Genomic DNA, 243,793 nt, shown 5'->3' with positions numbered 1-243,793 from the left:
CAAAATTTTTTTTGGTAAGGCTCTTTTATTTTCTCGACTTTTAGGATGTTAACAAAGGCATGCTTAGGGACCATTACCACCTCCTGTCGTTCGACAGGAAACTTTTGCCCTTATATTCACATTTTACGAAGAAGTACAGGAACGATATAAAATGCCGAATACCACAAGCGAAATGAGCTTTCAGCCAGAAACATAATTTGTTTACATCAAAAATTAATTTAAACATCAGGAAAGCATTTTTAAAAGTACATGTTTGGAGCACAGCTTTATATGAAAATGAAACTTGGACGAATGGAGTACCTGAGAAGAAAAGATTAGAAGCTTTTGAAATGCGATGCTATAGGAGAATGTTAAAAATCAGGTAGTTGGATAAAGTGACAAATGAAGTATTGCGGTAAATCGATGAAGAAAGAAGCATTTGGACAATATAGCTAAAAGAAGAGACAGAGACTTATAGGTCACATCTTAAGGCATCCTGGAATAGTTACTTTGATATTGGAGGGACAGGTAGATGGGAAAAATTGTGCAGGCAGGGAACGTTTAGAATATGTAAAACAAATTGTTAGGATTATAGGACATAGGGAGTATACCGAAGTGAAAGAACCGGCACTAGATAGAGAATCTTGGACAGCTGCATTAAACCAGTCAAATGACTGAAGACATCATGTTTGGAATCTAATGCTTCTACTCTACGAAGGACATATGCAGCAGTGTTGGCCCAGCTAATAGTACAATGGATGAGGTAGTGTACTGCGACAAAAGTTGCTGGTCCAGCAATCCATTCCCACCCGATGCGTCAACTGAGGTGTCTAAACTTGGACAAGTAACAAGTTTTTCTTTTGTTTTTAGTTTTTTTTTAGAATAATTTATTAACGAAATAAAATTACGTAGATTAAAAAAAAAAATTATCTTTGAGGGAACACCGGTAAATATCCCTGATAAATATTTGGGTTCTAGTCTGACAGCAGGTCGGAGGAAAGAAAGTGAGTCAATCAGTCTACTGTAGATAAGAGGAAAGTTTTATCAAATTATTAAACGTTTGTTTCTGAATAGAAAAGTACTATGGAAGGCGCAGTTAAAAATTTATAAATTATATTACGACACTATAATTAAATATGTAGCTGAAACGTGGAGTTCTTGACGGGCAGGGAAAATGAAATTTTAAGAGGCAGATGAGAATAACAAGAAGAGAAAAAATAAGGAATGTAATAGTGAGGAAGGAAAAGGAAGTAAATAGTATAAGAGAGAAAATTGCAAGTAGTCGAATACGGCGCGTGAGAAGAACCTCTGAAGACAGACTCTCGAGAAAGATAGGAGAGAAAACGTCCAAGAGGAAGACCGAGTGGAAGATGGACAGACAATGCGGGTGGAAAGGGTAAGATGGAGAGTAGATGTGGTAAACGGGAGGAAATAGTGAGAGATTGATTATGGATTGACAGAGTCCTGGAGGCTTAGTCAACATCCAGATCCAGTAAACTGGAATGGAAATGAAATGTATATGTTTGAAATAAAAAGGAATGATGAAAAAACCTTTTTTTATAATTATCGTAACACGTCAAATTAACCTTGAAACTCATAGGCAAAGACATAACACGACTAGTTACGCTTAAAAATAAAAATTTACATGAAATAAAATAGTTTTAATTATTATTAATATAGATGATTCAAATTATACACCAGTGTTATCTATATTGTAACCGTTATCAATTAAGTCGGATAATCAATTTTTTGTTTATCCGTAGTCTATGTATATTCAAGAATTATTTTATATATATATATATATATATATATATATATATATATATATATAAATAGAGATTTGTTACATACTCGTTTTGTTCTAAACAATTCACAGTAAACTTCTTTTTTTAAAATAACTTCATTTTCATCGTTTGTTTGATTGTTTAAAATTATTGTTAAATAGAATCTATTAACTATTAAAGTTTTTTTTTAATATGTATTTATTGGCAATCTAAAAAAGATGATTTGCCGTAAGCGATGCAGTTTTATTAATTCCTAACGGATCACCAGATCCTAATAAATAACTAGCTGGATTACCGGCAGCAGCGCCCAATAACGATGTAAAAGGCGAACTAAGCGCGTGATGATGGGCGTTGATATTATTCAATTGATGTTGATGATGCTGCTGATGCGATGTTAACGCTTTATGTACTAATAATTGTTGTTGTTGTTGGGATGTCGTATTATTATTATTGTTATTATTATTTCCACCGGAACAAGATGTTTGTTGTTGAGATGATATACTAAGAGGCCACTTGTTGCCGGTTGTTGTACTCCCACCGTTACCGCTGCCACCTGAATTACTACCGTCCACATCGCTCAGCTTCACTGTAACAAAAAAAATATATGTATTTAAATAAACATTATATATATTAAAAAAATTTCCTTGGTATAAATAATAAAAAAATAGAGAAAGTGGATAATTTCAAATATATTGGAGAATGGATCAGTTGGAACTCTTTAGATAAAAATCATTGACAATTAGAGCAAATAAAATGGAAATAGCTTTACAATTAACGATAAACAGACGTAACAAACAATCTTTATCGTAAAACTCAAAATTTCGATGCTATAAAACTGTGATAAAGCCGAAAGAAAGCACACTATGCGGCAGGAACCGTAAGACTTTGCAACAAAGGTGAACTAGAAAATCTAGAACAAAAAGAAAAGAAAATTATAAAATTTTCAGGTTAAAAATTTCTAAATAATCAGGTAAAATTAATTCTAAATAATAAACTTTATAATAAATATTTTTAAATTGTCAGGTAATAACGAAAGGACGAATTGCGTTTTACTCCTATTTATTTAAAATGCATCAAGTAAACAAATTTTTGATTTCTTCCAAAGTAAAAAACACTCAAGGCAAATGAATCACACAAATCCAATAAGACCCTAAAATAACTTAAAATAGCTGAAGAAATTATAACAGAAAGAAACATTTTAAAGAAAATATTGAAATATGAAAATAAAATGTGTCAAGAAGCTTCAAAATGCAAAAACAAACGAAGCTGAATTTTCTGAAGAACGAAGGAAAGAGATATCAAAAAGAATGAACAGATATACTGGACAGATAGAAAAAAAAAGAAACAACCGCAAATAAATAAATGATCTAACGTGTTCAACGATGAACTATTCGGAAAAAAAAAATTAATCAGTGGGTCGATGCATGGATTCACCACAGTAGCAAAGCTTCTTACGCAATGTTATATCAATGGTGCAAAATAACGTGTACGCAATACACACAAATGATAGAATTTGTTATTGATAAAAATATGAACTAAATGAAATACATATATTATAAAAAAGAGAGAACACGTGTTTACGCGTAAGCTGTATATAAGAGTGAGATAGGGCGCGCTTACGAAAAAAAAACTCGAGTTAGTATCGATATATAGTTAGTTATTATAGATAAATATCACGATTTTTCGTGACGCTCGTTTTTACTTGCTTTTTAGCTCACTTTCGTTCCACGGTTACCAACTGCTCATGCCCAGAAGATGGAGATGAGTAGTACGCATGCGTAGTATGTTATTAGGATGAACATCGATGTAGTCGATCAACCAACGTAACGCTTCAAATACTTGTTCACGAGATATCGAAAACTCCCGTATTATATTCAAGTTTTCAAGATACTCTGTAACAACCACAATACCTGCATCTTGCGTCGATTTATGTAGCATTTGTGGTAGTATTTAGATATTTTAATATCGTACTAATAAAAAGTTTAAAATTAAAAAAAAATTTAAAAATGTTTAAACGAGCTTTCAAAAAATCTAAAAAATGAATTAGTACTCAGTAAACATAAATAGAAGATAATTTTGTTTTTATCAAAGTAATACGTGTAAATAAAGCTGTTTATTTTTCCAAGACCACAATGAAAACCATGGGACGCGCTTTCGTATTCAATATCTACATGAATTATTTAAATATGATAAAGGTTTTGATGTAAAATGGAAATGATAGTTTCATTATACAATATCTAGTTAGTCTCTTTGGATGAAGGTGAAAAATAAAACTGAGGTCGTGGCCCATACTTTTCATTGTGGTCTTGCAAAAATAGACTAGTCGTATTATTTTGCTGAAAAACAAAATTATCTTCTATTTATGTTTACTGGGTAATCCATTTTTAAAAATTTTTATTTAAAAGCATATTTAACATTTTTATTTTTTTATTTTCTCAGTTGATTCCCCGCCCGGAAGCCCCTGCATTAAGAAACTTTGCTTTAGAGAATATAAATTTTGTTAAATATATTATTATTATTATTATTATTATTATTGAGTCTGTATTATAAAGCCTAACAAAATCTATTGGATGACATAATTAGTTTTGAGATTTGATTTTTACAATTTTAAACGGTAAAATATAACGACCATCTGTTGAGATTTATTCATTCTATCCTCCATGGACACTCTTTAAATAAATGATTCCTTTCCGCTAAGAGAACCAGAATATAACGACGTTTGGAAAGTTTTCGGGCTGACAGAAATGGCGCAAATATGATAAAATACCAATGATATTTGTCAAATGTGATCCTTTAAATGACGTACTACGAAGTTTCAGACGAGCGCCTTCAGTTATTTGTTTGCTACGATCGAATAAATCAAACAAGTTTAGAAATTTCCTAAAAAAGTGGATAAAATTGAAATCGTAGTTTTTATAAAGTATTTTCTTTTAATGAGTTAATCCTCACCAGACAGATAAAAAAAAATTAGATCCCATTTTAAAGAATTCTTCCTCTTCGTTTTCGATGGTAAAAAAAATAGGGAGCTGATTTTAAACGTGATTTTACATTCATTTAAGATGATGAATACTCTGAACACACAAAAACCGCTACGACCGACGAAATCTTCACAAAATTTTTAATGGCGTAAACGATCGCTGACTGAAGTCACGCAAGGTGGATTATATCGCAAATATCTCGATAGATCGTGTCCACTACACTTTAAATGATTTTTGGGTATGAAAATATTTCCTCTGAATGGGTGCCACGTTTGTTAACGGTCGTCCGAAAAAGCATCCGAATATGAGCGAGCAACTTTAAATACCTGGGAAAGTGTTTGAACTTGCTTAAACATCAGTTTCTGTGATGTTTTATAACAACAGTAGATGAAAAACGGATTCATCATTAAACACCAGAGACTCAACAGAAATCCAAATTATTCTATGTGATGGAAGTCATGGCTATGGATTTTTTTTGTGGATTCTCGTGGTGTCGTGTTCATAGACTACCTGGAGAAATGTAGAACTATCACGAGGGAGTGCGTTTTACAAATGGACCGATTGAAGGGTGATATTCAAACCAACTACCTAGTATTTAAATCCGTATAAAAGCAATTAAAATTTACTAGGATTTGAAACCCAGAAACTTTGATTTCGAAAATAAGCTGTTAACAACTGATTTACAAGTTAACTATTAGACCATGAAATAAAAATCTATCGAGTTCAAAGTCGGGAAAGTTATGCAACCCTTTTAAACCTAATTTATTTTGATTTTATAAACTTTGTTATAAATGTCATCGTGGAATTGAAAAATCAAGCGTATTGTAAAGAGCCTACGACATTTCGCAATGCGTCCGGCAAATTGGAAAATTATCTAGCAATTTCTAATCAGCCTGATATTTTTCAGGCTTATTGTAATGAGACCTATGCTCGCGCGCGAGCGTTGGCTAAGTTTGGTTAGATTATAATTATAAGCGTGATGTTTATATTGGACCTCTATTTCTCTTTAATGAGCAAACAATTGCAGATTTTCTAATTCCCCTGAAGTTGTACGGGCTCATTACAATAAGCCTGAAAAATATCAGGCTGATTAGGAATTGCTAATAATTTCCCGTTTTTCCGGGCGCATTGCAAAATGTCGTAAGCTCTTTACAATAAGTCTTGATTTTTCAATTCGTCTACGACATAAATACTTGTTATATAGTATTTCTTAAGTATTATTTAATTGTTTATTTTTATTTCTTTTTACTATTTCGTCAGTATATACTGATGATGATTGTTTAATATAAAAGACCCGTAATTTAAAATTTAAGTAAAATTTTTGGAAATTCTTATTTTTTATTTCATTAACCGTTTAAAATAGCTGTTTCTTTATACTTCATTATGTTTACCTATTTAAATTTGTTACCACCAAAACTCAAAAATATTAAAAAAAAATTAGAAAATTTGGTTAGAACACTAAATGAAAACTAGGTGAATTTGAAATAGAGAGAAATTTAAATATTAAGAAAAATGTAAAGAATAAATTTAGGTATTAAGTAATTTAAAGTAAAATGTTTTACGTGTTGGCCATTAGATTTTTTTTCTAGCTTTGTTCAGATGCTTAAACATCTCTACCGGGTTCAATGTAATGTTTTATATAGGTAATTATGTATTATATCTTATTCTGTAACCTGGTAATGATCAATAAATAAATAAATAAATCCTAGCGAAGCCGAGTATTCTGTTATATATAAAATTTATTTAAAGGATAGTGAAAACTTACGTCAAGAACAAATTTTTCAGATATCAATGCCGCGCCGGATAATATTTTAATTAATTTCAAAGTGACGCTTTAGGGATGATAATTTATAATAATAATAACTAACGTACATGATATAGGTAATCTGTATTAATGTTTTGTTTAATTTTAATTGATGTGTTTGTAATTTATTATTACGATTAATACTGGTGATTGATGTTTGTATACTTAACTATATTAATTATTACAACTTGAATAAAATTTCAATTACTATAATCATATCGAATTTAATTAACAATATAAATTACATATATATATTTATATATAATATAATATATTATTAGATATTACTTAAAACAACTGGCATACACATAGTAACAAAAACAATATTTAAATACGAAAGATTTGCTTTTACTGTTTTGATAGTACATTTATCATTATTACTATTTTGATTAATTAATGTCCAAGTTTGTTGATTAACAACTAATAGGAGAAAAGATTATACAATATATATATATATATATATATATATATATATATATAATACAAACAAATTAACGGAAAGTAATTTAAAATATTTTAATAAAGAAACTATTATTAGTTTCTTAATAAAAGAAACCAGCAGTGATCATCCAACAGGAATTTTTGGCAACCGTCAGTAGTTACGAAGAACATATTAGAATTTATACTGACGGTTCTAAAACTGAACATGGTGTTGGATGCTCAATACATGTAAATGGAGAAGCCCACTTTTGGAAACTGCCAGATGTGGTCAGTGTCTACACGGCAGAACTCACTGCAATTCAGCAAGCTCTTCGTTACACTGAACACTATTGCGAAGAGACAGTGCTAATATGTTCCGATTCTTTAAGTGCACTTGTCGCAATTCGGAACAAAAACATTAAGGATGTCCTAATTGCAAACATCCTGTCCATTTTATACGTTCTAAATCAACGAGGACAGCGATGCGTATTTGTATGGATTCCGGGGCATGCTGGTATTACAGGTAATGAAATCGCAGACGAAGCTGCCAGAAAGGCAACAGTCTGCGATGATTTGGATGCATTTCCTGTAAGAGTGGCAGATGTTAAAAACCGTCTAACAAACATAGTAAAAAACAAGTGGAATGCTGAATGGAGGAGTTTAAATACAAAATTAAACTCGGTTAAAACTTCTCCTTATAAATGGAAAAGCGACTTTAAGTTGACTCGCCGTGAACAAGTAGCGGTGACCAGACTTAGAATCGGTCACACGCGATTAACAAATTTATATTTGTTAACCGGCGAAGTGAGACCAATGTGCGGTGTTTGTAATAAAACACTGACAATCAAGCATCTAATAGAAGAGTGTACCATATATGAGGACCTCAGAAAGAGGTTCCGTCTTAGAAATAATATTACTGCTGATCTGGATAATGGAAATGAAGAAAATATAGTTGCATTTTTATACGCCAGTGGACTTCTTAGAAGTCTGTAATAGTGGAAAATTTTAAAGCTGTGTTAAAGAATCTCTAAGAGGTGGTTTCATTTAAATGTGGAAGTCTCGAAGCGTGGCACGTGTAGCCCTCTTGCCTAGGCCATTTTGGCTCACCTGCATTCAAGAGCAATGAGTCGGGGTGTGTCCGATGATGGCATGGGGGACCCTCAAGGGTGGATTGAGGGCGCGAGGCTACGGGTATGCGCGGTGCATGCCTGTAGCCTGTTTATAAGAAGGATTCAACTACCACGGCACCCTGGCGCGGCTGATATACTGATCAACGGCGGTTCTGGTCGCCCGAGGATGCATAAACAAACTATAAACGAGACTTGTAGAAGAAGGAAAGAAAGATATGGTATTGATAAGTTGAATTTTTTTAATTTCATGGTCTTTTGAGAACCTTATCTCAAATTTTAATATCGGGGCCCTTTACACCTCGTAAGTGTTGTGTGTTGTATTTGTCTTTTGTGTCTTAATGTTTTTGTGTAGTTTGTGCTTTTAAATAAAATGTAAGGGCTCTTTACACCCTTACATATGACGATCCAGATGGCGATACAAATTACTTTTAAAGAATGTGACGAGGGCTAATGACCTTAGCAGTCGATGCCCGTAAAAATTCAGTTAAAAAAAAAAAAAATAATAATTTATTTATTTGTATTTTTTGTGCAATAGGACAGCTACGTATAGCCTTTGTATATTACACAATAGTACATAAAAAAAAAAAAAAATATATATATTAAATATACATTGAAAATACAAAATTTAATCATTAGTTCATAATAATTATTAATCATTAGTTCATAAAAATAAGAGTAATACTGGTGTTTTAATTATGTTACACAATTATATTATTATATGTCTGCATAAATACAAGATTACAGATAAACATGTTCACATAATTAAAAATACTCATAATTCAGAAAACAAATTTTAATAATATAGTTTAATAACATAGTTGTAAATTCATAAATTTACATCTTATCTCCTTCATCCAATTATATATGTGCAGAAATTTATACCAATCAAACAATATTAACTGATTTTAATTATTAAAATATTTATTTATTAATAGAAAACTGTTTTTATTTATATAAGTTAACTATGGACAAGCAGAAAAGGGTCTGTGAAATTCTGTAGTAATCCAGTATTATAGCTTTATATGCTTTTAATATCTATATCATACCGGAGTAAAACCTACTCAGTTCAAAAACAAAATTCTTCCTCGGTTGGAAAAAGTCTATTTTATCATATTTATTTACAGTAGTTAAAGCTCATCTCTCTGTACAAGATATTGCATCTCTCTGTGCAATATTAGAACAAAAGTTTCTAATATTGCGTCCGGGTATACGTAACTGTATTTCGTTTTCCGTAGGATTACACCCGTGTAATGATTTATGGGAAAACAGTAATCATAAAACAGTAAATTATGTAGTAACTGAAGCTGTTGTTTGCCAAGATAAATAATATAATAATAATAATAGTAATCCACCGAGTCTCAGCTGGAAGATGAGGATGTTGGTAAAAAAAAAAAACTGACAACACAGTTGTAGGACTTTCCCGTCACGCGGCTTTATTCTGATGCACGGCTTACACACAATTTAAAATATTTATCATTTTATGTAAATTAGTATTTTTTATTTATCTAATTCGATGATTCTAACCAAAGCGCTCATGCATACCGTATTTTATTCGCGCGGTTGTGGTGATACTAACGCCATTTTAAATACTTCTTTACACTTTTATTTAATTCTACCCCTCAACTCTGACGTCACATAATAGCAGAAAACTACAACAACTGTACGTCAGTGCTACACCAGCGTCCCTCTCCTTATGGCGAGAGGGGGTACTATTGACGCAGTATACCCGCTTAAACGCTAGTTTATCTAGATCATTTTTTGAGGCGGAGGTGCGATTTTGCAAAAGCTTTTTTTTTGCAAATATAATTTTTTTAATAGTCAACCAACGTGCCTAAGAAAAATAAGACCTTAATTAGGCGAAATATCGAGATATTGAAGGTAATCTTATTGTACAGCCTCACCCGTTTGACCTTTTAAATTGAAAATTCAATGGCATCAATGCCTCATATATCGATGTACTCAAGTTTGGTCAAGATCGGTCCAGTAGTTCTGGAGATATAAGGACTACAAACCTAATACACATACGTACATACGAGCATTAACAAGTGGAAAATTTCCATCCGGTTTTTTGGGTTCCTTAGATGCCAAAATGTTAAGATCCAGTGAAAACCGCATATTCCCAAATTGATCCCATTACAATATTTTCTCTTCTAAACTATAGCTCTACCGCTTGACGAGAAAGTAAAACACAGATAATAGTAAAATCTTAGCTAAACATTTATAAAATTTATTAAATTGTGAGAAGTCAAAAGAAACTTTTAAGTTCAAAATTAACAACCATAAATCAGAAATCTCCAACTCTCCGGATTCGGATGAAATTCAAAACTTGATTAAAGAGCTTAAGAGCAATAAAAATTTTGGGGAAAGTTCAATTATACTAGAAATGTGGAAGAAGGCCAGTATAAATACCAAAGAATCCCTAGTCAAAATGTTTAACGAAATATGGAATAACGAAAAAATTCCCGAAGATTCAAAGAACACTTATCAACCCGCTTCATAAAAAATGATCCAAATAACTGCAGGGGAATTTCGCTTTTGGAATTTACATACAAGATTCTATCTAAAGCTCTTCTTAAACGTACCGAACCTCAACTGGATTCACAACTAGGTGAATGAATATCAGGATTGATTTACGAAAAATAGATCCTGCGCAGAGCAAATATTTAATCTCAAAAATATTACGGAATATTTAAATGTAAAAATAGAATATAGATTACAGATTTTATTGATTTTAAAAACGTATACGATTTGGTAGATACAACATCACTTTTTTCAACATTAACAGAATTAGGTTCAGATAAAAAAAACCGCAAAACTTAATGAAACACGTACTCTGAAATAAAATTTCTGGGTGAATTATCTAAACCATCAAAACCGGAGTAAGACAAAGGGAAATGGACTTTTTCCACTACTTTTTAACTGTGCTCTTGAAAATGCACTTGGAGAACGGAACAAAAATCTAGTCAAAAATAGTGGAATAGGACTGGAAACTAAAGGACTAAAGATTAACTGTTTACTTCGATGATACGGCATCATTAGCTAAAAATTTGAATGAAGCCGAACAATAAATTAAACAATTAGAAAAACAAGATGCTAAAATGAGACGAAAAATCCCGTTTGAGAAAACCGAGATTTTGATTAATGATAAAACCTGTCCTAATTTCCTTAGTATAAATAATAAACAATTAGAGAAAGCTGGTAATTACAAATATCTTGGAGAATTGATCAGATGGAATTATTTAGATAAAAAACGTTAACAGGAATTAGTTTTTCAACTAACGAAAAGCACATATAACAGTCTATCAAGTGTGGAACTCAAAATTTCGACACTATGAAACTATGATAAAGCTGAAAGCTCTCTAAATTCTAAGATTGAGCAATAAATGTCTACTAGAAAATCTAGTAACAAACTTTATATTAAAATTGAAAAATTGTCAGACAAGATAAGAAAAATTATGAATTGTATTTCACTTCCGTTTATCCCTTGGAATAAATAACAAACAGTAGATCGACTAAACAGATATTTGCTTTTTTCCAAAGTAAAAAAACTAAAGTCAAACGGTTCAAAAAACTCCAAGAAGATCTAAAATAACTGAAGACATTATAAGAGAAAGAGAATTTTAAAGAGAAGATTATAATAAAAGTTCCAAGAAGCGCAAAACGCAAAAATAACAGAGCTGAACTTTCTGAAGAACGAAGGAAAAAGAAAGATTTAAAGAATGAAAAGGTATGGGGCAGCTAGAAAAAAAAGCACAACCGAAAATAAACAAATAATCTAACGTGTTCCAAAGTGAACTATTCGGAAAAAAAGTTGTGGTCGTCTGTATAATAACCGACATTCGGTTGAAATTGTCCCGGGAAGACTAAATATATATATATATATATATATATATTAGAATCCTCGTCGTTGCGGCTACTCCCGCGCTATGTGTTTCCCGTCGCGGTCAGAGGATATTTAGCCGGCCATGCCTCGCTTCGCTTGCCCTTCCCGTCAACCCGGAGGAGTTTGTCCCTTAGACCCCGGTGTATTCATTAAACTCATGCCTGTTACAGTAATAATGATTAAGTTTAATAGTGATGTTTAATAATAAACTGTAACGTAACATAATTGAAGAGGCAGCGGTACTTGTGAAGTGGAAATATAACAAAAAAACCCTGTAACAAAACTAAGCGATTTCGTGTTGTAAATCGGGTAGCGGGTACTTCTGATAGTTACTGTTATACGATTCATTTACTGTCGGTGCGAGGAACCGACTTCAGTAGACTTCTGCAATCGACAATTGAACATAAGGAAAGGTTCCAAGGTGGCATGCTAGAGGGGTTCTGACTTCTCCAGTATACCAACTCTGCGGACACGAATCTATGTATGCAGACCATCTGGGGACCTGCAGAGCTCTGGATCACTCGTAGATGGAGGGATGAAGGCCTCGTTTAAACAGAAGCCCATCTATACTGGTCAGCGCGTCACGAAATGGCTCAACAGCTAAGAGTGGGCGTTGGCTAATAAGTAGTAAGTAACAATTAAACATAAGTCGACGCATTGCGACCTACTGGAATGTGTACATAAGAAAAATATGTGTTTTTATTGTACATAGGTTTTACCGTACCATAGGTATTCTTAAAAAAGGTGTCTGTGAGGCCATAATGTTGTACACTGCGCCCGTCTGGGCTCATCGTTTAAAATTCCAATGCTATTTCGTTTCGTTTGCTATTCCAGTGCTTCTATTGTTAGCTGTTGTCGGTGGCTACAGAACTGTCTTGCGAGAGGCAGTCACTATGTATAAAACCCTCACATATTTTGGCTACGGAACGTAGCCAGCGGTATATTTCTAAGAAAGGAGACCTTACAACGTCAGGGCTTATGCGAGAAATTGAAGATCAAGCTTTTGACTCTTGGCAAGCTAGAGGGATCGATTCTTCTACTGGTCGATACACGCATGGTATTTATCAAAATGTTAGGGAATTGCGAGCGATTAGCTTGGTTTTCCCCAATCGGCGTATTACTCAATTTCTTTCGGGACATGGTGCTTTGAGGGATAGTTTGGCTAGGTTTAGGTTGGTTGACTCCGGCTTATGTCCGGACTGTAGGGTCGATGACACGTTGGACCATGTCCTGCATGTTTGTCCCCGGTACGAAGCTGAGCGTACCAGAGTTGTCAGGGAACTTGAGAGAGTAAATTCCTTCTTTGATTTGCGAGTCAACTGGAGGGCTCGCAGAGATTGGACAATTGTGGCTAGCTTCCTTCGATTCCTCGCCCAACGTAGGACAACCGAAGGGATTTGTAGAGTAGGAACCCGGGCGGCTAGGGTCTGCCTAGACAGTTTGACAGGCCAAAGGTAGGCGCTTTGGCAGCGAGCCACGGTTAGTTAGATAAGAGGTGATTATGATTTTAAAATCTGTCGGCGGAACGGCGACTGCACTGCCGATGGGCATGGGATACCATGCAGCCGTGAGGTGTAGCGTCGTTTTGACGAGAGCAGATTAGAATGAGCAATCGACACTGTCGGCGGGATGGCGACTGCACTACCGAGGGCGTGAGATGCCATGCAGCCGTGAAGTGTAGCGGCAGCTCGACGATGGTTGTGAGGTGAATGTCACGCGGGACTCTGCGATGGAGCCGAATGGGAGTAGGAGGTCTGTCCGCCTCTCCCTAGTGGACCAGACCGGAGTTCATAATTTAACCTAAGTCTGGGGTTTGAACTAAAGTTGAGTTCACTAAGGGAACTAGAACTAAACATTTTTGGTGGTATGTTGTGTTTAATTGCTTCGAATTACGATAAATTCACGAAATTGGCTCATAATAAGTAGAACTAGGCGCGGTGTTCACACTTCCGCGTGCTCGGTTAGCTAATTTATGAGATACGATGTAGGACATTCAAGATGTCCGACGAGGCCTACAGAGAAGGGAAAAGCTGAGTTATTAAATCGCCGATGCAAATGTCTACCGAGGCATTTACATCGGTGGTATCCCAACGAGACCAGGCTTATTACTATGAGATGTAAAAAGTCAGAGGGCGATAGACGACTCCCGTTAAAGCTCAGCAGGGCTAGGAACGGGAGGAGCGTGGCGACCGGAACGTCACTAGGCGGGTGTCTTCCCGTAAGGGGCTGGGATGTACATCGGTTTCCGACGGGCAAAACAGGAGGTAATGGTGCAGTCGTGGAGATCGATGAAATTCTGTTTACACGACACAAAAATAATGTGGGCAGGGTTCTTTCAGAACAATGGATTTTTGGGGAAATTTAAAAAGAACTGTATCAAATGTTCATTGTAGAAGTTCCTGATCGTTCTGCATAATCACTGTTTTAAAACGCAGAAATAGTTGAAGTGGAACAGCGTGTTGAATTGGAGGCAACCAGTTACACACATCTACAAGTTAAACATCGTTACAATTTCAACGACTCGGAGACGGGATCTCATACTCAGCATATCAAGAGAATGCGGGAATCAATTAATGGAGAAAGAAAAAACACCGGGTTATCGTTTGACATCGATTAAAATCATATCTGGTGGCTGTATTCATGTGGCTGTAGTCAAAGGCAAAACTTTTAAAAAAATGCACTATTTGGAGAAGTACTGAAATATCTCATTTCAGGCCCCCACATGAACGATACAGAATGGAATGATTATTTATAAATTAAAAAAAAAAATTATGTTACAAAATAATTAGAAAATTATATCAAATAATAGGCGTGCCGGTTATTTCACAAGTACTGAAAAATTAACTGAAAATAAGATATAATCTTACTAATCATGTTCGAATAATCAAAGAATCGGGTAATCGATGTTCATATATTTGGTTAATACTTTTATAAAAAAGCTTTAATTTTATGTATTTTTTTAAATTATATATTTTAATGTTAAATACGTAGAGTTTTAGCGGAGATACCGTTGTGTATACATATTTATTTAGATTTGTTTAAATGATTCCCTAAGTGAATATTTATTTATTATTACAATAGTACAGTATTTGAGTAAATGGTACTGAAGGGAGACGGAAAAAGGGAGAAGAGACGTTTAAAGGGCGTTGCGTTTTTATAGTATTTATATTACTTGTTTCTTGTAGTTTTCACAAAGCAACAATCTCCACTCTTCTTAACAACAATTTTAAAAATTTCGTAGTTTCTTTTATATTTGATTACTTTAATGCAGTATTTTTAGATTCTATTGCACTATAAAAAATTGCTTTTTTTTAGATTTCTGCCTTTTTTTAAAAATCTGTTATTTCTTTTTTCTTTCCCGTCTAGATAGCGCTGTAGCTCTAGAAGGGAAATATTGTGTTACATATGCGATCCAGATCTTGGATCGTTTCGACACCAGATCTTGACGTTTCGACAACTAAGCAACCCAAAAAATAAAAAAAAATCGGATAGAAATTTTCCGGATGTTAATATTCGTATGTACTTGTACGTTCAATGTTGACCTGTAAATCCCTTATATCTCCAGAACTACCGGACCTATTCTGACCTTGGTCAAATTACGTCTATATGTATGGAGCAATTGAATTTTCAATTTAAAAGGTCAAAGAGGTGAGGCTGTAGAGCAAGGTCACCCTCAGTATCTCGAGATTTCGCCTAATTAAGATCATATTTTTCTTAGACACATTTCTTAAAGATTAAAAAATAACAATATTTGAAAAAATAATTTTTCCAAAATCGTATCCCCACTCCAAAAATTGCTCTAAACTACTACTGCTATGTTTTGACGTCATAGGTGAGAGAGGTAGAATTAAATAAGTGAATAATATTTTAAGTGTAAAAAAGTAACTAGGTCTGGCCGGGTCTCGAACTAGATCGCACGGTCGACACAGTACCTGATGCGTTAAGCCTCGCGGTTACACCGGTCTGCCGGTCTTACAAGCGAAATTTATTTTATGTAAGTTGTGAAATCACATTAGTTTATTTAGTGACACTAGTACCGCCACACCCGTGCGAAGTAATTAAGCGTGCGGTATTCGCGCGCGCATCAGTTAGAATCATTGAATTAAACAAACGAAAACATATTACATTTAAATAAAATTATAAATATTTGAAATTAACTTCTGTATGTGTGTGTAAGCCGTGCATCAGAAACAACCCACAGTTGTAGGACTTTTTTCGGAATTTAAAAAAGTGCTACAACTGTGCTGTCAGCTCTTTTTTATTGTCCAGGAGTTATATTCGTTTTTGATAATTCCAAAAGGAGATTAATATTTTTAGGTTTGGATGTTTGTTTGTCCGCAGTAACTCAAGAGAGGTGGTATTGATTTTCATTAAATTGGGATCAAACAATTTATCTGAAATAAGAAATATATGTTGGATATATAACGCTGTAAAGAACATAATGCTAAAGTAATATACGCTCTTTTTGATTAATTATAAAAGAAAATTCTTTTAAAACTAAAAGATTTTTAGATATATCAAATAATGTACCGCATATAAAATTTTTGTTAACAGCCACGAATTGAAAAATTGATGACAAGATGTCAAACATTATGAAAAATTAAAATTGTTTTAATCCTTTATTCGTGTCCCATGAGATCCTTTTTTGTAAAAAAGAATCCCTCATAATCTACATTAATACAGTTCCATTTTCATTAATGAAAATTAAAGTTTAAAAGATAATTGATATTTTAAGTACAAGGCTCACTCAGCCCCAGCTTTCTTTTTGAGTTTAATTTATTTATTGGAGAAATTACTTGCCTCAATAAATTAGCCCGATTCAGCAGAGAATTTATTCAACACAACGAGTCGGTCTAATGATGAACTCGTCATCGCAAATCAACTATTTTCGAAGACGAGAGTTCTAAGGTTCAAATCGTAGTAAATGAAGTTACTTTTATACGGATTTGAATACTAGATCGTTGATACCGATGTTCTTTGGTAGTTGGGTTTCAATTAACCACACATCTCAGGAGTAGTCGAACTGAGACTAAACAAGACTACACTTCTTTAGATTCATACACATCATCCTCTGAATGATACTATTATATTTTTAACTTGTAAAATATGCTAATATGGAGAATATTTAAAATGACTGATATAAAACAGCAAGCATGTAAGCGTGTTTCCTCTAATGTGTTATTGTGAATTATACGGTTACTACGGTATTTCTCTAATGTTTTATTCAATATTCAATTGTTATAAAACATGCCATATTAAGTAATTTTTATGTGAAAAATACGAATAAAGTGGGATACATAAAACGAAAAAATACGAATTTTTTTTAGACATTTTGAATTTATTATTTAATTTATACTATTTTATTTCGATCAACTGATGATGGTTGTTTATCAAACGAAATGACCACCTAACTTTAATTCTTAAGTAAATTTTTTGTAAATGATATGTGAGAGTGCTTTGTTTTTTAATTTAATTCGATAACCGTTTAGCTTGTAAAATAAATTGTTAGGGATGTAGGATGTAGGGAGTATACCAAAATGAAACGACTAACACTAGATAGGGAATCTTGGAGAGCTGCATCAAACCAGTCAAATGACTGAAGACAAAAAAAAACCATTTAGCGTAACTCCTATATTTGTAAATATTTTGTAAAAATTTATTTAGGCAACGTATTACTTTAAAAATATACAGAATATCCTTTAAAGGTGAGGACAAACTCTAGGAAGTGATTATACTTAACACATTGAAGAAAAAATGTCCAGTGAACGTAGGTCTGAAAACGCATATTTTTCTATCTGTCCGCCATTTTGTTTTTTAAAAATTATATTTCAAGAACGGTTAGAGTTAACGCAATAAAATTTTGTACTTTATTTTAAACTAACATTTTTTAATAGGAAAAAATAACGATACTGTTCGTTGACAAATTTCAAAATGGCTGTCGTTTCAATTTTTCAATCTTAAATATCTTAGGAATTATTAAATTTTTCAAATTGTGTTGTATAATAAAAATTATGAAGTATTTCTTTGTGAACAAAACACCTTATTCGTAAAAATCCGACGACAAACAACAGAGTTATTGCAAAAAGTAGGCCTAAATCAATATAGCGGCCATTTTTTTTATTATTATTGTGATTCACTTGATAACTAAACCCAATTTTAGCAATTTTATTCAGAAACCACAATAATAATAAAAAAAAAATGGCCGCATATCGGTTTAGGCCTACTTTTTACAATAACTCTGTTGTTTGCCGACGGATTTTTACGAATGTGTCGTTTTTGAAAAATAACTTTTTTTCTTAAAAAACACAAAATAGCGGACAGACAGAAAAATATGCGTTTTCGATCCATGTTTTCTTGTCATTTTTTCTTCATTCAGTATGTTAAGTAGAATCACTTCCTAGAGTTTGGTCTCACCTTTACAGGACGCGCTCTGTATACGTATTTATTACGGCGTTTAACATTTATATTAAACGTTATTAGATAAATAATAAACATTATTAATTTTTTTTTTGTACATGTACTGTATCACTTCACCTATCACCTGATGATATACAATAAAGTGAAATATGAGAATTTTACCTCATATCGTTAATTATTATTTTTAACGCGTAAAATTTTTTGATTTGATGACAAAATTACAAAATATTATCAGTTGTGAACATAAAATTTTTATCTAATATGTTATACAACTTCTCTCATTGTAATTTAGGTGCTAATTTCAAATATGATATTAAAATTGTGTTACCACGTAAAGGTTTTATGTAAATCGTAAATTTACAAAATTCTTTTATAATAAATCATTTTGATCAATTAATTGGTTACAGTTAAGAATAGTTTTTGTATTTTTACTTTTAAATAATATGCATACGTGCTTAATATATATATATATAATATATCATGAGAAGTAGACACGTACAAACACGTCTGTAAGATGACATCATACAGACATCTGTTGTTGCCTACTACAGAACTTATTCGGTCTAGCTTCAGTTGTCTATACTGTGTGTTGTTTTTCACAGATTTTTTAGTTTGCCTATATTTTCGATTCTTTATAATACAAAAGCGATTTTTCTGATTTTTATTTGCTACAAAATGACTCTTACAAAAATTCGTGATGTTCAAATCGTCCAACAATTTTTATGCATTAACTTTTGATAAATTTACGCCTAAATCTCAAAGAAAGACTATTTCTGAATCGATGAAAATAGCTTATAAATTTTATTTTGATTGTGAACTCGGGGATCAAAATAAAATCTGTGCGCCTCATGTTATTCGTATATGGTAACTATAACCGATGGTTGAAGGGAAAACAACGAGCCATGTCGTTTGCTGTACCGATGGCTTGGCGTGTACCTAAGAACCGCTTCACCAACTGATATTTTAATATGACAAATATAATTGGATTTTCATTCAAAAATAGAAAGTTCATGACGTATGCAGGTGTATCCTCAGCTCTAAAACCGGTACCGCACGGACAGAGTTACCTGTACCTGAATCATCATCTAATTGGACATCGCTAGAAGTACGATCTGAAATGATGTAGAGAATATTTTTTTCTTTTTTCCTGTTTAGCCTAAGGTAACTACCGTTCAGATAATACTTCAGAGGATAAATGAGGATGATATGTATGAGTGTAAATGAAGTGTAGTCTTTTACATTCTCAGTTCGACCATTCCTGAGATGTGAGATTAATTGAAACCCAACTACCAAAGAACACCGGTATCCACGATCTAATATTCAAATCCGTTAAAAATAATTGGGCTTTACTAGGAATTGAACGCTGGAATTCTCGACTTCCAAATCAGCTGATTTGGGAAGACGCGTTCACCACTAAACCAACCCGGTGGGTAATGTAGAGAATACTGAAGAATTTTTTCCTGAATCTGATGACAAATCTCCTCATTTAATTCGACAACACGAACTTAATGATTTAGTTCACGATTTAAAGTTATCGAAGCAGCAGTCTGAACTTCTGGGGTCTAGACTACAACAGCGCGGAAATCAGAAAAAAAATTACTACGTTTAGAACATGAAATGAAAAGCATAAATTTAAATTATTTATCATTAATTGAGAGCGGTAAAATCATACTGCCGTTACTACACATAAAACTCGGATTCATGAAAATTTTTGTAAAGGCGCTAGACTAACGTGGACCAAGGTTTGAGTCGCTTAAGGACTCAACTTTTGTCGATAAACTTATCGAATGTGAACTAGCTGCGTGGAAGTCCTTCAAAGACGTTTTCAGTGGTTTTTTAGGAAATAAAAAAGATGAAAACTGTTTTTTTTTTGGTTAATAAGTTGTTAGAAAACTGTAAAAGTTTAGGATGTAGGATGTCAATAAAAATTTTTTTCCTACTTTCCAACCTAAACTTTTTTCTAAAAAATTCAGGCTTTGTCAGCGATGAGGAAGGAGAGCGTTTTCATCAGCATATTCTGACCGTATAACATCGGTACTAAGGAAGATGGAATCCTGGAATGACAGGTGATTATTCTTGGTTTTTTTTTACAGAAACCGATCAAACGTACGAGCAAAAACGTTGGACAGCATACTTGTATTTTATTAAAATTAAAGGTGAAGATTTCAGTGATCTAAACTTTAAAACTGTTATTTTAAAATTGTACTGATGTATTTAATTTATATGTGTTTAAATAAATAAAAAATTAACAAATTTTAAATTAATACACACAAAAATAATAATTTGGTATTTCTGAGCGATTATTCCCCCAACCTCAATTTTTCGCATATTGCAATATGTTATATCAAAGGTAAATATGAAGACGATACAAGAGAAAAAATTTGCTGGCACGTTACCAATATAATTACAAATTTAATCTAACCAAACTTAACCTACGCTCGTTAATCATGACTAGCGAGCGAAGCGAGCGTAAGTTAAGTTTGGTTAGATTATATTTATACTTTTAAATTTATTTATTCTATAAATTTATATATATATATATTCATTTGGTTATCTCATAACTGAACATGGACATTACCCTTTTCGTTATCCTCTACTGCTCATTTACGGTATCTACGAACGTTCTGTTTTTCTCTAGTTTCCTCTTCATGTTGACCTCAAATATAACATATTGTAATATGAGAAGAATTGAGATTGGAGGAATAATTGCTCAGAATTATTAATAAATAATTTTTTTTAAATATTGATTTCACAGTGATTACGCATTTATCGGTAAATAGATTGTATATACCTAAAAACCGTGACGTATTAGACAAATTCTGACGACAGTTTTGAATTCAGCACCACAAAATTAGTTGAAATCACCATGTATGATTCCAGATTACGAAAATGTGTTTTTTTTTTTTTCAGCTGACTAGTGTTATGAATCGATAGATTGAGTAAAGCAGTAGCTCTTGTCGACTGTTGATGTTAAATGCGCTTGCGCCGTTCCGGCTGATCCGTCTATGTGCGTTGAATCAGTTCAGACAGGCATGAAATAATCAGGTACGCAACCCATTAACCTATAGCATTCGTGTTTCTTTTTGTGAATTGTTAGTGTTTTAGATAAATAAACAAATTAGTTTGTATGTATATATATATATATATATATATATATATATATATATATATATATGTTAACGTATTATGAATCGTAATCAAACATATAATACCGTATGAAAATATTATAGACTATCTGAAAATCAGATGAGATTTTAATGAAATATTTTATTGGACAGGTATTACGTAAGTAATAAAACTCAGATATATATATCTATTAGTTTCATCATTACATCATGTTTGTCTGAAAATGTTCGTTTTCAATTACTTCTCTTCTATTTCATAATTTTCTTTTGTTCTCTACTTTAATAATCTAATTTATTTAAACAGTTATAAGCCCCTTATTGAAGCGTTTTATTTTACTGACGCTAAAATATAAATTAATGTATTTATATATACTGATGTTCGATTAAAAAACAGTAACAGCTGAACCGATTTTAATAATTTATTTATTACTGCTTATTTTTTATTATATATATATATATATATATATATACATATATAATATAATATTATATTATATTGTATGTTTTATTATATTTATATAATTTTGCTTTTTTATTGATGCTTTAAGGATAGTGTTAGGTGTAAATGTATCTAATAACTACATTATAAGATGAAAAAGTCGGGTCTATCTCCCACATAACCGTTATTTCTAGATTGAACATTTTTCGACTGACCTAATTCAGATTTCATTTTGTCATTTAATATTGTTGTAATGAATGAGAATTTTTGTTTATTTTGTATATTTATATTTAAAAAAAAAATATTTTTTTTTTGTCAGGTTTAGTCTGAAAAGAGAAAAGAAAAATTTATCGATAAGTATAATATAACTACATAAAACGATATATATAGTATATAGATAAACAATATATAGATAAATTATATCTATATATTATCGATAACTACGAGGTGTAATCAAAAAATATGGTGAATAATTTTTTATTAAAAAAAGTAATAAGGTTACATAGAATTCGATTTAATCTCCTTCAAAGTACTGTCCTTGGCTAGCAATGCACTTATCCCAACGTTGACTCCATGATTGGAGGCATTTCTGGAAGGCATCTTTCGGAAGGGCTTTCAGCTGCTCAGTTGTGGCCCTCTCAATGTCAGCAATGGTGTCAAAACGTTTTCCTTTAACCACAATTTTAATTTTTGGGAAGAGCCAAAAGTCGCATGGTGCTAAATCCGGTGAGTATGGCGGATGTGGACAGACACGAACAATTTTTCGGCCAAAAACTCGCGAATGAGAAGCGAGGTCTGACAAGGCGCGTTGTCGTGGTGAAGAAGGAAGCCATTGGTCCATTTTTCTGGTCGCTTTATTCGTAAGTCGTTTCGCAAACGTTGCTGCAGTACACCCTTATAAAATTCAGAGTTTACAGTTGTTCCCTTTGGTACGAACTCTGATCGCACTATGCCCTCACTATCGAAAAAAACAATTTTGACTGACGTGCCTTTTTAGGGCGAGGAAATGAACTGGTTTTCCATTGGGAACTCTGCATTTTGGTCTCAAGGTCATAGTCATAGAACCAACTTTCATCTCCAATTACAATTTTGGCCATGAAGTCCGGATCTGCATGAAGACGACCCTTCAACTCCGTGCAAATTGACACACGATTTTCCTTCTGTTAATCATTTAAAAGTCTGGGAACAAATTTTGCACTCACTCGTCTCATTTGCAATTCATTAGTTAAAATGCTTTGAACGGATCTGTACGAGATGTTAAGGTCTTCCGATAGCTCTCGAATAGTCATTCGCCTGTTTGAACGAACCATTGTTTCCACTTTTTGCACATTTTCAACTGTTTTTGAGGTTACTGGACGTCCCCCACGCTGCTCGTCTTCAACAGACTCATTTCAGTTTTCATTCAATCGTTCATACCACTTGTACACAGTCTTCAAAGTTACCATATTATCGCCATACACCGATTCTAACATTTCGTGAGCTTCTTTGGCACTCTTTTGCAACTTAAAACAAAACTTAATGTTAATGCGTTGTTCAAAATCCATGTTGCGCGACAGACACGATAAACCCAACCTCACTCTAGCGGCTCTAGCAGCTGACTGGCAAGCTCGAACGTGTTACAACTTGTCCCTGCCTGTCTCAGTTGATCACGCTATTGAACAAATTACAGCATATGGATGTAGCGTCGGCAGTTGCCACTATAAAAATTCATTCACCGTATTTTTTGATCACACCTCGTATGTTTGGTAAGTATCAAAAAGTGTCATACTATAATGCCATTATTTCACGTGCTACTACTGTGTAGTTATTTCCGGTGAAAAAAATAAAAAAACGGGTGCCATGATTTTCTTCCCCCTTGTCAAAAATATCTGGTCGAAACTGGGGTATGTATATATATATATATATATATATATATACTACCAATTATTTGTGACCAATTTCCATTTTGTTTTGTCGACGGATTTTTGAGATGTGAGAAAAACTGTTTAAAAATAATATTGAATATTTTTATGCCGACTTAATCCGGCCGACTTAAAAGTTTGGAATTTTAAATAACTTATATAATTTCATCGTACTAAAAGTTAAAAATTCAAACCGGCTAATACTACCCGTTTTTAATTTTGTCAAAGATTTAATGCTCTTAATATATATGGAAACTTTTTGAGCCGTTTTAGTAGAATTTATGTCGACAGCCGGTCCGGAGATATTAATAAAAAGAAAAAAAGGCCAACATATACACATACATCTTCTTGAAATTTCTATGGATCTTTTTACGGACGTTTTCTGGATTCGGGTAATCGTGAAACGTTTATATTCTTACAAAAATGGAATCAAACTTTTTTATCGATGTATATATTTATATACTTTCCCTTTAAGATATAGTTGATATATAGCAGCGATAGAGCTGTTAACGGGAAAGTAAAACTTGCATACAGATAAAATCAGAACATTAAAAACTGAGAAAAAATATTAAGAAAATAATGCTAATAAAATATTTTTTTCTAAGGCTGTATTATAATCTCTCATTATAAAACTAATTTTTATGTTGATACAGGTGTTCGATCAATAAAAAGCATACTCTTTCAACTACTGACCGATCAGAAGCTGGTATTCTTTAATGAATCGGCTGTTATTTTACTTTGATTTTAATCCTATTTATTAGTTAGCAAGCAGAGGTTAATTTGAAAGTACACCGATAGGTAATTAAGTTTCTATATTACACTCTTTATCCTTTTGTTAATTATATCGGATTCTAAGGAAGAAACGTCTTTAACACCGATAGATATTAAAGAAAAGGCAGAATTTATGACTAATAATAACATATTTCCAGAGTAATGATTGTTTAATGTATTATTTTGAAATATTAAAAAAATATTCCATAAATAATGTTTCAATTACAACGGTTTGAATGAACGAATTAACCTTTATTTCCTTTGTACAAAATACGAAAAAAATAATTATAATATACAGAGTGATTCAAAGAAACGGGAAATTTAAAAAATTAAATAACGTTAATGAAAAATTTTTTTTAGAAAATGAATTTTATTTCATGTAATTGTACAACTGTTGCCATTTTAGGATATATACATTTTAGTTTATTTTTTAAAGATGACATCTTGCAGGTGACCTCCTCTTCTACGTAAAGATTCACGAAGTCTCTTCGTTAAATTGTTCGTGGTTTGACGTAACATCATAACTGGAATTTCCGCAGTTGCTTCTCGGATCTTTGCCTTCAGTTCTTCCGTTGTAGCAGGTCTACTGTGGAACACTTTGCTTTTAAGGTGATCCCACAAAAAATAATCGCAAGCTGAGAGATCAGGCGATCTGGGAGGCCATCTAATGTCACCATTTCGTGAAATGACACGTTTTCCAAACAATCGGCGTACAGCTGCCATCGATATTCGTGCAGTATGTGACGTTGCTCCGTTTTGTTGAAACCAGGCTGTGTTAAGAATCGGTGGAAATCTCTTTTGTTGTTCCACAACAAAGGTTTCAAGCACGGCTACGTAACGAGCCGACGTCACTGTAATCGCAAGACCGCTGTCATCCTCAAAAAAACAAGAACCTATAACACCGTAAGATGACATAGCACACCACACGGTCACTTTCTGGCTGTGCAACGGACGCTGGTGTAGCTGCGTAGGATTTTTTTGTGCCCAGTATCTGAAATTTTGCTTTTTAACAAATCCATTGAGGTGGAAATGCGCTTCGTCTGACATCCACAGTTCTTGAACATTATCTATTCATTAACATTATCTATTCGTTATCATTTATCTTCTGAAGCATTACATTACAGAATCGTGCTCGCACAACTGCATCGTTCGGTTTCAGTTGCTGGACAATCTGCAACTTGTATGGATGGAATTGCAAGTCCTTCACTAATATTCTTCGAACACTTGAACTATGCGATTGTAAAGATGCTGAGAGACGACGGATTGACCGATGTGGACTTCGTGTGACAGCATCTTGTAAAGCTTGAACATTCTGTGGTGTACGCACGGTTCGCTCACGGCCTGGAGGTTTCATTTTCATTGCCGAACCGGTTTCCTCAAAATTAGATATCCATGTTTTAATTGCATGCATTGATGGAACACGGTCGTGCCGTCCCAGATTAAAATGACGGCGAAATTCTCTACGCGCTCCCTCCACACTGTCATTTGTTTTTGTAAAACGCTTTGATAGCAAATGCACGTTGCGCACCACTCCAAGGATCAATGACAACTAAATGGCAGGTTAGGTTAGAGAGGCTGGCGCCACTTATCAAGTGGTACCAATTGCTCACGGCTACTAACACAACTTTCAAAATTTCCCGTTTCTTTGAATCACCTGTTATAATTAGGAAATATAATACCTGCAAAGGATAAACTGTGCGCAAGTATGAGCCACTTTATACAAAAAGGTATATACAAATTAAAACTATTTAAAAAAAATTAAAATTCTTACATAAATAAATAAAGGTTTTTAAAATATACGAGTAGATTGAGAACAATTAAAATTTTAATTTATTATTTTAGAAAACTATAACAAATGAACACACGTATCTCTGAATTAAATTTTAGATTTAATTTAGTAATATCAAGAATATGAAAATCCTATAAATAATATTAATATTGTTGTACGCTTTTATTATAATAATTACAAATTAAAAATTTACCCGTAATAAATTTGCATTTCTAAGTTTGGATTTGGATTTATTTTCGTTAGGATTTTATATAAAACACCAAAATATTATAAAGATAGATTAAAAAATTAACTAAGTGAATCGATTAGACAGGATGGCAAGAACATGTTTAGAATAGTAATTAGTACACATAATTTGTGATTATCCATTATTCTATTTCTTTAAGCGTTTTTTTCGCCCTGCTATACATAAATTTAGCAGGAATAAAATTTATTAGTTTAGCAAAAATATACGTGGAATGTCTTCTGCGGGCCGATAGGTAATTATAAAGGTGATAACAAGATGGCCTCAGATTATACAATGAATTGCCGGCATTAAAAAGGTTTATATTTTTTCTAATATATAAAACAATGCTTTTGACGTAGAGCTATCTCATTGTTAACGCGTTAAATAGATCAGCTGTAGGATAAAGTCTGGGCCTATTTAAGGGTGCTTTTAAGAAGCGTTTTTGAAGCGCATACGTTTTATTCCAAACTGCAATAACGGTCGGATATACGCTAAAAATATAAGTCTAGTGATACTGTTATTTTTTAGTTTATTAATTTGGTAGAATTTAAGGATTAAGTGTTTAATTCCTTTGTACGTATTATTAATATGCGCGTCCCATTTAAGGTGAGGGTCTATCCAGACGCCGAGATATTTTATTTTTTTAATTTTCTAATTTGGGACGCAGACGTGAAGTAAAAAGTAGAAAAAAATTGTTATAAACACGCTTTTTTTAACATTTATGGTTAGTAGATGTTTGTCAAACCAAGCTTTGAGAACCTTAAAACATTTTTCAGCTGATCTTACAACCCATGAGGAGCCCGTGAAAATCAAGACAGAGTCATCAACCAAAGATATTATAAATTTTTTTATTTTTAGTTTTAGAAAGTAATTTATGTACATTAAGAATAACTTAGGAGATAATATTGATTCTTGTGGTAGGCTTTATTCAGTCAACTGTTTTATGCCGGTATAGTTGTCGATCATAAGTATTTTCGATCTGTTGTTTAAGTAACTTGTAAATAATTTACGAGGTAAGCCGTGTATTTCCTATCTATTTAATTTTTGTAGCGGCTTTGAATGCGAGACGGTTTTCGTTAGATCTAAAAAAACTGATACTTTTTTTTTATTATCCTTAAAGTTATTTAATATGGAGCCGATAAGATAATTTATCGCATGTTGGGTACTTTTCTTTGGTTGAAATCAATTTTTATTTGCAAATTGGGTTTAAATCAGTAATCCCAATATTTTCTCAGCCGTAGAAAAAGTGATGCATTCTTCGTAAGAGTGCATACATACTATGCAATCGAGTATCAATGCCTATCATTTTAGGCACGTTGGATAGTGTGCTATTTGATTACGAAGTTGATAAAAAACATATCGGTTGAATTAAGTTTTGCGTTTATTTTTTCTTTAATAAAAACTAATATAGAAAATTGGAAGTTTATAATCGTAAAAATATTTATTTGTTAATATAATTTATAAAAAGTTTTTTTGTTAATAAAATAATATTTATAATTTAATTTATTATACTAATAATTTAAATAAAAAATAAAACTTAAGTTATTTATATAAATAAAGCTGGCCAACCTGTCTTTATTTGTTCTTTTATTTTATTTCCTTTGAGATGAGAGAAGAAACTGATTTCGGAATAAGAAAAATTGGTAGTAATTTATAAAACTGAGTAAGAAAAGTGAAAAAAAAGAGAGTTGTTAGCTCATCTGTCCGTGTTTCGTGTAATTTACTATGGGTTTACTTTGAGAAGTAAGGGTAAGGTACGGAATAAGAGGGAGGAGTGACTGTGTTTTAGGTAGCCGAAACGAAACACAAACACATACCTACAGATGAAGTTGTACCTACAGTGTTTGGCACGAAAGATGCGTTGCCGGTTGTTTTCTCTATTACAAACACACACACCAAAAACATACACACACTATATATATACATATATATATATGCCTCTTTCTTATATATATATATATATATATATATATATAAGAAAGAGGCAGCGTTGGCATTTTCTCCCAACAACCTCATAGTCATAGAGCCATAATTCAGGAATAAGTCCATCTAAGTTCGATCATTTTTTCCCGCAGCGATATCTGTTGCTATACTCTACCGATATAACCTACGTTTGCCACCCTACGGTTTCTACCACCGTACTCATTCTCTCTTTTTCGAACCTTCCCTGAACCTTCCCCCCCGCGAATGCTGTTTCACTCCGCCCGGTCACCGTCCGCCCGCCGTCCGCCGCGTCATCCCCCTTTTCCAAAACACTCACTCCACCGACAGTGACGTTTAATCTAGAAAATTGCTCTGCAATGGTCGTTCATTTCCATTAGTGTCAACTGTTTAGCTCTGTTTCTGGGACACACATGTGCTAGAGAGCATATAACCTCTCCCTCTTTACTAGGTCTCCCGTCCGTTTTCTCTCTTTCTTTTATATCTACTGTCTTCTTTCAATATCCCTTGTAAACCAAACCCCCCGTCGTTTTCTGAACTACCCCTTAACAGCCACCAGCCACTCGTCATGCTTCTTCTTCTTTTACCCTTCTTATTCCACTTGTTTTACTCCTTTTTATTATTATTATTTTACTTTTTTCCCCAATTTCTTTCTACCATAAATTAAATACTATTATCATTTTTAATCTTTCTGTAGGAAAATTTTGAAAAAAACCAAAAACAAACAAATAATTTTTTTACTTCACGGTTAGTTTTAAAAGGAAAAAAACATTCTTTTATCGTAAAAAAAACACAATATTTGACAATTTCTTATTTTAAATTAATTTTCATATGAAGTGTACGTTATATATTGTACAGTGTACTGTGAAGTATAGTGTTATATATTGTGAAGTGTATTGTTATAGTTGTTACAGAAAACTAAAATAGCATTATATAGAGTGTCCAACGAGGAAACCGACATACTTCAAAGGTGTATTCCTCTCATCAAAATAAGGAAAAAACGTTCAAACAATCACAGATTTGGAAACGCTTCATTAACGAGTTACGGCTAGCGAAAAATTTCGTCCGGAATTCAGCTGCCCCCAGTGAAATGAGGTCGTACTGAAATTCTTAGAAATTTAATTGAGTAGCAAATGATGTTTTCCTATGGTTTTTGAAGTGAAACATTGAATAAAATAGGTTTCAGAACTCTATCTCCAGTAGTTTTTGTTTGTGGTATCCGAAATAAAACTGAAAAATCTGTCGTCTGAAAAAAGTTTTTTTTTTGTTTGCAATACAATAATTTTGTTAAATGACTAACAAATGCGTAAAATTTATTAACAAAACTTGTAGAGAACTTAATTCTAAAAATAATGATGTAAATAAATCCAATAAAAATCAAATTTTACATAATTCAAAAAAGATTAGCCGTAGGATGTAAATTTTGGATTTAGAATTGTTGTAACATTTAGTTGCGCACCTCCCCTTTTGATTGCAATCGACTGAACCTAAAAATCCCAAAATCACCCCAAAAAATTGGATTTTGGACTTTTTCTTATCTGCAGTTATAAGCCCTCATTCAGAGACTTTCAACGATATATAAGTGATACTTATTTTTATTGGTTCCAGAGTTATAGCCAAATAAAATTTTAATTAATGAAATATTTGGATCTTAGGGGAAGGAACATCGGTTTGAATCAGATTTCATGACTTTTTTTTTTAATTTAAATATATTGATTTATTAATAAAATCATTAACCTCTCATTGTAAAAAAAATTTACGATGAATAATAATTCAATAATAAAATAAAGTGTGAAAAAATATCAGAAGTTTTTAATGAAATAAAATTTTATGTACCTTCTATTTTTTAAAAAATTGTAAATGTTATTTATTAGGCTTATAAGGAAGTTATGTGTTCAGATTTTATTTTCAAAATTTTCATTATTAATTTTTTCTAGTCACTTGTTTGTATACTCTTTCTTATTCGTTGTTGAAAATTATCTATCGCTCAATTCAATAATTTTATTTATGACAGAGGATTATAATTGATCATGTATTTTAGATTATACACAAACTTGTTACAATTTTTTTTATTGTATCAGGAAATGATGACTAAATAGTTTAAAATAAAAATAATTATGTACGCTTTTATTTGAAATGTGTAAAATAATGTGTGCGCTAAAAAAGAAATATGTTATTTACATTTTGAAGTAACAAAATATTAACATTTTTTTAAAATTTTTATAAAATTCATTAATGTTAATGAAAAATACTTATGAAATAACACTTTCTTTACGAAAATCATCTTGGCTTATTGAAAAACATGGGATTAAATAATTTTTGAATAATAAAAGAATGGGGTCGCCCAAATAACCAAATCTAATGATCGAAACGTATTGCCAAAAGTACAACCGTCTTTATAAATTTGGAAACCATCTTGCCAAATTCTTTGAAACGCCCAATTGTCATGCAGTAAGACTTTGGAGACTTTGTTCAGAATTACTATTGGATTAGTAAAATCAATATTACCCACCGGGTTAGTGTTGTGGTCAACACGTCTTCGCAAATCAGCTGATTTGGAAGTCGAGAGTTCCAGCGTTCAAGTCTTAGTAAAACCAGTTATTTTTACACGGATTGGAATACTATATCGTGGATACCGGTGTTCTTTGGTGGTTGGGCTTCAGTTAACCACACATCTCAGGAATGGTCAAACTGAGAATGTACAAGACTACTCATACATATTTACACTCGTACATATCATCCTCTGAAGTATTATCTGAACGGTAGTTACCAGGGGCTAAACAGGAAAAAGAAAGTAAAATCAATATTACATATAAATATTGACGTATTTAGACGTTCCATTAACGGCACCTTACGCTATTCGAGGAATGAAATTGTAAATAAAATATTCAAAAACCTTCTTTTTATTAACATATTTTTAAATAGTACTATCGTATGTTAACTATTTATCCACGACTGCGAAAAAAGTTATTCGCAAGAGTGAAACAGTGGCTATTATTGAGAGTCGCATACCGAAGTAGAATTACTAAAGATGAACGAAGCAGGAGCGACATAAAATGCCGAATAGCAAAGACGAAACGAGGCTTCAGTCAGAAATATAATTTGTTTACATGAAAAATTAATTTAAATGTCAGGAAAAGATTTGTGAAAGTATATGTTTGGAGTGTCGCTTTATATGGAAGTGAAACTTGGACGATCGGAGTACCTGAGAAGAAAAGATTAGAAGCTTTTGAAATGCGGTGCTATAGGAGAATGTTAAAAATCAGATGAGTGGATAAAGTGATAAATGAAGAGGTGTTGCGGCAAATCGATGAAGAAAGAAGCATTTAGAAAAATATAGTTAAAAGTAGAGACAGACTTATAGGCCACATATATTAAGGAATCCTGGAATAGTCGCTTCAATATTGGAAGGACAGGTAGAAGGAAAAAATTGTGAAGGCAGACCACGTTTGGAATATGTAAAACAAATTGTTAGGAATGTAGGATGTAGAGGGTATACTGAAATGAAACGACTAGCACTAGATAGCGAATCTTGGAGAGGTGCTTCAAACCAGTCAAATCACTGAAGACAAAAAAAATCGCTAAACGTCGGGTGAAATTTAATTTTGTCTAATAAATTAACATAATAATATTATACTATCGCAATACATTATTAATGTTTATTATTATAATTTTTTTTTTAATTAATAAAATAAAATACATATATATGTAATAAAGTTTTACTTACCAGTTCCGTTGATTGGTTTTACGTCCTGGGCGGATACAGTATTAGGCGATGATGGCGTAGGAGGCTTTAAATCTTTCGATGACTTCGCTTCGCTTTTTATTGTTGTTGTATCAGCACCTGAAGTACCACTACCAGATGATGCTTTTTGTTGAGCCAATCTTTCTTGTTTCCTAAATTTTGCTCTTCTATTTTGAAACCAAACCTGAAAAAAAAAAAAACATTAAAAACAGTTTTATAAGGAAATAATACGGTTTCTCAAGTATACCGGGTGGTCCATTTAAATTGAGACATCTATATCTCAAAAACTACATATTTTAGGAAAAAAATGTTTCCTATTAAAGTTTTTCTATTTCAATACGTTCACAACCTATTTTTCAAGGTCAAATAAAGGTCATTTCAAGCAAGGTCAATTTAGTCTTTTTAAATACGAACCTATATTTTTTATTGCAAAATAGAATTCTTTGAAAAAAAAAAATAAAATTTTATCTCAGACTTTTTTTCTAAAATTGATGGTTTTTTAGTTATTCAACTTCAAAAATGCTGTAGGCTTATAAAATTGTGTTTTTAGTTTCATTAGGTCTGGCCCAGCTGACGAGTTACATCAACCTGATTAAATTTTAAATAGAAAACAATCAATTAAGGATTAACCTAAATAAAATCCATTTATGTTTTAATAAATTGTTTTAATCAAATAGTACATACCGGTATAACCCACCGGGATGGTCTAGTGGTGAACGCGTCTTCCCAAATCAGCTGATTTGGAAGTCGAGAGTTCCAGCGTTCAAGTCCTAGTAAAGCCAGATATTTTTACACGGATTTGAATACTAGATCGTGGATACCGGTGTTCTTTGGTGGTTGGGTTTCAATTAACCACACATCTCAGGAACGGTCGAACTGAGAATGTACAAGATTACACTTCATTTATACTCATACATATCATCCTCTGAAGAATTATCTTAACGGTAGTTACCGGAGGCTAAACAGGAAAAAAGAGAGAGAGAGTACATACCGGTGTGGTACGTAGCCTATATATGTGTTGCTCGCTTTGGTCAGTTAAGTTATGTCGACTCTATGAAAATATTTCGGTTAATGAATTAATTAAACATTTTTTTAATGCTCTTTATTTAAAATAATTACAAAATATTACTCTACATAAATTACAGCAACAAATGTTCGAAATGGTGACCTACATTTGTCGATACGTTTTAAAAACGTCCCGTGAATATCTAATAGAGTTTTTCACGTGATATCTCTACAGACGTTTGTAGTACTCTCATGTTTTCAAGAGTAGCTGTTTCTTCTAGATAAACATTTTTTTTAACGTAACCTCATAAAAAAATAAAAAAACTGAAATAATGTCGGGGGGACGAACAGGCCAATGAACTGGTCCAGCTCCAGTGAACTGGTCGATCAATCCAACGATCATTATAATCGCGGTCCAAAATTATTCTGTTGATAACTGAATAATGTGTAAGACAGCCATCATGATAAAAATACCCTTCTTATCTTTTCCAAGTGTAATTCATCAAACCGTAAAGGAGACTGATTTTCTAGATCTATTTCTCTCCGTTCAATTTCCATCGAAAAAATGCGGTCGTTTTAATATACAGCCTATGATTCCGCACCTTACATTGATAATCCACGGATGTTCTACGTCACCATGGATTTTACACTGCCTATAATACATATTATATCTGTTTACTGCTTCATGATTAGTAAAACGTGATTCGTCGGAAAACAGAACATTAAGAAAAAAAAGTTTGATCTATCTTACTTTTTCCAGCATTCATCGACAAAATGCTTACTCTTAATTCAAATTTGTTGCCATGCAATTTCTGGTCCAGTTAAATACGGTACGTATGGAATTTCAGGCGTTTTAATATTCTCAGAACATTGATTTTTGATATCCCGGAGTCACGCGAAATATTTCTTGAACGAACGTGAGTATCTACAATGACCGCCGTAGCCACCGCTAATTCATCGTTTTCTGCTGTCACAGTATTTTGACGGTTCCTATATTTGGCCCTTGAATTTCTAGCATCACTAAACTGTTTTACAATTCTGTACACAGAAGCACGATTTGGAAGTATTTATACTGGGGAATCGTAGAGCATACAAAGCTTCTGTCTGATCAACATATCAGTAGCATTCTCCGTCAAGCAAAATTACCTCAGTTTTTTTCTCTAATTGTTCTCTAATCGTTCTGTAATTTCCAATAAACAAAAATTAATTAATTTAGTATTTAATGTTTGGTGGGTAACAAAGTAATAAAAAAATTAATTGAAGGGACTGATAATTCGTTTACTTAGACAAATGTCATTTGCAACTTGGATTTCATTTTTAGGCTATTTTAAAACATTCGCTGGTGTTTACATGCTGAACTTCTTTTTCTTTTTCTTCTTCTTTATTATTGACAGCAGTGATTGTTTTTTATTTAAAACTTAACATCAAGTGGATATAACTCGTAAACTGGGCTAGATCTAATGAAACTACAAACACAAATTTATAGGACTACTGTATTTTTGAAGATGAATAACTAAAAAAATTATCAGGTTTAGAAAAAATTCTTAAATGAAATTTTTTTGCAAAGAATTTCATTCTGCAATATAAAATATAGGTTCCTATTTTAAAATATTAAGTTGATCGTGAAATGATTTTTTATTGATCTTATCAAGAACAACATAGGTTGTGAACGTATTTCTCTCTTGAAATGGAAAAAAATTAACAGAAAACATTTTTTCCTAAAATGTGTAGTTTTTGAGATATAAATGTGTTTCATTTTATATGAACCACCCGGTATATATATACAGATGAGAGTAAAAAGGAATTAGAAGAGACAATGAATGGCATGGATGAAGTCCTACGCAAGAACTATCGCATGAAAATAAACAAGAACAAAACAAGTAATGAAACGTAGTAGAAATAATATAATGAACCACTGAATGTGAAAATAGGAAGAGAAAAGATTATGGAGGTATAAGAATTTTATTTGGGAAGTAGAATTACTAATGGTGAAGCAGGAGCGACATAAAATGCCGAATAGCACAGGCGAAACGAGCCTTCAGTCAGAAATATAATTAATTTACATCAAAAATTAATTTAAATGTCAGGAAAAGATTTTTTAAAATATATGTTTGGAGCGTCGCTTTATATGGAAGTGAAACTTGGACGATCGGAGTACCTGAGAAGAAAAGATTAGAATCATTTGAAATGCTGTGCTATAGGAGAATGTTAAAAATCAGATGGGTGGATTTAGTGATAAATGAAGTGGTGTTGCGGCAAATCGATGAAGAAAGAAGCATTTGGAAAAATATAGTTAAAAGAAGAGACAGACTTATAGGTCACATATTAAGGCATCCTGGAATTGTCGTTTTATATTAGATGATCAGGTAGAAGGAAAACATTGTGTAGGCAGGCAACGTTTGGAATATGTAGAACAAATTCTTAGGAATGTAGGATGTAGGGGGTATACCGAAATGAAAAGACTAGCAATAGATAGGGAATCTTGGATAGCTGCATCAAACCAGTCAAATGACTGAAGACAAAAAAAAAAATATACAGATGTTCAAGGAGGTGTTGGCCACATACAGCTACTGGTTCAGGACATCAAAATAAACAGAACAGTACATATTGCCAAATCCCTATCTCCCTTCATTCTTTCATCGTCATTTATTATTTTTTTTCCAGTATAAATGTATATCTAAAGAAGGATTGAAATATTCTAATGAAATTTTCCGTACATGTACCACACATCTTCCATAAAATAGGAAACTGAAAATTTTACCTATGAAAATTCCAAAAATGCTGGGAGTTAAATTGTTTAATCATTAATAGCTACGTAAAAATTAGTTTATCGAATTGTATTTTTTAATTAGATAAAATTTTAAGCCTTTTATTGTGTAATATATTGACCACTCATTGATTAAAAATTGGTATTTTAAATCATTTGTTAAAATACCGGGCTAGTATAGCAGTTAACTCGTCTAAATCAGTTGTTTAAATGTTGATTTTCGAAGTGAAATTGATTTTTTTTTTAATTTTTGAATTATTTATGTGAGTATCGAGGGTAACAAATTTGCTTTAATAAAGTTTTCTCTAAAATGCCTCTGCAGGATTTTGAAATTAATTTTTTCCGATCTCTCCCCACCATCTTAACGAGCTTTAATAAAGAAAATAATAAAATCGATGCCATTTATATAGAAATATTTTAATCAAATTTGAAAAAAATTACTTCGGTCAATCCTGAGATTTAAAGCCAAAAGCAGTGCAACATATAAGTACATATGCTTTTTTTGTCTAGATCTCTAGATGGATTAGTTGGATCCTAAAACCTAGAAGTATGCAGAAAGCTCTACCCTACTTCCCCGTTTAAAGTTGTAATAAATAGAAGATCTACAATTTTTTATTACTATGAAATTTTAATTATTAACTTGAAATTCTTCGTTAAAGATATAACATTAGCAATATATACAAAGAGATGAAACGAAATGTGAAGTTTACTTTTAGGCGAGGAACAAATATAAAGGGAGAGAGATACAGTTGGGATGGCGAGTCAAAAAGATAGAGAGATATTTGATGTGACATGAGTCGTGCGCTAATATTATGCATGGATTTCAGAATACACAGCATTACTAATGAAGACAACGCGTTGCGACCCAGGAAAGGGAAGTAATAGAGGGGAGGTTTGTTTGTCGTTTACAAAACGGTGAAGCGACACAAGAGGGTGTTAAAAAGGAGGGCGATACAACCTCAGAGTGTTAAAACCCTTACTTTTGTTTGTTTTGTTTCGGCGTTTGTCTTCATTTTATGCACGCTTTAATATTAGTATTATTATTACTGTACAACTTTAGTTTTAGTTATTAAACATCTACTGCTATACATAAACATGTACATATGTTTATATTTACATATGTTTGCATACAAGTTGTCAATTTAATTCGACTAATTTTATTAACTGAATAAAATGTGATTTTCTAAAAAATTTAGATTACTTCATTAGAAAATTTATTCATTTAAAATTTACGTTTTTTCTTATAATTAAATACTTTTCCGATAATTAGGTCCCGTGATGTTATTAATAGACACAGTAAATTCATAAAATTCCTTGCTACTACTTTCCCGTCTAAAAATTAAACGCATCGTCGCGTTAAACCTCTCGGCTACAGTGATCTGCTGACCGTACAAGTGAAAGTTTTTCCATGTAAGTATCAAAATTACATTAGTTTACTTAGTGCTAACCGTTTCCACTAGTACCGCCACACCCGTGCGAGTTAAATACGATATGCGCGCGCGCTTTAGTTAGAATAGTTAAATAAACGAAAAATACTGTATTTAAATAAAATTATAGATATTTTAAACCAAGTTGTGCGTGTAATCGGTGCAACAGAAACAACTGTATTGTCAGTTTAATTTTTTTTTTTTTTAATTTGAACGTATGATTTGAAGATATACTGGATTTTTTTCTACGTATAAGCATTTACAATCGGTTACACAAATCATGAGAAAATTTGATTCATGATAATGACATGAAGAGAAGTCCCCAACGAAACCCCCTCGTTAATATATACAAAGGTTCTACACCTAATATATAGAAAACGCACTTGTATATGTGATCCAAGTAAAGGTCAATAATCCTTAACATAGCAAAAGAAATAAATCACAGCAAGAAAAAATAAAAACAGTGTCATCGATACCAATATACAGGGTGTCCCATATAAAACGCATCCCAACCTTATATTGGTAGGTATTGAAATAATAAAAAGGTATGTGTAAACGTAAATGTAATTTTTATTATTACCATCCATTACCTTACATTTAGAGTAAATGTTGGAAGTGGCTGCCATCTTCTTGAATACATGCTTCAATTCTTTTTACAGCGTTTCTTGCAACTTTTTTCAAAGTTTGTGGCTGGATATTTAATACAGATTGTTCAATATTGACTTTCAATCGTTCAAGTGTTCGTGGTTTGTCGCTGTAGGCTTTTTCTTTGAGGTAACCCCGTAGAAAAAAATCTGCCGCAGCCAAATCTGGAGATCTTAGTGGCCACAAGCCTCGACCGATAACATGATTACCAAAGAATTCCTCGACGAAATCAGAAGTTGAACCTGCGTAGTGCGATGTGGCACCGTCATGTTATAGCTGGCAGTGTCTGTCTTCCTCTTCCAAGAGTGCGATGAACCGAAATAAAATATCCTGATATCGTTCTGCATTAATGGTGTACTCGAAAAAAATAAAACCGATTATATTCTTCCGCGATATCGCGCACCACACGCCCAACTTCTGCGGGTGTAATTGTTTTTCGTGGTAAACGTGGGGATTTTCAGCACTCTAAATTCTACTGTTTTGGCTGTTTACGTAGCCATCCGAATGAAACCGTGCTTCATCTGTGAAATATAACGAATCCATAACATTAATTCCTTCGCGCAGAAATCGACGGAACCGTTGACAATATTGTAGCCGTTTTTTTTTGTCGGGCTCAAGAAGACGATGTACCGTTTGAATAAGGTTGTAATTGTAATCGTTTGGTCGCCCGATGAACGGTTGATTTAGACAAATTAATTTCAGCAGGCAAACGTCTGATCGATTTATTTGGCGAGGCGAGTAATCGGTCTTTGATTTCAGTGACTGTATCTGTATTCAACACTGACGCCGGTAATTACATTTCAGATAATACTTCAGAGGATGAATGAGGATGATATGTATGAGTGTAAATGAAGTGTAGTCTTGTACAGTCTCAGTTCGACCATTCCTGAGATGTGTGGTTAATTAAAGACACAATCACCAAAGAATACCGGTATCCACGATATAGTATTCAAATCCGTGTAAAAAATAACTGGCTTTACTAGGACTTGAACGCTGGAACTCTCGACTTCCAGATCAGCTGATTTGGGAAGACGCGTTCACCACTAGACCAACCCGGTGGGTCGTTTTCTCTTTTCTACTGCTTGGATCTTACACGTAGACGACGATCCAATTGTAGTTCAACGTACCGTACCCGATTCGTGTAATAGATTCAGGTGAATCCGTCGATAATTATCCCTTCTCATGATTTCGTCAAATCAAGCTTGATTTGACGAACATCTAAAAAAATCGTGTTCGTAACGTTTTCTACAAATCACGGTAGTCACCCTCCTAACCCAAATAATTTAACCGTGCATCCAACAAACTGTAAAACACCAACTTTTACTCTACGTCTGTGCCCAGACTAGAAAAAGTAAATAAAATAAAATATCTTGGCGTCTGGGTAGACCCTCACCTTAAACGGGACGCGCACATTAACAATACGTTCAAAATAATTAAACGCTTAATCCTTAAATTCCACGAAATTAGTTAAATAAAACAATATCACTAGACGTATATTTTGCGTACGGCCGATCAATATTGCTGTATATAATACGTTCACGGGGCGGAGAAAGAAACGTGCACTTTAGTAAACGTATGAGCTTCAAAATACTTAATAAAATGAGCCTTAAATAGGCTAAGACATTATCCTACAGCTGACCTCTTCGGGGAATTTAACGCGTTAACAATGAGATAGCTCTACTTCAAAAACATTGTTTTTATATTAGAAAAAAATATAAACCTCTTTAATGCCCGTGATTAATCAAATAATGTGAGGCTATCTGGTATTACCTTTATGATTACCTATTCGGGCTGTAGAAGATATTTCATCTATATTTCTGCTAAGCTAATAAATCTTATTCCTGCTGTGTACAGCAGGATGGATGAAGAAAAACGTTCTGAAAGAAGTAGATGAGTGGATAATGATAAATAATGGGTACGAATCGCTATTCTAACGTATTTTTGCCATCCTGTCTAAATGATACATAATTTATTAATTTTGTAATCCATTCTTAATAATGTTTTTGTTTTTTTCATAAAATAACGGAGCTAATCCAAACTAAGGAAATTATACTTAAGGAAACAAACTTAAGGAAATTAATTATAGTCACAACATTAATACTAAGATTATTTAGCATCTGCTTGATATTAATAAAATCTAGAATGATGAATTTTAAGGCATGGGAGTAGGTTTTCATTTGTTACAGTATTACGTTCAATGTTTTTTTCGTCATTTTTCTAAGATAAGTTTTAATCTTTAATTGGTGTCAATCTTTAACAATTAAGTTTTTGTTTATAATTTTGGTATTAAAAACATTTGGATATTATAATAGTATATTTAAAACAATTGAAAATGGAAATGGAGTACTTGAAACTATTTTCATGATATTAAAGTTTTTACTTGGCTATCGAAAAAATAACTACTTTCCGGAAAAGTATATAAATTATTGTAAAATACAGAGTGATGTTTTAGTCCTTTTACCCAATTTTTAATGTCTGGTAATTTTTTTATAAGAAAGGGAAATTTTGTTTTGTGACACGAAGTTGGTAGCGCTACTCAACCGGTATAGATACGGCAGTGTGAGTTGATTCTCCTTGAGCTGTGTAAATCTTTGTGCCGTTTCCCGTCGTGTTACGAACAGAATGTCTTTTACCATAGAACAACGAGTTTTCATTCCTGAACAATATTTTTTTTACGAAATCGAACGCGAGTGTAAAATAATCATTTCAAATTAAATTTGTTGGTGTTCCTCCGCCAGAAAAAATGTCAATTTCTAGGCTACCAAACCGATTTCGAGAGACAGGTAGTATTTGCGGCAGAAATCATAGCGGTCGACAAACTTGCTTGACAGATGACGTTTTAGAGAATGTGAAAACAAAATTGCTCAATTCTCCACGGAAAAGTTTACGAAAACTTTCCACGCAAGTCGGTTTGTCATATTCGAGTGTTCAGAAAGCCGCTAAAAAATTAAAAAATTGTATCCGTATCGCGTTCGATTAGTCCAAGAGCTTCGGCCTCCAGATTTAAACAAGCGATTGCAATGTTGCCGTCGGTTTAGGTCTCTCGTAAACGATAACGGAATCGAATTTTTAAATACAGTGTTCTTTAGTGATGAAGCTTGGATCCACCTTGACGGTTATGTGAACAGTCAAAACTGTTGAATTTGGGCGGTTGTAAATCCTAACGCTTTACAAGACAAATCTTTGCATCCTGAAAAAATTTGTGTGTGGTGTGCGATATCTCGTCATCGTATAGTCGGACCCATATTCTTCGAACAGACAGTAAATGGTGAAGCATATAGGAGTATTGTGCGCCGATTGTGTCCCTCCTGGAACCTCAAGAACTGTATTGCTGGTTTCAGCAAGACGGCGCTACATGCCACACCTCTCGATTCCACCTAAATTCCACCTAAATTTCTCTTTCTTAAATTACATTTGAAATTAGGTAACAGGACTAAAAAATCACTCTTGTAAAGTAACAGTGACGTATAGTATTTAATAACAATAACAACCAGCTGCTGTTTATTATATTTTATAAAGTACTCAATGTGTTTTTAAAGCTAGCTTTCAGTAAATGTAATTAAAATTCTTAAAATCTTATATAAATGACAAACCTTACTTGATGTAAATATTTTTGCTAAATTTGATAATAAAATTATTTTTTTGGTCTAATTACGGGTAAAGAAATTAATGTAGATTAGTTGAGAAACGCAAGTGAAATTACGTTGATGAATATATAATATATAAACCTATTTTAGGAAAATATTATTAATGATGACATAACATAAACGAATCATTTTCTGTTTTACGTATCTGTCAAACACGCAAATATGAATGTCACATATGTCTTAAATGAAGCAATCAAATATTAATAACGGGAAGATGGTTATTACTTATTTAACACGTCATATAACAATTTCCCTCTACCACTATCACAGTGAAACTTACAAGTCATTTAATTATTAAATCGCAACCGAAATTGTTGTCGTATCATTAATTCATAAACATTATTATTCACGCAAAAGATAATATTAAATTGTTACTATGGAAATATGCACTAGTATTTTTTTTCATAAATCCTTTCGCATTAAATTAAAATATTTTTTAAGAAAAAAAATTGTTAAATCATAAATATATTTTTTGATAGAAAATTGCATTTTAAATTTTATTAAATCTATTTTTGTATTATTATTATAATTATAATAAAAGTTTTAATTGATTTGAAAAAAAAAGACTACGGTAGGAATTACAGAAATTACATTTAAAAAAAGTATTTTCGTGTAAATCGACATAATATTTTCGGATTACAAAAAAAAGGTCTTATGCTTTCGTTGACATTTTAAATTAATTAACGAATATTCTAAAAACATTTTCCCGTTAATTTATTTAAAATACAATTAAAAGATTTTTTTCTACGGCTGTACTTTAGAATTTTAACCAGTATCATAATGAGACCTTCATTCTTTATCTATTTAGCCTCCGAAACCGCCGCAAGGTATTACTTCAGAGGGTGATATGTATGAATGTAAATGAAGTGTAGTCTTGTACATTCACAGGTCGACCGTTCCTGAGATGTTTGGTTAATTGAAACCCAACCATCAAATCAGGCTGGTACCTGTATTACAATGAGGGTCATTATAAAGTAGATTTTCATTACGATACAGGTGGTCAACTGATCTTACTCTATTCAACCATTGACCGATCAGAAGGGGGTATTATTTAATGTATCGGCTGTTTTTTTACTTTTATTTTAATCCGACTTAATAGTAGGATTAAAATAAAAGTAGAAGTCGGAACAAGAAGAGATTAATTTGAAAGTACACGATTAATTAACTAAAGTTTCTACGTAACACTGTTTATCTTTTTGTTAATTATATCGGATTCTGAGGAAGAAATGTCTTTAACATCGATTGATATTGAAGAAAAGGCAAAAAATTATGACTAATAATCTATTAGTCATAAAGCATAGAAATGTAGTGGTTAATCTTGACCTCCGTAAGGGAAGACACCCGCTTTGTGTCAATCCCGGTCGCCAAACAACCCCTCCGTTCCTTGCCCTGAAGGGATTTACCGGAGATCGTCTTTTACACCCTCTAAACCTAATAAAATACAAGTCATCAGGATGGCTTCTATCAGGATGCCACCGATGCATATGCCTTGGCAGATATTTCCATCAGTGTATTTACACAACCTAATATCGTAAAAACGACAATTTTTTCCTACAGTCAAATTACTCAAAGCCTTTAATTTGCTTAAAAATCAAGAAACAGATTCAAAAATTAATTAGGCCTCTAATAAAATTATACCCTATTTATCTGTGTTCTGGTCCGTTTTTTAAAATGAGTTCAATGCCTGCATCTTCCCACATCGCAGTTCCATCAAAGAGTTCTCCACATATGTATTCTCATCCTAACAGCGAATATCTCACCTAACCGGTCTGGATGTAAAAACGCCTATCTTGGCGAAATAAGCGCCTAGGTGGAGCCCTAGCCACCCGAGTTGATATCTATCAATCAATACATCTATAACAGCACCAGACCACCCTCAGTCATCCTCCGCAGGACTAAAAATTTAAGGAAGCTAGCAACTCTGTTCCATTAACTTTCGGTTTTACAATTATCTTGCAGATCAAAGCCAGAATTGATCCTTGCAAGTTCTCTAGCTACTTTGGTACGTTCAACTTCGCGTCTCAGGCAGATATATAAGATACGGTGCACATAATCAATGACCTTACACTCCAGACACAAGCCTGAATTAATCTATAAATATCTGGTCAACCTATCTCGAAAAGCACCATGTCCAGAAAGAAACCGTGTAATATGTCGATCGTCGGAAATCCACCTAACTACCTGCTTACTTCTCGCATCAGGAAAAATACCATTCGTGTTAACAGCCATAAATGGACACCTGACCAGCCGTAAATGAAACCTATTTCTTTCTTTTAAAATGAAAAAAAGTTAACTGACCCGAATCAGAATGTAAATGATTATAAATGTAACACTATTAATTTAAACAGCGAATTAGATTATATATATTTTAATTATTTATGTTTATCCCGTACTACTTCTGTTTATAAGCCACGATTAAGTTTATTATGGTTGTTTGAAGGCGGTAAGACCGGAGAGGCGGTATTGTTTCGTTAGGTTAAGTTTAACTTACCGACTTGGACTGATTAAACCGTGTTTAGGGGGATGGAGAGAAGAGAAACCCATCAAGAACAATTCCGACTCTAGTCCCTTGACGAAGGTGAAGGGGCCGAAGAGGTAAGGGTGAATTTCAGAACCGAGAGAGAAAGCGATAGAAGAAGAACGGATCGGGTGAGAGGAGCTAAAGAGGGGAGGAATTGTGAGTGTGAGGAATTGATTAGGCACTGGAGAATCATGTTACTCCATTTAAACTGAGCCGTGTGCAGCCACAGACATTTCCCTTACTCCCGGACACATTCTATTTTCCTTTTTGAAAAATAGCTATTCTTTCTCAAACAGAATATTTTTTTTTGGTTAATTACGATTACTATTTAGTTTTTTGAAGAGTAATATAATTAAATAGGAATTTAAATAAATTAAAAGAATAGCTAAAGTTAGCTCTAAGGAAGACAAAACCTTAATAAACAACATTGTATATAAAAGTATATGCGGCTAATAACCAAAGTTCCCTTTAATTTTTTTCAGAGCTGCACACACAAAAATCAATTGTGCCCAAAAAAATTATTCAAAAATCAATTTCTGCAAAATTTGTTGTTATTATACGCAAATGTATCGATTATACAATGTATTCATAGTTAAACGAAACAATTACGTAACTTATTTTATGTTACATTAACATTTTTCTTAATTTTTTTAACTTTATGTCTTCTGTCTTTCACAGAAATCCATTCTTTGTAAACTTCATTCGTATTTACTTGTTGACCGTTGGCTAAACGTAATTTAATTTTCATAAGGTCCATCCAGTGTTCGTTTACGAGTCTGTTTCGGTATTTGGATTTTATGAAATTCGTAACAGAAAATCCAAGTTCACAGTCTACGCTGGATGCTTCTAAAGTTCCCATAATGTTATATAGAAAGAAAGGGTTAGAAAATTCAGGGTTAGTTTGGGCAAAGGTTAATGTATCTTTTCTCTAGAATTTTAATTTTTAATTCTGAATATTCGTTCTATATTTTATGAATATCAACGTTTTTATTTGTCACAACTTCTGTATATATCTTTGGAAAGCTGCATTGTATTTTCCTTTCCATAATCAAAATTGTTTCCTGAATTTATAATAATTTCATTATCAAATGATTGCCGATTTTTTAATACTTCATCTAGAAATCTGCTGTCTAAGTGAATAAACAGGTTAAATAAATCAAATTATAGCTGATATATCGATATAATTTTGACGTTCCGATAATACTTCTCGTATAGTGTCGTTCAAAAAGATTTCGTGTCCCAAAAATTGAGTTTTTAGTTTAATTGTAATTTTTACATACCGATGAGCATTAATAATTGTTGAATCAGTTTTTTGTAGATATTTGCACAAGGATATAAGCTCGTCTAATATATTTTTCAGATTAAATATTGTTACCCGATGAAGTGAATTAATCAGAATTTTTTCACAATATTTACAAATGGGGTCATTGCATTCTGCTGAGTTTTACAATACTCATTAACGTATCGTAATTTTTTATTAAAATATCAACTGCAAAATACTTGGAAAACCTATCTAACCACATTTAATGGTTTAAATGATATTATATCACGTTCTAACGTTTGAGCTAATTCTTCAAAATTTTCTTTTTGATGCTAAACGGTGAAACATTGTGTACACAGTTCTATATTCTGCACAATAGATACATTTTTCCGTACGTCATCTAATCCTAAATCTTCCCTACGTGCTACACAGTGTTGTTCAGTTAAATGTACTGCTATCCCGTTTTTCTTCCCGAGAATAACAGTGGCTCCATCATTCGTAAACATGTGCGATGAATAGAATGTTTTTATTGTGAATAGTAGTTATAAACTGCCAGTGTACACTACTCCGTAGTCTCAACTAAACGTGTCATAGAGTACACTTTGTATATATTTACAATAACTGATTGTAGGTGCGCGGGATATAAATTTATCTGTGCAATTTATTGGAATACTCTAAAATCATTGCATCTGCGCAGCTTAGAGGGAACTATACTAATAACGTAGCTAACTACAACACATTAATTATCAATCTAGTTAATTATACCTCTTGTACTTAGCACTTCCTGTTGTTCCGAAGGTATATAACAACAAAATATACCCAAAAATATCGTGAAAACTATAGCCTTTGGATACGAGAACATGATACCAGCAGAGTAACTTTTTAATTCCCCTGGCCAGTAACCTTTGTGTGATGAAACGATCTCTGCGCCTTTACATTTGTATTTATTACCGCGAACAAGGGAAAAGTCTATTACGGTTACAAAACGTTTACAAAAAGTTATGACCGATTATGGTCACAACTTATTAATGGTGTTTCATTAGGAACATATCATTGCATCAAATTATTTTATTGAAAAAAAAAATTAATTACATGCTATTTAATTTTAATAAAAATGAAATTTTACTTAATTTTTTTTTTTCAATTAAATAGTAAGATTTTGATAAATTAATCGTTATAAAAATATTGGAATTTTATGACTATATCAAATTTTATACTTTTTTAAAACAGTAATGAAATAATTTTCTTTCCCGTCTAGATACCCTGCAGTTCTAGCAGGAAAAGTATTGTAATTGATTCCATTTGGAAGTATGTAATTTTCACCGAATCTTGACGTTTTGACACCTAAGGAACCCAAAAAACCGGATGCAAATTTTCCAGAAGTTAATGTTCGTATGTATTTATGTGTGTTTGGAGTTGACCTCTAAATCATCTTATATCTCCAGAACTACCGGACCGATTTTGATCTTGGTCAGATTACGTCTATATGTATGGGACATTGATGACATTAAATTTTCAACTTAAAAGGTCAAAGGGGTGAGGCTGCAGGCAAAGCCACTCTCAGAATCTTAAGATTTAGCCCAATTAAGGTTATAATTTTCTTAGGCACAATAATTAACGATTAAAAAATGACAATATTTGCAAAAAAAAAATTGTTTTAAAATCGGACTCCCACTCTAAAAAACGTTGTTGTAGTTGCCGGCTATGTTGTGACGTCACAGATGAGTGGTATAATTAAATAAATGAATGATATTTAAAGTGTAAAAAAGTAACTCGGTCCGGCTGGGTCTCAAACTCGATCGCCCGATTGACTCGTCACTATGATTATGAATTCAGACAATTCCATTAAATTTGAGGGGTAATAAGCTTATTTCTTTATCAGTTATTTCTTTGTTTGTTATTTCTTTGAAGCTTTTTGTCAAATATCGTTTTGCTTAATACCTATAGACTGGATTAACCGAACCCACCGGGTTGGTCTAGTGGTGAACGCGTCTTCCCAAATCAGCTGATTTAAAAGTCGAGAGTTCCAGCGTTTTATTAGGAAGTCCTAGTAAAGCCAGCTATTTTTACACGGATTTGAATACTAGATCGTGGATACCTGGTGTTCTTTGGTGGTTGGGTTTTAATTAACCACACATCTCAGGAATGGTCGAACTGAGAATTTACAAGACTATACTTTATTTACACTCATACATATCATCCTCATTCATCCTCTGAAGTATTATCTAAACGGTAGTTACCGGAGGCTAAACAGGAAAAAAAAAGACTGGATTAACCGAACTTTATGATGTCAAATTTTTTCTGCTTATAAATCATTGATATGAATTAATTTTGGTTAAGGTAGGGAGACGCGGTCGCCATATGGTTCCCGTATTTTAAAATTATACTCAAAGTAGAATATGTTTTACATAGTTTCTTACTCGCATACCAAGTTATAATATGTCCAGGTGAAGCTTTCCTTTTCGGGTTTCATCGGGGCATAAGTTACGCAACTTATATACTGGATTTGTTTTTGTTAATTGTTCATATAAACAAAAAAAAAAAAATTGTTTAAAAAATTATCTTTTTCAAGTATAAGATGTTTAAAATAAAAAAAATGAATTTGATTGCAAAATATTTCTTCAATTACGAATTAGAAATTTATAGGAGAGGGTTGAAATATAACGCACACTGGAACATAACTGGGGGGAAAAAATGTCGCACAAAGGGACAGTAATACCGTCTTATAGTTTAATTCCCGTACTACTAATATTCCGAAACTCATCGACCCAAGGACTTTCATTTTCTGTCAACATTGTTATGGTACCGAGTACACGTACTACGTCAACGCTTCTAAAACAGCCATGCAGTGATTGGACTTTTAACAGCGGAAAAATAAACGCTAGTGACATTCATCGTCGTCTAAAAGCCGTTGAAACTGTTGTTAAAAATTCTTCGAATAGGTAGGCAATAAAATTTAGCGCGTCAGAAGCCGGTTAATCGAATACTGAGAACGAACTTCCCACTGATGGCCGGTTTCTCTGACTGATGAGAACCAGGAAAAAGAGGTGAATGAATCGATTCAAAATGATTTTCCCGTCACGCTGTAACACATCGTCATCCAGACGGCATATTAAAAGAACGAGAAGGATATATTAATGCACACCTGGGCTACCGTAAAATTTGTTGGCGGTGGGTGACAGCAAACTCATAAAAAGTTGGAATTTTGACCAATTTTCCACCCGCCATTCTCGCCAAATTTGGCGTCCTGAGCTTTTTACTTCTTTCCAGAATTTAAATAGTGATATTTGAAGGGTATTCAGTTTACCACGGATGATTTTACTGAAGGATGCAAGGCAGTGACTTTTATACGGATTTGAATAGTAGATCGTGGATACCGTTGTTCTTCGGTGCACACATCTCAGGAATGATCTGACACTGCTCAAAACTACACTTCGTTTACATTCATACATATCATTCTCTGAAGTAATATCTAACGGTGATTCCGGAGGCTAAACGGAAAAAGAAAGTGATTTCGTTAATCAAGGAAAGACTGCCAGCATTCTTCATTGACGGATTCTCGCCAAATTTGGCGTCCTGAGCTTTTACTTCTTTCCAGAATTTAAATAGTGATATTTGAAGGGTATTCAGTTTACCACGGATGATTTTACTGAAGGATGCAAGGCAGTGACTTTTATACGGATTTGAATAGTAGATCGTGGATACCGTTGTTCTTCGGTGGTCGAGCTTCAATAAATCACACATCTCAGGAATGATCTGACACTGCACAAAACTACACTTCGTTTACATTCATACATATCATTCTCTGAAGTAATATCTAACGGTGATTCCGGAGGCTAAACGGAAAAAGAAAGTGATTTCGTTAATCAAGGAAAGACTGCCAGCATTCTTCATTGACGGATTCTCGCCAAATTTGGCGTCCTGAGCTTTTACTTCTTTCCAGAATTTAAATAGTGATATTTGAAGGGTATTCATTTTACCACGGATGATTTTACTGAAGGATGCAAGGCAGTGACTTTTATACGGATTTGAATAGTAGGTCGTGTTTACCGTTGTTCTTCGGTGGTCGGGCTTCAATTAATCACACATCTCAGGAATGATCTGACACTGCTCAAAACTACACTTCGTTTACATTCATACATATCATTCTCTGAAGTAATATCTAACGGTGATTCCGGAGGCTAAACGGAAAAAGAAAGTGATTTCGTTAATCAAGGAAAGACTGCCAGCATTCTTCATTGACGGATTCTCGCCAAATTTGGCGTCCTGAGCTTTTACTTCTTTCCAGAATTTAAATAGTGATATTTGAAGGGTATTCATTTTACCACGGATGATTTTACTGAAGGATGCAAGGCAGTGACTTTTATACGGATTTGAATAGTAGGTCGTGTTTACCGTTGTTCTTCGGTGGTCGGGCTTCAATTAATCACACATCTCAGGAATGATCTGACACTGCTCAAAACTACACTTCGTTTACATTCATACATATCATTCTCTGAAGTAATATCTAACGGTGATTCCGGAGGCTAAACGGAAAAAGAAAGTGATTTCGTTAATCAAGGAAAGACTGCCAGCATTCTTCATTGACGGATTCTCGCCAAATTTGGCGTCCTGAGCTTTTACTTCTTTCCAGAATTTAAATAGTGATATTTGAAGGGTATTCAGTTTACCACGGATGATTTTACTGAAGGATGCAAGGCAGTGACTTTTATACGGATTTGAATAGTAGGTCGTGTTTACCGTTGTTCTTCGGTGGTCGGGCTTCAATAAATCACACATCTCAGGAATGATCTGACACTGCACAAAACTACACTTCGTTTACATTCATACATATCATTCTCTGAAGTAATATCTAACGGTGATTCCGGAGGCTAAACGGAAAAAGAAAGTGATTTCGTTAATCAAGGAAAGACTGCCAGCATTCTTCATTGACGGATTGAGAGAACTGATTAACCATTGAAGTTGAAAGAAGAAATGAATCGTTGAAGAAATGTGTAATTATTAATGGAAAAATAATTGTTTTTACAGTAAATAAAATGTAATTTTATGCCATATTTATTTCACTTGATAATCTCTTTTTATTTGCGAGTTATTACTTTACAATTCAGTCATCTATCCAATTATAATCTGTGTGACTTTTGAAGCAGTTTGTTAAATACCTATTTTAGTTATTTTTTTTTGTTTTTTTTAACCTTCGGAACCACCGTTAGGTATTGCTTCGGAGGATTAGATGAATGATTTGTAGCGTGTGTGAAAATACCACGCCTGTTCGGGATTCGAACCTGGGACCACCTGATGAAAGGCCGAGACCTATTTTAGTTAAATTAAGAATATATAGATAAGGTAAAATTTATATGCTCTATATGGTCTTGAAGCTATAGAAACACAAGTTTAGAGTGTGTGTGTGTGTGTGTGTGTGTGTGGGAGAGAGAGAGAGTATGTGTGTGTGTCTGTGTGTGTGTGTGTATGCGAGAGAGAGAGTGAGTATGTGTGTGTGTGTGTGTGTGAGAGATTAAGTTATACCTAATAATACCTGTCAAGAAAATAAATGGTTTTTAAATGATTTTTAGAAATTTCAGTACCTAATTGGTATTAATGTACTAATTGTAATTAAACCAAGTAATTAATATCTACTTTTTACATTAGAATACTTTATTAAACTATCCGCGCACGCGCGTGCATACACACACACACACACAGACACACACACATACATACATACATACATACACACACTAATATTTTTCATTTTATCGGTAATCGTTCATAACATAAAATTTATTTTACTTTTTTATTATTATTGTTTAATTATTGATTTATCAGAGATGTGTTTTTATACAAACATAAATGAAACAAATGATTGGTTGAAAAAAGGGGGAGGGAGTTAGGATTAGATGTTTTGTAAATAAAATGAAAATCATTTTTACCCCTTTAATTTATTATACTGCTTGTATAAATAATATGTATGTAAATTTTAATGAAACAAACGAAATCCGAAATCTGGTTTATCAACAATTAGCCATATTGCGTTTTATGAATAAATGCTGTGAAAATATTCCATACATTTAAATGTTTGTTTGTGTATGTGTGTGTGTGTGTGTGTGTGTGGTTAGAAACCTATAAATTTTAAAGCGATGTTTTGTATAGGCTGAAATGATGTCCCGCAAAATTATGATTTATAAATCAAGAGCTAAATAAATAATAAATCAAAGTTTTGTGTGTGTGTGTGTGTGTGTGTGTGTGTGTGTGTGTTTGTGTGTCTATGTATAAATACTTATACACAAATTCAATGAATAAGCAATCTGTACCTTTTATATAGACCTATTTACATACAAATGCTTTAATAAAACAATAATTGGTTGTATTTTGTTATTTAATGTTTATTATTTGTCAGTATACAATTAACAGTAATGTTAATGATTTTCACAAGCTGTGAATGACATTTGATATTTTAAAAAGGGGAGAATAGAATAAAAAAGAGTAGAAAATAATGGTTTTAATTTTCATTCTACCGGTTAGTTAATTCTTTGTCTCACCCCTCTAATTAATAAAATTTCATTTCAATTTGTATTACACTAGCCGGCCAGTCTAGCCAGAAACTGGACCCTCGAGGCTCAGGTCAGCCCAGGGGAATCCTGGAGCCAACTCAAGGGGATTTTCGGGACCTCCCGGGGATAACGTGCCTACCCTGTGGCCGCAGTACTTGCTTCGTTCAACATTCACAATTTGCCTGGGGGAACGGCGCTCCCGCCCGTTCGTTTCGGTCGCCATTCTCATCTACCCAGAGCCCTTCACCCTCAGGACCCCCGCACTATACATTATCCTCACAGTTGTGAGAATAATACTGATAAATAATAATTTTGTATTCAGGTTTTATAGAAACCTGTAAAAGAAACTACATTACAAAAGATAGCTACGGTAACTAAAGTACACACACCTTTGACGACGAAAACATTATAACTTATTTCTTTACTGCGGTAGCAGAAATATAATAATTTTCCTTAATGAATATATTTAATTCACAATTTTACCCTTCTTGGGGGTGAAGAAATAATGAATATTTTTAATATCTTACCTTCAAGGAAACTAGGGTCCCTCGGTCGTTGGCTTAAAATCTTCCCTGGGATTACAGGAATGTATCCTGCAAACTTTATGTATATATACATTTCCGAATAACCGTCATCTTTCTCTCTCTTGTTCTGTTTAGCCTCCGGAACCACCGTAAGGTATTACTTCTGAGAATGATATGTATAAATGTAAATGAAGTGTAGTCTTGTACAGTCTCAGGTCGACTATTCCTGAAATGTGTGGTTAATTGAAATTCAACCACCAAAGAACACCGGTATCCACGATCTAGTATTCAACAATACCCGTTATCTGTTAAAACGAGAGTGTTCCTGATGCGTGCAAAAGTTAGCCTTCGACCTAATAACAAAGGAATAATTTTGGTTTGCTCGGCATTTCTCCCGCCATCACCCCATTCGGTCGCCCTAAAGCATAAGACCGAATGTCTGTACCACAAATGGCTTCTGAGCCTCGAAACAGATTAGCGAACAGTGTCCTGACTAGCTCCAATAGAGCTAACCTAAAAGCGTGAGCGGATTAAGCGTGGTATCAAACACCACTCGCTAGCGTGTCCCACCGACTACTTGTCATATATCACTAAAATGAGTAGGCGCACCCCGTCAACTACTAAAACATATATGACTATCAATAATTAAATTTATCTCGTCAAAGACAGCAATTCGCTGCCACGCCTAGGTTGCTGAATGCCAGCAAGTACCTGTCCAACATTAAAGCGCTTAGAACCTTAATCTGGCTGGTAGCCAGCCATATCTATCTGTGGCTATATCCCTGTGGGTTAGCTTCCCACAGCAGTGAGGTAGGAGTCTTTTCCTTTAGGTAAACTACTGATGTCGGTTGAACGAAGCAACCGCATTAAAGAACTCCCACACGGTCCGACAATGCGGTTCTGGCCACATTGACTCGCCGTTTGTGAGTGGCCAATTTTCCCCTTGACCTCTAAGTTCCAGGGTGGCCTGAGTTCATATGGGATCAAATTATTGAATAACTTTATATTTTGTTTTCTTTTCTGCTAGTACTCTTTCATTCTTTGACAGAATTTTTCTCTCTCTCCTTTTGGAAAAATCTTCTTTTCCTTTTGATTTTCCTGAAAACTATTGAAATTTTTTATTTTAATTCAAAAAATGTTTGATCCAAAATCTCCTCTTTTTTAATATTTAAGTCATTCAGAAATTGTTCGATTTCTTGAAACCAGTTATTTTTAGTTTTTAATTTAGAAAGATAATTAAAAACTTTTTTTTACTTTCCCATCTTGATAGCGAAAAGAATGGAAAGTATTCTAGAAGGGAAAGTATTGTAATCGGTCTGTTTGGGCATATGCGGTTTTCATCGGATATTCATGTTTTGACACCTAAGGAACCCAAAAAACCGGATGGAAATTTTCCAGTTGTTAATGTCCGTATGTACGTATGTGTTCGGTGTCGGCCTCCAAATCACTTTATATCTCCAGAAATACTGGAACGATTTTGACCAAACTTGGTCAGATACTTCTGTATATGGGGCATTAAACTTTCAACTCAAAAGGTCAAACGGGTGAGGCTATAGAGCAAAGGTCACCCTCAGTATCTCGAGATTTCACTTTATTGAGGTCATATTTTATTTAGCCACGTTTTTTAACGATTAAAAAATAACAATAATTGCAAAAAACGTTTTTTAAAAATTCCACTTCCACTCCAAAAAAATGCTGTTGTAGTCGTCCGCTATGTTGTGACGTCACACATGAGCGCTAGAATTGAAGTTAATGAATAATATTTTTCTTTCTTTTTCCTGTTTAGCCTCCGGTAACTACCGTTTAGATAATTCTTCAGAGGATGAATGAGGATGATATGTATGAGTGTAAATGAAGTGTAGTCTTGTACATTCTCAGTTCGACCATTCCTGAGATGTGTGGTTAATTGAAACCCAACCACCAAAGAACACCGGTATCCACGATCTAGTATTCAAAACCGTTTAAAAATAACTGACTTTACTAGGACTTGAACGCTGGAACTCTCGACTTCCAAATCAGCTGATTTGGGAAAGCGCGTTCACCACTAGACCAACCCGGTGGGCAATGAATAATATTTAAACAGTAAAAAAGTAACTCGGTCTGGCCAGATCTCGAATTCGATTGTCCGGTTGACTCGGTACCCAGTGTGTTAAGCCTCGCGGCTACACCGGTATACCGACCGGACGAGCGAAATTTGTTCTATGTAAGTTGTGAAATTACATTAATTTAATTAGTGCCGACCGTCGCCGCTAGTATTGCCGCACTCGCACGCATTAATTAGGATCATTGAGTTAAATAAATAAAAAAATATTCTATTTAAATAAAATGATAAATATTTTTAATTAACTTATATATGTATGTGTGTGTAAGTTGTGCATCAGAAACAACCCACAGTTGTAGGACGCAGCTAAAGTCGCATTCCGGGAAAGTCCTACAACTGTGTTGTCAGCGTTTTTTTGTTAATATGTTATCCTACATCCTTTTTAAATGTCTGTTAAAGGCTAATCTTATTTTTTCTAATAGAGTTCGATATGTTTACAATTTATTATTTTTTTTACAGAAAATAAATAAATAAATGGATTACAATATTATATTTATATAATAATAAAAATAATAATAATAATAATAATGTAAATTTTGAAATAAAATTGTCAACAGGGAATTTATATTTGCTTTGGGAAATAACAGCGTGTAATAATAATAATTAGAATTTGTATAAAATAATGTGGTATTCGATGTGTATATAAAATGTCCAAACGGGTAACATATTGAATTAATATACATGTTGAAAGATTATTAGTTCATTTATTTCGTTAACGATAAATAGATAATGAAAATATAATCGAGATAGAACGATGAAATAATATAGATATATCGAAAAGGAATATAAGTAACTAGATCGTATATAACATATCGTTAAATTATAATAATCGATAACGTTGATGAAATGAAAACGAATCAAATCGTTCATTTTCTGTTTAAATTCATTTCGAATGGATTTTAAACGTGTAAATTCATTCTTTATTAGTTACAAATGAATTACGTTTCCCGTTTTATAATTACATTATTACCGTTAGCGTATAATAATTGTTCATTGATATTTTGTTGACGTATTAATTTTATTAGTATTATTATTACATTTGATTGTAATACGTTTTCGGAACCGTATTTTGGGATTTTGAATAATTTTGACCGATTACTGATTTATTAGGACATTCGGTACGGTATTTTAGTTTTGATTTAGATTTTACATATGGGAACAGACGAATCGCAAATTGTTATAACCAATGAAGGTTTTGGAGGGGCGGGAGAGAGTAAAAGGGACAGTCGAGGAAATTCTATAAATGTTTGGCGCTCAAAACTCTCTTGGGTGTACAAAGTTTCAGTCCGTTGGTCCATGACGTGTGTCCGTGCTCGGTAAATGATGCAACGGGTTCGTGCATATACTCCTCTCCTCTCTCTATACCTTCCCCTACCGTTCTTCTATCGGTACATTTCTCCTACCGTTCGCTCGCTCTCAGGTGGTTTACTATAGGACACGGGTTCGGTCAAATCTAGCTACTAGGTATATTGCATTATGCATTCTCATACATAAAACAATACAATTGCATTTACCTTTCCCCCTTTCTCCACCTTTCCCCCTTTCTCCACGACTTGTAACCGAGCTCCCCTCTCCTTACCGATCACCTTGTCTATCATAGATATCGTTTCTCTCCCTCCCGTTCGTCACTGTAATTATTCTATTACACCGAATCGTATCGTATAATATAACTTCCTTTGGAGACCGTTCGTGTTGGTACAATGTATGGGTCTATTAACTATCAAATAGATTATAAATTACTCTATTGGGTCGCTATGTACAGAATAAAGCTGAACTAATTTTTGTTATACGTAGTATGTAAAATTGTTCACCATTAATGTAATAAATAGGTATAATTATACATAATTAATAAGTATTACGTAATAAATGCACAGATAAAATATTTTGTTTTTAGCCGCAGTGCTTAATTTTCCAGAACCATAAGTAAATTTGAATACAAAAAAAAATCTAAAAATAGCTGTTCCTGATGCACGGCTTACACACACGTACACAACTTAATTTATTATCTTTATAATATTCTTAAATATAATATATATATTAATATTCTTTCTTTTATTTAATTCTATGATTCTAACTAAAACGCGTGCCCACACGGTATTTAATTCACGCGGGTGTGGTAGTACCAGTCGCGATGGTCTGCACTAACTAAACTAATGCAATTTCACAACTTACATACAAGAAATTTCATTTGTATATTTTTGTATAAAATATTAATTTTTTGTATAAATTCATGTATTGTATTTCATTTCATCGGTTTAGCCGCGAGACTAACGCATCAGCTACCGATTCGCCCGCGCATTCGAGTTCGTGACCCGGCCAGACCGAATTACTTTTTTACACTTTAAATATTACTCATTTATTTAATTCTACCGCTCATCTGTAACGTCACAACATAGCAAACAACTACAACAACATTTATTAGGGAGGGGCTGCAATTTAAAAAAAAAAAATTATTTTTGTAGATGTTATTTATTATTAATCGTCAACAAATACGCCTAAGAAAAATACAATCTTAATTAGTCGAAATCTCGAGATATTCAGGGTGAACTTACTCTACAGTCTTATCACTTTGACAGTTTAAATTAAAAATTTAAAGGCATCAATGCACCATATATAGAACTAATCCGACCGAGTTTGGTCAAAATCGGCCCGGTAGTTCTGGATATATAAGGTGATTTAACGACCAACACCGAACACAGACGTACATACGAATATTAATATCCAGAAAATTTGCAACCGGTTTTTTTTTGGGTTCCTTCGGTGTCAAAACGCCACCCACCGGGTTGGTCTAGTGGTGAACGGGTTTTTCCAAATCAGCTGATCTGGAAGTCGAAAGTTCCAGCGTTCAAGTCTTAGTAAAGTCAGTTTTGTTTTTACACGGATTTGAATACTAAATCGTGGATACCGGTGTTCTTTGGTGGTTGGGTTTCAATTAACTACACATCTCAGGAATGATCGAACTGAGACTGCACAAGACTACACTCATATATATCATCCTCATTCATCCTTTGAAGTATTATCTGAAAGGTAATTACCGGAGGTTAAACAAGAAAAAGAAAGAAGGTGTAAAAACGCCAACATCCGATGCAAATCGCATATGCCAAATTGAATAGATTATAATACTTTTCCTTGTAGAGCTATAGCTCTGTCTAGACGGGAAAGTAAAAAAATGACATGCAGAGAAGGATTTCCGTTGAAATCCCTTAAAGAACTATATACGTATCCAAATGTATGGATATTTATACACATATAGTATACTTAAATATGTACAAAGACAAATCCAAAAGAACTTTGAACATGTTTAGCGCATAAAAAGCAAAACATAACACCAAAAAATATTCTTATGAATCACACAAACAATAATTAATCAAATAAAAAAAGTGTAAATAAGGAAAATGTACGAGAGAATTTTTCGAAAAATTATTTACTCAAAACTGTATTTTGGCTTTGAATGCTTTTATAGAGCTAATCGTTTCGGTTGAATATTTATTTTTTCTGGAAATCCGGGTTTAAACTGTTCAATTTTTTACATATGTCGGTTAAAAATGTCAAGTCCATCTACCGTTGTAGGTTATCTAATTTTGGAAACGTTTGTTTTTTTTTTTTTAGTATAAGAAATTTCTTTATCTCTTTCAAAAGATAAAAAACTCCTGCAAGTGCTTTACCATTACTTAAACCGTCTTATAACTGTATGGATGATAAGGTCGGCTTGGAAAAATTCGTCCTTTTGGACAAGGGCTTTAAACGATCTGTGAGATAAAAAATTTGCTGGAATTTTGTTGATTATTTTAACAACATTCATAACATGTTCGAAGAGTAATATTTTGGCACATAATGACTCTTGATGTACGATGCAGTGGTAACACATAATGTTCGGGAAGGATTCATCTTGCGATTGGAAGTAAATCCATTATTGCAGCCCACCGTCGCTCGTGCACCATCAATAATAATAGCTGATAACTAGTAAAAAAGTATATTAATTTCTGTTAAGTAATTTTTAAAGATTTTATAAATATCTTCACTCCTCGTTCGCTCTTGCATCGATAGTAAATTTATAATAGTTCTTCTTTCACGCTAAAATCACTGAATTCTTATCATCACTGCCCATCATGTTGTAACGGATATAGCTACTGATTCGTGTAATTGTAATGAGAAATATTCACGTTCTTCCAAATATGATTATTCAATTGACTATGTAAATATGTTGAAGTCGCTTGGATTCTTTTTGTACTTGTATCGTTTAATAACGGTAAATTTTGTATTGCTGAAATGAGTTTTCGCTTATCAGAAAATCGAGAAAAGTTTCCTTAATTAGTACGAGAAAATTTGAAGGAAGCAATAGTGGGATTTTTATTTTCATTTATAGTAAGAAATGCTTGGCGGGTAGATAATCCCGATTTTAGTTGATTAAATTTTATTCTCTTAAGCTCAGATTTAGGCGAATAATTTACCCCAAAAGAACTGCGATTGGTTTTATAAATGACGTTCGACGTTATGTTTTTGTGCTACTGACACAACACTGTTGCACATTAAGCAAATACATTTCTCCTTATTTTCGATAACAAAGAAGTTTTCTTCCCGATTTTTGTTAAAATGATAGGTTCGTTGTTTTTTACTTGGATTACTCATTTTGGAGTGAAATGTTAATATAAAAAAAAAATGGGTGTGTGCACTTATATACGCGTGTTTGAAGTTATACTTCTTTCGTGCGACTAAAAATTTCAGGATTAGTTTTAGCTATCTCGAAGACTAAAATAGAAACAAAATAATATATTAAAAATCTTTAAATTAAGAAAAAAAATTAAAAAATAATAATAAACGACCGTGCAAGTAGCAAACGAACGATAGTATATTACATTTTTAAATAAATAAATCAAGTAACAAAGATGAACATTTAATTAATATTTTTTTTGTCTTCAGTCATTTGAATGCAGCTCTCCAAGATAGCTAGTGCTAGTCGATTCATTTCAGTATACCCCCTACATCCTACATCCCGAACAATTTGTTTTACAAATTCCAAACGTGTCCTACCTACACAATTTTTTCCTTCTACCTGTCCCTCCAATATTACAGCGACTATTCCAGGATGCCCTAATATGTGGCCTATAAGTCTGTCTCTTCTTTTAGCTATAGTTTTCCAAATGCTTCTTTCTTCATCGATTTGCCGCAACACCTCTTCATTTGTCACTTTATTCACCTACTTGATTTTTAACATTCTCCTGTAGCACTGAATTTCAAAAGCTTCTAATCTTTTCTTCTCAGGTACTCCGATCCTCTAAGTTTCACTTCCATATAAAGCGACGCTTTAAACATTTACTTTCAAAAATCTTTTCCTGACATTTAAATTAAATTTTGATGTAAACAAATTATATTTTTGATTGAAGGCTCGTTTCGCCAGTGCTATTCGGAATTTTATATAGTTTCTGCTTCGTCCATCTTTAGTAATTCTACTTCCCAAATAACAAAATTCTTCTACCTCCATAATTTGTTCTACTATTTTCACATTCAGTAGTCCATCATTGTTATTTCTACTACATTTCATTACTTTCGTTTTGTTCTTTTTTATTTTCATGCGGTAGTTCTTGCGTAGGACTTCATCCATGCCGTTCGTTGTTTCTTCTAAATCCTTTTTTCTCTCGGCTAGAATTACTATATCATCAGCAAATCGTAGCATCTTTATCTTTTCACCTTGCACTGTTACTCCAAATCTAAATTGTTCTTTAACATCATTAACTGCTAGTTCTATGTAAAGATTAAAAAATAACGGGGATAGGGAACATCCTTGTCGGACTCTCTTTCTTAATACGGCTTCTTTCTTATGTTTTTCAATTATTACTGTTGCTGTTTGGTTCCTGTAAATGTTAGCAATATATTTGAACCCTAATTTTTTTAAAACGCTGAACATTTTATTCCAGTCTACGTTATCGAATGCCTTTTCTAGGTCTATAAATGCCAAGTATGTTGGTTTGTTTTTCTTTAATCTTCTTTGTACTATTAATCTGAGGCCTAAAATTGCTTCCCTTGTCCCTGTACTTTTCCTGAAACCAAATTGGTCTTCTCCTAACACTTCTTCCACTCTCCTCTCAATTCTGCTGTATAGAATTCTAGTTAAGATTTTTGATGCGTAACTGGTTAAACTAATTGTTCTGTATTCTTCACATTTATCTGCTCCTGCTTTCTTTGGTATCATCACTATAACACTTTTTTTTAAAGTTTGACGGAACTTTCCCTTTTTCATAAATATTACACACCAGTTTGTATAATCTACCAATCGCTTCCTCACCTGCTCTGCGCAGTAATTCTACAGGTATTCCGTCTATTCCAGGAGCCTTTCTGCCATTCAAATCTTTTGATGCTTTTTAATTAATTAAAAAACTTTATTTGTAGACATTTTAGAAATCTTTATGTGTATATTTTTAACTTTTTTTTACACCAATAATTTAAGTTTTGTTGGAAAATATCAATATTTATTTATACTGGAAATTAATATGAAATATCCCTCATTAGATTCTTATTTTTTATACTGTTTGCTATTTTCAGAATATATAGTAATTATAAAATTTATTATTAAATTAATAATTATTATTTTGCTAACGACAAATAATACTTACAGTGAGTTAACCTTAAATATTGAAACGCTCGTTGATAATTATGTACAGAATAATTATGATTAAGAGTAAATAATTAAGATTATATGAACAACAATATTCACAATATAAAATATTAATCGCTTCAACCTCTTACGAGAGAACTTAGCTAAAGTATATGCAAACTGAACTTTGTTTAACGGCTTACTTCATTATATTTATGTTTTTCGTCTGGCGGTGCGCGCGCGCAAGTTAAAATTTCACTCTCATCTTTTTCCCCTAATCGCGTAAAACTTCAAATATAAAACTAATGTAAAACTTCGCGTATAACTTAAAAAAACACAACATATCGATAGCATGTCATGATAATACGAAACTACCACAACTTCACGCGGTGACAACTAATACAACAAAAATGTCGATGGAGGCGGTCAGTGTAACCAGTTTAGCGAATTTACCACTAGCAAGATTTTAAAAACTAAAGTAATTTATTTTTTTAATTTTAAAATTTAATTTTTTTCATTATTTCAACACTTTGTTCGGGTGCATGTGCACCAGCGTTCACAAGGTTGAGAATCTCTGACGTACAGCGACATGTTCTACGATACGATATAGCAAATTCAAATAGACTGATATAATTATAATTTATTAAATTAATCATCAATTACGACTTGGATACATTAAGATGAATTTTTAAACTATATTATTGATTTATATTCAGTTAATCTTTGAACACCGATTGATGTTTGCTTTTTTATTATTTAAAAATTGCGTAAGTACAAAAAAAAAATGCTTCTTTGTTTGTGGGAAATAATAAGGTACTATTACCGGTTCACAAAGAATTTAATAACATATCACTTCCTAATTCTCCGCTGTCGAACTGTCAAAATTTTTAATAAAAGAAACAACGTTTGAGATTAATGAAAGTAGTTGGTATGCTTTACGATTAGATACCCCTAAAAAAAATATCACTTTAGGAAGAAAATAAATGACTTGTGATGGAGATATGTAAATTACGCTCCGGTCGGGATTTACAAACAAACCGCTTTCCATAGTAACATAGTACCCGCGCAGTAGACAACAGGTAAGGTTAAATATTGTCTCGGCCTTTCATCCGGAGGTCCCGGGTTCGAATCCCGGTCAGGTATGTAATTTTCACACTAAATACTAAAATTGTCATTCATCTCATCCTCTGAAGTAATACCTAATGATGGTCCCGAAGGTTTAAAAAAAGAAAAACCCACCGGGTCGGTCTAATGGTGAACTCGTCATAAAAAATCAGCTGATTTTGAAGTCGAGAGTTCTAAATTTAAAACCCTAGTAAAGGCATTTACTTTTATACGGATTTTGACACTAGATCGTGGATACTGGTGTTCTTTGGTGGTCGGGTTTCAATTAACCATACGTCTCAGAAACGATCGATCTGAGACTGTACAAAGTTACACTTCATTTGCATTTAAACATTTACATCCTTCTTCAAAGGATGTAAATGTTTTTTAAAGGTTTTTAGCCAGAGACTAAAAAAAAATAAGTTAAATGTTGCTACACTACAGTCACCATTTTGTTCCGTACCGCTCGAATAGTATGTAGTGAAATATGAAAACGATTGTCTCTATTCTCGCAAGTCGGGTAATATGTAGAGTCGTTTTGTTTTTGCAAGCAGAAGGAATATTTGCTGCCGAAATCCACCATCACTTGTACGTAATTTACCATAATTTAATAAGTGTTGATTCTGTGAGAGAATGGTGCGGGAAATTTAGGAAAAGGCGAATTAATACGCACGACGAAGGAGAAAAGTAAGATATTCCGTTGTGAGTGATGAACTTATTGAAATGCTTTCGTGTAAATCATCTCTTTGCGTTTTCTAAACTTATTGAAAATTTTCTTCGTACAACAAATTCCATTTTTTACTGAATTTTTACAATCAGACTGCGTTTTCATTCATAAGTGCTGTGTACAATGGGTATCGAAACAACTTAACGGTGCCAAAAAAAGAAAAGAATGCGAGCGGCATTGATTTTTTCTTCAGCAGTATCAAAATATAGCAAGTGAATTTTTTGACAGTATTATTACTGGTGGTGTGATATGGTTTCGGTTCAGCGATATCGAGACAAAAGAAGTTGTAAATGCATATTCGCCAAACGATTCAAACAAACCGATTCGAACAAAAAAAAAAAAAATCTGATGTGGACACCATATGATTTCCTTGTACGCCTGATTAATTATATATATACATTTTTTGCTGCACTTCATTTAAACTTAATTGATTTGGAAATGAGATATGATCCTCCAATTCTTTAATAAAGTGAACAGTAATTACATAATTGCTGAAACATTAGTTTTTATTAACATTAAATATTTATACAATTATTAATCCAACTATCTTACATGAAATATTAGAATAGACTAATAGTCTCTTAATTACTCGTATTACTAGATCAGTATTATTCGTATCTTCGCGAATTGCTTATTAAGAAAAATTTCAGATTTCTGGTGTCATATGAATAAAATTTAATAATAATTAAACTATTCCGTTTAGTCAACTATGGTTTCAAATGTTAATTTCTACCTTACGGTGTAAAATATTTAGTTTTTATTATTGGATTATTTGGTGAATAATCAAAAATGAAAAAAAAAAAAAACAATCATACAGGAAAAATAAAGATAACATGAAGAAATATATCTAAAAAAATAAAAAACCAGAAGATGAATATGAAGGGGAAGAAAATGTTAAGAACAAGGGATGAATAAACAAATCAAAAGAGAATGATGAATATAAAGAATGAAAATTTTAAAACTAGAGAACGTTTACACAAATTAAGATCAGAAGAAATATATGAAACCAAAAGAGCGATTAAATGAAAGGTAAAAAATAATTTTAGAACGGTATCTCACAATAAATTTGACAACAAGCTTTGGTGGTGATATATAAAATTATGTGAAAGTCATAGATTTAGATTAAAAATTTAATAATTTACAGAACATCAAATTAAAAATATATATATTTTTTTTGATTTTTTTTTTTTAAATAACATCAAATTTTTTATTTTAATCTATGACTTTATCATAATCTTACATATAATAATCAAGCTAAAACCATTAAGTTAAATCCATTCTGAGATACCGTCCTAAAATTATTTTTTACCTTTTAGGACGTTTAATTTAACAGTGGGTTTTAAAAAATTCTTTTACATATTTTTTATTTTTTACTTTTTAGTTTATTTAAGATAAGAGTGGTCTTTAAAAGTTTTTTTAAATATATTTTTTATTTTGTACTTTTTAGTCTTCATAATTTTATACTTTAAAGCTGCGCTAGCGCACAGGTTTGAGTGTATTAAGCCAACGATCGGATCTATACGTTTTACGGTGGGTGAGTGCAATAAAAACATACATATAATTTCCGGATAATCAAGATCTGGTCGATCAAGAGTATACCCGATGCATTAAAAAATTAGCACCCGACCTGCTGATACATACGCCGTTTGAATCGTGAAAATTGGACAAGCGGTTACCAAGATGTTACGGTGGTACCCCATCGCAGCCCCTTCCCATTTTCTAAACGGTGACCGGGGCACGTGAAAATATTATCATCCGACGGGTACCACTGAGATCGGATGGGATATTGTCGAGGGGCGTGGAAAAAAAATTTCAGAGCGCTAGGACCAACCGTTTTTGAGATACTTGATATTTTAGTGCGAAAATTTGGATCCGGTTAAAAAGTAATAAATTTTTCCAAAACTTCATGTATAAATCGATATATATTTCGCATATATATCGATATATAATAATACAGGTTATCATAAAAGAATTTTATTAATTTCATAAAAGAAAATTGTCGTCTCAAACATTTTTTACATAATTAATAAATTTCAATATGTGCGCCTTTAGTCGCTCGACAAATCTCCAAACGATACTCAAAGTCTCTCCAAACATTAATTAACATTTCTTCATTAATGGTTGTCATTGCTTCATTAATCCTGTTTTTTAAGCGGTTTAGGTCGCGAATTTTTTGTATATAAACAACGCTTTTAATGTACCCCCACAAGAAAATATCGCAAGGTGTCAGGTCTGGACTCCTTAGAGGCTAAAGTATGGGTCCTTGCCGGCCTATCCATCGATCTCCAAATTTTTCGTTCAAAGCGTCCGTGACCGATTCATTAAAGTGTGAGAGAGCACCATCTTGTTGGAAATGAAGTCGATGAATGTTTTCGAGTTCATCCGGCTGAGGAAAGCAATAATCGGTTAACATGTCAAGATACACAACTCCATTAATTGTTTTTTCAGCAAAGAAGAAAGGCCCTATTACACGATTTTTCATCACACCACACTAAACATTAACTTTAGGTGAATCGCGTTGTTTCTCAATAATTGCGTGTGGGTTTTCAGAGCCTCATATTCGTGAATCGTGTCTGTTAACGCATCCATTCACATGGAATGTAGCTTCGTCTGTAGAAATTATATCGTCTAAAAATGATTCGTTTTCACTTATTCTGCCCAACATTTCAACAGCGAAATTGTAACGTTTTACACCATCATCGGGTTTCAATTCCTGCAGTATCTGGATTTTATAAGGGTGTAATTTCAGTTTTTTATGTAAAACTTTGTGACTGTTGATTTTGGAATACCTAATTCGATGCTTCGACGGGGGTTGGACTTCCCAGGACTTCTAATTGCCGATCGTCTAATTAGGTACACTTGGTCTGCCGGTTGATTTCTGTTTCTTAACTGATCCGGTTTCTTCGAATCGTTCGAACCGACGTGTTATGTTATTTTTGTATGATGGATCTCTTCCGAATTCACGTCGAAACGCACGTTGAACTAAAATTACAGATTTTAATTCAGCCATCAATAAAACACACTTTGCTTTGTCTTTATCCGAGAACATAGTAACTCACTAAACTCACCAACAATACAAGAACTGACGTTGTGGTTACAACTGCTGATAAACAAACTTTTGGGTTGGAGGCTTTCAGGAATACCAATATAACATCTAGAAATTTCCCTACAATCTTCCTATGAATTACTGAAACCGCGCCATTCTTTCATGATAACTCTGTATATCAAGTATACCTGATCACCACGAGACGTGTACTAACGAATCGGGATTTTCCGCTAGTGATCGGTACATTCCGGTGCTAAGCTACTGATGACGCTCACACAGAAACATATACAAATACCGTTTAGTAGAGTAGTATATATATATATATCTCGAATCGTCTAATTTTTTATTCAACGGGTGCCAGTTCTTATACGTTAATCGTTAATAAATCCTTAACCGAAAATTCTAAAAAACATTTTTCATACGAAAATTGCCTCTAATGTTTCTTACCTCTTAATTAATGGAGTTTAACATTTTTATAATATACAACAAGCAATTTAAAGATTAAATGATCTGACGAGCAGTAATTAAACGGATTTAATGAAGAAAAATTTGGACCCGGAACGCGGCTAAAGCCGCGTGACAGGAAAGTTCTACAACTGTGTCGTCAGCTTTTTTTAATTTAAAATTATTTTTATTTATTTTCAAATATTAAATCGCTTTCCAAGGAATCGGAACGTTCAGTTCAGTATAAATATGAAATATCTTTACCGTCGAAAAAATGTTTTTCTCTAGAATTTTTAAAAATAAGTATATTATTTAACTAAATAATAATTTTATAAATTTAAAAATGGAATATAAAACTAAAATAATTTTCTCTGAAAGTATATTTATAAAGAAAAATTATGTTTGTAACGACGAAGTTTGAGGCACGGCATGCGTTTTTACGCACATATTATTTGTGTACACGATAAAGACAGGTAGAGAACGGGAGAGTATCGGGGATGTATGAGAGGGGGAAGGGTTTGAGTTTGATATAGATGAGGGGATAAACTAAGGACGATGTTTATACAGGCGATTAACCACAGCAGTTCCCCGTTGCGGGACTCCATCTGTCGACCCGACAAACGCTTGGTCTACGCGCTCTTCTCTCTTCTATTCTATTCTACCGAAGATAATATTATTCTATTTTTCTTTCTTTTTATACATCTCTGTCCGTTTTTATATTTATATTAATACTTTGTATTTCCTACACGTCGCTTTTGTTAAAGTAATGTATAAATTATTTGTACACAAGTGTACATAGATATTTCTACGTATGTTCTTTTACTAGTTCGTATATCTCTCTTTAAATAAAAATTTAATTACAAATATTTTTGATACGCTTATTTGAAACATACATTTTTGATTTGGAATCAAAGGATTAATTTTTTTTAAGTTTAGTGTAAACCAGAAAAAATAGCCTCTTTTCAACGCTATGATTCTGAAGCCTTATTTTAGTTGATTTTTGCTAAAAACAGAAATCTAAATTTATTTGTTCGTTATTGTAAATAATTGTTGTATAAACAAAAATTTAAATAAAAATTTATAAAATTATTTCTAAAGACACGTAATTCTGATAAAAGTATTAGTTTACAAGAGATAATAAAACAAAAAAAAAAAAAAACGAACAGTAGGAAAGTATTGCAAATGTGGCGACAAAGATATGTTACATAAAACAGAAATAAATTATTGGTAACATTTTTATTCTACTGTTAGAACTATTTGAAGTGATTGATGGAGAAACAGAAAAAAGTTCATTTAATAATAATATAAAAAAGTGACAAATAAAATGATTAAATCCCAAAATTTAACTTGGTCAACATATAACAAAAAAATGCCTTTCGACTAAAACAAAACTTAAACATTATAAAACTGTAGTTAAGCCAGAAGTCACCTACGGTAGCGAGACCCTTTTCAAAATCACTCAGAATAACCGAATTGATAAAATTCTGAAAATAGAGAAGAGAATAAAAATTTTAAAATGAATTAAAGGAAAATAAAAAAAAAATCGATAAAGAAAGCTTTAAATGGAGTAAATTAATATTTACTGTGAAAGAAATTTACCCGATTAAACAATTCTTTAGTAAATATTATTATATTTACTAAAAATGGCTATAAATACAAGTAGCACTAAAAATATTTTTAATAGCAAGATAGAGCAAGATTGGGCGCATAGGTTGGATAGAAATAGAGCACTATTTCAAAATTAAAGGAGTGCCCAGCGCAGAGCCTTGATAGTATGCACTGGTGTTTTTAAAACAACCTCCTACGAGGCTACCACCGTATTGGGAAAGGCTCTCCCAATCGATTTAGTTGTGAAAGTTTAGGTAGCCATGTGGAAGTTGCGAAGAGGTCGGGAAGCCGAGGCATTTGGAATGCGATTTCGAGCCGGGCTAGAACCGGAGCGGAACGGCGATCACAATGCATCGGATCTAAATTTCGTTCAGTTGCCCATTTCCCGCCTGCGGAAGAGGCTATGGAGCCTCGCGATGGAGGCATGGCAGCTTGAATGGCACACCACGACTAAGGGAAGATTTATACAGGATCTGGGGGATGGTATGCCTCGAATTCATTTTTAAGGACAGCGGGTGCCCAAGTGCTCACCAACTATGTGGATTTGAAGCAATAGCTGTTTCGGTTTTGCCTAGCGGCGGATGAGTTGTGTGTCTGCGGGGAGGTCCAGTCGAACGAACATATGATGTTCGACTGCCCTGCTCTTGGGGGGGCCAGAGACCGGGCCACCCTGGAACTTAGAGATCAGGGGAAAAACTGGCCGCACATAAACGACGAGTCAGTGTGGCGAGAGCCGCATTGTCGTACCGTACGGGAGTTCCTCGATGAGGTTGCGAAGTTCAACCGTCAACGATAGAATTTTTTATTTAATCTGGGTTATAATGATTCCTATAGCGCCACTGTGGGAAGTTTTTCCTGAGATAATGGCCGGCCACCAGCCAGATACAAGCTCCAAGCGTTTTAAATGGTGGACAGGCACTAGCTGGCATACAGCGACTGAGGCGTGACAGCCTAAATTGCTCTCTTTTTCCTGTTTAGCCTCCGGTAACTACCGTTTAGAAGATAATACTTCAGAGGATGAATGAGGATGATGTGTATGAGTGTGAATGATGAAGTGTAGTCTTGTACATTCTCAGTTCGACCATTCCTGAGATGTGTGGTTAATTGAAACCCAACCACCAAAGAACACCGGTATCCACGATTTAGTATTCAAATCCGTGTAAAAATAACTGGCTTTACTAGGACTTGAACACTGTAACTCTCGACTTTCCAAATCAGCTGATTTGGGAAGACGCGTTAACCACTAAACCAACCCGATGGGTTTCAGCCTAAATTGCTGTCTTTTATTTTATTAACGTTAATGACTTTTAGTAATTAGAAACAAGGGATGCGCCTCCCCGATCTAGATTTAGTTTGACAAGTGAGCGGTTGGGACACATAAGCGGGTGGTGAATAGCACCCTGTTTAATCCGCTCAAATTGATAGGTTGCTCACTAGGAGCTTTTAGGTAACGAGGTCGCTAAACTGTTTTAGAGGCACGTAGCCGTATCTTGGCACTGACATTTGGTCTTTGCTCTAGGGCGACCGAATGGGGTGGTGGCGGGAGAAATGCCAGTTAACCATAATAACAAGATAGGAGAAAAATATATATACAACAGTAATGGTATATACAAAATAAAATATAAATGCAATGCAACAGACGTCGGTGCATCTCTGGTATTCCTTTCGTTAAAAGGACAAGTGGGTTTGGCGTAAACAATCTTAATCTGTTTTATTTACATGTGGAACACAAATTAAAACGATTTAAGACAATCTTTATTACTTCGTCTAGATAGTTTTATAGCAGACCGATAGCTAACTCTACAAGGGAAAGTAGTGTGATCGGTCCAATTTGGGCATATGTTGCTTTCACCGGATCTTGATGTTTTAACATTTAAGGAACACAAAAAACCGGAGGGAAATTTTCCGGATGTACGTTTTGTGTATGGATGTTGGCCTCTAAAGGCCTCTAAGGCCTCACCTTATATCTCCAGAACTACGGGACCGATTTTGACCAAATTCGGTCAGATTACTTCTATGTACGTGGAATTGATGCCGTTAAAATTTCAAACTAAAAGGTCAAGGAGGTGAGGCTATAGAGCAAGGTCACCCTCACTATCTCAAAATATCGTCTAATTAAGGTCATATTTTTCTTAGGCGCTTTGTTAACGATTAAAAAATAACAATATTTGAAAAAAAAAATTTTGCAAAATGCACGCCCACCCTAAAAATGCTGTTGTAGTCATCCGTTATGTTGTGACGTCTCAGGTAGAATTAAATATTTAAAGTGTAAAAAAATAACTCGTTCTGGCAGGATATCGAACTCGATCGCCCGGTTGACTCGGGATCCGGTGCGTTAAGCCTCGCAGCTACACCGGTCTGCGACCGTACAAGCGAAATTTGTTCTATGTAAGTTGTGAAATTACATTAGTTTAGTTAGCGCCGACCGTCGCTGCTAGTACCGCCATACCCGCGCGAATTAAATGAGGAATATGCGCTTGCCTTAGTTAGAATTATTGAATTAAATAAACGAAAAATATTATATTTAAATACAATGATAAGTATTTTTAATTAAGTTTTGTGTGTAAACCGTGAATCAGAAACAACGCGCAGTTGTTGAACGCGTAAAAGCCGCGTTCCGGGAAAGTCCTACGACTGATTGTGTTGTCAGCTTTTTTTTTTTGATTGTATACGCAAATGTTTACTTTTTTGTTTGTTTGTTAACGTAATTTGTTTGTTTGTAGGATAATACATAAATTAATGTACTTAGGTTTATAAGTTTTATTTTTTTATATATTTTTTCAAATGAAAGTTTGTTCAAAATGGTATTTCTTTATGATGTAAATGATTTTTTTTTTTTTTTTTAAGAATAATTATAAGTGATTACAATCTATTATATTTTTAAACAAATTAAATATAAATTATGGATCTTTTTCACTACAGGATTGCACGGCTTGAACGTCTTTCTATAGAAATGCGGTATTAATGTAACCATTCAACTATAAGTTGTAATTACTGATTTCATTGCGCTGTTTTTAAATACGATATTAATAATTATTGTACTTAATTTACTTTTTTTACATAATTATAATTTGTATATTTAACGTTAATTGGATGAGGTTAGCGAGCGAAGCGACCATAAGTTATGTTTGGTTTGATGATGTAGATTCCGTCTACTGACGACGTATATCATTATAACCAAAAGTAAAGGTTTAAGCCGTACAAGTCCTATCGTAGAAAATGTCCTAAATTATATAAAAATTATTAATTTCCCACTTAATGTTCTCACATAAATTTATTCTTAATTAATAAAAAAAATGTTAAACCTTTTTTTGTTTTATTGGACATCGATGAACGTTACAAAAGATACAAATCTAACTGCTTTTAATGCATTATGTAGAATTTATTTTATTGTTAATCTATTTTAATACTGTTTTTTTTACCGTATTCCTCCTATACCAAAGTAATTCCATGATTTCCGCTAAAAGAAAAAGTCACTGGAAAATCGTCTATACGTCGTTAAAAAGGTTTTCTTTTTTCATTTAAATTAAGTTTAGAAAAAAAAAACGACAGCGCTTGGTAATTAAATACTTGAATTGCACTTTTTGTCAATCCGGTTCTGGTAAAGATCTTAATTCGGATTAACGAGGTTCTGAAGTAGTGAAATGTTCCTGATAGCATAATTCTTCAGAATAATTAAAATTGAAACACACACACACGCACACACATGCACACAAACTCACGAAAAGTGATTACATTTAGCTAATTTAATTACCGAAATAGTACATTATAATATATTATGAAAGTGAATCGGTAGAGGTTAGGATAGAGAGAGACCCAGAGAATAACCCCCTGCTAGTTATCCTCTTATAATAATTGAATAATATTGAAAAGTGTTCAACTAAGAGAAGGGGATGGGACGGTGGTATTGTTATTGCTTTCAAAAAGAGGGATGTTATATGTTAACCATTAACGCCGTATCAACCCCTATGCAGTTTCTTGTTAAGAACGAAGCGAGTGCAGTGCAGCGGTCCGTCGCAAGAACCACGTCCCGCATACCGCTTGCCACACTGCTGATCGTTCTATTTCTATTATCCGCGCTTCTCTCGTGTATATCCTTTCTTGTCCTATGTTTACCCTCCTTCAGTTTACTACCCGTTCCTTCCTATCTTAATTGTTTCGTTCTTCATTTTATGTAGACTCCCTACCAATTAACTGAATGTATCCTACTTGTTTTTCACGGTTTGATATCCATTTTGACAAAAACGCCATAATAATAAATTCTATATTTTGAAATAGGTTTGGGGTAATTGAATATCCACTAATCCTGTACAATATATGCGAATATAATAATGTAAATTATAATATAATAATTCTTATTTGGAACTGGTGAATCGTTCGGGGGTCAAATAAATAAACAAATAAATTTTTTATTCAGATCGAAACGTAATAATACATTATATAGATAGCGTAAGGAATTGGTAGAAATGCTGCTACACTGATAAAATAACGAACGTATTTGCCTGGATGGATCAAGGGAAACTATGATAAAACCTTGATCAAAGCAGCCTATCAAAATTAATTACAATAAAATAAAAAAAAATAGATATGTATCCATATCAATTATTAAAAATATAAAACCATGAAGGAATGTTAAGGTAACTTGAAGATACTAAATATAATACAAACGAAATATAATTTACAATTAAGAATGCGTTAATGAAAATTATTTGAACTTATTTATTTACAAGTTGAATATTGTACAGAAAATTTAAAGAATTTTTTGTTAAATTTTACCTCCCCGTCTAGATAGTGCTATATCAGAGTTATAGCTGTAGAAGGGAACGTACTGCAATCGATCCAATTTGTGCATATTCACTGGATCTTCACGTTTTGACACCTAACGAACTCAAAAAACTGGATGGAAATTTTCCGGATGTAAATGTTCGTACATACATGTATGTGTTCGTTGTCGGCCTTTAAATCACCTTATATATTCTGAACTACTGGACAGATTTTGACCGAACTTCGTCAGATTACGTCTGTATATAATTGATTCTATTAAATTTTCAACTTAAAAGATCAAGGGGATGATGCTGTAGAGCAAGTTCTCAAAGGATTTCAAGATTTCATTTAATTAAGGTTATATTTTTCTTTAACATTTTTTTTTCGTTAACATTTGTTAACGAAAAAAAAATAATATCTGCAAAAATATTTTTGCAAAATTGCACCTTCATCCCAAAAAAATGTTGTATGCCATGTTGTAACGTCACAGATGAGCAGTAGAATTAACTAAATGCATAATACTTAAAGTGAAAAAAAGTAACTCGGTCTGGCCGGGTCAACTCGATCGCCCGGTCGACTCGATACTCGGTGTGTTAAACCTCGCGGCTACACCGGTCTGCCGACCGTAGAGGCGAAATTTGTTCTATGTATTAAATTTCGTACTAAATTTATGTATTAAATTATGTACTAAATTTCATTAATTTAGTTGGCGCCGACCGTCGCTGCTAGTACCGTTACATCCGCGCGAATTAAATACGGTATGCACGCGTACTTTAGTTAGAATCATTGAATTAAATAAAGGAAAATATTTTACGTCTAATCAAAATGATAAATATTTTAAATTAAATTGTGTGTGTATATGTGTGTAAACCGTGCATCAGAAACAACCCACAGTAGTAGGACTATCGCGGAACGCGGCTTTGTTGTGTTGTCAGCTTTTATTATAAGCTAAAGAAGTGTGTTAAATTACATTAAAAAAGTTCTATCTGGTTTGTAAATGTGGATATTGTTATTTTTTTTTTTTTAAGAAAACCTGATCGTTACTTTTAGTAAAGATTTTATATTCATAAACACAAGCACAAATATAATTTAACATATTTAATTTTTTAAATGTAGGTCTAAACGATTTATATTTATGGGTGTTTGATATAGATTTGGATATAGATATAGAATGAGATGAAATTGGCAAACAATTCAAAGAGAAAACAGAGAGACATTTATTTACTCTTAAAATGTAAAATTCTTGAAAAACTAAAGGAAAGGAATTTTTTATTTATATTCTGTTCATATCATTCATTTTGATCTGATGTTTAGGATATTACGACATTATATGGGTATTGTCCGGATGTTAAAGAAGATTTACGATTTCAGAAAAAGCCTTTTTATTAAACAATTTCTTTTTAAATTTAATTATAATGTTTAAAAATTACCGAATAAAACCTGAAGTTTATAAATTTAATATTAGTTATTATCAGCATCTTATTTTATTTAAATGGAATAATACGTTATTTTATAAAAGAATTTTAAATAGTAATTAAAAGTAATAAATAATTATTTTAAATATTATTGCTACTTAATATTTCATCATGTGCATTCATCATGTTCATTAATGTTTCAGTTGGGATTTGGTAAATCGTTCGTCAAGGGATTTTATTCATAATATACTTTTTAATATTACTTTCAACATTAATTTGAAACTGTTAATTAATTTAATTAAAGCGCCCGCGCACATACACACACACACAGAGAGAGAGAGAGAGAGAGAGAGAGAGAGTGAGAGAGAGTGAGAGAGAGAGAAAGAGAGAGAGAGAGTGAGAGAGAGAGAGAGAGAGAGAGAGAGAGAGAGAGAGAGAGAGAGAGAGAGTGAGAGAGAGTGACCGAGAGAGAGAAATTCTGATCAAACACAGTTTAAAATTTTAATTATATTAAAAAGTACATATATTTTTATTATTAACAAAATTAATTTAATTTTATCGAAACATTTAAATATAAAATGACACTTCATTTTATTAAATTACTTAATTTGTACTTATATAAAATATTATTAGAAAAAACTAAATGAAAACAATGGTCGTTTCCTATTTAATAAATAAGGCCTTTACAAATTTGCAGGTTGTATGGGTGTGTAAAATTACATATTTTTTATTTGTTCAGAATAAATTTTGTCAAAAATTAAAAAAAAGCATATAATTTAATTATTTTTATTAATTTGTTTCTGGACTATTGAACAAATTTTTTAAACTCATAAAATTTTCTATTAATTTTAGTAAACAACTAAGAAAAAAAGAAAATGCTTTTTAATTTAAAAACAAAAAAATAAAAAAAATATATTTGATTACATATAAAATATTATTTTTTAAAAAAGATTTTATTTAACTAATATTAACATTAATAAAAAAAAGGAAACAAATTAGAAAAACCCTTTAAAAAGTAAAAAAATAAGAATTAAATCAAATTGAGAATTTTAAACAAAAAAATATAATATATTAACAAATATAAAAATGCACTGAAAAGTAAAAAATACATTATATAAATATCTAATAAATAAAAAATAAATAAATGTAATAATTATTAAATTTTAAAATTAAAAGTAACAAAAATATTTTGTTAAATAAAACCGTGGCACAGGTTTTATAACAATCTTTTCGAATAAGTGTTTATAGATATTTGCTGTATTTTAAAATATGTATATACTTTATTTATCTGTAATAAAATAACTCAAGTTTTAATTCTTTGATGGTTCAAATTTATATCGAGATTACTTTTAAGGGTTATTAAAAATAAAAATTAAATTTAGAAATCTTGCACAAAGTTATTACATTTTGAAGGTAATCTGAAAAATTATTAATTATTATAATTGTAATCGTAATTATGAATCCGTTAAATAAAAATTCATAATTAATTAAAATGAAACTTTTAGCGGAAAGAATGCGTTCAATTTGGCTTAGATTACAACTATGTTAGAACACGTACAAAGAAAGCGAATATATAATATTAAAGAACAAGTGATTTATAATCAATGACTAACAAAAAGTACTAATACATTGATGAAAATGTATACATGTTCTTCATACTGTGTGAAGGAAGGATTTTTTGAAATTCCTAGTTTAAAGGGTTAACGAGATGAAATTTACTATTTTTTTGAATTTCTCGCTAACAAATGAAGATATCAACTTTATTTTTGGTACAACCATTGGCTTTGTACCTAAAAGCCAATTTCTAGATTTTTTGAAATTCGACCTTGAAAGCGGTTGAAGAAACGTATAAAATTTCGAACAACCATTACAAATTTTCCCCATTTCCAACTACACTAAACTAGCTATTCAGTAGATTTGAGCTTACAAATTCTCTCCAGATAAATATCTACAAAACTTTTTCAGTTTTTTTTTAAATTTTAATATTTTAATGGGTAAAAAAACATAAATTGTTTTTTTTTTTTATTTTTTGTCGCTGTCGAATTAATCTTTATGAGATTTGATAACGTTGTGATGGTAATTTATTTTGTAATTCTGTTTGTATATTTCGCGAGCGAAGCCGCGACGGGAATTCTAAAATCCAATCAGATTGGTTGTGTTCTGACCAAACTGTTGCTCTGAAGAAATTACAATACACTGATGGTTTTTATGAATTAAACAGGCTTTTATTTTTATTTATCATTATTATTCTGTCGGCTAAACATCCACTGATGGCGACGGGAAACGCAAGTAACCGTATAGCGCGGGCTAAGCCGCGATGAGGATGCTGCTTTATACAGAGTGTCCCATATAAAACGCAACCCATCAATCACTCATCCATAAAATTTCAAAAGTCAAGTTTACTCCCCGTTACTGAAATGGACTCGTCCAACATCTGAACATCGCAGCGACGCAGTAGAACATTACCGATAGTAACAGCAATGCGATCATAACGTTCAGTGTATTGCAAGAGACATGATGATGTGTTCGCTAGATGAACGTGTTTTCATTGTTGAGTCGTACTTCAGTACGAAATCAGCGGTTTTAGTGCAACATTTGTTTCGCCATAAGTACCCAGATAAACCAGCTCCTAACAAAACATCAGTATTAAGGTTAGTTGAAAAATTTAGAGAGACCGGTTCTGTTAATAACAAGGAACACAAAAGATCTGCGTCAGTGTTGAATACAGATACAGTCGCTGAAATCAAAGACCGATTACTCGCCTCGCCAAATAAATCGATCAGACGTTTGTCTGCTGAAATTAATTTGTCTAAATCAACCGTTCATCGGGCGACCAAACGATTACAATTGCGACCTTATCGCATTCAAACGGTTCATCGACTTCTTGAGCCCGACAAAGAAAAACGGCTACAATATTGTCAACGGTTCCGTCGATTTCTGCGTAAGGGAATTAATGTTATGGATTCGTTATATTTCACAGATGAAGCACGGTTTCATTCGGATGGCTACGTAAACAGCCAAAACAGTAGAATTTGGAGTATTGAAAATCCCCACGTTTACCACAAAATACAATTACACCCGCAGAAGTTGGGCGTGTGGTGCGCAATATCGCGGAAGAAAATAATCGGACCTATTTTTTTCGAGTACGCCATTAATGCAGAACGATATCAGGATATTTTATTTCAGTTCATCGCACTCTTGGAAGAGGAAGACAGACACTGCTGGTGCAGATAGACGGAAAGATAGACGGAAGATAGACGGTGCGACATCGCACCGTCATGTTGTAGCCATGTTGTATATATAATATATATATATATATATATATATATATATATATATATATACTAGCAATAAGTAGTAGAAGTTATTATTATTAGTTAATTATTTTTTATTAGTTAAATAATTTTCACTGTGTCGTTTATTTAATTATTTAATTCAATTACGTAATTAATTTCACAGCGGATTGTGAATTTTAAATTATTCTGTTGTAATTTCTTATATTTAATGTATTTAGCTTAATATTATTTGATGCATTTGTATTTAAATAAGTAATTTAAACTTTAAATTCAACTGTTTTTTACTTTATAATATTTTTTATATTTATAATTTATCTTACATTAAAGTCACATAAACAATCTTAATGTGTATAATGTATTTCTATGTTCCGTGCGTAATAATGATTCATTTAATACTTTTTTTTCCATATAATTATTTAGTTGTATACTTACATTCTTTAATGTTTCGCTTTATTTTCATCCTAAAATTGTAGTCTATCGAGGACGAAGATTTCAGTAGCTAAAAACTACTTAAAGTTATGCGAAATACTTTGCCTGCTTTTTTAAATAAATTTTACTCACTAATTACTAATTAATTATATTTTAGACGATCTTTGTTAATCCATTTAAAAATAAACATGTTCGATAATACGATTATCGTTTAATATAAAAATAAACAAAAACGAGCAAAGTGTTATTTAAAAAATAGAAAGTGATAATAAAACTAAGCGATGACGAAGGAATATTAATACATCACAATAAATAAAGTCATACAACAGATGTGACAAACACAGAGCTATGTATTTACTATATTGAAAGGAGAATAGAAAAAGGGGTTGTTACATCCCCTATGTTTATTTATTTGATTTTCATACTATGACTGGCTTACTATGGTGTACGTATACTACAGTTCTAACTTCCACCAGTTGGTGTGCTTCCTTACTAAAAACAACCCCTACCTATATTCAATTCTTATACTAGTTTATTTTCACTGTCATATAGACATCACTACTTTATACACACAAACAAACACACATATATATTCACACACACACACACACACACACACACTGACACAAATACAAAAGCTTTATAAGTGTACGTATATAAATAAATGAACAAATGTTAGTAAAATGCAGAATTAATAGTATGAGCATTGAATAGTAAACCTTATGCAGTACTTATTCGATGCCACTTGTTCCTAATAATGAATACAGAACTAAATAGAGTTATTTCCAGTCGACAAAACATGCATTATAAACGGTAGGGGTCCATTTATAGGTAAACTTATATAAAAGATGGGGAATCAAATCAGGCATTACTGTTATATATATATATATATCATTATTTAAATACCTCATAAATTACGTCAGTTTTATGTTACAGTTTTTCATTTTGTGTAATATTTAAAGATAGGGTAAATAATGGGTATAAAAATTTAATAATTGTTTCCTACCCTTTTTCTAAATATCCCCGAATCTATACTATTATATGGAGAGGCAACATAAAACCGAACCTATAACGTAACCGCTGCAGAATAGGTAGGTTATGTTGGAATGATATTTTATGAATGATTCCGACAAATTAAATAAGAAAAACAAAACTTAATGTAAATGTTACATTTTTTTACCTTATTGTTACAAAAGATGTTCAAAATGACCACCTTGGGCACGTTTGTGCTCGAATATTGACGCAAAACGTTGTCAATTACGTTGATTTCTCGTTAAATGTGCACTTACAATTCATTAATTCTGTGCGAATTAGATGCATAAACTCTCTCCTTTAAGTAACCCCAAAGGAAAAAAAATAGCAAGTAGACAACTATGGGGAACGTGGAGGCCACCGTCCCCTCTGCTGATAGCTCGTTCATTTGTGAAAGCTGCACGAACGCGATTCAGTGAAACGTTTGATGTGTGACACGTTGATTCGTCTTGTTGGAAGAAGGTATATTCTTTTTCATTATCAGTTAATTGCGCTTACAATTCTTCGAAATTAACATCTTCTGGACTGGCAGTAATTCTCCTTTCAATATCGGCAATGGTCTGTGAAGTCCTAACGGAAGGTTAACTATTTCGTTTTGCATTTGAAACCGAACCTGTTGCATGCCATTTTTTTTAACTAAATCGTGTATGCTACTCTTCTCTGGGATACAGGTATTCGGAAATTTTTCTGCGAATATTTGACGTGATTCTTCAAATGATCCAGAACGAATATAGGTCTTAACTGTAGCTGTCCTCTCATGGACTGAATAAGACATTTTACATAAACATAAGTGCCCTTACAATTTTGGATTGCAAGAAAACGTATACTGCACTGACACGTATCCATTTGAAAAACGGTAGCAATAATCAATAGTAATATATACATCCACTAGTCGCGCTGATTGTGTGAGAGTCTTTCATAAATAGTGTTGGCTTGCGGTTTCATTATGTCTTCGGTTTTATGTTGCTCACTCTGTATAAAAAGAAAGAAGGTTTTTGTTTGTTCGGAATAAACAAAAAAACTATTCAATCAATCGCAAACAAATTTTTAACCATGTTTCTTGGCATAATCGAGAAGGTTTTTAGATATATATGTTGTTCATCTCGAACAACAAATAAATCTATATATATATATAGTAGTAGTAGTAGAGATTTGCCGGTTGAAACACAAGCTTTAATGAATTGAATTAATGAACTGTGAACCGTGAGTTCTATCACTGTGTGAGTTGGGTTTGAACTGAATGATTCGAATCAATCGAATGAATAATATTACAAAAATAATAAAATAAAATTTACGTTAAATAAAACAATATTAAATAAATTTAAAAAAATTCTGTTTAACAATAATGGGCTTCCCGTGGGGACTGCGTGTGTGCCTACAATGGTGAGGTATGCGAGCATCTCGTGGGAGGCTAGATCAATCATCACCACGAACCGGTAACAAACGGGATGCTTCTGGGGCGTTGTTTTAGGAAGTGCAATGGGGTGCTCTTATAATATCTTTGCAAACAATCGTCCGATTTTCAAAATTCAAACGGGGTATTTGTTAGTAAGTTGAAGGCTAACTTTTGCATAAATCAGTTATAATCTAGATCTAATAGATGACGGTTATTCGGAAATGTATATATATATAAAGTTTGTCTGTTTATCGCATCACACAAGAACACACCTACCTATTACTTTCAATTTTGCAGGATACATTCATGTTAGGATAACATGAATGTAGGAAGGTTTTAAGCCCTCCACCGAAAGCCCCTTGAAGGTTAAGATGTTAAAAATATTCATTATTTCTTCGCCCCCAAATAGGATGAAGTTGTGGATTAGAGATATTCATTAAGGAAAAAATAGATTAATCCTTTTACTTCATCACTGTATTTCCTGCCGCCAAGGCAAAGTAAGTTATGAATTTTTCGTCAATATGCTTTAATAACTATTATTCTATCTTTTGTAATTTATTTTCTGTTTTAGGTTTCTATAAAGCCTGAATACTATAATTATTATTTATCAGTATTATTCTCACAATCGTGAGGATAATGTATGCACAGTTCGAGGGTCCAAGTGGTGGAGCCTTCTGGGTAGATGGGAATAGCGACCGAAGCGAGATCTGCTGGTGTCCAAGACGCCGATTGCCCTGGAAAATTGGGAATGGCGAGCGAAGTAAGCTGTGTGAACATGGGGTAGGCCCGTTGTCCCTCGGAGGCCCCGAAAGGTCCCTGAGTTGACTCCGGGATTCGCCTGGGTTGACCTGAATCCCCAGGGTTCAGGTTCTGGTTAGACGTGCCGGCTTGATAAACGACATTTCAAATGTTTTCCTTAATTTAATAAACTTATGTGGTTTTAAATTTTGTTAATTTTCTTTATTATTTGTTTCTTAATAATTTATATTATTCTTAAAATTTATAGGACGTAATTATTTGAGATTTCAATTAATCTGATGGATGAGGTGAAGTAACTTTGATCAAAATAATTCAAATTAAGTTTCTATTATTTTTCTATGTAATAAGTTCTAAGAAGGTAATTGTCGTTTAAAATTCACTATAATGTGTTGTAATTGTTGAATAATAAGAGAGTTAGGAAAAAGAACCGAGTTTTGTTTTTTCTTTTCAATCCGACCACTACGGATCACGTATACATAGTTTTGAATTTTTGCTTCTTTTCCCACAAGGTTTTCATTCTTTTGTTCTATTGTTATAACCTTTCTTCCGTCCATCTATTCACATTTATACCCTTATTTTTCTTTTTCTCTGGAAGCTTAGATTTTCGAGTCATTTTCTAAATTTATCTCTGTCTTTACGTAGATTCTTATAAACGTTTAATGTTTTTTAAATCTGTTTCTGTTTGTTTAAACCGGTCGGTCTTTGTGGCTCTGTTTATGTAGACATAAAATATCTGTTTTGTCAATATTTTTGGTCGTTCATTCTACATCAATATCCATAAAAGAGTAATCTTTTTTTCCGGATTAATTCCTCTATTTTTTTTTTTATATTTGTAAATATCTTTTTAGCGTTCCAATTTGTAAATCTTATTCTCATATTTTGGTCCGTAAAATTCTTTTTTCTACTTTTACTATTGTTCTGAAAAAAAAAATGCAGACATTCTGCCCCATACAGTGCTTCTGGTAGGACTACAGTTTTGTAGTGCCTCAATTTGGACTTATAAGACAAGGATTTTTTACCGTTAATGTTCTTCATGAGATGATACGCACTTTCAATTTTTCGTACTCTATTCTTCATCCCGTTATTTCGATGTTATGATTTCTCCCAATATTTAAATTTTTGAATTTATCTCTTTGTTATCGGAAATTTTAAGGGTTTGAGTTTTGTTCTCTTTGTCATCGGAAAATCGATTAGTTCATAACAAATTTGAAGACCGATTTTGCTTCCGTATTCACTTAGTTTTTGAATTCTAAATTTAGCGTCTTTTATATCTCTTGTAAAAATTACAATATCATCTGCGAAGGCCAGTATATTTGTATTTATGAATTTAGTTTTAGCGTCAATTTTTACGTTCTCGTGTACGTTTAACTTTTTAAGTTTTTTCTCGTATTCTCTTATAACCTTTTCATTGGCGCAATTAAAGAGGATCAAAGAAAGTCAACAATCTCTTTGTTTTACTCCAGTTTTAATTTCGAACGATATTGAAAGTTCTCCTAAGAATTTCACTTTTGATTTTGTGTTTGTTAATGTTTCTTTTATAATGTGTTTATAGTCTTGGGATTTATTTTAAATTCTTCAAGGATTTTAAGTAGAAATTCCTTGTGGATGAAGTGGTAGGCTTTCTTAAAACCTATAAAAGTTGTAACTAATTTTGGGTTTTTAATTTTTTTAGATTAAAGAAAGATTTTCTGCGCACAACTTCTTGCAGGTCTAAATCAACCTTGATATTTTCTGATTTCTTTTTCTATGTCGGTTGTATTTTACTTAACAATAATTTGAACAAACAGTTGGACATTTTGGAAAAAAAAATGAATTTTTATTTATCTATTTAATTTGTTATTATTGCTAATGAGTACGTTGCAATCTGTTCAATTAGTGAATAATAAGCAACAAGCAACCTCCCCGAGGCCTGATGAGATGAGGATGATTTGTATGACATATAATTGAGATGTAGTCTTGAACTCAGGCCGACAATTTTTGAGACGTGTAGTTAATTGAACTCTAACTACATCGGTATCTACTGTTTAATATTCAAAGCCGTACAATAGCACTGGGATTTGATTTTTACTGGAATTGAACCTCAGAATCTTCGACTTCAAAAATCTGTTTTTAATTTATTTTTCAGATATTATAAGAGATATTATTTTTCATAATGATGATAAAGAAAGAGGTAAATGTTTCTCTTCAGATGGCTGCGTATGAAATATTCTGTAAATCTGTTATTACTTTCCCGGATATAGTGATAATTGCTGCTGTAGCAACTATAGCTTTTAACGAAAAGTAAATCGGTCAAAAAAGATCCAAAAATATGTCTTTTTTTTAATTTTGTGTGCCTTAAGAGGAAATTTAAAGTATGTTAAAAAATAGATTTAAAAAATTGTAAATAATCTGCGAAAAATTTTATTACAAATCTCTGAAGTCCAAAAAATGTATTTTTGTCAGGCAGACGTTTGTGAATATTGGGACTGTATTTGTGTATGTGTAACTCGGGACTCCCATTAATCAATTTGCTTCAAATTTGGTAGACAAGTACTACCTTCGGAGGGGGGGGATGAATGTGTTAAATTGTTACAAAAATTGGAAAAAGGGTGAAAGTGTTTTGTCTAAAATGAAATTTAAAATTTTAATCGGGGTACTATAGAATAAAAGGTTTTTTACAAAAGTTGACATCTTTTTTATAGAGATCACGAATTATCAAAAATATTTATTTAATATTCACCCCCTCTACACAAAGTTACTTCATATATTTTAATTTTTTTTTAGCTATATCTTGCTTCAGAAAAGGAGTTAATGTCAATTTTTTCATCTATATTTTCTACGTCGATAGGCCTCAATATAATATAAATATTTTTTTGTCCGTCCCACTGAAACGGTCTGTGTAAAAAAATAATTTAAATTAAATAAATTTTAAAAATAAATCCGTCTCGCAAGTTTCCTCGCATTTAAAATGTTAACATCTAAAAGCCCTTACCCTTTAGTATATTTTGAAAAGAAAATAAGCCAAAAATTTCTACCCCTTCCAGAAAATTACAACTTTATTTAGAATTATGGTTATATCTTGGTATTTTTTTACACAATTTTAAAAAGTTATTTTTTTAATTTATTGTCACCGCTTAGGGATTATTTTCTTTCAAATTAATTTTATCCAATTGCTTCCCCTTACTATGTGAGCCTCTCCCAAAAAAATCACAATTTCACTATTTTTAATGCTCAAAAAATATTTTGTTAAACAATAAAGTCACTAAAATAAGGTAATACCCAACCCTTGTTGGAGAGCTCCCAAATTTGTTAAAGAACCGAAAAAACTTTTGTTTTAGATTTAAATTTATTAATCATCACGATCATCCTGAAATATAATGTTTAAAAATCTTTAAAGCAATTATATTTTTATATTTTATAGTTTTAAAATTTAAAAATTATATTTTAAAACTAAGCGTTGCTTAAAACATGTTAAAATTGTAAAAAGATTATTTTATTTACTGTGCTACATTTATTCAGTTTAAAGCCCAGACTTTGACTGAATTAAAAATACAATTTATATATATATTTAAAAAAAAAAAATCTCTTAGAATTTAGATTTTAAATGTAAAAAAAAAGCGAATATGATTTTTTATACGCGAGGACAGACGCATACAAATTGAAGAAGTTGCTGAAATTTGTAGTACGAGTATTGACACCATCAATTTCATTATCTATGAAAAGATAAATTACTGCATAACGTATTCGGGTAGGTTCCGAGACGATATACTTAAAATTACTGACATCCGAATTCACATTTCTGTGGAACTTAAAACCAAAAACCACCCAAATCTTGTCAAAAATTACTCTTTTACCACGATAATGCATCTATCTGCACATACGCCCCGGATATCGCTGTAAAAATTCATGAATTATGATTCATAGTGTTTCCACATGCCGAATTCCTCTGATTTGTTTCCAGACGGTTACTTCATCTTTCCAAACTTGAATAAACGGCTCCTTATTTTGCAGAGTTAGACAGGTCGTATCATTTTTAAAGGTATTAAAAGGTTGAAAAGTTGTCGGTCTAAGTGTATTGAATTTCAAAGTAATTTCGTAGAAAAATTAACATTTCTGAAAAATGTTTTGTTTCTTTGTTGGGCCGAGAACTTTCTGAACGGCATCTAAATGACGGCCTGCCTTTCTTTGTTGATGAATAACACGTAGGTTGACTTTAGGTCCTGGGTTTACGATATATATTTATTTAAAAATCATAAAAGTTAATCGATTGATGTTCGTGGCAATGACTTAGGGCGGTGAAGAAACGGTGTTTGTTACACAATTATATTATTATCATTAAAATGATTTCCCAGCACTTTCAATTTCATTAACTTAAGAAAACAACTGAATTTAATTGTTTATAATTTTTGGGGAAAAAATAATTTTTTATTTAAAATTAAAAATTTATCTATCTTTTCATTATTATTATTTTAGTAAATTCTACAAAAGAAATATTCCTTTTATATTTTTATGAACGTGTCTTAAAAAAAACAAAAAAAACAAACGGGTCTTCTACGTTTTGACACATGACTCGTTTTGGTATATATTACCGTGAAAGACAGATATCGTAAATGTCGATATTCTCAGGTGAATGTCAACACAAATCAAATACCCCAATAAAAGACCGAAATATTTGCTTATCGGACCTTCGCCAATATATGTCGACAAAACAGATAAGCTCTGGTGTGGGTCAGAACGATAAAAATTTAATAAAAAAATCACCCAGATTACGAGAAACATTCGTAAAAAAAAGGAAGTTTAAATTTAAGCCAAACGTATCCTATGCTCGCTAATCTCGTCTAATAAACATTAAATATACAAATTATATATGTTATTCTCCAATAGAGGAGGCGATTAATCAAATTCACCTCATTCAGTACGCAATGATGTTGAAAAAAATATTTTTATAAAAAAACTGAACAAAGAACAAACCATCTGACCATTTATTTGTATCCTTATCGTTCATCCATGCGATTAACATATTCTGTATATCCTGTTTGAACCTTTCAATGTATAAAATGCTGAAAATTTGATTATTTATTTTTTTATAAATGCGGTGAATTTGATTAATCGCCTCGAATGTTGCAGAATATCATTTATAATTTGTACATTTAACGTTAATTAGACGAGGTTATGTTTGGCTTAAATTTAAAATTCTTTTTTCTACGAGGGTTTCTCGTAATCTAATCTTAGATATTGGTATCGGATGATGTTTTGTTTTTAATTTCCAAGTTATTGTTTTAATCCGCACCAGAGCTTATCTATGATTTTCGGCATATTAGCGAATTAGCAAATATTTCGGTGTTTCACCGACATATTTGGTATGTGTCGACATTCACCTGAGAATATTGGCATTTTGTAATTCGTTCTTTCACGGAAACATATATATATTATTTATTAAAGCTCCATAATTTCTTTAAAAAGTAATAAGAAACTGAAGAGTATCATAAATTAATAAATTACTTCATTTAAATGAAGTGTGACTTCATACGTTTAAATGAATGATGATGACTTCAAAAAAAAAATTGATAAATATTAATAAATGATTGCACTTAGTTTTTCAATAATCTATCACTATATTTATTGATAATAGAATATGATACTATACTTTTTAACAGAACATGTTGTAAAACCAGTGCAGAATAACGATCCATAACAAGTATATAATAGACTGATCCTCTCATTAACAAACAAAAGATTTACTCTGTAAAGCAGGGTAACGGAGGGGAACAGAACCAAATGTACTACATTTTTACTTTCATTTACTGTACTAGGTAACAGAACAATAGTACAAGCATCATGTGTGTGTGTGTGTATGTTACTTATTTATTGTTGTCAGTATGACACCGTGGTAGCTGGTAGTTAATCAAACTACAAAAGGACAGGTGGGGGAAGAAGTTTCATTCAAAGCCATTTGTTATTTAGGGTTATACATATATATATATATATATATATATAGAGGGTGGTGACTTACATGTGTTAAAACAGGTGGAAAAGAGGGTGTTTTAATTCCAAACCCCGTCATTAAAAGGGTGACTACCACATTAAGCGTACATGAATTCATCTCATCTCTGTACTAAAAGTGTACACATTGCAACAAACGATTAAGATAACTTAAATGATATATCCAGTCGTCCTAACGATCTACGTAATTTTTGGCTGTTTTCTTAGATGACAAAATTTCTTAGAATGATCGAATTGGTTTCAAATGAAATGAAATCAAACCGTATTATTTGAGGCTTTGAAGTATCTTAGTAAAATGTACATGTACGTACTTAGTATGAATTGTAGTTCATGTTCCCTTGAACAAAAAAGAAATCTGACCACACAAAGTTCTACAGTTATGGGTTGTTTCTGATGCACGGCTTACAGACACAGCTTAATCTAAAAAATGTATCATTTTATTTAAATGTAATATTTTTTCCTTTATTTAATTCAATGATTCTAAAAGTAAAGCGCGCGCGCATACCGTATTTAATTTGCGCGGGTATGGCGGTACTAGCGGGACTGTAAATCTTTTTTCCTAATAGATAACGGTAATTAAAAGAGTCTGACGTCATTTGCTCTAATGCATATTCATAACGATATAAATTGATATAGTTCAAATGCGCAATCATCGAGATGAATTTATTTTGTAAATAGATTTATGTATGAAATAAAATGTGTAAAATTTTGGATTGTAATAGATTAATTATAATTATTGAAATTAATGAACAAAAACAGTCAATTTAAATCTTCATGTTATTATTTTTATCCCACCTTATATTATTATATAATTTTTATTGAAGTTCTTAAGATTATACAGTTCGAGCTTAAAATGAATTTAGTTTCTGAAATCCTCGTGAGGGTCACTTCGAATAACATTCAGTTTAATTTTATAAATCGAAATAATTGAAGAAAACTTAATTTTTTTTTGTTTTGCCGAAACCGTGCCCTTTTGTCTTTTTTTTACAGCAACACTAATGATTGGTTAAAGGATTTTTCTTGTTTAAATATAGTTGAGAATATAGATGCATCCAGTAAAAACGTGTGAAGTATTATATATACAACCCAATTAGAAGGGAGTAGGAAAATGTGACCCTTGACCAACCCCCCCCCCCTCCAAATGACATCCTTCCCAAATCGAGTTGTTGATCGGCCCCTGCATTAGAGTAATCTATTAATAAGCATTAATATCGAATAAAAATTAAAAAAATTCTTTTATATGTCTACATAGACAATTAAATTTTTCGTTAAAAAAAAATTTGTCATTTAAATTATTAAATTATAAAAGGGTTTTTTATGATTATTAAAGTTTGTACGTGGGAATATAGAATAGAAAATCTGTAGCGAACAAAAAAGTTTCACGTTTTACTAAGATTCGAATCGAAAACGTATTTTGGTTTAGTATTTAATTTTGGTTCAGCATTTATCTAAAAAGTAATAATATAAAAATCATATAACGAATTTTTTTTCAACAAATTTTTACCCTAGGAACAGATTACAAGATAATATAAGACAAAAAGTTTTCACAAGCCATAACTCGAAAATGAAGCTTCTATAGATTCACGTTTATGTGCATTTTTCTTTATTTTCACTTGTAGAACATGTCCTGTAATTCTGCTCTTTAATTAATGAGACAATGGGTATAAATTCTCTGAATAACCGAATTGATTTCATATAAAATAAAATCAAACAGAATAAAGGATTAGAAAAACAAGTTGTTAAAATTGGACTAAAAATCGCGTTTAAGAAAACGAAAATTTTTATTAATGATAAAATCTGTACGAATTTCCTTAGTATAATAATAAAAAAATAGAGAAAACGGATAATTTCAAATATCTCGGTGAACGGATCGGTTGGAATTCTTTAGATAAAACAGCGTTAACAGTTAGCTAATAAAATGGAATTAGATTTCCAACTAACGAAAAACACATAATAACAGTCTTTATCATGGAACTTAAAATTTCCACGCTGTAAAACTGTGATAAAGCCTGAAGCACTCTATGCGGAAGAAACTCTAAGAATGTGCAACAAATGTCTACTACAAAAACCAGGAAAAAAGAAAGGAAAATTATAAGGAAAAGTTTAGGTCCTAAATTTCAAAATCATCCGGTAAAATTAATTCCAAATAACAAATTTTATAGTAAAATTGAAAAAAAATTCGGATACGATAAGGAAAACACGAATTGCATTTTACTTCCCGATTATTTAGAATGAATAACGGTAGATTGACTAAACAAATCTTTCATTTCTTCATAAGTACAAAAATAAAATAAGTACTTCATAAGTACATAAGTGCAAACGGTCCACACAAGTCCATGAAGACCTAAAATAAGAAGATAACTAATGAAATTATAAGAGAAAGAGAAATTTTAAAGAGAATATTAAAAGAAGAAAATAAAAGTTTCAAGAAGCATCAAAACGGAAGAACAACAGAGCTGAATTTCTGAAGAACGAAGGAAAGAGATGTCATAAAGAATGAAGAGGTACTAGCCAGATAGAAAAACAGAAAAAAGAAACAACCGCAACCAAATAAATGATATAACGTGTTCCAAGTTGAACTATTCGGAACAAAAAATTACTTGTTTATTAAATGAGTTTATTTAATGCTTTTAATTTTAATTTTTTAAGCTAAGATGCTCAACAAAGTAAAACAGTAACCAAAATATGAACGCTCTAGAAGAGGAAACGCTAGAAGAGCGAACGCACAAAACGGCGTTAGCGTTCAACTTAACACGAAATTTTATTTAATAAAAAATCGCTTTCGCATAACTGTAAACTCCGAAATTTCAAGACAGTTATTCCTTCGAAGGCGTTATATGGCGTTGAGTATTTGCAAAGTTTTTCGGATATAGACCTCATTAAAGTAGAATAATAATTTTAAGAAACTTATACGGACCCCATTACCAGGACGGAATTTATAAACTAAAAAGTCAAACACAAATTTATAAAAATACAGAAAAATAAAAGCACCATCCAGAGAAACAGACCACAGTTTTGCGGGCATTTACATAGAACGAGCGGAAACTGATAACAAAATAAATATTTAATTTTTGTAACAGTAGAAATATTAAAATTAGCCTGTTTAAAGAAATAGAAAAAGATTTTAAAACTTTAAAAATCTCCAAAGAAACCTGTTTAAAACAAGAGGTAGATTTAGAAAATTAATCAAAGAATCTAAGTTTCCGTAGAAGAAACTCGTAGAAGATATATACTCGTATATCTATTTATTTGCTAAGCTCACACGAGATTTTACCTAAAATTCCTAATGATCTTATTTCTGAAGACCAATTCGGTTTTCGTCAGAAACACGTGCGCGCGCGTGTTGTGTGTTTGTATTTACACTTGAAAAGACTAGGATTTTAGCCGAAACATAACATGAGCCTAACTGTTGCTTTCAATTCTTTTTTTTTTGCTTGGCTTATTATATTTTTTATATAAATTATTTTATAAATTTAGTTGTTTATTTTACGTGGTTAATAATCTTAAAACTATATAAATATAAAGAAAACACTATAAACGTATGAATTTAATTTCAATTTTTCCAAATCAAGAAAAAATATATTATACGCATTAAAGAGTTGATAGAAAGAAATATATTTATTTGGAGAGAGACAATATTTTTTCCTACTTCATTTTTTATTTTTTTTTTTTACACATAATGTAGAGGGGAATGAACAAAAAAGCTATAAATATAAATTTCAATTAAATAACGGCGTTACATCGGAATAAATTGCTGCAAGATTTTTATTAATCCCACTAGTCCAGCGTGACCGTCCCTTTTTAGGTGTTTGGAAAGCGGATCGGCGGTGCGGAGAAGGGATGAGTATTAGGTGGCGGTATAGAAGGGAGGGGTTAAAACGGGGGTGTTCACAAATCACGTCTACCATCTGCCCCGTGCCGGCCGACCGCACCGGTCTCTCTTTTCTCTTTCGTATATATCGGCCTATCTCTCTTTTATATATACGTGCACCATACGCTCCGTCTCTCTCAAAAACAACCCCTAGTAGATGATTAAATTGTCGTCCACTATATCGTCTACCGTACAAAAATGGGTGATGGGGGAGGGAGAAGGCGAGACAAACCAATTTTTCTGCAATATGTATGTTCTTTGTATTGTAAAAAATGTATGATATTTCTTTTTTATTTTATATTATTAAATAAATCTATTCCCATAAGTACCATAAATATATTTTTAAGTACAAATTTTTGTATGAATTTTCAATAACAATAAATACTACAATTATTTATTTTATTTTAATAATAATAATAATAGCGGAGAGAATAATACCATCTCCTTTGCACAACAGTCTTCAAAAACTGAAGATCCAGTGGGAGACCCACGCGCTAATACAAAGGAGCGTGATAATTGACACCTGCCATATTGCCCGGAAGGCAGTTATTCAACAATAGCAAGCCTAATTTGGTTGATATAAATTACTCCGAGTTAAAGGAATGTCACCGGCAAAAGTAAAAGCTGTGAAAGTGTGGGATAATAATAATAATAATAAATATCATACGGGGTTATAACTATCATAGGAGAAATCACAATACATGAAAAGGCAAAACAATGACACAAAAACTGAACGCACAAAATACGGAAACGCAAAGAGTTAAATCTTCAAGTACCTAGGGAAATATATACAAATGGAAAGATCAAACAAGGCATCCAACATGGAAAATATAGAAAAACTTCAGAAAGTATATAGACTCAACTTTGTCGTACTATAACAAGCAAAGTATATCCAATCAGGTAAAACTCAGACACTACAAGGCAGTTTCTACCGGAGGTACTGCATACATCGGAATCTACCAAGATTGGAGAATCAGACATATCACAGAAAGAGAAAAAATAGAACGTAAAATACTTAGAAAAATTTTGGAGCAGTACATAGAGATGACATATTGATGAAGAGGCCAATCAGTGAATTATATCAACGAACAAACACACTTACAGACACGATCAGAAAACACAGACTTATATTCTACGAGCGCGTACAGCGAATGAACAACAGACTCAAGAAGAGGATCTTTGATGTACTGAATGGATTGATGAGGAAAACTAATCGGCATCACGAAATAGAAGAGATTAGTTTTATGGAATAATATTTAATTAAATAAATTTTTTACTCTTTTATTATGAACAAAATGGACTCCTTATTCATTGAAGTCGATTGATAAACAAAAAAGATATAATTGAAATGGTTTAAGTGGAACAAAAAATTTCACGTGAAAACGGACATGATATTAGAGTGCGTTTTCACTCTGCATCCTTACAAACTGGTAAGGTAATACCCGATTTTACATTTATAATAATTTTCTTGCAATATCATTAAACAGATTTTTATATTAATTCCAGATATTTAATAAAATGTCTCCTTATAAGGGAAATATATTAATCTTTACGTTAAGTATCATTACTAAATTTAATAGCAGATAGTGGAATATTATCAGAACCTGTACAAACATTATAGAAACCGATTTATAAAATTGTTTACTAAATTAATTATCTAAAGTAATAATTTGTTTGATAGAATTTAACCAATAATAATATTTATGTTTAAAGACCCAATCATGTTTTAGGTAGATTTCAAAAGAAAGCTACCTATTGTAACGGGTACCATGATTCGACTTCTGGAAAATTTCGACATGTCTTCGCGTTTCACATCCACCAGATCCCAAAACCACCGTCAGGTCAAAAGTTTATATATACATTTTTATACATATATTTTACTTTCTTAAGGACACGATAACTGCAATTAACTGTAATTTTGCGCCAATCACTTTCAAATTGTTTCTTAAAAAAAAAACTCGACCGAGCATTTCGGTCGAGTTCGTTAACGACCAAAATCGGATCAAGGGGGTGGAAATGGGAGTCTTTTTCGAAAAAAACAAAATATTGTTATAACCTTTTTATTAAGTAAAATATCGAATTCGTTTAAAGTTTCTAATATTTTTTTGAATAAATACCTAAAAATTATGTAAGTAAAGCTTTTTAATATCACCAATTGGCCCAGGCGGTAGAAAAAATGGGGTTTCGAAGACAAAAAAATCATACCTTCCTTAATAGGCATAGTATCGAATCGGTTTAAAGTGGTCATTTGTCCTCTAAACATTACATAAAATGTTTTTCTGAAACAAATTTTGATGTGACATACCCTTACGGCCACCAAAATATTACTGGAATTGTAAGGTGGGCCTTGTCGTATGCTCAACATGTGCAACCATTGTCGTATTGAGTAAATTTGAAGTTTTTCTTAACTTTAAGGTTGACATTTTTACCTTCCTAAGCACCGGTGAAATATTTTTTCAATTTTTTATTTTAATTTAATTATATTGATTTATTAATAATTATTAACTTCTGATTGTAAAAATTTTTTACGATAAATAATAATTCAATAATAAGAATTAAAAAAAAAATATGACAAAAAATCTTAAGTTATTAGTGAAATAAAATTTTACGTACTTTTCATTAAAAAAAGGAAATGAAGTCGGATTCGAACCGATCTACCTTTCCCATGTAAGAGCCAAATATTTCATTAATTAAAATTTTATTGGCTAAACTCTGGAACCAATGAAAATAAGTACTACTTATGATGTATCGTTGAAAAGTTCTCAATAAGGGCTTATTACTGTAGTTAAGAAAAACTGCAAAATCCAAATGTATTGGATTTTGGGCTTTTATGAATACTTTTGGTCAAGTCGATTGCAATCAAAAGAGGAGATGCACAATTAGATGTTAAAACTGTCTTAAATCCAAAATTTTAACATTCTACGCCTAATGATTTTTGAGTTACGCGAGATACATACGAACGTACGTACGTACAGACGTCACGCCGAAAATAATTAAAATGGATTCAGGGATGGTCAAATGGAAATTTCCGTTGAAATCTGAAAACCGAAATTTTTCGCGAATACAATACTTCCCTTACTTCGTACAAGGATGTAAAAATCGAGATTTATAAATAACAGTTAATTATTTCAATTGGTCCAAAATTATTTTTATTGTTAACTGGTCCCTAATTATTTAATTCACTACTCTAACAATTCGATTTCGAAGATCTTGAAGAGTAGCAGGCTTAATTGATAAACTCACCGGGTTGGTCTAGTGGTTAACTCGTCATCGCAAATCAGCTGATTTCGAAGTCCAGAGTTGTAAGGATCAAATCCTAGCAAAGGCAAGAATATCTTTTTTAGGGATTTGAATACTAGTTAATAGATACTAGTGTTCTTTGGTTGTTGGGATTCAATTAACCACACATGTCGGGAATGGTCTATCTGAGACTGTACAAGACTACACTTCATTTACATTCATACATATGAACCTCATACACCCTCTGAAGTAATACCTTACGGTAGTTCCGGAGGCTAAACAGAAAAAAAGATGATAAAGTAAAAGGTTTCATATATACAGAGTGATTCGGGTGGATAGGGAAATACTTTGACAACTCATTCTAGAGGCTAAAAATAAAAAAAAAAGTTCATATAAACATAGGTTTGAAAACGCTTCGTTAGCGAGTTATACAGGATGAAAGATTTCGCTCGAGTTTCAGTTCCCCGGGTAAATTAATGCTTTCTGAAATTCTGGGAAGGTCAATTAAGGAGGAAATTTAATTGATTCTTATGGTTTTTGAGCTCGGAAATCGTAAAAATAGCTACCAGAACTGTATTTCTCTTAGTTTCTTAGAAACTAAGGATATCTTAGGATATCTTAGGATAACTTAGGATATCTTAGAAACTAAGATATCCTAAGATATATAGGTCATGGTTTTAAATGGACTTTTATTCAAAATCAGTAAAAGAGCTTTAATAATTAAAAATAAATTATTTTTTTTTATTTTTATGTAAAAATATTTACATATTTATGTAAATATGTAAATGTATATATTAATAATATATATATTTATATTTACGTAAATATATTTATTTTTGTATTTTTATGTAATTATTTTTTTTATTTTTATTTTTAAACCCCCAAGTGCAAAATAGTTTATTTCATTATATTTTTGGACAATTTATTGTTTTAGGTAGATATTTCATAAGAAAGCTACCTATTTTAATGGGAAACATGATTCGACTTCCGAAAAATTTCGACATATCTTTGCGTTTCACAACCCCCAGAATCCTAAACCACCGTCAGTTCAAAAGTTTATATATATATATATATATATATATACTTTTTTTTTTCACTTTCTTGTGAACACGATAACTGCCGTAATTTTGCGCCAATCACTTTCAAATTGACACTTAAAATATAACGAACAAAAATCTCGATCGAGTTCGTTAATGAGCAAAATCGGACCATGGGGCTGGAAACGGGGGGCTTTTTTGAAAAAAAGAAATATCGCTGTAACTTTTTTATTAAGTAAAATATCAAATTCGTTTAAAGTTCCTACTATTCTTTGGATAAGGATTGGAAAAGAGCCTAAAACTGATTTAAATAAAGTTTTTTGATATCACCAATCATTGGCCGAGGGGGTGAAAAAATGGGGTTTTGAAGACAAAAATCATACCTCCCTTAATAGGCACAGAATCAAATCGGTTTAAAGTGGTCATTATTCATCAAAACATTACTTAAAACTTTTGACTAAAACAATTTTTTGTATGACCAACCCTTACGGCAAGGGATAAGCAAAATGTTGCTGGAATTGTAGGAAGATGGGATTTGTCGTATGCTAAACATGTGAAACTTTTTTCACATGCATCCATTGTCGTATTGGTTAAATTTAACGTTTTTCTTAATATTAAAGTGGAAATCGTTTTTATCTCCTTCTTAGCACCGGCGAAATTTACCTCCGCCTTCTGGCGTGCCGAAAGAGTTTTTTTTAAAATAAATGTCTCTCTAGGGCGAATTCAGGAAAGTTATGCAACCTTTTGCCGGCTGTTTTTTTTTAAACTGTTCGTAATTTAAATTTTTATTAATTTTTGTTTTAATAAATACTGTGTATTTTTTAATTAGTTTATTTATAATTTATCTATATTAAAGATTTTTTTATTTATTTATAAATTGTTTAACGGTGTTATATTTTTATTAAACCAAATTTTATTTAAGTGTTAAATCAATAAATAAATACGTTATTTGTATGGTGCAATACATACGCTTATAAAAAACATAAATTTTTTTACAACCACTACTAAAAAAAAGTTATAAAATTTTGGATTGGTACAGTTTATGAGTAACATATATAGCTTTCTTTTTTTTATTCATATATATATGTACACTGTGCATAGTTGTTGGTTTATGTTGCGAAATATTTTATTTTCTTCACTTTAGCTCTGCGTATTCATTTTTACAAGCGTTCGTTCAAATCTATTCATAAACAAACCGTAAATAAATCAGTAGGAATTCTAAATAAAAATTTTACGTGTGCATATATATTAAAAAGATTTACTTTTTTCAGCAATAAATAAAAATTTTTCATTTGATTCTTTCAAAGATTTAAAAGTAATGCATATTAAAAATACGTAAACAACAAAGAATGTGTCATATTAAATGATGATAAAAATAAAATATCATAGATAAATGCTACAGAATTAATTAAAAATATATATATTAATAAAATTTAGGTACGCATTTCTATCGTTATGCGATCATCGTCATTATATAAAAGAAAATTATTAAAAGTAAATATAAGTATCACAAAGAGATGCAACTTTATGATTAAAGTTACAATAGTTGTTGAAAGTGGCATCCATTATACGATTAACATACGACGTTGCATAATTTTAAACACGTGTAACGTTTGTTGATGAATTGCAACAACACATCGTTCGATTTCACTCTGTAATTCGGGAACGATGTGAAGATGAGTTTTGTAAGCGGAATCCTTAAGATACCTCCACAAGAAAAAAACCAGGAGGGGATAAATCAGGAGACGGAGGGAGCCACAACCTCTTCGAAATCACTTGTCCATAAAAACATTGTTCCAAGAAAATCATATTGTTGTCGGCTATATGAACTGTAACATTGCTCTGCTGAAACCACGTGTATTCTACCCGGACTGCGTGTATAGTGTTTATAAACTGTTGCATCATTTGTATGTAGCGCTCACTGTGCCATGAAAGAATGTCATGAAGATTCGCTACGTGAAATTGCATACCAAACACCCACTTTTTGTCCATGCACAGGAGACTCGTGCGTTGATGCGGATCCGTACACCGAATGCGTGAATTCTGTGCATTGACGTTTCCATTAAGGTAGAATTGTGTCTCGTCAGACCGAAACCAATCGTCGGGTTTCCCCGTGTCTGTCGTTACAGATGACGTAAACTATTTTCATTCGAATCCCTGAAGCGAGTTTTACGCACTATTCTGTCAACCGCAGTGAACATTTTGAGGATTCTGTTTCCTGAGCTCTACTCAAATAGGAGCGAGTACATGGGGGTCTGCAAAACGCAAATATAAGTGGTAGATTCTAAAGCTAGTGTGGACTGTACTACACTAGCAGTGTGTGTGTGTGTGTCAACGCTATGCTCTTCTTGAATCGTTATATTTAATTTCTTGTCACCCTTGACATTTTGATTGAATTACAATAGTTACATTAAACTTAAGAATGTATGACCATAATTAAACTTAACATTATCATAATTAAATTTGAACATTATCAAGAAACTATGAATCCCCTTGGACTGAAATGAAAACACGACTGCACTGGGCGGGGTTCTAACGTAGAATACTAGTACGAGCTTCACTTTCCGGTTAGCGCTAGCACCCACTAGATCGCAGCACCGGACAGCTCGACGTGAAACGGAACAATACGGATGAATATGGGGATGAGCAGAGACTTCTGTGAATATCTTTGGAGAAGCCACCGTTAGGGGTAGGACTTATTCGATAAGATACTGAAAGACATTAGCGCTTTTTGGCCGCCGGAATAATAACATGCAACAAAATATATTACGCTTCAGGTAGGTTAAGGTTAGGTCAGTCGACAAAAGGAAAATGGACCCACAGACTGTTCCCAAATCTCCAGAGATGGCTGCACCTCGAACACGAAGAATTGGGGTATAAGTTGACCCAGTTTCTTACAGACCACGAGTGTTATATATATTTATGTGCTGGGTCGCTGAGAACCTCCGCGGGGAGGAAGATACCGCGGAACATATGGTGTTCATATGGTGTTCTTGAAGCATACCTGAGAGAATTCAGCGTGTTAACCCTAGAAATGTCATTGGGGCTATGCCGCAGGCGTAGCAATCGTGGAACTAGAATCGACGGAGCAGTTAAGAAATTCGCTAGGGCGATACTTTGGGTTAAGGATGCAGGGGAAAGGATACTTTGGGTTAAGGATGCAGATGAGTGTGGATAACATCATAGGAAAGATGCTGATGAGCGAGCGTTGGTACACGCTGATCTCGAAATACGTAACAGAGGTGATTCAGCAGAAAGATCAGGAAGCGATAGGGTGAGGGACAGCCCTCTGCGGAGTCGTCGTACGTCTGGGCTTGCTCGGACGGGCGGCGGTGGGGAAGCGGGAGGACTCCTGACCCCTAAGGTGAAAAGATCAAGTCCCGGCGGGGGTATACCCCTGGAGAATCCCCGTTAGAGGCCAGACATCAAAGGACTGAGTCCCGGATATTGAGTTGAGGCGGCTACGAATGGTATAGCCGGGCCTGGCGCTGCTCCTTCCTAGTGGTTAAAGGCGATGGCACCTCCTAGGGATGTGTTTATGCTTAAATGTGGGTCCGGCCCTGGGAAGTAGGGGAAAAAAGAAAAAAGTTAGGATAGGTATTTTTTTAGAAATGGGGGCGTCTACTGCAGAAAATTCAAAATAAAAGTAATAACATTTCTTACGTAATGATACAAAAAGCTATTCTATCAGCGTTAAATAATATATTATTCGATTTTTTTTTACTTTTAATATTTCTTTTTATTTATTTATTTTAATCGTTTAAATTTATATATACTTTTAATTAATTCTTTTATGTTTATTTCTTTCTATGCTTACAATATTCGGTCAGTTTGAGTTCCAGTTTGAATAACGGTAGCCGAGAATTTTACAATAGAAAACACAGTATTATAAGGAAGTGTTCTAAGTGTTACGTTGTTTGCCGTAGCCATATACCTTGCATGCCTTGTTTGCCGTCTTATACGTTCGTTATTCGTAGGTGATTTTTTAAATTACGTTCCTTATAGAACTTAAGCTACTGCCGAGAGGCCGCTGTAAAACATAACGAAATGCATATGCTTTACACGCTTGAGAGAACATATTGATCCTCAACTGTTTTTACGTGGTGAACCAGTTGAACCGTATATACTAGTTTGATTTTTGGGATTGTGGATATCACATTTAAAGAAGCTGAAAGTAAAATATTAAAAGTGCCAGATATGCTGAGAGTTCGTTCTAATTCTCGTTGGGGAGATGATCGAGTATGCATGTTGCGCTTCTACCGAGCTCTGGTTCGTTCCCGCTTAGACTATTAACTTATTCGTCCGCACGGGCTTTTATTCAGAAAAAGAATTGGTGCAAAAGTAGCATATAAAACTAGTAATAAATAGAAATTAAAATGAACTTTTAATTAAAAATCGATCCAAAAAATAAATAGAACGATTCTGCTTTGTACAAAATGATTTGCGAATTTTGTCATAATATATATATATATATATATATTGGCCAAACAGTAAAAGTAGGTATAAACAACGTATAGCTGCTCTAAGATTGAATCCGTCTAAAAAATTAAATTATGCCCGTCATATTTTGAACAAAATAATGTATAATAAAAAATATAATATATTGAATATTTTTTTTTTTTTGTCTTCAGTCATTTGACTGGTTTGATGCAGCTCTCCAAGATTCCCTATCTAGTGCTAGTTGTTTCATTTCAGTATACCCTCTACATCCTACATCCCCAACAATTTGTTTTACATACTCCAAACGTGGCCTGCCTACACAATTTTTCCCTTCTACCTGTCCTTCCAATATTAAAGCGACTATTCCAGGATGCCTTAGTATGTGGCCTATAAGTCTGTCTCTTCTTTTAACTATATTTTTCCAAATGCTTCTTTCTTCATCTATATGCCGCAATACCTCTTCATTTGTCACTTTATCCACCCATCTGATTTTTAACATTCTCCTATAGCACCGCATTTCAAAAGCTTCTAATCTTTTCTTCTCAGATACTCCGATCGTCCAAGTTTCACTTCCATATAAAGCGACACTCCAAACATACACTTTCAAAAATCTTTTCCTGACATTTAAATTAATTTTTGATGTAAACAAATTATATTTCTTACTGAAGGCTCGTTTAGCTTGTACTATTCGGCATTTTATATCGCTCCTGCTTCGTCCATCTTTAGTAATTTTACTTCCCAAATAACAAAATTCTTCTACCTCCATAATCTTTTCTCCTCCTATTTTCACATTCAGTGGTCCATCTTTATTATTTCTACTACATTTCATTACTTTTGTTTTGTTCTTGTTTATTTTCATGCGATAGTTCTTGCGTAGGACTTCATCTATGCCGTTCATTGTTTCTTCTAAATCCTTTTTACTCTCGGCTAGAATTACTATATCATCAGCAAATCGTAGCATCTTTATCTTTTCACCTTGTACTGTTACTCCGAATCTAAATTGTTCTTTAACATCATTAACTGCTAGTTCCATGTAAAGATTAAAAAGTAACGGAGATAGGGAACATCCTTGTCGGACTCCCTTTCTTATTAGGGCTTCTTTCTTATGTTCTTCAATTGTTATTGTTGCTGTTTGGTTCCTGTACATGTTAGCAATTGTTCTTCTATCTCTGTATTTGAACCCTAATTTTTTCAAAATGCTGAACATTTTATTCCAGTCTACGTTATCGAAAGCCTTTTCTAGGTCTATAAACGCCAAGTATGTTGGTTTGTTTTTCTTTAATCTTCCTTCTATTATTAATCTGAGGCCTAAAATTGCTTCCCTTGTCCCTATACTTTTCCTGAAACCAAATTGGTCTTCTCCTAACACTTCTTCCACTCTCCTCTCAATTCTTCTGTATAAAATTCTAGTTAAGATTTTTGATGCATGACTAGTTAAACTAATTGTTCTGTATTCTTCACATTTATCTGCCCCTGCTTTCTTTGGTATCATAACTATAACACCTTTTTTGAAGTCTGATGGAAATTCCCCATTTTCATAAATATTACACACCAGTTTGTATAATCTATCAATCGCTTCCTTATCTGCACTGCGCAGTAATTCTACAGGTATTCCGTCTATTCCAGGAGCCTTTCTGCCATTTAAATCTTTTAATGCTCTCTTAAATTCAGATCTCAGTATTGTTTCTCCCATTTCATCCTCCTCAACTTCCTCTTCTTCCTCTATAACACCATTTTCTAATTCATTTCCTCCGTATAACTCTTCAATATATTCCACCCATATTGAATATAATGATTGAATTAACATATATTTATATATAATGTAGTGATAAAAAATACAATGAAATAAATTTAATGTATTGATAAAAAAACAATGAAGACAATAAAAGCTTGTAACTATGATTGCGTGGGAAATTTTATAAATATAAAACAATAAAAAATCGTTCGGTTCAAAACTGTAACGGTTAAATAAAATTTGTATCTGATGACAGTCTTCTGCATCAGCAAGGTAACGATTAATGGAATTTTAATCGGTTCAGGCGTAGACTTAGATCGGGGAATACGTTGATTTGCTTGCATCCTTCTACTAAATATATATACTTTAATGTGTAATATTGTGATGTGATGTTTTGTAAGTAATTGTAAGTAATGTTTTGTAATTCTAGCCGAGAGTAAAAAGGATTTAGAAGAAACAATGAACGGCATAGATGAAGTCCTACGCAAGAACTATCGCATGAAAATAAACAAGAACAAAACAAAAGTAATGAAATGTAGTAGAAATAACAAAGATGGACCGCTGAATGTGAAAATAGGAGGAGAAAAGATTATGGAGGTAGAAGAATTTTGTTATTTGGGAAGTAAAATTACTAAAGATGGACGAAGCAGGAGCGATATAAAATGCCGAATAGCACAAGCTAAACGAGCCTTCAGTAAGAAATATAATTTGTTTACATCAAAAATTAATTTAAATGTCAGGAAAAGATTTTTGAAAGTGTATGTTTGGAGTGTCGCTTTATATGGAAGTGAAACTTGGAGAATCGGAGTATCTGAGAAGAAAAGATTAGAAGCTTTTGAAATGTGGTGCTATAGGAGAATGTTAAAAATCAGATGGGTGGATAAAGTGACAAACGAAGAGGTATTGCGGCAAATAGATGAAGAAAGAAGCATTTGGAAAAATATAGTTAAAAGAAGAGACAGACTTATAGGCCACATACTAAGGCATCCTGGAATAGTCGCTTTAATATTGGAAGGACAGGTAGAAGGGAAAAATTGTGTAGGCAGGCCACGTTTGGAGTATGTAAAACAAATTGTTGGGGATGTAGGATGTAGAGGGTATACTGAAATGAAACGACTAGCACTAGATAGGGAATCTTGGAGAGCTGCATCAAACCAGTCAAATGACTGAAGACAAAAAAAAAAGTTTTGTAAGTAAGATTGACGAAACGTAATTGTGGATATTTTTATTCCTTGATGATGCTGATAACGAATAGATGCGACGAAAAGTATAGGAGATTTCTATGATAAATGTATGGTAAGACCATAATTAAAATTTTATATATATATTTTTAGTAAAAAATAAAAAAAATTTATATATACCCCTTACGATAAAAAATGTTGGTCGTAAAGTTAATATAAAATTAATAATAAATAGATTAAAAAAAGAACAACCTGTTTTAAATAGAAATGAATGTATAATTACTTTTATAAATAAAAATTAGATTTTACAATAATAATTTCGAAATAAATTAAACTTAATTGAATTTAGGTATTATTATTAACCCCATATAAAGCCGGCACAATTCCAAGGTAAGATTAAAGATGCGGTTCACTCAAAACCACAACACATAGCTTGACCTCCTTTGAATTTACATGCGGTAATTAGTTGTTAATCTAGCAAATCCAGATATGACAAAGCATCTTATCTCTGTATCATACAAAGATACTCACACGACCGTAAATTGTACAGATTTACACTTGTATAATTATATATGTCTGATATTAATACAATAAATACATTTACATCCGTATTATGGCGAATTGAAAATATTCCAATTAACTGAGAACTCGGGCGATCGAACAGTATATATATATATATATATACCAGGGCTATTTTTTTTCAAGGTCACCTTGGTCGCGAAATAAAAACCCGCGTAAAAATCGGATGAACCTTTGCGCAGCGTCTATAGTATGGCCTTCAAACACGCCGCGTCACTTCGTTTAGTTCTAAACACGCATCTAGCACGTAAAAATGTCTACAATAGCATCTCCCGCCAAGTGGGAAGTGCGTGCGGTAATTCGATTTCTTCAGGCTGAGGGGTGTAATGCGGCTGAAATTCATCGACGATTAAGTACAGATGTTCATGAAGCAGGCTGTCAGGGTAGGAAACGAGTGTCAACCGATGATCTCGTTGAGCGAGTGGATGAGGCGATTCGAGAAAATCGTCGGTTCACAATTTCTGTATTGAGCGATTCGTTTCCTGAAATTTCAAGGTCAGCTCTCTACACCATTGTGAGTGAAAGACTTCAGTACCGCAAACTGTGTGCGTATCAACATGGCTGAAAACACAGGCGGCTCCGTTCTATGACGGGAATATTGGAAAGTTGGTACCACGCTACGACAAATGTCTATATCGGAGTGGCGACTATGTAGAGAAATAACGTAACTATGTTTTTTTTTTGTCTTCAGTCATTTGACTGGTTTGATGCAGCTCTCCAAGATTCCTTATCTAGTGCTAGTCGTTTCATTTCAGTATACCCTCTACATCCTACATCCCTAACAATTTGTTTTACATATGCCAAACGTAGCCTGCCTACACAATTTTTCCCTTCTACCTGTCCTTCCAATATTAAAGCGACTATTCCAGAATGCCTTAGTATGTGGCCTATAAGTCTGTCTCTTCTTTTAACTATATTTTTCCAAACGCTTCTTTCTTCATCTATTTGCCGCAATACCTCTTCATTTGTCACTTTATCCACCCATCTGATTTTTAACATTATCCTATAGCACCACATTTCAAAAGCTTCTAATCTTTTCTTCTCAGATACTCCGATTGTCCACGTTTCACTTCCATATAAAGCGTAACTATGTAAGTACTTGTTACAAATAAAAAAATTTTTATTTTCACTGTGGTTTTAATTTCGTGACCGATCGGACCTTGAAAAAAAAACCCTCGTATGTAAAATAATTCCACAAGGTCTGTATCGTTAATTGTAATCTAATCGATACAGTAATTTAAAAATGGTTTTAGAGGACTTGAAATAGGGCAAATCGGTTATAAAAATGTTATAACCGTTCCCAAAAATAACAAACATCCAATATCAAACGTACTTAGAGAATTTTAGCTACGAAGAAGTTTCCTCTTAGCTTCTTTCTACATACCGAACTTTTTGTAGTTCATCGATTTATAGAACTGATAAAAATTATTGTTTATATTTAGTCCTAAATCTAATAATATCTTTTGAGCAAAACAACTATCCGATTATCGTTTGCGCCGATAACTGTGAATCGTATAAATTTAGAAAATTAAGGACGTTGAACTTGTGAACAGTGTGTTTATATATATAAATGCGTAATCTTTGCTAAAAAAAAATTATCACTTATTCTTTGAAAAAAAAAAAAACAATATTTAGTTTCGTGTAATTCAACACGATAAGACTAAAGCCCTCTTCAAATGCTCCCGTGGCAATTTTTAATAATTTTTTGAAAAAACAACTTTCCAGCGATTTGTTAAAAGATTTCATTTAATAGAAACGATTCATGGCGATGAATTTTTATATAATATTAATTTAAAAAAATCATTAAAAAAATCTGAACTTTTTGCATAGCATTAACGTGCATATAAATATGTGCTAAATAATTTTCATTAACGCCTTCCGAATTGTGTATTATTCTGTTTATTTTCTATTTTTATGTTTATATTTTCTTTGTTATGTATATACCTACTTATTTATCTGTTGCAGCCTCCGGACCACCGTAAGGTATTCTTGAGAAAAAGAACGAGGATAATAATGTATGAATTTAACTGAAGTGCAGTATTGTACAATCACAGGTCGACCGTTTATGAAATGTGTGGTTAATTGGAGAACACCGTATCCACTACCTAGTATTCAAATCCGTATAAAAGTAACTGCGTTTACGAGGATTTGAACGTTAGAACTCTTGACTTCGAAATCAGCTGATTTGCGATGACGAGATCACTACTAGACCGACCAGGTGGGTTTTTATGTATTTACCTTAATGTATGTGTAGTGTAGCTCATACGTTAATATATTATTAAATAATTAACACGGATCTTACTCATAGGTGAGCGATAGAATTAAATAAATGAATAACATTTAAAGTGTAAAAATGTAACTCGGTCCGCCTAGGTTTCGAACTCGAACGGTATCCGGTGCGTTAAGCCTCGCGGCTACACCGGTTGTCGATCGTACAAGCGAAATTTTTTTTATGTAAGTCATGAAATTACATTAGTTTAGTTAGTGCCGACTATCGCCGCTCGTATCGCCACACACCCGCGAATTAAATACGGTATGTGCGCGCGCTTTAGTTACAATCATTGAATTAAATAAACGAAAAAAAAATTATATTTAAATAAAACGATAAATATTTTAAATTCAGTTCAGTATGTATGTGTGTGTGTAAGCCGTGCATCAGAAAAAAACCCACTGTTGTGAAATTTTCCCGGGAAATTCCTACATCTGTGCTGTCAACATTTTTTAAAAATAATTATTCAATATCTAATATAAAAATGTATGAAAATTAAAATTTTTTTTTTCTGTTATGGAAGATCGGGTATCAACATTTAAGGTCAACATCTAAGCCCGCTGGATCGTTAGCGTATGAAAATATGATATTCCTAACCGGTATTCGAACCCGAGACCTACGCCTGAAATGATGACACGCTATCTATTCGGCTACGTAAGTCGACAAATTAAATTTTATTTAAAACAAAGATCGATTTAAACAATTCTCATTATCAAAAAAATGTTTTTTATCCCATCGACTTCAGCTTACGAAATTAAACAAATAAATTTTATTTTTAAATTATTTATCTAATCCTTAATAAACTAAATCAAAATACTTATATGTTATATTATAAAATAATGTTATGACTATTAAACGAGCTTTTTATCACTTCTGTCGTATTAGGTTAATTGAATAGAAATTATAGATACTTAAATAAACTTTTGCACAGTTCTGCGCAAGAAAACAGACTTTTAGTTTCTTACGCTCTCACTATTTCGCGATCAAAAACGCACTGATTTTCATACTATAACACACTATATAATTCGACTAACGATTAAACCCTACGTAGAAGCATAGTTTCTACTCGCTCACCACTGTGACTCACTGCATAAACGCGTATGAAAAATACGCCACTACACAGGCAAGAAAACCTCAATTTGAGGTTATATTAACCTCAAATTTCAACAACATAACCTCAAATCGAGGTTAAATTAAGCGTAACTGATGAATTGCTTAACAAATCTTCATCAATTTTTCACATGCATAACTCCAGATATACTACTACACCATATCTAAATTTCAATGAAACTGATCTATTAGTTTTGGAAATTTTCGAGCTACAAATTTTTTACGTAGCATATGATATATAAGGAAATTATATTTTAAGTGAACGGTATTTTCGAATTCCTCATACCTCCAAAAGTAATGAAAATTTAATTTCATCCCGCCGATCCCACCGTGCAACCGAAAGTAATAGCGTATTTTTTCGAAAAGTTGGATAAAAAACACTTAAAACTTTGTTATTACTTAATTAATTTTTCACTCATAATATCTACAGATAAGCTGGAAGCTATGTATGTTTCGAAACCTAAATAGGATTACAGGTGACGTAACATTAAATGTCATTTACGTAAAAAAAACGTATTTTTATTTGATATTATTATTCTCACAAACATGAGTTTAATGAAGACAAAGAGATCCAGGGGGCAGAGCCCACTGGCTAGACGGGAAGAGCGAGTGAAGCGAGTCGTCATCGGCTAAACATTCCCTGACATATTGCGACAGGCCTGCTAGTGTATATATATATATATGTATATTTCTGACTACTTTGAACATATCTAATTAAATTGTTTGCAATTATTTTTGTCTCAATAAAATTCTATGCTGATAAAAGTATTTCTATATCTTTTTTATAGTGTTTTTTAATTAACATTTTTCTGAAGATATTTTGCAATAATTTAAATATTGTTATTTGATGTGTTTATATAACTAAGCCTAAATTATTAAACTGGTTACGGTATTTTTTTAATTCTATTAAATAATCCGATGTGGATACCACATGACTTCCTTGTACGCCTATTAAATTACATATAATTTTATATATTTGTATTCTTTATTATATATATTTTTTATGTTATTTACTATATTTATTTTTTACAGTCAGACGTTAATATTATTAATAAATCAATATATTTAAATTTAAAAAAAATAGAAGTCTGATTTGAACCGATCTGCTTTTCCCTAAGATCCAAATATTTCATTAATTAAAATTTTCTTTTACTGTTACTCTGGAATCAATGAAAATAAGTACCACTCATGATATATCGTTAAAAAGCTCTCAATGAGGGCTTATTACTGCAGTAAAAAAGTCCAAAATCCAAATTTTTTGGATTTTGGACTTTTAACTGCAGTAACTTTGGCCCAGTCGATTGCAATCAAAAGGGGAGATGCACAACTAGATGTTACAACAGTCCTAAATCCAAAATTTCAATATCCTACCGCTAATCGTTTTTGAGTTATGCGAGATACGTACTCACATACATATATACGTACAGACGTCACGCCGACGTGTGTACGTATCCAGGGATGATCAAAATGGATATTTCCGTTTAAATATGAAAACAGAAATTTTTCGAAATACAATATTTCCTTGTACGAAGTACAAAGAAGTAAAACCGTTTCTCGCCATTTGTATTTTTTTTTTTTTTGGAGATTGTTATAACTTCCATAGATAAATAGATAAATTTGCAATAGTTTTTTTTTTGGATTGTGTACCTATTTTAAATAAATATATAAATATTTATTATTTTTAAAAAAATAATTGACCTTAAAAAAAAATTGATTAAATTTTCACTTTTAGAAATCAATGTAAAGTTAAAAGTTTTATTTTTGTTGTTTTAATTTACCCGGCTATAGCCCTATTGCCGCTGCAATGGCATACGTATAAAAAAAAGGAAAGCGTAGCAACCGGGTTAAATTTTGTGTATCAGGGTTTCTATACGCCTCGACTTTTTAAGTCCGGTTGATATTTGTAACAAATATTTGACCGTTAATATTTTAACATCAGCCTGATTTTCGATGCCGTTGAGCAAAGGGAATCTCGGTATCGATAATTTTTTGTAGTTTACTATATTTTGTTATGCCTTGTTAAATAAAATTTGCACTCAATCGAACCAGTTTATTGACGTAAATAATTACTTCGATAAACAAATTTTTAAGACTCGAGCTAAACTGGACCATACTTACAGTATAGATATTTTTAACTTTAATTTTCAAAATTGAAAATCCGACCGTATATAGTATTGATGTAGACGATACGGAAAATATTTTTTTAAAATTGAGGATTCCGTTGGACCGACTTTTTATAATTTCTGATACTTTTTACTTGTTTTTCAAGTTTTTATTGAAAAGGCTATATGCAAGAGGATCAAATGGGACTCAAATATTTTACTAGATTTTTTAAAGCAGTTATACTCTAAATAAAAAAAAAATTTAAGATAAAAACATTATTCCATGAACGGGGTCGACAGGGACCCAAAATTATTTCTTCATATTTTTGATTTATTTCTCAATTATATAGTTTATCAGTTCATCATTTTTAATGTACGAGAAAAACGTCTTTATTCGATCGAGTTAAATGGGTCCTAAATTTTCTATTAAAATTTTTGTCTTTATTGCAATTGTACTTTAAATAATCAATAATTTATTCACCGATATTAAAACTCTATGTCGTATTTAAAATAAAAATTTCCAAGAGAAAAGTCGGGAATGTTATGCAATCCTTTAAAATCTTTTTTTGAAATTTCACATAGACTTCAAAAATAGAAAAAAAATTGTTTTTAAATTATTTTTGTTGTGTCATATAAGTTTTTTAATGAGTTAATTAGCTAGTTTTAATTTTGATATTTCAGTAGTTACGTATTTAAAAAATATTAAATATTTTAAAATATATAAAAAACGTTATGCTATACGTCCTGCCAATTCTAACATATGCTTACCCGGCATGGAGAGCTTTGTTGAACTCCACGCTTCAAAAGAAATTAGAAGCCGTCCAAAACAGAGTTGCGGATGATATTTGGAGTACCGTGGTTCGTCAGAAACATCCCTCTTCGCTACGATGCGGGAGTACACACCGTATCAGAGGTGGGAGTGGCGCAGGCACACAGACTGTTCGGGAGAGCGGCCGTGTCCGAACACGGCCACCTCCGGGACATCTGCCGAGAGGACCGTACTCCACAGGGTATAAGAAAACGGCCTCATGCCGTATTAAACGAACCACCGTGAAGAGGCGGTACGACAGTCAAAAATGACAAACAAGGCTTAGAAATTTCTATATTGCGTAACCTATAAACGGAAACCGCAAAAAAATTCCGGCCGCGAAAGTGACCGTTTTCGCAATTAAATTTTGTTAAAACTATAAAAAGCTAGACATCACCCCACACCGTCCCACGAAGAGACCACAATTTCATTTAGTCAACATATGCGACTCCCTCCGGAGAACGGGGCGCACTTCTTCCTCCAAATAACTAGAACTCCGGTAGGCGCACTCCTGCTAGCCGATAGGTGCTGGTACCGAGGGTACTTCAGCGGATGGTCTGAAGGGAATCACGCCGGGATTTCTATGCTCAAAAGCTTAGTCTATCACGGTCAGAACTAGTAAATAAATTACACCATGGTCCATACGGATAGGAACGCAAATTACCAAATCCAACCATAAACAAAACTTAAAATTTATAACCGCCACTAAATAACCGATGAAATCCGCCCGATAATAGAAAGATACAGCAGCAGGGACATTGTCTAGGCTCTGCGATCTGTAGGGAGAAATATTGAAACTCCCGCCATTCTTGCGTTCCGTTCCATAAAAAAATATTAATTTGTTTTTATTAATAAAAACTTATTTTACTTTCCCAAATATAGTGATATATGCTGTTATAAATTTAACGAGAATGCACATGTACATAGGTAAAAAAAGAACCTAAAATATTCGTCTTTTTTTAAGTTTTGTTCCTTAAGGAGACATTAAACAATTTTTTTTTAAACAAAAAAAGATTGATTTAAATAATTTGGAAATACACTGCGAAAAAAATTATCCTCCCAAGTCCAAAAAATCTATTTTTATCAGCCGGACTTTTGTGCGTACGAATGTATTTCAGTTTATATTTGGTCTTATAATTCTGGATTCTGTCGACGATTTGCTTTAAACTGTTGACAGTTACAAATTTTCTTACAAAATTTAAAATTTTTTTATCAAGATTACAAACTATCAAAAGATTTATTTAATGTTCACTACACCTTCCCCCCAAAAATGCTTAATATATATTTTTTTTAGCTATATTTTTCTTCAGAAAATGAGTTAACGACAGTTTCGTGCATCAATATTTTCTTCTTTGATAGGCCTTCGTTATAAAACGTTTATTCCTATCGTACTCTAATCGTCTACGGTTAAAAAGAAAATATTAAACAAAATTGTAAATCTTTAAACACTTTCAGGTCTACAGCCATAAATAATACGACGCGATTCTTTAGTCCGTCAGTCGGCAACCGGGTGAGATACGGTGCTGGAATTCCATTGATCTGAATACGTTTTCCCGTATGCTACTTGTTTGCCGACTTCAGTATCAACCGATAAAGTTAATCTTTTTTTCATTGGTATTGCTGTTGGTAGTTCTGTATAATTCTAATCGATTTTTTTCGGTTTTCTATAATCGATGTATTGAGCAGTTCTCTATGCGGGAAGCTATCGATCTCCGCGGCTAATTTTAATAATACTTCTTACAAAAAGAACTTTATAAACTGAAGAACTGGTTTTGTTTTTCAGTTTTTTCAACGCAACTTATTTCAGTTTGCAGTTTGTATACAACTACTATAAAACTCTTTTTTGAATACATAAATTTTAGTTTTTTAGTTTTATTTTTATTATAATTTTATATATATATATATATATGTTATACTAGGTTTATACGATAAGTTTTATGATATACTTTTTTCCTTACTAGTTCATATAAAAATTTTCAAAATACGGATAAAATGGCATTATTCAATAAATAATTTTGATAAACATAAACTCTAAGTGCTTTAAATATTATTTTAGTAGAAACACGAAGTTGTGGGCTTTAATTTAATATAAAAATCTAACGTGTAGGTTTAAAAATAAATTTGGTATGATTTTTTGAAAAAAAAGTGAAAAAGGTCAGTCTGAGAGACAAATAGGTACATGAGCTTAAAAAAGAGTTGAACATTTTTTTTTTAGATTTAAATCCATCTCGCGCAAGTTACGCAAACATTTAAAATTCTTAATTATTTGTTAGGTCTTACTCTGTGGTAATTTTGAAAAACAAAAATAGCCAAAAATGATCATCCGCTTTCTAGAAAATTACAACTTTGTTTATTTAGAGTTATGGTTACATTTTTGTATTTATTAACGATTTAAAAACTTCTTTTTTCAAATTTATTATCACCACTTACGAGTCATTTTCTTAAAAATTAATTCGTCTTAACGCTTCCCCGTGTGTGTGAGTGCCCCCAAAACGGAAAAAAACTTTCTCAATTTTCAAATTTATAATGTCCAAAATGTATTTTGTTAATAAATAAAAATTCATAATTTTGGTTATTTCATCATAAAGATTCAAATAATGATTGAATTGAAAAAACTTCTGGTTATGTAAAAAGTTATCTAATTAATTCCCGGCTTTTGAAAAAATTGAATATGTAAAAAGAAAAAGAAATTCAGAAAACTTAATCGATGAAGTTTAAAAAATTACATATTTTTAACTGTTGGTTGGTTAAATTTATGGAAATAATATTTCAAATTTATTAATATATATTTTCGAAATACGAAAGTTTAGGTTATTTATATTTAAATAACTTCACTGAAATAATATTTTTAATATATAATTGTCTTAGTTTTTTGTTAATAAAAATAAATGAACGATTAACTGGAATCATAAAATTCTTTAAATGTTATTAAATTTGAGTTGAGGGAGCAAGGGGTAAAAGTTGTAGTACGAGGCCTATGATTTGGAGGGGGTATAGAATGAGGAGGGGGTTAATTGTATCATGAATAATAAGAGGATTTAGTAGTTAGAAGGTGGAAGAGGAGAGAAGATTTTATCATCACTCTCTCTCTCTCTCACCCCCTACTACCTCTACAACACCAACAGTTATCCGGTTGTAGGCGATGAGGCAAATACAGTAGTAAGTAGCGGTGTAGCATAGCAGGTTATATTGACTGAAACAGTGGGTTGACAGGCTGATTACCCAAGGGGATGAACCAACATCCCTCGGGGTGTACCACATTAGACTCTAGATCATGGTTGTACAATGTACACGAACATGCATCCATGCATGTATTTATGTATATATATATATATATTATGAGGCTAGTTACAACCTCTACGGGTTACAACACAAAATCTACCAAACAGTATGTGTGTGTTACATTACGATTACATATAATGTCCTCCTTTCTGTAGATAATCTGACCAGTAGGTGTATTATATATATAATACTCCCCATCCCTCCAGAATAGTCACACTCCTAACTAGGTTCTAAACTATACTGATTTTCATTTACCAACCGTTGTACTATATATCTATGTATAATATCGTACAGTATAATAAAATAAATGAAATCTATTCTTAAGCCCAGATTTATAGTATATGATAATAAACAATTATATTATAATAAGAATAAACAAGGATGATAGATGTAAGGTTAGAATAATGAAACTACCGTATAGCTTAATTAGACTGGTTCTTAATTTCTACAGGTTTTAATATAAATTAGAATATTAATGGAAACAAAGTAGAACTTGTAAAAAAAAATAAATATCTTGGAGAGATCATTACTTGTAATTGTAACGAAAAACAAAATTGGACTGAAAGACTTAATAAATTATTTAAAGTGCTGCAAGTAACCAAAAATACTTACAATAAAAAATCGCTCTCGATTAACACTAAAATTAAACATTACAAAACTGTGGTTAAACCGGTAATTACTTACGAGAGCGAGACTTTATTTAGATTAAATCAGAAAAATAAGACTAAACCTTTGCTTAAAGTTGAACGCAGGATTCTTAGAACCTGCATAAAAAAAAAATATATAAACACAAAAATCAGTACAGATTATCGCCTAATAAATTTCTGTACGAAAACTTAGAATCCTTAATTGATACTATGAAAAAGAAGCGAATTTCTTTCTGTGCACACTTGTTAAGATTACCGCAGGATAGGATTACTAAGAGAATTATCGATCGATTTTGATCTTTAAAAATCCGCCATTATGGATCAAAGAAATAAAAGAAAACGTGCAAGAATTAAATTTTACTTACGAAGATTTACTTAATAAATCTGAAAAATTAAAATTTGTTATTAAAGATCCGAATACCGACTTTAAAGTAAGAACTTTTAATTAAACAAAAAGGGTTTATTCAGAAGAGAATCGTAAAGCAAGATCATTAAGTATGACTAAATATTGGGAGGAAGTAAAGGCTAAGAACTTAAAGGTCAAGAGATCGGCAAAAAAGACTTTTTTTGCCGATCTTTTGACCTTTAAGTTCTGACTAATATTATTTTTATTATTCTGACTAAACTGGTCCTTTGCGGCCTTAAAAGTAAAAAAAAAAAAAAAAAAAAAAAAAAAAAAATTAAAATATTAATGATAATAAATAAAACAAAATAAATTTAATGTGGTAATAAACTTTAAACGAAGTTATCGTACTTCAAACCTAAAAAAAAACCGTTTTTTCCGCCTTCGAAATTTTTTGTTTCACTCTGGATATCATGAAAACTATGGGAAATGTAGCTCTAAAACCTGTTTTATTAGATTTTTTTTTTTACATTAAAAAAAAATAAGAAAGCATCAAGTTTAATCTTTACATAACTCTTAAAAATGTCAGTATGACCTAACATTCCTGGGGAACTGGAATTCGGGCGAAATATTTTTCTACCCGTAACTCTTATTATAATACGTTTTCGAACATATGTTTGTATAAATTTTTTCCCTTTGTTCAAGCTCTAAAATTAATTCTCAAATTATTTCCATTTTCTGTATATTATGTTTTGAAGTGTAAATCCTAAAGTGTAAAATAAAAGTAAAGTGTAAAGTGTAAATCTCTTTCTGAGATTCCGTAAAAAAGAATTCAGAACAAGTTTTCAAGATACATAAAGGAATGGTTTGATTTCCGTTTGACGTTCATAACTATAAATCGTGTTTACCAGTGTTTAAAAAATTAATTGTGATATCTTATCCTTGAGTTTATATTTTGAATGTACAATCTTTACTAAAGAGAAAAGCCACTTATTCTTAAAAAAGCTGACACAACTGTGGGTTGTTTCTGAAGCAAGGCTTACACACACAACTTAATTAAAAATATTTATCATTTTACTTTTGTTTTTTTGTTTAGTGATATCGCTACATAATATTGAAGCTTATGAGTGGGATATGGAAATAGAATTTTGTAACGTATGAAAAATGTCATGCTTGAACAGGATTCGAACTCGGACCTCAAGAAAAAAGGACGAGACGCTACAACTCGACCACGAAGTAAATATTATATTTAAATATAATATTTTCGCTTATCTAGTTCAATGATTCTAACTAAAGCGCGCGTATAATACCGTACTTAATTCGCGCGAGAGAGCAATGCTTTAAGGTTCAAACTCTAATAAAGGCAATTCCTTTTATACGGATTTGAATACTAGATCGTGGATACCGGTGTTCTTTGGTGGTTGGGTTTCAATTAACCACATATATCAGGAATGGTCGACCTGAGATTGTACAAGATTACACTTCATTTACATTCATACATATCATGTTCATATATTTTCTGAAATAATACCTTACGGTGGTTCCGGAGGCTAAACTAGAAAAAAGTGGGTGTGGTGATACCAGCCTAGACGGTCGGCACTAACTAATCTAATACAATTTCACAACTTACAAAGAACAAATTTCGCTCGTACGTTCGGCAGACCGGTGTAGCCGCGAGGCTTAACGCAACAGGTTCTGAATCGACCGGACGATCGAGTTCGAGACCCTGCCAGACCGAGTTATTTTTTTAAACTTTAAATATTATTCATTTATTTAATTCTACCGCTCACCTGTGACGTCATAACATAGCAGACGACTACAACATTTTTTGAGTGGAGGTGCGATTTTACAAAAAAATTATAAAAATATTGTAATTTTTTAATCGTTAACAAATGTGCCTAAGAAAAAGTATGACCTTAATTAAGCGAAATCTCGAGATACGGAGGATGACCTTGCTCTACAGCCTCACCCCGTTGACGTTTTAAGTTGAAACTTTAATGACCTCACTGGCCCATATATAGACATAATCTGACCAAGTTTGATCAAAAACGGTCCGGTAGTTTTGGATATATAAGGTTATTTACAGGCCGACACCGAACACACACACGTACATGCGAACATTAACATACGGAGAATTTCCATTCATTTTTTTTTGGATTTTCTAGGTCTATTAAACGTCAGGATCCGGTGAAAACCGCATGTGCCAAAACTGGACCGATTACAATATTTCCCCTTCTAGATGAACAGCGCTATCTAGACGGGAAAGTAAAAAATCACAACATCCACTTTACCCAACCGACAATAGAACTATTTTCATGTAAAACAGCGCTATACAAGAAAGGACTTTATTATACTTCCTTAGAAATTTGTAGTAAATTACAAAACCATTTTTAAAAAAATCATCTTAATTTGTTAATATTTAAAATACAATTAAAAGATTTTTTTTACAGAAACAATATTACTCTATTGTTGAATTTTTAATGATAATAATTATAAAAACTTTTGGGTTTTTTATAATTAAACACTCACGAGACCGAAGGGGCCAGAACCTCTTCGAAATCACTTGTCCATGAAAAAACTGATCCAAGAATCATAATGTTGTTGGCTGTATGAACCGCAGCATTGTCTTGTTGAAACCACGTGTACTCAAGCCGGTCTGAGGTACAATGTTTACAAATTATTGCACCATTTGTATGTAGCCTCACTGTTCACTGTGCCGTAAAAGAACGTCATGAAGATTTGCCTACGTAACATTTTACACAAACACCCACTTTTTGTCCGTAAACAGGAGACTCGTGCGCTGATGCGGATCCGTACACCGAATGCGTCAATTCTATGCATTGACGTATCCATCAAGGTGGAATTGTGCCTCGTCAGACCGAAAACAATTGTCGAGTTCTTCCTTGTCTGGCGTTACAGATGACTTGAACCTTTGGAAGAAAGCTACACGTTTATCAGTGTCTGCAGGTAACAACTCGTTAAAGGCATGAATTCTGTACGGATTCATCTTTAAACGTTTGCGCGATGCCGAATGAGCACTACCGATAGACTGACGTACTAGCTAGATAGAGATCATACTGGCTAGATAGACGTCGTACAAACTTCTTAGGACTAACAGAATATGCGGCTTGTACTTCGATCAACGTTTTTGGTGTTAGCGCTTTTGGTCGTCCGCTTTTGACTGTATCTACCACATTCTCAGCCTCTTAAACTTATCTTACAGTCGCTTGATGGAGGACGTGTTTGGAGAATCCACACCATACTTTTATTCTGGGTCCGGGCATAACTGACACTTCTAATGTATTGGAAGACGATCAATATTCTCTGCTGCAATGTGTAACCCATGTTTCATCAATTTTCCTCAATTAAACAGACAATAAAAGAAGGAAACAATCTTCCATAATGTTCAATCACTTTTTGAACACATTGTGTTATTATGCTCTGATCAGAATAAAAGATTTTTTTTTTGACTCATCACCGGTCTTAGTAGTTAATTTCTGATCGGTCTCATATTCATTTTAAGCTCTTTTGTTTCTTTCTATCTTTTGACCGTTTTTTATTACTACACTCTCCGTTTTCTTTTTGGATCTCTTCATAGTCTTGTACCGTTTTTTTGTGAACATCTTTCTGTTCTCTAGGCGTGTATGTTTTATACCTGCAATTCTGAGACCTTGTTTGATTTATTTGAACTATCTGATGTTAGTTTTGTCTCCATTTCGTTTGTTAAAATTCCTTTTGATTAGTCTGTTAGGGCTCGTTCTTGTTAAGTATCAAAAAGGCTAAATTTCGTTTTTGTATGACGTCTGTGGTCTGTATGTTTTGAGGTAGAGTTCATTGCTCTTCCATGAAATTTAAATATCAATATTTTTCTTGGTCCAAGCATTCTTCTCTTGTTAATTTCTATTTTGTCTACTTCTTCCTGATTTAGTGTTACGCATCCTAAACCGGTATAAGATTTCAGATCGGATTACTGTGATGTAGTGCTTAATCTTACCCGTTCTCTATATTCGTTTTTTGTTGTGTACTCTCTTTGCCAAGGCGTAGGCTTTCTGCATTTTGCCGATTCTTAATTTATAAGCTTTTTTTATTCATTCTATTTGGTTGAATGATTTCACCTAAATACTTGAACCTTTCTTTTCTTTTTTCTAAATTTTGATTCTAGATATTTTGAAACTTGTTTTATTTTTTATATAAATAAATTAATGTTGAAAAAATATTTTTAATGGATTAATTCCCTACTAATTTAATTTTTTTAATTCTCTACTTAATTTATTTTTCTTTCCTGGCTAAAGCAATATATGCTGCTCAAAAATTTATAGCCCAGTCAAAAAAAAAAAAAATCTAAATTTTTTTTTAAGCTTTGTGTCTTAAGGAGACATTAGAAGACAATTTTCACGAAAAAATATATTTAAATACATAGTAAATAATCGGTGAAAAATCTTTGTATTCTAATGTTCTCAAATCCAAAAAATTTATTTTTGTCAGATGATCGTTACGCAAATGTACATAAATACATAACCTGTACTCGGCTCTAATAATTGAACCCGTAGAACGATTTCCTTCAAGATAGGAAGATAGGAAGGACTACCTTACGGGCCAAAAAATGTATTAAAATTTTGTCAAAATTGATAAAAGGAGTGGACGTGTTTTGGTCGAAATAAAATTAAATTTTTTTTTAATTTTTAAAATTTTCCTTATATAAGTTAAATTTTTATTTAAATATTTCCCTCCTCCCCAAAAAATTACTAAATAGTTTATTTTTTTAGCTATATCTTCCTTCAAAAAAGGGTTTTTTTGCATCTACATTTCCTAAAATATAGGCCTTCAAACCTCAATAAACATTTTTTGCCCATTTCAATAATTTGTGGCAACAAAACATATTACCTTACAACTTACCCATTCCATTTAAAATATTAATTTTTGATATAAAAAAACTACTCTCATATAAATACTAATCTGTAGTATTTTTAGAAGAAAAATTAATAACTTTTCACACTTCCAAGAAAATTACAACTTTGTTTATTTATAATTATGACCGTATCTTTGTATTTTTAAACTATTTAAAAAATTCTTTTTTGGATCTATTATCACCATTTAGGATGTAATTTTACCCGAATGTTTCCCCTTGAGTACGGGAGCCCCCAAAATAAAGAAAACCTTTTTCGAAATTTCAAATTTTAATGTTTAAAATATTTTTTCTTAAACAACAGTCAGTAAAATAACTTAATACCCCTTCACTGATGAGTAACTTACCAAATTAAAAAAAAAATATCGAAATTTTTTTTTTAATTTCTTTTTTAATATACTTAAAATTAATTTTAGTGAATATTTTAATAATTAAAAAGGTCCGTTGATGCATAAACCCCCAAATTTAAAACAAGTCGAAATCATTTTTCGAAATTTTAAAGCTAATATACTACTAATATTAAATATTTTGGTTACTGTTTTACTTTGTTGAGCATCTTAGCTTAAAAAATTAAAATTAAAAATATTAAATTAACTCAAACAAGTAATTTTTTTGTTCCGAATAGTTCAACTTGGAACACGTTATATCATTTATTTGTTTGCGGTTGTTTCTTTTTTCTGTTTTTCTATCTGCTTAGTATCTCTTCGTTGTTTATGATATGTCTTTCCTTCGTTCTTGAAAGTAAAACTCTGTTGTTCTTGCGTTTTGGTGTTTCTTGAAACTTTTATTTTCCTCTTTTAATATTCTCTTTAAAATTTCTCTTTCTCTTATAATTTCTTTAGTTATCTTCTTATTTTATGTCTTTATGGACTTGTGTGAACCGTTTGCCTTTATTTTTGTACTTTGTAAGAAATAAAAAATTTGTTTAGTCAATCTACCGTTATTCATTCTAAATAAACGGGGAGTAAAATGCAATTCGTATCTTTCTTATCGAATCCAACAATTTTTCAATTTTACTATAAAATTTGTTATTTGGAATTAATTTTACCGGATGATTTTAAAATTTAAGACCTAAACATTTTCTTATATTTTTCCTTTCTTTTTTCCTGGTATTTGTAGTAGACATTTGTTGTACATTTTTAGAGTTTCTGCCGCGTAGAATGCTTCAGGCTTTATCACAGTTTTACAGCATCGAAATTTTAAGTCCCATGACAAAGACTATGTGTTTTTCGTTAGTTGGAAACCTAATTCCATTTTTATTAGCTCTAACTGTTAACGCTTTTTTATCTAAAGATTCCAACCGATCCGTTCATCCGAGATATTTGAAATTATCTCTATTTTTTTATTATTTATACTAAGGATATTCGTGCAGTTTTTATCATTAATAAAAATTTTCGTTTTCTCAAACGCGATTTTTAGTCCAATTTTAGCAGCTTGTTTATCTAATTGTTTTGTTCAGCTTCATTCCAGTTTTTAGCTAATAATGTCGTATCATGAGCGATAGATAAACAGTTAATTTTTAGTTCTCTAGTTCCCGGTCTTATTTTACTGTTTTGTCTAAATTTTTGTCCCGTTCTGTAACTACCTTTTCAAGAGCATAGTTAAACTGTAATGGAGAAAGTCCATCTCCTTGTGTTACCCCGGTTTCGATGGGAAAGGAATCAGATAATTCTCCCAGAAATTTTATTTCAGAGTACGTCTTTGATTAAGTTTGCGGTTTTGTTATCTAAACTTAATTCTGTTAATATTGAAAAAGGTGATGTCTATCTATCGAATCGTACGCTTTTTGATAATCAATAAAAGTTATAACATATGTTCTGTGTAACATGTACAATATTCCGTAATGCATTTGAGATTAAAGATTTGTTCTGTGCAAGATATATTAGTCTATTGTTCTAAAACAGATAGATTTATTTATTTTCAGTAATTAATAGTATGTAGTTTTCTACTTTTCTCAGTAAACAAATAATTTTATGAGTAATAAAAAGAAATCTTTTAAATCAATAGCATTAAAATTTATTATTATGATACATGTTTTTTTTTTTTACTTTTTTTTTTACTTTCCTTGTACGAATTAAATAAATTATGGTCGCGAAAAATTTCGGTTTTTAGATTTCAACGGAAATATCTATTTTGACCATCCCTGAATCCATTTTGACTAGTTTCAGCGTGACGTCCGTACGTATGTATGTATGTATGTACGTACGTAAGTAGATGCATAACTCAAAAACGATTAGCCATAGTATGTTGAAATTTTGGATTTAGAACTGTTGTAACATCTAGTTGTGTACCTCTCCTTTTGGCTGCAATCTTCTGAACCAAAACTGTCCAAAAAAAGCCCAAAATCCCCAAAAATTTGGATTTTGGACTTTTTCTTAAGTGCAGTAATAAGCCCTCATGAAGAGGTTTTCAACGATTTATCGTAAGTGGTACTTATTTTTATCGATTTCAGAGTTACAGCCAAATGAATTTTAAATTAATTAAATATAAATTGGATCTTATAAATGAAGGTACATCGGTTCGAATCAGACCTCATCTCCATTTTTTTTTAATTTAAATATATTAATTTATTAATAATTATTAACTTCTCATTGTAAAAAAACTTTTACGATGAATAATAATTCAATAACAAAAAACAAATATAAAAAAAATATCAGAATTATTAATGAAATAAAATTAAAAATTTAATAGGCGTAAAAGGAAGTCATGTGGTATCCACATCATATTTTTTTAAAAATATATCGTTGAAGAATTAACTAAAACTGGTTAATTAAACACTTGTGGTTAATGTTTTGTAATTCATTCGTATATTATATTTTTATAGAAAAATTGCATAACTTGACCAGCGCAGCCAGAAAAGTTACAGTGGAAATTCAATCCCTGTTTTTTCCTGAAAAAACCTTACAGGACTACCGTCGCTAATTCCTATACTAAATAAGATTTTTAAAAAATTAGTGAATTTTATGAGGAGTAAGTTTTGTTTGAAAAATTTATAAATTATTATGTATGAATCGAATTGATAAGTTCCTTTTTTTTCCAAAATTGTAAAAAAATAAATTTTTTTTTAATGTTACTAAAGAAGAATTTTTAAAGTAAATAAAACCTTATTTTTTACAAAGGAAAAATAAAAATACAAAAAAATTGGGATGGGAAGTCAAAATAAAAACAGAAAAAGAAACAAAGGACAAATTTGGTTGACTTCGTAATTATAATAATGGAAAATAGTAATGTAATATGACATTATTGTTTTGTTCAACGGTATAAAATGAACAAAACAAAAACAAAAACGTTATTTGAGCGAACAGTAAGTAGTCGAGTCGGCAAAGAATTTACTAAATCTAAAAGGAGGGGTTATAGTAAACCTAAACAGTTTGGAAAAAGGGGTTTATTTGAATTCGTATTTGGTGGGTGTTTTGTTGTTTAGGTTGAGTAGAGAAAAAAAAAAGAAAAAAAGGAAAAAAAAGGAATAAGGTGGTCGAATTCAGAACGATAAGGATAGATGGTTGAAGAATGGGAGAAGGCGGTATAATAGTAGGGATGGAGAGGAGTTAAACGAAGAACGAGGAGGGGGGTAAACGTTCATTTGTACATTCGATGGGAACATAGTTGTTTTTCTCCAAGAGACTAACAAATAATTCAAGCTAATCTGTAGTAATTGTACAAACGAACTTCCGCTGTAACAGATTCGATTACAAAAACACTTTACAAACTTGAAATGAACACGCGTCCTAATCTCCCCCACCGTTGCTATTTATTCTCCCACCCTGGGTCACCGACGCCGTCCGACGTTTACCCCACTTTTCCGTTCGCCCGTACCATTTTTATACCTCCCCCTATCTCGTATTCTCTACACTAAGTACAATTCTCTTTGCTTTTAAACCGACTACCGCCAGCCTTTTCTGGGAGAATTGTTATAAGACCGCTGATCTACGTCGCTAGGTCACGTGGCATAATTTTAACTAATTATTCCCTCGATTTAGTCTACTGTCCCTGTTAATATTAGCAGAATATTACTTATAGTGTATCAAATTGTTATTTTTGTTAGTAATATATTTATTTACTTCGTTAAACTCTTGTTATACTTATAATTGAATAATTTTACACCATTCTTTCCGAATTGTTTTATTTTTCCATCATTTTTTTTATTCCTGTGAATTAAATTTATGTCTTTTTTTATTACATTTAAGCGGCAACCAATTTAAAAAAAAAGACATACTAGTGTTTTATACATAAATAATTTAAAAACGTTTTAAAACCTGAAATAGCTTTTCACTTTGACCGTATATTTTTTAATATCTTCAAATTTTATTTTTTCATTTTTTTTAAAATTATTTTTAGAGTAAGTTTCAAAGTATTTTCAGGGAAAAACTTATAGTAAATTTATATGAAAATTTTTTGGCTTAAACCGGTAACTAGTCTTTTAATGACCAGTATTTTTACTTTCCTGGCATCATAATTCTAGAGCTATGATGCAAGAAAAGTATGGCAATCGGTCAAAAAAACGGAGTATGGATTGTTTTAAATTTATCGACGTTTCATGACCCAAGAAATTAAAAAAAAAACCAAAAATGGGAGTGTAATAATCGTACATACATGGGTACGTAAGTTAACGTGTTTGAAGCTTAATAACTTTTGACTACATCAAATGATTTCGATGAAATTTGACACTGACATATGGAGTAAGTAAAATATAGAGTAAACAGATATATGGAGTAATTTTTTGGTAAAATTTTTGGGGCCAATATTTTCAAAGGGTGGGGTATATAGGTCTTCGGATTGAATTTTCTAAAGTTTTTGCTAACATAAACCCACTTTATATCTTTATACCATGCTTGTCTTACTATTTTTAAAAAATATTTCGCCCCAAATTCTCCTCCTTCCCCAAAAATCGAAGAAAACGCTATCTTTTTATTTATTGCATATTTTTAAACGAATTTTGTTTTGTTTTTCTAAGCATAGTAGTAGTGCAAATGGCACCAAAATATACTTTGGGTGCAATATTAGGGATGAGGAAGCCGATTAAAGTTTAAAGGTATTTTCAACTTTATAAGAATAAATTACCGATTCAAAGAAAGTATAACAACTTTTTTATCAGTTTTTTTATTCTTCCGGCTATGTAGTTAGACAATGTACTGTAAAAGGTAAACTGCCTTAATTTATTAGTCAAATCTTGCATATCGAGGTTTTTGCAGATATCGACTTTTCATTACTTCTTCTAAACCAAATACTACAATCATAATACCGAAAAATTCTGGAAGGATGTATGTATGTACGTACTGAATATATGTTGATCCGTCATTTGCCTGATATCTCCGTACCGGATGGACCGATTTAGATAAAATTTATTTAGCGTGATGATTTTTATATATCGAGTATTGATGCCGTTTAATTTTGGTCACAATCGGTTAAAGGAATTGGTAAATACTGTCCCATATATTAGAATTTTATTAAAAAAATAGAATAACTTTTCTGCATAATTCTTTACGCGAATACTTATACAGAGTGATTTTTTTTAGTCCCGTTACCCAATTGTTAAAAGTCTGTTAATTTTTTTTCTAAGAAAGGGAAATTTTGTTTTATGACACGAAGTTGGTAGCGCTACTCAACCGGTATAGATACGGCAGTGTCAGTTGATTCTCCTTGAGCTGTGTAAACTTTTGTATTATTTCCGGTCGTGTTACGAACAGAATATCTTTTACTATAGAACAACGAGTTTTCATTCTTGAACAATATTTTGCTACGAAATCGTACGCGAGTGTAAAAAAATAATTTCAAATTAAATTTGTCGGTGTTCCTTCGCCAGAAAAAAATATCAATTTCTAGGTTAGCAAACCGATTTCGAGAGACAGGTAGTGTTTGCGACAGAAAACGTAGCGGTCGACCAACTCGCTTGACAGATGACGTTTTAGAGAATGTGTAAACAAGATTGCTCAATTCTCCACGGAAAACTTTACGAAAACTTTCCACGCAAATCGGTTTATCGTATTTGAGTGTTCAGAAAGCCGCTAAAAAATTGAAATTGTATCCGTATCGCGTACGATTATTCCAAGAGCTTCAGCCTCCAGATTTAAACAAGCGATTTCAATATTGCCGTTGGTTAAGGTCTCTCGTAAACGATAACGGAATCGAATTGTTAAACACAGTGTTCTTTAGTGACAAAGCTTGGATCCATATCGACGGTTACGTAAACTGCCAAAACTGTTGAATTTGGGCGGTTGAAAATCCTAACGCTTTACAAGACAAATCTTTGCATACTGAAAAAATTGGTGCGTGGTGTGCGATATCTCGTCATCGTATAGTCGGACCCGTATTCTTCGAACAGACAGTAAACGGTGAAGTATACAGGAATATTGTGCGCCAATTTGTGTCCCTCCTGGAACCTCAAGAACGGTATTGCTGGTTTCAGTAAGACTGCGGTACATGCCACACGTCTTGAGATACCGTGGATTTTCTTTGATGATCGAATAATAAGCAAGGGCTTATAGCTTCCAAGGTCCCCAGAATTCGATCAAAAGAATTTTTTGTGTATAAACAACGCTTTTGATGTACCTCCACAAGAAAAGATCGCAAGGTGTCAGGTCTGGACAAGACCTGACACCTGGACAACACCAGGTCTGGTGTTGGAAATGAAGTCGATGAATGTTTTCAAGTTCATCCAGCTCAGGAAAGCAATAATCGGTTAAAATGTCAAGATACACAACTCCATTAATTGTTTTTTCAGCAAAGAAGAAAGGCTCTATTACACGATTTTTCATCACACCACACCAAACATTAACTTTAGGCGAATCGCGTTGTTTATCAATAATTGCGTGTGGGTTTTCAGAGCCTCATATTCGTGAATCGTGTCTGTTAACACATCCATTCACATGGAATGTAGCTTCGTCTGTAGAAATTATATCGTCTAAAAATGATTCGTTTTCACTTATTCTGCCCAACATTTCAACAGCGAATTTGTAACGTTTTACACCATCATCGGGTTTCAATTCCTGCTGTATCTGGATTTTATAAGCTTGTAATTTCAGTTTTTTATGTAAAACTTTGTGAACTGTTGATTTTGGAATACCTAATTCGACGCTTCGACGGGGGATGGACTTACCAGGACTTTTAATTGCCGATTGTATAATTAATTCAACCGTTTCGTCCGGTACACTTGGTCTGCCGGTTGATTTCTGTTTCTTAACTCCCGTTTCTTCAAATTGTTTGAACCGACGTGTTATGTTATTTTTGTATGGTGGATCTCTTCCGAATTCACGTCGAAACGCACGTTGAATTAAAATTATGGATTTTAATTCAGCCATCAATAAAACACACTTTGCTTTGTCTTTATCCGAGAACATAGTAACTCACTAAACTCACCAACAATACAAGAACTGACGTTGTGGTTACAATTGCTGATAAACAAACTTTTGGGTTGGAGGCTTTCAGGGATACCAATATAACATCTAGTAATTTCCCTAAAATCTTCCTATGAATTACTGAAACCGCACCATTCTTTTATGATAACTATGTATAATAGAATATTTGTTAATTTTTACACGGTTCATGTTGTTGTATGATCCTGTAGTAGAACATCGATTTAAAAATTAAAATAAAACGTTTTTTATTATTTTTTAAAAAAATTGATGTATTTCTTATTTTTATTTGTTTATTGTCTTTAGTATGATCGGCGTGATTTGATTTTTGTCTACTTGGTATTTGTAAGCGTATATGTAATCTTGAAAATTTTTTTTTAGTATCTCTTTTATAATTATGTAAACAGTTTTCAATTTATATGTAGGAGGAGGATAAAGGTTAGGTTCTATGTATGTTTTTACTTTATGTCACATGATATTTTGTATCGTCGATTACGATAGAGATCTTGTGCGATACGTCTAACACAACGTACAAAGTTTAAAAGGGAAACGTGCGTATAATTTGTTTGTTATCCATAATAATACTTGTCATCGTTCTATTGTCACAAATCAGTTTCACACGCCTTCATTTCCCTTCACTTCACTTGTCACACGTATCACATAACCAAATATGTATAATATAGGTACATTACCCGATTCTATTACCACCCCTCCTTTTTGCATTTATTATTATAAACAAGCCCTTCCCTTGTTCACACCGATCAACCCCCCGGTACTCATTACAACCAAACATAAATCGTATTATCATATATCTTCAATCTATCTAACAAAATAACATATCTGATTACATATTTAACGTATGATGCAAGTACAAATAAACATATTAAGTTACAACAACCGATACAGATATTTTGTTAAACTGTATAATATTTCGTTTGTGTTTTGGAATTTTTACGCGTGCTTTGTTGAAAATTCTTATTAAAAATAGTATTTAATAATTATTTACTTATTAATTTACGCAGCAACAACAAACTGATGCCAAAATCTTACTGTGGTGAATAAAAATGAATTTTGGGTACGTTTTATACCCCCCTCCACTTTTGTCGAATTATTTCACATAAAAAAATTACAAAATGTAGCATGTTTTATAATAATTGATGAATAAAAAATTAGAGAAAACACAATAACAAGCTGTTTTATACCGGTCATTTTAAACATTCTCCGTATTAACATATTAGTAAAGCTTAGCGAGCGAAGCGAACGTAGGTTAGGTTTGGTTCGATTATATTTATAATTATAAGCAATAATGGTTATATTTTTAATATGTAAATATGTTAATATGGAGAATATTTAAAAATCGGTATAAAACAGCATGTTAGTGTGTTTCCTTTAATGATCGATTAATATAGAACATGCTATATTAAATAACTTTTAAGTGAAAAATGTTCGAAAAATGAGGGGGGCATAAAACTAAAAAATCTGGAATTTTGTTACGTATAAAAGATGACATGCCTGACTGTGATTCAAACTTCCCGATGAAAGGCAGCGACTTTATCATTCTGCAAGGGAAATCGGAAAATAATAAAAGGAATCGTTACAATTTACAAACGATAAACAAGATTGAGTTAAACCTCCTTTATCCGTGGACTGTTTCAATCAACCAGCCAATAAACCCTACCTACATTTTAATGCTTTAATACAGAATGTAAAAAAATTCGCTGTTTAAACATATTTAATGTTTTAAGTTTTACTTGCAGTAATTATCCATAAAAAAATTAGTAGTACCCTACTAAAAAGTTACAAATAATTATATATTTATCTAAAGTAAAGATATTCGCAACAATTAACTACTTTTGAAGTCGGTGCCAGTCAACGCAAGTAAACAAAAAAAAACCTATGATCTATATAATAATACAAATCCTATACGGAAACTTGGAATCCTTAATTGATACTATGAAAAAGAAGCGTATTTCTTTCTGTGCACACTTGTTAAGATTACGGTAGGATAGGATTATCAAGAGAATTATTGATCAATTTTGGTCTTTAAAAAATCCGCCATTATGGATCAAAGAAATTAAAGAAGAGATGCAAGAATTAAATTTGACTTACGAAGATTTACTTAATAAATCCAAAAAATTAAAATTTGTTATTAAAGATCCGAATACCGACTTTAAAGTAAGAACTTTTAATTATACAAAAAGGGTTTATTCAGAAGAGGTTCGTAAAGCAAGATCATTAAATATTGGGAAAAAGTAAAAGCTAAGAACTTAAAGGCCAAAAGATCGACAAATAAGACGAATTATTCTGAGTAAAGTGGTCCTTTGTGGTCTTAAAAATAAAAAAAAAAAAAAAATCCTACTTCAAACAAGCAAAATTGGTTATAGAAGTTTTACTATTATAAAATGAGATCTACAAAAATATAATAAAACAATAAAATGTGACATGAAAAAATGCGATATAAGAATACTTTATAGATGCTTAGGTACATATATTATCATCAAGTATATGCCTAAGCGAACTCAAGAAGAGGTATGATCGTGAGATAATTTCTCTTATATTCTCTTGAGATTCCGTATTACATGTGGGAATCCCGTTTAGCCACCTAGCGGTCAGTTGAAGTACTAACTGTTGGCTGGTACCAACTTCAAAAATAATTAATTCTTTTACTTTAGTTAGTAAATAAAAATATAATTATTTCTTAATTTTTTAATACTATTATTTTTTGAAGTCTGTTTTTATTTTTTATAAATAATTTTATTGTACAGTCATAGGGAACAGAGCAACATGGTACTGGTGCGAGCGATCAGCGGCTAAGGGTATCGAGTCCTTCGGTGTTTTTGATTTTTTCCTAAGATTATAATCGGATTTGCTTAAAATTTATACGGGATCATTCTGAAAGTATACTCTATCGATTAAAAAAAAAAGTATATAAAAATCTGAGTTATTGCGTTTTATACATTAGGAAAAAAATACTGTCAAATTAATAATCTCCTTATTTCGGTTAAATAAAATAAAAGTCGGTTAATAAGATGAAAGAATAACTCTTACAGTTTTTCCTTATAAGTGTTCAATGAGAGGATCTTTCGTCAAGCGACATTCATTCAACCCATACGAGAGTTCGTTCCATACATTAATCGGCAATTCTGGAGTAATGGAAACGACAGCTGCTTCAATCCAATGCCTCATATGGGATAGATCAGTAAGTAGCGGAGGCTGATACATAAGATTCTGGTAAAACAACCGCCAAGGAAAAAAAAAAGATATGTTCGCTCCGTGCCGAACAAATTGCACGACTAATGGTCGAGATAAACTTCATTCGACCGATCCCGTCCATCCCGCCAAGTAAAATCCTCTAATACATCTTGCGGTTCAGGAAAGAACTAAGAATTTATCGATCCAAAAAAAAAACCACTTCCGTCACACGCTTGCAACAGCGAAAAGAAACGGCTCTTAAACTATTCGTAGTCATATTACACAGAAAATATTTAATTCTAACACGCTGGAAGCGGTTCTTCAAATATGAAGAAAAACAATTCGATAATTATTCCTTATTTCCGTCAATTTCAGTCTTTCTATCGTGATTTTACGGTATAAAACATGTAAAATATCTAACTTGTAGCATCTAACAGACCAAACTGGAAATGATAGCTGATGTAAGAAGTAAGTCACATTAAGAATTGGTGGAAAATCACTCGTTAATAATTTGGCGATAGAAATCTTCTTTCTCCATCGGATCTTATCATTAATTCTGTTTAATAAAAACAACAATCGGAAATTTAAACGGAAATTTTCATTTAAAAAAAAATCTTTACATATACACATCGTTATGTCTAATAATATTACAAGGAAATTTACTGTAGCTGCGACAAAAAAAAAAAAAAAATACAGAAAAAATCCTTTTCGACACGCCAGAAGATGGAGGTATATTTCCCCGGTGCTAAATAGGGGATAAAAAAGATTTCCACCTTAAAGTTAAGAAAAACTTCAAATTTATTCAATATGACAATGGTTGCATGTGAAAAAATTTCACATATTTATCATACAAGCCCCATCTTCTTACAATTCCAGGAACATTTTGGTCATCCCTTGCGGGTTGACCAAAATGTTGCTGGAATTGTAAGAAGGGTTGATCATATGAAAAATTATTTCAGACAAAGGTTTTAGGTAATGTTTAGAGGACTAATGACCATTTTAAACCGATTTGATACTGTGCTTATTAAAGGTGGTATGATTTTTTCTTAGAAACCCCATTTTTTCCATCACCTGGGTCAGTGGATGGTGATATCAAAAAACTTTACTTAGATAAGTTTTAGGCCCTAATTCATAGAATAGTAGGAACTTTAAATAAATGCGATATTTTACTTAATGAAAATGTTATAGCGATAAATTTTTTTTCGAAAAAAGTTCCCCATTTACACCTGCATGGTCCGATTTTGGCCATTAACAAACTGGACCGAGATTTTGGCTCGTTATATTTTATGTATGAAATTGAAAATAATTGACGCAAAATTACGACGGTTATCGTGTCCACAAGAAAGTGAAATATATATATAAATTTTTGAACTGACGGTGGTTTTGGGGTCTGGAGGATGTGAAACGCGAAGATATGTCAAAATATTCCGGAAGTCGAATCATGGTACTCATTACAATAGGTAGCTTTCATATGAAATCTACCTAAAAATATCAGAAATGTATTATTTAAAACAGGATCTCGCTTTTGTCTGAAAATAATTAATTACATTATACGTGTAAGAAAAAGATTTCTAGAGGTAAAAAGTATTAAATAATTTTTTTCAAGTTAGATTCTAAGTATTACCTGTACTCTGGCTTCTGTTAAATCAATTTTCATAGCGATCTCTTCTCTTGTATAAATATCTGGATAATGTGTTTCTTGAAAAGCCCTTTCCAATTCTTTTAGTTGAGCAGATGTAAACGTTGTCCTTATTCGACGTTGTTTTCTTTTTTCCGTTAGAACACCGTCATGACCCGGATATACTTTATACGGAAGACCACCTGTAACAACCAGAAGTAAATTAAATTAAAAATAATAGTAATAAATTTTTAATAACGAAATAAAATTATAGGTTTTATTTTAACAAAATTATTTTATGACTGTAATCTAATATGACCCCCCTCTAAAATATACGTGACAGAATGGAAGTTCCAGGTTTGACTCTCGGTCAATAATGATAATTTTTACACCGTCAGTAAAAATTATTTATCATCCGTCAGTAAAATGTTTATCGGGTGTCAATCTGTCGTTTCTTTATAAAAAAAATGATCGATTTCCAATAAAAGGGTAGAAGTAAAGCTCCACCATATTTCTTTTTTTTAAAATGTATTTTCAAGTCATTCATTACCATACGGAAAAATCTCGATGAATTATTCTTTTTATGATGTGGAGGAACGTGCTTTTATTTATATGTTGTATGTTTTCTATAAAAATTGGAAAGTTTTTGAATGAAAAGTTATATTTTATATTTTCCAAAGTGTTTTCTACTTTTTTTGCTGTTATTTAATATTAGTTATAGCCTACAATATATATATATATATATATATATATATGTGTGTGTGTGTGTGTGTGTGTGTGTGTGTGTGTGTGTGTGTGTGTGTGTGTGTGTGTGTGTGTGTGTGTGTGTGTGTGCGTGTGTGTGTGTGTGTGTGTGTGTGTGTGTGTGTACATATACACACCATGATGATTTTCAAATACTGTAATTATTTCATGTGAAAATTCCAGTAGATTAATTAGAAATAGTTAGAAATTTAGATTGGAAAACTACTAAATATTCCTGTACTCCCGATTATCATACGAGAACTCCCGATTGTCTCGTACATACTTCGCGCTATGTAGAGTGTCACACGAAATGATCCACCATTTGTTTTGGCAATAATTGTTAGGTTAATAATTATTAATATTTTTTACGTTGGCAGAAGTGACACCAGTTCATGAGTATTAGTTTGTTTTTTTCCGAGTGCGCGGTTTATGTATCATTCCAAGACGGCTGACAAAGAAAAACTGACTGTTGAACTGCGCGTAAAGAATTTGTTGTTTTTAAATGAAACGAATACTGTGCTGCTTACACAAAGACGGCTTCGTTCCCCTTTTCTAACTCGGTGGTCGCTCTCATTTAAAACAATACGTACACTTTAAGAAAAATTTAATAGTGACCGTTCAATATTTGAGAGTAGCGCGAATAGCCTGCCGATGTTCGATCTCCACAGAACGCCAAAGTTATCAGAGCAGCGTTGTTGAGAAGCCCGGACAAATCAACAAGAAATGTAGCAGCACGACTTGGAATTTCTAGACGATTTGAGCAGTGAATTTAACACCGATTTGCATTTATATCCGTAAAAAAATAACAGTTTTACCTAAATTAACGGTTAATAAGAAACATCAAATAATGGCATTCGCTGAACTGGCTGTGTACAAGACGCAGTGTTGAACAATGTCTGGTTTTCAGATGAGGCACATTTTCACTTATACGAGGTTGTTAATAAGCAAAATGTGCGTTTTTAGGCTTCTGAAAATCCACATGCGCTTCATGAAAACGTGCATGACCCTCCAAGAATTACGGTACAGGCCCCTACCTCAAGTCACGGGGTAATAGGGCCATTCTTTTTGGACAGTGAACAATGAACGTTATCTAAACATGCTGCTTAATAATTTTGTTCCTCAACTTCTTGCAAACGGGTTTCGATTAGAAGACAAATGGTTCATACAGGACGGAGCCAGACCCCACACAGCTAATGTTGTCTTAGACTTTCTGCATGAAATTTTTTATGCAAATGTCATCACAAACCGATTTCCTAATCATTTTCCGCATGGACAGAATCTGCATCCGCATAGTCCTGATTTGAATCGGTGTGATTATTTTCTTTGGGGATTTCTAAAGGGAAAGATATTCCCTAAACATCCTCGTACAGTGATGGAACTACGAGAGCTGATCATCGAGGCGTGCAACAAGATATCCGAGGATATGCGTCGTCGAGTTATTAACAACATAGGAGTTCGTGTTGAAGAAGTTGCTAGATGTGATAGTGGTCATATCGAACACGTGACAAACAGAACATAATTTTCAACTATAAACGCGTTGTATTTTAATTTTATGTTTTGCTACTCAAATAAATATTTTAAAACAAAACTAAATGTCGGATCAATTCGTGCACCTCTCTGTATGTCAGTATAATTTTTACGAATTTTTTTTTAACAATGCACAGTTTCTCGTCTTTGTTTATTTGTTAATCTTTTTTTCATACCAAACGAACGCCGTTTTTTATAACTTATCAATTTATTAAATAAAAATTCGGGAGGAATTTTCCTGTCCAAAAAAAAATATTCTTAAATTAAAAAATATTCTCATAAAAGCCTGATTCACAGAAGTTGCATTACCAGATTTCAAGGTTTTATATTAATAAAATTTGGAGTTGTAAAAAATTAGTGAAACTTTTTATCCTCCCATTTCTTTTGAATTATTCAAAAAAGTCAGATTTTAACGCTGATATGTCATTATTATGCAATTATTTTACGTACAATAATAATTAACTATTAAATTACAATAGAATTAATGAAAACAGCTCTGTTTAAAATTCGTATATTTAAAATATTTTGGGAGGATAATTTTCTAAAAATTGTTTTACAAATATTACTTATATCGAGGAGGTAATAAATAAAAAAGGGAAAAATTAGCCCCTTTGGAATTTCTAATGCGGTACGATATAATTTGTTTTTATCCCCACCACCTTTTTTGGATATAAAAACAGATTTCAATCGGCATAAATATATCTCATCGCATATTTAAATAATTCATATAATAATATTTCTACGTTAATGCAGTTTAAAGTTATGTATCCACCGGGTGATCTAGTGGTGAACTGGTCATCGAAAATCAGCTAATTTTAAAATCGAGAGTTCTAAGGTTCAAATCCTAGTGAAGGCAGTTACTTTTATGTGGATTTGAATTCAAATCCATATAAAGTGACTTGGTCTTCGCCTCCGTGGCGCGAGTGGTAGCGTCTCGGCCTCTCATCCGGAGGTCCCGGGTTCAAATCCCGGTCAGGCATATTGACATTTTTACACACGCTATAAATCATTCATCTCATCCTCTGAAGCAATACCTAACGGTTAAACAAAAGAATAAATAAATAAAACACAAAAAAAAGAATACTAGGTCGTGGATACCGGTGTTCTTTGGTGGTTAGGTTTCAATTAACTACACATCTCAAGAACGGTCAACCTGAGTTTATAAAAGATTATACTTCATTTACATTTATAAATATCCTTCATCATTCTCTATCATTCTCAATCATTCTCTAAAGTAGTACCTTACGGTGGTTCCAGAGGCTAAACAGAAAAAAAATCTTGAAGGTACGAAATTTAACCGAATATTGTCTATATGTCTTTTGAAAAAAAAACAATCAAGCTGACATTTAAGTAACTCTAAAACAAGTTTAATTCAGATAATTAACTATTTATAATATTATAAATCGGTTGAAATTCTTTATTTTAGACAAAGAAGGTGTGGTTTTTAGAATAATTATTTTTTGCGGAATTAATATAAAAAAAATCCCTTTCGGCACGCCGGACGGTGGAGGTAGATTTCACCGGTGCTACGTAAGGGATAAAAAAGATTTCCACCTTAAAGTTAAGAAAAACTTCAAATTTACTCAATACGACAATGGTTGCATGTGAAAAAAAGTTTCACATGTCTAGCATACAAGCCCCCGTCTTCTTACAATTCCAGCAACATTTTAGTCATCCCTCGCCGTAAGGGTTGGTCATATCAAAAATTGTTTCAAAAAAACGTTTTAAATAATGTTTAAAGGACTAACAACCACTTTAAACCGATTCAACACTGCGCTTATTAAGGAAGGTATGATATTTTTTTTTTGTCTTCAAAACCCCATTTTCCACCCCCTGGGCCAATGGTTGGTGATATCAAAAAACTTCACTTAGATAAGTTTTAGGCCCTTATACAAAGAATAGTAGGAACTTTAAACGAATTCAATATTTTGCTTAATAAGAAAGTTATAGAGATATTTTGTGTTTTCGAAAAAGGCTCCCCCATTTCCACCCTTATGCTCTGATTTTGACCGTTAACGAACTCAACCGACATTTTAGGTCGATTTATTTTTAGGAAACAATTTGAAAGTGATCGGCGCAAAATTACGGTAGTTATCGTGTCCACAAGAAAGTGAAATATATATATGCATATGTATAGAGAGAGAGAGAGAGAGAGAGAGAGAGAGAGAGAGAGAGAGAGAGATAAATGTATATATAAACTTTTGAGCTGACTGTGGTTTTGTGGTTTGGAGGATATGAAACGCGAAGATATGTAGAAAATTTCTGGAAGTCGAATCAAGGTACTCGTATTTTCGGCCTTATGATATTGTTATCGAGGTAATATACTTTCCACTTTCATAACTTTTCACTCCGCTGATATATATATATTTTTTTTTTTAATATAATAGAATCAATGCCCTCTAAATAAAAGTTATTCTACCAAATTTAAAGTTTCTGCATCGGTTCGTCCCTGTACTATTAAGTTTAATAGAGGCCAACACAATACATACACTTTTTTAAAATGGTTATTTCCGGATTTCGGCGTTTATTGGTCCCCTGAATCAGAAAATTTTGTTCTGTACATCTCGACGAGTAATTTTTGATACCATGACAAATAGTAACGCGTCTTTTATATTCTATAATAGTCGTATAAGGTAAGTAAAAAGAAATATTTTTAAATAAATTAAACTTTGGAAAAATTAACTTAAAAAAATAAGGGGGTAATCAATCCAGTATTTGAAAAAAGAATGCTTTTTTGTTTCATTTATTGATGCTTTAAAATCTGCTTTTTAATATTATATATTTATTTTTTCTATTTCTTAAGTGTAAATGCTAAAAAAAAAATCTGATGTGGACACCACATGACTTCCTTGTACGCCTATATACACATAGCCAAATAAAACACGCCCATATACACAATTTTTTCTGCACTTCATCGAAACTTATTTCATTTAAGTGAGATACGATCCTCCAATTCTTTAATAAAATGGACATTTACACAGAAAAATGGCCCTAAAACGTTACTTAGCATTTTATATTAGTTTATATATTAATTTTGTTTCAAATCACTAAAGTAGATAGGTGTAAGTGAGAACGAGTCGGATCCGTAACCATGTATACATCGGTTCGTATCTGACTTCGTATACATATATTTTTTTAACTTTTTTTTAAATTTAAATATACTGATTTATTAATAAGTATTTAACACTAATTGTAAAAATGTTTGAATTGAAATGAAAAATAAACAAAATTTTATTATAAAAAAAAATGAAATGAAATATTTAAATTAAAACAAAAAGTTAAAAAAAAGAAAGATAAAATTTGATTCGAACCGATGTGCCTTCTTCTAAGATCCAAATATTTAATTAATTAAAACTTCTATTGGCTATAACTTTCAAACCAATGAAAATAAGTACCATTTATGAATCGTTGAAAAGATCTCACGTGGGCTTATTACATTGCAGTTAAAAAAAAGTCTAAGGCTCTGTCTTGGGGCCACTCCTTTGGAATCTGGTCTATGACGGAATTCTCGGGCTGAGTTATCCTCTGGGTGTTTTCCCAGTGGCTTTTGCTGACGACCTGGCCTTGGTTGTTACTGGAAAAACTGAAGTAGAGGTATCGGAGAAGGCAAACGCAGCGATACGAATGGCAGAAGTCTGGATGTCTACTAAAGGCTTAAAACTTTCGCATGGTAAAACAAAATACGTAGTCATGACAGGTCGTAGGAGAATATCTGACATCCTAATTCGAGTAGGGGGTAATCTTGTCCAGCAACAGACTTCAGCCAAATATTTAGGGATCTGGCTTGACAAGAGGAGGAGTTTTACGGCACACGTGAATGAAATACGTAAACGAGCTGAATGCACGGTCCAAAATCTTAGCAGATTATTCGGTAATATGACAGGATCCAGAACTGCGAAGCGTAAGATTTACGCTCACGTAGTTAATTCCATCTTACTTTACGGTGTACAAGTCTGGGAAAGAGCTCTGCGTGCCGACAAGAACAGAAGAGCCCTTGAAGGAATTCAACGGCGCATGGGCTTAAGAGTGATATGCGCATATTCTTCAGTCTCCACCGAGGCAGTACTCGTAATTGCAGGAGTTCCTCCGCTTAAACAACTGGCGGAGATGCGAGTGAGTATAGCATGTGGACAACCTTCTAAAGAAGCATATGAAGAGATGCTGCGTAATTGGCAACATCGTTGGGATGTAGCCAACACGGGACGATGGACACATCGTTTGATACCTTTGATCCGACCGTGGATAGAAAGGAAGTTCGGGGACATAAATTACTGGATAACGCAATTTTTTACAGGGCATGGGTCGTTCAGGTCCTATTTATGTGCGAGACTAAGGGTAGATAACAACAACTGTCCTTACTGTGGGGCTTATGATTCCCCTGAACATGTAGTATTTGAATGTAACCGTTGGACTGAAAGCAGGCAATCCTGTGTAAGACGTATAGGGCCATTATCTACGGAGAATGTGGTGGATAAAATGCTACTTAACGAGGATAACTTTAATGTGATCTCGTCGTTTATAACCGCAGTTATAAAGAAGAAAGATGAGGAAGCTCGTCAAGAAGAAACCGCTCGCTGATGACGGCTTGTATGTGGAATTTCCACCTACGAAAAAAAAGAACTAACCGGTGAACTGACCTGCCATGCCGGACATACAGCCGGCGGGCGGGGAGGCGAGCTAGAGTAAAGGACACTCCTCTGGCGCGAGTCAAACTTGATTGTAGATCCGTTCCAGAGGAGTAGGTGGAAATATAAAAAAAAAAAAAGTTAAAAAAAAGTCCAAAATCCAAATGTTTAAAAATTGAAACCCTGCTTTATTTAGAGGTCTGACTGTATATATATTTTTGACCCAGTCGATTGAAATCAAAAGGAAAGGTACACAAATAGATGTTACAACAGTCCTAAATCCAAAATTTCAACATTGTACGGATAATCGTTTTTGAGTTATGGGAGATATATACGTACAGACGTTACGCCGAAAATAGTCAAAATGGATTCAGGGATAATCAAAATGGTTATTTCAGTTGAAATCAGAAAACAGAAATTTTTCGCGATTAAACAATTCTTCCTTTACTTCGTACAAGGAAGTAAAAATATTTAATTCCAATATCGGTTGTTGCTATGTGAAATTTCTTCTTTTAACATAAAACAATTGTCGATTTGCAAAAATTTATTTCTCGAGTTTAAATAGCAATAAGCAGTTTATTTATGACTCATTTTAAATCTTATTTTGTCGTCTTTTAATACATTTTTTTCCCATCTGAAGTCGCACTACATTTAGAATAGTGAAGTTATATGATTGTGACGTGCACATTTGTTTACTGTGTAATATTTTGACAAATGCTTTTGAATATTTTCATTTTTAATGTTAATTATTTACATCGGACCATTAATTACTGTTTTTTATTTCACATTGTGTAATTATTTGGGTGCCATTTCTAAAACATTGTTCACATGTGATTGTAGTAATGAGTTAAGTATAAGTTATAGCTAAAATTGACATAAATTCTTTATCTATGATGTGTCGAAAGGTTATCTTAAAATAATTCGCATGAAATTAAATAAAAAATAAAATTTCAAGGAAACGTTATCATCTTTTTTTTTAAATTTTCGCAAAAAAACAATTTTCTGATGGTGGAAACTGGTAAACAAAAAACGTTCTACACATCACTGAACAAAACGTTCTGTTTATATTGGTTAAATAATTAGGTTTCTAGGATAAATCATATCGGAGATAAAACGTTTCTCGTCAATGACGATTATTTACCCTACTCTCAATTTTAGGGGTTGTAAATCAAATCCGTTTAAAGACATTTTCAGACCAGAACGGCAAAAGAATTCCAAAAACTAAAAAAAAGGGGAAATTGGGTTGATTACAAACTTATTAACCTAAAATATATAAAAAAGACGTTTTTTTTAACTTTTTTTTAAATTTTGACATTGATATCAGCACCAAATTAAGATTAGTAAGTTTTTTTTATATTGGCATTTATTTTAAAGAAAAAAAAAGATTTGAAGAAAAAATGATATTGTTTTGTGTGAGTATTTTATGTCTGTTTTATTATTACTATACTTTTTCAAAAATATTTGTTTTATTGCCCGTAACGTGTTTGATGTGTGTGTGTGTGTGTATATATATATATATATATATATATATATATATATATATATATATATATATATATATATATATGTATAGAAAACAGAAGGTTTTTTATTTCGTCACTAACGTATGACATTTATTTTAAGGTAACATTCACGCTTAACATTGAAAGGAAAGGAGTTGTATTAGTAGGCGAGTGTAGATGAAAGGGGGGTTAAGATTGAGAACGTAGTAATTTAGGGACGCGCACTGAACCATAAGGAAGAGAAGGTATTCCAACCCGTCTGCGTACCGTACACTGTGATGATGGTGTAAAAAGGACAGGAAAAGATGAAGCGAGGGGGTTGGTGTAACAAGAGCGGGTAGGAGGGGTGATTTTACAGGGTGGATGAGTAGGTAGAGAGGAGGGGATGACAAGTTCGACGTCACATCTGGTGGTCCCCCCGTAGCCTCGTCTTTTGCTTGCTTAAAAGGAGGCGCGCGGCGGCGTTTTACTCGGCGGCGGAATGGAAGTGTACACAACTTGGCTTCTAACGCGATCAATATCTGAGTTGTGTTAGTTAACATGGCCGCTATTTGATATAGCTTACCTTTAAGGTACCTCTTTTTTTAAAAAAAAGTATAATAATAATAAAATAATTGTTATTATGATCATTAATATTATTTCCTTATGAATCAATAAAAAACAATTAACGAGAAAATCTTTTGTAAAATTAATTTTTTTTTAATGAAAATGAATTAATTAGTAAATTAATAAATTAGCTATTTCCTATATTTTGATCATTTGACGTGTATTGTACTCTCCAAAAGTTACCTTTTTGGGTTTATTTTCTGATGTTAATAAATATTAATTCATATCTAACATTCTCGATTTTATAATTAAATATATTTTAATTTTTAAACAATATTAAACAATAAGATGTTCTTATATTGTACTGCACTATACGATTTTGACTTTTCCCGTTTCCGATGTTTAATTTTCCCATAACGAAAAGTATTTAAATCGGTCCAATTTGGGCATATGCGTTTTATAACGGATCTTGACTTTTTGACATCTAAGGAACCCGAAAAACCGGATTGAAATTTTCCGGATGTTAATGCTCGTATATACGTGTGTGTATTCGGTATGGGCCTCTAAATTGCCTTATATATCCAGAACTACTGGACCGATTTTGATCACACTAGGTCAGATTACTTCTATTTATGTGCAATTGATGCCATTAAATTTTCAACTTAGGTCAAAGGGGTGAGACAGTAGGGCAAGGTTACTCTCAGTATCTGAAGAGTTTGCCTAATTAAGATCATATTTTACTTACACACAATTAAGAAATAACAGTATTTACAAAACAATTTTTTGAAAAAACTACTCCACCCCAAAAAATATTATTGTAGTCGTGTGTACTATGATGTGACATCACAGGTGAGCGGTAAAATTAAATATATTAATAATATTTAAAGTGTAAAAAAGTAACTTGGTTTGGCCAGGTCTCGAACTCGGTCGACTCAGTACCTGGTGAGTTAAGCCTTGCGGCTACACCAGTCTGCCGACCGTACGAGCGAAATTCATTGTATGTAAGTTGTAAAATTACATTAGTTTAGTTAGTATCGACCGTCACCGCTAGTAACGCTACATCCGCGCCGGTTAAATACGGTATGCGCGTCTGCTTTATTTAGAAAAATGGATTAAATAAACGAAAAAATGTTGTATTTAAATCAAATGATAAATATTTTTAATTAAATTTTGTATGTAAGCCAGGCATACAAATTATAATTGTATTGTCAGCTTATTTAATGATAATTTTATGTTATTAAAATATACAGAGCGAGTCAAAATTATGGAAACCCTCACCAACTTTGATGTTGTTCCAGATAGAATACTGTAACTTTCAGGATAAGATATCGTTCAACTACTTTACCTGTTAACAAGAAATAAAATTTGAACTAGGGGTTGTAACATAAACATTTTAAATGGTAAGCCCTTTGTGTGGTAAATCATTTTATTAAAGGCCTTTTTAAGACGAGAAAAACGGTATAAATAAAAAGTAGGTATGATGTCTGTATGAAAAAGGCGGCTGGATAAATTCGGATTTTGAAAAAATTTTATTGATACTTTAAGAAACTGTTGTAACACATAAATTCTACCCTACTAAACGGCATTTATATCTGTGTGCGTCCTCCTTAGCTTAGCACCGGAATGTACCGATCACTAGCGGAAAATCCCGATTGGTTAGTACATGTCTCGTAGTGGTCACGTGTATACTTGTTATATTATTATATATCGATATACCATATATATATATATATATATAGAAGTTTTGGGGGAATTTAGTACCTTTTTACTGATTCGAATATTCGGAAAAAAATCGGAAATATCTCAAAAACGGTTGGTCCTAGTGCTCTGAAAATTTTCCTCCCCCTGAATGATAATTTCATCCGCTCAAAGTGATACCCCTTAGATGATAATATTTTCAAGTGCCCCTGGGGCGCCGTTCGGAAATTGGGGACGAATGCGATGGGGTGCCATCGTAATATCTTGGCAACCGCTCGTCCGATTTTCAAAATTCAAACGGCGTATGTATCAGCAGATCAAGCGCTAACTGTTTAACGCATCTGGTACACTCTTGATTGACCGAATCTTGGTTATACGGAAAGAAAGATGAAAAATTGTTATATTTGATATTTAAAGGTTTAACAAATAAAATTCCTTATGGGAATGAATCTGAGAATTTATTTTTAATTATTAAAGTTTTTTTATACTTAATTCATTTCTTACTTTTATCCCGTTATGAACGTCTAAGAGCACGATTTTTTTTTCTGAGTTCTTGTTTTTCCATTTTTCCACCACTTTTTATTTCTCTAATTCATTTTCTGTTTTCTTTTTTCTGTCAATCAGTTGACATTATTTTGGATAATTTTTTCAATGTAAAAATGAAGTTTCTTTCAACTGGAATGGTGTTCAAAACTATCAGAACCAGCGTATCTGGAGCGACGAGAATCCTTACGGTACCTTCCAAATTAGCGATCACCAAAGATTTTCCCTGAACATACGGACAGATATTTTTAATGACTATCATTTGGATTTTGTCATTCTACTAAATCATTTAAACGGAGAAAAATATCTTGCTCATTTGACGAAAATCTTCCACATTTTTTGGAACCTTTGCAATTAAGAGGAAATATGTGATTTCACCATTATGAAGCTCCAGCAGATTTCAGTTAGTCGTTATTAGATTTCCTGGATGAAACTTTTCATGAAAAAATGGATAGGTCGCGGAGGGCCAGTGTCCTGGTCTGCCCGATTATCTGGCTTTTAACTTCTTGACTTCTAACTGTGAGGCCTTTTGAAATATATTGTTTATTCAATTCCGATGCTTAACATTGAGGATTTTCAACAGAGGATTTCAAGAAATTAGGAATACTCCCGAAATTTTTTAATGGTTAAGATAATCTCTCGGAAAAATACTGGAAACTTGTGGAATATCTCCTCTAATGGTGGACACGTTGAACATCTCTTATAATAATTGTTAATTGTTAATTACACCTAATATTCTACAACAATTAACGTAATATTATCACAGGTTGTTGTTTTATTTTTGTAATTATTAGGTCTATTATTGTGAGAAAATTATTAGTTAATTTGATACTAATTTACAATACTAGAATTAATAAAAAATAAAAACAATTAATATTTCATCGAATTGGACGTAAAGTGAGGGACATGAAAACTGACACGAAATTACAACATCAATTTTCTCCCACAACTCGGCTATTTGTTAACCGATTTTAAAAAATAAAACGTCATTTTGTTCAAAATAAAAGGCTTAATATTTTAGCAAAGCACACGTTTTGATAAAACTTATATTTTTGGAGATATAACGGATTGACAAATACAAATGGCCGCCATTTTGTAATTTGCAAAGGTATTTAAGTCTTGATTTTTTTGCCAGGTTTTAAAACTTTATTACAGGGACACTTACAAATGATTAATGTGATTCTTCTATTCGAACTTGAGATATAAATTGTTATATAAAAATAACAAAATGGCGGACAGCAAGAGAACTATGAAGAAATTGCCGTTTTTCCTAAGAATATTTTTTGTTTAGTTTTACAGTTAGAATCGGAAAAAGTATAGCCAGCCCACCATTTTAGAAACATCCTCTGTGTATAACCTGTGACGCTCCCGATAAAGTAAGGATTCCAACGCGGGGTGATACATTTAAATCAAAACAACCGTTGAGCTACGGTGGAACAAACATACATACGTACACCCTAAATACATTACATTACTTTTTGGGCAAAAAGTATTTCAAGAATACATGCAGTTTCATTAATGTCCTTATAAATGAAAATATACCGATCACATTAACAAATGACTCATTTTCATAAGTAAATATGTGACGATTTAAAAAACTGATAATGTTAATCATACCTTATTTAAAAATTTATTTAATTTATATCATTATTAATAATTCAGATATTTATAGTTTATGAGTTTTATATTGGTAAATATTTCTATTAATTAGATCAATCGTGGGAACATAATTTTATTCGGTATAAATATAATTTACTGAATTACGTCTTTTTTGTCATCAATAAATCTATGAATACATTCGTATTCTATATAGCGTCAAAGAAGGTCCATTTCTGAATATATCTGTTATATATATCAATTAATTTAAATGTCAGGAAAAGATTTTTGAAAGTATATGTTTGGAGTGTCGCTTTATATGGAAGTGAAACTTGGACAATCGGAGTATCTGAGAAGAAAAGATTAGAAGCTTATGAAATGCGGTGCTATAGGAGAATGTTAAAAATCAGATGGGTGGATAAAGTGACAAATGAAGAGGTATTGCGGCAAATAGATGAAGAAAGAAGCATTTGGAAAAATATAGTTAAAAGAAGAGACAGACTTATAGGCCACATACTAAGGCATCCTGGAATAGTCGCTTTAATATTGGAAGGACAGGTAGAAGGGAAAAATTGTGTAGGCAGGCCACGTTTGGAATACGTAAAACAAATTGTTAGGGATGTAGGGTGTAGAGGGTGTACTGAAATGAAATGACTAGCACTAGATAGGGAATCTTGGAGAGCTGCATCAAACCAGCCAAATGACTGAAGACAAAAAAAAAAAAATATTATTTCGGTTAGGTTCCGTCGTGATATTTTGTTATACTAGCAAATACCCCGTTTCAATTTTTAAAATCGGATGATTGTTAAAAGCATCCCATTGCACTTCTCAAAACAGCGCCCCAGGGACACCCCGTTTGTTATCGTTCGATGGTGGTGATCGATCTAACCTCGCACGAGGTCTCGCATCATCTTATTAATATTATTCATTCGATCGGTTGGAATCATTCAGTTCAAACGCAGATCACATAGTAATGGAGGCTCACAGTTCACAGTTCATTAATTCAATTCATATTAAAGTTTATGCTTTAACCGGAAAATCTGCACAACTACATATATATATGTAAATCCTATGACGCTCCCGTAACTTAAGGATCCCAACGCGGGGTCATACATCTAAATCGGTTCAGCCGTTGTGCTGCTGCGGTGGAAAAAACATACATACATACACCCTTAATACATTAACACTCCTTTTTTTGGGTTGTAGTGTAAAAATATGAGAAGGTGGTCTTGTTGTTTACCGAAAAGGGAATTTCTCGACTATCATTCAATTTTTTTCGAAGTTGTCCGCAGTTTATATAAATGGGGCCCAAAAATTAAAATTTTTTGTTAAGGCTAAATCCGATTCTGTATAAAACCGTTTTATTTTCAATTTATAATGTTAGTACAACGTGTTCAGGTTGTTATAAAATCATTAAAATTAAAAAAAGAAAAGACCTATATAATTTATTGCAACGTTATATTTTTTACATTAATATAATTTATAGTAAATCCTAGATTTGTTGCTTTTACACAGATTTGAATTCTAAACAGTGATACCGGTGTATTTTGGTGGTTGAGATTCAATTAAACATGTTTCAGGAATGGTCGTACATTACTTAATCTGTACAAGACTATACCTCATTTACAAGTCATGTATATAATTTTAATCTCAGTGTACCGTGGAGGGGCGTTGCTTATTGTTCACTAGTTGAACAGATTGCAACATATAAACCAGGAAAAAATATTGTTAATAATAATAATAATCTTTTTAATATTTATTAATTTTATAAATTAATATTAACTTAATATTATTTTTTTTAATTGTAGTTTAATATTCTTTTATGATAAAAATAAATGAATTAAAAAAAAAAAAAGGTTTTAGGAAACAGTAAGAATACCATCAAAACAGTAAAACTCGTAACTGATGATTAAAAAAACACAAAAACAAAAAATGGAATAAAATATTAAATTAAACAAATAAAGTAATTAATTAAAATAATTAAAACTTTGTTAATCTAATTAATATCTTTTTTTTGCGTAAGTAATTAGCGGTTACATATTACATTAGAAAAAACTATTATAAGTGATATTTTTTCCTCGGGTTAAACTTTTTCAAAGTTGTTATTTTGTACTGCGGCTAACAGATAGACACAGTAGGTTTGTCTTAGTGTCAGACTCTAAACAAAAGAATAACAACGACGACGATAGAAAGATGGACAAGATGGCAAAATTTAATTCCCTCTAAAGATGAGTCATTCGCTCAGTCACTCTGTTTGAACCCCTCTCTAAAGGGGAATGAAGACAACTGGAGCGGGTACATCGTAAGAAGTAAGAATGGCTGCGATCGGGTGCAGCGGTGTGTATATTTAGGGTGGGGGTTTGGTGAGTAAGAAAACAAGAGGGGAAGGGAGCGCGCAGTCACTTGGAACTCTAAGCCGTAAAAGTAAAGCGGAAGGGAGTTTTGCATCACACAAGCCTCACTTTTCTTCCCTCCATTTTGCCAGCCGTCATTTGTTCTTCTTAATTTTTCTTTTAATATCTCATTTTATTATTAGTTATTTTTAATTTTTTTTCCTAATAATTTATTATTTATTCTTATAATATTCTGGTTGATATTATCTTTGTAGTTTCTTTAACACACACGCGCGCGCGTGCACATACATACACAAACGATTCAGATTGATCCATTAAAAAAAAGGACAGTATTTCAGGATGTAGTTTAAGAGGTTTAAATTGGAAAATAGTCTTATAAACATCGATCCAGAAATGCTATGTTTATGAGGTACGATTAAATGATTTTGCTTTGTAGATCATAAAATGATTGTCTGAACATTAAAACTTGAAACATAGATCAAAATATGTTTTGACTCACCGTTCAGGTTCAACAATAAAGTAATGAAACTGATGTGATTTTTTACTTTTGTTTTTAGTCGGTTGTAGAACGAATATAAGCAGTTATCTTCTGCTTGCACACTTGAATATTCTTTAAGACCCTTGTCTCAGCATTTTTGAAATCTGTTGTTTGAGAATGGTGCCTCTTGAGCACAAATTTGACTCTTGGGAATAAAAAAAAGTCGCTTGAGGCAAGATCTGGTGAATAAGGTGGCTGTGATAGTACTGAAATGCGTTTTAAGGTTAAACTGCTATACAAACAATGCAGCATGTGATGGCGCATTATCGTGAAGAAGAATCTAACTCGTACTAATGTTTCAACGTACACAGAAAACTCATTTTCGAAGTATTTGTAAAAATATTGATTAACTGTCCAGGAGACACCCACTCTTTTTGAACAACGCCTTTTTTTAAAAAAAAAGCTCAGAAGCACGCATTTTATTTTTAATTTTGACATGCGAACTTTTTTTTGTGTTAGGTAATTCCTTTATACACCCTTGCGAATTGTAACGTTTTGTCTCTCGATCGTACTAGAAGAACTAACTTTTATTACCAGCGATATCACGGTTCAATAAATCTGGGTTGATTTGTATGTGTTCCAATAGATAAGATGCCACATTTTTCGCGATTCCATTTCCTTGACAAGAGACCAAAACACGTATTAATTTATTACACCGCTACTCAAGACTGAGATGTACGGATGCACCGCTTGGATTGTTAGTGGCGAGAAGATCAAGGTCAAAGATGGAGTGTCTATGAAGGCTGCAGGGTTGCCACATTTTGCTTAAAAAAATCAGTCATTAGTTTATTATTCAATCTCGTATGTACGATGTTCAAATTTTCAGGTTTTGTTGTGTTTTTCGTTTAGAGAGCGTCATTAAATCTTGAGATTTTGCAAAAATCCTCACACCGAAAATTTTTACCGCTCACCATACTTTGGAATAAAGCTGCTGCAACAACTACATAGTTTTTGCACGGAAAGTAAAAATATTATATTTATTATAATAAACACACGTATTATGTTAGATTAAATATTTTTTTTTAATACTTTTATTTATAGTCGCATCAACAATTAAAGTCATTAGTGACTTATCAGTGTAATCTAACTGTACTGGTAAATCTATACTCTTGAACAAACTCAGGCCGACCGTCCTCAGACGTGTGGTTAATTGAACCCCACCATTAAAAGAACATGGTATCTACGAGATAATATTCAAATCCGAATAAAAGCAATTACCTTTATTAGAATTTGAACCTAGGAATTTCAACTTGAAATCAGACGATTTAGAACGAGTTTACCACTAGACCAACACGGTGGTTTGATTAGATATAATTTAATGAGTATAATTTTGGAGCAATAAATAAATTAATATTAAAAAACAAAACTGACTCATTTTAGCAAAAAAATTTTTTTTTTTTTTTTTTTTTTACCGATCTCCGTGGCGGAGTAGAAGCGTCTCAGCCTTCCATCCGGAGGTCTCGGATTCGAATCCCGGTCAGGCATGGCATTTTTTATAAGCTACAAAATTCTCATTTGTCATTTTCATCCGCAACGTTCCAGTTTCTATGATGAATTAATTACCCTAAAATAAAGATGAAATGTAGTAGAAATAACAAAGATGGACCGCTGAATGTGAAAATAGGAGGAGAAAAGATTATGGAGGTAAAAGAATTTTGTTATTTGGGAAGTAAAATTACTAAAGATGGACGAAGCAGGAGCGATATAAAATGCCGAATAGCACAAGCTAAACGAGCCTTCAGTAAGAAATATAATTTGTTTACATCAAAAATTAATTTAAATGTCAGGAAAAGATTTTTGAATGTGTATGTTTGGAGTGTCGCTTTATATGGAAGTGAAACTTGGACAATCGGAGTATCTGAGAAGAAAAGATTAGAAGCTTTTGAAATGTGGTGCTATAGGAGAATGTTAAAAATCAGATGGGTGGATAAAGTGACAAATGAAGAGGTATTGCGGCAAATAGATGAAGAAAGAAGCATTTGGAAAAATATAGTTAAAAGAAGAGACAGACTTATAGGCCACATACTAAGGCATCCTGGAATAGTCGCTTTAATATTGGAAGGACAGATAGAAGGAAAAAATTGTGTAGGCAGGCCACGTTTGGAATATGTAAAACAAATTGTTAGGGATGTAGGATGTAAAGGGTATACTGAAATGAAACGACTAGCACTAGGTAATCTTGGAGAGCTGCATCAAACCAGTCAAATGACTGAAGACAAAAAAAAAAAAAATAAAGATATTAAGAAATTTCCGAAAAATGGAATTACAATTATAAATAATTTATCAAGGAAGTAATTCAATCCAAAAACAAAAATGCAAAATTAATTTTAGAAATTAGAAAAAATTATAACTTCTAATAATGGTCTACTTCTCTAAAAAATTATCTAAATATGCTAACTAAATTAAAACATTACAATAGAATAATTTTACCAAAATGTTTGAATGTATTCAAACACGTTTTATTTTTACAATAAAAGATTAAAATTTGGAAACAAGAATTTTTTAGGATAAAAAAGGGTGAATGGTTAATGGCAAATGTAAAATGAGATCCAACGAACAAATTTATGAAAACTTTGAATAATTTCAGAAGAAATTAAAAAAATTATTGAATCACGATTTTATGATCATCAAATCAGAAATATTAATCAAAAGGAATTTTTGAAAAAAATAACACTGATAGACAAAAAAAAATATTAATGTTTCTCTAAGGGTGATACCATTTCTTGAATTGCTTTTCTGCGCACATTACAGAACTGTAAATACAATTTTTTTATCACCCTTACTTTTAAATAAATTACGCTTCAAAAAAAAATAAATAAGGGAAAATATAGTTAAAATCTGTATAATTTATAATTTTGCATGGCCCTACATGTGTTAGAATGATTTTGCAGATGCTTTTCTTTTATAAATAGCCTCGGGCACATCCCGAATTAATGTCCAACAGTAACGCTATTTAGCGTATATATATGTAGTTGTGCCGATTTTCCGGTTGAAGTATAAACTTTAATACGAATTGAATTAATGAACTGTGAACTGTGAGCCTCCATTACTGAGTGACCTGCGTTTGAACTGAATGATTCGAATCGATCGAATGAATAATATTACAAAGATAATAGAATTAAATTTACCTGAAATAAAATAAAATATTAAATAAATTTTTTTTAAAAAATCTGTTTAATATTAATGTGCTTCCCGTGGGGACTATGTTTGAGACTAGATTGGTGAGATGATGCGAGACCTCGTGCGAGGCTAGACCAATCATCACCGTCGACGGTAACAAACGTACTGGCCCTGGGGTGTTATTTTGGGAGGTGCAATGGGTTGCTCTTATATATCTCTGTAAACAATCGTCCGATTTTCAAAATTCAAACGGGTATTTGTTAGTATAGTACAAATTCACGACGGAACCAAACCGGAATGAAATTTCACATATATATTCAGAAATGGATTTTCTTTGACGCTTTATAAAATACGAATGTATCAATAGATTTATTGACGACAAAAAAAGACGTAATTTAGCAAATTATATTTATACCGATTAAAATGATGTTCCCACGATAGATCTTATTAATAGAAATACTTACCAATATAAAACTCATAAACTATAAATATCTGAATAATTCTATAAAAAAGTAACTTTTCAATTAAGGTTTGATTAACATCAATAGTTTTTTAAATCGTCCCTCTTTTATGAGAGTGTGTCATTAACAAATGACACACTCTTTTATGAGTGTGATCTGTATATTTTCATTTATATTAAGGACATTATTATAACTGCATGTGTTCTTGAAATATTTTTTGCCCAAAAAGGAGCGTAATGTATTTAGGTTGTATGTATGCATGTTTGTACGTTTGTTCTACTAAATCAGTTCAGCTCAACGGCTGAACTGATTTAGATGTATCAACCCGCGTTGGGTGATTATATTTAAGGAAATATAAGGGTTGAAAATAAAAATGGTCACCATTTTGTAATTTGCAAAGGTATTTAAGTCCTGATTTTTTGCTAATTTTAAAACTTTATTACAAAGACGCTTACACAAAATTAATGTGATTCCTCCATCAGAACTTGACATATAAACGTTTATATAAAAATAACAAAATGGTGGACAGAAGGAGAACGAAGGAGAAATTTCCATTTTTCCTAAGGATTTTTTTGTTTAGTTTTACAAGTAGAATCCGAAAAAGTATAACCAGCCCGCCATTTTAGAAACACTCTGGTTTTATATATATGTATATAAATAAAGTTAAAAAAAAAAAAATAAATAAATACTATATACAAAATTGTCACCCGCACGCTGTTTAATTAATCCTGTGTTAAAGAGAAATCCTATGTTTAAAAGAAATGTTTATTCGCAACGGTTTTTTGGCAGTCATGGTCTTTAATATTTATTATTATTTGTTTTTAAAGAATAAAAAAAATTTATTTTTAAGTACACCACGTTAATACCAATAAATACAGAAATTATCGTACCAAATTTCATCCATTCTGGAGATATCAAACAAAAAACAGGCCAATCTATATACGTTGGCCTGTTTCTATATACAAATATGTAGGCATTATAAGTTTGTGTAATACATAAGTATGTATTAAACATAACTTATATATATATATATATATATATACACACACACACACACACACACTTCCGGAATTCATCAATGCTTTTAAATTGTTAGAGGAATCTTGAAACGTTAAATTAATAAAAAAACCTGACATGCAAACTTGCAGAGATAGGCATGCTTTCCCTTGGATAGTATATTTTACATCCTGACCCCATATCCTGATCATAAAATGCCTCCGTTCAAAGCCCTTATGGGCTTTACCGGAGGTCATCTTCGAAACCTCGGCTTTTGATATATTCCAGTCCGCCTCGGCCAGGATGCCACAAGTAAAATTCCCATCGATGTACTACTATTTAATGAACTCAAAACAATCTCACACAATTCACCGAGTCTTAAGCAAAACTGAAAATATTTAACTAACAAAGGAATTGTACTACCTACCTGTAGAAGGTAAAAGTGTGAGTTCAACACCGAATACGAAACATAAAAATATTACATGGAACAATAACAACACAGTAACAATGAAACAAAACAAAACAAGGATAAGAACAACAAAAACATAATTTATAAAACAAAATATCAACAAAAATAGAATAAAAAAAAAATCCAAGCAGAGCTCTAGAACCCATCAGCAATCCTTTCCTTTGCTAAGTACACTACAAAACTCTCCACTATTGCCCATTCGGCCTAGCTCCTCCAGCTTACACGTCGACCCGATAAAATCAAGCCGACAGATGGTTTCCGTACGATTAACTCGTACTTCCAGCACTCATAAACAACATGATAGGTATCGTCCAATTGTCCCACTGAGGACAAATCCCAGAATCTACCAGGCCGAATTTCTGCAGTCTGTTTCTAAAAGCACCGTTGCCGAAAAGAAATTGCGTTACATATTTATTAGGGTACACCCAAGAGGGGTCCCGCAAACCAACAACATTTGGAGAGAGATTATGCGTATAACGCCCACCATCTGTCTCATCCCATCTGGCCTGCCACAAGGCATTGCCATTGTCATATTTTTCAATTTCTCGAATCATATCCGAAGTCAACTGACCGAACTTCTTAGCAACATACCGCTGCTGCAAGGCGGCAACTGATGAGCTATGCGTCTGTCGGGAGGTCCAGTCGAATGAACACCTGATGTTTGACTACCCTGCTCTTGGAGGGGAGGGGGCGACAGAGACCGGTCCACCCTGGAACGTAGAGGTCAAAGGGAAAATTGGTCACTCACAAACGGCTAGGCAATGTGGCGAGAACCGGATTGTCGGACCGTGTGGGAGTTCCTTGATGCGGTTACTTTGTTCAACCGACATCAGTAGTTTATATAAGGGGAAAAGACTCCTACCGCACTGCTGTGGGAAGCTAACCTAGAGATATATATGGTTGACCACCAGCCAATTAAGGCTCCAAGCGCTTTAATATGGTGGACAGGTACTTGCTGGCATTCAGCGACCTAGGCGTGACAGCGAATTGCTCTCTAGACGAAATGAATTTTAATTTATGGATGTCATATATATTTTTAGTAGTTTACGGGGTGCACCTACCCATTTTAGCAAATATATGACAAGTGAGCGGTTGGGACACGTAAGCCGGTGGTGTATGGCACCGTGCTTAGTCCGCTCACGCTGTTAGGTAAGCTCTAGGAGCTATTTAGGATACTGGTCGCTAAACTATTTCGAGGCTCAGTAGCCGTTTGTGGCACAGACACAAATATGCTTTAGGACCACCTAATTATGCTTAACCGAATAGGTGGTGGCCGGAGAAATGCCAAGCAAACCGAAATCAATGCTGCTTCTTTTTTTTTTTTTTTTTTTTTTTTTTTTGCGTAAAGTCAATCGGTTTCACGCCTGCAATCAACAATACTGCCCTCGGAAAAAGTATATTTATAGTGGTAAGTATAACTATTGATTTAGTAAATAAAAATTCATATAATAAAATTAGCATCAAATATATTTTTATACTTAGAAATTGCAGCCAAATTAATAACGGAAGTAATGATGATAATTTTACAAAACCTTAATTTGGCGCCGAAATTAGAAAAAAATAAAAATTTAAATAATTTGATTTAAAGTATTATTTTTTAATTTCTTCCGTAGTTTTTTTAAGTATATTTTATTTAAAATTTGCGGACCCGGTAATGCTTCGTTATTGCTAAATTTGAATGTATGGATTAAATAAATTTTGTATTATATTTGACAAATTATATTACGAAAATAATAAAATGTACAATATTAATTGCATTTCAGTTAAATAAATCAAAATCGTTACAAAGCTCTGTGATATACTATGGTTTTGGTGATTCCATTTGAGGTATATATAAACTAATCGCTACGTTTTCCTACACGCGAGCATGCAACGTATAACTGACAATTAGAAAAACATGAATTTTCCAAATTCAATCCACAAACTTGCAACGATCTACTTTGTGATATGTTTATTGTTACTGCAAAAGTCAGTTTAATTGGTAATTGCAATCGTTTGAATCGGAATATGATTTCCGTTGGAATCATTGGTATACTTGTGGTAGCAGCACATCTTCTCGTAACAATTTGCCAGTTAAAATTGTTGCTTCGATGAAATTGTTTAACAATTTCTTAATTCCTAATCTAGTACTATTGCATAGACGGAGGTGACCGATCCGACAGAATTGTGCAAATTTTGCTTGTAGGGTCGGCAAACCGGTGTAGCCGCGAGGCTTAACCCATACCATACATTGGATGTATGTTCTGTGCAGTAGATACATATCATACATTGCATAATACCAATGCAATAGCTGGACCGATACATTGTATCTTATGCACGGCTTACACAAACAATTTAATTTAAAATATTTATCATTTTATTTAAATATATTTCTCGTTTATTTAATTAAATTATTAAAACTAATACGCCTGGGAGTGGCGGTACTAGCGGCGACGGTCGGCACTAACTAAACTGACGTAATTTCACAACTTACGTAGAACAAATTTTGCTTGTAGTTTTACAGATATTGTTATTTTGTAATCGTTAATAGATACGCCTAGGAAAAATATGATCTTAATTAGGCGAATTCTCGAGATGCTGAAGATGACCTTGCTCTACCTTTACCTTTTAAGTTGAAAATTTAATGGTAATGCTCCTTATATAAGGTAATCTGACCAAGTTTGATCAAAATCGGTTCAGTAGTTCTGGATATATAAGGTGATGTAGAGGCTCACACCGAATACACACACGTATATACGAACATTAACATCCGGAAAATTTCCATCCAGTTTTTCGGGTTCCTTAGGTCTCAAAAAGTCAAGATCCGGTATAAACTGTATATGCCCAAATTGGATCGATTAGAATATTTTGCCGAATTGGAAAAGTAAACATCGGAAACGGGAAAAGTAAAAAACATATAGTGAAGTACGATATACGAAAAAAATCTTATTGTTTAAGATTGTTAAAAAATGAAAATTTATTTTAATATATAGATTCTCGATTATATAAAAGTATATAATCGAGAATATTAGATATAAATTAGTAATTATTAAAATCAGAAGATAAGCCCAAAAAGGTAACTTATAACTTCTAGAGTTAAGTAGGCTCTGCTGTAGCGCTATCTAAACGGGAAAATAAAAACATATAAATAAATAACATAAAACTTCGACTAAATTTAATGTCGTTATCTATATCGGTCGACGTCATTTATCTTTGTCTATGTCATTTTAAATGTATCTGTTTTAAACGGTCTTCAACATACGTAACTAATAACCAGTAAACATTCCCGAGACAATTAATAATAAATTGTAAAATTTTCAGCGAAATCGGTTAAGTCGTTTTAAAGTTATAACGACACACAAAAAAAAACGAAGATTGTTCTCAGTTAAACAGATTTTGATTTGCCGGAGAATAAAGTTAACATAAGTGAGAAAAAACTGATGAAATGTAATAACCTCCTATAAGTTTTTACTTATTGGAGGTTTTTTGTTTTTACTTATTGCAGAAACCTGGTTTCTGATAAAAAAAAAGTAATAGCATAAATACAAACCTCATTTACTCAAAAAAATCATAATTTTTTTTCAAAAATTACCCAATTAAATTGGTTTATACTATTGAAAATAAATTGTTATAATCTAAAATGTATTTTTCATATTAATTTTTAATACGATGTATACGAAGATTGTTTCATGTTTTGCATAAAAACTCCATCGAGCTTGCTTCTATATATTCACACACAATATACCCATTATAAGGTATAACGTGAATTAATTACAGGCTAACTTCTCTACAGAGGGGAGATAAAGTTACTCCATATTTGTTTACTTATTAATAAATTACTGAGGTTAAAAGACCGTAGGGGGGCTTTAAAGTGGTTGTTAAACGACCGCACTAGATTATTAACTGAAATTATCATTATCGCTATTGTTATTGTTGAGTTAATTACAGATTGACCAAATGCTTTTCATAAGTTTTTAACGGAAGAAAGAATAGAAATTTAAAAATTTTATTTTTTAAAGAAATTAGCTGTGAACGACTAGTTTATTTAAGACGTAACATAAAATAATCGTTTTTTATTCGTATAAAATATCTCTTGGCACTACTTACAGAAATCAGAATGACTTTTAAAAAAAATAAATATATGCTACAAGATCTGTGTTTAATATCGATAGACATAAATCATGTAATTTATCCGTTCATTTATATTTATAAATCTTCTAGTATAAATTATCCATATTACTTCTAAAAATTCATTTTTGAAAAAGCTTTCTGGCTTCAATTCAATCATTTTAACTTTTATTTGTATCTAATTTATTAATCAGTTCTTTCCCCCTGAATTCCTTTATTTACTATCAGTTTCTATATAGAAACTATAAGTAAGTCGTATAAAAGACTATCACTTGAAAAAAAATTATCTATTGATAATCCTCAACGAGTTCAAAAACAATTAATATGAATAAATACTAGTAAATATGAAACATTTGATACTGTCTTTCAATATAGTGAAATATCTTAACACTATTAACCAAGTCGGCTACGTAAATAGAAAAAAATAAATAAAATAAACTTTAAATAGAACAATAAAGCATAACGTAACAATAGAACATTAACAATAATCAAAAATAAAACAAAAATAAGTATAAGAAGCTTAAAATTCTATTACAGGATACATGGCTCTTTCACAATTAGACTTCGAAATACCTAGGCGTGAAACTTAATAGAACGCTTTCATTTAAGGAGCACCTAATGAAAACTGCAGGGAAATTAAGAGCGAGAAACATCATACATAAGCTCTGTGGAACGACGTGGGAAGCATCGGCTTCCACTTTGCGTACATCGGCTCTGAACCTGGTCTTCTCGGCTGCTGAATATTGTGCGCCAGTGTGGCTTAACAGCCCTTATGTTCATAGAATTGATACTCAACTTAATAACACTATGAGAATGATTGCCGGGGTTATCAGGTCTACTCCCGTGGAATAACTCCCGATATTGAGCCACTTACCAACCCCGAACCTGCGTCGTATGGACGCTCTTGTAAGAGAGTACAAGAAGATTATGAAAAATCGAAACCTACCAATACATTAGGACATTGAAGATGCCAATCGTGGTCGCCTTCGACCTAGGAAGCCACCTATCAAAACAGCAATTGCTGCCACAGAGGACGGATTTAACCTAACTGACGCCTGGCGTCGAGAATGGACTACAAAGCAAGATAACCAAATCCCATGTATTACTCAAAGGCCGCCGGGTTTTGACTTGTCACGAAAGACATGGTCAACACTAAACAGAATACGAACTCAGCATGGTAGATGCGCCTATTTCCTGTTTAAATGGGGTAAAACACCGACGCCCCTTTGTGAGTGTGGTGAAAATCAAACTGTTAAACACATCACAAAAGTTTGCCCTAGGACAGCTTATGAAGGGAATCCTGAAGATTTCCTGATGGCGACTTCAGAATCAGTAGCATATATTAATTTTTTAAATCTTTGTTTGTAATTTTGACTGTAATTGGTGTTATATTTTGGTGCCATACGCTAAATAAATAATTAAATTGTAAGAATTGGTTTTCTCCAACAAACCGAATCGTCATAACGATCCATCATCTAGATCAAGCACGTGGAATTTTTCAGCCTCGTAACGTCCTCACTGTTGTCAAGTAAATGCAAAGCTAGATGACTAACATGGTTCTCCAACCTGAACATATATCTCGAAAATAGGCATTCAACTTCTTCCGGAACATATAAAATGCGTATGTGTTCGTGGATCTCATCTCAATATTCCTCGCGAACCACGGCACTTGAGTTGTTCCGTATTATTTTATTCTGGAACCTGTAAGTGATTTTCACATTAATGTTACCGGTTTTTCCCTAACAGTTCGATTCCGTAAATCCATACCGGTTTCAAGAAGGCCTTGTAAAGCAGAATCTGGTTAGATAAAGAAAGTTGAGATTTCTTACCCGGTATCCAGTACATTTTTTTAAACTTAATGCCAAGCGAATTTATTTTTTTCCCTTACATAATTTCTCCAAGTTAGCGGCGATCGAGGTAAAAGTCCACGTACCTTACTTTACCGGTATAAGGTTTTTGGGATACCCTTTAAATGAACTTCAGGGTGATCTCTCCTCTTCGTGAACGTTACGTGGCTGGATTTTGCCGGATTTATTTTTATTCTCCATTTACGTAATGAAAGATTAAAAATGCACACCTACATGTTATCATACCCTTCAAAATATAGGTGATATTCTGCTTTACAAGTTATACCACAACTCTTCTTTTGCATAATGAACGTAAATACTCTCAGGGAAGTTAATTTAGTTCGTTATCTTTTGTACTTGACATACATAAAAATATTGCCAGTAATTTAAGTTATTGTTAGGATTGGAAAATAACATTCATTTTTAAAAATACAGTGAACATTAGGATCTCATAAACAAAAAAAACCTCTCTCTGTTTTTCTGTTTAGCCTCCGGAACCAGCTTAAGGTATTACTTCAGAGAATGAATGTAAATGAAGTGTAGTCTTGTACAGTCTCACGTCAACCGTTCCTGAGATATGTGAAACCCAACCACCAAAGAACACCGGTATCCTAGAACACCAAAGAAACACCGGGTTGGTCTAGTGGTTAACTCGTCATCGCAAATCAGCTGATTTCAAAGTCTATAGTTCTAAGGTTCAAATCCTAGTAAAGACTTTTATACGAATTTGAATATTTAATCGTGGATACCGGTGTTCTTTGGTGGTTGGGTTTCAGTTATACACACATCTCAGGAACGGTCGACCTGAGACTGTACAAGACTACACTTCATTTACATTCATACATATCATCCTTTGAAGTAATACCTTACGGTGGTTCCGGAGGCTAAACAGAAAAAAGAAGAGGATAGATTTTAATCTAACCAAACATAACTTAAAGAGTTGCATCCCACTCTTTAGGCCATTCACCACGTATATGAAAAAATTGGCAAAAACATCAAATTTTTAATTTGAAGATATGACTTTCACATAATATTAGATATTACCATCAAAGCTTGTTGTCAAATCCATTCTGAGATACCGTCCTAAAATTATTTTTTACATTTTAGTGCGTATAATTTAAAAGTGGTGTTTTAACATTTTTTTTTATTTTTTTAAATTTATTTATGTGATTGTTTTTGTTAATAAAATAATGAACTATAACCAAAAAGTAGGCACCGGAATGTACCGATCACTAGCACAGAATCACGATTCGTTAGTATCAGTTTCTATACTTAAATTTCTAATTTAACTTTTGTTAAATCAATTTTCATAATTAAAAAAAAAAAAATTTTACATAAGAGGTCAATTTTTGACACCTAAAAATCCCATTTCGAGACGCCGCCCGCAGGGCAACCCGCCCGGAAGGCCTAGCTGCGGAGGCGTGCTGTAGGAAAGTCCTGCAACTAGTTTTTTCTAATAAATTAGATATCTGAAATCGATAACCAAAATCTTTTCCCATTTGTACTTAATAATTAATTTGATCGATTTTAATTAAAAGTAATAAAATTGATTAGTATTTAAAAATCCAGTGGTATGTTTGAAATAAAGTTCCTTTTTTCTTTTAAGTAGTGAGATGTTTTCTCTTTGTAATTACCAATAGTAGTTACTCGTCATAGATTCATCCGTCTGCCTTGATATCGCTACTCTGTTAATAATATATTTTGGCTCATAGTGCCCACACTTTTTTTTTAATCAAAGATCAAAAGGGAAGAAAGCAAAAGATTTTCTATGACATTCTACAACCTAAATTAATGTAGTTCATCAGAAGTGTGCGGGGTCTTTGATCTTCCACGTGTAGGCTGTTAATTTTTAGTTCCTGAGGACTACGTGGTGGAGTTTGGTGTCTGATGTCTTCTTTGAAGGCAAACTTGGCTAGGGTGGAATTTACCGATATGGATGTCGCTCGAGGCATCTGTATCGGTGGGATCTCACGAAGCCGGACTGATGATTGTGGAATGTGATGACTGAGGGGGTGATGTAGCGACCAGACACGCTGCGTGGCGAGTATTCTTCTTCCTCGGGGGGAATTGAGTTCATCAGAAGTCCTCTGTTAATAAATATATTTTCAGCTTTGTTGTTTCAAAGAAAAACAACGTCTTTCAATGAACTCCATTTTGCTAGTTATTCCTTAGAATTCAGTTCATCATCAAATATACGTTCAGGTATTAATTTTCTGATTTCACGCCCACAGTCAATTTCGAATAGGTCTTTCGTGAAGGTGAAACGTATACTGATTTAGTGAAAAACACGTTTTCTGAAAAGTTTCCAAACTCTCCTGTTTCTCACCGCAATGCATTTTGGGCTCTTATCAAAAGTTTTAGGGCAACAGACTTTGTTGAAGACGCTGATCGAAGCGGAAGGCCATCTAAACTAAACGAACAGAAGTTACTTGATATTTCGGATGCTACGGTCAAATGTTCATCAAAGTCAACGCATAAATTACCACAGCAGCAATATCTTGTTGCTGTAGAATTGCTACCGCACAAAAAACTGTAAGAAAAAACTGAAACTTTTCCCCTACAAAGTAATTTATGTTCAAAAATTGAAACCTACTGATCGTGACAAAAGACTAAATTATTGTCAACGGTTTAAACGTTTTATCGACCGAAATTCCGTATGTATCCACCACATTTTACTGATGAACCTTGGTTTCATCCGGGAGGGTATATTAATTCACAGAATACAGGACTGTGGTCGACAACTAACCCCTATGAATTACAATCTTGTACATGAAACAAAAATTGGGGTCTGGGTCGGTGCGAGTAGAACGCGCATTGTGGGTCCAATATTTTTTGAAAATACAGTTAATAGTGATCGTTATTGTGTTTTTTTAACAATATCATTAGTCGGTTAATAGAAGTGGAAATCAATCACGGTCGGTTACAACAAGATGGCGCCACTGCGCACACAACTTACACAGATCAATGATTTTTTTTTTACGAAATATCTTTGGTTAACGAATCATTTCTAGAAGTTTGTGGCCTGGACGATCGCTTGATCTGACTCCCCTCGATTGCTTTCTGTTGGTGGGGAGGGGGGGGCAGCGAAACAAGCAGTGTATCGCAACAGACCACGCACGATTGACGAACTAAAAACCACAGCAACCGCATACATATGAGAGATTTCAGTACCTCAACCGGTTAAAGTGTTTGAAAACTAATTGAAATGTGTGCAATGTTTTACTGATGTCGGAAGAGGTAATTTTCAACAACTTTTATAAATTATTTCAATTATTGTAATAACCGTCTCTTTAAAATAATAAAATAAAACTAAAAATTAATAATTAAGAAAATTTCGTCGTTACACTTTCACAATTCCAGTGCATAGCAACTTTCCGAACGCTCTACATTTTAAATATTCCTCAAGTTTACCTAATAATTTTCCAGAATTCTTCATTAGTCCTTGTTTTATGTGTAAAAGTGGTTAAATAATAATAATTATTTTTAATTTTAATTACTGGCGAAAAGGTTAATATTTCATATTCTTATTGACAAATTCTGAGAAATTTAAGCAATATCTTGCCAGCTTTAAAAAAGATATATAAATTTATTATTTATAAAAAGAAAATACGTGTTTTTATAATATTTTAATCTAAAAAAAAATTATATTAGTCTATATATGTATTATTGGTGTAAAGTTTGAAAAAAGATTTTGATTTATTAAGTAAAGTTAGGCTTATATAAGTGGCTAACATCCGGTAAGGTTGGATGGCAGCGTTAAAGAAAAGGGGGGGGAGAAATTGTTCCCCCTCTACTATTCTCAGTACACTGCTCGATAAAAAGATGAAGCAAAAGGGAAAACCGAACAGAGAGGGGGGTTGAGTTAAGATGATTTTCTTGGGGAAAAGAAAATGTGCAACAGTCTTTTTCATTCCTTACGGTTGAGTATAGCCTGTATATATATATATATATATATATATATATATATATATATATACATCGGAAAGACTGCTTATAACAGAGCTCTTTTTCTAGTTTTATTTGAAAGGAGAAATGTGTCTAGATTTCATTTCGTTTATAGTGAAAGATTTTTCAGATAAAGAAAAGTGGGAATTTTTAAGGAAAATGATAAGAAATCGTATGTAAATCAAATCCGTTACATGTATTTTTTTTTTTTTTTTTTTTTGTTTATTTTGTATCCATCACGTTTCATTTAAAAATACTCATAATTACTTTTAACTAATTTAACTTTATTACTCGTAAAATAAACGATATTTTTAGATAAAAATATTAACATCCTGGTGTTTAAATCTATTAAAACGCCATCTTTGCTAAAAAGAAAATTCCCTTTATTCTTTTCTTTTTTTTTGGTCTATTAGCGTTTAAATCGGTACCTCATATCGTAAGTAAATTTGTGTCTTAATAATCACGTGAAGAGAGGTCCCTGACGAAAGACCTCGCTAAACCGTACAAGGTTCAACAACACATATATAAGAAAAGATGTTCCAAGTAAAGTTCAATACCTAACATAGCACTGGAGAAAAATCACTAACCGCAAGAAGAAAAATGTAAAAACAATGTCATTGATACCGACGTATGAAAATATACTATAGATAAAACCAAATATTCGTCGTAATAGCTATAATTCGTAAATTGTCAAATTGACGTTTACTACACAACGAGATGATCATCCTATGTTCCCACTCATAGGTTCTTTCGCAAGTTTGCTTTTCCGGTTATATCTCCCAGGTCGAGCACACGGAAACGTTTTAATAGCCTGAAGTCATCGCTGTTGTCCGATAGATCTATTGTCAAATAATTCACACGTTTGTCTAATCACTGTTTGTACCGCGAGTTAAAGTTTTGGATAAAACAAAAGGTAATCCTACATAATCATGAATTTCTCTTGGCGCTTCTATTATGATCCTCATTAATTTGCTTTGCAATTTTTTAATTATCTCGATTGCTGTTACTCTACCCTTTCATTTGTCCAGATAGGTTTAAAGATAACTCAGTAGTTCAACATTTTATTAGAAAACGATAACTGTGAGTTTCTACCCGACAACTGGTTTAGTTCCCTGTACTTTATTTTAAGTTGTTCCCTCTTTTCTACAACACCACTCTTTCGCGTTAGTCGACGATCCAAGTGTAGACCAAATTGCGGTACCCGATCTTTGTGATGGATATAATGTATCCACCGATCTGGTGGACCCGTCGACAATCACCCCTTCTCATCGTAAATGTCACACGGCTCGATTTGTTCTGATTTACGCTCATTTTCCATTTCGTCAGCTACGCGACGATCTTGTCTAACTTAGATTGTAGTTTAACCGAGGTTTGATTCGGTTTTTCATCATCGGTTAGGATTGGCGTGTTGTCAATAAAACGATGCGATAGAGACGTTATTCGGAGAAAAGTCTGATGTGAAAATCGAGTACAGAATAAGCCTCAGGATTTATTTTAAACAAATAATAAAACGTTATCCACTTTTATGAAACCGATTAACGGAAAAATTTTCATATAACTTAACGCAATACTTCGGCTTACGACGAAACACTTTACTATGCTTCCGTTGCCAATTTTAATAAATTACCGATCCGTTTGAAAAATCATCCCAACAATTTATTTAAAATAAAATTAAAAGGTTTTCTTTTACGAAAACAATATCACATTGTTGATAAATTTTTAAATTATACTAATTTAAAAGAAATACGTTTTATCTGCATACTTTTCAACGTGTAAATTAATTTGAGTTCAAGATAATTTTTAAAAACGGCAGCAGAATTGTCATTTACATTTTTGTAATTTTTACTTTCTCGCCTTACACTATAACTATATAGCTTTAGAATGAAAAGTATTGTAATCGGTCCGATTTGGACAAATGCGGTTTTCACCGGGTCTTGACGTATTGACACCTAAGAACCCAAAAAACACAAAAACCGGATTTAAATGTTCGCTTGTACGTGATTATGTTCAGTATTTCACACCTTATATCTCCAGAACTACTGGACCGATTTTGACGAAACTTGGTCAGATTACTTCTATATATGGGGCATTGATGCAGTTAAATTTATAACTTAAAAGATCAAGGGTGTGACCTATATATATAGTGGTCTCTCGACCCTGCTCCTGTAGTCGTCCCCTCTCTCTCACTCTATTTTTTTCTGTTTACCCTCCGAAACCACCTAAGGTATTACTTCAGAGGATGAATGAGGATAACATGTATGAATGTAAATGTATTGCAGTCTTGTACAGTATCAGGTTGACCGTTCCTGAGATGTGTGGTTAATTGAAACCCAACCACCAAAGAACACCGGTATCCACGATATAGTATTCAAATCCGTAAAAACGTAACTGCCTTTACTAGGATTTGAATCTTAGAACTCTGAACTTCAAAATCAGCCGATTTACGTCACAGGTGAGCGGTTGAATTAAATAAATGAATAATATTTAAAGTGCAAAGAAGTATTTAAAGAGGCTGCTAGTACCGCCACACCCAACCCACCGGGTTGGTCTAGTGGTTAACGCGTCTTCCCAAATCAGCTGATTTGGAAGTCGAGAGTTATAGCGTTCAAGTCCTAGTAAAGCCAGATATTTTTACATGGATTTGAATACTATATCGTGTATACCGGTGTTCTTTGGTGGTGGTTGGGTTTCAATTAACCACACATCTCAGGAACGGTCGAACTGAGAATGTACAAGACTACATTTCATTTACACTCATACATATCATCCCCATTCATCCTCTGAAGAATTATCTAAACGGTAGTTACCGGAGGCTAAACAGGAAAAAGAAAAAGTACCCCCACACCCGCGCGAATGAAAGAACCCGCGTTCTTTAGTTACAATGATCGAATTAAATAAACAAAAAATAATATTTAAATATAATTATAAATATTTGAAATTAAGTTGTGTGTAAAAACCGTGCATCAGAAAAAAGCTGCATGAGGGGAAAGACCTATAACTGTATTGTCAGCTATTTTTTATGTTTATTTATTTTAATAATGTTTCATCTATCTGTATTTAAATTATTACAAAGGAATTTAAACGTATCTATGTTATCATCTTATAATTTGTTTTTATACTTTTATAATCTATCTTATATTGACTCGATCAGTATAATGTATTAAAATGTTTCGATGAGAGTAAATATTTATTTATTAATATTAATTTTTCCAAAAAACTTACACGGATTACTTGGCTTTTTTAATATCTAAATGTGTAATTAAAATGATTTTGACATTATATGTAATTTATTGTGACATTAATTATATAATATTCAAGTAGAACCGATCAGAATTCCTTTCTCTGAGAGTAATGATGTTTATTAAGTAGTCAGCCCCGGTAATGAAGAGAATAAAGGTGTTATTTTATGGCTGAATATTAACTGCATTTCGTTGAGCCTATCATGTTAATTAGCAACAGTGTATGGCAAAGGGAAACTACTTTACTCAAAACTATTTAGTTCGGCTTACGAGAAAGAGCCTTATTTTCATTCCATTTCTTCCTTGTACGAAGTAAATGAAATATTGTGAACGCGAAAAATTTCGGTTTTCAGATTTCAACGGAAACATTGATTTTGACCATCCCTGAATCCATTTTGATTAACTTCGCGGTGACGTCTGTACGTACGTACATAACTAAAAAACGATTAGCCGTAGGATGTTGAGATTTTGAATTTAGGGACTGTTGTAATATCTAGTTCTGAACCTCCCTTTTTGATTGCAATCGACTGAACCAAAAATGTCCAAAAAAGCCCAAAATCCAAAAAATGTTTGGATTTTGGACTTTGTTTTAACTGCTGTAATAAGCCCTTATTGAGAGCTTATCAATGATATAATCATAAGTAGTACTTATTTTCATCGTTTCCGTAGTTATAAACAAATTGAATTTTAATTAATGAAATATTTGGATTTTCGAAGAGGAAGGCACATGGGTTCAAATCAGACTTCATTTCCTTTTTTTAATTTAAATATATTGATTTATTAATAATTATTAACCTCCGAATGTACGAAAAATTTTGCGATAAATAATAATTCAATAATAATAAAAAAAATATATATATAAATGAAAAAATATCAGAAGTTATTAATGAAATAAATTATTATCTACCTTTCATTTTAAAAAAATGTGCATATGTAATTTAATAGGCTTACAAGGAACACATGTAGTGCCCACAACAGATTCTTTTTAATAAATTATCGGGTCATTTAAAAGATTTTCTGATAAGTAAAATAAAGAGATTTTAAACTGTAATATTACTGTTGCTGAATATTTAAAAAAATACTGATAAAAACACCAAGGATTTTCTACATCTCCGTTGAACTTGTTCATAAATAATTTTCATTAACATCGTGTGAATCGTTAATTATTTTAAATTATATTTTATTAATTGTCTTTATATATAATTAATATGGACTTTTATTACATATATTTTTATTTTTTTATTTAACTGTGAATTTTACGATGTTTCTCTAGTTAATACTAGGGTGTTTCCTATTTTTATCCGTACAGTAGCAAATAGACTCATAATGTGACATGAAGTTGGTAGCAAAACTCATCCGGTATAGATACGGCAGTGTGAGTTGATTCTCCTTGAGTTGTGTAATCTTTTGTATCATTTCCGGTCGTGTTATGAACAGAATGTCTTTTACCATAGAACAACGAGTTTTCATTCTTGAACAATATTTTGCTACGACATCGTACGCGAGTGTAAAAGAAACATTTCAAATTAAATTTGTTGGTGTTCCTCCGCCAGAAAAAATGTCAATTTCTAGGCTAGCAAACCGATTTCGATAGACAGGTAGTGTTTGCGACAGAAAACGTTGTTGTCGACCAACTCGCTTGACAGATGACGTTTTAGAATATGCGAAAACATGATTGCTCAATTCTCCACGGAAAAGTTTATGAAAACTTTCCACACAAGTCGGTTTGTCATATTCGAGTCTTCAGAAAGCTGCTAAAAAATTGAAATTGTATTCATATCGCGTACTATTAGTCCAAGAGCTTCAGCCTCCAGATTTAAACAAGCGATTGCAATATTGCCGTCGGTTTAGGTCTCTCGTAAACGATAACGGAATCGAATTTTTAAACACAGTGTTCTTTAGTAATGAAGCTTGGATCCATCTTGACGGTTATGTGAACAGTCAAAACTGTCGAATTTGGGCGGTTCAAAATCCTAACGCTTTACAAGACAAATCTTTGCATCCTGAAAAAATTGATGTGTGGGGTGCGATATCTCGTCATCGTATAGTTGGACCCGTATTCTTCGAACAGACAGTAAACTGTGAAGTATACAGGAATATTGTGCGCCAATTTGTGTCCCTCCTGGAACTTCGAGAACGGTATTGCTGGTTTCAGCAAGACGGCGCTACATGCCACACGTCTCGAGAAACCGTGAATTTTCAGCAAGAGTTCTTTGATGATCGAATAATAATCAAGGGCTTATGGCCCCCAAGGTCCCCAGACCTCACATCTCCAGACTACTCTTTGTGGGGCTATGTTAAGTCCGAGGCCAACAAAAACAATCCTCACACTATTGATGAACTTAAAGTAATATTACAGACTTAATCACGAATATTTCCAATGCAACTCTTAAAAAGGTTTCTGCTAATATGCTGAAAAGAGTCCGTACGTGTATAACTGCAAGGGGTGGGCATTTTGGGCATATTCTTTAACAATTATGTGAACAATAGCTTTTTATTAAATCTCTTTTATAAGTAACAAATACATTTTTTTATTCCACCTAAATTTCCCTTTTTTAAATTACATTTAAAATTGGGTAACAGGACTAAAAAATCACTCTGTATCTACAATGCTTACACCGTACGAAACTAAAATAACAGTTACATCTAAGTATATTTATTTGTTTTTCGTCTATTAAACATCAACCGTTGAACTCGTTGGATGAATTTAATTTTACACGTTCACTATCACGGGTGCTTTTGTGTCGTGCCTTAACCGGCTGTGAGTGTCCAAACGGGATCTCGTCCTTCATTTCCAACCGGCCGTGAAATCCCAAGCAGAGTCTCAAAAAGTAGACATTTCAAACGGTTTTATTCCTTTTAGTCTCATTTGTTCTTTTCTTATTACTTCAAGTCGTTGTTCAAATTATAATATTTACAACGGTATCTTTAGCCCGCTGATACGTTAATTTTCAGCAAAGTTATTAATTTTTGAATTTTTTATAGTATTTTCTTGTAATATTATCTTCTGTTTTGTTAATTTATAAAAGTCTTTTAAAATAAAAATTTAGTTGACTGAACTTATATAACATTCTGATGTCGGCTAACGTTCATTTTGGATTATGTTTATCGTTTCTAAAATTCATAGGTATCTCTATATGTATATTAATTTACTAAAAGGTGGTGCTTTGAGAATAATCCTTTGAGGGTTAATTACATTTGAGGAAATCGTCGATGTGTATCGTAAAGTTACATTTGATGTTATACGTAAAACAGCTGTGATGCGCATTGCCTTTTCTAAGCAGTAACTAAACATATATCGTCCGTTACTGATTTCCGCAAATCAATAGTTGAAAATGTAATTAAAACTGACAGCGTTTACGTAAACCCGGATTAATCTTTACAAAACCGTATATTAATTCGAGTAGCTGTGCGATGTGTTACAAAAGCGCAGTTATGCAACGGGAAGGAAATATGCACAATCCCATTCCAAAAAAAAAAATCATGCACTAAATGTTCTTTCGATGTGTCAAGTATTTTAATGCAAAAAAATGTTTTTTAAAACAACTTTTTTTTTGTGTTCAGTCATTTGACTGGTTTGATGCAGCTCTCCAAGATTCCCTATCTAGTGCTAGTCGTTTCATTTCGGTATACCCCCTACATCCTACATCCCGAACAATTTGTTTTGCTTATTCCAAACGTGGCCTACCTACACAATTTTTTCCTTCTACCTGTCCCTCCAATATTAAAGCGACTATTCCAGGATGCCTTAATATGTGGCTTATAAGTCTCCCTCTTCTTTTAGCTACATTTTTCCAAATGCTTCTTTCTTCATGTATTTGCTGCAACACCTCTTCATTTATCACTTTATCTACCCACCTGATTTTTAACATTCTCCTATAGCACCACGTATCAAAAGCTTCTCAGATACTCTGATCGTCCAAGTTTCACTTCCATATAAAGCGACGGTCCAAACATATACTTTCAAAAATCTTTTCCTGACATTTAAATTAATTTTTGATGTAAACAAATTATATTTCTGACTGAAGGCTCGTTTCGCCTGTGCTATTCGACATTTTATGTCAGCCCTGCTTCGTCCATCTTTAGTAATTGTACTTCCCAAATAACAAAATTCTTCTACCTCCATAATCTTTTCTCCTCCTATTTTCACATTCAGTGGTCCATCTTTGTTATTTCTATTACATTTCATTACTTCGTTTCGTTCTTGTTTATTTTCATGCGGTAGTTCTTGCGTAGGACTTCATCCATGCCGTTCATTGTTTCTTCTAAATCCTTTTTACTCTCAGCTAGAATTACTATATCATCGGCAAATCGTAGCATCTTTATCTTTTCACCTTGTACTGTTACTCCGAATCTAAATTGTTCTTTAACATCATTAACTGCTAGTTGTAAGTAAAGATTAAAAAATAACGGGGATAGGGAACATCCTTGTCGGACTCTCTTTCTTAATACGGCTTCTTTCTTATGTTCTTCAATTATTACTGTTGGTGTTTGGTTCCTGTAAATGTTAGCAATTGTTCTTCTATCTCTGTATTTGAACCCTAATTTTTTTAAAATGCTGAACATTTTATCCCAGTCTACGTTATCGAATGCCTTTTCTAGGTCTATAAACGCCAAGTATGTTGGTTTGTTTTTCTTTAATCTTCCTTCTACTATTAATCTGAGGCCTAAAATTGCTTCCCTTATCCCTATACTTTTCCTGAAACCAAATTGGTCTTCTCCTAACACTTCTTCCACTCTCCTCTTAATTTTCTGTATAGAATTCTAGTTAAGATTTTTTATGCATGACTAGTTGTCATGCATGTTTATATTCTTGTTTTAAACAACATAAAGTAAAAATGTGACAATTTTTTAGAACGTATTTTTTTGTATTTAGTTATTCATGTAAATAGTTATTCATGCAGTGTTATTTTGTAATGTAACGGAACAGTGGTAAATTATTTTATTATATTTTTCTATTTACTTTAGTAGATAACAATTTCCATTAAATTAACACTTTTTTTTCATTTCCGATATTTTATGAAAGTGTTACCGGGTTTGTACGCTTTAAAATAATCGATAAGTGAATATTTTCTATACTTGCTCTTAAAATGTAAAAATATCTCAACAACTGACTCTTCACAAGGGTCTCATCCGCTAAAACTACACGCATCTTAAACTTTGCTTGCCTTCGGGACCGTTAAACTCCATTTATTAACTCACAAATTTTTACTTTTTCAGTACCAGAAATACGTCTTCTATGGTGCATGTATTGTTGAACAGCTGTTAAGATTGAAGAAAATAAGTTAATAATTAATTAGTCATAACCGTGAATAATTATCTAACTGTTAATAATTATCATCTGTTTTGTAATAATTTTTACCAGCTATTTTGTAATGAATACAAAATGCGGTTTGTCTGAAATCGATGTTTTTATTATAAAGCCGCCATTTTGTTTTTCTAAATCCTAGAAGGTTGAAATTTTCATGAAACATTTTTAGAACCTTCGTTAAAAGGCCTGTAAAGTTTCAGTAGAATTGGTAGCGGAATGGGCGAGTTATACTAAATCAAAAGTGTATACCTCTTCGTGGGACATCGGTATATGTATATACGTATATATGATGGTATTAAAAAATGGAAATAGTTTAATATTTCATAATTGAAGGATACTAGGAGGTAGAAACAAGTGCGGATTTATATAGTAATTTATTTTATAGTAATTGATATAATAACAATCAAGGATTTATATAGAAAATTATTATTTTATGGTATAATCGAAATTTTTTATCCGCCACCTTGGATCGGCCGCTTTATTCTAATCTTTATGTAATTAATAACAAATTTGTAAATAAATAGTTTTTTTTATTAAAAATTGTTGTAAAGTATGTTTTACAATTTTGACTTTTTACTACTGAATGAAAATAACTTGATTATATTTTGGTATAATGGATAAATTGTTATTAGAGAAGAATAGGAAACAGACTAAAAGATTTAACTCCTCCAGAACTAACCTATTTTAAAATTTCTAAAAGACTTCCTTTAATTTTAAAGTCGGTTGAAACTATATATTGTACTAAAATATAAAAATTATATAAGAATTATTTCCGGTTTTATTTTTATTTATTCCTTAAAGTAGAAGTTGTAAAAGATTGAACGACTGTATTTCCAAGATATATAACGTACAAACAAATAAACTTCCGTGTCTTTAATGTATTATTTTCATACCTGCTTTCTAATCCGTATACACAGGTCTATATATGTCGTGTTGTTAAACGAATAAGGTATACGGGGGGCTGTTGACGACGACGGTGCGGCAACAGAAAAATAGGGTAAAATGGGGGAAATAAGAGGCAGGCTTTGTTCGGGATAATTCATAGTTTCCATTTACTTTTGCCACCTGTTTCCAGACCACCCGCGTACGTCGTTCCTATTTCAGCAGCTTTTCCGTTTTAAAGGGGGGACGGCTCTGGTTTGCTGTACTGTGTTATAAATTGTACATGTTAGTGTTGATAACGTGTGTGCTTTTATCTTTAGACCTTAAAAAGAAAACGTTTTTCTTTTTTCTTCTTGTTTTTTTCTCTTTTTCTCTCTCTTATCTCTTTCTGTTTCTTGACGTGTAATAAATTTATTTTATTACCGGTGTGAAAGCATCTGTATTTTGTGTTCAAGGAAAAATACACACAAAACAATTATATTAGATTATATATAAAGAAAAACTATTAAATTAAATAACTCTGTTTTTATGGTTTTTTTTTCAATTTTTTAAAATTAAGTAATTAAAAACTTTTTAGGAAAAAAATTCATTTAGATTTTAAAATTTCGTAACTTTTTCAGTAACATTAAAAAATTAAAAAATAAAAATAAAAATTAAAAATAAAAACTCGACATTGAGTTTCGTATCTCCAATAGTTTTGAAAAATTTTTATAAATCGATTTATTTTTATTATTATTTACTAGGCGTGTTTTTACATGACTGCCCAAAATTGAATGTGATGTATTTAAACTGTATGTATACATGGATGTTTGTTCCATCGTAGCAGCTCAACGGCCGAACCGATTTAGATGTTTGACCTCGCGTTGGAATCCCTAAGTTACCGGAAGTGTCATAGACTCTCTCTCTCTCTCTCTGTATATATATATATATATATATTAGAGTGGTCCAAATAGGGCAAAATTTTTGTCGAAAAACGTGCACCCCCTGATTTAAAAGTACTCTCAAAAACAAAATTTTTGACGCGTTGATGAACCCTTTCCGTTCGAAAAAAGTCATCCCCCACTCCACTTGAATTTTATAGGGGATTTAACATGGGTTTTAGGTTATTTTCAAGTCGTTACGATATAGCGCTTGCATGTTTCATCACAAAACTTCAAAAATAACGTATATAAGGGTTTTTGGGGTCGGAGAACACGAATTTGAAGTCAAAAACTTATTTTGACACAACAACTGTCAAAATTGCTGTCAATCAATTGACAACTAGCGTTTTTATGTATAAAAATCAATGGTAGACATTACAAATAATGTTAATAAGGGTTTTCGAGGTCGGAGAACACGAATTTCAAGTTAAAAACTTATTTTGACAAGTTAAAACTGTCAAAATCGCTGCCAATTAATTGACAACTAGCTTTTTTATGTAGAAAAAACAATGTTAGACATTACAAACAACGTTAATTAGGGTTTTTGGGGTCGGAAAACACGAATTTGAAGTGAAAAAATTGTTTTGACACATTAAAACTGTTGAAGTCGTTGTCAATTAAAAAAAATCTGAAGGATAGATTCAAAAAGATCAACTCTCATTTTATTTAAAAAATTTTATATTCATGTATATAATTATTCATATAATGTTGTTAAAATTTTATGATTTCTATTTCTATTATTATATTAATTACATATGTAATGTAATTGCTAGTTTTTCAACCATTTTCAGTTTTAATTCAGTTGAGATGTCTTCATCAAAAAGAGCTAGCGTAGCTAGCCAAAATGAGTTTTTCTACTTCAAATTCGTGTTCTCCGACCCCAAAAACCCTAATTAACGTTGTTTGTAATGTCTAACATTGATTTTCCTTCATGAGAACGCTAGTTGTCAATTGATTGACAGCGATTTTGACAGTTACAATGTTTCAAAATAAGTTTTTGACTTCAAATTCGTGTTCTCCGACCCCAAAAACCCTTATATACGTTATTTTTGTGATGAAACATGCTAGCGCTATATCGTCACGACTTGAAAATAACCTAAAACCCATGTTAAATCCCCTTTAAAATTCAAGTGGAGTGGGGGATGACTTTTTCGAACGGAAAGGGTTCATCAACGCGTCAAAAATTTTGTTTTTGAGAGTACTTTTAAATCAGGGGGTGCAGGTTTTTCGACAAAAATTTTGTCCTATTTGGACCACCCTAATATATATATATATAAATAATGTGCATGTGATTCAAAATGAAAGAGAAATAATCTGGAAATTGATTCTAGAGTTTGAAATAAGGAAAAACTTTTATACACATATCCGAAAACGCTTTGTTATCTTGTTACGGCTAGCACAAATTGGTCGTGAATTTCAGTTTCCCCGATGAAATTTTATTATATTAGGGATAAACTTGATGATATCTTATGTTTTTTGATTTGAAAATCGAATAAAACAGTTCTAAGAACTGTATTTCCCGTAGTTTTCATGATGTCCAATGTAAAACAAAAAAATTCGGTGGCGAAAGATTTTTTTAGTTTTGAAGTGCAATAAATTTGTTAAATGACTAATAAATGCTTAAATTTTATTACCAAAACATGTAGAAAATTTTATTCTGAAAAAAATTATTTAATAAAGTCTATGAAAAACAAAAAACAAATTAACTTTTATTAATAACAAAAAATCTTCCGAATTTAAAAACAATCTAAAACCGCTGTATTTTGTACATTAAATTTAGATCTTTGAAAAATTAAAATATTTTTATTTACTTTTAAAATATACTCATTGTGGTTTATACTCTTATAACTATTTCTTATTTAATAACATTATAAAATTACAAAAAATAAAATTAAAATTAAAAAAACGTCGACGTTGAGATTTATGACCCCCAGTAGTTTAGGAAAACTTTTATAAATCTATTTATTTTTATTATTATTTACTAGGCGTGTTTTTCCACGACTAACCGTAAATGAGTAATCTATTTAGGATGTATGTATGTATGTATGTAAGTATTTTTACTCCACGGTTAAATATGTAGCAGCTCAACGGCTGAACCGATTTAGGTGTATGACCCCGTGTTGGAATCCTTACCGGGATTGTCATAGGCATATATCTTCATATATATATATATATATATATATATATATATGAAGACTACAGGGGAAAAACCTTATAAGACACATTTTGCTAATTTTTCAGAGCAGTCTTAAGGTTAGATTTTCCAATAAAAATAAAACTAACAGATAATATTTATTTATGATTTAATAATAATAAAGTCTCATTTGTTTTTTGATGTCTCTTAGTGTGAAATTATAAACTGTTTCAATAGATTTCTTGAAAAAAATAATTTATGGTCTAACCTCAATTTTTACTGAGGAACGACACGATAAGTCCTCGACTTGTAAGGTTCTTTCCGTGGATTATGGTGGAGAAAACCAGATAAAATAATACAAATGCATTTTTATGGAAAAGATTATGAACTTTATTATCAAATTCAATTAAATATTATCAAATATATATATATATATATATATATATATATATATATATATTTTATTTATATTTATTTATATTATATTTTTTATATTTATATAGTATGTACATACTACATAAAAATACTACAAAATTATCAACTGTTCTTTAATTATCAAATCTTGAAGAGACTTTTTTTTGGCAGTGGTGTTTTATACCTCCTTGTAGGAAGTAAAGGAAATATTTGAAAAGTTTCGATTTTCAAATTTCAACGGAAATATCCATTTTGATCATCCCTGAATCCATTTTGACTAGTTTCAGCGTGACGTCTATACGTGCGTACGTATCTCGCATAAATCAAAAACGATTAAACGTTGGATGTTGAAATTTTGGATTTAGAATTACTGTAACATCTAGTTGTGCATCACCCTTTTGATTGCAATCGACTGAACCAAAAGTGACAAAAAAGGGCAAACATTTAAAAAATTTGGTTTTTGGACTTTTTCTTAACTGCAATAATAAGCCCTCATTGAGAGATTTTAAACGATATATCGTAAGTGGTATTTATTTTCATTGGTTAAAGAGTTATAGTCAAATGAGAAATATTTGGATCTTACAAGGGCACATTGATTCGAATCAGACTTCATCTTCTTTTTTATTTTTTATTTTAATTTAAATATATTGATTTGTTAATAATTATTAACCTCCGACTGTAAAAAAAAATTACGATAATAATAATAATTTTAAAAAATGAAAAAATATCAGAAGTTATTAATGAAATAAAATTTTATGTACTTTTCCTTTAAAAACAAATATGTATATGTAATTTAATAGGCTTATAAGGAAGTCATATAGTGTCCACATCAAAGTTTTTATTTTTCACAAAAACAATGAATTGTAAAGGACTGTATAACATAGTATTTCACGAATCTGAAAATGTATTTCACGCATTCACGTCAGATTTCTAATCACCCAATCTCGGAACATTAGTTTATGTTTGCAGTGAACATTTGAACTAAAACTTTCAACGTTGGAAAGCCATTACGGAGATTTCAAAAACTACTAATCATATTATTGTTGGACTTCAATTTTAATGGTACCACACGAAGACTATCGATTAAGATAAATAAATTTTTATTGTTATCGGTATATACGGGTCTGTTATGCTGATGACAAAATAGAAATGGATAGATATGTTATTCCTCGATAAAACGGGAACTGCTTCGGTATATGCTTTTTTCTTTTTCCTGTTTAGCCTCCGGTAACTACCGTTTAGATAATTCTTCAGAGGATGAATGAGGATGATATGTATGAGTGCAAATGAAGTATAATTAATCTTGTACATTTTCAGTTCGACCATTCCTGAGATGTGTGGTTAATTGAAACCCAACCACCAAAGAACACCGGTATCCAAGATCTAATATTCAAATCCGTGTAAAAATAACTCGCTTTACTAGGACTCGAACGCTGTAACTCTCGACTTCCAAATCAGCTGATTTGGGAAGACGCGTTAACCACTAGACCAACCCGGTGGGTTTCCGTATATACTTGGACGGATGAAAGGTAACCTTACAAAAATCTTGATTAGAACAGCATTAAAGCAGTTTTTAAAGTACCGGTAAAACAGTATATTAGAAGTAGAAAGAAGTTTAATAGAAATAAAAGAGGTATTCTAAAAGTAATTAGAATTTCAGAAGAAGAATCGATCAAAAGATTCCAAAAATGTAAATTCGGACTGTAATTCTAATTACCCGGAATGTTTTAAGAAAAGAAAGAACAAAACCCAGTATGAAAAAAACGGATCGATTTCACTTTTCATGAGACTATAATAAAAAATTCTTATCCGTAAACGCGAAATGAAAAAGTTATGAAATCTTTGTTTTATAATGAGTGTGGAAGGCAAATACAATTCTCAGGAAAAAATCAAGTAGAATTTGAAAAAAGAATTTTAAGAAAACTCCTCGGCCCAAAACTCGAAATTAGAAATTATGGCAGTTTGTGACAGGTGGTTGTGATTGTAAGACATACGAAGGTGATTGTGTGAATATACCGATGGAAATGTCAGAAGAGGTATTTGCATCGGTGATATTCTGACAGAGATCAAACTGATGACTGTGTTATGTTATTCAGATGAATTAGTTTAAGAAAATAGTATATAAATGGAGAAATGCGAGTGTAAAATATTTATTTTTTTTATTTGTGACGATGAATTAAATAAATTAAGATAAATTCAGTTATCTCAATGGTATTGTGGTCAGAAGTTAAAATAAAAAATAGAATAAAAACGGGTAAAAGAAAATAATAAGAAATAAGTGGAATATGAGAGAGATGAATGATTATATAAGAAAAGAGTAGTTGCGTATAAGAGAAAGGGGAATACGTATGTTATACATTTTGATAGGAACAGACCATCTGACACTTTGTGAAAGACTTACAACTATGTTGCTATATAACACTTATAAGACCAGAGAGCCAAACCAACAGTTTGTGACCGAGTAGAGACCGACTGTCTTCTCGAATAACCGATTCAATCAGTCACAATACTCCTTAATGTTCACATACACACACGCACTACGAACTAACCAACCCCTGTTATTTTTACATTCATTTACACGAACAACCTCATACGTGTATGTATTGCCTACAGGCCTTAAAAAATATTCTATGAAATATATTTTATAAAAATAATATACTACTGTTTTATTTTCTGGAATTTAATATAAAAAGAAAACAATTTCGATAAATATTATAACGCGTAAAAAATTTTCTAATAATTAAAACTGCAATAATAAAAAAAGAGAGTGAAAATGAAGTATGTAAATCGAAAAATAAATTTAAGAAAAAAAAATCCATTAACAACAATAAAGAGTAACTTAAAAGATAGAATTTTTACATAGTTTAGAACAAAACAGAAGAGAAATATTTTTCCTCATTTTACATATTTGGGTCTCGCCATGACTCAAAGCCTTATCAGCAAATTCCCATTTAATACAGTACAAATACATCCACGATAAAAAAAAAATAGAAAACAAAATATATTAATAATTATATTAAAAAAGAAAGTTAAAAAATAATATCTTCTATATATATATATATATATATATATATAAATCAATGTTTGTCTGTCTGTTCCAACTTAACTCGAGATCTACCGGATAGATTTGTCTAAAATTTTGCACACCTACACTTTGAAACCCTGCAGTGAACATAGGCTAATTTTTTTTGGACCTCCGACATAACGAAATTTTACAATGAAATTTAAAATACTTTATTTCTTCCTTAAATCTTATTTAATTTTCAAAATGACTTTGATTTTCAAGAAAAATTTAATTTTTAGCTAACATTTTTTTGAATCGATTAATTTTGAAAAGGGCTGAGGTTTTAACGTACAGTTATTCCTAAGTTTCAATCGATTTACCGCACATGCATATGTAATTTTTACGATTTATTCATTTACAATTTTTTACAGTTGTTTAAACATAAATAAATAGCCGCTTTTGTTTATCATGTGTGCGTTACTAATTTAAAGCGTGTAAAGTATTTAACTCCGATCTTTTAAATTCTGTGATCTTCTTTTTTCAAAACATCATACCATGCCTTAAAGACATTCTTCAATCGGGAGAAATACAAAAAAAGGACGTATGATGAAAACTGTTCGTGCGGCAGAGACTGAAGACGAAAGACAGTCGAGATTGGAAAGCGACCGAATACACACAGCCCGATCCCGTTCGACTGAAACAACTGAGCAACGGGAAATGCGATATGCCACCGTTACTGTATGTGTGACTGACTGCACCTGCCTCCGGTTACTTGACTAATAAATATAAAATAAAAAGATTGACCACCACAGGAAACGCAAGTAACCATATAGCGCGAGCGAAGCTGAGACTGGGAGCTAGTTTATTACAAAATAAAAAAAAAACAAAACAGTGTACTTTTATAATAACAGTGTAATAACAGTGGTGCTCCGGAACCTCCGATACATTCAGACATGCTGTTCGTCTGTGAGGTGTGAGGCGGGATCTGGTTCCCAGATCCGGACAAGTATCCAGTACGCGATCATGCGGCGGTGGGGAGGGACGAGCTGTGTGCGGTATATAAGACCTTACTGTATGTGTGACTGACTGCACCTGCCTCCGGTTACTTGACTAATAAATATAAAATAAAAAGATTGACCACCACAGGAAACGCAAGTAACCATATAGCGCGAGCGAAGCTGAGACTGGGAGCTAGTTTATTACAAAATAAAAACAAAACAAAACAGTGTACTTTTATAATAACAGTGTAATAACAGTGGAGGTTCCGGAACTGCTCCGGAGGTTCCGGAGCAGTGTAATAACAGTGTAATTTTATAACAAAAATACTATTAATTATGAAAAATATTTAGCGACATCGTAAAAATATATATTTCAATCGTAACAAAATATTAAAGGATTTAACTGTTTGTTGCTATAAGATTAACAGATATTCTACATATTTACAGTTTCATAGGCTAGCCACCGTAATAATTCTTTCTTAAACAAATTATAATTGGTCATATCTTTTATTTCTTTCGGTAACATAATTGTTTTTTAAATTCTAAATTCACTTTTCATATAGAACTTACATATTAACTGAAAAAAAGCTACAGTGATCCTGCGTTGTTGAAGGATTAAAATAGTTTCCTGTCGTCCTTCCTTCCTTCATCTCCTTCCTGTCATCCGACGGTCGTTTCTCAGAATTATTTCAATTACTCTATTTTGAGTCTTTTTAATCTTTTCAGTTTAATAGTTTGCCGTCGAGCCCCGTACTTCAACTTCAAACCTAATTAACGATTCAAACTTTGATTTATAAAACAAAATCATTATTTTTGAAGGTAATATACCGCTGAGATAGTCAAATTTACTAGTAACTATATGAAGTTTTTGTAGTAGATTTGTTATATGTCTATTCTATTTTAATTTACTATCTAAACTAATTTCGAAATATCTAAATTCCTCTACATTTTGAAAAATATTACAATTCCGTAATTATTCGTAGTACAATTACAATCATGAACTATGATAATTGAAAACTTATTACTAAGTTTATAAACGGTTCTGAGATTAACCGCAACCGTTTTATCTTTATTTAGGCAAAGTCGCCTTTCGTGAGTCCATTTCATAAAAGAATAAAAATCATCCTAAAGACGAGTAAATATCGATGAAGCGGCACATCGTCTGCTAATTAGTCACGGTTATGCCTACGAAATCATCCACAACAGACTTGGGTTTCATAAAGTCTGTGCAAGATGGGTCCCAAAACAACTCGCACAGTCGTATAAACAAACGCGCTTGGACATCTGCCGGAAACATTTGCATCGCTATAGCAACGAACGGGACATCTTCTTAGACAGAATAACCATTTAGCTATTTCAAACAAGTTATCGCAGGCAAGATTACTATGTTATCCGTATACATGAAGACTGTACGGAATTTTAATTTGCAGTAGAATTTATTTACGTTTATTAAAAACAATATCGGCTACAAATGACTTCCTTGAGGTACCCCGACGTCAATTTCAACATCAAACTAGAACCGATCTTTACGAAAAAACTTCTTGCTTTTTAAATAATTTTCAAATAAGGTCCTTCCACTCCGATATTTTTCAAACAATGTATCAAGATTGACCGATTTAGTGTGTCAAACACCTTGATGAAATCAACAAAAGCGGCTAAAAAGTAATTTCCATCATCGTAAATTTATTTTAAATTTAAATCCATCTCATAAGTTAGTTACCCATTTAATTTAAAATGAATTTAAAATCTTAATTCTTTGATAGCCGTACTCTTTAAAATTAAAAAAAAAAAATTAAGCCAAAACTGTTCACCTCTGCCTAAAATATTATAGCGTTGTTAATCTATAATTATGACCGTATTTTTTATTTTTTTATTTTAGAAAGTTATTTTTTTTTAATTTATGATATCACTACTTAGGGATTATTTTCTTAAAAGTGTATTCTACCCGAATGCTTCCTCTTGAGTATAGGACCTCCAGAATGATAAAACAAAAAAAAATTGAATTTTTAAATTACTTTCCCGACTGTGCCTGTTAAATTATGCAATTCGTTGCCGGCTTTTTAAAAACACAATATATTATAAACCGTTGGTGTTTACTATTAATTTATGTAATTAAAACATTCCAATATACTTTTGCTGTCTCATTAATTTTAAAGCTATTTTCTGCAGTATATTTTCAAGTTCCTCGATATAAAAAAAGAGTATCAAGTTTATCCAGCCAATTTTTTTTTTTTAATTTAATGATTCCTCCCCTCTAAGTTTTAGTGGGAAAACCAAACTAATAGCATTTAAAATGAAAGATTCCCTTTAAAATTCCAAATGGTAGCGTCTCGGCATTTCATCCGGAGGTCCAGAGTTCGAATCCCGGTCAGGCATTTTTCATACGCTACAAAAATTCCATTTCCATATCAAGTATTCAGTAATATACGAGGCTAAGTCAATTATTTTCCGCAATTTAGTTATATTTTTGTTTATGTTGGTAGTACTGTCGTGTTGCGTGGTTTAATTGTTGTTATGTCTGTGCAGGTTCGATGCTGCTAGGTTAGTTCCATTATCGCTGCCCTGCCATTAACCATGGCTGCCTCGCTTTCTGTTTGCACCAAAGAAGAGCAACGTTCAGCGATCGGTTTTTTGTGGTCGGAGGGTGTATCAGGAGCCGAAATTCATCGAAGACTTTCGGTACAGTACGGGAAGATCGTGTTGCCGCAACGGAGTGTCTACGAATGGATTGAAAAATTCAAAAACGGTCGCACAAGTGTTACGCACGATGAAGAGTCAGACGACCGTTTACCGCCACAAATGAGGAAAACATTGAGCGTGCACGTGACATGATTTTCTTAGACATTCGAGTAACTATCAATGAAGCGGCACATCGTCTACAAATTAGTCACGGTTCTGCCTACGAAATCATCCACAACAGATTTGGGTTTCATAAAGTCTGTGCAAGTTGGGTCCCAAAACAACTCGCACAGTCGCATAAACAAACGCGCTTGGACATCTACCGAAAACATTTGCATTGCTATAGTAACGAACGGGACATGTTAGGACGAATCATCACCGGTGTCGAAACACGGATCCATCATTACGAGCCGGAAAGTAAATGGCAGAGTATGGAATGGAAACGTCCAAATTCGCCGTGCAAAAAAAAATTCAAGAGCCAACCATCCGCAGGAAAACTGATGCTTACGGTTTTTTGGGACACACAAGGCCCAGTACTAGAACATTATGAGGAAAGGGGCACGACAATAAACAGTGCGCGTTACAGTGTGATGCTTACTGCTAAGCTGAAGCCTGCAATTTGAAACAAACGCCGAGGACTGCTGTCGAAAGGTGTTGTGTTGTTGCACGACAATGCCCGTCCACATACTGCTGAAACGCTCCAGAAACTCAACTTTGAAGTACCGGCTCGTCCTCCGTATTGTCCTGATCTTGCCCCTTCTGACTACCGCTTGTTTGGTCCACTCAAAGTGGCGTTAAGGGGCCGTCGATTTACCTCGGACGAAACGATGAAAGAAGCTGTGCATTCCTGGCTCGCAGCTCAACCGAAAACCTTCTTTTATGAGGGCATCAGGAAGCTTGTGCAACGATGGACCAAGTACATTAAAATGCAAAGGGACTACGTCGAAAAATGATGTACATGTATGTTTCCTATTTGTATTGCAAAAAAAATTTATAACTACATTATGGATAATAATTGACTTACCCTCGTACATACAGTAATTACAAAAATTTACAAGCAGGTTACAAACTCCTTAACTGACAATCACTTAGTAAATTATTATCACTCAAATATTTATTAAAATGATGCACTGTGTTTTTCTCGCGTACTTATTCTAACATCGATAGTATAGCTATCGATCTATATTTCCCTAACAATCTACGATCCTGATTTTTATAGGTAGGTGTAACTACGGCTACTTTAATTTAATTAAGAAAAACCCTTTCCGCAAGGAAAAATTTATTAATCTAACTAATAAAGAATTAATCTAATCTGTAATATTCCATAAATCGCAACCTCTAATCGAATCAATTCTGGAATATTTGTTGATATTTATTTGTAATAGTATTTCAAACTTCATAAATTTATTTTATTTCATAACTTCAGTCGTTGCTGCAGGTAAATAAAAATTAACCGATTCTGGGTTTATATTTAATTTTAAATCAACCCAACAAGTTGGCCTTGTTTGTTTTACAACCGGTACAAAATTTTATGCAAATTAGAAGGTTTCAACAATAGAAATTTTGACTGTAAATAATCACTATCAAGTTAAAATTCATTAGCATCGTCTGCGATTTTGTAATTTTTCTTTATATTTCGTTTTTTTTTACGTATTTATATTTTAAATATTTAATAATGACATCTACTTTTTATTTTATATATAGTTATATAATTTTGTTAACTCTTTTTCTATACTTTTTTTTTTTACCACGATTTCTCTTGATTCACCCAGGTATATGATGCGATCTATTTTATAATGTATTATTTATGTACCGTAAAAATAAAAGGTAATAACGATAAAAGACGGTATATAAAATTAGGTTTGTTGTATATACATTAGGTTAAGTTAGGTCAGTTTTAAATTTATAGTTACGCGTGTAATACTAAGTTTTTTTTATATAGCGTTCCATACACAGGTAAGAATAAGAGGGAGTCTTATGTGTGTTGAAGACGTTATATTTATGTTATTTACCGCCCAAATAGTAAGAGTTAGAATCTTTCCCCTTCTCAACGATGTTTTTTTCGTACGGAACCACCCGTTTCTAGTTCCTCCTCGACCTCTTCCCAGAACACCGGTTATCTCTTCTATATTCTGGATTCAGAAGGTCCAAATCTGATTATTCACAATAAACTTTCGCACCGTATTAAATTATTTAATTTGTAGGCGGTACATCGGCGAAAGAGTGTGCTGCTGTAGCTGCCGTACCCGTCGAAAGAGGCGGGGAAAGTTAGATAAAGAGAGGGAGGAGGTTTGAAGGGGGACTTACAAACCTTGTTATCTGACTTGCCTCTCGTTGCCGACTGAGTTATGGGCTTATAATCTTATAGCGAATGAAGGAAAAAACTCAACTCACTCGTTCTCTCTCTCTCTCCGTCCCCCCTCTCGTTCTCATATTATCTATCCTATCGTTTGCTCGCTCTCGCTCTTCTGTTTTCCTCCCTTGAAATAACCATCCGGACCGTGTTCGATGCTTCCAGTCTACGGAATGTCTGTTTAGGAAACGCTTCTTCAGTTTTTAACTTAACTGTCCGGGTACTGTGATTTGAAATGCATTTCTACCAACATAATAATTGAAAAATTATCTAATTTATTATTTTTTTAAAATATATATATATATATAAAATAATAATTCTTACTAGTGAATTTCGTGTTTATTATTGTATGAAAAATAAATTTGTGTGTATATATTTTTGTGAGATGTGCTAGAAAAAAAATGTATTTTTATGCATATAAAATAGGTACCAACTATGCAAATAGTACACAAGGTGAAAGTGATAAATATTGTAAAGTGTCCGGCTTCATAATAGTATAATGAGTTCAAATAACACACACACACACACACACACACACACATATATATATATATATATATATATATATATATATATATACAGGTCACTTAATAATAGGTACAAATTCTTAAATAATTATGTTAATATAAATGCGGAACAGCGGAACATGTTGATTTATATTTGGTAAATAAAAAAATGTCATACAATTTATACAAGCATTTAACATATATTTATGAATGAATATTCGGATACTTTTTTAAAAGTAATATTCTTTAGCAATAAAAAAAAAAGAAAAATGTCTGTCTGTTGTCAATCCTAGATAAAAAAACAGTTTTCGTGAACTTAGAACAACACTTCTGCCTAAAAGAAAGACCATTTTTCTGTTATTTAAAATAAAAATCCGAAAAAATATATTTTCAATTTACTTAAAATAAAATGTAAAAAAATTGAATTTTTTAGAACCGAACATTACGTTTATAAATAACACTATTTAAAAAGTCAAATATACATTTTGGTTAAAATATTAAGATTAGCCGATCACGTAATAGTTTCACGCAAGAATAATAATAAATTTTATTATAAACCTGTAAAATAATCTATAAAAAACAAATAGATGGGGGTTTTACAAAAAGAAGATTATGAAGTGATAAAAATAAATAAATTTTTTATTCTGATAAAAAATAAGATCTCCGGGTCCGAACGTCTCAGCATTTCATCCGGATGTCCTCGGTTCGAATCCCGATCCGGCATGGCATTTTTCATACAGTTTTACAAATTTCCATTCCTATAAGGCAAAATGACCAAAGCAGTCGATGCACGTCATATAAAAAAATAAAAAAAACCATAATATACTGTATTAGATCATGTCAGGGAATCTGTAAATATGATACTTTTCTTAATCTTTCTACCCGTTGAAATAATGACAATGAGACGAATTTATATAAATCAATTTTTTTTCTATAACCAAAATTAATATAAATTATAACTTTAAGTTTGAAATGTAAAATAGAATCTTCAAATGTAACAAACCCTGTCTACCCGCTTATGTAATGTTCAATTTTTAATAATTGCAGTAAAATATTTCCTTATCGAAATTTTATTTGAATACAAAAAATGAGTTTTTATTAAATTAGCACAGTATTTCTCCATATTACTGCAAGTTAATTATAGAGCTAAAACATCTTCATAAAAATAATTCGATTTAATAAATGATAAATCCATTTAAAATACTATGAATAATAAATAAGACTTGTGAATTAATTTTATTATAAATTTCACGTGTTATAATTTAAATCAAAGTAAATCATTAGGAATCACCATCCTAACATGTGGTTCTTTTACAAAATATATTAAAAAATTCTCTGAAATAAAATGTTTGAAAATATTTCAATAAGTAATCAATAGGTTAAAAATTAATTTACTAAATTTGTAAATATACGTTACGAAAATTTTATATACAGTTCCCAAGATCATAGTGACGGAAAAGTCTGATCTGCACCCTATATCTAAATAAACAAATTAACCTTTTATTCTGATCGGTACATAATAATATATAACACAGATCTCATCAGGAAGGGGTAGAAATGCCACACGGCAATAAATGAAAAAAAAAATTACTCATTTACTTGGATGAGTCAAGGGAAATCAAAGGAAAAACTATTCATCAGATCATCACCACAAAATTCATAATTAATTGTAAACCAAAAAAGCCGACAACAAAGTAGTAGGACTTTCACGTCACGCGGCTAAAGCCGTGTACCGTCTAGTCCTATAATTCTGGGGTTTTCTGATGCATGGCTTACGCGCACAACTTAATTTAAAATATTTATCATTTTATTTAAATATAATATTTTTTGATTTATTTAATCGATGATTCTAACTAAAGCGAGCGCGCGCGCATATCGTATTTAATTCCCGCGGCTGTGGTGGTACTAGCGGCGACGGTCGGCACTAACTAAACTAATGTAATTTCACAGTTTACATACAACAAATTTCGCTGGTACGCTCACCAAACTGGCGTAGCCGCGAGGCTTAACGCACCAGGTATCGCGTCGACCGGGCGATCAAGTTCGACTCCTGGCCACATCGAGGTACTTTTTTACACTTTAAATATTATTTATTTATTTAATTCTACCGCTAACCTGTGACGTCACAAATAGCAGTACTTTAGAACCTTTTTTGTGATGCGGGTGCAATTTTACAAAAACGTTTTTGCAACTATTGTTATTTTTTATTGTTAACAAATGCGTCTAAGAAAAATATGACCTTAATTAGAGGAAATCTCGAGATACTGAGGATTACCTCGCTCTACAGGCTTATCTCCTTGACCTTTTTAAGTTGAAAATTTAATGGCAATGCTCATAAAGTCGATTTGCATTTCCATTGTTAAACTATCATCATCAGTTGATAAAAAGAAATTAATAAAATGACATGCGAAATCCTGAAATAAATAAATACCGTTATTAAGAAATATAAAATATTTACATTCGTGTTTATAAAATAACAGAAACAAAAACTAAAAATTATTCCTACATTTTCCTGATGATAATTTTTTTTAGATGGAAAACAGAATCAGAATTTTCTCTCGATAAATAAATATATATTTTTTTAATCTCGTAAAGGAAGACTTCATTAAAATCAGATAAATCGTTTTGACTGATGCGTTGAACAAATGCATAATATAAAAACTCGTATATAAATCAGACATCACCTAAATTATGATATGTAACCTAATTCGCTTCAAATATATATATAATATAAAACTCAGTAAATAAATGCGCATTTCGTTTTCTTAAATAATTACCATCAAAAGTTATATTAAATTAATATAAATATAAAAAATAAATTAAAATATCATTATTTACAAAATAATTAAAAGAAGGAGAAAGCAAAACAGTAAAGGAAAGCCGATTAGAAATAGTATCTAACTCTTGCGCGCAGCATGCTAAGGTCAGGGGACCCCCAGTTTTTCCCGGGTTTCCGCCTGCGTTTAACAGACGGCTCCCCGGAAGCATCGGTCATGACGATTCCAGGTACTCTCCGATCAGCGGACTGGCCACTACCTAAGGGTCCGTCTATTGGCCGAGGCCGCCGTAGGACCCTATCGAAGCCAGTCTTGATGGCCCGGCCAAATTGTTCAGCCATCAATTCCACCTCTCTATGCTCCATGCACCATTCCAACCCCTGACAAGCCAGCTGCGCACTCGGGCCGCAGCCTGTCTTGATCAAGGCCCCTTAGGTTATAGCGACCCGAATCTGGTGCTCTTAGACCGCATCCGTAAACGATCTCATAGGTTATAAGACTATGATCGCTCACACTGGTTTCGGGCCAGACAGTCCAACTACTTGGACTATAGTCTATAGCCCAACTACTTGGAGAATAGTTTGTATGTTAGCCCCTAGTTTTAACTTGTGACGCAATGCTTAGTAGCAAATTCAATCCTCAGGGATGCGGTGCACTGTTAGTCGGCAGTCGCATCGAGCACAAAGGGAAATCTCTTTGTGTCATCAGATATCCACGAGCGTGACTAGTGTACCCTAATCCCAAACGGCAAATAATAACCTCCTTTCGACAATTATTTTGGACGAAGAGCTTCACGGTGTCACAGTGTGCTTAATCGGATGAAGTTTATTGTTAATATTAACCTCCCGTTCGTTTGGCCACTCATCATGAACTACTCTCTTCAGTAAATAGGCAAAATCGTCAGAAGCAATGCGATCGGAAAAAGTAGACTGAAAATAAGCCTCTTTTGTCGCACTATCTGAGCGTTCATTGCCTGAAATTCCAATACAGCTGGAAATCCAGCAAAAGCTAACTGTTGTATTACTTCCAGTCGTTTGCGAGATAAACTGACTCTTACAAACAACAAGGTCTCAGGAGAACACGTCATTAATCGCCTGAAAGGCACTCGTGGAAGTAAACATGTCGAAATGTCGGGCTAATTATACAAGGCTTTATTAATAGTAAACACCTTCGCAATGAAAATCGGGGTAATACTGTGGAGGTCAAACATTTATAAACCACAAAAGCCTACCGAAAAAGCACAACCAACAGAATTTACTTTTTTAGAGCCATCCGTATAAAATGTAGCATCAGGATTAAGGGTATTTATAATATTATAAAATTCCTTTTACAAGATAACTGATTTGTGTTCTTTTTATTATACTGACAAAGATCAAAGCAGTAATTAACGAGAGAAGGCCGCCAAAGGAAGATGGAGTAACAGTAAAGTCTGGAGGAAATCGTATATTTAGGGTAGAGAAAAGACGCTGAGCTCTGATGCCTAGCGGAGCAGTAGATCTCGGCTGTTCCTGGTATCGATTAACATGCTGGTTTGAGAATGCCGTATCAAAGGTTGGATATGTTTGTTGCGCTTTAATCCGAGCCACACAGGAAAATAAATTATAGTATCTTTTGGGGATCCCTAAAAAAAAGTTAGAATGCGTTTTCAAGGTAGTTTGTGGCTCGTAAGTGTGTAGACTGATATATGTAGAAATTAAATACGTTAACATACTTTTACGTTTATATTTATAAATATGCAATCTTTGTTAAAAAGGATAGTGAATCATTTTTGAAGGAAATAATACACATCTTTAAGAAACCATACAACTAATTACTATATAATAGGCTTACGAAAGAACCTATTTTGATTTCGTTGTCATCCATTTTTAATAAATTAAATAAAACTTCGTTTAGTGTATCAGAATTTACTGAAAAAATGTTGTTGCAGCTGATAAATTACCGGTTAAGACTCGCGACCGGTTCATCGAAATATCTATTGATAAAACGTTACATCTGAAAATTTAGATACGTTTTCACTCGTTCGACTAAGTGAATATGGAAATTTAGTCGCAGAAGCGTTGAAAATATTAATCCCTTTCGCCAAATCTTACATCTATGAATAGGGTTTGTCGTCTACAGTCGCGATGAAAGCTAAAATATATGAATCGTCTTTTATCACTTGAAAACAATTTGATTTTGCGTGTTTCTAATCTAGATCCACGTAAGGAAAAATTTTTAAATAAAAAACAAACGTAACCATCTCATTAATTTTTTTTCTTTACGTGTTTAGTTATTATATGCAAGTAAAATGTGTATACGTGATATTTTTCTCATAAAATGATTTCATTATTGTTTACGTGCAAAGTTATATGCTACTTTCGCAATCCCCCTTTTATTTCGTTGCGACCCCCAAGTTGAGAAACGCTGTATTACATGAATCAGTTCTGTTAAATTTTTGAAAAAAATTCATTCTTCAAAGAGTTTTTCAAAATTCATTCCTTTATAAAATTATCGTAGAAACTTAAAATAAAATTTACGTAAACATTTTTTTAATTTATATAAAATATACTAGTGAATTTATTGACAGATATTATAAATTTAAGGTACTTACGTATTAATGCCACCGCAGCTACAGCTTTATTTAAAAACAAAGTAGTCAATCGGATTTCGATGGAAAATGAACAGTCTCTTTATTAATTTTAATAAATGGTTATTTATATTTATTTATTTTATAAATATAATTTAAACAAACTTAACCTACGCTCGCTTCGCTCACTAACCTTGGCTAATTAACAGGAGTGTTTTGATTATTTAAATAATAAATAATTTCAATAATTACTGAATTTATTAAATAAATACTCAAAAAATTACTGTATTAATTAGTCAAGGTTAGTGAGCGAAGCGAGCGTAGGTTAAGCTTCGTTAAATTATATTTATAAAATAAATAATTATAAATAACCATTTTTTAAAATTAATAAAGAGCCTCAATAAAATAAATACTCAATTTTAAATAAAGCTGTAGCTGCGGTGGCGTTAATACGTATTAACGCCACTTGGTACTTACCAAGTTTAATTATTTTACAATTTATTCACCTAATTACGAATGAATTTTGTAGTGTGTAAAAATATGACAAATCCGAACAGGATTCGAACGCAGAAACTTCTGGATGCAAGGTCGATAATCACAGTGTTGTTATTAAAAATAATACTACTTAATATTTAATTTTAAAAAAATAACTAAAAAATTTATATGATTTATTTGTGATGGACTCAGAAATTAAAACTATAGAAAGAATTACTTTTATAACATGTGGAATTTAACGTTCTTTAATTATTTTTCCCTGATTAAACATTACTAGTGCGAGAACAGTTTGAAAATATTACAGAGAGAGAGAAAGAGAGTGAGAGAGAGAGCGTGAGAGTGATTGAGTGTGTGCAAGGGAGTGAGTGAGAAAGGGAAAGAGAGAGTGAGAGTTAGAGTGCGTGTGTGTGTGTGTGTGTGTGTGTGTGTGTGTATGCGCGCGCGCGTGTACGTGTAGATAGCGCTATACCAAACCATATGGGAATATGCGGTTTTCACCAGATCCTTAACGTTTTCACCCCTAATGAACCAGAAAAAACCAGAAGGAAATTTTCTGGATGTTCGTTTGTACGGGTGTGTGTTCCGTGTCGCACTCTAAATAACCTTTTATCTCCAGAACTACTGGATCGATTTTGTCCAAACTTGGTCAGATTATTTCTATATATGGGTGATTGATGCCATTAAATTTTCAACTTAAAAGGTTAAAAGGGTAAGTCTGTAGAGTAAGGTCACCCTCAATATCGCGAGATTTCATCTAATTAATGTCGTTTTTTTTTCTTAGGCATATTTTTTAACGATTAGAAAATAACAATATTGGTAAAAAAAAAACTTTTGCAAAATCGCATTCCGACCCCAAAAAAATACTATTGTAATCGTCTGTTATGTTGTGACATCAAAGGCTCGAGGTAGATTTAAATAAATTTATAATATTTAAAGTGTAAAAAAAGTAACACGGTCTGGGGGTCTTCAACTCGATGAAATCGGTACCTCGTGCGTTAAGCCTTGCGGCTACACCGATCTGCCGACCGTACAAGGGACATTTGTTCTGTGTAATTTGTGAAATTACATTAGTTTAGTTAGTTCCGACCATCGCCGTTAGTTTCGCCACACCCGCGCGAATTAATTACGGTATGTGTGCACGCTTTAATTAGAATCATTGAATTACATAAACGAAAAAATATATTTAAATAAAAAAATAAATATTTTAAATTAAGTTGTATGTGTAAGCCGTTTCTGATGCACGGCTTAATTGAAAATATTTATCATTTTATTTAAATATAATATTTTTTCGTGTATTTAATTCAATGATTTTTATTCACAAATGTGAGTCGTTTGTGTTGTTTACAACGTAAACAACTTAATGTGTTTTTTTAAACACTTATACAAAAAACCGTTTGAGTTATTCTTTCATTTCACGTATAATTTATTAATGTAAGTAAAACTTAATAAATATTACATAACTTTAAAACTCCGATATACATTTTGAAACGCATGATACTTTGTATTGTATTGTTTTTTTTAATTCTAAATTGTTTTTAATTCTTTTTTTAAGTGCAATAAAATTTAAACTAACAAAAATTATGTTATAAAATACCCATTTAAAAACGTATATTGCATTTATTTCATTAAGGCGTATAATTTTCTGAGAATTTTAACGGTTGTATTTATTGACGAAGATAAATAATCTTTTTATACAGATAAAGTGTTATAAATTTTCGAACAGTTTTTAAGGGATGTGTTTTAGTTACATATAAACCATTTGATGTTACACAGGGTTTTATAGTAGTTAATTTGTAATTTGAACCTGGGCTATTCTGATTAAGGTTTTATTAAAAGCATTCCCTCACTTTGGTTATTGTTTTACACTGTGTGGTAAAATCGTGCATATTACATTTGTATAATATTCCAACGATATTTGAATTAGAGAACGTTTAATTATAGAAAAATTTGTACCATTATATATACATTTTTTTCCTTATTATTATTATTAATTTAATAATAAAAAATTATTACACAAATGTTTATCTGCAAATAAAAATCTACAGAACTACCCAACTACTTTTTAACGATAATAAAATTTTTATATTATTTAATTTATGAGAAAAGATTTTTTAAAATAATTCTGTGTAATGTATACAAAGTGTTATGAGAGATGTTGGCCAAACTTAAGCGGCTAATTCAGGGCATTAAAATTAACAAAAAAAAGTTCATTTAGACAAACACCTTCACTAATCGAATTAGAAATAATAATTTGTATTATTACGGAATGAAAACTGAAACAAAATTGTCAGATTCCATTTGCTACCCGCTTACAATTTCAGCCGTTTATTAACCAATTTAAATAAGCGGGTGTCATTTTGTTCACAATAAAAGGTTTAACTTTTTTTTTTTAATAAACTTTGAAATTCTTACGTTTTTATTTAGTTTCTTTGGTCTACATTCAAACCATTTTATTCAGAATCAAAGTATCTACAAGTTTTGTTTAAATAGTGTTTATTATCCATTTAACAAAATTATTCTACGCCAAACCTAAAAAAAGTGTTTTTTGGACGCGTCTTTGTCTTTTAGCACGAATTTCTCAAAAATTACTAAAAATACAGTTCTCGGACCTAATATTTTCCATTATTCAGGTAAGATTTCATACAAAACCGCTAAATTTACCCTTAAGTTTGGTTCCCGATACAGTTTTGATTAATTTTACCGAAGGCGCAGAAATCAAGGAAATCTTTCGCCTAAACTCGCTAAAGAAGCGTTTCCGAACCTATATTTATATGAAAAAACTTTTTTATTTTCACCGGTAAAACATATCCTTTTTTTTGTCTTCAGTCATTTGACTGGTTTTATGCAGCTCTCCAAGATTCTCTATCTAGTACTAGTCGTTTCATTTCGGTATACCTCCTACATCCTACATTCCTAAAAATTTGTTTTACATATTCCAAACGTGGCCTGCTTACACAATTTTTTCCTTCTACCTGACCCTCCAATATTAAAGCGACTATTCCAGGATGCCTTAATATGTGGCCTATAAGTCTGTCTCTTCTTTTAGTTATATTTTTCCAAATGCTTCTTTCTTCGTCGATTTGCCGCAACACCTCTTCATTTGTCACTTTATCTACCCATCTGATTTTTAACATTCAACATATCCTAAAGATTTGTTAGTCTTCATGAATCGCTCTATATATTTATACGTGCCACGATCTGAATTTAATTTTAATTATTTTTTCACGGTTAATTTTATTTTCGAGAAAAAAATTATTATATAACGATCTAAATTCCTAATTATAACTTTTTTCGTATAAATTATGTTGACGAAACATTAGTTAATTAAAAGGAAAAAGTTAATAAAATTCCAGCCGTAGCATGGAAGAAAGAAACTGAAATCTGAAAATTCAAATAAGATTTTTTTAAAGAGATTGTATTATTTCAAATTTTTTTTACAAAAATAGATTCATCAGAAAGAAAATTAGAAATTAGAAATCATCAGATATGTAAAACTAGATACGGAGATTAAATTATCATCGTTAAAAAATTACAATAAATAGAAAAACTATTAAAATTAAATGTAAATTTAAAAAACAGAATAAAAGTAAAATAAATAAATCGATGAAAAAGAACAAAAAATTAATTAAAATATAAATTAATAAAATAAAAAATGCAATGTTTAAGGAAGAACAGAAGCTATTCTCTACAAATACTATTATTAAAACAGAAAAAGGTTGCACAAATTTCACGACTTGCCTTTGACCAATTTTTGTTCCTAATACGCCAACAGGTTTTAAAATATTAATCAGTTAATAATGTAGTACTTAGAATAAAAGGCAAAAAAGATCAAAATATTCATTATAAAAATTTGGGTCCGATTTGACACAGACGATCAAATTATTTTTTTACCTTAAAAATTATCCAGTATTAAAAGAATAACTGAGGAAAAAACAAAATTCTTAGTAAAAGCTTTGGGTCCCAGTTGATCCCTTGATCAAGTAAACGCTTTTGTCAAAACAAAAATTATATATATATATATATATTTTTTTTGAGAGTTCTGTTTGTTTCTTCTAACTAGTTTTTCGTCCTACTGTTGGGACTCTCCCCCACTCACTCCCACTCATTCACTCACTCTCTCTCTCTCTCTCTCTCTCTCGCTCTCTCTCTCTCTCTCTCTCTCTCTCTCTCTCTCTCACTCTCTCTCTCTCTCTCTCTCTCTCTCTCTCTCTCACTCTCTCTCTCTCTGTCTGTGTGTGTGTGTGTGTGTGTGTGTGTGTGTGTGTGTGTGTGTGTGTGTGTGTGTGTGTGTGTGTGTGTGTGTGTGTGTATGTGTGTGTGTGTGCATGTAGGTACACATTAACTACCGCAATCACCGATGCAGGCTTGCCAAGCCTGACGTAGCTAACCCACCGCGTTGATCTAGTGGTGAACGCGTCCTCCCAAATCAGCTGATTTTGAAGTCGACAGTTCCAGCGTTCAAGTCCTAGTAAAGGCAGTTACTTTTATACGGATTTAAATACTAGGTCATGGATACCGTTGTTCTTTGGTGGTTGGGATTCAATTAACCACACATCTCTGGAACGGTCAACCTGAGACTATACAAGACTACATTTCATTTACACTTATACATACCTCATTCATTCTCTGAAGTAATACCTGAACGGTAATTTCCGGAGGTTGAACAGGAAAAACGAAGAAAGAAAGGCCTGACATATCTGCAGACGTAACAAAATGTACTGGTAAACATATAAACTAGAACGGAATCGGGTCGACCGCTACTGAGATGTTTGTTTTATTGAAATCTAACTGCCAAAGAACACCGATATCCGCAATTCAGCATTCAAATCCATATAAAAGCAACTTCCTTTCCAAAGACTTATAGCTTAAAATTCCTGACTTGGAAAAATTAACTGATTTTGCGATGATGATTTTAACCATTAGACTAACCCGGCGGATTTACTTTGAGTATAATAACAAAAATATCAAATATTTGAGTCCCATCAAAAGCAGACAAAGTAAATTTTCAAAAATTTTAACTCGAACCTACGGGATCTCTTTTTAAAAAACCATTTTCCACGTCATCTAGATTAATACTAGATAAAATTGATTTTTAATTTTTAAAATTAAACATTAAAAATAAACCTAAATATTAAATACGAGTCCAATCCAGCCTTCTTATGTATTTTGAGGCTTAAAAGTTTGCTTAAGGGAGTAATTATTTCTTTAAGTTACCTCGATTCGGTACAATGTTATTCAAGAAGAGTAAAAAAATTATAGTTATGTTATAAATTATAATTTTGAATATTCCCTCACCCCTAAATTCGATCGATTGAAAACTTTAAGTTTTAAATAACTTTATAAATACTTTGATCATTCTGAAGCTCAATTTTCTACGAACACTATACAAAAATTCAAGATGGCAAAGATTGTTCTTTCCTTTTTTCTAATTTTGTCCAAAACGTAATACCATCAATGCCCCGCATATAAAATTTTTTTGTGCCTTATCGAAGAATTTATATGAACCAGTTCGAAGTTATTAATCAAAATATAGGCTAATACTTGTACTTAAGTACATACATCTACTTGAAAATTTCTATAATTTTTGGTATTCTTTTTTCAAATAAAGGTAGAGTCTTGAAACATCCAAAGATTTGGATAAATCTCAAGGCTAAAATTTTAAGCAGATCGATATATTCTCTCTTTACAGCGATTGCTGCTACCAACAGCAATAGAATTATAGCCGGATAAGTAAAAGGTTTAAATGTACATTTGTTCCTTGTAGGCATCTAAATGCAATAATTATTGCTGACATTTAATTGACGCCTTCGAAAAGAGGTATACAGTAGGATATTGAAAATTAGGTAGATAAATCATCAAATTTGAACTGTAGAGGCTACATACCGGGTGATATTTAAGTATAGTAACAACTGCATATCTGACAGGTATTTGTAGGCGGAAAGAAATGGGGTTTTACATAGTTAAAAAAAAATTGCATTACGGTCAGTTTTTGATTTTTGTCCGCCAACTTGGATCCGCCATATTGAATCAAACTTAATTTTTTTTAAATAGGAAGGTGGACATGTGATATATCATTTTCATTGAAAATTTTACAAGAAAATCAGTGGTGAAACCCGTTTTTCTGTTAACGCCTTCGTTATCGAGTTATAACCATTCAAAGTTATAACGACGGGAAAATCATGTTAACAATAAAACGAGTTGCATAAACAATTTTATTGTATTTTACATTCATAATGAATACAATAACGAACTTTAAACAGTGCTATAATATTGAAAATAAATTATATTTATATATATATATATAATGAGGGGAAAGAAATTTGTCAAAATCGAAAAGAAGTAAAAAACTAGGCTGATTGGTCATATTATTTAGAAATGCACATTTAATTAATTCGATAAAAAAGGTATACCAGGAAGTTGAAAACTATAAAAAAGACATTGAAAGCATATGAAAAGATGTAGTAAATATAACGAAGTTAAAAAATTAATATAGAAGAGAAAGAGTGAAGAATAGCATCAAAACCAGTCAACTGATTGATGACAAAAAAAAAATCATTTAATTTCAACTCCAAGATTATAGGAAAGAAAAAAAAATAGTAATAATTTTTTATTGTCCATCGTCGCCACGTTCGCTGATGACACTGCTATCCTGGCTGTTAACGAAATTCGCCTAGCCTCGCAGACTCTACAAATGGAGCTAGATCGTGTGTGCGTGTGGCAGAAAAAGTGGAGGATTAAGGTTAATCAAGGTAAGTCGAGGCACGTCACATTTGCCATGCGGAGAGGTGACTGTCCCGGTGTGTACTTCGATGGTGTTTTGATCCCACAAACGGAGACTGTGCGGTATCTGGGACTTCACCTGGATCGGCGTTTGACCTGGAAGTGTCACATGAGGATGAAGAGGAAACAGCTAAACGCAAGGTGCATTGAACTTCATTGGCTGCTACGAAGGAATTCAGGCCTCACGTTATCCAAGATCTTAATTTACAAGGCTATCCTGCGCCCAATCAATTGTGGGGAACGGTTAGTACTAGTAATGTGGAAATTAAACAACGATTTCAGAACAAAGTAGCGAGGGTAATTGCTGAAGCTCCTTGGTTCACGCGGAATGATTAGATTCAGGATTATCTGGAGCTCCCATCAGTTCGTCAGATTACACAACGGTGCAATGTAAAATACCTGCAGAAACTTGAAAATCATGTAAACCACTTTGCAATCAATTAATCTACTCGATAACAGCAGAGACGTCCGACGGTTGAAACGTGCCCATGTACTCGACTTAGAGTCTGCGTAACACTTTAGAATCTAACACCGTCAAGTTTAGTGGTGTCGTATCTAATTTCTTGTTAATTCTCTATCTTTTTTCTTTTTATTTGTTATTAATGTTTGTTTTATGGACTATCTGATACTGAAATTACTGGTTTGTGATTTATGACTGAGCTTGAAATTTCGTATTGGACTTTTAAGTTTATTTGCAACTATTTATTGTGTATTATTTATTTTGGGGGTTCCTTAACGACCTTCTTATAACGTGCTTTTGTCAGGAAACTTACTTATGGCTCCGCAGGAGAGCCGATTGTAATTTTAATTGTTATTGAGCAAAAAAAAAAAAATTTCAACTCCGTGAAAGAGTGGTAGCGTCTCGGCCTTTTATTCTGACGTCCCGGGTTCGAATCCCGGTCAGGAATGGTATTTTTCATACACTAAAAAATTAAATGTCTACCTCCGATCTACAAGCTTCAAGCTTTTTGTGGTGATTTCATAAAAATAAAATTACCTCAATTATTATTACTATTATTTTTATTGAGGTTTTATTATTATTATTATTTTTTTTTTCTAGCTGTTTCCTGTATTTAGATACTGTATATATATATATATATATATATATATATATATATATATATATATACTAGATTTATATACCCTGATTTATATACTATAAAGTATATAGATTTATATACTATAGTATATATACTAGATTTATATACCCTACTTTGCTCGGGTTCATAATTTCTTCATAGATCCATGTTTTTCATTCTTTTAAAAATTCTTAACTAACTTTCCCCAACAAACATAAATCACCTTTGTATTCCTTCTTGTTGAATTTTATCTTTCAGTTTCTATCCTGTTTATTTCCCTACAATAGTATGGTTTAAATGCCGGCCTCCTTGGCGCGAGTGGTAGCGTCCCTACCTTCCTTCCGGAGATCCTGGGTTTGATTCCCGGTCAACCATGGCATTTTTCATACGTTACATTTCTATACCCCACGCACAACTTTCAAGCTTATGTGGTGATACCATCAAGCAAAAAAAAAAAACATAATGAAAACGCGAGGAGTTAAAAACTAACCTTTAAAAAATAACTAATGTGACTACAAAAATATGTACAAATGTTAAATATATATTCAAATAAATACAACTTTAAACTATAACACAACAAAATTAAAGGCTATAACGACTAAAATTAATCCAATTACTGCCTGTAAACAACATTTTTGTCTTTCTTTCTTGTTCCAAAATGCTATAATGTTCAAAGATATTTTGGAATGATTTAGAACGCTGCAAAATATTCTAGAAACTTTTAGAAAGTTCTAGAAATCTCCAAAATGTAATAATGATCGAAAATATCCTAGAGCATTACCCTATTTCTGAGAATATTAACCTGTTATTACGTTTCAAGGTTCGACACTCCTTATCCTTCCCGTAGTGGTTGCGGTAGGAATGCCTAACACCTACATTTTTTGCTCAATTAGTAAGTAATAATTGCCCCAAATTTGATTGAAATTGGTCCTGTTGTTTAGTAGAACAAACATACATATACTCGTATATACAATAATTTTTATTTATATTAATATAATATTTTAATATAACTTTTTGATGCCAATATAATTTTTATCCATAAATATATGTGATATATTTTCGTACAATATTCGTATATTATGAATAAAATTATATTATTATTATTATTTTTATATCGTCAATTGTTAATATAGTGTTTCTGAATTTTGTAAAACACTTTTTATGACGTATACTAGAAATATGCTATTAATTAAATATAAATTTGTTACCCATAAAGTAATCGTGCAAAAATAATTTATAATTCTAGCGTTACCTTCAATTTAAAGCTTTCGTTCACGCAATTTTTAGAAAATATAACATCTGAATGGCGAGAGAATCTTGGGCAGCATTTATGAGGTAGATTGGAATTTTCATCTAATTAACAACTTGATTACCGTGAGATTCCATGTAGAGTCTCACTTAGTGTTCGTAAAAGGCCAAATGAAAAAATCTAATTATTCCTAATCAGCCAATAAACGTTTTCATAAAATTATAACTCAATATTTTACTACATTAAGAAAATAATGTAATTGATTTTTTTTTTACCTAGGATGTGAAATCCCAAGTAGAATCTTTTACTTTTCCGTCTAGATAGCGCTTTAGCTCTAGAAGGGAAAATATTGTAATCGGTCCAATTTCGGCATATGCGGTTTTCACTGGATCTTTACGTTTTGACACCTAAGGAACCCAAAAAACCAGATTGAAATTTTCCGGATATTGATGTTCGTATGTACGCGCGCACGCGTGTTTGTGTACGGTGCAGACTTCTAAATCACCTTATATCTCCAGACATACTGGATAAATTTTGATCAAACTCGGTCAGATTATTTTTGTGTATGGGACATTAGTGTCATTAAATTTAAAACTTAAAAAGGTCAAGGGACTGAGGCTGTAAAGCAAGGACACCCTCAGGACCTCGACATTTCGCTTGATTAAGGTTAAATTTTTCTTAAGCGCATTTGTAACGATTAAAAAATAATAATATTTGAAAAATCGCACTCTCATACCAAAAAATACTTTTGTAATCGTCTGCTATGTTGTGACGTCACAGGTGAGCGGTAGAATTAAGTAAATGAATAATATATAAAGTGTAAAAAGTAACTCGGTCTGGCCGGGTCTTGAAGTCTATCGCCCGGTCGAATCGGTATCTGGTGCTGTAAGCCTCGCGGCTACATCGATGTACCGATGTACGAGCGAAATTAGTTCTAATGAAGTTGTGAAATTACGTTAATTTAGTTAGTGCCGGTCGTCGCCGCTAATACCACACCCGCGCGAATTAAAAACAGTATGCTCGCGCGCTTTAATTATAATCATTAAATTAAATAAACGAAAAAATATTATATTTAAATAAAATGATAATTATTTAAAATTAAGTTGTGTGTATAAGCCATGCATCACATAGCTGTAGGACTTTCTCGGAACGCGGCTTTAGCCGCGTGACGAAAATGTCCTGCAACTATGTTCTCAGCTTTTCGTATCTCAAATTAAACTTACAATCGGTGTCGTAGATTTGAAACCCTAAATAAATTTCATGATTATTGTCAAGTTATGTAGTACTTTCCTTTGAAACGCTTTAATTAAATACATTCTAGACATCAATAGTACCTCAAAGGTAGCATAAACATTGATAATGTCTAACCAATTATGAACTAGAAATCTTAATAATGTACATACAGTATATGAATAAAATCCCAACATAAAAAGAAAAATTAGTAATATGTAAAAAATAACATTAGAAACATAAATGATCGTAAACATAAACATAAATACTTCATCTGTAAAATAAAATTATTATTTGTGAATAGTTATCATTTATGTTTTGCCTTCGTGAAAAAAATTAAATCTGTTAATAAATTACATTAAATATTTTAAAACATCTTTCTTTACAAGCGCAAAATTAAAGCATTTGAATAATGCGATTCGTTCAGAACCGTTGTATGCTGCAGAATGTTTGACAGTTACCTACATAGGCCTTTTAAAAGACATAAAAAAAAGAAAAGGGTTTTTTAGGAAAGTATTTGGTTCCTATAAAAGAACACAAATATATATATATATATATATATATATATATATATATATATATATATAAAATATTAGAAAAATAAAGAAATGGTTTAAATACATTTATATATCATTAAATACAAATAAAACATATCACAAGGCTTTTCTGAATCATCAAGATACACATCCAGAAAATCTTGAAATCAAAATTAAATATGGATGAATTGAGAGCGATCAAACTATGACAAAATACTGCCACAATGAAAGTTAAATATTTGGGAGTATATATGAAAATGTGAAGCGCCTTTATAATATATTGTAAATAATTGTAAATACTTACCATATATCTTCACTAAATTAAGAAGCCCTCTACATATTAATCGACTTAAAATATTATATTATGCACTTTTTGAATATTTTAACAAGGTATGAAATTTTAGCTCGGGGTGGATCATATAAATTAATGTAATAGAAAGCTTACAAAATAAACAGAAAAGAATAATCAAATAATTTTTATTAAAAATAAACATTTATTTAAAATGTTCAGAAAGAACATATTTTATCAGTTAAAAAAAATGTATTATTTTGTCAGTGTAAATAACACGATGAGAAATTAAAAGATAATTTTTAGAAAAAGTCAAGGTAACGCCAAATATAAAAATAAAATATTATAAGAAGATTGGGCAAAATATTTTGAGTCTATTAGTACTAAAATTTATAACTTTTTACCACGAAAATTTAACGATTTGAATATAAAATCATAAAAAAAAGAATAATATTGAGTTAATCAAATGATACAGAAAAAAACTAAATGCGGTGATGTAATACAGCAAAATCACAAAAAATTATCTATACCATACAGACAATTTTTTTTGTTGTTGTTTAATTCATCATATAAGCTTGAAGTTTGTGAATAAAAATGTGAAATGGAGATTTTGTAGCGTGTAAAAAATGCCATGCCTCACTGGGATTCGAACCCGAGACCTCCGGATGAAAGGCCGATACGAAAGACCGATGAAAACATTTTCTTTTTGTAAATCTTAGATGTAAGTTTTTTGTATCGACTATATTTGTTTTGTTGTATTTTTACGGATTTAGGTCTCCACAGACCTTTTGAGTCTCTGCGGTAATATGGCTGTTTACACTAATAATCTCTCTTTTTGTATACAGACTAAATTAATAGATAAATAAACTCCGCCTGCACAAAATGATATATCAGAAATATAAATATATATGATAGGACATCATATATATTGAAAGGACCTTTGAAAGGACTTCAAAGGTCACATTTTAAGGATAATAAATTTCCCAAGAAAATCCTTCTTTTTTATTTAGAAAGAAAATTTAGAAAGAAAAATCTCGGAAAGGAGACTTTTCTATAAAGAAATTCTAAAACAAAAAAAATAGTGATAGCAGAATTCACGAAAGTATTGAGACTTAAAAATTGCGTAGAAAAGGGATTAAAGTGTGATTCATAGTTGACCCAAATTTGGGGAAAGGGGTGGAAATGAAAATGTAATTGATTTAAAAATATTATTATTATTATTATTATTATTATTAAGATTTAATAGAAAACTCAACAAATGAAATTATATAAATTACACACATACACACACACACACACACACACACACACACACACACACACACACACACACACACACATATATATATATATATTTTGTATTTTCTTTCACGAATATTAGATATTATTTTAAAAGTTTTTAAAATTTCGACAATATTTCTTCAGTATCAATTCAGCTGTTATACAAATACAAAACTTATCAGAAATATTACAAACTTTTTCACTGCCTCAAAATTAAATGAAGAAAAATAATAATTTTGTTTTACTGCTAAATGATTTATTTAAAATCAATTTATTAAGTAAAACAAAATTAATTATTATTTTTTTCCATAAGTTTAAACCGCAACCAACAACCGTAATTAGCTACCACCAACAAATAAATTACCTTATAATATTTATATAAAAGAAATTAATATTAAAAATAAGAAAAACAGGACTGACGAAAAGCAAATATTATTCTTTAATATAAGAAATTAAAGAACGAGCAGGTGACAGTTTTGTATGTTGTATAAATTTGATATCAATTTTTTTTAAATTTATTTAAACATATATATTGTCTCCGAAAAATAAAACGTATTTTAAAAAATAATGTTTCAATTAATCACAGTACTTTAATTTTTGTTTTTTAAAGAGAAATTAGTGGTATTACAACCTTGAAGGCTAAGGACTTCTTTTAAGATTCTGATAAATGTAGTAATTGGTACAGGCTTTTGTGCATGAAATTAAATAGCTATAAAAAAAAATGATACCAAAGAAAGCAGGGGCAGATAAATGTGAAGAATACAGAACAATTATTTTAACTAGTCATGTATCAAAAATCTTAACTAGAATTCTATACAGAAGAATTGAGAGGAGAGTGGAAGAAGTGTTAGGAGAAGACCAATTTGGTTTCAGGAAAAGTGTAGGGACAAGGGAAGCAATTTTAGGCCTCAGATTAATAGTAGAAGGAAGATTAAAGAAAAACAAACCAACATACTTGGCGTTTATAGACCTAGAAAAGGCATTCGATAACGTAGACTGGAATAAAATGTTCAGCATTTTAAAAAAATTAGGGTTCAAATACAGAGATAGAAGAACAATTGCTAACATGTACAGGAACCAAACAGCAACAGTAACAATTGAAGAAAATAAGAAAGAAGCCGTAATAAGAAAGGGAGTCCGAAAAGGATGTTCCCTATCTCCGATACTTTTTAATCTTTACATGGAACTAGCAGTTAATGGTAAAGAACAATTTAAATCCGGAGTAACAGTACAAGGTGAAACGATAAAGATGCTACGATTTGCTGATGATATAGTAATTCTAGCTGAGAGTAAAAAGGATTTAGAAGAAACAATGAACGGCATGGATGAAGTCCTACGCAAGAACTACCGCATGAAAATAAACAAGAACAAAACGAAGTAATGAAATGTAGTAGAAATAACAAAGATGGACCACTGAATGTGAAAATAGGAGCAGAAAAGATTATGGAGGTAGAAGAATTTTGTTATTTGGGAAGTAAAATTACTAAACATGGACGAAGCAGAAGCGATATAAAATGCCGAATAGCACAAGCTAAACGAGCTAAACGAGGAAAACATTTTTGAAAGTGTATGTTTGGAGTGTCGCTTTATATGGAAGTGAAACTTGGACGATCGGAGTATCTGAGAAGAAAAGATTAGAAGCTTTTGAAATGCGGTGCTATAGGAGAATGTTAAAAATCAGATGGGTGGATAAAGTGACAAATGAAGAGGTATTACGGCATATAGATGAAGAAAGAAGCATTTGGAAAAATATAGTTAAAAGAAGAGACAGACTTATAGGCCACATACTAAGGCATCCTGGAATAGTCGCTTTAATATTGGAAGGACAGATAGAAGGAAAAAATTGTGTAGGCAGGCCACGTTTGGAATATGTAAAACAAATTGTTAGGGATGTAGGATGTAAAGGGTATACTGAAATGAAACGACTAGCACTAGGTAGGGAATCTTGGAGAGCTGCATCAAACCAGTCAAATCACTGAAGACAAAAGAAAAAAAAAATACTTTCAATTTCTCTTATTTAAGGGATTTCGGGGAGGTTTTGGTTTGGTTTCAGTCATATAAATTATACGAAATTTTAATGAATTAAATCCGATATTTTTAGAGATAATTTAGATTTTTCACTTAAAGTTTATAAGATTAAAGGAGTATGTTATTATAATAACTTACTTTTTATATTTTATACTCTAAAATTGTAAAACTTAGGAAAGTAAAATTTTTAATAATTAATACGATACACTATATATAAAACCAGATTAATAGTTAAATAAATATGATTGCATATTCTGTCTACATCAAAAAGAAAATTAGAAACAATAGTTAACTGAATAACGATTGATATAATTGTTAAAAAAGTGAAAACAAATTTTTAAAAACTAGTACATTTGAATGTTATTTAATAATGACTGAAAGACATAGATTAATAAACATTTATTTAACTTATTTTTTTTGTTGTCTTTTGAGATAAATAAATGTTTTTTCTTAAAAAAATATTTATTTATAAACGATTTTTTCAAAATTTTAAATTAAAAATCAATATTACTAAAACATTTATAATACAGTAATTTAAATTTTAAAAATGTATTTTTTTTTTCTTCGTAATTTCTCTTCAAAGACAAGATTTTTCCATCGCGGAAATTAATAAAGTATTGTTTCTGTAATATTTTTTATTAAGCGTAGAGAAATTATTAAAGAAAACGTCTTGATATATAAATAATAAATGCGTTTCTTTAATGTTAAATAAAATATTTATTAATCAACGAGTTATTACCTAAATTATTATTCTATTACTAGCAAATAACAAAATTGTTCGAATACATTATTCAAAAGCTTTTTTTAAATTGTGTTTTTCTTAAATATTTTTAATATAAACAAGAGATAAAATATATTTTAAAAGGACTGATTTCTTTTTTAGTAACGATAACGTAGTTTATGAAAAAAATTCTAAATGGTAAAACCAGTATGATAGGGATAAATTTTCGGTTGTTATAGTAAATCAATTTTTTATTTATATACGGATTAATTTTAAAGAAAATTTTTTTTCAATTTTGTTTAAAATTCAAAAAGAATTTTGTTTAAAATTAATGGAGAAACATGAAAAAAATTTGTTGTGCGGTCCCCAATTGGACAATTCGCCCTTAATAATATAGAAAAAATAACGGAAACAATGGAAAAAAAAAAAGCTAACACGGTTGTAGGACACGTTCCGGGAAATTCGTACAACTGTGGGTTGTTTCTGATGCACGGCTTACCCACACAACTTAATTTGAAATATTTATCATATTATTTAAATGTAATATTTTTTCGTTCATTTAGTTCGATTCTAAACAAAGTGCGCGCGGGCGCATACCGTATTTATTTCGTGCGGGTGTTGCTGTACTAGTGGCTATGGTCGGCAATACTTAACTCATGTAATTTCACAGCTTACATAGAACAAATTTCGACTGTACGGTCGGCAGACCGGTGTAGTCGCAAGACTTAACGCACCAGATACCTAGTGGACCGTGCGATCGAGTTCAAAATCCGACCGGACCGAGTTACATTTTACATTTTATATATTATTCATTTATTTAATTCTACCACTCACCTGTGACGTCACAACAAACCAGATGATACAACAGTATTTTTTGGGGTGGGAGTACGATTTTTCAAATATTTTTTCCAAATTTTTTTTAATTTTTTTTTTTAAATTTGCGTAAGAAAATATTATCTTAATTAAGTGAAATCTCGAGATACTGAGGGCGACCTTGCTCTATAGCCTCCTCACCCCCTTGACCTTTAAGTTGAAATTTTAATGGCATCAATGCCCCATTTGTAGAAGCAACTGACCGAGTTTGGTTAAAATCGGTCTAGTCGTGCTGGAAATATACGGTAATTTTTAGGCCGACACCGAACACATACACATACGCGCGCGCACACACATACGAACATTAACATCCGGAAAATTTCCATCCGGTTTTTTAGTTTTTTGGGTTCGTTAGATATCAAAACGTAAAGATCTGGTGTAAACCGTTTATGCCCAAACTGAACCGATTTCAATATTTTACCTTGTAGAACTATAGCGCTATCCAGACGGGAAAATAATAAAGATTGATGTTTTTTTGTCATCTTGTCATAATAAGTAAAAATAAGTTAATTAAACAAATCTTTGATTTCTTCTTTAGTAGGAAAACTGAAATAAAGAAACTAAAAAAAAAAAATAAAAATAAAAAAATATTGAAAATAAACTAATCTTTAAAACCAAAATTATGATATCTCCAAGAACCTAAAACCAGGAAAATTTGAAAATGACCGAAAAAAAAGAAAATCGAAAACAAAAAAAAATAAATAAAACAAAAAAAGAATAAATACGGAGAGAGAATGAAGAGTTACTAAGAAAAAAGATAACAACAACGAAGAAGAAAGTGTAGAAGGTTGAGACGTGATACAAAAGTGGCTAAAATTTAAAGAAAAAAAAATTTTTTTTGTTCGATAATTAAACGTTTTATTTATTTATTTTTCCAAATTAATAATTAATTTGATTTAATTAAATTAGGAAATATTTTTCCGACCTCCGCGGCTGAATACGTAGCATTTCGTGTGGAAGTCCGGAGTTCGAATCCCGATCAGGCATGTCATATTATTATACATTATCAATTTTTCTCTCGGCTAATGACCGTAGCTATGACCACTCTTTAATACGAAAAATGTTATTAATTAAAGATGTTAAATTTTTTATTATTTTCTTTTTAATTAATTATTTTTTATCAAAATTTTAATTAATATATATTATTATAATGAAATTTAATTATAATTTTGTAAGATTTATAGGATCGGAAAATGTAGCTATTAACTATTTTGCCATCTTTTATATCCCAACATTGATATCTAAACAATAGACGTGCTAAAACGTAAATAAAAACAGTAATAATATTTCCTTTTGCTTAATAAATGTTCTTATTATATGTACATTTTTTATTATTATTACTATTTATAGATATTTTTTTTTAATTATGTTATTTTTCGTTAGATTTATTCTAAATATAAAATACAAACAGAATCATATGTTTTATACGTTATTTTGATCTATGTTCGTACTCCGTGTTACTCTGTATAAAATTGTTATATATGTTTTTAATAATTTTATATTAATCTATAATCAGAAATAAAAGTATTAAAACAAAATTAATTCATTAAAAGAATAGTTTATATTAAAATTATAGAATACAAATAAATAATTTCTAACCAAATATACGCATCTTGATTATTAAACAACTATCATCAGTATTCAGCTATAAAATAAGTATAAAATTAAAATCAAAAAGTCAGCACGAAGTGAAGTTAATAAAAAGATGTACCTTGATAAAATAAAAATAGAAATTAAAAAAACAATTTTTTATGAAAAGTCCAAGCGGAAATAAAAAAAATTATTATAATTTTCCATTATAAAAAAATAAATTTTTTTCATTTTAAATCAGTTTTATTTCCTTTAAAAATTGAAATAACACGTAATGTAATAAAGAATTTTTCAACTTAATATTAATTTTTATGTTTTTTCTATTGAATCTACAATTTTATGAATATACGCGCCGACACATACGCGACATTTGTTTATTTATGTTACAATTTAAATGTTTAGATGGTTATTTTTATAAATACATTTCTTAAATTTCAACGAAAATATTTAAATGCAGTCGGGGGGCTTTGAATAGTAATTTACCTATATTAAATAGCTCTTAATAGTAATTATTCTATAATAAAGAGCCCCCTCCCCGATTGCATTTAATTATTAACGTTGAAGGACAAAATTTTCTTATCGATGTAATAATACCTGGTGAGAACTTAATCATTAGACAATCTTAATTCCTGCTATTTGTACAACATGAAAAAATATATTTAAACAAATTAAAATTATCTGAAAGTCGAACGGTCCCTCGTTATTTTATTTAATTAAATACTGCTTAACGATATTTTGTACTTCATTTTCACACCTTTTGTTTTAGTTCAGTTTTTTTTTGGGAGTCGTGTTTTATAATTTTTGTAATTGATTTTATTATTAACATTGACATCTTTTTTTAAATATTTTTATTTATATTCGCAACAAAAATTAAAGTCCTTAGAAACTTATCAAGATCTTTATGAATGTAACGCTAACATCCATATCTTGATTCTATAATTATTGATGAAAAACAAAATATTCTAGTTTGGGGTTATTTTACATATGAAATCAGTCAAAAAGTGTATAGTCTATTTAATATATATTATGTATATTTATTTATTTGATTCTTTGTCCTTTCGATCGAGCTAAAAAATTACATTTTCCGAAGTTTTACGAACCATTATCGTATTTTGATAGATAACACTTATACTAATACTTCAGTAATTCGTCGTAAAAACCGATTTATATGTTTATTTTAATCATAATTGAAATACGTTTATTTTCTTAAGGTTTGTTGTAATCTGTTCGTCAAAACATTTGATATAGACTTACGAAAGAATATTTAAGCGTTTTATATATAACACGATAATGAAATTTTTCAAGGTTAATTTTTATTTCCACAGGAAAGGAAAAAATGTTTTTTATTTTATTAAAACAAGAAAATAAATTTTCCGATAACTAACATTATTTACGGTCGGATAAATAAATAAATAAATAAAAATTAGATTTACCTTGTAGATTCATAGCCGAAGGGAACATAGGAGGTCTATGATCTTGATGGTGAGGTCTACTCATTACAGCGCATTGGGCGCCGGCACCTGCTAAATGATGTCCCATCGGGTTACCACCCGGATTATACGATCTGGCCATCGAAGCTGCGGCCGCTGTATATCTGTACGACATTTGGCTACAAGAAGTCAAATCACCATAAGAACACGGTCCTAAACCCGCCGGATCCATGCCGGCAGCACCTAATGAACAACTTGATGCATCGAAACTAGCCGCGGCTGCTTGATTTAAATACGTATAGTCCATTTTTATTTTATTTTTTTAATTATTACGGCGTACTCGATTAATAATAATTTATTTTTTAATAATAAATTGTTTATTTTATCATTAAAATTGAAATAAACCGCACTTTTTTAAATTAGACATTAAATAAATAGATATATTTATCCATAAGTAAAAATATAAAATAAATTTACAATAAATACATTTTTTCTGAATGAAAAATTATAAATTTTTCATTTTTTTAGTAAATTTTATGAAATATGAAGCACAACTTTTGACAAAAGTTTAAAATAAATTTATTTCATATTTATATTAAAAAAAATCTTTTATGTAGATTTATTATATAATTTTTAATTATTTTATATCTAAAATAATAATTTTTTTATCACAGCTTTTAATTTTCAAGTAATATACAATACACGCATATATTATATAAATAAAACAATTTAAAGAAAATTTTTTATAACAATAAAACGCTGAATTACTAATTAGAAAAAAAAAAGTAAATTAAAAATGTTATTTTTTAAGTTTTCTTTAATAAATAATGATTTTTATTTTATAAAGGTCACCTAAACTTTTTTAACATTTTTTTTTGTATAAAATAATTAAAAATAATATATTTTTTATTTATTTATAAAATTAAAAATTTAATAACTTTTGCTGTTAAAAATGTTTAAATAAATGAATGAAAAATAATATTTAATTTATAGATTAATAATATAAAATTGTGTGGCGGTATTAATAAATTTTTATTTTACCATAAGATAAAATAATTAAACTCGTATCGGTAATCAACAAATCATTAGCACAGTTTATTAACTAAAATACTAGTATTATTCGAATATCGTTATGTATTCCGACGAAATAATATTCTCCTCTCCTTCTTCTTCCACTTTATTTTCTTTTCTCCGTCTTCTTCTTCTTCTTCTTCTTCCTGTTCGTACGGTTAACTTGATAAGCGATCTGCCGTTTATTAGCGATTAAGTAAATTCCCTTAACAGCGAGCGAACGATATAAAAACAAGATCGCATTTAGACCGGCGCAGAAGCGGCAGTAATCGGATGAAAGCCGTTGATATCAAATTATCCAGTAGATTATAATCGTTTCGCGACGCTACGGGTACGCGTATACGAATCGTAGACGGACCGAGGGGTCGAGGGGAGGGTGAAGTTCCGAGGGGTTGAAGACGATATTAGACAGAAATATTTAGGGAGTACTTCGACCCGACTACCGACCGGTCGGTTGCTAGCGCGGAAATCAAATGATAACCTTTAATTCAATAACGGCTTTATAGAAAAGAGTACCGCCGTTTAATCGTAGTCGAGCGAGTGTACGGCAGGGGGTATCGGTGGGGGTCGATAAGATGAAGTGGGGAGAGGCGTGGTCTGTCGAATAACCCCTCCGCTACACCAATCCTCGTACATTTTCACGTCGCCTTTCGTGTTCTCTCGGCCCGCTTTCCGATTGGTCGTCGATTCCTCCTCTCTCATAGTGTAAATACGACACGACGTTGCGCTTCACCCTCGACGGTTCTCCCTACCAGATAAAACTACCCTCCCATCAACGACGACGACGACGACGACAACGACCGCGATGACGACTCCCTACCCGTCGGTCGGTCTCGTCATCCGCCGAGCGCTGTACACACAGACGTACCCCGCTCGGACCGTTACCGCTCGTTCTGTACGACCCACCCGTTCGACTATCTCGCGCCAGGATATGGCGATAAAGATTTTTAAGCTCTGTGCGCCCGGAGCGCGGTTGACAACGGTACGGTACTGGAATGAAAAGACAACAACTTCCCCTTCGTACATTCATTTTTCTATCCCTTTTGCTCTTCCCTATATAACCTAAGCGAAACCGCCTTTCTTCCTTCGTCGTTAGATCCCGTACGACTTACTTTCTGTCTCATCATTGTTCCTTATCCTCGTTCTGTATCTACCTGCTGTGAAATTTAAATCATTATTTTATTAATATACCGACACAACATCCATCTAAACCGACCTCCCTCCTATCCGAGGGTAGTTCTCGACTCGTTACTGGTTCTTACCTCTTTCTATCTTTCCCCGTCTTTACCTTCTACTGCTCGAGCGAAGAATATAATACTTAATATACTAACAACTTACAACAGGCCTACCTACGTATGTTATAAAATTTTCACCCCCTTCAGATTTAATTTTATAGTTAACTAAACTGTATTTTATAATACTATAGTGAGATTGACTTATTTACTTTATCGTTAACTTCTAAAACTTTATATAAGATTATATAAACATTCTAGCGTCATATCTTTTTCATTACAATTGTGTGTATTATATCTAAACACCCGCGTGCACACACACACACACACACACATACACATACACATATTTATACATTTAAATAAAGAAATTATAACTTTATCTTATAATTAAATAAAGATTTTTAATATATTACAATAATTATCAAGGTCATCTTTTATTAATGACGTGCATAATCTGTAAGATTTATTATAGGTAACATCATTTCATTATTTAAGCAATTATCTAACTACAATTTTTAGAAAACAAATTTTTTTATTAAAACAAAGTATTTAATTTTCTAAATAATAATGAATAAACGAGTATAAAAAATTAAAGAGAAATCAAAAGAATAACATTTCTTTTGTTTTTTTGTTTACGTAAAATTCTTATAATTAACAACAAATTTAAAAAATTATAATTTAAACATTTAAATTTTCAAATAAATTTTTAAATTCCTTAAATTTGATTAAATCGAAGATATTTTCAAGATCAAATGATAATATATAAATAATTTTTAACGCGTTGTTTTTTTTTCTTAAATTTTATAATATTCATCTCTTGTACGGTTCAAAAATAATTAAAAAAAAAAAAAAATTAATAACAAAGTTTGTTCCTTTATGAAGTATAAAAAAATTATCAAGTTTATATATTTAGAAAAAATTTTTTGTCAATTTTAGGTTTCCTTTATTTTGAAAATAATGGGAAATTATTGTCTCAGACGGCATGTCTGCCCGGGATTTGAACCCGGGACCTCCGGATAAAAGGTCGAAACGCTACCACTCCGCCACGGAGACAAACTTTTAAACCGAGTATCGAAAAATTTCACTACCGGATAAATATCTGCTTCTTTTTATAATCGTTTCAAAAATTTATTTCATCAAAAAAGTAAATCTTTCGTCATAATTTTTTTTAATTTCCATAGAATTTCGAAGCATCCCAAATACCAATAAAGAGTATGGGACTCTTTTCAATCGCTTTTAAATTGTTTTTCATCTTATTACCGTTAAAATGTTTCACAGTTTCTCATTACTCTATCGTACATTAACATCAGAACCTTACAAAGTGTCATATTACGACTAACCTATAATTTACATGAATTTCCGCTAGTTTCTTTATTTTCCATCCATTTTGCTCGATAAAGTAATTCATCATAGAAACTTACAGAGTAGTTTGTACCCGGGAATATGGAAATGAAATTTGTACCTTATGAAAATCGCTATACATCTGGCCGGGACGGTATATAGCTCAACCAATAAAAGGTTTATCGTTACAATAATTTCATCTCATATTTCTCTTATAGTTTTAACTATTAATTTTTTTTAAATATTTTTCTTTTTTCATAGTCATTGTTAATATTTTTTTTTTTTTTTTAATCGACAAGATATAAATATATTTACACCGAATGTCTCGTGACGAACAGGCAAAAAAATTTCAGGATGAGTTCTACAAGTGAAAATAAAGAAATACGTTTATATATACACGGGTCCGAAAACTCTTCGCTGTCAGTATACAGTGTAATATAAATTTCTCCCTAATTTTTGCCCAAAGTGTAAGATGAAGTCGCACTGAAAATATTGGAACTTAAATTAATTTGTTTCATATAATTTTTGAACATAAGAATTTAATAAAACAGATCCTTGTACCGTATATGTAATAGTTTTTGAGAAAATATAATGAAAAATTAAAAAATCGGTCGCACAAAACACAATTTTTAGGTTTTAGGTTTGCATTTTTTTTCGTTAAATTGCCATTTTGTGTACTCTATGGATAAAACAAAGGAACTGTCCCAAAGTCTTTGTGGATAGATCAAGGTAAAGCTGTGGTAAAACTTTGATTAGAACACCATCACAAAATACATCACGATTAAGTGAAAAAATCTGATGGAAACCACATGACTTCCTTGTACGCCTATTAAGTTAATATAGACGCATTTTTTAAAATGAAAAGTACATAAAATTTTATTTTATTAATAATTTCTCATATTTTTTCATATTTCTTTTTTTTACTTCCTATTTTTAATACTTTTCTAAGTAAAAGTATTGTGATCGCGAAAAATTTCGGTTTTCAGATTTCAACGGATTTCGGTTTCCATTTTGATCCTCACTGAATCCATTTTTACTAGTTTCGGCGTGACGTCTGTACGTACATAAATACGTATGGGCGTATGTAACTCGCATAACTCAAAAAGGATTTGCCATACGATGTTTAAATTTTGGATTTAAAACTGTTATAACATTTAGTCGTAAACCTTTCCTTTTCATTGCAATCGAATGGACCAAAACTGTCCAAATAGCCCAAAATCCGATAAATCTGTCAATCGACTGGACCAAAAATATCATTATTATTTTTATAATGTTTTATAATAAAAAAAATTAAAAAAAAAAAAAACATGAAAAAATATTGGAAGTTATTAATGAAATGAAATATTATGTACATTATTTCATTAAAAAAAAAAAAAATGTAATGTAATTTAATAGGCGTACAAGGAAGTCATGTGGTGTCCACATCAGATTTTTTTTTATTATTGAACGTAAAACTTTTTTTACAATGAGAAGTTAATAATTAATAAATCAATACATTTAAATTAATAATAAAGTTAAAAAAAGGAGATTTCTGATTCGAACCGATGTGCCTTCCTGTTATAGATTCGAATATTTTATTAATTAAAATTTTATTTGGCTATAAATCTAGAACCGATGAAAATAAGTACCACTTACGATATATCATTGAAAAGTTCTCAATGAGAGCTTATTACTGCAGTTAAGAAAAAGTTCAAAATCCAAAACTTTTGAATTTTGGACTTTTCTGGACCCTTTTGGTCCAGTCTATTGTAATCAAAAGGGGAAGATGCACAACTAGATGTTACAACACTCCTAAATCAAAAATTTCAATATCCTACGGCTAATCGTTTTTGAGTTATGCGAGATACATTCGACGTACGTAGAGACGTCACGCCGAAAGTAGTTAAAATGGACTCAGGGGTAGTCGAAATGGATATTTCCGTTAAAATCTGAAAACCAAAATTTTACTCGATCACAATATTTTCTTTACTTCGTACAAGGAAGTAAAAAACAGATGGGATCAAAGTCCATATTAATTATTTAAAATATAAACGCATGAAATAAATAAGTATAAAATAATTCATTACTCTGAAGCGAATGAATTTTTTTCTATCACGCCATTTATTTGCAATCGGTTCCAAGATGAAAACATCACGTAGAATTACAATAAGCGCTTGCCGTGTGGTTTCCAATGATTCTTCTCGATAAAACTGACGTACATCAGGCAACAGTTAATTTTTATAAATGTACTTAAACAGATTCATTGCATAAAAAGTGCAAAATTTCGTAAAAACTCAATTAAAAATCAAATAATATACAATAATAAATTTATAAACACAACCTTATTAACCAGATGTAATCGTGATATTTGCAAAACACCTGGACGAGGCTCCAATTAAAGTCAAGAAATTAAGCGAATGCTCTAATAAAATAGCCTTTAACAAATTTCTTTCGAGAAAATTAATATTCTTCAACGATTAAAAAAATAAATTACAAACAACAAAAATTTTCGTAAAAATAATAATGCCAAACGCTCTAGAAAAGAAAGCGCTAAAAGAGCGAACGCAAAAAACGGCGTTAGCGTTCAACTTAACACGAAATTTATATAATAAAAAATCGCTTTCGCAAAACGCTAAACCCCGAAATTTCAAAACAGTTATTCTTTAGAAGGCGTTATATGGCGCTGAGTGTTTGCAAAGTTTTTCGAATATAGACTCATTAAAATAGAAAAAAGAATTTTAAGAAACTTATACGGACCCAGGATGGAATTTATAAACTAAAAAGTGAAACAGAAATTTATAAAAATACAAAAAAATAAAAGTCACCATCCAGAGAAGAAGATCACAATTTTAGTGGCATTTACACAGAACGAGCAAATAAAGATTAACAAATTAAATATTTAACTTTCATAACAGTAGAGTTATTAAAAATAGCCTGTTTAAAGAAGTAGAGAACGATCTTAAAACTTTAAAATTTTCCAAAGAAACCTGTTTAAATAAAAACCAGTCTAGAAAATTAATCAAAGAAGCTAAGTTTCCAGAGAAGAGTGAAATATTGAATATTTCCAGAGAAATGAAAAAATATATTGGGAAAACAATAGTTCCAAACCATTATGAAACGTAATCCTTAGTGATCCGGACGAGCAAAAGAACAAAGGAATAGAAAAACAAAACTGTAACATAATTAGCTTATGAAGACGCTCATTGCTTAACGGATTTCGTCACAGCCCAATGGCTGGGACGAAATCCCACGGCGGAGTGTGAGGGACTAACTAATTATTGAGTCACTTAGACTCCCACAGGTCCAGCACATGAAACCCACGGGGTTGGTGTAGTGGTGAACGCGTCTTCCCAAATCTGCTGATTTGGAAGTCGAGAGTTCCAGCTTTCAAGTCCTAGTAAAGCCAGTTATTTTTACACGGATTTGAATACTAGATCGTGGATACCGGTGTTCTTTGGTGGTTGGGTTTCAATTAACCACACATCTCAGAAATGGTCAAACTGAGACTGTTCAAGACTACACTGAATGAGGATGATATATAGATATCATCCTCTGAAGTATTATCTGAAAGGTAGTTACCGGAGGCTAAACAGAATAAGAACGCCTCCAGCACATGAAGGCGTTTGAGTTGCCGGACATCCTCACTGTTATCAGCGGTAGATAGTTCGAATGATTTTACCTAGCCGTTGTTTGTATTTGAACCGAATATCTTGATTTCCTTGCGTATATAAAGCGATTCCAGATAGTTATGCATTTTTTCGTTCCGTGCAAACCACGCCGCCTCTTAATGATTCTCGCCAACTTATTCTAGAAGCGTTGTTTCACCTCGATGTTGACAATATTTATGTTCCCGGGCCCCAGGAGCTTACCTGAGAAGAGCTTCGGCTCTAGCAAACGGAAATGATAAGCGCAATATAAGAATTCATACAAGAACGTTATCTTTCACTTCAACTCCAATAAATGGCCTACACATGGTTTCCCTGTTAAGCTGAGCAACTCACCAGAAAGTTTTGGTATCCACCCCCATCGGGAAGATAAGTCGGCGAGCAGATATATGGTGGGGGTTGGGAAATCTTTCCTCAATGTAACACGGCAACGTGATGAAAGTCAGTTCTCAGGAAGTAGGTAAAGTTGCAAATCTGACTACTGAAGCGGTGTTTTATCTATTTATTTTTATGGTTAGCATGATTGCCTAAAGGAGGAAGCAGCAACTCAATCATGATCGGATGCAGTAGGCCGATAACCTGTGCACGTTAAATTAAGAAGCAAAAGTACTATTAGAAGCAAAAAATACCGGACTGGATGATAGGTGGAAGTGGAGAATCTATGTTCCTCGATACCCATTGGGTAAAAGAGGATTTGACTGAGCAAGTATTGTCCACGTTTAACTGGATGCAAAAAAGTCATCGTCTCTTTAAATATTTTTTAACAAATGTTATTTAAAAATTTATCGACGAAATAATATTGTTTCTGTAAAGAAAAATCTTTTAATTGTATTTTCAAATAAATATTTTGGCAAAAGGGTTTTCAAATTGTTTCGTAATTTATTAATTGACGCAAGTAAGGTTCTTTTTTCGTAAGACTAAGTCATATTCTTTATCAATAACAATATTGTTATTTTTTTAAACGAATAAATGATTATATATTTTAGCACAAATTAGGACATTCATACATGGAAAAATTTACATTTATTTTTTTTTTAATCTCTGTCTTTATGTTTTTTTCATACTTAATACCTCATACTTTTTCATACTTCATGCTAGTGATCTGACAGCCACATCTTTCTATTTTGAAAACTTGTTCTGAAATTTTGAAAATTTCCAATATATTTTTGTATTGAATATTTATACAATATATATATTTATACAATATATATATTGAATATCCAATATATATATATATATATATATATATATATATATATATATATAAACACACACTAGCATCCCCGTCGCTGTCAATTTTGTTTTTACTTAATTTTTTTTAGTCAAGTAACTGGAGGCAAGTGCAACCAGTCGCGTCGCACATACAGGAACAGGTTACAGTAGCTGTGTTGGATGAACCGCCACGCCGTACACCGTCGCACCTCTTAAAAAATCGAAATTAAAAAAATTAAAAAAAAATTCTTATTTAGATAGTTATCTGAAGAGTATTTACAAATTAACAATTTTTTTTTGTCTTCAGTCATTTGATTGGTTTGATGCAGCTCTCCAAGATTCCCTATCTATTTCTAGTCGTTTCATTTCGGTATACCCCCTACAGCCTACATCCCTAACAATTTGTTTTACATATTCCAAACGTTGCCTGCCTACACAATTTTTTTCCTTCTACCTGTCCCTCCAATATTAAAGCGACTATTCCAGGATGCTTTAATATGTGGCCTATAATTCTGTCCCTTCTTTTAGCTATATTTTTCCAAATGGTTCTTTCTTCAACGATTTGCTGCAATACCTCTTCATTTCTCACTTTATCCACTCATCTGATTTTTAACATTCTCCTATTTAGCACCACATTTCAAAAGTTTCTAATCTTTTCTTCTCAGATAATCCGATCGTCCAAGTTTCACTTCCATATAAAGCGACGCTTCAAACATACACTTTCAAAAATCTTTTCCTGACATTTAAATTAATTTTTGATGTAAACAAATTATATTTCTTACTGAAGGCTCGTTTAGCTTGTGCTATTCGGCATTTTATATCGCTCCAGCTTCGTCCATCTTTAGTAATTCTACCTCCCAAATAACAAAATTCTTCTACCTCCATAATCTTTTCTCTTCCTATTTTTATATTCAGTGGTCTATCTACATTATTTCAACTACATTTCATTACTTTTGTTTTGTTTTTGTTTATTTTCATGCAGTAGTTCTTGCGTAGGACTTTATCCATACCGTTCATTGTTTCTTCTAAATCCCTTTTACTCTCAGCTAGAATTACTATATCATCAGCAAATCGGAGCATCTTTATTTTTTCACCTTGTAAATTGCTGAATATCTCGTTTAATATAGTCTAAAATAGAGAAAATTTGCAATCATTGTTCAAAATTTTTTATCTTCTTTCATCCCTTTCAAGGTTCAATTTAAAGAAAATCCAGAAATTCGTTTTTAGATATTCACACTAAAAATCAAGTTATTATTTACCAGAAATAAAAAATAAAAAATCGGGACTAGAAAAAAATTCAAAAATCCCTTTTAATCCTTTAAACTCGGAAATAAAAAAAATCTAGAATTTAAAAAAAAATATTTATATGAGGATTACACACCAAAAATCAAATTGATGTCTTCATTCGTTACCGAAAAATTAAAAAAAAAAAAAAATTAATAAATTTCATTGTTATTCTATTTTAACCCTTAAACTCGGAATGTCAAAAAATATCCTATCTTAATGTGCACTTATACCGTAACAAGAAAGTGTACATTATTATCATCAATTCGCGTTTACTAGATTTTGCTGGGCGTTGATTATGTATCGCTCACGATATATTGTTTTGTACTTTTATATGGATTTGAAAAATAGATCATGGATACCGGTGTTCTTTGGTGGTTGGGTTTCAATTAACCACACATCTCAGGAACGGTTGATCTGACACTGTAAAAGACTACACTTCCCTTACACTCATACATATCATCCTCATTCATCCTCTGAAGTAATACCTTGCGGTAGTTCCGAAGGCTAAACAGAAAAAAAGAAAGACATGTTGTTTTATATAAAAAATCTGATGTAAACAACTTCCTTGTACGTCTATTAAATTACATTTACACATTTTTTTTTTAAATGAAAATTACATAAAATTTTATTTCATTAAAAACTTCTGATATTTTCTCTTTTTTTTGTTATTGAATTATTATTCATCGTAAATATTCTTTTACAATGGGAGGTTAATACTTATTAATAAATCAATATAATTTAATTTTAAAAAAAATTAATAAAAAGGAGATGATGTCTGATTCGAACAGATATGCTTTGCCCTAAGATTTATTTGGCTGTAACTCTGGAACCAATGAAAATAAGTACCACTTGTGATATATCGTTAAAAAGCTCTCAATGAGGGCTTATAACTATAGTTAAGAAAAAGTCCAAAATCCAAACATGTTTTGATTTTGGGGTTTTTTGAACACTTTTGGTGCAATCGATTGTAATAAAAAGGGGAGGTGCACAAATAGATGTCCTAAATAGAAAAATCCAACATACTACTGGTAATAGTTTGTGAGTTATGCGAGATACGTACGTACATACATACAGACATCACGCCGAAACTAGCTAAAAGTGGTTTCAGGAATGGTCAAATGGTTCAGGAATGGTTGATATCTGAAAACGTAATCTTTCGCAGTCACAATACTTCCTTTACTTCGTACAAGGAAGTAAAAACCTGTTGTTTATATATGAAATATAAACTTGTGGTGACGACAAATAAATTAAAAAATTACCTTTAAATAATTTAAATAGATTGTAAACAATCTATGGATTTTAGTTACAAACGTTATTCTCTTGAGTTTTCTCAAAGAAACTTATAATGAATTCTTCCTTTACAAAATTAAAAAAATAAAAATAAAAGAATCATCGAAATCGGCCAATTTATTACACGACTGCCCAAAAAGGAGTATAATGTATTTAGGATGAATGTACAAATATGTATGTTTCACCGTAGCGGATCAACGGCTGAACCGATTTACATGTTTCACCCCAGTTTTTTTTATAAGGATTTGAATACTAGTTTGTGAATACAAGGGTTCTTTAGCGGTTTGGTTTTAATTAACCACACATTTCAGGAACTGTCAACCTGAGACTGTACAAGACTACACTTCATTTACATTCATACATATCATCCTCTGAATTAATACCTTACGCTGGTTCCGGAGGCTAAAACAGAAAAAAGACATATTACCTCGCGTTTGAATCCTTACGTTATCGGGAGTGTCATAGATTATATATATATTTTTAAATAAATTTGAAAAATAAATGATACTATATACAAATTACGCAGCAAAATCAATTCGTCGAATGAAATGAACAACGTCATTTTCAAGATATAGGCAGCGGGAAGTTTATATTTCATTAGTATTTTAACAAAGTTAAATATTTTAACCGACTCATATTGGCAAAAAGCCTTCACGCATCGAATGGCAATGGTCAGAAATTTAGAGGCTAGCACTTCGATATGATACTACCGTGTAATGATTTGCACGGGCCGGACATTCTTTCTTTTTTTTTGGATACGGGTTTTTTTTAATTTTTATCAGATTTAAAACTTGTTGAAAAATAAGTTCAAACATACATAAAAAAGAATTGCTGATCAAAATGAGAATCTTGTTTTTTTTTTAAATCAGATAAAAAACGAACTATTTTTCGATGATTATATAAAAATTCCCCGATGAAAAAGGAAATTATCAAAATTAAATTTAGTCTTTAAAAATTAAAAACCGTTAAAAAATTCAGAGCTAAATTTTTGCAAAATAATTGTTACATAAGTTATTCAAAAGTACTAGTGGATATTTCAATAGATTTATGTAATCTTTTTATAATTTAAATTTAAACTCGAAATTTAAATTACAAATTTTCTGTACTACAAATCTTTTCTAAAAAGCAAATTTCTACAAGAGAGCAAGATTAGTCTTAACCTTAGATTTTAAATTTATAATACAACAAAAATTTACAGGCTAATGCGTCAAAAAGTACGCACAAATTTAAAGCAGAGACAAAAAAGCTTCATCATAATGATAACGAAAAAATGTAATACATTATTAGGATAAATTGTTTAAATTTTGCGATACATAAAGAGACCTTCCTACACAGGAATATTTTAAAAATACTATATTTGTAGAATTAAAGTCCCGTAAGTGGAGAACTTTCAAAATAATACTGAGTTAACTACAGATAGGCTTTGAATTCTTAGAATACATAGTGTTATAAAAATTACTGGAAAGAAATTGTAATCGGTCCAATTTGGGGATATACGGTTTTCACCGGATCTTCACGTTTCAACACCTAAGGAACCCAAAAAACAGAATATAAATTTTCCGGATGTTAATGTTCATATGGACATGTGTGTGTTCGGTCTCGACCTCTAAATCACCTTACATCTCCAGAACTGCTGTACCGATTTTGATCAAACTTAGTCAGATTACTTCAATGTAGGGAGTATTAATGCCATTAAAATTTCAACTTAAGTCAACTTGTATCTTGTATCTTGTAGAACAAGATAACTTTCAGTATCTCGAAATTTTACCTAATTAAAATCGTATTTTTCTTAGCTACATTCGTTATTTAAAAATAACGATATTTTCAAAAACCATTTTTGCAAAATCGCATCCTCGCCACAAAAAATTCTATTGTAGTCGTTTGCTATGTTATGACATTACAGGTGAGCGGTAGAATTAAATAAATTAATAATATTTTAAGTGTAAAAAATTAACTCGGTCTGGCCGGGTCTTGAACTTGACATCGCCCGGTCGACTCGGTACAAGGTGCGTTAAGTCTCGTGGCTACACCAGTTTGCTAACCGTACGAGCGAAATTTGTTCTCTTTAAGTTGTAAAATTATATTAGTTAGTGCCGATCGTAGCCGCTAGTACTGCCACATCCGTACGAATTGAATACGCGCGCGCTTTAGTTAAAATCATTGAATTAAATAAACGAAAAAAATATTATATTTAAATGAAATGATAAATATTTTAAATTAACTTATGTGTGTACAGGACTTTCCCGCGTGATGGGAAAGTCCTACAACTGATTTTTTTTTTATAAGCAAGTTAAAATACGTTTTAAACGCACAATATTTTTAAATTCTTGAAGTTAACATTACATTAATGTTAACATTTACATTAAATCCATTCGATTGAAAGTAAGAATAAAGTAATTCGTTAGGATATTAAATAGATTTATTTCAATAGAGAATTCATAAAAATCATGAAAGCATCAAACAAAAATTTGTTGCTTTATCTCAAAACACTTAATTCATTAATAAAAATTGAACCAGTGTGTTATGCATCATTGTTAACATACATCTGATTACATAACAATGAAAATTTTAAATTTATAAAAAAAATGTGTATAAATTTATTGAAGTGATTTAAACATATCATTATTTTATTTTTTTTTTAATTTATGAAAATCAAATTCAGGCTATAGTATATTTTCCAGTCTTTCTGCCCGATAGCGGATCATTTTGTTTAATTAAACTACATATATGTTGATAAAGGCGAAGTTTGCCTCTTTTTCTCTTTGTTGGTTTGTTTGTTTGTTCGCAAGAGCATCACGCGAGAACCAACCGATCGAGTGCTTTCAAATTTTCAGGATGTATTCCTGTTATTGCAGGGAAGATTTTAAGCCATAGATCAAGACCCTAACCCCTTTTGGAGACAAAATTGTCAATTAAAGATATTATTAAAGAAGAAAATAGTTGACAATATAGTTGTAGGACTTTCCCGTCACGCGGGAAAGTCTTATAACACACAACTTAATTAAAAATATTTATCATTTTATTTAAATATAATATTTTTTTTAATACTAATTCAATGATTCTAACCAAAGCGCGCGCGCATACCGTATATAATTCGCGCAAGTGTGACGGTACAAGCGGTGACGGTCGGCACTAACTAAAATGATGTAATTTCACAACTTACATAGAAAAATTTCGATTGTACGGTTGGCAGATCGAGGCAGCGAGGCTTAACGCATCGGTATCGAATCAACCGGGCAATCGAGTTCGACACCCAACCAAACCGAGTTAGGTTTTTACACGTTAAATATTATTCATTTATTTAATTTTCACCTCACAATTTCTTTCAATCTAGATTTATAGCTTGCTATAGCGCTACCTGGACGGAAATGTAAAAATTAATTTAATTAACGTAAAGATTGAAAATGAATTATAATAAATTTATTAACAGATCTATAAATATTGAGGTTAGTATGACGCATGAGAAAGTTATTGAAAGTCCAGAAGTAAACGTTACGTAATACGCAATGAACCCGTTGCGTGAGAAACCATTTACTGAAATGATACCACAGTTATTTCTAAATGTAACTTACAATAAATAATAATAATAAAAATCTACCCTTAAAAGCACTGACATAATGTAAGTAAGGGTGAAGAAATGTTGACTCTATAGTACTTGGTTATATTAAACATCAATTGTATGTCTTTTGGGTATATTTCTCTCTCTCTCTTTTCCCCCGTTCAACGACCTATTCACTCTCGATACATGCAATTACATATAGAAATAGACACTATCATATTTTATTGGTAAACTCATAACACGTCAACGTTTGATGGCATTGCTTTCTCAGAGACTGTGGGTGTTGTTGTTTGATAAATTCCTAAGGGATGATTAAAAATATCCCTAAGGATTATTTTGGATGGGAACCGATTTCTATATAAAGTCTCATACAGTCCATCCCTGCTGCGGTAGATAGTGATAAAAAATAGCGGACCTAAATTTCGACCCCTTCTATGTCGTGTTACATCGATCGATTCTCTCTATTACACCGACACCATATGTTTATTACGAATGTACGATTCGTTCAATCCCCCTTTATGATATTTTGATGTCATCTCTGTATATCGTGACTAACTGATTTTTGATAATGCGTGTTTCCTTTAATTTTTTATCGTATCATTTTTTTCAGTATAAATCATCGGTGGGAGGAAGGAATTAGTTTTTTACCTACTTTTTCAGTTTCCTTTTTTAAAAACAAATTTTTTCGATAATTCAACAACTAAACTGGGAATTTTTATCCATAAATTAATTTTTGAGGGAGATTTTACGCTCTTTGCAGCTAATGTTACAGTACTGTTATCAGAAACATAAATACCTAATACGTTAAATTTATTTTCGTTAAAAGTTTTAAAGAAATTTTTAAATAAATAATTTAAAAAATATACTAGAGAGCACCCCCTAAATAAACACACTTATACCAGAACACTAATAACATTTTCAGGGTGTAAAGAGCCCTGAAATTTAAGTAAAACACAAAAATAAACACCATAAAAATAAATAAATATAAAATCTGAAGTCTTCATAATACTAGATGTCTAAATAAAATCCATGTACGTACATAAACTACTTCGTATAGACAACTCTTAAGCGAAAAAATCCCTTTCGGCACGCCGGAAGGCGAAGATAGATTTCACAGGTGCTAAATAGGGGATAAAAAAGATTTCCCCTTAAAGTTAAGGAAAAATTTCAAATTTACTCAATACGGCAATGGTTGCAAGTGAAAAAATTTCATATGTTTAGCATACGACAAGCCCCATCTTCTTTCAATTCCAGAAAAATTTTGATCATTCCTTGCCGTAAGGGTTGATCATATCAAAAATGTTTCAGACAAAAGTTTTAGGTAATGTTTAGACGACTAACAACCACTTTAAACCGATTTGATACTGTGCCTATTAAGGGAGATATGATTATTCTGTCTTCGGAACCCCATTTTTTCCACTCCATGGTCAATGTTTGGTGATATCAAAAAACTTTACTCGGATAAGTTTTAGACACTATCCAAAAAATAATATGAACTTTAAACGAATTCGATATTTTACTTAATAAGAAAGTTATAGCGACATTTTATTTTTTAGAAAAAGCCCCCCATTTCCACCACCACGATTTATTTTGCCCATTAACGAACTCGACCGAGATTTTGGATCATCATATTCTATTTATCAATTTGAAAGTGATTGGCGCAAATTCTACGGCAGTTATCGTGACCACAAGAAAGATATATATATATATATATATATATATATATATAGACTTTTGAACTGACTGTGGTTTTGTGGTCTGGTAGATGTGAAACGCGAAGACATGTCGAAATTTTCCGTAAGTCGAATCATGGTACCCATTACAATAGGTAGCTTTCTTCTGAAATCTACCTAAACGTTTCACAGACTTGCTAATAGTTCACTGGCGTATAGATACGCAACTATCTTTTCTTCTTTACCGTTTTCCAAATCAGCAGGAGTATTATTTATTAGATCGTATCTCTCTCTGAGGTCATCATACATAATACATTCTTCGAGTAGATGCTTGTTTTTAAGCTGTTTATTACGTACACTACACATCGATTTTTCTTTGCCGGTTAACAAATATGAATTTGTTATTCGTATGTGACCGATTCTGAGTCTGACCACCACAACTTGTTCTCGACGAGTCGGTTTCACATCGGTCTTCCACTTATATGGAAAAGTTTTAATCGCATTTAACCTTCTTCATTCATTACTCCACATGTTTTTTATAGTGTCGGTTAGATAATTTTTAACATCTGCCACCCGAACAGGAATTATATCCATATTATCAAAAACTGTTGCCGTTCTGGCAGCTTCGTCTACGCTTTCGTTTCCTGGGACCAGCATGCCATGGAGTCTGTGCAGATACATATCGCTGTCCTCATCGATTTAAAACATACAGAACGGACAAGATGTTTGCAATAAGGACGTTCTTAACGCTCTTGTTCCAAATAGCAGTTGGTGCGCTTAACGAGTCGGAATATTTGAGTGCTCTCTTTTCGCAGAAATTTTCTCCGTAGCGAAGAACTTCCTGTTTAGCGATGAACTCAGCGGTATAAACGCTTGCCGTATCTGACAGTTTCTGCGAATGGACTTCTCCATTAATATATGTGGAGCATGAAACACCATGTTCTGATTTTGAACCATCAGTATAAATTTTTATATATCCTTCATAACTACGGATGGTTGACGAAAATTCTTGTTTGATGATCGATACTGGTTTCTGTTTTATTTCTTCGTAAGGGAGATCCGATCTTGTGCTTACAGTTGGTAAAAACCACGACGGTATTTCTACCGTAGAAATTGCCAACGTGTTTTTAGTAAAATGATTTCATATTTCCTTGTTAATTCATGATATCGTATTCCGGCTGGTCTAGAATAGGTAACACGACGTTCATATAATGCAGCCAAAGGATTATTGATGTTTTATTGTTTATATGGGTAGGAAAGGCTCATATATTTGCTTCATATCTTAATAAAAGTATTTCTCTTCAATTATGTAATGGCATTATTCCGGCTTCTAACATTAAAATAGTCATGGGGCTTGTACGAAAAGTGCCTGTGGCATATCTAATACCGCTGTTATTATGTATTACGTCTAAATTTCGTAGTTGCGACTTTCTAGCGGTTGAATATACAATACACCAGTTACCAAATTTTTCAAGGATTTCAGCATTTTTCTTATTGTGTTGTAATATAGGTAGGATATAAAACCGTCGTACGATTAGAGGCATTTGATAAATCCTGGAAAAAATAAAGAAGAAACAATTTTACAGAAAATCTTCTTTTTTTTTATTTCTTAGCAACCTTTCAAGACTATAGCGTTAATCCAACGATGCTCAAGGTTTTAAATCCTATCCTTGAAACATGACTTATCCAAAAACTTCAAAACAAGCAGAAGTTTCGATCGTAACTTTATCGTTTCGTGTAAATTTCTTTTTATCAAGCTACTTCCTCAAATTTGGAAATAAAATTATAGTCCGAAGTTGCTAAGTCTGGCAAGTTAAGTAGATGACGAAAAATTTCGTAATGTCAGCCGTAGAGGTGTGTACTGATGCACTGACTTGATTAAAAAGAACTTTCTTTTTCGAAAAATGTAGTAATTTTTACTTTATTTCCTCATTTACATGATCCAGCAATGATACAAAATATTACCCAATTATCGTTTTATTATTATTCAGAAATTTGATGAAGATTATGCTACGAGTATTCCAAAAGACTTTCTTGTTGATGAAAACATTTTTTGCTTTTTATTTTTTTCTTGCCGGTGGAGGGGAAATTTCTGACAGACACAACCTGCCTGTACAGATTGTAGTGCCGGAATTACACCGGTTACAACGCCTCTCCCTTCTCACAACATGATGTAGGACCCAGCAAAATTGGCATAATTCATGATCGTAAGTGTATTTCGGGCTCTCCGACCAGATGTACATCCTAGTACATCTACGAGTTCTAAGAACCTACTGAGTAGCTTTGCAAACCATATTCCTGTACTTCCTCTCCTTCTACTTCCTTAGTTCCTGTACTTCTTCTTCCTTATATTTATTCTCACCACATTTCTTTAACAGTGACCAGTTCGTCTTTCTTTCCGGCATTTTAGGAACAAAGTTATGTAGATAACATTCAGATTTCACCTTCTTTGGAGTTCCTTAACTGCATCTAATTGTTTTGAGTGTTCCTCGGTTTATTATCAATAATGATATGTCCTGTCTTCATTAAGTGTTATGAAATGACGAAAACGTTACTTTTGATTACGTTGAAACAGATCCAAACTGCGCTGAGAAATGTTTACTGTTCGCACTTTTGATCGATTGTAACAAAAGCGTCATCCATCTTGTAGACAGTTTCAGAAGAACTTTCATTTTTACGTGAACCCAAATTTTTCTATTTTTTGCTTATTGTGGAACGCTTAAACATTGTTTATTATCTATTACATACATCTAACCGGTATTTTTTTTAAACGAAATTCTAAATTAATAAAAAATTTTGATAATAGAAATGTAATATACTTTTTTTGATATCGGTATAGTTTTATTAAAAACACTTTTATTTACGAGTATATTACAGAAATTTTTGTTTTTTGAGCAGAAGAAATGATATCTGCAAGACTCTTAACGTACGGTTTACAATTTCATTGTAATTTTTTTTGATTTTCATTACAATATCATATATGAATATGATTTGTTTAACTCTGCAAAATAAGCGGTAGTCTCAGTTTTGACATCATCATTTGAAATGTATCTTCATCCAGCGAGACATTTCTTCAGATTTCGGAAAATAAATTAATCACCGGGAGTCAAATACGGCCCATATGGAAATACGTCAAACCGAGGTCATGGAATGTAACAGCAACAATCCGAGACGTAAGTGTAGAAACATTATCGTAATGAAAGCACTTTTTTTCGGCCAGATGTGGACCTTTAGCCCGTATAGCATCCTTTAATCGGTCCAGAAATAAAGGATAATACTCAACAGTAATGACCCTGCATTTATCCATCTAATTTACGAACACATCATCAGAATATTTAAAAAAAACCGTAGGAGTGACTTTTCCTGCAGTTGGAATTGTTTTCGCTTTCTTTGGTACAATTTTACTAGCTCTCACACACTGTTTGGACTGGCTGTGGTGAATCTTTGTTTCATCTCATGTTATTAAACGTTGAAAAAAATCAGAAGAAATGCGTTTAAAAATAAGTCTAAACACCCTCAAATATTACTCAGTGGAATGGATTTTCGGCTGACCGTTAACAGACGCGGCACCTTTTCCAGCGGAAAATTTTTTCATACCCTAAACATCATATAAAATGTAGCGGATATGGTATATAAAGATGTTTGTTACGTCAAAAAATTCATATACCTTCAGTCGACCGTCATTTAACACGGTATTGTTGTTTTTTGTGAAAATTTCTTCGATCGTAAAAATTTTCGGGCATCCTGAGCGTTCATGATCGATTGCGTTTAAATTCAACAGCCCGATTTTTTACTAATGAAAACGAAGCGAAAATCCTTTAAAGAAATATCTAACTGTTTTTTTTTTTTTGTATATCCACTGAGATTAAACCTTTTAAAACAAAGTACTTTATAACAGATCGAACATCAATTTATCCATTTTTCAGAAAACGTCAAAACTTGTTTGTGCTATTTAATCGCTACAAACAAGCGACTGAAAAATCATACTTGATAAATATCATGGTCATTTGATCATACTCGAGCCAACTTTTTATGTCAGGCCGAGAATTATCTGAACGATTCTGATATAATGTACTTCAACTTGTTTTTGTTTATTATTTTTTTTATTGTGATAAACGATTGTGAAAAAAAAATTAAAAGAAAATATGTTACGAATTCAGTAGGTGTCAATAATTTGCAAATAGCTTATAAATCCAATATAAAGTTAATTAATAAAAGTTTATCAAGTTTATTTAAGTTCATAACGTATAAAAAGTAGTTAAAACAATTTTAAAATACAAAATTTGTTTTAATCAAATTATAGTAATATTTTTATTAAGTTATTTTCGATAGATCGTCTATCAGTACTCATATTTTAAAGGTTTTTAAAAGTGTTTCATTGTATGTATGCACACACACAGACACACTCGTGCACAATGGATAATTAATAAACTAATTGGTTTTCTGTTTCAAAAACACTCATATAGATACAACAGGAATTTGCTCAGTGCTTGAGTTAAGCACAATATCATCTGTCACTAATCAGATTTTGTAGACATACTCTCACAATAAACTCTCTCTCTTTCTATCTATTTCCCGTCCTCCTCTCTTCTCTTCATAGATGCATGATGCGCAATATTTTAGACTGACCTACACATATATGTGTTTATATTTTACATCGGACATCAAACTGTGATATTATTAAAAGCAATGATATTAATAGAGAATAACTGAATTATATTCAATATTAAGCTTTCCCGAACAAACGATTACCGGATCCAAATGGCAGTGGATTGGTTGACAGGTAGGGATGGTGGTAATTGTAAATGAAATTATCTCCAACGCTCTGTAACTCTCTACCTGTTTTATACACTATACACACACACACACATATATATATATATATAAATATAAACAATGTGTATGTACACACACGCACGCGCACACTCAGTGTATTATTATATAATAATAATAATTTTATTTAATGTTTACGATAAATAAATGAGATGGTGAATAGAAAGGGTTTTAGAATGTTTGTTTGCAATTTATTAATGCATATGACGTAATTAATATTTAATTTTATTTTAATTAAAATTAATTTAAAGGTAGTTTTAGTACCTGTTTAACCCGATTGGTAACAGTCGCAAAGTTTATCACTTTTTCTTTCTTCAACCACTAAAATACATTCTTCATAAATATGGTTTTAAAAAAAAAAGCCGGAGAAAGATTATGATTGTCTCCTCGTGCTGTGGCTTACGTTCAATAAAATTTTAAAATGAAAATAATACAATAAAATTAAGTCGTAAAGTAAAATTTATTTAATTTTAAATAAAAATTATAAATATTATTATTGTTATCCAGTTTTTACGAATGCAAAAATCAAACAATATTTAGTACTGTTATTATTAAGGTACAACTGTTATATTTTCTAAGATGACTTTAGTTTATATATCGAGTACCGTTTACCTTTCTTAAATTCATTCTTTTATTATATGTTGACGCGTTTTGGAATAACTCCGTTGTCAACAATTATTGTACTGGTACTTTTAAATGTCTGTTAATATTTATATAGTGCTTAGTCAGCACCACTCCCTATATTTGACGTCATTCCTTTTTGATCTTTTTCTTCTTTATTGTGTTATTAATGGTTGGTTCTTATCTTTTAATTATATTTACCAATTTACTATTTTCAATAAATTGAGGTTGTCGATTCACTCGATTGTTGATTTGTTCGTTTATGATCGTTTTATTATTACTTTTAGATTTGAAGATTCCTAAATTTTCTAAAATGTTTGTTCTTCTTTTGACACATTTGTGTATTAATTTCGTTGATTCTTCTATTTTTCATCAGGGCATTTCCTTCTTTTATTAAATACATAATTAAAAGCTTGTTTTTGATTTTTAGAAGATTTCATTTCTTCCTTGTAGTTTATAAAAATTTTGTATAAAATCGTTGTATCTTAGAAAATCAAGTGAATGTCCTTTTCAAGGACCTCAATTTACAGGAAATAAATAAAATTAAAAGATTAGTACAACCGTTAAAAACGAATAAACAAGAAGGCCAGATAACGTCTGACGTCATCGTCATCATCTGACGTCTGACGTTTGACGTGTTGACTAAACGCTGTATAAAGACTAACAGAAATTTAAAAGTACTAGTACAATAAGTTTTGATGATGGAGTTATTTCGAAATGCGACAACATATAATAAAAGAAGGAACCTGAGAAAGGTAAACGGTACTCGACATAGAAAATATTTAGTACTATGAAGATAACATTTTTTTAAATAAAATAAATATAATATTAAAAACAGCTTACCAATATATTATTTGATTTCCTCAAACGTTTTCGGCTATTCTGCCATCTTCAGGAGGAATTTATAATTATTTAAAATTAAAATATATAAAAAGTTTAAATTCCACATGATAAAATTAGAGACACATTATGGCGTACATTTTGTCGATAGGTACAAGGGGAAATGAAATGTGTAGTTCCTGATTACGTTTAGGAGAAAATAATCAAAAACAAAAATGCCCAGGAGGAGAGCTGACGACCCCTTTTTTCCTTTCTTGTGGAGAGCTCGATACATCGGTACACGTCGTGTTCAACAATCGGACGTGGACTGCTGAACGTCGCTGCTATGACTTGGTGATTGGGCCGCTTACAGTTAACACAATCATAGACTGTATGTTATCAGAGGCAGAGAGGTTTCGTGTCGTAACTGACTCTGTGACACGAATACTCCAGCACAAAGCCAGGGAGGATGGGGTGGCGAGGGGTTGAGGGACAACCCCCTGCGGAGCTGCCGTTCGTCTGTGCTTGCAGGGATGGTGGCAGTGATGAGGCACTGGGACTCCCTCATCCCTTCGCGAGAAAGACTGAGACCCGGTGTGAGTGCCCTATACAGAGTGCTCTCGCTAGAGGCATTGGGATCAAGACCGAGTCCCGGTTTCTGGGGTGGGGTCCAGGAACACCATAGTCGGGATTGGATTCCCCGCCCTAGGGGTTATAGGCAGGCAATGAAAAGATCTAACCGGCGGGCTGACTTGTCGGACTTATGGCCGGGAACGGGGAGGCCCGTTTGAGTAGACAATCCGCTGGGCTGTACTTTGCTTTGTTGTGGATCCGTTCCGGGGGTTAGGGTAGAAAAAAAAGAATAAAAATGTAGTAGAATTGCCTGTTGTTTCCGGAAATATTATAAAAATTGTGTATTACCATTTATACAAATAAAATTCGCCGTCAGATTAATAAAATGATGAAAATTTTAGACATTTCAGTGAGGTAATCTTAATGAAACAAGAAATCGGAAAAAAATTCCCAATTTAAAATTCTTGATAGCTTTTCTAGTTTTTGAGATCCTAGTGGTGGGATAAGTAGAATGGAAATATTCTCGCATTTCATTCTCTTAACAATATTATTCTGAACTGTCTTTCTCATTTTTAATAGGATGCCTGGAAATCTTAATTTATTAACAAATTTAAATTTTGTTTAACAGTTAAAAATACTATCTAGTTTAAATTTTAAAAGTTTTTTGTTAACGCTTTTTAATTTTTTTTGGTTTCCAGTCTCTAGGTTAATTATATAAACAAATAATAAACAACAATTATTAAGTTGGCTAAACTGATTCCATAATCAACAGAATTCATAACAATTGTGACACTCTTAGAAAACGGAGGTAATTATTTTAATTTAACATATTACTTTAACATTTACAAAATTTTTCTCTTATAACGATCAATAAATTTTTAAATTTAATTCGATTTACTTATATATAAATCATGTCAAATTTAAACGCTACGGACATCCATATTCGCTGCAGACATTCCGGTCCTGGATGATTGCATCGTCGCCACGTTCGCTGATGTCGCTGCTATCCTAACTGTTAACGAAATCCCTGGCCTAGCCTCACAGACCCTACAAATAGCGCTGGATCGTGTGTGCGTGTGGTAGAAAAAGTGGAGGATTAAGGTTAATCAAGGTAAGTCGAGGCATGTCACATTTGCCATGCGGAGAGGTGACTGTCCCGGTGTGTACTTCGATGGTGTTTTGATCCCGCAAACGGAGACTGTGCGATATCTGGGATTTCACCTGGATCGGCGTTTGACCTGGAAGTGTGACATGAGGAAACAGCTAAACGCAAGGTACAGAGAACTTCATTGGCTGCTACGGAGGAACTCAGGCCTCACGTTATCTAACAAGATCTTAATTTACAAGGCTATCTTGCGCCCAATCAATCGTGGGGAACGGTTAGTACTAGTAATGTGGAAATTAAACAACGATTTCAGAACAAAGTAGCGAAGGTAATTGCCGAAACTCCTTGGTTCACGCGGAATGATGAGATTCACGATTATCTGGAGCTTCCATCGGTTCGTGAGATTCCACAACAGCGCAATGTCAAATACCTGCAGAGGCTTGAGAATCATGTAAACCACTTTGCAATTAATCTACTCGATAACAGCAGAGACGTCCGACGATTGAAACGAGCCCATGTACTCGACTTGGGTCTGCGTAACAGTTTGAAATCTAACACCGTCAAGTTTAGTGGTGTCGTATCTAATTTCTTGTTAATTCTCTTTCTTTTTCTTTTTTATTTGTTATTAATGTTTGTTTTATGGACTATGTGGTGCTGAAATTACTGGTTTGTGATTTATGACAGCTTGAAATTTTAAAGTTTGCTTGCAACTGTTTATTGTGTATTATTTTTTTTGGGAGTTCCTTAAGGACTTTCTTATCACGTGCTTTTGTCAGGAAACTTACTTATGGCTCCGCAGGAGAGCCGATTGTAATTATAATTGTTATTGAGCAAAAGAAAATTAAATGCAAACAATTAGCTAAATGTTAGCAAACAATTTAGCTATGTAGTTTTGTGATATGATTCTAAGAAAGGTGACTAATTTCCTGAGGTATATTATTTGGTTTGACCGTGTTTATTTTTAGAATAAATAAAATCACTGTATTTTTAGAATAAATAAAACTATGTTTTTAAATTATCAAGTCATTATTATAATGTTAGTTAATTTATCATTTAGTGTGTGTCTGCTGACGTAATTATAATACCCGTTGAGAATGGGCCAACAATTTTAAAACATTAAAAAATATACAGTTTCTTTTTATGACAAAATACTTAATCATTTATAAAGCATATACAGCATTAGAAAATATTTAAAAGTAATCCACAATACCATCCAGTAACATAAAATAAAGTTGTATTTACAAGAAAGTGATTTGCTTCTGCACGTGAAAACTAAACTGTGTGTTTTCAATTCGGATAACAAACACCAAGATACAAGCTTCAAGATACATTGCGGGAGCTATATAACCGGTTATGAGATGTAACTACTTAGCGGCTACGTTATATTAACATTTCCAAGAAGAAAACGTCATAGAACTATGTATTTTGTCCGAAAATGTTATAAAAATTGAGGGGAGTTTCGATTTGCAAAAATGAAATTAACCGCCGTATTGATAAAATGGCCGAGATTTTAGACATTCCAATAAGGTATTTTTAATAAACCCCAAAAAAAAGAAACGAAAAAATATTGATTTTAGATCATAGATAATTTTTCTAGTTGACGAGATACCAGTAGTGGAACACTTAGAATGAGCATTATTATCGTTTAAAGTGAATTTTGGCGGGTTTTACACTTTTAAAATATAAAAGTCCTATTGTAGCAGTTATTCTTCCACGGTACACGTTTCAAGTAGAGCTTTTGTTTTGAAATAAACAAAATATGGAAATTCTATTCGAACGGCTTATATTTTCTCCGTCAGGATGTCAATTTGAATCTCAGCGAACTTCAGTTTATTCTGTGATCAGTTTTCTCGCTGTTTTTCTCTTAAATTATTAAATAACCCTTGTAAAGATTTCCTAATAAATAAAATTTCAAATTTTAGTACAAATCTCTTCGTATTATTATTTATTATTACACTACTGCACAAAAAGGAGTGTTAATGTATTTAGGTTGTATAAAAAGTGTTTCTAAAATGATGGGCTGGCTATACTTTTTCGGATTTTACTTGTGAAACTAAACAAAAAATATTCTTAGAAAAATGGTAATTTCTCCTTCGTTCTCTCACAGTCTGCCATTTTGTTATTTTTATATAAAACTTAAATACCTTTGCAAATTACAAAATGGTGGCCATGTTTATCTTTCAATCTATTATATCTCCATAAATATAAGTTTTGTCAAAATGTATGTTATTGCTAAAATATTAAACCTTTTATCTTGAACAAAATGACATTTTATTTTTTTAAATCGGTTATGAAATAGCCGAGTTATGGAAGAAAATTGATGTAATTTCGTGTTTGTTTTCATGTCCTCCACTTTACGTTCAATTCGATGAAATATTAATTGTTTTTATCTATTGTTAATTAACCTCTGATTGTAAAAAAAAGGTTTTTAAAAAAATAATAATTCAATAACAATAAAAAAAAATATGAGAAATGATTAATGAAATAAAACTTTATGTACTTTTCATTTAAAAAAAATGTGTTCAAGTAATTAAATAGGTTACAAGGAAATCATGTCGTGTCCACATCAGATATTTTTTTTTTCATTTCGATTAAAACTGTTTTTCTTGTACTGTGGACGTAAAAATGGAAGTATTATAAATGCCTTAATAATTAAATTTAACAAAGCTAAAGTTAAATATTTAGTTTGTCAAAGTAAAACTTTATTTTGGAATATGATGAAGACCGGCAAATATGTAAATTCAAATCCCTTTATCATAGTAACAAATAATAATCAATCGAATTTCCTACCCAGCTTTACACCGCATATATATACATATAGGCTTCTATATGTACATATACATTAACGCTATACAACATGTCATTATGACGTAGAGGTTAATTTGATCGTACGGTCAGTGTATAAGCTTGTTTTGTTTTCAATATAAATATGTATAGCCTATAGGTTGTACGTATGTGTATATGTGTACACACGGTTGTATATTGTTCGGGTGCTTTTGCCGGTTAACCTATAAATCCTTACAAATCTCGCATCCACACGGATTAGTTACCACCGACTATGAGAGCAGTGGTTTATAGTATTAGAACAACATACATCGCTAATGCGTTCCGTTTCCCTTCCCTCTCTATTCAAACATTCTCTCTTCTTTTCCCTCCTTTACCATCCCCTGTCTACTTCAATACCAATGTTAACATCTCTATTTAATATTGTTGAATTACTGTTCATAATACATATAACACAGGATTTTTTTTTTAAGTTAACTTTCACATTTTTGTACAAAGTATGAGTTATAAAAGATAAAATATTAGTTTTAAAATATTTGATTTTCAGATTTGAATGATTCTTAATTTTTTTTTAATGAATACTTTTAATTTTAAAAAAAGAATATTTTTGTTTTTATTAAAAAGTTGTTATACTGATAATGTAGTAATTCTAGCTGAGAATAAAAAGGATTTAGAAGAAACAATGAACGGTATGGATAAAGTCCTACGTAAGAACTACCGCACGAAAATAAACAAGAACAAAACGAAAGTAATGAAATGTAGTAGAAATAACAAAGATGGACCACTGAATCTGAAAATAAAAGGAGAAAAGATTATGGAGGTAGAAGAATTTTGTTATTTGGGTAGTAGAATTACTAAAGACGGACGAAGCAGAAGCGATATAAAATGCCGAATAGCACAGGCGAAACGAGCTTTCAGTCAGAAATATAATTTGTTTACATCAAAGAATTAATTTAAATGTTAGGAAAAGATTTTTGAAAGTACATATTTGGAGCGTTGCTGCTTTATATGGATGTGAAACATGAACGATCGGAGTACCTGAGAAGAAAAGATTAGAAGCTTTTGAAATGTGGTGTTTTTGAACGTTAAAAATCAGATGGGTGGATAAAGTGACAAATGAAGAGTTGTTGAGGCAAATAGATGAAGAAAGAAGCAATTGGAAAAATTTAGCTAAAAGAAGAGACAGACCAGATAGGCCAGATATTAAGGCATCGTGGAATAGTCATTTTAATATTGGAGGGACAGGTAGAAGGAAAAAATTGTGTAGGCAGGCCACGTTTGGAATATGTAAAACAAATTGTTAAGGATGTAGAAGGTATACTGAAATGAAACGACTAGCAATAGATAGGGAAACTTGGAGAACTGTGGAGAACCAGTCAAATGACTGAAGACAAAAAAAAACTGACTGAATCATTATTTTAAAAAATGTCATTTTTAAAAATTATTTAACACTATTGATATTTATTCCTAAAAGAAAAGTAATAAACCAGCAGAATAAAAAATGTAATTTTCATTTTTTTATTTTATTTATAAAGAATTTTTTTCTAATCACTTAACCGTAATTAAATTTATTAACTTGTTTGTGAAAGTTTAGAAAACTGCTGTACTTAGCAAAAACAAATTGAAGAGAAGAAGAAAATAAATATCGTAAAATAACAAAAAAAAAAAAAAAAAATACTTGGCAAGAAAGTATTGTAAGATTCTTATTACTTCGAGCGGTAGTAAGTATTTGAACTTCATAAAACTAGTAAACTATGAAATGGAACTTTTAAAGAAGAAGAAGAAAAGAGAAAATAACAAAAATAAAGAATGAGAGAACTGACTGAATGCTATTTATATTAGTTACGTTGCAATACATAACAGAGTATATGGAATTTTATGTCGTAATAAATCAACAACGAGTAAGATTTCAAATTTTATTCTGTGTGCAAAATAATTGCTTATTAAAAACAAATTTAAAATAATATATTAAAAGATATAATAAATAGGTTGGCCTATTTTATTAACAGTAAAAATCTATTAATTTTTTCGTCAAGTAACTGGAGGCAAGTGCAACCAGTCACACATATAATAACGCTGGCAGTGGCTGACTTGGACTCCATTTAGGATAGGGCGGTCTGCAGTTGAAGATCTATTCCTCAAGAATGTAAGCGAAGCATACAGTCGGTAGTTTGTGGTGATAGGTTTAGGGCGTAGTAAGCTATATTGGATGGTTATTGATGCTAAAAGACGCGACCGGGTTAACATTCACGTGTCACCCCGAGGATAACCCCCGAAGAGGCCAGAGGCCTAGGTCAAGGATGGCTGAGAGGGGATATCTGAGCCCGGTGTGTGCCTCTGGAACGTTTATGACCGAGGGCATTATGAGGACCGCAAGTAAGGGCCTTTACCTTGGAACTGCGGGGATGGTAGGCTACCGGAATAGCTCAAGGTGGGTACCTCTTAAACAAAATGCATATGTATCGGTTGAACTGCCAACACATCTAATCAACATCAGTTTTTTAATACATTTCTAAGTACAGCAGATGTGTTGGCTGTCTTGCCCGTTAAAAAAATCGGAATAAAAATCCCAAAAACGGTTTATAAATATTTATCTGATGAGTATTTGCAAGCCCTAATCTACTGAATATCTTGTTTACGATTAGTCGGGATTGGGAAAATTTGCAATCATTGTTCTAATTTTTTTTTAGCTTTCTTCATTCCTTTAAAGTCAAATTTTAAAAATCTAAAAATTGGTTTATCGATATGAAGATTTTACTCACCAAAAATCAGGTTGATTTCTTAACTTATGACCAAGAAATTAAGAAATAACAGGGTTTCAAAAAATATTCAAAAATCAGTTTAACAGTTGAACGTCAGAATTTAAAAAAAATATAGATATATGTTTATACATATTCATAAAAATAAGTCAGTTAAAATCCAGATCACACAGTGATAGACACTCCCTGTTCGCAGTTCATTAAAATTTGTGCTTCAATTGGAAAATCTCCCCAACTATACTTGTTATCGAAATTTTTCGAAATGAAATATATCTAACAATCTTCTCAGCTGTGTCAAGAAATATGGGTAAAAATTTGGTTGAGATCGATCGGATAATTTTTTGTTTAATCCGAACAAAGAAAACCCCTCTTTATCTTTATATAATAGTATACTTTTCATTTCTATCAATGAAACTTTATTTCATTAACTAAATGTTTTTTTTATCCTTGTATATGTTTTTTGTGATTCTATTTACACACAATCATGGATCATTCGTTATCGAATATTTTATATTTCTGAGGAAATTGGGTATAAGAATACATAAAAATATCCTGTTTTAAAGGTGAACCTTAATTTTTGCATAATATTATTACAGTACTTTCTAACATCTGTAAACAGAGCTTAAATACAGCAACTATCAGAATTAAATGAACAACATATATTTTACCGAAAACCTAAAGACGTACAAAAAGTTGTATAAAGTTACCCGGCCTCGCCGGGAATGAAATTTTTAAATACAGGACCCGTGATGATCGTGTATATTCCTACTCCATCGACAGATAACTAAAATTAAATTTCAGAAGGGTTTTATGTATAAAAATCATCGTACAAAATTTTATAAAACCGGATAATCCAGTTTGAATATATCAAGCAAAACGATAACTTATGAAAATACCAAAATTAATAGGGCTTATTATTTCTCACTCCATAATGTAATAATCCAAATACATAACTTATTTTGACTAAAATTATTTCGCATCAATGATTCTGATACGGAAATTATCGTGTCAAATTTTATCCGCTTGAATCGGTGAATCATGTCTGTAAAATATTTAAATTTAACCAAAATATACAAGGGTAAGTCAATTATTATCCGCAATGTAGTTATACATTTTATTGCAATACAAATAGGAATTTACATGTACATCATTTGTCAACGTAGTCCCCTTGCATTTCAACGCACATGGTCCATCGTTGCACAAGCTTCTTGATGCCCTCATAAAAGAAGGTTTTCAGTTGAGCTTGCGAGCCAGGAATGCACCGTTTCTTTCATTCCGAGGTAAATCGAAGGCTCGTTAATGCCTCTTTGAGTGGGCCAAACAAGTGGTAGTCAGACAAGATCAGGACTATACCGAGGATGAGCCAGTACTTCAAAGTTGAATTTCTGGAGCGTTTCAGCAGTATGTGGAAGAGCATTGTCGTGCAACAACACAACACCTTTCGACAGCAGTCCTCGGCGTTTGTTTCGGCAGGCTTCAGCTTAGCAGTAAGCATCTCACTGTAACGCGCACTATTTATTGTCGTGCCTCTTTCCTCATAATGTTCCAGTACTGGACCTTGCGAGTTCCAAAAAACTGTAAGCATCAGTTTTCCGGCGGACGGTTGGGTCTTGAACTTTTTTGCGGGGAGAATTTGGATGCTTCCATTCCATACTCTGCCGTTTTCTCTCCGGCTCCTAATGATGGATCCGTGTTTCGTCATCGGTGATGATTCTGTCTAAGAAGATGTCCCGTTCGTTACTATAGCGATGCAAATGTTTTCGGCGAATGTCCAAGCGCGTTTGTTTATTAGACTGTGCGAGTTGTTTTGGGACCCATCTTGCACAGACTTTATGAAACCCAAGTCTGTTGTGGATGATTTCGTAGGCAGAACCGTGACTAATTTGCAGACGATGTGCCGCTTCATCGATAGTTACTCGTCCGTTTAAAAAAAACCATGTCACGTGCACGCTCAATTTTTTCCTCATTTGTGGCGGTAAACGGTCGTCCGGCTCCTTCATCGTGAGTAATACTTATGCGACCGTTTTTGAATTTTTCAATCCATTCGTAGACACTCCGTTGCGGCAACACACTGTTCTCTTACCGCACCGAAAGTTTTCGATGAATTTCGGCCCCTAATACACCTTCCGACTACAAAACGGATCGCTGAACGTTGCTCTTGTTTGGTGCAAACAGAAAGCGGAGCAGCCGTGGTTAACGGCTGGGCAGCGATCATAACTGCATCAAACCTGAACAGACATAACAACAATTAAACCGCGCATTCGTCATCTATGCAACACGACAGTACTACCAACATAAAAAAAAATAATTAAATTGCGGATAATAATTGACTTACCCTCGTATATATGTATATACATTATTCCGGAATTTTTCACTGTTAAAATTGTGTGTTTTTGTTGGAGAGGGTCATGAACGTCACTTCGTCATTAATTCGATTAACATACTTTCTCATTTGTAATATACTGTTTATCTATGCAGTACTCTATAATTAAACAATTGTATAAATAATATAATGTTACATTTTTCTTTCGTTCCGACCACTGCGGATCACGATTTACTTTTTTGTTTCCCAAAAGGTTTCCATTCTTTTGCTCTGTTGTTGACGCCTTTCTTCCGTTCATGTATTCACGTAGTCTTCTTTTCCTTTCTTTCTGGAAACTTAGATTCTCGAATTGCTTTTCTAGATTTATCATTACTTTTACACAGATCCTTAGAAATGTTTAGTGTTTTTAGAACTGTTTCAATTTTTTTAAATGGTCTTTGTGGCTCTGTTTACGTAGAAATTAAATATTTGTTTTGTCGATCTTTGGTTGTTCGTTCTACATAAATATCCATAAAAGTTTAATCTTCTTTTCCGGATTTAGACTCCTATTTCTTATGTACATTTGTACATTTTTTTTCACTTTTCAATTTGTAAATTTGGTCTTCATATTTTGGTTGATAAATTTTTCTTAAAATTCTTTTTTCTACTTTTACTATTTCTTGTTCTGGAAAAAACTGCAGACATCCTGCCCTATACAGTGCTTCTTTTAGGATTACAGTTTTACAGTGCTTCAATTTGGAGTTATATGTCAGGGAATTTTTATTGTAATTGTTCTTTGTGTGATGATACGAGGGTTTCCGTTTTTCATACTCTATTCTTCATCCCATTATATTCGGTGTTAAGATTTCTCCTACATATTTAAATTTTTTAACTCTTCTTATTTTTTTTGGTGTCGGAAGTTTTAAGGGTTTGATTTCTGTTCTCTTTGTCATTAGAAAACCAGTTAGGTTTTTAATAAGAAATTTGAAGACCAATTTTGCGTCCGTATTCGCTTAGTTTTGAATTTTGATTTTAGCCTTGTCTAAAATGTTTTCGTGTATGTTCAATTTTTAAATTCTTTCTCCCATTTTCTTATTACTTTTTCAAGGGCACGACTTAAGAGAATCGTAGTCAGTGCATCACCTCGCCATAATCCAGTTTTAATTTCAAACTGTTCTGAAAGTTTCGCTAAGAATTTCACTTTTGATTTTGTGTTTGTTAATATTTCTTTTATAATAATTATTGTTTTAAGATCTATTTTAAATTCTTCAAGGATTTTAAGTGTGGATTCCCTGCGGATGGAATCGTAGGATTTCTTAAAAACTATAAAATTTGTAACTAATTTTAGGTTTTTAATTTTTTGGTATAGTAAAATTTATTTTAGATTAAAGAAAGATTTGCTTTGCACAACTTCTTCCAGATTTAATCGACCTTGATATTCTCTGATTTCTTTTCTTATGTCGGTTGTATTTTATTTAACAATATTTTTGATAAAACTTTGTACTGGACTGACAACAGTGAAATTCCTCTGATGTTCATTCTATTTATTTTTTTGTGAAGGGGATGCATTAAAGTGTTTTTCCAATCTTCTGAAATTCTTCCTGTTTCCCAGATTTCTCTAAAGATTCTTTTCAGTTTTTCGCTCGGTTCATCGTCGGCATATTTCAGGCTTTTCTGCAACTATGCAGTCTTCTTTACATGTTTTATTATTTTTACGTGATTATATTATTTCTTTTATTTCATCTGCGTTTGCTGGTTGGGAAGTTTGATAATTTCGATTATTTTTCTGGAAGTTAAAGTTTTCTTTAGGGTCGTGACAATTCAACAGGTTTTCAAAATATTTAGCTAACGGTATTAAATTTTCTTGATTATTCATTATTAGCTCCCCTTTTTCATTCTTAAAGTTAGGACATGTTGGGTTAAAGCCTGATAATTTTGATTAAACAATTTGATAAAAATCTTTCGTATTATTTTTGGAGAAATTTTCGTCTAAAAGTTTACATTGTTTTTCGTAATTTCTTTTTTGATTTTTAATGATTTTAGAAGTTCCTTTTTGATTTTATTTAGATTTCAGTGAATTTCGATCGTTAGACAGTCATCATGCGTAGATATTTTTGAAAACTCTTATAAATGAAACAAAAAAATTGTGTTTTGTAGTATTTCAGTTTGAAACAAATAATATTTCCTAAGTAGTGTTTATTATACAAGTAATATTTTTTATTAGTTTCGTTTTATGTACTTTACGTATTTAAAAAAATATATATTTCTACACTTTTCCGTATCTACTGATGATAATTGTTTAATATTTGAAATAGGTTTAATTTTTTGTATTTTTTAAAAACTTTTTCGGGATATTTTCCTGTTTAATTCAAAAAAAGAAATTTAAATTTTATTTTACTTGAATAAATTCTTAGAATGACATCACGCTAATAACAAAATGATATTGATAATCATCCAAGTTATATATTCGATTTAAAATTTACGGTTTGTAACACTTGTAATTACACGGCACTTGTTTTAGTCACGTGTCCGAGTACACGTGTTAGACAAGAGTGAGCTGGCTTTAAATATGGTGTGATGGATGGTATGAAGTACCTCATGGGCAAACTGGCGAACACA

General features: G+C 32.0%; 1 protein-coding gene across 1 annotated transcript; it reads right to left on the bottom strand.

The window, feature by feature from the left end:
- Nucleotides 1–1,972: 1,972 nt before the first annotated feature.
- Nucleotides 1,973–209,373, bottom strand: LOC142332437 (uncharacterized). Its single transcript, XM_075378882.1, has 4 exons — nucleotides 209,070–209,373; nucleotides 131,091–131,287; nucleotides 32,315–32,516; nucleotides 1,973–2,349 (listed from the first exon to the last, which is right to left on the bottom strand). Exons 1-4 carry the CDS (start codon nucleotides 209,371–209,373, stop codon nucleotides 1,973–1,975), a joined length of 1,080 nt encoding a protein of 359 aa, XP_075234997.1.
- Between the last annotated feature and the right edge of the window lie 34,420 nt (nucleotides 209,374–243,793).

The sequence above is a fragment of the Lycorma delicatula genome, chromosome 11 (genome assembly GCF_047948215.1).
Source record: "Lycorma delicatula isolate Av1 chromosome 11, ASM4794821v1, whole genome shotgun sequence".
NCBI classification, from domain to species: domain Eukaryota; kingdom Metazoa; phylum Arthropoda; class Insecta; order Hemiptera; family Fulgoridae; genus Lycorma; species Lycorma delicatula.
This window is presented reverse-complemented; position numbering and strand designations above follow the sequence as displayed.

What these genes read in the sequence shown, in the direction of transcription:
- LOC142332437 (XM_075378882.1), bottom strand. Translation starts at nt 209,373, where the DNA reads ATGGACTATACGTATTTAAATCAAGCAGCCGCGGCTAGTTTCGATGCA. An exon ending in TAACAGAAGCCAGAGTACAG is followed by an intron (nt 32,517 to 131,090) that starts GTAATACTTAGA and finishes TTTTTTTTTCAG; the next exon opens with GTTTGGTTTCAAAATAGAAG. An exon ending in AAAACCAATCAACGGAACTG is followed by an intron (nt 2,350 to 32,314) that starts GTAAGTAAAACT and finishes TTTTTGTTACAG; the next exon opens with TGAAGCTGAGCGATGTGGAC.